At 52.5% G+C, this 281,773-nt stretch overlaps 8 protein-coding genes and 3 long non-coding RNA genes across 13 annotated transcripts in view; 5 read left to right on the top strand and 6 right to left on the bottom strand.

Moving 5' to 3' along the window:
• MBTPS1 (membrane bound transcription factor peptidase, site 1) overlaps positions 1-11,742 on the bottom strand; it is a 54,282-nt gene extending 42,540 nt beyond the window's left edge. For both annotated transcript variants that reach the window (XM_047793078.1, XM_047793079.1), the window contains exon 1: positions 11,594-11,742. The gene's annotated coding sequence lies outside the window, so the exon portion shown is untranslated. The remainder of the gene's footprint in view (positions 1-11,593) is intronic.
• Positions 11,743-14,287: 2,545 nt separating this feature from the next.
• On the bottom strand, positions 14,288-35,589 carry HSDL1 (hydroxysteroid dehydrogenase like 1). The gene is given in 6 exon segments (XM_047791064.1): positions 14,288-16,479; positions 22,097-22,120; positions 22,122-22,325; positions 22,511-22,956; positions 24,528-24,753; positions 35,493-35,589. Coding segments are annotated over 5 exon segments (993 nt in total). The 5' UTR covers positions 24,748-24,753; positions 35,493-35,589; the 3' UTR covers positions 14,288-16,380.
• A 108-nt stretch (positions 35,590-35,697) lies between these two features.
• On the top strand, positions 35,698-58,324 carry DNAAF1 (dynein axonemal assembly factor 1). The gene is made up of 12 exons (XM_047790581.1): positions 35,698-35,963; positions 38,095-38,230; positions 39,099-39,190; positions 41,947-42,168; positions 42,330-42,496; positions 45,403-45,524; positions 49,243-49,409; positions 51,021-51,308; positions 53,994-54,103; positions 55,704-55,760; positions 56,849-57,209; positions 57,981-58,324. The coding sequence occupies exons 1-12, from the start codon at positions 35,840-35,842 to the stop codon at positions 58,085-58,087; spliced, it is 1,953 nt and encodes a 650-aa protein (XP_047646537.1). The 5' UTR covers positions 35,698-35,839; the 3' UTR covers positions 58,088-58,324.
• LOC125132827 (uncharacterized) lies at positions 49,726-51,098 on the bottom strand. Its single transcript, XR_007136332.1, has 2 exons — positions 51,003-51,098; positions 49,726-49,906 (listed from the first exon to the last, which is right to left on the bottom strand). It is a non-coding gene; the product is annotated as an uncharacterized LOC125132827 (long non-coding RNA).
• A 193-nt stretch (positions 58,325-58,517) lies between the features above and the next one.
• On the bottom strand, positions 58,518-66,843 carry TAF1C (TATA-box binding protein associated factor, RNA polymerase I subunit C). The gene is given in 16 exon segments (XM_047790580.1): positions 58,518-59,965; positions 60,043-60,180; positions 60,262-60,436; positions 60,886-60,930; positions 60,932-61,030; positions 61,114-61,249; positions 61,358-61,429; positions 61,513-61,630; positions 61,702-61,818; positions 61,913-62,151; positions 62,754-62,827; positions 62,923-63,012; positions 63,090-63,187; positions 63,361-63,442; positions 64,358-64,496; positions 66,699-66,843. Coding segments are annotated over 15 exon segments (2,592 nt in total). The 5' UTR covers position 64,496; positions 66,699-66,843; the 3' UTR covers positions 58,518-58,994.
• A 4,605-nt stretch (positions 66,844-71,448) lies between these two features.
• Positions 71,449-77,370, top strand: ADAD2 (adenosine deaminase domain containing 2). The gene is made up of 11 exons (XM_047792912.1): positions 71,449-71,807; positions 71,839-71,955; positions 74,967-75,107; positions 75,410-75,457; positions 75,543-75,668; positions 75,749-75,899; positions 75,980-76,147; positions 76,223-76,452; positions 76,551-76,794; positions 77,041-77,161; positions 77,244-77,370. The coding sequence occupies exons 1-11, from the start codon at positions 71,486-71,488 to the stop codon at positions 77,346-77,348; spliced, it is 1,773 nt and encodes a 590-aa protein (XP_047648868.1). The 5' UTR covers positions 71,449-71,485; the 3' UTR covers positions 77,349-77,370.
• Positions 77,371-88,167: 10,797 nt separating this feature from the next.
• KCNG4 (potassium voltage-gated channel modifier subfamily G member 4) lies at positions 88,168-102,761 on the bottom strand. Its single transcript, XM_047793719.1, is given in 5 exon segments — positions 88,168-88,701; positions 88,703-89,392; positions 99,907-100,663; positions 101,826-102,031; positions 102,404-102,761. Coding segments are annotated over 4 exon segments (1,530 nt in total). The 5' UTR covers positions 101,828-102,031; positions 102,404-102,761; the 3' UTR covers positions 88,168-88,620.
• A 47,885-nt stretch (positions 102,762-150,646) lies between these two features.
• WFDC1 (WAP four-disulfide core domain 1) lies at positions 150,647-182,080 on the top strand. The gene is made up of 7 exons (XM_047791298.1): positions 150,647-150,925; positions 165,412-165,595; positions 169,567-169,650; positions 170,581-170,721; positions 177,267-177,308; positions 179,724-179,796; positions 181,639-182,080. The coding sequence occupies exons 1-6, from the start codon at positions 150,782-150,784 to the stop codon at positions 179,780-179,782; spliced, it is 654 nt and encodes a 217-aa protein (XP_047647254.1). The 5' UTR covers positions 150,647-150,781; the 3' UTR covers positions 179,783-179,796; positions 181,639-182,080.
• Positions 155,434-160,074, bottom strand: LOC125133159 (uncharacterized). The gene is made up of 3 exons (XR_007136428.1): positions 159,603-160,074; positions 157,429-157,544; positions 155,434-157,110 (listed from the first exon to the last, which is right to left on the bottom strand). It is a non-coding gene; the product is annotated as an uncharacterized LOC125133159 (long non-coding RNA).
• A 7,488-nt stretch (positions 182,081-189,568) lies between the features above and the next one.
• On the top strand, positions 189,569-197,619 carry LOC125134225 (uncharacterized). Of its 2 annotated transcripts, XR_007136591.1 has the most exons (4): positions 189,569-189,855; positions 191,276-191,362; positions 192,155-192,297; positions 195,555-197,619. It is a non-coding gene; the product is annotated as an uncharacterized LOC125134225 (long non-coding RNA). The 2 variants fall into 2 exon arrangements; XR_007136590.1 differs by lacking the exon at positions 189,569-189,855 and having other exon boundaries at positions 190,842-191,362.
• Positions 197,620-202,715: 5,096 nt separating this feature from the next.
• On the top strand, positions 202,716-279,087 carry ATP2C2 (ATPase secretory pathway Ca2+ transporting 2). The gene is made up of 27 exons (XM_047791944.1): positions 202,716-202,943; positions 227,956-228,066; positions 230,849-230,965; positions 245,893-245,982; positions 247,058-247,093; positions 247,197-247,258; positions 250,217-250,325; positions 254,141-254,290; positions 254,367-254,435; positions 255,231-255,306; positions 260,067-260,133; positions 265,622-265,746; positions 265,879-265,976; positions 266,589-266,690; positions 268,113-268,202; positions 269,810-269,911; positions 270,037-270,196; positions 271,531-271,701; positions 272,446-272,543; positions 272,640-272,690; positions 274,121-274,287; positions 274,879-274,947; positions 275,061-275,177; positions 276,311-276,458; positions 277,080-277,178; positions 277,294-277,435; positions 278,727-279,087. The coding sequence occupies exons 1-27, from the start codon at positions 202,845-202,847 to the stop codon at positions 278,843-278,845; spliced, it is 2,844 nt and encodes a 947-aa protein (XP_047647900.1). The 5' UTR covers positions 202,716-202,844; the 3' UTR covers positions 278,846-279,087.
• The last annotated feature ends 2,686 nt before the right edge of the window (positions 279,088-281,773 follow it).

The raw sequence follows: 281,773 nt of genomic DNA, 5'->3' as shown, positions 1-281,773 counted from the left end.
AAGGTAAAGCTGCTGCCAAAGACAACTGTTATTTGAGTTTTGCACATAAGCATGGACACCTTTCCAAATACCTGGATGGTAGGACAAATGATAATTCTTCACAATGAAGAACAGAGTGGCAAAAAAAAAAACCAGGCAGGCGCTGGCTGAGCCTGCACAGATCACACCAAAAACATCAATGAGCCAGCGAGTGGGAAGACACAGCAATGAGACAGGCCTTCCACTGCTGCTTGTTTCTAAAAAGAAAACATTCAGGATACGCCGTTAGCCCCCCTTTCAAGACACATATGCCAGAAAGTTAAACACATCCTTCCGCCAGAAACTGCAACCCGAGAGCAACGAGGAATCTGTGGTTTCTGGAACTATTCGTGTATGTGTCTATACAGAGGAAAACCCTGATAAAGAAAGGCAAGGGGTTAGAATGTGTGAGCAATCTCTGACGTTTAATAATTAGACATTTATTATTAAAATAACAAGTGACCCTTCAGGGCCAACCTCTGGAACTGGAGACCAAGGCGGGTATAACAGTGTTCTCCAGATAGAAATACTGGATGTTATTTCCATAGCAACATGATGAACAATGAGAATGCCAATCATATAAAGAAAGAAATTAAAAACAAAGCCCAGAATAGAAAGTCAGAAGAAAAGCAACAGGGACACTAACAACCACTGCAACCTATGTCACAGCGAGCCGTGTGCAGTGACCCCGAACTTTTGGTCCCACTTGACATTTGCAGCCACGAGCTATCACAGAATGCCATTACATGAACCACAGACCTGACTTAACTGTAGTATTACAGGTCGAAGAAGAGAAAGCTAATCACCACGATAAAAGCGCTCATGTTCTAGGAAATGAAATCACAGTTAAAAGATTTAAACGGGTCTCTTCGCAAATTAAAAAATAATAAACAACAGTAAAACCTCTGCTGCGGCATGCTAGGGAATCTATGTGACACACCTGAGCTACACGTAACACAAATATCCGTGAGCCATGCTCGTGAGCAAATCTTAGCCCTAATAAATTGGGTTAGATCAGCTTTAATTAAACCTGTTCCCAAATAATCCACACACAGGTAAAGACGAGGAACCTAAAATGAGCCTGGGGAGAGGTGGCTGATGCTCTCTTGCAATGGAGGCAGGAGCCTCACCTGCAGAGAGATGGAAAAAAGGGTAGAGGTTTTTTAAGTGTCTCAGGCAATCAGTTCTCTTCTAAATTAAAAAAAAGACAGTTTTTTAGGTGTTTGGAAAATAGGACACTGTATTATCAGGTGTTCTAGTTTGACTGATTCATTAGCTCCTACAGGTTTACGAAGGGCCGACCAAGTGTCAGGCGGTGCGGGGCTTGCAAAGGAAGCACACGGGTTGGTAGCAGATGAGGGCCGCAGCCCTCCGGGTGTGACCCCACAAACAGGCCGCCGACCCCAACCCAAACAGCCAAGTCAAGCCCAGGCAAGGACAATGGCAAAGGGAGGCACGGCCACAATGCCAGGACACTGGGCGGCCAGAGGAGGTGACAGCAGCTGGCTCTGATGGGGTCGCGCCTGACAGGGCTGGAAGTGTGGAAATGAGGAGGGAGCAGCGGGCATCCAGCGCTGGACCAGCCAGTCATCGGGACAGACATGGCTGCAGGGGCTGACAGAGCGGGGCCGGCCCTCAGGCAGGCGCGGACCTGAGCAGCCTGAGCGTGGACAGGTGAAAGTGCAGGTGCTCTCTCGCAGGGGGAGTGAGCCGTGCAGAGCTAAGGCTGGGCCCCGGGCAGCCCAGCAACTGCCCCCTCTCTGACACGTTTCCCTGGTCTCCAGAGCCAGGCACTGCTTGGGGGTCCCAGCAGAGCTGCAAGCAAAACTCAAGAGGAACCTCCGCCTCCTGGAGACCCTTCCTGGAGAGGCAGGAATACACAATACAGAAAACATAAGGCCTGTAGCTAGAGCTAAAGACTGCATCCTGAAAGGAGAAACAAGAATGAGAATGTGACAAGTCCGGGGAGGGCTGAAATTCAGACGGAGAGCTGCAGAAGATTCCAGAAGGGGGCTTTGTTTTGTGTATTGTTTTGGCTTTCTGGCTGCACTGGCAGCATGCGGAAATTCCCGGGCCATGGATCGAACCTGCGCCACATCAGAAACTAAAGCCACAGCAGTGACAACGCCATTAACCATTAACCAGCCGAGCAGCCAGGGAACTCCCTGGAAGCGGACTTTTGAGTGAGGAGCTGAAGGAGGCACGATGCTGGCCAAGCCTGGGGGGAGCAGTGCAGGCAGCGGGGAGATCCTGAGGTGAGGACAGGCCTGGTCTGTGTAAGGAAGAGCAGAGAGGCTGGAGGAGGGAGGAGAGGGGAAGTCAGCAGCGAGGCCAGAGGGGACTGGGGAGGTGGGCCGGGGAGGCCAGCGGTCACAGAGGGGCCTGAGCCCTCCTCCTGCGTGGGCAGGGGGAGTGTGACCAGCACTGAGGAGCCTCAGTGGCTGGTGGCTCCAGCTTGCGGCGGCGGGGGGGCTCTGTAAAGACGGTGGCCTGGCCCAGGGTGAGGCCGGGGAGGCAATGCAGGCGGTCACCCTGTGGGTGGGAGGGCCAGGACCCCCACCAAGGCCTCCTGCCCAGGCGCGGCCGGTGTCTGCCCCTGAGTGGGGTGGAGAAGGCTGCAGGAGGGGCTGGTGTGGCTAACATGAGCATGGCCTGAGTGCTGACCAAGACGGGCTGGGAGGGTATAGCTCAGGGCAGGAGGGAACAGGTCACGACGCTCAATTCAGTGAAAAAGCGGCCAGAATGAAGGGTGGGCACTGGTGTAGTCATTATAAGGTCACTGACCCTCTTACCAACGGGCCACACTTGTGCAGGCAGCCTGTACTGGTCTCCACACCCCAGGGCTGCAAAGAGACACCCCCAGGCAGAAACGTCCCACGGTGAGGGGGAGGGTCGAGGGGGCTGTGAAGGACAGGGACGAGGAGACCCTCCCTTTTTCGTCTGGATCTGGCTGACCTGCTTATGTTCTTTAAAGATGAACTAAAATCTGCGTTTAAAGACCTCTGGCTCATAAAAACTATGGCAACAGATACTGAGATTTCTATGGTTTCCCAATTCCAGAAAGAGATGGTTTCAAAATATAAATTTGCATTGAGGAAATCAAAACCACCGGGGAGGCAGAGGCTGGTTAAGTGATGGCACAGCCACTGGGGGCCCCTGGGGTCGCAGGACCCGCCCCTGGCCTGTTTTAAAGATACAGGTCCCCCTGAGTCCTCCCCGGGGCTTTGAAGGCAGCCCTGCACCGCACCAGCACAGACGCCCCTGGCTCTCGCTACTCAGCGCAGAGCGGACAGCATGGTCCCAGACAGGCTCGCCGGCCAGTGGCAACAGGTAAGCGACAACAGGTGTAAGATGAGCAAAGAGCACATAACACAGACACACACGTAAAGAAAACCACTCCTCATGACAGGTGTTCTAACTTTTCCCTTTCTTCTTCCCTTCTGAATAATTCGGCAGAGGACAAGAAGCAAGCCTTGGTGGGAGAAGAATCGGCGGCGCGTGGGGTGACCGAGTTGGTGGGGGAGAGGCACTCGGGGAGGGGTGACAGAGCCCGCGTGAGGGGCCAGCAGAGACAAAGGCAAACTGCTCTGATCAGGCCTGTTGTGGATAACGGGAGGCAGCTTTCTCACTGTCAGAGAAAGAAGTCCCAAGCATGAAAGGGGAAAAACTGGACTAAACCATGCAGGACCAGAATGAAAGTGGAAATACTGGTGTGAACCAGGGGTGTCCGATATATAGTCAGCTGTGGAGAAACACACTCGCACACACACATACACGTTACTTCCTAGCTCTGTCCATTGAAAGGACACGGGGGCCTTTGCGATGCCCCAAGAGAAGGGAGCGCTCCTGGTGCCCAGAACCGGTTTTCTAAATACTCTTCTCCATTAAGAGACACCTGGCTCCCTGAAGACAGAGCGAGTTCCTGGAGGAGCAGGTAAGAAGAGGGGACTCTGGAACACCTTCCTGTGCCAGAAAGGAAGGAAGGAGGCACTCAGACGGATGAGGTTGTGTCAAAGGAACACAGAGAAAAACTGGGACAATCCGAGCACCAAAATAAATAACCAAATTACCAGATCCTAACCCACTGAAGACAACAGGAAAAACAGGGTCCACAATGGCATACATACACAAGAAAAACTCAAGTTATCCACACGGCCTCAGAATGCCTCCCAACCAAATCCTGATTTACAAAAGGGAAGAGGGTAAGGCTATAATGGAGAAGCTGCATCAGGTTAACCAGCGATGGGACCAACGGGTCCAGGAGCACCAGGCAAATGCACCGCAAGAGCCCAGCATCACCTGTGGGGTGCCTGGCACAGGCCCACACCTGAATCAGATCACAAGGAAACATCAGGACCCAAACTGGGGAACACTTTTCACACTGACTGGCCTAGAATTTCCCTAAGTACCAAGGTAATGAAAGCCAAGGAACGGCTGAGATCTGGCTCCGTATTGGAGGCGACTCCAGTGACAGGACCACTAACTGCAACTCAGCATCCTGAACTGGATCCCTTCGCTGTAAGGACGTCACTGGAACAACCAATTGGCAGGACTGAATGAGGCCAGCCTGTGATTAGGTAGCAATGGGGCATGAAGACAACTTCCCGACTCTGAGGGCTGTGCTGTGATTACATAAGAAGGTCCTTGCTGGCAGGAAATGCCCACTCAAGCATCTGGGGACAATGGCATCAGGTCTGCAGCTTACTTTCAAATGGTGCAGAGAAAAAAATGGGTTTGCACTGTTTCTTGGACCCTTTCTGGCAGGTTGAAATGGTTTCCAAAATATGCAAAAAAAAAAAAGGTCCTGTATGTAGTCTCAGTTGCTTTGACTGCTCTCAGAGGGCAGGAATATGAAACTGAAAATTCTACTGGAGGAGTGGGGGCAATTTTCAGCCTCTTCTAGGAGACTCAGTCTGCACAGACCGCAGTGTGTGTAGTGAGTTCCCAGACCTTGTCAAACAGATTTACACCAATCAACTGTCACACAGGATGACATCCAAACATCCCAACAGATGAACTGAGAGCGGCAAAGTAAAGATGCACGTTATTTCTCACTCCAAGGAATTGAGAAAATCAACGGCTGCTAAAATGCACCCAGTATCTAATTACTTTATAAAAAATCAAATAACATTTTATCAAAAATTGAGACATGCAGTATAAAATAAAATCCTGTTTGAGAATTCAACCCAATGAGGAGCTCCCGTTGTGGCTCAGTGGTTAATGAACTGGACTAGTATCAATGAGGACGTGGGTTCGATCCCTGGCCTCGCTCAGTAGGTTAAGGATCCGGCATTGACATGAGTTAGGGGGTGGGTCACAGACGCAGCTCGGATCCTGAGCTGCTGTGGCTGTGGCGTAGGCCGGCAACTGTGGCTGTGATTTGAGCCCTAGCCTGGGAACTTCCTTACGCCATGGGTGCGGCCCTAAAATGACCAAAAAAAAAAAAAAAATTCAACTCAATGAGTAGTCTCAGAGGGTGCTAGTGAATATAAAAAACTTACTACCTTCCTGAATGGTAATTTGCAAATATGCAGACATAAAAAACTTGTAGTCTAATAAGTTCAGTAATAATAATAACTAACGCTTACTGAGCATTTATTGTGTGGCAGGCGTTATTCTAAGTAATGTCACGTAGTAACTCAGTCCTCACAACGACCTGTTCCTACTTCCATTTTCAGTGAGAAGACTGAGGCCCAGGGTGGCTCAGCCCCTTGCCTGGAGCCACACAGCCAGTCAGTGGAAGAGCTGGGCTGGGAACTTGGGGACTCTGGCTCCAGAGGCCACATTCCTAACAGGCAGGCTACCCGGCTTTCCTAAAACTCTCCCCTAGAAATTCATTCCATAGAAGTAGTAGCACACGGGTTAACGCCAAGGATTTCAACAGGGAATTAGAGACTCTCTAAAGCCAGCAGGACTTACACACACTGAGGTCCATGGAATGACTGGCCAGCAGGGACCTGCTGTACTACACAGAGACCTCGACCCAAGATTCTGTGATCATCTATGTGGGAAAAGAATCTGAAAGAGAATGGATGTGTATACATGTATGAATCAATCACTTTGTTACACAGCAGAAAATATCACGACCTTGTAAATCAACTAGATTTCAAAAGCCTTTTTTCAAATGGTAATAAATAAATAAATAAAATGCAACCAGGAGGCTCACTAAATAATTACGGTTCACCCATACTACGGAATATGCAGTACAGCAACTTCAAATCATGCTCCTCTGGAAGGCTGAATAATGGCCCCAAAAGATATCCACATTCTTCTTTTCTTGGCTTCTGTCATTTCAGAGCCCCACCTGAGGCATACGGAGGTTCCCAGGTCAGGGGCTGAATCAGAGCTATAGCCGCCGGCCGACACCACAGCCACAGCGACACGGGATCCGAGTCACTTCTGTGACCTACACCACAGCTCACAGCAACGCCGGGTCCTTAGCCTGGGGAGCAAGGCCAGGAATCGAACCTGCATCCTCATGGATGCCAGTCAGATTCCTTTCCACTGAGCCACGACGGGAACTCCAAGTTGTCCACATTTTTATTCCCAAAACCTGTAAATGCTACTATTTGGCTACTATCTGCAGGGGTAACTAAACTAAGGCTACCAAGATGGGGAGTGCAACCTGGATTATCCCGATGGATCCAATGTAAGTAGAGGAGTCTTTATAAGAGGGAGGCAGGAGGTCCGAGTGGGTAGCAGGGGATGTGATGACGGAAGCATGAGGCTGAGGTGATACAAGAAAGGGTCAAGAGCCAAAGGGTGCAGGTGCCTCTGGATGCTGTGAAAAGGAAGCAAATAGATTCTCCCCTGGAACTTTCAGAAGGAATGAAGTTGACACATTGATTTTAGCCCAGGGAGACTCATTTCAGACTACTGACCTCCAGAATGCAAGAGAACTAATGCATGCGGTTTTAAGCCACTTAATTTGTAGAAATTTGTTACAGCAACAGCAAACTAAAATATTACCCAAAGAATATGGCAGAATGAAAATTCTAATGAAATTTTAAGGAAAACAGTTCATATATAGTGTGATTCCAAGTTCTGATTTTTATTTTATTTTTTGTTGTTGTTGTTGTTGTTGTTGTTGTCAAGTTCTGATTTTTAAACATTTACATATACACATGGGAACAAAGAACATGAAATGTCCACCAAAATGGTATCAGTGATTCTACCTTTCAATGTTGTGATTACGGATAGTTTTTAAAAATTCTATTCATTTACCCTTTTACAAAGAGCATGTTACACTTTTAAATTAGATAAAATACATTAATTACTTTAATAAACTTTTTAAAAATAAGTTTTACAGAAAAACAAATTTTCTGATACAATGGTGGCACAAAGAGTCAAACTATGTTCAAATTTACTTTTATTGGTATATACAGCAGAGCTTAAAAGGGATCTATTTTCTAGGAACTGTTTTCAAAAATCGCTCTGTGTCTACATGCTACCTCAAGGCTAAGCTTTTAGCTAGTTCACTCTGAACAGGCTTGTCATCTGTAGCATCACTTACTCACAAGGCCTCGTCAGGGCTGTTACTGGATCCGCTAAGTGTTTATTGGATTTAATTTCTATAAATTCTTTATGTAGAAAACCCGGTTATCTTTCCATAGAAAAGTACACCCTGAAGATAGTATTTACAAAATGGGTTTTTCATAAATAAGTATAGTAATGCCTCTAATACAGATGCAATCAAAAAATTTGACATTAAATACTAAATATAAAATTAACAGCTCAGATAATACAATGCCAGGAATAAGATTCAATAAGACCCCTGTATAAACGGGAGACAGCAGAGGAGGTGGACCCCTTGGGCAAAGCCACCGGTCCAATGACAGCTAACGTTCCTTGCAGCTCTGAGACACTCCCCCTTTGCATTAAATGAGTATCACCGGATATAACTAAAGTGCATCTGAAATTATTTCTTGGCAAATAATTTTTTTTTTGTCTTTTTGCCTTTTCTAGGGCCGCTCCCGTGGTATACGGAGGTTCCCAGGCAAGGGGTCTAACCAGAGCCGTAGCCACCGGGCTACTCCAGAGCCACAGCAACGCGGGATCCGAGCCGCGTCTGCAACCTACACCACAGCTCACAGCAACGCTGGATCCTTAACCCACTGAGCAAGGCCAGGGATGGAACCCGCCACCTCATGGTACTTAGTTGGATTCGTTAACCACTGCGCAACAACGGGAACTGCCCTTTGCAAATAATTAAAGAACATGATTCAGGCGAGAGGCAATGACTTGCATCACCTGATGGTCATCTAATTACACAGATGTGCCTTAACAACCCTTTACTGAAACAGATCCAGAAAATAACAAATTGTGTTGAGGCCACGAAAGGACACCATTCAATTCAATTAAAATTTGGCTGCAGAAGTACCACTTTCGTAACTAACTGCATACTTGGCTGTATTACCATTGTTTAATAGGCTAACATTCAAGAGCTGCCAGACCACACTGTCTTAAAATAAAGGTGTATCTTAAGCCTGACTGAACCCTTCATTCTGGCACATTCTGTCCATTAGCACATTTTTTTTGTTTTTCTTTTGTCTTGGCCACCCCTGCGGCATATGGAGTTCCTGTGGCCAGGGATCAGATCTGAGCCACAGTTTTGACGTACGCCGCAGCTGCGGCAACACCAGACCCTTTAGCCACTGTGCCAGGCTGGATCCAAACTGCATCCTAGCGCTATGGAGATGCCACCAATCTCATTGTGCCCCAGCGGGAACTCCAAGTAGTAGGTTTTGCAGGGGAAAAAAAACACCAGAAATTCAGCACCAAGGGTCAAGAAACTTTACACTGTTTTCTCCTGCCTCTGCTTTTCACAGATGCTGCTCCAGGCTCGTTCTCTTTACCCTTCGGCCATCCAGTACTGACTGGCCAGCCACGTATGAGGCTGGTTCTTCCCTCACTTTACACTCATTTTGCTAAGCACACAGGCACTGTTAAGGTGAATAAACCTAGTTAACAGATGTCTGCAGCATGTCAAACCTGATTAGGCCACGGGGAGGAGGAAGTCCGCTTCCGTCTCTTTCACGACCCCCTCTAACCTGCCTCACGCCAAACACGGAGACCAAGGTTTAGGCCCCTGTTCTTAATACTCCAAGACACCAAGGGCTGGAGTTACCAAGTTTTCCCCATTAAATATACCCCGTATCTTCACTCTCTCCTGGGGTAAAGAGGCAGATGCAAATGCCCACCCCAATCCCACTTACAGCACTACACTAGGAGCCACGTGCAGTTTGCCCAGGCCCACAGCATCTAATTACCTGTGGCACTTACTGTGACTGCCACAGAAAGGACAGCGGCAGCGGGCGAGACAAAAACTATCTCCCATCAGACTGATAGAAAATGAGATCAAAGAACATGCAGGCGGAAAGGATGTGCTAAAAAGCTCTTGACTCCTCCAAGAGAACCTGCTGGAGCCCGCTGGATGTGCCCAAGGCTCTCCAAGTACTAAACTAGAACTTCTCTTTTCATAAACACAAGCAACTCTCGATGATAAGGGATACCCAGGGAGTGCAATGGATACACCTTACAGTCACAAGTCCCGGCTGGCTGCCGACGCCACCGCCACTTCCAACAAAGAGGTCAACAGCATCGGGCCTGGGAACACAAAATTTTATTTCCAGAAAGTACGGTGCATGATGGATAATCAAAATGTATTACATCCCTACACCAGGTTACCGGGCCATAAAAAGGAAAAAAGTATTGGAAAAAGGTATAAATTAGGAGTTTGGGGTTAACAAATACACACTACTACATATAAAAGAGATAACCAAGGTCCTACTGTATAGCACAAGGAGCTACATTCGGTATCTTGGAATAAACTGTAATGGAAAAGAATCTGAAAAAAACCCACATATGCACGTGTATACCTGAATCACTTCGCTGTATACCTGAAACACAATGTAAATTAAGTATACTTCAATTTTAAAAAAAGGGATGAAGTATTAATACACGAACTTTGAAAACGGTATATGAGGAGTTCCCGTCGTGGCTCTGGTTAACGAATCCGACTAGGAACCATGAGGTTGCAGGTTCGATCCCTGGCCTTGCTCAGTGGGTTAAGGATCCGGCGTTGCCATGAGCTGTGACCTACACGGTCGCAGACGCAGCTCAGATCCGGTGTTGCTGTGGCTGTGGCGTAGGCCGGCGGCTACAGCTCCAATTCGACCCCTAGCCTGGGAACATCCATATGCCAAGGGAGCGGCCCAAGAAAATGGCAAAAAGGCAAAAAAAAAAAAAGAAAGAAAAAAAAGTATATGAAATAAAAGAAGCCAGACACAACAGCCACACATGATTCTGCCTGAATATACGAAACATTCAGAAAAGACAAATAAGGAAACGGAAGGTAGAGCGGTGGTTGCTTAGAGCTGGGATTAGAAATAGGTAGTGATGGCAAATGGGCACCAGGGATGGAGGATGACTGAAGGGTTCTAAAACTGGGCTGTCATGATTGCACCACTCTGCAAATTTACTAGAACAACAAAAGCCAAATACTGATTAAACACATTTAAAACAGGTGAACTTCATGCTCTGTAAATGTGACCTTAACAAAGCTCTCACATTAAAAAGTATATATATAAAATGAGTGTCGCAGATTAAAAAGGTGGGAAGAACCACTGTTCTCCACACCCCTCCCTTGTGCACCTAGGCAACCTCGGACCCTGAAGTGTGAGCGCTCCTCGCCAGCACCGTTTAAGACTAAAGGGCCATAGGAAACGTCAGAGTTCAACTCGGAGATGTTAAACCACTCTCTCTCACTTGGAAGTGTCCTTCAGAGTCTAAAGTAACTGTAAATATTTAGTGTAATTTGCAAATTAAATTCAATAGGTGACTAGGCCAAAAGTCGCGGGGGGCTCTCAGCAAAAAACGTCAAGGGGCAAAGACCTTAATGGCAATATGTAGACTGGATAACCGTCTCGGGCAGCACACTCAGGACCGGGCAAGGCAGGATGTGAAGACTCTACAGGTGCGAACGGCGTGCTGGTCCTGAGCGTAAACCAGAGTCCCACCGGCCCCACTTGTTCTGGAGCTTCTTGCCTCGCGTTTGTGAAAATCAGTGGAGCAGGGTAGGGTGTACAGACGGAGACCGGGCGGAGAACCCAGGCCACTTACGACCTGCCAGCAGCTCCCCTCTGGGGACAGACCGAGAACTGCCGTCTGTTCGGGGGCTGAGGGCCAGAGCCAGGCACACGGTTTCACTCTGGCAAAGCTCATTTCAGATGAAGAAAATGGTGAGACGGAGCAAGCCACCAGGGCGAACACGGAGGGGCCAGGCGGGGACACCGGCCGGGACCAGCGGCGGGGACCGCGCGGCTCCTGCGGGCTCGCACGCGGTGCCCCGGCGCGTTCTGCCGCCCGGCCTCACTCCGCCCCGCACCGCCCCGTACCGCCTCCCTGTCCGCGCCCGGAGGCTCCAGGGCCGCAGGAGGCCCCGCCGCCGCCCGCCGCCCCCGCCTGCGTAGACCCCGGCCCTCGGGCCTCCAGCGCGGCGTGCACGCCGGAGCGCGCCGGCGGCCCCGTGGGTCGGGAGGAGCGGCGGCTCCGGAGAGCGAGCCGCCTGACGTACCTGCGGCCGCCTCAGGCTCGGGTCCGTCGGGCCCGAGATAACGGCGCCTCCGCGGTGAACACGCCTCGAGTCTCCATTCGGGGCTGTTTACTCCCAACGCTCGCGAGACTGCGCGATCGGGGCGGGGAGACGGACGGCCCGGAGCGCGGGCTCTGCCGGCTGTGCGTGCCCTGCGTGCGCGCTCAGGACGCGGAGGGCCGCGGGGCTCGGGCCGGGAGGACGGGCGAAGATCTCGCGACATTTGCGGCCCGCAGCGGGAGCGGGGGCGGGAGGGCCCTAGTCGGAAGCGTTCCGTGTGGTATGCGCTGGCCTTTAGGATAAGTGCTCAGGGGACCTGCATGGGCCGCGACAGCGGCTGCGCCGGGCCTACGAAGGACAGTCCTGGCGGAACGGCCAGCAAGCTCGTACACGGGGCCTTTAGGTGTCCGGATGGAGAGCCGGGGTCGCGAGGTGCGCCCTCTGCAAACCTCTACCCGTTTTACCCGCGCAGCAGCAGGGACGCTGGCAGGTGAAGTGCTTGCTCCGGGCTTGAGGATTCGAGTCCTCCCCCGACTCCCATTCTGACCGGCGAGACCCGCTGGCCCAAGTCCCGTCCGCTCCACTCCTAACCCCTCCCGCTCCTGGACCATCGACGCCAAGCGGGCCTTGAAGAAGCAAGGATCAGTGTGTTACACGCTCAGAGACGTGTGCCTCCCCCGGAATGTTTGGGTGATGGAGATACTAGTGATCACGGTTTTCTAAAGTCGAGGGGGTCCACAGGGGGCGCAAGTGGGGGACTGAAAACCTGTCCTGTAATGCTGATGACGTTGCAATGCTTTATCATGTAACGCTGATGGCAATGGATGTGCTCTATAGTGAGATAAAACTGTTGCTTGTCTGAACTTCTCCCTGCACCGTGATGATGCTGCATGACCCTTCTGTGACAAGAAACCACAGCACCGCATCTCCCTTTAACCATACTGAACCAAACTGATTTCATATCGGGGATAAATAACAGAATCACCGACGAGGCAAGCTGTAACTTGGCTCTTTGTACCTCACCTTCCTCACTCATTAAAGACATAGGAATGCTTATCTCATAGGATGAGGGTTAAAGGACACATATGCATACAGAGCTGGATACACACACGTAATAAATGGCGGTGCTTATACAAGACCAACCCACATCAGGGTAAGTTCTCCCCCTTCTGAGACTGCATCAATGTGCCCAAGCTGCAGAGAACTCTCTTGCATTTGTAAATACTCAAAGTTACTTCCTGCTGCCACCAAATAAAGTCCTAGATCTTAAACATAACCGTGTTCTCATCTGGGGTCAGTTGGTCTTGGTGAGGGTTATTTTATAAGCCCTTGAAGTCACTGGGCCATTAAACACACAGCCCAACTGTTAGGAGCAGAGGAAGCCTAGTGAATTGCAAACATCCTTATCCAGTGATAGTGACGTCCAAAGCAGGAAAGAACTGAATGCTGCCAACTGCTGAGACCTCTGGAAACTGCAGGGGGCTGGAGCAGGGCAGAGAGGTGGCCTGGAAATCTACCAAGAAAGGCTGAGAGCCCCAGGATCCTGGTCTACTGGTTTTCCACTGGGTTCTAGTAACTTCCTAAGCTCACACTTCACATGTATAAAAAAGCATTCAAAACTCCACAGGAATGTCTTTTTTTTTTTGTCTTTTGTCTTTTTGTTGTTGTTGTTGTTGCTATTTCTTGGGCCGCTCCCGCGGCATATGGAGGTTCCCAGGCTAGGGGTTGAATCGGAGCTGTAGCCACCGGCCTACGCCAGAGCCACAGCAACACAGGATCCGAGCCGCGTCTGCAACCTACACCACAGCTCACGGCAACGCCGGATCGTTAACCCACTGAGCAAGGGCAGGGACCGAACCCGCAACCTCATGGTTCCTAGTTGGATTCGTTAACCACTGCGCCACGACGGGAACTCCAGGAATGTAATTCTTTATTCAACTGAACGCTAGTTTTAAGAGTAACAGCCCAAGCCAGAGCCGGTTTCGGAGGGCACACATGTCAAGACTGAGGATACCACTTAACACTCTGGTTCCCAAATGAGACAAGATTTTAAATAACTGAGGTTATTAAATAAGATATTAAATAACTGTCTCTACCTAGCTGTCTCCCTTTTTCCCCCCAATCCTTCTTTTTCTTTTTTTTGGGGGGGGGGGAGCGGCACACCCAGGGCAAATGGAAGTACCCAAGCTAAGGGCTGAATTGGAGCTGCAGCTGTCAGCCTACGCCAGAGCCACAGAGATGCCAGATCCTTAATCCAATGAGCAGAGCCAGGGATCGAACCCCTGTCCTCATGGATACTAGTGGGTTCGTTACTGCTGAGCCATAATGGGAACTCCTTTCCCCCACTTTCTCGAACCCACTAATTTTTATCTCTACCGCTGGATGAAAATGGATCACGGCAAATCCCCCAGTGATCTCCACGTGGCAACGTCGGTGATCAAAATCAGCCTTCCGCTTGTTCAACCCACCAGGAGAACGAGAGCAAGAAACCAACTGTGTAGTTTTAAAAGACTTATGAGGCGATTATGCACAATTTTCTTACTGAATTACCAGCTTTTAATGAATTACCATCACAGGTGTTCCTAGATAAATTTTTTGTAATGTTAAAATAATTGTTTCTAACGGGAAAAGTCTCTTTCCAAACATTCAATTTGCAAACACATGGAGCAAAACCTCTTTCAAAAGAAGCAAAGCATCTGCTTTTATTGTTAAATTTCCAGGTCACAGATTGTTTCAAAGGTTCGAATTTCCCTCTGTCTTAACAAGGCAATCCCCACCTCCAATGGTCCAATGATGACTCCTCAGTGAGCTCTGGGAAAGGTAAAACCTAAGGAGGAGCCTTGCCTTTGACCCTTCATGAACTTTGCACCAATCAGCATATTTACACACATTCTGCCAAGCAAAGAATTTCAAAACATCACTGACATGGTTTAGCCTCATAACAATGCTCCAACACCTAATCTATAAATGTGAGACACAGCTGTACCACACGACACTTAGCGGTAAGATGGCATTTCTACATCAGGTCGCTGCTGCTTAGCACACGTCGATTAAAGTTCAAGTCAATGTGGCTTGAAATGAAATTTTCTCTAGCCTTAATGACCATAAACTCACCGTCGGGTGGGGAAATGCCACTATGACAGAGGACCTCCAAGCCAGCTCCATCAAGACGGCCAGTTCCACGCGGGGCCACTAACAAGTTAAGTTTTCCGCCTGAGGTCCTTCCTCTTCGATGATGAAGGCCTGATCTGTAAGTGAAGAAGAGCTTCTGAAGTTAGGCACTGGTCTCGAGTCCAAGCCAGATCTGGAAACACTAAGGCCATGCCACTGGCAAAACTGTGGGCCTGACATGAAAGCGTGCTTAGGCCGACTCGTGACGGAACGTGATCTGAGGGAGAAGAGAGTTCCGCGAGCGTCCCGATTTCCGTTTACCAGTTCCTACATCAGTGTCACTACGCGAAGCTCTGAATTTTACATTCTGCACACACTGTCACATTTGTACGGGGATTTACAATTGTCAAAGCCGTAGGTGTGTGGTCCTCAAAAATGTCGGGCTTGCCAAGACCTGAACCAAAAACATTTCACAGTAGGTTTCAGTGCGAACCCATACAGTGGGGGGCTGTGCATAGTTATCTACGTACCAATAAAAAAGAGTCACTATGACGCGAAATTCATTACACGAACCAACAATGAGCTCGTTAACATTCTTCAAACATGTACAACACGTCGTATCACACACGTAATTTGTCCGTAGTTTAACTACTATTCCACAGATACTGGGTGTTTATACCAATAATGCTACTGGAATGAAACAATAATATTACATAGAAAAGTGTCTGACAACCAGAAATGACAAGCTCTGAAGGGCTAAATTTCAGCTCTAAATGGGTCACGCGCTGAGAAATCACTACGTATCCACAGTAATTATAAATCAAGAGATGACTGCGGGTCAGTCATTACATGTCCAAATCTAGGAAAGAATTAATTCCACAGAGGGTTTAAAAAAAAAACAGAATACAGTAATATTATACAGGGCAAATCGACAGCACAAAACTGGGTTGCCTTGTTTAGTATGAAAAGGAACAATCTGGAATTTTCATACCCTTTACGGTTCCACATGAAGCCATCTTGACAAGAACTCTTTTTAAAAGTAACCTGCTCATAAATAAAGTTGCCCAGATGCACACAACATACATACACGTATGGTTCGCCAATGAGAGCTCATTGCAAGAGCGGCATTTCACACGCGGAGGGCCAAACCACTAACGCGACACGTGATACACACGGATTTCCACTGAAGAGGGCAGAAATCTTCCCTCGAAAATAACGCCTTTAAATAGGTTTTCCTGATGAACGTTTGAAAACGAAGAGAATTCACCCGCTGAAACAGACAATTTCCCTTTAAGAAACAACATGTGAAAGGCGGAGAGTCGACGGGTCACGTTACACTTCAAGGTCAGACGGCTGTAGCTCCCAGGTGGACAGACTTCACACAACTTTGGAACAGCATCGAGACCCAGCCTTCCTCCGTGAGGTCTGGAGCCACGGCCGTTGTATACTCCGGGCCGTCCACGAGGCCTGTGACGCTTTTCCACAGCAGTCTAAACGCACTGTGTGTTTGCTTTGCAAATGATGAGTCAACGGTATGCTACATAATTAAATAATCAGTAAGAAAAGAAGTTACAGAAGATAAATTACATGTGTTCTTCCACACGTAGACTACTGCGAGCTCCCACGAGTTGGCAAAACTTCGCAACCATCATCCAGCTTCATGCTTGGCAGGATAAGGCCTCTTTGCGTAAAGAACGATTGAGAATATTGGCTCCCCACACCCAGAGCCATTCAGGCATATACTGTGCAAAAAGAAACTAAACATGGAAGAGAAAAAGGACATAAGGTTAGATCCCAAAGCCATCGACAACAAAATGCACAGATCAGCAATGATTTAAACCAACAAAGATCACAGTCACACCAAATACAAAAAAGGAAAAAACTCTGAGGAGCTCTTATATTGAGCCCCTACTTCTGCATAAGGCCCTATGCTAGACTCTTGGAAAAAAAAATGGGATCACCGCCCACGCACCCCTTTCTTCTAAGGAGGCGGACAGGCCTATGTGCAGTGATGTGATTCCATCTTTACCTAACGCGAGATGAACAGTGTGCCATGTGGTTAAGAATCACCGGCCATCCTGGCAATAAAAGGCAGGAGAAACAGACAAATGCACACCCGCTTAGTGCTGTGTGAGAAAGCTGGGGTGGAGGGGCAGGGTGGGGCTAAGGTAAGGTACGAAAGCACTGAGTCACAAACACAAACACCCCCTGGCGGAGTCTCGGGGGGTGTTGACAAAGGCTGGGGGACCTGGGGAGGACATCCGGCTGAGGCTCTCCTCCGGGGGGCGGGGCCTCCAGGGCCACGTCCCCGCCCCCCTCCAGGGGACATAGGGCAACATCCAGACACATTATCAGTTCTCACAGCTGGGGTGATGGTACTACTGGCATGTAATGGGCAGAGGTCAAGGGTGCTGGGGAACGACCCACGACAAGGAATGATCCAACTGCCAGGCCAGCAGTGCCCAGGAGGAGAAGCCCCAGGCACTGCTGACAGATCTGACTGAGACCTGAAAGTTTAACCCCTTGTAGGTTAAGGAAGGGAGGTGGACAGGTCCCCAGCGGGTGCTCAAGTTCTAGCCTTGAACAAAGGTGTAATATCAGAGGCCAGGTCACCTTTTTAAGAAACAGACCCAGGTTACTGTGCAACTCCAGGAACCACAGTGAACAAAAAGGGGATTCCAGGCCCACGAACTGCAAGCAGCTGCTCCCAGGAGGTTCCACAGAAGCTCCAGCCTAGCCACCTGGAGACAGGAGCCCCGTGTGGCCCGGAGCCAGGAGGAACCCTCCGCGAAAACAAGTAAGGTCTTTTTGGTCTTCGTTAAAGAGCCGAGATTTCATGGGAAAAAAACTACTCGAGTACCCACGCCTCTTTGGAGCCAATGTCCTACAGCAAAATGCCCTAAAATCCAAGGAGATAAAAACAAGTCGGCGTGTGGTTCCCTCACAGGAGCCCGTCAGGGGGGTCACGCTGAAACACGTGGGCACCTGACGCAGGTAGGTAATTGGACCCCTCTTCAAACGGCTTTTTTTTTTTTTAGGGCTGCACCTGCGGCACATGGAGGTTCCCAGGCTAGGTGTCCAATCAGAGGTGTAGCCACCGGCCTACACCACAGCAACGCTGGATCCCTAACCCAGTGAGCGGGGCAAAGGATCGAACCCACGTCCTTAGGAATGCTAGTCGGGTTCGTTAACCACTGAGCCATGACAGGAACTCCTCAAAGGGCATTTTTTTTCGCTATTTATTGAGCAGAGAAGGAAGCAGCAATTAGAAATCCGTTTTTCTTTCCCACTCGTGACCACTGTCTGCAGCAGGGGGACCAGCACGGAGGTGGCCTCTGCCTGTTCCCTAAGGAGGGGCAGGCGGAGACTCACTGGCTCCCGGGAGGCCTCAGCCCCCGGCAGTGGGAAGGAAAGCGCTGAGGGAGGAGGAGGAGGCTGTTCTCCTCCGGGAACTGACGGATGAGCTCCGGGGCCGATTCATCAGCCTGTGCCGTTGACAGCCACTTCGGGAAAGGAGCGCCCGGGCTCAGGCAGGGGAAGTGCAGAAAAGAGAGAGGGGGCGGGTTTCGGGTTCTGCAAGGTTTGGATGCACTGGGGGATCCTGACCCGAGCGTCCAGGCCTGCTCCTCCCCGACCACGATGCGGCGCCAGCCCCGTGGGTACCCGGTTTGGACTTGGGGACCGCAAGCCAAGGGGAGGAAGTCCACAGGACGCATGGACTGAGGGTAGGCACCCAGCTACGGGCAACGTACACAGCAGTTCAAATACAAGTGCCACTCACTCCCCAGAGACCGAGACAGGTGAGGCTTAAAACGGCGAGAAAAGATCACCAAGAACATGAGCTGGTCCTTAAACCGGAGTCTCCAAAGACGGGAAGGAGGCTGCGGTGCAGGTGTGTGGCTAAGGGCCCTGTTAGCCACAGCCAGCCCAGGAGATGGAGCCGGGGAGAAGGGCCTGGACCTCGGGCAGGGGGGCGGCCTGCCTCCCTCGGACCCTCACCCACATGGTAGGCCCAGGCCCCTCACGTCCCCCCGAACCCCGCCTCGCCTCTCGTCTTTCTTCTTTTCATTTTGGCTACGCCCAAACCAGGGATCGAACCCGAGCCACAGCAGTGACAATGCTGGATCCTTAACCGGCTAAGCCGGGCCAGGGAATCGAACCTATGCTGCCGCAAAGACAACACTAGATCCTTAACCCACTGTGCCACCCCTTTTATACAAACTACGACATGCTGGCCGAATGCGCTCCCTTCGCAGGAGACTGCAGTCAACGGCCCTGAGATCCTCCCCGAAGGGGCTCCAGGAGGACGACCCGGACCTACGCGTGACACACACCGAGGGGAAAGCGGGCCCGACCGAGGCTTCCGCGCTCTCCTGGCTTTAAGCTTGTTCCTCCGGTGCCCGCTTCCCTCCGGCCCTTCATTAATTACCGTCATCAACTACCAGCCACCCTGCCCTGGACCCAGCGACGGGGGCCCCGCCCGCCACACAGGGTCTCCGTGACCCCGTCCTCTCCCGAAACCTGGCTGCTGCCCGCGTTGCTTCCGTCAAGGGCACCAAGGATTTCCAAGATGCCCACCCTCCTAGACACGTGCTGCCCCTCGTGTGAGCGACACTGAAGGCGACCCACCTCCTCCAAACCACCTCTCCCGGGCCCTGAGCCGCTCTCCTCTCCAGCTGGCTGCCTGCCCCTCCTGGGTCTCCGGGCTGGGGCTCCTCCCCAGGCCCACGGTGCCCAAGCTCCGGGCTGCCCTGCCCAGGCTGGACCCCTCCTCTGTGCCCTCTCCTTGGAGGCCGGCCCCGCTCCACGTGCAGCCTCCCGTCTGCGTGGCGGCCAGCTCCCTTCCTCTTGAATGGTCCCTAGAACCTTCGAGTCCAGCATGTGCAGAACGCACTAGTTCTCCCCACACCCAGTTGCTTCCTCTCAGGCTCCTGCCTGAGCAAAGGACACTGCAGACCTTCCGAGGACAAATTCCTGAGTCTGCCTTCTGCGTCTTCCTTCCCCTTGACTCTGTGTGTGCGGCCTGTCACCAGAGCTTGTCAGAGGCTGGCACTGTCTTAACTCACGACGACAACACCGACTGGAGGCAACAGCACAGGATAAAACTGGACACACGGAGATCCAGTCGTGGCACAGCGAAACAAATCCGACTAGGAACTAGGAGGTTGTGGGTTTGATCCCCGGCCTCGCTCAGTGGGTTAAGGATCCAGCGTGGCCATGAGCTGTGGTGTAGGTCACAGACATGGCTTGGACCCTGAATTGCTGTGGCTCTGGCGAAGGCCGGTGGCTACAGCTCCAATTAGACCCCTAGCCTGGGAACCTCCACATGCCACTGGTGTGGCTCTAAAAAGGACAAAAGACAAAAAAAGCCAAAAAAGCCAAAACTGGACACGCGATGTCCAGCACACCAAACCTCACACCATGCGTGTCTCACACCATCAAGACTGACGGGGTGGAAAGCTGGGCAACAGTGAGATTTCTACAACCTGAGAAAATGGCATCAGAAGAAATGACAAGGACAAAAGAAAAGTCAAATGGCCAAAGCTACCAGAGAGATCTGCTACAGACAAACGAGGAAGGATGGAGCCAATCTCCACTGTGAAACTGAAACTGGCAAGGATAACTGAGGAAAATAAACCCGAGGAAAAGGGATGGTTTTAACAACTTTGCAAAGAAAACTAATCCAGGAATTAAATTAGTTTAACAGAATTTCTTGGCAGAAAAAATATTCTCAAGAAAAGTTCATCCATGTGAGCGAACTTGGTAACAACGATGGTGGTATTTTATAAACACAGGCTTCACGTCCAAATCCCACCCGCATTACACGTTTATTTCCAAGAGAAGGGCACGGTCAGCGGCTTCCAAAATTACGCTTTAGGTTTTTCTGCTTTTCTCCAGTAACTAAGGACCTAAAAATAAACACTGCAGGAAAACTTCTTCATGTTAAAGAAACTTTTAGCCAATACTTTTGATCAAAGTAAAAATTGTTGATTTACTTACCTACTTATTTGATACTAACAAATTTAGTAGTTTTTATGCAGAGTCCCCCAAATATGAGCTTGATATTTAAGAAAATTCTACATCTTGACGTTCCCATTGTGACACAAATCTGATTAGCATCCATGAGGACGCAGGTTCAATCCCTGGCCTCACTCAGTGGGTTAAGGATCCGGCGTTACCGTCAGCTGTGGTGTAGGTCGCAGACTCAGCTCGGATCCCGAGTTGCTGTGGCTGTGGTGTAGGCCAACGGCTACTGCTCCGATTAGACCCCTAGCCTGGGGACCTCCATATGCCGCGGGGACAGCTCTAAAAAGACCAAAAAAAAAAAAAAAAGAAAGAAAGAAAGAAAATTCTACATCTTAAAAAAACAAAAATTCTAAACTAGAACACCTCTACTTACTATGCCAGATAAGAAAACACAAGTCTATTATAATAAATCATTATTCTCTAATACTTAGGACCAACATTTCAAATATTTAGTAAGATTACTGTTTGTTTGTTTTAAATAGGGCTACATGTACAGTGTATGGAAGTTCCTAGGCTAGGGATCAAATCAGAGCTGTAGCCACTGGCCTACACCGCAGCCACGGCAATGCTGGATCTGAGCCACATCTGTGACTACACCACAGCTCACGTCAACACCAGACCCTTTAACCCACCAAGCAGGGCCAGGGATCAAATGCGCATCCTCATGGATACTAGTCAGGTTCATTACTGCTGAGCCAGGACAGGAACTCCAACAAGATTACTCTTTAAAACATTAAAGATCCAAATGTTCGGCATGTCTGAAGACTAAAATAAAGTTCTAGGGGGTTCCTGTGCGATGCACTGCATTAAGAATCCAGCATTGTCACTGCAGCGGCTCGGGTCGCTGCTGCAATGCAGGGCGATCCCTGGCCTGGGAACTTCCACGTGCATGCTGTAGGTACAGTCAAAAAAAACGAAATTCTATGTTTTTTTGAACAAGTGAATCCAAGAACGTACTGAGATACTATCCAACATAACGGTTACATGAAATAAAGGCCTCTTTCAGGGCCTTATGTCTGGGATTACACTACTGACTGACACAGCCCCTTGCGCATTTATTTTGAAATTTCCGTGTAAATACCTAGTATTTGTACGCTGCTACCATCTATCTACATTAAAGCAGCATGTGTCATCTTGCAGATGTCATGCAGATTGAAGCTTTGAACGTTCTGAACAGAGTAATTCCCCAAAAGTGGATTCAGTGACTCAACCGGAACCATTAAGGATTAAGAATCAGAATCTACAATTCTCATCTCTCGGCACCAGGCCTCGATCGGATTCCCCGTACCGTGCAGAAAGGCTGAGGACGCATTAACCGAATCACCAGAGCCGAGCGCCAACTGTTACCTGGATAGAATGGGACCAGTACCCCGGTGGTCCTCTTTGAAATGCCCAGGGTAGAAACAGCATGATGTGCGTACACTTTTGGTGAAGGCACCAACCAGGGGCACTTGTGCAGAAAGCTGCCAGGCGTGGTCACGTTGGTGGCCACGTAGAACGGGATCAGACTCTGGACAAAGATTCCTTTGGAAGCATATTCATACTGCAGGGCTCTGCTGAAGTGGTCTAAATACGCCTGTCAAAACAGGAGGGGAAAAGACGGAATTTTTCGGGACCTTCGAAGAGACTCAGGAGAGAAAAGACTTCGTGTTGCCACAGGAGAAAATACAGCGTCAGCCAACACGAGCTGCTGCTGCGAGAGCGCTCAACTAAGTGGCCCAGACCCTTGCGACGCGCACGCTCCCGCAGGACGGCACCAACCTTGGACGCCGAAAACGCCGCCAGCTGGGGGGTGGGCTTGCAGCAGGAGCCGGAGGAGATGGTGACGACGGCCCCCTTCTTCCTCTCCACCATCCCCGGCAACACTATGCGCACCAGCAGGCTGGCCGCGGCGATGTTCACGTTCACGATGTCCCAGAGCGTGTCCTCCGAGACCTGGGTGAAATACTGGGGGTAGGGGTAGAACACGCCCACGTTGTTCACCAAGATGCCAATGTCTCTGTCCTTCAAGGCCTCCCGGATCCGGTCGTAGATCTCGCGGCCGCTGCTGAAGTCCGCCACGATGACGTCTGTTTCCACGCGGTAGGCGTCAGCGATGTCCCTGGCGACCGTTTGCAGCTTCTCTTGGTTCCGGCTGATCAGGACGATGTTGAGCCCGCGGCTGGCCAGCTCCTCTGCGTAGGCCCTGCCAATCCCATCTGTGGCACCTACGGTACAAAGCAGGGAAAGACAGCAACTCATTCCACGGCGCCACCGCCCCTGGACTCGAAGCGCCCCATGTCCAGGCTGAACAGATAAGGAGTCCCCCTAGAAATAAACTGCTTCTGCAACTGGTCCGTCAAGCACGAGGTCAAACCCGCAACACGAAGGATACGGGCTAGGCAGCTGCTCGCCCAGACACCCTGACAGCTGGCGCGAGAGGAGCTGCCCATTGGCTGGGGGGACCATCAGGCATTGGGCAATGGTCTTCAGACTTTTATCTGGCTTGGAGGAGTGCCAGGAGTTACCTTCCTGGGAAACAGTGACAAATTACAACGACATCTAGTATGTTTGACTTTTAAGGGCCACACCCATGGCATCTGGAGGTTCCCCCGCTACAGCTGCCAGCCTACACCACAGCTCACAGCAACACTGGATCCTGAACCCACTGAGCGGGGCCAGGGATCAAACCCACAACTTCATGGTTCCTAGTCAGATCTGTTTCCACTGCGCCATGACAGGAACTCCTACAATGAAATTTAAAATAAGGGAAGCATTTCTGAAAATGCTAACAGTCTGTAAGGACACTAGCAGAACAGAGCGCAATGGAAAAACAGGGGGTAGGAGGGCGGGGCCGGAGCAGGACTGGGAGGGGAGAGGGCGGAACACGAAGGACAGAAAGTCCAGGAAAACGCTTCCAAGCTGAGGGCAGTGAAGAACGACGAACATGGAGTTCCCGTCGTGGCTCAGTGGTTAACGAATCCGACTAGGAACCATGAGGTTGCGGGGTCAATCCCTGGCCTTGCTCAGTGGGTTAACGATCAGGTGTTGTCATGAGTTGTGGTGTGGGTCGCAGACGCGGCTCGGATCCAGCGTTGCTGTGACTCTGGCGTAGGCCAGTGGCTGCAGCTCTGATTCGACCTCTAGCCTGGGAATCTCCATACGCCATGGGAGCGGCCCTAGAAAAGGCAAAAAGGCCAAAAAAAAAACAAAAAAAAAACCACGAACATAATCATAACAGAGTTTTATTTTTATTTTTTAAATTTTAAATTTTTATTTTTGGCTGCGCCCATAGCACATGGAAGTTCTTGGGCCAGGGGTCAAGTCTGTGCCATAGCAGGGACAACACTGGATCTTTAACCCGCTGAGCCACAACGGAAGTCCCATAAATTTCATTTTTTTATCCTATGAAAACATTAAATTCACTAACTCCTTGAATGATGCATCCAACCTAAAACACAGATTAAACAGTAAAGAGGATTTCACTTTTAGGCAAGAATTGGAGTTCCCGTTGTGGCTCAGCAGTAACAAATCTGACTGGCATCCATGAGGACGCAGGTTCGATCCCTGGCCTTGCTCAGTGGGTTAAGGATCTGGCGCTGCCGTGAGTTGTGGTATCGGTCGTGGACTTGGCTCAGATCCCACATTGCTGTGGCTGTGGCATAGGCCAGAAGCTGCAGCCCCGATGTGACCCCTAGCCTGGGACTTCCAGGTGCCACGGGTGCAGCCCTAAGCAGCCAAAAAATAAAAAAATATATTAATTAATGAATTAGGCAAGAATTGAAATCCCATCTCTCACCACTCACGACTGCCCATCTTCCATACTGCTTGATCAGATCGGCTCTGCTCACCAGGCGAGGGATGAAATGCAGCCTGATGAGGCTGTAAAAGTCACAGACAACCGTGATGCTCTTCCTGGCCGTGTACCAGGCGCCAACCAGGGCCAGGGCTTCCATGTAGCAGTTGCAGGACCTGGCGATTTCCCTGTACAAGAGGTAGAAGCTGTCGACGGCAGCCATGGCAGCCTAAGGGGAGGGGAAGAGAGCCGGGGGCTTTGCTTAGTACAGTGACGGAACACGCAGTTTCCGGGAAGAAACATGTCTGGGGACATCAGAGCTTAACCATTTTGCATTCAAGTAACAGCGACTGGTCAAATGCACGCAGCCGTGGCTGCCGCCAATTGTCAATTTAGGATCTCGCGACCGAGCACGTGTCCCTTAGGAAGGTCTTTCCTTCTAAGATTAGTCCACAGGACGGTTAAGAGTTATCAACTTCCGGAGTTCCCGTCGTGGTGCAGTGGTTAACGAATCCGACTAGGAACCCGAAGGTTGCGGGTTCGATCCCTGCCCTTGCTCAGTGGGTTAACGATCCGGAGTTGCCGTGAGCTATGGTGTAGGCCGCAGACGCGGCTCGGATCCCGCATTGCTGTGGCTGTGGTGTAGGCCAGTGGCTACAGCTCTGATTCGACCCCTAGCCTGGGAACCTCCATATGCCGAGAGAGCGGCCCAAGGAATGGTAAAAAGACAAAAGACAAAAAAAAAAAAAAAGAGTTATCAACTTCCTACTAAAATGCAGGCACTGTGCTAAGTGCTGCGGATACGGAGCCAAACACGATGTGCTCTGTGCCCTGAAGCAGCGCCTCGTCCGGCCTGATGACAGGCACAGACCTTCTAACTCTCCTAACAGCGGAAGTATGTCTATTTGTTTCACTCAACTGATCTCCTCAAAACTGGCAAACGCAGAGGGCCTACTATCCACGAGGAGACAAAGCAGAAGAAACAGAAGTAATATTAAGATATGACTTTGGGCTCAAAGAACTTACAACCCATTGGAGACAAAACTAAACTCTAAGAACCTTTAACATAAATTAGATTATGTATAAATCACATTCATAAGTGTATACTTAAAAAGAGATACTCCCCAAACTGGAGGAACTAGTTCTCTCAAACGGCCGTGGATAAGCACCCTCTATCTTGCTGACACCACTGTCACCACGACCTCTGACCTCTGGCCCCTGCCGTGTGAGGAAAGAAAAGCCCAACACAATTCCTGTAGGCATCCACAGAGCAGGCATCACGAAGCACTAAAGATTCAAAGATGAATTAAATACCTGCACCCAGGAGAAGAGACGGACATTTAACAGAACTTTAATGCCATATGAACGGGTGTACATGGCCTGTGATCGCAAATAACCCTGAAGAGGCAGAGCAAGGCCGGGCACGACCAAGGCTGATGAACTTCGTCCTAGACTAGACCTGGGGGACCCCTGAGGCTTGACCTGTGTGCCATCCACGAGGTGTGACATCCACAAGATGAGCCAGCCCCAATACAGTTAAACCACAGGGAGCTCAAACTGCACAAGGATACAGCATTTATTACACAAAGGAAAGTGGGTGCAAAGCCAAAACTATCTGCATAAAACTTTGGGAAGTGGGAGTTCCCATCATGGCGCGGCGGAAACGAATCCGACGAGGAACCATGAGGGTGCGGGTTTGATCCCTGGCCTCGCTCAGTGGGTAAGGATCCGATATTGCCTTGAGCTGTGGTGCAGGTCACAGATGCGGCTTGGATCTGGCATTGGTGTGGCTGCGCTGCAGGCTGGCAGCTGTAGCTCCAATTCGACCCCTGGCTGGGAATCTCCATATGCCTCAAGTGTGGCCCTAAAAAGCAAAAACAAAAAAACTTCTAGAAGTGGACCCACTTACAGAAATTGTATTAGAATAGAAAGAAAAAAAAATGCTGAAACTGGGAAAATGCCAAACAATAGCAGCAAAAGGTGGCAGAAGCGTAAGGAAAAAAAAGTGAATTCCCTCCCATTCCAGTGCAACGCAGTCTGAGCTCTGCCAAGTTTCGAAGGGTGATAAATGAACTAAGCAGGAGAAAACAAATTAACCACTGGAATGGAACACCTTGTAAGAATGACGCCACGCTGAAAACAGGCACATAAGGCAATGAAAACACTCTTAACATAGACATGTATGTATCGACATATAGGTGTGTTCAGTGCCTATATGAACGTAGAGTCCAAATCACAAACCCACGAAACACACGAAAGAAACATGACAACTGAAGAAACAGGCAGGAGGATTCCCAAAGGGCCGGCACTAAGGACAGAGTCCCGCAAACCTCAAAGCGCCCATCCCCACTGTAATTCGAATTAAGGTGGCGGGGCATCAAGTAAGTTAAAGCAGCATCTTTCTCAGATAACAGCGCAGCAAATGACGGAAGGGGCCCTCTATTTCTAGTAAAATGCCGTACTCCTTAGGGTTTGGTTATAGAAACTTCTCTCATAATTAATCAAATACTAGGCCATGAGGAAAGGAAATGCAAAAAATAACACTTGTAGGAGTTCCCTGGTGGCTCAATAAGTTAAGGATCCGGCGTTGACGGTACGGCGGCTCAGGTCCCTGAACCCTGGCCCAGGAACTTCCCCATGCTGCAGGGATGGCCAAAAAATACTACTGCTATTCACACCAGCGTGTTTCAAACAAAATGCAATAAAGTTAGAAATAACAAAACTATGACAAAAAGTACTAGATACTTGGAATGTTAAATCTACTCCTCAAAATAAGAGATGGGTGCATATTTAAGCTGCTAAAACAATCTTCTCAACGCAAAGCAGAAGACCTGTATCAAGGCCCAACAGGCGGCAGCCAAAGGCACACGCGTGGGGAGTCACGAGAGAAGTGCCTCTGACAAGGTTCCAGCTGCACAGGGGGCAGGTGTGCCCCGTGGAGTGAGCCCACCCCCGTGGGAAGCTGTGTAAAGGGAACGTCAAGCCCCTCAGACACGGTTTTTTCCAAGAATTTGACCATCTGTGAAGGAAAACCTCCAGCAAAAGATGCCTGACCGTGAGGAGGGGCCCGAGTTTCCTGCTCCATCGTGAGCCACCCGTGGTCCCCCTTACCTCCTCTCTGGGGCCTCAGGAACACGCGCCTCTGCCTTCTCTCACAGCCAATCTGTGAACAAAAACCAACAAGAAACAAATGCCTCTCCTTTGCCGTCGAAGCTCAGGTGGGAAAATTTCATAGAAAACTAAGACCAGAGGTTCTGAAAAGCAGGAAAACGCAGAACTCTGTGCACAGGCCGCAGGGCCTCCGTGTCCGGGCCAGGCAGGCTCCACCACCGCCGGCTGGGGGAAGGCTCGGTTGGGAGGCACCCCTTCCCTGCGCCTTTTTCCTAAGGACTGTTCCAAAAGACGGGACGAAGCTGGCTCAGAGGGCCGGCGTGGGGCAGGGGCAGCAGCCACCTCCTCCCCCACTCTCTGCAAACCACCGACCTGCCTGCCAGCTGCAGGGCTCTGGAGCTGCACCGGCCTGGCATCCATGCCAAATTCCTGGCAGATTCAGGCGGGCCCACCTGAGCACCTGCGTGATGGGCTGGCAGCGTGCAGAGGGTACGGTCCCTTCCTGCCTGTGAGGGGGTAGGGGCTTCAGAAAGAGGCAAGGCAAGGAAATCCAGGGCCACCCCCTCCTCTCCTTCCAGCCCACACCCACTAGTACCTATTTTGGTTCTGAACCACTATCGCACCCCCCGCCTGCCCTGCAGGCTGCGTTCCCAGGGGAGCTGGGGCCAGCTCTCCCTCCTGTCCATTCCTCCAGCACCTTCCACAGCCCCTTACACATTTATCCACAGTCATGTGCTGCCAAGCCTCTGGGCCAGCTCTCAGTCTTGTTCCCCCATGAGGAGGGGACCACGGAACAGAACAGAGGAGTCGGGCCTCCAACCCAGCTCGGCTGATCTCTCAACTCTGCCCACCAGACCCCCTCACGACTGGTTTGGGTGGGACAGGTCATCACAATATTTAAAACTGGAGTTCCAGGAGTTCCCGTCGTGGCTCAGTGGTTAATGAACCAGACTAGCATCCATGAAGACGCAGGTTCGATCCCTGGCCTCGCTCAGTGGGTTAAGGATCCGGCATTGCCATGAGCTGTGGTGTAGGTCGCAGAGGTGGCTCGGACCTGGCATGGCTGTGGCTGTGGTGTAAGCCGGCAGCTATAGCTCCGATTCGACCCCTAGACTGGGAACCTCCGTATGCCACAGGTGGAGCCCTAAAAAGCAAAAATAATTAAAAAAATTAAATTGCAGTTCCACCAGACAGCTACCTTATACATTTATCATTGGTTAGATTTTTTTTTTTAAGTCACAGAGAATCAAAGGGTTGAAGGCATTCTAGGTGTGAAATACAACTTATCATTCCACAGAGGCAGCCCAAGATGCACATACCTGACTCACAGAGACCAAACTCACAAGAAACTGACGAATAAACAAATAAATAAATAGTCTTTTTAGGGCCTCACCTGCAACATAGAGAAGTTCCCAAGCTAGAGATTGAATTGGAGCTACAGCTGCCAGCCTACGCCACAGCCACAGCAAATCGGTATCTGACCCGCATCTGTGACCTACCCCACAGCTCATGGCCACACCGGATCCTTAACCCACTGAGCAAGGTCAGGGATCGAACCTGCATCCTCCTGGATGCTAGTCAGATTCCTTTCTGCTGAGTCACTACGGGAACTCCCGAAACGGATAAATTTAAATACCAGTTTAGTTGTGAATGATAAAAAAAAAAACAGCCAAGAAGCCTAAAGACGCATGGTCCTTAGCCTGTGGGCAAGTCTACGTGGAAAACCAAACTACTAGAAGAGCAAAGAGGAGAACAGAAAGTGTTGGAGGCTAAGGACCCCCCGCCCGCCTAAGGAAGCCAGGGCACCAGGGAGCAGAGGGGAGGCAGAGCCTGGCACTGCCTAAGGCCACCTGCCAGGCACTGGTGACACCACTGTGCTCACGGCATGGGGACGTGCACCCCGGGGTGGACCCAGGGCTGGGAGGGGAGCCCAGGTCGTGAGGTGCTTTGCACCGAGCAGCAGTGCTGGACTTAGTCTCTGGGCGAGTCCCTTACGCCAAAGGCGGGAGCCAAGTGGGTCTGGTACAGAAGACAGCAGGTGGCAGTGGTGGAGGTATGGTGATAGCATGGCGGGAAGTGAGGAGCCTGGGCCCCCGGCCCTCCAGATGGGGACGAGGCAAAGGTGGACTGAGAGTGCGAGGCTCTGTCACCCAGTCCCAGCTGCTCCTCACACACCCCAGACACCTTCGCCCCCTGGCTCGCACCTCGATGGGCCAGAAGGGGCCAATAATCGGAAATCACACGCCCCTGCCCTCCTTGTCACCCCCCTTCCCCACCCGTGTAAGGACATGGTGGAACACAATGCCTTTCTAAGGAAAGGAGAAATCAGGACGCCCCCCTTGCCACCCCCCCACCCCCCGCACCATCCAACTCTAGGAATGCTCAAGGAAGCACAGTCTGAAAGGAGTTTACTGCCCGTTTAGGTCGAGAAGGCTCTCGAGCTTTGTAGAGATGCCAGGCAGCATGTGGCTTGTTCTGAGGCTGGACCAGCTCACTGCTGCGTGGCTGGGTACCAGTCTAAAGCTCAGAGCAACCCATTCCTGGTCTCTGTACAAGCTGCCTGTTCAAGTTCCTCTAAAGCTTTGTTTCCTGGCCTCCACAGGAAACTAAAACATCACTGAACAACACAGGAAAACAGAACTGTCCCCCCGAACAGGAAAAGCAGCGCAATGCCTTATTGTCTGTGAGGCATTTCTGCTTCTACAGGGCACCCCTCGCCAGCGGTAACTCCTCAGACACCCGCAGGTCTCCCCGGCAAAGACTTCGGGTCACTGTGAGAGTCGTGCAGGTTCATCCTCGGTGAAACAGGTACCACCCTTGTGAGTGATGCTGACGGGGGAGGCGCTGCGTGTGTGGGAGGGAGCAGGTGCTATAGATGGAAATCTCTCTACCTCCCTGTCAATTGTATCATAAACCTAAAGCTGCTGAAAAAAGGTCTTTAAAAAAAAATAACCCTTTGAAGGGGCATTACAACTATAAAAGCATCATCTGAAAATTATGGTCCAAAGTCCAAGGAGCAAAGTCATCTCTTCAAAGCGCATCTGCTGCGCCTGTAACATTATCCTGACCTACGGTTTCGCTGAGTCAACCCCACAGAGAAAAAGGCAGTCAGATCTGAGATGAAAACCCTGAGCCACCAGAGCTCTGGGAGCAGCGTCTTGGCTGAAACACAGGCGTCACCAGGCTCTCCAACTGCCACCTGGTGGGGGATGGTCCACGAACACAAAAGGCGGACTGGCCACAATGTTGTCAGAGAAAATAAAGCGAGTCTGACGCGGAAAAGGCATTTAAAGCACCACCGAACAAAAGGGAGTGGCGTCGTAAACGTCGGCCCCTCTGCAGGGACCACGTCCCGCTCTTCACACCTCGGAAACATGTCGCCTTAGGCAGCAAGGGGTCTCTGCAGGTTAGGACCCTGAGATGGGAGATGAGCCCGGATTATCCAGGTGGGTCCAATGTGATCACACGTGTCCTTATTAGAAGGCGGCAGAAGGGTCAGAGTCAGAGAAGAAAATGTGCCCAAGAAGCAGAGGCGGAGAGAGTGCGGAGGTCAGAGCGCAGAGGTCAGAGGCTGCTGGACTGGCAGATGCTGAGAGGGGCCACAGGTCAAGGAATGCAGGCACCTCCAGAATCTGGCAAAGGTCAAGAAACTGATTCTCCCCAGAATCTCTTTGCTGACACCTTGACTTTAGCCCAGAGAGACTGACCTGAGACCCCTAACCTCCAGAACTGCAAGAGAATAACCAGATCTTGTTTTAAACTACCAGGTTTGTGGTGATTTGTGCTAACAGCCACAGGAAGTTCCGATGGGCAGAGGGACAAACGATGATCGGTCTAGTTTTCAGGACAAAAAAGAGACAAGTTGCAAATCCAGCAACATCCCTCAAACCAAAACCTTCAAGTGTCATGGGGAAGCAGAAATACCCTGAGAGATTCCTAAGATCTTCGACTGGCTGAGGGGGTCTTCGGCAGCCTCGACGACAGCTGGCAGGGTCCAACCTTTCACTAAGGCTCCAGGGTCAGGGGTGTTATGTTCATTAACATTTTTTTTTCCCCCAGAGAAGTCTTGCTTCTTTCACACACAGCCTGGACCTGCCTTGCTCTCAGCACTCAAACCGGAGCTGTCCTTGTAAGGCCAGCCCAAGGCCCATCTCCCCAGCTCAGGCCCGGCATTCACTGATAAGGTTCCGGCCACGGCCAGGCGCTGGGCAAGAACGAAGCCCGAGTCCCTCGTCCTTTCCCGGGCCCACCCTGCGCCATCTGAGCTCCCTCCGCTCTCGCCCACGGGGCACGTGAGTGTTTAGTTTGTCTCTTTCTTGGTTCCCCAAGAGAGCACAGGCCTCCTGAGGGCAGGAGACACATCTAAGACTAGCTTTTCTTTTCTTTTTCTTTTTGCCTTTTCTAGGGCCACTCCTGTGACGTATGGAGGTTCCCAGGCTAGGGTCCAATCGGAGCTGCAGCCACCGGCCTGCGCCAGAGCCACAGCAACGCGGGATCCAAGCCATGTCTGCGACCCACACCACAGCTCATGGCAACGCCAGATCCTTAACCCACTGAGCAAGGCCAGGGATCGAACCCGCAACCTCGTGGTTCCGTTAACTACTGCGCCACGACGGGAACGCCTAAGACTACTTTTTCCATAATGTAAGCAAACTGAGAGATACACAGACGAGCTGGAAAACGTCTTATGCACAGTTCAAAGAACAGTAAACCAAACACCCACACAGCCACCCGACTTCACAGACACAAGCAGAGTCTCAGGCGCCCTGATGCTTCCTCTCTGATCCCACCCCTTCCGCCACCCTGGGGGTGACCACACTCCTAAATTCTGGCATCATCGTTCCCTTGCTTTTGTGTTCATTTTTGAACAGTTGCACTGTTATCACCCCTGCACGGATTGTGAAATAACAGTATCACGTCTTGCCTGGTTTTGACTGTCCCATGAAGGAACCAAAACCACGCACATCCCTGGGTGACTGGTTTCTTGCACGTGGTGTTGTCTGGGAGACGCTGGAGCTGCAGGCCACAGGCGCCACCGCTGTGAGACCCATCTACTCGCTCTCCTGCTCACGGGCACCAGCGTTGTTCTTGCCGGTTCTGGCTTTACAGTCACGAACAGCGCTGCCATGAACATTCCTGCACGTGTTGTCCTGGCACATACACAGGAGTTTCTGGAAGGGACAGGCCTACGAGCGGAACTGCGGGGCCACAGGGCATCCACAGGTTCCACGAGAAGCTGCCAAAGCGGCTGAACCCACTTACACACCCACCAGCAGCAAGTGTGCGCTCACACTGCCTCCTCTCAATGGCTGGCAGGGTCCAACGGTTCACCTGCCAGAGGCTGGCTGTGAAACGGGATCTCCCAGTGGTTTTCGTTTACATTTCCTGACTACTAACCAGGGGAATGACACTCTGCTGATATGTATGCGCTGCTGGCCTTTTCCCATCTAGGAAATGCCTGTTTCAGCTTTTGGCCTTTTTTCTTCCTTTTCTGTCAGAGTTACAAGAATTCTTTCTATATTCTACATGCTAGTGCTCTGTATGTTCTGTCTCTTTACAGTGCTTTTAAATCAACTGACTGTCTTAACTTTACTGTCGTACTGTCGTCAAATGTATCAATCTTCTTCCTGCACAGTTTGTGCTTGTCATGTTCTAGTTGAGGAATCCCATCTTAGCCCCAGGTCGTCAAGACGTTTCCTGTACTATGTTCTAAAATTTGCTTACAAATTTGCTTTTCAGACTTAAGTCGTGAATCTCCCCTCACTGCCTGACGGGGTGAGGCTGCGATCACATCCATCTCTGCTCTGCCTCCTTCCGCCTGGCACGGTGCTATTTCTCTCATAAACAGAAGCAAATAATGCTTTGGGTTCAAAGCTCAAATTTCACTCTCAGGGAGAAAGAACTCGGGACGCTTCTCAAACTCTGGATCGGCACTCTGACCAAGTTCTTCCTGGTGTTTCATGACTGCGTGGAATTTCCTTACCATCCTTAGCACATGTTTGGGATAGCACGAACCTGAGCTGATGGGGGGGCTGCGTGGAGGGAGCAGAACATGGGAGTTCTCATCCAAGATCGGACAGCCCTCAGTTTCAGGTCTCCATAGCTGCGGTAGGAATTAAAATAATAACAGCATCCACTCCCCGGTACAGACCCAAGATAAGTGAAAACTGAGGCTCATGCAAAAACTTGCACGGCCATGTTCATGGCAGCATTACTTACTCACTAGCTAAGAAGTGGAAACATCCCAGATGCAACAACAGATGATGGATACACAAAATGTGGCCTCTCCACGTAAGGGAATGTTAGTCAGCAATAAAAAGAATGAAGTAGGAAAAAAGAAAAAAAAAAAAAGAATGAGGTAGGGACAGATGTTATGACAGGCACAAACCTTGAGGCTAGTATGCTCAGTCAAAGCCAGACAGAAATGTCCAGAAAAAGCAAATCCAGAGATAGAAAGGAGAGCTGCGCTGCCATGGGACGGGGGAGGGGGAGTGAATGCTAATGGGGTGGGATCTCTTTGGAGGATGATGGGAAGGTTCTAGAATGAAGCAGGTGGACCAAGGTGAATATGCTGCTATGAACAGTACACTGTTAAGTGGCTAAGCTAAAGTGGCGAATTTCATGTTATGTGAATTTTATCTCAAAAAAAAAAACCTACTAAAAAATACCAATTTGTTTAACTCTATGCCCCTGTAGTATTTTTGCAGCGGTGACGCACACAGACTATGAAAAGAGACACCCTGGATTCGAATCCAGACTCCCCTGTAAGAACCTGAGATTCCTTTCCATCCCTTGTAAACAGGGGGATGAAAGCTCCTGCTTAAATGACATCATCTGTATAAAGTGCTCACTACAGAGCCTAGAACATAATAAGTGCTCAATAAGCCCTAGCTATTAGCCCCCATACTTCAGCGCTCACCGTCAGCTAATGGCTATTTGTAACGCTCAACGTTAAAATGAGAGCTGGCTTTATGCAAAAGACTCCCCTAAAAGCTTTACACCTCTCATCTCACTTGTCTCATCCACCTTATTAGGCAGAATTAAATCACTCCCAGCTTACAGAAACCAAGCTAAGCTGACATACACAGGGCTCCGCAGCTAAAAAGTGAGCAGTGGGAATTCAGATCAAGGTCTATCAAACTCCAGAGGCCAGGCTGGCGATTCCCACTGTGAGACCCCCCCAGGCGGGCATCATGCTGGCACCGCCGAGAGGGCCGCCGGGCTTGCCGTCGCCGGGCTGTGTCTGGGCTGCACGTTCCTTTGGAACAGCGACAGCCTCACGGGTCTCCAGAACCCTTCCCCTCTGGCACGGGGCAGGGCCAAACAACCAACCTCCGCTGGGGAACTGGTGGTGCCCTTTCGCCAAGAACCTCTTATTCTCAACTACTTCTAAATCAGAACAAAGACAACGACAACAAACCCCACTCAGACAAGTCCTTTGGAAACGAAAATAAAGAAGCACAAAGGGGTGATTTTTCAGAGCCTCGTGGAGAGCACTCGGGTCAGGTCTGGAGAAGAGTAGGGCCTGCGCCCGGGGTGGGTGGGGCCCCAGGTCTGCCGGGGCCTGGGGGAGGGGCGGGCCCAGACGAGCGGGTGCTCAGCGGGGTGCAACGCCTGCATGGAGTTGGGAAAGGGGCGCTCAGCGGGGACAGGTCAGGAATGAGAGATGCTGGGGCGGCGGTCCAAGCGAAGGGAGGGACGAAGGGGTCCAGGGGTCCCGGGTGTCTCGGCGCGGATGGTACCCGTCCCAGGGGGCGTGGTGGGGAGTTAGAGGGAGGGGCCGGAGCGAAGCGCCGGCGGCGCCAAGCGGGACCAGGAGGGTCTGGGTCCCCGGGCCGGGTGCGGTGGGGCCGGTACCTGCAGAGGCGGCGCAGTCTCGGAACCAGTCCCGCCAAAGACAAGCGGCCGCCGCCCCCGTCACCACTGCCGCAGCAGCCGCGGGCCGCGCCCCCACGTGACCCGCGCACGCGCTGGGGGGCGGGGCCTTGATGGGATCCGCCCCCGGCGTCCAGACGCGCGGGCTCACTCGAGTGCGCGTGCGCGGCGGTTGCTGTGGAGACCCGGGAAGCGTTGAGCTGCTAACTACCAGGAACCCAGTGTTAAGCAAAGAAGGAAAGCAGGGCCTCCCTGGCGGGGCCGGGGGCTGTAGCCCGCAGAGCCAGGCTCCCCGCTGCTACGGGGTGTTCGGTGTTTCCAGAATAAATATGCACCCCGAGGCCTTGGAGCCCGTGACGGACGGGGAAGCAGAGCAGGAGGGTGAGCAGGAGCCCGGCGTGGAGGAGTCGGCGGGTGATCGCGGGAACGCAGGCCAAGGAGACCTCAAAGAAGGTGCCGACCGCCGCCCCAGGGACGCGAGGGGGGCGACGGGCTGCGCCTAGCACCACATACCTGGTCTTCACAGTCGGCAGTAACAATAGTAATAACAGTGGCCCACACTTAACTAAACGTTGCGTGCCTTGCACTCATCCCACTGGAGCCCATACATCCGCTCTCTGCATTTCCCCACATTTCATACAGATGAGGAAACTGGTTATAGATCTTGCTCTAAACAGACTGCCTCAGCCAGTCAATGACAGTGGGCGCATGCCTGGTCAGTCTGACTCCAGAGCCAACACACCATTCTCCCCACCGCCCAACTTTTAATGTATCCCTTTATTGCTTTTAATTATTGCTTTTCATGTAACTTTCTAATGTATCCTTTTATTGCTGTATGTATCACTACGAAAGATCAAAGGCTCTCTCCCCCTCTAAACAGCAGGCTCAGTCACGGCAGGACATCCTGATTGAACCCGAAGTGACCAGTCCAATGCCTGACCCGCGAGAGTCAGAGGGAAGGAAGTTCATTACCAAAGTTTTCCAGAATGTGCTTAGAAGAGAGCCTCTTCTTCCTGGCTTGGACCATAAAGGAAACCTTTCAGTGACTAACAAACTACTTGATTTGTTTCCTTTTTTTTTTTTTTTTTCTTGAACCCAGTCAACAAATGTATCTTGAGCATTGACTGTCCAGGCAAGTCCTTCATGAGTTGCTGAAGGAAAGCCGTGTTGCTCTGTGGATGGATCCAAGTTTGGAGCCAGTCACATTGGGTTCACATTGCAGCTCTACGACTTGCCAGCTTTTTACGGCTCTTCGCCCAGAGCTTCATTTCTCTATAAGCCAGCCTCCTCTTCTGCAAGCAAGGATAGTTAAGTTTCTGGCATACAGTGGGTCTGTAATAAACGGTAGTTCTTGTTGTTAATATAATACATTATTATGCCTACTGAGCATCTTTTCTTTATTCCACAAACCTTTTTTCTTGTGGCTGGGCGTCGCATGCAGTGGGAAATGTGCAAGTGTAAGTCACAGTCCAGACACACAGTGTTTAATGTCATTCAGTACCCACATGGAACCCCAGAGAGCAGCAGCAAACAGCCCTTAAGGTTAACTGCATTGGAATTGGCCAATTTGATTGATCTTTAAAAAAAAATTAAGTGCACTCCAATGTGCTCATTTTCTTTTTATCAAAGATATTTCCCCATCATCTTGTTTCTTGGCGGGGTTAGGGGTGTGTTTGGTGGGTTTTGCTTTTGTTTTTTGCTTTTTTAGAACCGCACCCGCATCACATGGAAGTACCTAGGCTAGGGGTCGAATTAGAGCTATAGCCGCTGGCCTACATCACAGCAACACAGGATCTGAACCCCATCAGCAACCTACACCACAGCTCAAGGCAATGCAGGATTCTTAACTCACTGACCAAGGCCAGGGATCGAACCCACATTCTCATGGATCCTAGCCGGGTTCATTAACTGCTGAGCCACAAAGGGACCTCTTGTGTGTTTTTTTCTTTTGAGAACATTTTTTAAACTCAAAGTATAAATGTTCCGTGGTGGCCTAGAGGTTAAGGATTCACCATTGTCACTGCTGTGGCTCAGGTCACTGCTGTAGCATGGGTTCTATCCCTGGCCTGGAAACTTCCACATGCCGCAGACACGGCCAGAAAAATAAATGTCCTTAAACAATGCACAGCCTAGGTTTGTGCTGTTTTGATTTTTGTTAATGAGAGCCTGTACTTATTATTAAACTTGCTTTTTTTCACTCCATATGTGTTTCTAAGAATTACCCATATTGACTGACATACCTCCAGGGCATCTAATCCATGGCAGAATAAAAATCCATTGTTGTATTTAACCAGTCCCTGTGGGGAGACATTTGCAATGTTCGCAACAGGGTGTGACTGTTACAAATAATGCAGAAGTGGTTGTCTTTGTACCCCTCTTCTTGTGCAATCTGTACAAGAGCTTTTATCAAAGATCTGCCCAGAAGGGAAATTTTCACAGCCCTTATCACTGCTTTAAAAATTGAGAGGCGTCTAAAGAGTACCAGCTCCATACCAAAAGCATCATAGTTATTATCCAGGCTGAAACGGAGGAAAATTTTCGACCCATCTCTTGATCACTATAAAAGCAACCTCTTATTTTACAGAAATTAATGATCCTAAAGAAACATGCGTGGGTCCTTCTGACACGTCCTACCTCAGCGAGCAGAAACAGAGTGGTGACAGCTGCGCAGATAGTCGCTCAGCGCACCAAAGAGATGACAAGGAAGATCGTGGCCCCAGGTACGTGGGCGCTGCTGCCACTCACAGCACGCTTTTATCCAGTTAAGGTGGGAGTTGGCATTATCCCTTTGTCCAGTTAAGGACACTGAGGCACACGGAGATTAAATAGTTGGCCCTGTGTCGAGGATTAGTAGCAGAGTCAGGATGGAGCTGCCTCTGTGGCCCAACTCATCACGACCTATTAAACTTTCATGCCAGACCTGGAAAGAGAGAAACATCAGTGGTTCTTGATGACACTCTTAAAATTATTTCTAGGAGTTCTCGTTGTGGCTCGGAGGGTGAAGAACCCAGCGTACCCTAGGTGAGGATGCAGGTTCCATCCCCGGCCTTGCTCAATGGGTTAATGATCCAGCGTTGCCATGAGCTGTGGTGTAGGTCACCGATGCGGCTCAGATCTGGTGTTGCCACGGCTGTGGTGTAGGCCGGCAGCTGCAGCTCCAATTCAGCCCCTAGCCTGGGAACTTCCATATGCCTCAGGTGTGGCTATGAAAAGAAAAAAAAAAAAAAAAAGTATTTCTATTCAGAGATTCGTGGTGGCACAGTGGGTTAAGGATCTGGCATTGCCACTGGTGTGGCTCAAATCACTGCTGTGGCACAGGTTCCGTCCCTAGCCTGGGAACTTCCACATGCTGCAAGTGTGGCCAAAATAAAAAAGTATTTCTGTGAGAATGCACACTGCAGTTTTTAAGGCTCCTGAAAGTCACGATATCAGATGAGGCCCTGAAAGCTGTAAACAAACAAACAGTCATCGAGCATATAGAATATTGTGGCATTTGGGGACTGAATGGATGGTGGCAAAGGATTTATGAGATCTTTCTCCAGCTGACAAACTGAAATAAATTTCTGGTTCATGTTCGTCATTCAACAGGATGACTAAAACGTTTCTGCAAAAACTGTGCAAGCAACACAAGCTTTACATGACGCCGGCACTGAATGACACCTTGTATTTACACTTTAAAGGTAAGGATCTGGCGGAGGAGGTACCTTGGGTCAGGTGGAAAGACCCTAGTGGTGAAAGAATTGGTTGCAGAAGAAAACTAAACAGGAAGGAAGGGAGGGAGGGAAGGAAGGAAGGAAGGAAGGGAGAAAGAAAATGATGGAATTAGTTGCACAGGTCATCTTCAGTTGTTAAATTATATTTAAGTAGAAATTTCAGAGTTTAGTGGAGATGGATGGAAAAGCAGTAATACTTTTTTGAAGAAAACGTCTTTCGGGACTAGCGTTTATCAAGGGGGCCACTGACTATATGGGAACAAGGGAAACACATTGGTATAGCTTATTTATATTTTTTAGAGGGCTCGTAATTTTTTGGCATGCCAAAGTGCCCAGGTCAGGAATCGAACCTGTGCGAAAGCAGTGGCAATGCCAGATCCTTAACCCCCAGAGTCACCAAGGAACTCCAAGAGGACCCATAATTTTTCAAACCAATAGCTACTTGTAACTACTTTGGGCTTGGGAGGGATATGTTGCAAAGGACTGGGTTGGTGTCAAGTTCAGGTCCACAGACAAGGATATTCCTCGCAACGCGAAAGCAGAGTGATAAATAACTCCCAGTCTATGCTGAACCGGGGGCGGCCAACCTGCCCCATATCAGGCATTGATGTGTCCATTCATCTATTGTGTAAATGTGTACCGAGAGCCTTCTATGGGCCTGGCACCTCGCAGTGCTGGAGATGCAGAGATGAACCCAATCAAGATGCTTTTGATGTTTGGGGGGCTGGGCAGCCACTGTGACAAGGTCTGTGCCAGGTAGATTCACAGGCGGCTCCAGCAGCTCAAATACGTTAAAGGGGTGAACAACTCCTAACTGGTCTCCTCACCTCCACGTTGGCCCCTTGGAAATTCTCCACCCAACATCTAGATAAGATGACTTAGGAGGGCAGGTCCCAGGGGACCAATATTTAAGATGTGGGAAGAGGACCCATCAGGTTAGACCAAGTAGAGGGAATCAAAGAGGTGGACAAGTTAGGAGAGAGATGTGCCCACTCTATCCACTGCTGTCTAGAGTTACCTAAAGGCTCAGTGGGCTAAGAACCCAGTGTTGTTACTGCAGTGGCATGGGTTCCATCCCTGGCCCGGAACTTCCACATACTGTTGGTGTGAGCCAAAAACAAACAAACAAAAACCCTGCCACTGCCTAACAAGTTATCCTCCAAGTTCGAAACTTAAAAGAATCGTTATTTGGAGTTCCCTTTGTGGCTCAGTGGGTCACAAACCTGACTAGTATCCATGAGGATGCAGGGTTGATTCCTGGCCTCGCTCAGTAGGTTAAGGATCCAGCACCGCCATGAGCTGTGGTGTAGGTCACAGACAAGGCTCGGATCCTATGCTGCTGTGGCCGGCAGCTACAGCTCTGATTCGAACCCTAGCCTGAGAACTTCCACATGCCACAGGTGTGGCCCTAAAAAGCAAAAAATTAAAAAATAAAAAAGGTAGGAGTTCCCGTCGTGGCGCAGTGGTCAACGAATCCGACTAGGAACCATGAGGTTGCGGGTTCGGTCCCTGCCCTTGCTCAGTGGGTTAACGATCCGGCGTTGCCGTGAGCTGTGGTGTAGGTCGCAGACGCGGCTCGGATCCCGAGTTGCTGTGGCTCTGGCGTAGGCCGGTGGCTCCAGCTCCGATTTAACCCCTAGCCTGGGAACCTCCATATGCCGCGGGAGCGGCCCAAGAAATAGCAACAACAACAACAACAACAATAACAACAATAAAAGACAAAAAAAATAATAATAATAAAAAAAATAATAAAAAAAAATAAAAAGGTAGTATCAAGGTGAGGCAGAACCACCCAGCTAAGCCATCGCCAGATTCCCAGCTCTCAGACACAGTATCAAATAATGATTTTTTTTTTTTTTTAAGAGTGGCACCCACGGCATATGGAAGTTCCCAGGCTAAGGGTCAAATTGGAGATGCAGCTGCCAGCTTACGCCGCAGCCACAGCAACTCGGGATTGGAGTCTTGTCTGCAACCTACACCATGGCTCACAGCAACACTGGATCCTTAACCCACTGAGTGAGGCCAGGGATCCAACCTGCATCCTCATGGATACTAGTCATGCTCTTCACCTGCTGAGCCATAACTTTTGGTTAAAACTTTGCAGGCAACAAAACAAATGACTGCAAAAAAGATTTGGTAACAAGAGATGAGCCGTGCATCACAAATCAATTATGTCACTGAAGGAAACAAAACCATTTGTTTCCCTCCCCTTAAATGTGGCTCATAATACTGAAAAAATAAATTAAAAAAAAAAAAAAAAAAAAAAACAAGACCCGAAGTTTGCACTGGTTTCAGGCACAGCTGGATCCTGGCGCCCACCGCCTATCTTCACAAGGCTGTCTCACCTCTTTCCTTGGCTCTGCTCTCCTCTCACTTGTTCAGCTCAGGCAGGTCACCCCTCACTCCCACCCACTCTGGGCAAGAAGGGCAGGTGGCTGCAGGGCTCCACCCTCCCAGGCTGGCAATTCTAGCAGAAAGGTACCTCTTTCCGACGGAGCCACAAAGCTCCCCAGGATTCATCAGGGTTGGCCCCCCCTTGGCTAGGCATGACCAGCCCCCTGCAGGGAGCCTGGGGCAGCATCGGGAGAGGGATGTTGCTCCAAGAGGCAGTGGAGTTTCCGAGGAAGGACGAGTGGCTGCTGGGCAGGTAGGCAAAAACGGGGGTGACCCCTGTGTCTCTGTGCGTGTCGGCACTGGAGCAACGCCCCCTTCCTTCCCACTAGGCTTTGACCGCATCGAGAACTTGGACGAGTACACGGGGCTGCGCTGCCTCTGGCTGGAGTGCAATGGAATACAGAAAATTGAGAACCTAGAGGCCCAAACGGAGTTGCGCTGCCTCTTCCTGCAAGTGAACCTGCTCCACAAAATCGAGAACCTGGAACCTCTGCAGAAGCTGGATGCTCTCAACCTCAGCAACAATTACATCAAGACCATCGAAAACCTCTGTAAGAAGGTGCCGCCTTGGGAGTGGGGGAGGGGTTCTCCAGCCGCCCACCCCGACCCCTACCCCGTCTGGGGGTCCACTGCTGGCCGGGGGGCTGGGGGGGCAGGTTCTCAACCTTCTTTTCCGCCTGCGTGGCTTACTTCTGCCCACCTCCCCGTGCAGCCTGCCTGCCGGTCCTCAACACGCTCCAGATGGCCCACAACCACTTGGAGACCGTGCAAGACATCCAGCATCTCAAGGAGTGTTTGAAACTCTGCGTCCTCGACCTTTCCCACAACAAGCTGAGTGACCCAGCGATCCTGAGCGTTCTCGAGAGCATGGCTGACTTGGTAAAACACAAGCACACACCCCAACTCTTGTCGCGTGTCCTGCAATCAGCAGTTCTCTGTTCTCTTCCCCGCCGCCTTCTCGCGGCCTTGTCATCCTCCACCCACTTTGCTCCTCTCTGAGTTTTTAGCTGGAGCCTTTTAAACGCCGATGCCATATCATTTCATCCCCATATACGTCAGTGGTCAATCTCTGACAGTTAGGGACTTTTAAAAAGCATCTTCCCTAGACTGTTACTCTATCTAAAATATTTTCAGAACCACATTGAATACCCAGTCCGGGTCCAGTTTTCTGCCTGAGTCCCACAAATGTGTTTTGACCACTGCCTTGTGCGAATCCACACCAGACCCACACATCCGGTTTGGATGACGCATCTCTCAAACTTCTTTTGAGCTGTCACCGTCCCCCGTGGCTGTTTTCCCCAACTCCACCCCATGGATCTGCTGCAGAAGCGGGCTCCCTCCTCCAGCTGAAAGCCACATCCTGGACTCGGCGGACTGTATCCTTATGGTGGTGTTTGACGTTTGCTGCTGTCCCCAGTATCTCTTGTAAAACGATGACGGAGCCAGAGGTCTGATCAGTGCCCGGCTGAGAATTTGATGTTGACATTTGCTGTTGTGTCACAGCAGGGCACCCAACATGTCAGGTTGCCCCTCTTTTTGTAACTTTAAGATTGAGGAGTGGGTTTGGCTGCTGTGAGTCTGATCCAGCCTTCAGGAAGCCGCCCATCAATCCTTCCCCTTTGTTTCAGCGGCTGCTGATGCTGGCTGCCTCCCTGCACCGCGTCAGGCCTGTCCCAGAGACCACATTCTCATTGTCGTCTTGCTTCTGCATGTATTAGCTGGAATGCTTCTATTAGGAGCACTTGCACTGGTCCGCTAGGGCTTCCCTAATGCAAAGGGAAAGGCCAGGATAAATGCCTGGTTCTCTCTCTTTCTGTGTTTTCAGGGAGATGAGTAGAAAACCTAGGGCCCTCTAACTATGGCGATGAAATGTTTTTCTTTTTCGCTATCACAAAATCACAGATTTAAAGATACAGTATTTGCCATGACTGAACCCTTGCTGGCATTTTAACTTGTGGTGTTTGAATGGTTCCATCTTCTGGTCTGTGGAAACCCCTCCAGGCAGCTCCTGTATCCTTTGGACTCAACTCCAGTAGCCTTTGGTCTTTTTGTCTCTCCTTTTTTTTTATTTAGAGCTGCACCAGCAGCACATGGAGGGTCCCAAGTAAGGGGTCTAGTCAGAGCTGTAGCTGCTGGCCTACACCACAACCACAGTAACGCCAGATCTGAGCTGCATCTGCGACCTACACCATAGCTCACGGCAAGGCGGGATCCTTAACCCACTGAGCGAGGCCAGGGATTGAACCTGCAACTTCACGGTTACTAGTCAGATTCGTTTTCCCTGTACCACCACGGGAACTCCTTCAGTAGCTTTTGATGGCTTCCTGGCTTTTCAGTGTGTATGTATTGTCATGGATACTAGGAAAAAACATTCAAAATAGCATATAAAAGCCCTGAGTTCACTGTTTACTCTTTAGAGTATGGTTAAGTAAGGAAAAATTGAGTTAGTTTATGAAAAAATAGTAAGCACATCCCAGTTCAAGAATAATCTGCAGAGCAAACTGTCAAGAAGGACTAATTTAGAATTTGTATTATCACCAGCACATGGTATAATACTGTATTATAGCACTTTTATATTATATTTTATAATTTTTTTTTTTGGCTTGGCTGCCATAACAAAGTACCACCAATTGGGTGGTTTAAACAATAAAAATTTATTTTCTCTTTATTCTGGAGCCTTGAAGTCCGAGATCAAGGCATCAGCCAAGCTGGTTTCTCCTGAGGCCTGTGTCCTTGACACGGAGACATCCACCTTCCCACCTGTGTCCTCAGCAGGTGCCTCTGTGTCCTCATCGCCTCTTCTCACCAGACACTAGTCTGTTGGACCAGGGCTGACCTGGGTGATGTCATTTAATCTATCGGCCTCTTCAAAGACCCCGTCTCCAGATACAGTCACATCCTGAGATGCTGGGGGTCAGGACTTGAGCCTGTGGATTTGCAGGGCGTGGGGGATGGCAGTTCAGCCCATAACCAGAAGAGCCTGCCTGTGGTTGTGTCGTGACTGCTTTTACCTTCTGCCCCTGGGGCACAGTGCGCCCACCACCCAGCCCCGACAGACAGGTCACTTGCGAATGTGACAAGAATGGTGAAGCCATTGTGAAAGTGGAGTTTGGGAAATGCTAAACCAATCGGTTTCCAGTGCATCTATGTTTGCCAACATCCAAACCCACTTTAGATATACAACACATTTCATCGGTTTAGGCAAACTGATTTTCAAGGCTTCGCCCCCATGTCACCTTGGCCATTCTCCATCTCTGGGTCTCAGCGGCAGGAGAGGAGGTGACAGTGTTTGAAGTGGGAGGACGGCGTGCCGCCACTGCTGTGTCCCTTTCCCTTTCCTGGTCCCACCCTGACACCCGGGAGCGCTGTAGGCCGGGCAGGAGATAAGCGGGTACGTTCCATCCTGTCCTCTTTGTCCCCGCCTCTTCTCTGCCGCGCCGCTGTGTACATTTTCTTCAAGTGAGTCCTGGCTGCGAAGGACCAAACGCAATCAACTGGAGATTCATTGCATGAGAGACAGGGGCGAGCAAAACTGCAGCCATCACTGTCCTTGGCAGAGGCCTTGCTCTGGAAGGACAATGGGATTCAGGATCAGAAGCGCCAGTAGAAGAAAGGGCCACCCAATTCCCCAGACAGTTCTGAGGGCACAGAGACAATGACAGCCCTCTGGGCTCCCTGACTGCGGGGGGTGGCGCGGGCCCCCCTTCCCAGGGCTCAGAGCGCCGCCCACGCCCCTCTGGCTCCCTTCCTCCGTGGCTGACGTGGCTCCGCCTGTGTGCCTGCAGCATGTGCTGAATCTGATGGGCAACCCGGTGACTAGGATCATCCCCAACTATCGAAGGACAGTCACCGTTCGACTGAAACACTTAACATACCTGGATGACAGGCCGGTTTTCCCGAAGGACAGGTGAGACCTCGAAACGCCTTCTCATCACACTTGAGTAGGTAGGAGGTGCGCATGCTTGATATTCGCCTTCTCCAAATTTCTGCCCTTTGAGCGCTTCCACACATTAACCATGCCAACGAAACAGGTTTACTGGCCCACTGATTGTTTCGTAGGCAGTTCCCTATCTTTGCGTACTTGTTCACAGACTTTTCATCATCCTTAAACCACCTTTCTCTGTAAGCTTCTCATCTCATGGCTGGTTGTTTTCTTAGGACAGAATCCTCGGAGTTGTACTACTGCATTAAAGACTGTGGTATAAGACTTTTTAAAAGTGCTTATAGAAGTTCCCGTCATGGCGCAGTGGAAACGAATCCGACTAGGAACCATGAGGTTGCAGGTTCGATCCCTGGCCTTGCTCAGTGGGTTAAGGAGCTGGCGTTGCCCTGAGCTGTGGTGTAGGTCGAAGACTCGGCTCAGATCCCAAGTTGCTGTGGCTGTAGTGTAGGCCGGCAGCTACAGCTCTGATTGGACCCCTAGCCTGGGAACCTCCATATGCTGCGGGTGTGGCCCTAAAAAGACAAGAGACCAAAAAAAAAAAAAGCTTATAATTATTTTCTAATGATCCCCTAAAAGGTTTGTGACAATTTGTAACTTAGCCAACACCACGTGAAAGAAATCTCTGCCAGGGTAATTGGTGAGCAAAGGTAGTTATCTCACTTTATTTATTTATTTATTTATTTAGTGTCTTTTTAGGGCCGCACCAGCGGGATGTGGAGGTTCCCACTCTAGGGATCGAATCGGAGCGACAGCTGCCAGGCACAGCAATGTGGGACCCGAGCCATGTCTGTACATGGCAACGCCAGATCCCTCACCACCGAGCGAGGGCAGGGATCCAACCTACATCCTCATGGATGCTAGTCCGATTCCGTCCCGCTGTGCCGCAGTGGCAACTCCAGTTATCTCGTTTTGAATCTGCATTTTGGGGTGATGGATGAGGTTGGTCTTTTTACCGGCTTTGTCAGACGCTTCTGTTTCCTCCTGAGTGTGGCACTCACAACCTCCTCCTGGTGTCCTTTTGTGGGGTTTTTCTTATTGATTCATAAGAGCTCTCTGCCTATCGAGAATACTGAATCCGCGACTGCCATGTGTATTGTCACTGCTTTTTTTTTTTTTTTTTTTAATTGCTGTGGGTATGACACACGGAAGTTCCCAGGTAGCTGTGGCAACAGCAGATCCTTTAACCCGCTGCACTGGGCCAGGAATCAAAACCCTTGCTTTTGCAGTGATCAGAACCCACTGTAGTTGGATTCTTAACTCACCGTGCCATAGTGGGAATTTCTATTGTCACTGCTTTTATTTTACCTTCTTTTCTTTTTAGGGCTGCACTTGAGGCATATGGAAGTTCCCCGGTAGGGGTGAGCTGCAGATAAGGACTACGCCACAGCCACAGCCATGCTGAATCCAAGCGATGTCTCGACCCGCACTGCAGCTTGCAGCAGCGGCAGATCCCTAACCCACTGAGCAAGGCCAGGATCGAACTCACATCCTCACGGAGACAACATCAGGTCCTTAACCCACTGAGCCACAACGGGAAGTCCCATCGGATTGAGGCCACTATTGATTCCAGCTCAGAATAAATTCTCAGTCACTGAATTACAGGACTTTCTTTTTTGAACTCACACATTTTCATCAAACTGACTAGGCTTTCAAATGGAAGGAAGGGCCTCCATTCAGACCAGGTGAGAGAACAAGGACCCCTGCCCAGGAGGCTCTTCACAGGTGTCTGCTCACCTGTCACCTTCCCAAGCTCTCCGGGACCAGCCACCTATTCAAGCAGCACCTTTGCCTCCCCACCCTGGTGGCTCTTTAGCCTGATTTCTTCCCTTAGGTCCCATCAGCCTCTGACATACCTGCTTCCTCTCTGAGGGTCTGTCTTTCCTACAAAAGGACAGCTCTAACAGGACGAATGGGGTCACCTCTCATATGGCCTGCTGTGTCCCCTCCCCTAAAACAGTTCACCCCTTTCAAGTGCCCAATTCACTGGTTTCGAGTATATTCATAGCATTGTGCAGCTACCACCACAATCAGTCTGGACTATTTCTATCACTGCCCCCCCCAAAAGTAACCCTTACTTGGCAGTCACTCCTCAATCCCCCTTTGCCAGCCCCCCGCAACCACAAACCCACTTTCTTTCTCTAGATGTGCCTATTCTGGACATTTCATGTAAATGGAATTTGTACAATATGTGGTCTTTTGGGACTGGCTTCTTTTGCGGAGCATTTTAAAGGTGCATCCATGATATCACTTATATCTGGAATCTGATATATATCAAGTGAACCTTTCCACAGAAAAGAAATTCATGGACCTGGAGAACAGACTTGTGGTTGCCAAGGGGGAGGGAGGGGGAGGGGCCGGGAGTCTGGGGTTCAAAGATGCAAACTACTGTCTTTGGAGTGGTTCAGCAATAAAGCTGGAAACTATATCTAGTCACTTACGATGAAGCATGATAATGTGAGAAAAACAGTGTACATATGTATGTGTGCCTGGATCACCCTGCTGTCCAGTAGATATTGACAGAACAGTCTCAACCAGCCAAAATAGAAAAAATAATAATAAAGATTCACCCAGTGTCACAGGTGTCAGTAAATACTTCCAGTGTAATGCTGTGAAATAAAGTTCTGTCGGAAAGGCCACATTTTATTGATCTATCGGTTGATGGACATTTGGGTGGCTTCCCCTTTTTGGCTATGGGGAGCAGTGCTGCCGTCAATATTAATGAGTGGGTTTTCGTGTGGAGACGTTCATTTTCAGCTCATTTGAATAAATACTTAGATGCCCAAGTGCTGGATTATACGGCAAGATGACATGTAGCTTTGCACTTGCCAAACCGTCTTCTGAGGTGGTGGCGCCACTGTGCACGCCCACCAGCAACGAGCGGGCGTTCCCGTGGCTCCTCATCCTCGCTGGCCTTTGGTGCTGTTGGTGTTCTGGATTTTGGCCGTTCTGTTGGGTGTCAGAGGGCATCTCGTTGCTTTAATTTGCCTTCCCCTGACCTCATCAGATGAGCTTGTTTGTCACCTGTCTTTGGTGAGGTGTCCAGTTCTTTTGCCCACTTTTCAAATTGTGTCTGTTTTTTTCATTTTTGAGTTTTTAAATCGTTCTTTTCTGTGTTTTGGATAGGAGCCATTTATCAGTACTCTTTCTTGCAAATATTTCCTCCCAGTGTGGCTTGCCTTCTCATTCTGTTTTGTTTTTCTTTGTTTGGGTTTGGTTGGATTGTCATCTTCTCATTCTTTTAACCTTTGCCATGTTTGAGTTGTGCTGTTTTTGCATTAATGCACTGTAATAGCTCTTTATGTAATTTAAATACAAGCCCCTGATTGGGTATCTGATTTGAAAATGTTTTCTCATATTCTGTGAGTGGTCTCTTATTTATGGCATTCTTTGCATTACACATGGTTAAAGTCTTGGTGGAGTCAAATTTCTCTACTCTTATCTTTTGTCATTTGTGCTCATGGCCTCATATCTAGGAGGTTGTGCAAACCATCAGACTTTAAAGATTAAAATGTACTTGTGTTCACTTGTATCCCTGCAGTCACATGTCCCCTGTGCCTTTTGTCTGATTTGGGGGAAAAGAAGCAAGTTTGGTCAGACATTAGGTTTTGGATTTACTTTCAACCTGTGGCAACTCAAGCCTCCCTGATTTCTGGGGGTGTTTGTTTTTAATCCTCCCAAACAGAGCTTGTGCAGAGGCCTGGGCTCGGGGAGGGTACGCCGCTGAGAAGGAGGAGAGACAGCAGTGGGAGAGGAGAGAGCGGAAGAAGATCACGGACAGCATCGAGGCCCTGGCTGCCATCAAGCGCCAGGCCGAGGAGAGGAAGCAGCAGAAAGCGAGCCGAGAGCCAGGTGCGTGCTCCAGGTCCAAGGAGCAGCCAGCGCTGCGTTCAGCAGAAGTCGGCTGCTGAACTCGTACACTTTCATCTCTGGAAGTGTGTGTGTGTGTGTGTGTGTGTGTGTGAGAGAGAGAGAGAGAGACCTGAGGATCCATCTGCCCTTGACCTCACGCACCTGCCCAGGGCAGTGAAGCACCCCAACATTTAAGGGCAGCTTCAGACCACTTTTAGTGATGAACATACAATCTGTAAAACAGCTTCAGGGTTTCAAAATAAGTGATGGATTCATTTTCTACAACTGTTATAACAATCACTGTCAATTTGGGGGCTTAAGACAACACAAATTTATTACCTGATCACAGTTCTAGAGGTCGGAAGTGAGATGTGGTCTTGCTGGGCTCAACACAAGGTGTTGGCAGGGCTGTGTTCCTTCTGGAGCCTCCAGGGGAGAATCTGTTTCCTTTTCCAGTTTCTCGAGGCGCCACTTTCCTTAGCTCCTTGGCCCCCCATCTGCAAGGCCAACAGCACGGCATCTTCAAATCTCTCACTCCAGCTCTGACCTTCCCACTTCCCTCTTTTCAAGATCCTTGCAGCTCCACTGAGCCCACCTGGATCAGCCGGGGTCTTCTCCCCATCACAAGATACTTAATCTTAATTGCATCTGCACGTGAGCTCACATATCCACAGGTTCCAGGATTAGGATGGGGACATCTTCGTGGAGGCTTTATTCTACTGCTGAGTCCAGGAGCCCCCTGCCCGCCCCCCATGCCCCTGCCAACCTATGGTGGAGACACGCAGTGAGTGAGTGAGTCCTGGGCCTGTCCCACCCATGGGATCCTGGGAATGGTGCTCCAGGCACCTTCAAAAGCAGGAACCCCTTCCTCCTCTTATACTCAACAGAAGAGCCAGAGTCTCTCTCTGCCTTTAAATGACATTTAGTGTTTTTCACCTAATTACAAAATGTGAATGCACTACACATGGAAAACATGGCAAAGCACAAGTAAAAACAGAAGCAGAGCCAGAGCCACTCAATATTTAGCGCGACTCATGTCCTGCCTTTTCCCCGTGCACGGAGCATGGACATTTTTCTACAGATAAAATGGCACAGCTATACTGCTTTCTGCTTACTCTTTGGAATCAGCATAAGACTATGTTCCCATAAAATAGACATTCTTCTGCAGCACGCTTTTTTCCCCCTCTTCCCACCTTTAAATTTTACTATTTTTCAAATTTTCAGAAAAGCTTAAGGAATAGTAAAACAAACAGCTGTCTTGTCCCTGTACATTGCACGGTTTTGAACACGTGGGCACACATAGGCACACATACCTTCCTGCTCAGCTGACCCATTTGAACGTAAAGGCAGTCGGTCACTGAGGCCCTTGACCCCAAATGCCTCCTCCCGCATCTCCCAAGAGCCCCCTGCACTGCTTCCTAGCAGCTGTGCCCTGTGCCAGCAGCGCATGCGCTAAGCATCCCTCTTCTGGACGTGGTCTGCCTACTCAGCACCCAGGGCCTCCGCTGAGGCACAACGCGGTGCAGCTCGCTGCGGGGGCAGGGGAGGTTGGGGTGGGAGGGGGGTGGTCCTCCCAGGACGTCCCCAGCTCACCTCCAGACTTGTGCTCAGGGGACGTGCCCACGCCAGACAACGCTGAGGACATGGATGCCAGCATGAAAGGACAGGAAGAGCCTCCAGAGGACAAAGAGAGGCAGCAGAAGATGCAGCTGTTCGAGGTCAAGGACAGCTTCGAGGCCAAGGACCAGCTCTTCCCAGAAATGTCGAAGTCGAGTCTCCCGGAGGAGCTGCCTGCGGAGGAGCTGCCTGCAGATGTCCACGGGGAGCCTGGAGGCCAGGAGCCAGGAGGGGTGCTCCCCGCCGAGGCCCCGCCACCCAGCCCCGGAGCTGCCTGGGAAGGTAGGTGGTGGAGAAGCGCCCTTCTGGGGGCCCCAGGCTGGTTTCCACTCCTGACTGGTGTGTCAGTTACCTAGAACCACAGGGGAGCCAGGACTGCCTTTCTAAGTATCCGATTTAACCACGTGCAACGAAATGGGTGGGCCACTACACTGTACCTCGTCTAACCCAGTACATCTAAAACATGGTCCTTTAAACAACGTAACATTATTAACGGGAGGCGTTCCTGCTTCTGTGCGGCAGCTCTGCAGCACCAGGATGCCGGTCTGATCTCCAGCCTGGGCACAGTGGGTTCAAGGATCTAGCACTGCCGCAGCTGAGACATAGGTAGTAACTGCGGCTCAGATCTGATCCCTGGCCCAGGAACTCCAGAGGCCGCAGGGCGACCAAAAAACAAAACAAAACAAAATAACAACCCCCCCCCAAAAAAAAATGATGAATGAGACACGTTCCCTTTTTTGACGCTAAGTCTTCAAAATCCAGCCTGTATTTGCCTCCTGCATAGCTCAGTTCAGATGCTTACACTTAAACGGTGAAGGGGAAATGCAGCCCGATGAAAAGTGAGTTGTTTTGGACTGCTTCCATTTTAAAACTGAAATTAATTAAAAATACGGTTAAATAAAACTAAAAACCCAGCCCTTCAGGAGTGGCCACACTGCAGGTGCTTGGTAGCGGTATGTACGCACCTACCCAGTGGGTGGCGCTGATCTAGAACGGACCAGCGCCACCAGCAGGCTCTAGCCAAGTTCCTGGGGTCCTGCCGACTAACAGATAAACCAGGCCTCGCCTGGGACACCACCCGTTGCTGCTGTGTCCGTGGGGATGAGCCAGACCTGGGACGTGCCCAGTCCATGCACCCCACTAGTATGAGCGCTAATCGTTACTCTGTCTCATTGAGTTGGAAGCGGAGGCTCAGAGAGGTGAAGTGACTTGCTCCCAGTTGCAGAGCAAGTGCTGGTGGAGGTAGGAATTGAAGCCGAATCTGCATGCAGAGACCAAGCTGGTCCCCACCGTGGTGATTCACGGCCATCCTCCCTGCTTTTACCCCCCACGGCCTTTGCTGTTGGCCCCCAACCCCCCACCCCCCAGTGAGTAACCCTTCTGGGGGTCCCGAGTCCAAGACGGGAGCTGGGTCATCACAGCAAGTAGGTCTTTCTTCCACTGCAGGTTCCTCAACCCCAAGAAAGGCAAATCTAAATACAAACCCCATCTGTTTACAAAATCTCTTTTCCATTTACCTTTCTTGCGTTGAGCACAGTATTTCCTTCTAAGCCCCTGAGGCCTTCGGGAAGGATGGAGGGAATGAGGCGATGCTTGATCTGACCAGCTTGGCTGCGTCTCCTAGGCTCAGGCTCTTTCTCACTAAGCTCTCATCCCAGAATCCCAAAGCAGGGAGCACTGCCTGGGGGCAGAGTCAGGACTCGGAGGCCTGGCTCTCTCCCCACCCCAATGCCCGAGGGAACTTTCCACGAGTGCGCTGTCACAGAAACACACACGTCCCACCTCGATCCAACCACCCACTGTCTGAGGACATCAGCTTCCGTCCTGTGGTCACCAGAAAGATCCAGAGAATGACACAAGCATTTCACTAAAACACACAGGAACAGGCAGGGAGCGCCTTTTCCAGACAGATACCCTGAGGTCAAAGCCAAGCCCAGTCCCTTAACCAGCTGAGCCACATCAGGCAAACCACAAGACCTCTCTGAACTGCTCCTGCCACTGTGGCAATGGCCTCTGCCAGAGGTAACGTAAGGAGCACGCCCAGTAGCCTCTTCCCTAGTCCCAGAACAAAACAAGCTAAGAAAATAGGTTTTAGGAAACCAAGGGACTTGGCAGCTGCCTGGACTTGGCTTCTGCTGGTGGGAACATGGACACCACGGTGCCATGAGCAGGACATGGGGTCCAGGGGGAAGGGGTGGCTTGGCTGGGGGGGAAGCAGACCACAGTCGGAATTAGCTGAGAAGCCACGGGCACAGCCAAGCGGGAGAGACCATGACAACCCGTGGAGGTGGAGGTGGGCCCGGACCCCCCACAGCAGCCCCGGAGGCCCCGCCCACTTCCCTGTTTCCTTGTAAACGGTGCCCCACTATGGCTCTCTGAGTCTAACTGGGCATGGCCGGGCCTCAGGGTGGACAGGGGACTGATGTGCCATGAGAGGCGGGGGCCTCCATCTCCACAGTAATCGCTGAAGCCAGGAGGCTGCAGAGCAAGCGGAGAGCAGGACCAGGACGTGAAGCCTGGAGCCCGGAGGAGACGCGCCACCTGGACTCCACGTTCCCCTGGCAACGCTGTGATGCTTCCCCAGGTCTCAATGACACTGGCGCAGCGGGAGGGGCTGTGAAACTTGGCCACGGACGCCCAGGCCTTTCTTTCTTCTTTCTTCCCTGGCCGATCCATCACACCTCTTCTGAGGTTTCGGTGTGTTGTACGTGGATTCCTGGCTGGTGCTTCCACCTCCTCGGCGTCTCTCCAGGCTCCAGAAAGGGAGCACCTCTCCCGTTTTCCCGTCCTTTTAGACATAAGCCTGTCTAACCTGGGATCCTGCGGCTCCCGACCCAGGGACTGGAGGCTTTCAGACCCGAGGGTTTTGTCCTTCCTCTTGGAGGCTGTCTTCACCCCGGTCTGCCCATCTGCCCACCGTGCAGGAAACTCCCTCCAAGGTTAACAACCTGGGTTGTTGCTCCTTAGAATCGGTTCCCCAGATGCTGGCCGCTCAAAGTGCAGCAGGTGCAGAACTCGACAGAGCCCGAGATTTGGAAGCCATCAGACTGGCGACGAAGGAGAAGCTCTTCATAGATGTACGTGGTCAGAGCATGTGGAGTGTCCACGGGACGGCCGGTCAGATCAGACGCAAACCTCCGAGAGCCCTTGCTGCCCAGAGTGCGGTCCCTGGGCCAGCAGGCGTGGTCTCCCCTGGGGGCTGGGTAGAACCCGGGGCGCCACCTCAGACCCACAGCTCAGGATCTGCAGTTAATAAGCCCTCCCCCGGGGTCCGTGCCTGTGCACCATCAGGACTAAGAGGACCGGCCCCTGTGAGTCCCCCTGAACTATGTGTTTTCCCCAAAGAAGCCACATGGCAGGACAGTCCCATGTGGCCAGCTGTGCACAGAATGTTGAGAAAGTGGCATTTCATCACCAGAGCCTCTAATTCTATGGACAGCTGCCCACCTTCCGGGCCTGTTGCTGCGCCTGCTCCCAGGTCTGAGTGTCCAGCATCCCGTCTGCCCCCCCGCACCACCCCGGGGCCGGTTCAGCGAGGGAGGGGCCGCCTGACCTTGGGCCTGGAGAACGGCCCTCCTCCCTGAAGCCCCTCAGCTCTGGTAACAGTCTTACCCACTGTGCCACAGGCACGGGTCCTATGGGGGTGTGCACGTTCTGTCACGACCCCCGGGAACGGCGCTTTGGTGGGGCACGGATGGGGGCTGGTCCTCTCACCTTTAGCCTCACACCCAGGCGACAGCTGGTGAGCCCCCTGCTCGCCCGCAGGACAGCCCGCCTCTCTGCCCACGGGCGAGCTCCTTCCCTTCAAACCACGGGCACAACTTTGCCTGCCCCCCGCCCACTTCCTCGATCAACGTCCCAACGTCATGATCTCATGTAAGGGTTCAACTGAGCACGGTCAATATTCAGAGTGGACTTCCAGTTTTCTGGGCCTATAGATACTCAGGATGAAACACACATGGACAGTTCATCCTTCACTTTCGAGAACTGACCGTTCGCAGGACCACGGCGCTTAAGAGCTGATCCTGACTGTTCTTCCTCTCTGACCAGCACCGTTTTAGACATATCTTGTATCGATTGATTTAACCCTTCCAATAATTCTAAGACGTAGGTCCATTATCCACCCCCATTTGACAGATGAGGAAACTGAGAAACAGAGAGGTTAAGCAACTCTCCCAAGGCTACCCAGCCAGACCACAGTGGAGAAGGAACAGCCACCCAGGCAGTGTGGCTCCAGAGCTCACGCATCCAGCCCCAGGCTGTGCCTGCCCCACATGCTGGACGGGCTGGAAGAAGACAGCCCCAAACATAACACACAACAGAAAAGCCCCCCCCCCCCCCCCAGTTCTGAGGAGGTCCAGGATATATTCTTACACCACGCAGACCCTCGAGACTCACTGTATGTAGGTGGTGGGCGGCCCCCAGGGGAGCTGCCTGTGTCTCTTAATGCCAAAGTGGGAGAGGTGGGACTTCTTGAAACAGGTCACACCTTGCACATCTCTCACCAATCAGATCCGAGTACCCGGAGTGGCCATGTGCGTGTGTCCTCAGTGTGCACGGGTCCGGCATGTCCTTCCACACTCACGGGCAGGAGGCTTGGGCTTGGTGGCTGTGCTTCTGGCCAGCTGGCCGCTGAGAAGGCAGCTTCCGGCTGACGGGAGTCATTTGCTCTTGTAGGACCTGCCTGAGCTGGAAGATGTCGATGCAGGTGGATCTCCGGGGGACCAGGACAAGGTGACCTTCCCCGTCTCCCCAGAGCTCCGCCATCACTTCCGGCCCTGTCACTGACCAAGCGGCTCCACTAGAAAGCCACATGCCCTTTGCATTTGAAGCATGCACCCCCATTTTCACCTCCCCTAAGGCGATGTGGCTGGGTCCTTTTGCTCCCAGGTTTTACAACTAGCCACCTGGGTTTTCTTTTCTTTTTTTTTTTTTTTTGGCTGCACCAGCAGCATGTGGAAGTTCCTGGGCCAGGGATGAAACCTGCACCACAGCAGTGACCTGAGCCACTGCAATGACACCACCAGATCCTTAACTCACAGAGCCACACGGGAACTCCTATCCCTGATTTCTGAAAGCCACGCACTGTACATAATTACCTGAACATCTGTCTGTCCTGCTGATGGATCTGTATGTTCTTCTAGTGAATGTCACAGGTGAGCAGGCGAGGCAGGGAGGAGCGTGGCAAGAGTGGCGGTCTGATGGGGCCTCCTCCCTTGGGATCTGGAGCCCTGTGAGCCGCCTTGAGGGCGAGGACAGGGGAGCCTAGGACGGGACTTCAGCACAGCAGCTCACGGAAGGACACAAACACACGAGACCACCATTCCATAGGCGTCTGGCCCCCAAAGCATGGCTGGTGGTCGGGTGGAGGCACAGCCCTCCAGAGGCCAAGGCTCCCAGATGAGCCTGTTCAGGGACCCGGCAGGGTGCTGGTGCAGCAGCAACAGGGTGGGCGACGGCTGCGACACACGGACGTCTGACAGAGACAGAGGGTTTCAGGGAGCAGAGGCCTGGCCACAGAGCTCACGCGGCCTCGAGGGCGGAGAAAGGGCTGCCAAGGAGTGTCCATCCTGGGGCCCGACTCACGAGCAGCCAGTGCTGTGCTCCCTCAGGCCTCTTCTTTTTTTTAAATTGAAATAGAGTCCATTTACAAACGCTGCGTTAGTTTCCAGTGCACAGCCAAGTGTTCGGTTATACATACACATACATCTATATTCTTTTTCAGAGGGGTTTTCGCGCTATGGCAACAGAGTGGGAAAGATAAAAAGCTGAATTAGCCATGTGCACTTCAGAGTTCAAATCCATGTTTTTTCTTTTAACAGATGAGCTTTCCAAAGATCACAGCCATCTCGAGCTGGAGTGATGACAGTGACCCTGAGCTGGACTACACCTCACTCCCCGAGCTGGAAAACGCGGCCCCGGACGCCCTTTCCAACATATTCGCCCTCCCCAGGGCCGCCTCCAGGAGGGCCGAGCCGGAGCTGCTCTTTTCAGCCCTATGCGAGGCAGCAGCAGAGCGAGACCTGGACACGCGCAGCAGAGCCACCAGGGGCCCTGGCCCGCTGATTCAGGAGCTGGACGACGACGACCGCGAGTCTTCAGGGCACCCACCCCCGCCCCCGGCCTGCGACCCCTCACGCAGCGAGGGCCAGGATGGGGGCCCGCTTGTGGCCACTCCTCCAGGTAATGCCACCCTCCTTTAAGGCCACTGGGGCCAAGAGCCTGTCGGCGGGGACATCCACAGGTGACCACCCAGACCCAGAGCGGGTGGGCCTTAGCCCTGAGAAGCCCGGGTGCCTGGAGGGGGTCAGCCGTGACCTCTCCAAAGACCGCAGAGACCCCTGCAGAGCACGGCCCTAGGCGCATGACCCCTGCTGCTCACCGGCCTGGACCGAGAGGGTACCAAGCCAACCCCCTCCCAAGCGGCGAGCTGGCCGCCCAGGGCTCCCCAGGCCTGCAGATCCCGACCACCTGGTCCCCACGCCTCGCTCGGCCAGGGGACCTGCATGTCACCCCTCCCCCACCGTCCCCACCTGCGGCCTTTCCAAACCAAGGCTCCCGAGGGAAAATCGGCTGGGAATGTGGGACCAAATGAGGGCTTACAGCAAGCCCGGGACCGGGATGAGGGAGTGGGTGCTGGCCCAGAAGGGGCTCCACAGGGGAGCACGACACCCACACTGCCTGGCTGACAGGACAAGTGAAGCCACATGCTGACATGTGTCCCCAGCCTACTGCAGTTCCTGCTTGCTGGTGACAGGAACACCAGGGTAGCTTTTCGTTCAGAGCCTGCTGGTGTCCAGCTTGGGGAGTCTGCTGGACGCAGACAAGTCCACCCTGACCCACGTCCTTCCTTCTGGACGCTGGCTCGCGTGGCCGCCTCCAGGCTGGCACACGGGTGAAGATGGGGGCGGCCACACTGCCCAAGAACACGGGTTCCCCCTTCCTAACCCTCAGGGATTGGCTTGGAGAGGGACACAGCCCAGGCTGAGACGGAGCCCGAGGCGCGCCTGGAGCCCGACGTGGGAGAGGACCGGGAGGACCTTGAATTTGGCCTGGACTGAGCCCACGGCGGCCCCGGCAGACACGGGTCTCCCTGGCTGGGCTCCCCTCCGCCAGGGAGCTGCTGGTCTCGAGTGCACTGAGGCCTTGGCTCACTCCACCCGTGGGCGCAGCCTCCGCGGGTGTGGACAGCGCCACGCTCCCTGCCCCACAGCCTACCAAACCCGGTTGTTTGCAGCTTAAACTGTGTAACGCTAGTGTCTCCCTTGAGCATCATAAACATTCTGGCATCCGCGTGAGTCCCTGTTTTACTGGGTTACTGAATACGCCTGCGAGTCATGCGAGACTCATTTCGGCAGGTACATCCCTCTTCACGAGTGATCGGAAACCCAGGTCGCGCCCCGAGTCCTGTGTCACTTCCAGGACTGAGGCATCGGACCCTAAAACCACGTGAGATGGTGCAGCCTGAGAAACATGACCGTGCAAAACGGCTCAGCCAACAAGTTTATTCAACCCCTAAACGGGGTCCAAAGTGCCTCCCCTACAAAACATCAGATCGTGACAGAAACTTCCTCACACACACGCAGGAGCACCAGCAGCTCTGTGGCAGCTCCTTTCACCATCACCCACCACGCAGGAGCCTGCACGGGCACCCCAATGGCACGGTGGCCGCGTGCAGCGGAGCCCTCGGCTGCCGGAGGCCCTGCTCTCCAGCCCGACACTGTGGCGGGAGGGGGTCCCGGCGCTGCTGACCTTCAGGCCGGCCTGGAGTGGGAGCTACAGGGGAAATGACCGGTTGTCGTCCTTCCTTCCACATGGCTCCTCCTCGCTTCTGCCACCTATGGTCTCAAGGGCCTTCAGGAAGCAGGAGGCGCTGCACCCTGGAGACTGCTCTCCATTTCCCGCTTCAACCACCAAAGGCACAGCGGGTTGGGGCGAGGGGCTCTCAGGTGGGCGGCGTGTCCGGCCTCAGAAACCCATGCGGGGCTTCTTCCGCTGTGGCTGAGAGCCGGAGGGGACGGCTGCCAGCTGTCGGGGAGTGGCCCGGATGCTGGAGGCCTGGGAGGAGGACACGGTGGCACCCCCGGGAGTGTCCCCTCGGAGTGGCAGCCTGACTGAGCAGTCCCGGAGGGCCTGCTTCCTCGAGGGGGTGGCCCGGACGCTGGAGGTCTGGGAGGAGGGGACAGAGGCCCCCCCTGGGGTGTCCCCTCGGAGAGGCAGCTCAGCCATGTAGTCGCGAAGGGTCTGCTGCCGCTCCGAGGGGACACCGTGGGCCCATGGCTCCTGGGTCAAGTCCTGGGAGGGCGGGGTCACTGGGGGCTGAGGCCGAGCCTCAGCAGGTGTCCAGTCTGGGTTGGGAGGGGGGCTGGGGGCATCCGAGAGATCCAGGCGGCCGCTGAGTGAGGAGAAGGTGCTGGACAGCTGAGTCCGGCGCTTGGGCCGCTTGGGCTGTTTCTCGGGCCCCGAGCTGGGGCCCTGCCGTCTCTGCCACCAGGCTGCCACCCGGCCTTCCCAGGCTGCCTCCAGACGCTCGCTGAGCTCGTCCCCGGGGCCGGGCTCAGGGGCGGGGGGCCGCTCCTCAGTGGGGGGCAGGCCCAGGTCCCTCCGCCGCAGGAGCCGCCCCTGGGCCATGGCCGCGCGCAGGCCCTCGGGCAGCTTCCTGTCAAGCTGCTGTCGCTCAAAGCAGCGCAGCAGGCGGCGGTGGGAGAAGGTGGGTGCGGCCCACACAGGGGCAGCCGGGGGCACCTCCAGCAGGGCCTCCAGCCACCGCCTGCAGCGGGCAGTGGCCTGGGGGGTCCAGGAGGCTGTGGAGGCAGTGGAGTCGGGCCCGGGGTCTGCCTGGAGGTGGAGGTGCTGGTAGAAGACGTCTCCCGCTGCTGAAAGTTGGAAGAGTGACAGGATCGACGGGGGGGCAGAGGGCGGGATGGTGGCGGCCAGACCTGGAGACAGAATGACAGTGACCCCACGGCCTGGCGGCTGTGCGGCTCTCCAGTCCCACTCTGTCGCCCCAGCGCACCTATGGTGGGCGCCTTCAGACGCTCCTGCAGCCACTTCTGCCTCCTGGGCTCCAGCAGGGGGAAGGCAGAGAGGGAGTCGCTCCTGGAAGGGAGGGACTGGGGGGGCCCGGCCAGCCGAGCTGTGGAGGGCCCCTCTCCTGGAGGAAAGACAGACGGCTGAGGCCCTGCCCAGGCCCAGCCCCGCCCGCTCCCGCCCCCACCGGCGCCTGGCCCCTCACCTGCCAGCTGCAGCAGCTGCAGCTCCCCGGCCTGGCCTGCCAGGAGCAGCGGCCGCGGGCAGCCGGGGCGGGGTGGGGGCAGCAGCCGGGCCAGCAGGGGAGCGGAGGGCAGGCCGTGGTTCCACTTGAGCAGGGGCACCAGGGGGAGGCGCTCATCCACCAGGTAGAGGGAGAACTGGGGGCCCGGAAAGAAGACGTGGGGGAGGTGACTGGGGCATGGGGGAGGGGTGTGACGGACGGGTCTCCCCGGGTGGCCCCATGGCCCTCTCCAGGACCCCACATGGCTCTGAGGGGGTCACAGAACTCCCGGCCCAGCCCCTTCTCTGGCTCCACCTGCCCAGCCCTGCTCGGGAGGCCTTTCCGAGCAGGCGGTGCTGGGAGAAGGGTCTCAGGAGAGGCTTTTCCCCACCTTTCCCGAGCTCACCCACCCTGGACCCATGGTTGAGACACACCACTAACCCCAGGGTCCTCGGGCGGCTTGGTGGGGGCGCTGTTCCTCTTTAGCTGACATGCAGGGGGGTCGTCCAGCTTTGACCCCCACCCCCACCCACCCCCTGCAGTTGTCCTGGACCATCTCCAGCGACACGTGAGACAGTGCAGGACGGAGGAGAAGGCCCCACTCACCTGGGTGCAGACGAGGTGTAGTGTGGCATACAGGGACTCGGGACTGCACCCCCCCTAGGTACTGGGTGAGCAGCACACGTTCCCCCTTCTGGCACGAGGCTTCGGCCCCTCCGCGGAAAAGCAGCAGACCGCAGCCCGGTGGGCCCTGGGGAGCCGCCCAGGTCAGGCTCCCATGGGCCACGGCGCCCCCCGCTGCCCTCCTCCACCGGGGCCCGGCTCTGCCCTCACCTGCGTGTCCACCACTTTCACCCCCGTGCGATCACCCACAGTCAGCACTCGAGGGTGGGCAGTGAAGTCTGCCCAGCGCCAGGGAGAGGGGTCCTGGAACGCGAGGGTCTCGGGGTCCTTGTAGATCTGCCGCAGCCTTAGGGAGACGGCCGGGTGTCGGGGGACAGGCGCGCTGGCCCGGGGTCCAGCACATGGGGGGAGCCATGTGCTGGTGGGGAGGGGTTTTGTGGGGAAGGGGCATTACCCGTCCTGGGGGGTCCACAGGCAGACGGCTCCAGAATGGCTGCAGACGACCAGCTCTCCGGGCAGGTGAGGGCTACGGGGCACACAGGGGTCAATGCTGGCCCGCCCCCTCTCCACGTCCGTCTCCACGAGACCCGCCCCACTGAGCCCCCTCACCTGAGGCTGATCCCTGTGGCCCCCTTCTCGACCTGCAGCACCTGCAGCGGGGCCGGCTGGCCCTGCTTCCCGACCTTCCACAGGCCACAGTGGTAGTCAGAGCGGACAGCCAGGAGAGCTGCAGGATGGAGAGGGTCAGGCGCGAGCGGTGGGTCAGTGGGCGCAGGAGGGAGCGTCTGTGGGCCTCACCTTCTCCCTGCACGGTGCGGGTCACCACCTGCCGGACGGGTCCCCGGAGCTGGATGTGGCCAGGGCCTCCGAGAACCCGGGGCTCACCGCCTGGGGTCAGACTGACCTTCTGGAAATCTGTACCCCTCACTAAGGATGAGATCGTGAGCTCTGGTCATTCAAGCCCCCACCTTCCTGCCCATCCCTGACCATGCCCAGCAAGGAAGGATACACAGCCTGTCCAGGGCACCTCCCGCGGGGTAGACCAGCTGCCCGGCCACTGGCGTCCTCCCGGGCACCCAGGCCAGCGCGCCCCCGGTGAAGGTGTCATCCAGGAGCAGCTGCTGCCACCGCAGGGCCAGCTCCTCGTGCAGCAGCTCTCCCAGGAGACTCGCCACCGACGTGCTCAGGATCGGGCCCCCGAGGATGGAGAACCGGCGCTGGCGGTAGCTGAGGTAAGCCCAGGGACAGCTGCGGGGAGAGGACAGCAGGAGGGTCAGGCTGTGGGGGACAGGGGACCATCCCAAGGGAAGCCAGGTGTCGTCGCAGGTTTTCATCAACCTAGCACTTTTTGTTTCGGGAAACCACCCACCCTTTTCCTGTGCTGCGGTGTCACGACCCAGACCTGGCCACTCGGAGTCGGCCACTGCCCCTGGTCGGAGTGATCAGCTCAGCCACGCCAGGCCAATCACACCTTTCCCGGGCGTGATGTCTCAGAGAGGACAGTGGCCCCTTCCCTGGACTCCTAAGTCATCCTGCTGCCCCTTGGAAACAGCCTGTCTAAGAATTAGGCCAGGCAAAGGCAAGTGGATGAGAAAATACAAGAGGTAGAGCCCTACTAACATCTGAACACCTGGATGCAGCCATGCCTGGAGTCCATGGATGTACAGTCCCTCCTCCCCTTAGTGCAGGTGGGAGCTCTGTATGAGCAAGTACGGCTCGTGACTGCACTGGGGGGCGGCGGGGGCGGTGATGTGAAAGCAACTGTGACAAAAACCAGCATCTGTGCCCTGGCTCCTTCCACTGCCCACCCCCGGGGAGGCCTACCCATCCCACCCTCACTGGCCACTTGCCCCCAGGGCTGGTGTCCACCGAGGTCCTCGAGGAGCCTCTTCACACTGACCACTGTCGTCTTCTTAGAGCGGCCCTGCGTGGAAAGGCCTCGTCAAGCTCACACAGCCTGGGGCTCACCCCGGCGTGAAGTGGGGGGGCCCCTCTCCTGGCTGGCCAGGGGGTACGCACCTGCGCTCCCTCCAGTTTGAAATTCTCCAGCATCAGCTGCCCCAGGGGTGCAAAGGCAATGTCCCCATGGTCCCACAAGAACCGGCTGAGCTGCAGGAGGAGAGGAGGTGGGGTCACTAGGCGCGGCCCCAGCTGCACAGCACGTCCCCCCGGGAGGGGCCACCTACCTGCTCAGTGCCATCCAGCACGGCTCGGGGCTGTCTCCGGAACTTGTAGCCTCCCCGGAAAAGCAGGTCCCGGGCAGTCACGCCAGGATCCCAGGGATCTGAGGGAAGAGGGAGGCTGGGGAAGGGCCCAGGAGCGGGGCTGGGTGGCCCAGGTGCCCAGAGGTGCCAAGGACCCTGTGGGGCGGAAGGAATCAGCTGGGAGAGGAAAGGGCCTCGGGGAAAAGGTGCAGCTGGGAGCACGGGGAGGGGCCCCAGGGCTGGAGGTCCTTACCGGGACCAGGAGGCAGCAGGGGAAGCGGCCCGGGGGCGTCCAGCTCCCAGAGCAGGCGCTTGGCCACGCGTGGCGCCCCGTCCTGAGGAAACACAACCACGGCCATACGTGACAGGGTGCTCCTGGCCAGGGCCTCGCTCGCTCTTGTCCTTCCCTAGCTCCTTCCATCTGCGCGAGGAGCCATATCGGTCGCTCTACGGACGAAGACCATGGAGGCCCAGGGAGGCCGTCCCCTGTCCCAGGCAACAGCCAGTCAAGTCGACGGCTGGGACTGGAGCCCAGCGGCCTGACTTCAGTCTGTGCTTTGACCTCCAGGCTCCACTGGCTCTCAAACAGGCCCTTGAGCCTTTACCCGCCAACCCGAATCCCAATTGAATCTCACTGACACCCAAGAGACTGTGTGGTCACTAACTCAGGGCACCTACAGGCCGCCCCACTCCCAAGGCGGGGCTGGCCTGAGACAGCTCAGCTCCCTGCCAGGAAGCCAGCAAGTTAGGCTCCTGGAGGGGCAATCTCAGGGAAGCCTTGCCAAGGAACACGCCCCACCCCCCCCACAGCCTCTGCCTGGTGTAACCCTTTGGCTTAGGCTTTGAGGAGGTCTGCCCACCCCTGCGCCCCCGGCCCACTGGGCTGGATGGGCATCCTTTGGATTTCGCTTACTCTGTAGTGATCTCATCCTTGGGCCTGTTCACTCGTCTATTCTCTCTCAAGCTCACTCTGTTCCCCTGGGGCAGGGAGAGCATCTGACTTACACTGGATGCCAGGCCGGAAGGCAGCTGGCCCACAGGAGTGGCTGTTCAGTGAGTCTTTGCTGGACAGATAGAGGAAGGAAAGAAGAGGGAGAGGGAGGCAGGAAAGCAAGCCAACAGCTCCCGCTCAGGAACCCTCGGTGGACGGCAGAGCATCCCTGGTCCCCAAAGGAGAGGATTCCGGCGCGGATCTGTGCGAGGAGCGGGGGGGCCAGGCGCACCACCCGGGCTCCCCCCGCCACCCTCACCTCAGAGGCCCGGGGCTGGGGCTCCGGCAGCGTCAGTGCGTCTCTCCAGCTGCACATGAAGGAAACATCAGGGACACCGCTCAGACCAAGGGGGCCGGTCATAAACAAAGAGGGCGGGAGCGGGCTGGGGAAGTCCATCCTGGAAAACGAGAGCCACACGTCACACTGGCCTTGCTCAGAGACCCGAACCTGCCGGCAGCTGCCAGTGTTCCTGGGAAGGCAGGGAAGGCAAAAAGGGCCCCGAGGGCGGGAGAGTTTCTTTGGGGAAGCAGCTAACAAAGAACAAACATGCAGCCTAGTGCCAGACAGTAATAAGTGCTCCATGAACACCAACCAGCCAGCCAGGAGGGAGGGGAGGGGATGGCCGAGGGTGTGGTTTTCACAGAGGCAGAAGGCATGTGGCACCCCCTGAACAACCAGGCAGCCAGGGAATGAACCCGGAGGTAGGTGACGGGACCAAGTCAGGTGGCAAGGGGTCAGCTTCCATCCCGCTCCTTCATATATCCTAATTATACATCCTCAGACGACACGCTCAAGACAAACTCAAGTCCCCCCAAAGCCAGGGACAACGAATCTTATTTGTCTGCCTTCCCACTGACAGGTAAAGTACCTTCCAAAAAATGCAGCTGACTGTGTGTTGAATAATAAATTTACATCAAAGGCCTTTGGTAAATACAAAGTGTCCCAGAAAAGCAGAAAAACAATCCCTCCTTTTTCTTTCTTCCCATTTCTTCTTACAGCTACACCTGCAGCAAGTGGAAGTTGCTGGGCTAGGGGTGGAATCGGAGCTACAGCTGCCGGCCTACACCACAGCCAGAACAACGAGGGATCTGAGTCGAGTCTGCAACCTACACCACAGCTCATGGCAACACCAGATTCTTAACCCACTGAGCGAGGCCAGGGTTTGAACCTGCATCCTCATGAATACTAGTTGGGTTCTTAACCCACTGAGCCACAACTGGAACACCAAATCCCTCTTCCCTTTTTTAATTAACCACAAAAATAACAGCAGCGCTCACTGACTGAGCACCAGCATGCCAGACAAAGGTACTACATGTCTCACTCTTCCTCTGCCTCTAAGACAGAGTTCAGGACCCTGAGGCTCAGCAAAGAGTAACTTTCCCAAGGCCAACAGTGTGATCCTCCACCAGACTCAAAGTCCAAGTTCGGAACCACTACTTGCTTTCCTGTGCATCCAGAAGCAAACACCAGCATGAGAGTTTCAGGAAGGAAAACCCTTTCCCCAGCAACAGCAGGTGCACTGTGCCTGTTTACTTTGTAACCTCTAACATCCATGTACCCTCAGCACCCCGTGAAGTGTAAGTGAAGTAAATACTTGTCAAATGAATGAATGTGTTTCTCTGGGCACGTCAGCCTCATTCTACTTGTGGTTTCTGTGTAGTCTTCTCTCTTCTGCGAGACTGCTCTCCAGAAGCAGAGACAGTATCTGATTCATTCTTGAGATCCTGGCGTGGGGCTGCTGCTGTCATTCTCTTTTCCGTAACAGGAGAGGGCAGTGGCGGGAATGTGTCTTTTCACTGCAGGACCCTTTATCGCTATCTCTCTGCTTAGAATGAGCCCCATTGCCCTTCCTACCCACCTACAAAAATCCTACTCACCCTTCAGATTGCGAGTCAGGACACTTCTGCCAGTTCTCCCAACCCTAGCCCACAACACCCTGCACCCTTCCTCCTAAGAACGCCTTCCGGTGTGGGGTTAGAGACTTACAGATGAAGCTATGTGATTCCAAACTGTTCTAAGAGTCCCCATGGAAGGGACTTTATCCCCAGTGCCTTGGTATTTGCTACATAGTAACAATCAACATCTATAAGCTGAAGGAACAAATCCAGAACGAATGGAAGAGAGAAGAAACCAAACAGCCTTAAAAATACATAGGCTGAGGGCGCTGGTGGAGCCCTTGATCTCAGAGAAGCCCCAAGACAAGACAGCCTCGACTTCCCGCCCTCGGGCTGGGCTCACCAAGCCCCTTTCGACATCCAAGGATGCAGGGTTAGTCACCGGCATTAATTCCAGGCCGGGCACGGCAAAAGGTGCGCCTGCCAGAGGATGGGAGAGTGGATGCTGGCAGCCCTTCCCTTCAGACATCCACTCGTCCAAGCCCTTCCCATCCACCTCCAGGCTCCAGAAGTTCAACCCAACAATAGCAAGACAGATTTCGCACCAAGCGCTGGGTGTCAGACAGTTGCTGCTACCACGCTTTACAGCGGCGGGATCCTCCCAACTCTGGGAGCCAGCGGCTGCTAATAAACCACTTCGGAGCCCGCGGACCTGAGCAGAGGGACCTGCCTCTGAGTCCCGGCCGGGCGGCGTGCACACTTACGTGGCCTAGGCTTCGCCGTGGTCGTCTGAGAAACGAACCTCCGCGGGCCGTTCGCCTGACCCTCGCGCCACGAGGGAGCCCGAAAGCTGAACCCAAGCCGCAACTCCCCCCACGGGACCTCCCACAACAGCGAATATTCCGACTTCCGGGCTGGGCCAGAAGTACTTCCTCGAAGGCAGGAAGTCCCGCCTCCCAGCCTGGCCTCATGGGCGCCCCAGAGCGCCACCTCCCGGGCGGAGGGGGAATGGGGGGTGGAGGCGGCCCTGTGGGCAGTAGAAACAAAATCCCGTCAAAATCCAATAGTGGGAGTTCCCGTGGTGGCTCAGTGGTTAAGGAATCCCACTAGGAACCAGGGGGTTACGGGTTTGATCCCTGGCCTCGCTCAGTGCGTTAAGGATCCGGCATTGGCCTGAGCTGTGGTCACAGATGCGGCTCAGATCCAGCATTGCTGTGGCTCTAGCGTAGGCTGGCGGCCTTAGCCTGGGAACCTCTATATGCCAGGAGTGCAGCCCTAGAAAAATACAAAAAGGCAAAAAAAAAATTCCAATAGTGAAGTCCAGGTGGATGGCCATGCGAACCCCACCTGTGCTTAACTAACTTCCCATATTTCAGGATTGTTGTATTAATTCACTCAACAAACACTGAGCACCTACTGTCAGCCAGGCACTTCATTAGTCAGCAGGAATCCTACTAATTGTCCTTATATACTATGAAACAGGCTTTACAAGTAGAGGTTCTGGTACCCATGGGAGCGCATGAGGCTTTCCCAGTGGTCAGGCAAATACAGCTTTAGGCATTGTTTCTCAAAGTCTAACTAGCATTGGCATCACCTGGAGTGTGTGTTAAAACAGAACTTCTGGTTCTGTGAGTCTGGGGCCTGATAAATTGTATTCCTAAGTTGCCAGGTGATGACGATTTTGCTTGTAGGGAGAACACCCTTTAAGAACTACTGGTCAATCACAAATATTACCATTATCCAGGCCGGGAGTTTTCAAATCTGAGTGTGTGCCAGAATCCCGAGAGCTTGTTATAACTGTTTGCTGGGCCCCACCCCCGGGGTTTCCTGGTTCAGTAGGTCTGGGATGTGATCTAAGAATGTGCATATCTAATGAGTTTCCGGAGATGTTGATGCTGCTGGTCCAGGCACCGCACTTTGAGAACCATTCATTTAAAGAATCAATTTCCAAGAGTTCGCGTCATGGCTCAGTGGTTAAGGAACCTGACTAGTATCCATGAGGACGTGGGTTCCATCCCTGGCCTTGCTTACTGGGTTAAGGATGAGGCGTTGCTGTGAGCTGTGGTGTAGGTTGCAGACGCGGCTAGGATCCCGTGTTGCTGTGGCTCTGGCGCAGGCTTGGCAGCTACAACTCCGATTAGACCCCTAGCCTGGGTACCTCCATATGCCGCAGGTGTGGCCCTAGAAAGGGCAAAAAGACAAAAAAAAAAAAAAAAAAAAGAAGAAGAATCTGGCATTGCCTTGAGCTGTTGGTGTAAGTCACAGACATGGCTCAGATTCCATGCTTCTGTGGCTGTGGCATAGGCTGGCAGCTGTAGCTTTGATTCGACCTCTAGCTGGGAACCTCCATATGCTGTGGGTGCAGCCCTAAAAAGACAAAAAATAAAAATAATCAATTTCCAAGTCCACAGCTTCCATCTGTACAGACTTTATCTGGGAAGTGCTTGGAATCAGATGGTTCCAAGCTTTCTTCTCCTCAGGGGAGTGTGGCCGGAGATGAGGGCCTAACAAGGGGGCCACTGCAAAAATGAAAGTTCCCATGGTGGTTCAGTGGCTTAAGAACCTGACACAGTGTCCATGAGGAAGTGGGTTCAATCCCTGGCGTTGCTCCTTGGTGAAGCTTCTGCTGTTCTTGCAAGCTCAGGCATAGGTTTCGGATCTATCTCAGATCCAGTATTGCTGTGGCAGTGGTGTAGGCTGGCAGCTGCACCTCTGATTCAACCCCTAGCCAGGGAACGTCCATATGCCAGAGGTGCGGCCCTAAAAAGAAAAAAATCACTTGGAGAGTGTTTCCCCTAAAAAGGATTAGCTACGTCTGCATCTCCACAGTTTGTGTGAAACTCTATCAGAAAGATGATTACAATATATAATAAATTAGAAATTGCAACTTTTGTAACTACTTATACTTATGACTAAAAAATTAGGGGCTACATGGTTTTTCAAAATTATTTTCCGGGTATGTATCCCTTGCAAAAATTGAGGGTCATATATATTAGCTTCCTACTGCTGCTGTAACAAATTCCAACAAACTCAGTGGCTTTAGACAACACAATATCATATAATTCTAGAGGTCAGAAGCCTGAAAAGGGTCTCAATGCACTAAATTCAAGGTGTTAGTGGGGCCATGTTCCTTTCCGGAGGGTGAGGGAAGAGTTTTTTGTGGTTGTTGTTGGTTTTTTGTTTTTTGTTTTTTTTTGCCTTTTCCAGCTTCTGCAAGCTGCCTGCATAGCTTAGCTCATGGCTCCTTCCACCCTGAACGGCCACAATGGCCCGATGAGTCTTTCTTATGATATCATCTCTTTGATTCTGACTTTTCTGTCTCTTTCTGGTTTCAAGACCCTTGTGATTACACTTGGGCCCACCCAGATAATCCACGCTAATCTTCCTCTCTTAAATTCAGCTGATTACAAACCTTAATTCCCCCTGCAGCCATAGGTCCCCCTTGCCATACGATACACCACATCCATAGGCTGTGCTCATCAGGATGTAAACATCTCTGGGGACAATTATTTTGCCAGCCACACCCCTGTTCCACAGCACATCCATCGAGCTTCTGCACAAAGCCAGTTGCGTTTCTTCCTTCCTTCTTTCTACAGATAAGCTGTTAAGGTTTCTTCTTGTTACTGATAGATACTTATCATGCAATAAAATGCACAAGTCTCAAGTGGACGCCCATCAAGTTATACACGCATGTGAACACACCTGACCACCACCCCAATCAGGACAGAGAACAATTCCATCACTCCAGAAAATTCCCTGGTCACTTTCCAGTCCATACCTCCTTGAAGAAGTAACCATATTGCTGCCATCACTACAGATGAATTTTGCCAGCTCAAGAACTTTATATAAATAGAATCATGTGAAAGATAGTATTTTTCAGTCTGGTTTCTTTCACTTCACAGATATATGTGATTATGCATGTAACAATAGTTTCCTTTTTTTGTATAGATAATGATTTTTATTTTTTCCCTTATAGCTGGGTTACAGTGTTCTGCCAATTTTCTAGTGTACAGCAGGGTGACCCAGTGACACACACGTATACATTCTTTTTTCTCACATTATCATGCTCCATCATAAGCAACTAGACATAGTTCCTACTGCTACACAGCAGGATCTCATTGCTAATCCATTCCAAAGGCAATAGTCTGCATCTATTAACCCTAAGTTCCCAATCCATCCCACTCCCTCCTCCTCCCCCTTGGCAACCACAAGTCTGTTCTCCACGTCCATGAGTTTCTTTTCTGTGGAAAGGTTCCTTTGTGCTATGTTTCCTTTTTTTTAAAAAAAATTCATTACTGAGTAATAGTCCATTGTCTGAATATATCACCAAGTGTTCATGCAACTTCCTGTTGGTGACATTTCTGGGTTTGCCAAAGCGGGTGAAGTCTCATTTGTGTAGCCATCGTTCCATTTCTGGACACCCGCTATGCCATCCCTCTAGTCTCTCTGGACTGCTCACGCGCATGCACACACACACACACACACACACACACAGAACTGTTTTTCCTGATGCCAGTTTTTGAAACATCTAGGAGATTGAATCTATCCTGCGCTCTGCCCCTGTTCTTCCCAAGTCACATGCTACCAGTTCTCCCAACTGCTTCTCCTGTGCCGGGGGTGGGAATAGGGAACCACTCTGCCCTAATTCCAGTTAGCGTTGTCACACCCAGAGTAGACAGCAGCAACAACAGTGACAAAACTTACAGGCTGTGAACTGCGTTACTGGTCGTTTTCCCACTCACTGGCTCCTATAAGACTATTAAAATTGTATTGCAGCATAGCAGGCCAGCGTAAATGGTTTTCCTCCCCAACCTCATTTTATGTTTATGTCTCCTTCGTTCCTAGTCCGTCATCTTAATTGAGGTCTTGCGATCTTCTTAATGAGCAACTCCACATCCATTCTGAAAAAAAGGGGTGGCAGGGCACGAAAAAACTAATGTTTATGAAAGCGCACGTAGAGCACTTACGGTTGGCTTCAGGAAGGCCTGCGGTGAACAGTTTTAAAAGGTAGGTCCTAAAGATTCTGCGGGGCTGCTACAGTTGAATACACCTTCACTGATGGAATGAGGACGCCCCCGCCCCAGGCTCAGTTAAACGGCGTAGGGTGGGCTGGTAGGATGGGGTGTGGTTTGAAGGCGTCCTAGGCAGGAGCAGGAGGGAGGTGCTAGACCGGGGTCTCCTGACCCCTCCCCTGGCCTCTTCGCCCCCTCGGCACTGCTCAAGGGTAGAGAAGAGGCTCATGGGAGTGCCCAGCCCCCCGACCCCAACCTTGAGCCCAAAGCCCCACCCGAGAAGTAGGTTGTTGGCCAGGTGGCCACTCAGTCCACCTCCAGGCTCCAGCTACCTGGGAGACTGGCCTTCCCATTGGCTGGGGCCTCTGTCGGCCACAGCTTTGTGGGCTCCAATTGGCTAGCAGCGAGGCCGGAGGCGGAGCTCCTCGTCTGCCAGCTTGTGGCACGTGCTCCCCACGCGGGAGCCTGCCCGCGCGTGTAAAAGGGCGCGGGTGGCGCCAGAACGTGCCCCCTGTCCCCTCGGGTCTTCGTTTCCCACTATGACTTCCCAGGCCAGTGCAGCCCCAGGCGCTGACGACGGTGGCCGCAGGAAGCCCCGCCTGGCGGCGTCTTTGAAGATCAACCCGGGACCCAGTCCCTGGAGGCCCTCGGCCAGCCTGGGTCAAGACCCCTGGGAGGCCGGGCCCGCCCGCAACACAGAGGACGATGAGCAAGGCCCAGGCGGGCAGCTCCAGGCCTCGGCGGCAGCGGGGGATGGTGGGCCTGGGGTTGGGGCCAGAGTTGGGGAACTGGGGGAAGGCCGGGCACAGGAAGACTCGGGCGGACGGATGGGGAGGTTCCCGAGGGTCTCTGTCCCGTCCCGCAGGGCCCGCCGAGGACTTCCCAACGGCAGCCAGACGGCTGGACCTGCAGCTCAAAAACCCGCCGCCCAGCCAGGCCGTGACCCTGCTTACTGAGTACGCGGCGAGTCTGGGCGTCTCTCTGGTCTTTCGAGAGGACCAAACAGCAGGTGAGGCCCAGGGGGTTGGGACGGCAGCGCACCCTGGACTGACCCCAAATGCCAGGCGGACTGTGAGCTGGGCCTGAGCCTAGGGCTCGAGCTAGGCCCTGCAGGGCACAGCGTGGTGCTCGGAACATCAGGTACACTAGACATCTAACTGGCAGGTCACGGTAAGGTGAAACCGCATTGGAAACTCGGGGCTTGGGTTGGTTAGAGGACCTGCCTCAACCCCCCCCCCAGCCTCTCAGCAGGCCTTGTGGAGGGCCAATTACTTGCAATTACAGTTGCCATGGCAACAATGGAGAGGACCAGTCCCCCCACCCCATCCAACAGTTTGGTAAGGGTAACACTGCCTAGAGGGATCGTCATTACAACCCACTCCTCCATCCCCAACACACAGCAATACACTAGGTTCTGAATTCAGGTTCTCAGCTGTGGGCCAGCACTTTCCCTGCTTCTAAGGAGGAAACAGGAGACTCATTCCTTAAACTCTGGGAGCATTTTAAAACTTCCTGGGAAGAGCCAACTGAACAGCTCAAGAAAAGGTAATGTGTTAAAAAAAAAAAATCTACCTGGGATTTGTTTTACTCAAGTACGGCAAGACAGCACACGTGAGAACGATGAAGGAAAAAGTGGGTACAAATCCCTAGAAACAGGAGGCGCAGCTGGCCATGCAGGGCCATGTGAGAAAGCAGTGAGGGAGCTCAGGAGGTAGGACAGGAGAGGGAAAAGGCTGAGACAGGGTAGGTATGCTGAGTAAGCTTAGGATTGAGTAAGACAAGAGTCCGAGGAAGTTTGGGGGTTGTGGGGTGCTTCCCAGTACGTGGCCCCAGGGGAAATGTTGGCTTGTGTGAGAGTTTGCTGGTTGGGTTGTGCATTTTGGATTGGTTGGTTTCTATAGCAACGGGAATTCTCTGGCAATTAGCTACCCTGGGAGGGTCAGCCCTTCTGGGTTTACATCCGCAAATGCCAGAGCATCACTAACGCAGAATGTAAGGAAAGCAGTTCAGCACGAATGATGGGCCAGGTGAAGGAAGGCCTTCACACGAACTCACTGGGTCCTCCCAGCTTCTCCTCAAGGGATGGAGGCCCAGTGCCCTTACCACTCCTTTTCAGATGGGGAGACTGAGGCCAGAGGGGCTGTGGCCGTGAACGGGAGGTCTGGTTTCAGAGCCTGAGCTGAACCACTGGGCGGTATTGCCCTCCCTGCTGCCCAAGGTCCCCTTTCCACTGTTTACGTGGATAGGCATGTTTTTTAGTCATTCTCATTTTTTATTTTGGTAAAATACCAAAGCATAGGGTAAAAGAACTGCCGTAAACTCTTCACCCAGATTCTCGAGGTCACAGGTGCCACATTGACAGGTCTCTCTGTGTGTTCTATCCCATTGTGTATAAATATCCACGTTAGTTTTGAACCATCTGGAGGTTTACTGAGCTCTCAAACACTTCCCAAGAACAAGGACATTATCTTATATGATTGCGGTACAAGGATGGAAATCTAGAAATTCACTATTGATATACTACCCTCAGCTAATTATCCCTCACTTTCAAAGCTTGCCACTAGTCACAATAATTGCCATTTTTTCCTCCAACCTAGCATGACCTATTAGCTCACACACCTCTTTTTTTTTTTTTTTCTTTTTAGGGCCACACCCATAGCATATGGAGGGTCCCAGGTTAGGGGTTGGATAGGAGCTATGACTGCCGGCCTACACCACAGCCACAGCAACCCCAGATCCGAGCTGCGTCTGTGACCTACAGCACAGCTCACAGCAACGCTTGGTTCTTAACCCACTGAGCAAGGCCAGGGATCAAACCAGCAACCTCATGGTTCCTAGTCGGATTCGTTTCTGCTGTGCCACAATGGGAGCTCCATCTCATGCCTCTTTAATCTCCTTTTATCTGAAACAATTCCTCGGCCTGCCTCCGTCTTTGGGATGTTGATGTTTTGAAGAGTGAGGGCCAGTTGTTCTGTAGAGAGCCTCTCAACCTGGGTTTGCCCATCTCCTCCAGGTTGGGTTTGGGTTATGCGTTATCAGCAGGAGCCCCTGTGGCAACCCCGTGTCCTGGTCCCTGCCTCCCACCAGGAGGCCTGTGAGCTGTGTGTCCAGCCACTGGGCTGTCAGCTGGTTGGCCTGACTAGGGTGGCATCTGCAGGTGTCCTCACTTCCCCCTTGGTGCGTAACTGGTCATCTGAGGGGGGACATCTCTAGATGGTGTGACTGTCCTGCTTCCCAGAACTCTGTCACCCTGTGGTTCTTGAATCCTTTGATGGCTATTGTCACGTGTGATTGTTGCCACGCTGGCTGCCATATGGTGCATGCCTGATGCCAGCCTTTCTCTGGCATCAGAAGGAAGTTGGCATTCTTGGTGCCCTTTTAAAGTAGGTGAATCTTGGAGTCCCTTGGTGGCCTACCAGTTAAGGATCTGGCATTGTTCCTGCTCTGGCTCGGGGCACTGCTGAGGCACTGGTTCGATCCCTGGCCTGGAAACGTCCACATGCTGTGTAGCCGAAAAAAAGTAGATGACTCTTGGTGCCAGGGAGGGGTCTGAAACGCGGGTTCTCTTCCAAAAGGACAATCCCTTTGGGAAACAGTTGAGTGGCCGTTACCAGCAAGTGCCATGAACTGAAGTAAACGTATGCCCTTTGTCCAAGTGACCTCAGTTCTAGGATTTTCATCTCTGTCATGACACCTGAAACGATAGTGTTTGGTGTTCTTCACACGTAGAAGGGAAACAGAGCAGCGTGCTCAGGGGGAGTCAGGACGCTCACCCCGTGAAAGTGTAGCCCTGGATCCGGACCTTGGCACAGCCTGTGCACACTGCCTGACCTCGGTGTGCACACCGAGGCCCACGCTGGCCGGGGACAGGAGGGAGCAGGCCTGTCTCCCTCTCATTCCGGTCGTCCTCCCTGGCAGGCGTCAGGAGGCTCAGGTGGGGCAGGTGTCTCGGCCCTTCTAGAAAGGTCCCACGCCGAGGGTGAGACGCAAGGCACTACTTCTCAGCCCCTCCTTCCGCAGACCCCTGCCTCCCCTTCTCTGTGCGCGTGGAGCTGGATGGGGTGGTCTGCCCTGCGGGCACTGCCAATAGTAAGCTGGAGGCCAAGCAGCAGGCGGCGCTCTCTGCCCTCCAGTACATCCAGCAGCGGCTAGAGAACCCAGGTACAGGGGCAGGTAACCTGGGGCAGCGCGTGTGTGGGTAGGGCCGAGCTGCTGCAGAGCTGGGCACCAGGACCCAGCCTGCGGGGAGCCGGTGGGGGGTGATAGGCAATGACCCCTCCCCTGACATCCCTTGAAGCCACCTACCCTGGGGGTGGGGACTGCTAGAGGGGCAGCCCAGGTACTTCTGGTTTCTGGAAGATGACCCCCCACACACCCTGCTTGCGGGTGGGACTTGTTGAAGAACGGAGGATGAGGGCAGAACCCCGGCGCCCACAGCAGCCCACCCCTTGTCTCTCCTGCAGAGCCCACGACGACCCCTGGCCAGCCTCCCCTCACCCCTCTCAGCGTAGGTAGGTGGACCCCTGTGGACCCGACCCTGGCATGGGAGGGGGCGCGGCCTGGGGCCCCCACTGCCGCCCTCTCCGTCCCGGGCAGAGAACATCCTGACTCATGAGCAGCGCTGCGCGGCCGTGGTCAGCGCCGGCTTTGACCGCCTGGTGGACGCCAGCTCGCCGTACCGAGCCTGCAAGGGGACCGTGGCTGCCGTCATCCTGGAGCGAGGTAGGGCTTGCCCTGCCCTGGTCTCAGGAGGCCCCCGGGGCCTCTGGTCTCAGGCCACTGTCTCCGCCCCTTTCCCGCAGAGGTCCCCGCTGCCAGGGGCCACGTCAAGGAGATCTACCAGCTGGTGGCGCTGGGCACTGGTGACAGCAGCTGTGCGGGGCGCCTGGACTTCTCGGGCCGGCAGCTCCATGACTGCCATGGGCTCGTGGTGGCCCGCCGGGCACTGCTGAGGTGAGGGGCGGTGGGGGACCCTCTGCCGGGGCCCGGGCAGGACGGGCCCCCGCCCCAGCTGCTGCTCCACCCTCCCCCAGGTTCCTGTTCCGGCAGCTCCTGCTGGCCACGCAGGGGGGCCCCAAGGGCCAGGAGCGGTCGGTGCTGGCCCCCCAGCCGGGGCCCGGGCCCCCCTTCGCCCTCAAGCCCCGGATCTTCCTGCACCTGTTTGTCAGCAGCACCCCTGAGGGAGCCGCCCACGACATCTAGTACGTGGGGGGCGCGGGGCTGGGCAGGGCCGTGCGGTCGGGAGAGCAGCCCTGACCCCGTTCTGCGGTCCACAGCCTCCCGCTGTCCTCGGAGGGCAGCCTCCGCCACAGCCCCCCGGCCCGCCTGCAGGCCCATGTCCGGGGGGAGCTGAAGCCTGTGTGCTACGTGGCCCCTGCGCTCCGGGACACCCACGTGAGCTGCCTCTCGGCTAGTGACAAGCTGGCACGCTGGGTTGTGCTGGGGCTCGGTGGCGCCCTGCTGGCCCATTTCCTGCCCCCGCTCTACGCCACCAGCCTGGTCCTGGGTGAGCCCCCTCAAGGGCATGAGGGCCAGAGGTGGGCTGTGGGGTGGGACGAGGGTGGCGGAGACTCAGACTTCGTCTTGTGCCTTCTGCCCCAACAGCCGACCCCTGCCATGACCCCCCGTCTGTGAGCAGGGCCATCCACGGCCGGCCCAGCCTAGACAAGGTCTTGGGACCGTGTCTGCCTCCTCCCTACACCCGGACCACACTGCACCTGTTCACGGGGCCCTCGGTGGCTCCCTCTGACCCCAACTCCAACACCTGCCACGGCCTGAGCCTCAACTGGAGCCTGGGGGACCCTGATGTCGAGGTGGTGGACGTGGCCACCGGGCGTGTGAAGGCTGAGTGAGTAGAGCCTGGGCTGGGCCAGAGAGGGGCCTGGGGATGAGGGGTCCCCGTCCCCTTGCCTGGGAGGAAAGAGGGTGCATCTCATCACCAGCTTGCATTCTAACCCCTGCACAGCTTCTTACCAGCTTTGTGACCCAGTCCGTGGCCCCCTAAGGTTGTCGCATGTGGAGGTGTGAGGCCGTGGAGCAGGCGTGGTGGTTTAGCCCCTGCTGGCTCTCCTCTCACCTTCTCTCTCCATCTCAGGGCTGCTCCCAGGCCTCCCTCCCGCCTCTGCAAGGCTGCCTTTCTCTGGGCTTTCCGCCAGGCTGCCCGGGCTCTCGGGAGGCCCCACCTCCTGACCTTGAAGACCTACGAGGCAGCCAAGGTCAGCCCCTGCCCTCCCCCAGCCCTCTTTCTCCTGCACCCCCAGCAGGCACCCTCTCTTCACCGTCTCCTCTCCCACCTAGGCCGGGCCCTACCAGGAGGCTCGCCGGCAGCTGTCTCTCCTCCTGGACCAGCAGGGCCTGGGGGCTTGGCCCTCGAAACCATTGGTGGGCAAGTTCAGAAACTGAAACAGACTTCTGGGGGCCGAGGTGCCTGGGCGGAGGGGTCTCGGCTGGAGGAAGCTGCTGTGGGGGCGGAGGATAGGAGTGGTGCGCTGGCAGGAGGGGTGGGGCTGCGGCACGTTGGGCCTGGAATAAAGAAGCTCTTTCTGGTGTTTCACGTGTGGTCGGCTTTTGTGGGGTAGCCTGGAGCTCCTCTGTGAAAAGAGAGACCCCCATGGCGGCCAGGACTGGAGCCCCCCTCGCAGAATCACTGCAGTGTCGCCCCGGCCTCGGAGAGACAGCAGTCAGTGACGGCTTGGAGCGAGATCTTAATTCTCTGTTCAGGAGTTGAACCTGGGCAGCCTGGATGAAAAACCAGGAATCCTAGCCTGAGACCAGCTAGAGAGCAAAAGCCTGGGTCTTGCCCACATTAAAATCAAGAATGTTTCAAGGAGGCAAAGCTGGTGAAAAGAGGTATAAAGTTAGGGTTAGAGTCGCAGTGCATGGGGGTGAGCACACAGAGAAGGAGTTTATTTAAGTCAGAAGCAAAGCGGCAACACACGCCCTAAAGAGGAGTGTGCGCGGGGCGTCCCGGAGTGAGGTGGTTTAATCATTTATGCAGGGCGGGTCTTCTGGGTCTTTGTTAACCTTTGGCCAATTATCCTGTTATATTTTTCACACCTGACTGGACGCAGGATCCTTCCCCGTTATGCGTGTACATCTTTTAGCAAAGATGGATCCCAGAGCAAGGGATGCTGGGACGGTATCAGGACTTATTATGGCCTGGCGCCCCCTCCCTTTCTGACTCCTAGGAGTCTCACTATGCATGTGTAACTGGGGAGGTCTCCTTGACCCCAGGAGTGATTGAACCGGTCACCTTTTTATTCAGCAGAGCTCAGCTCCTGCCATGAGCTTTCTCCTTGACGAGTCACAGTGGAGCCAGGCCCAATTTACTCCACCTGGCGAATCCCAGCTGTTCTCAGCCCCGGGGCGCATCCACCTGCCTGGACCCCAGCTCTCCTCCTCCAGCCCACGTGCTTGGGAGCGGGGCGTCTGTGGCATCATGGGACAGCAGTAGGGGGGCCCTGGACAAGTGGCCCTCTGGGTTTCTGCTGGTGGGGGCTCCCCTGGGAAGCTCACCTCCGGGTCACAAGGACTGGTCCCAGGCTTTCTCTGTGCCACCCCTGCTGTTCCACCAGGTGAGGCTGCGGCTGCCTGAGCCCACATGCCCCCGGGGTGGGTGGTCCCCTCCTTCCTTCTCCGAGGGGCTGCACTGAGTCTGCAGGGAATGCCAGGCTGTCCGAGGACCTTGGGTGGGGAGGGAAGATGCTGTACACGCCACGCTCGCATGTACACACACACACACACAGCCATGCACGCATCTGCCGGCCTGGGCAGAGGCCGCTAAGCAGGAGCACAGTCAGCTTGGAAGTCTGTGCTGGAGCAAGACTTGGAGCAAGGCTCTCGGGACGTGCAGACCTCAGGGGTGGTGGAGAACCACGCCAGCCCCCAACCCCACACCCAGGTGTATGCGGCCTAGGCCGCCACTTAACCTCAGCGCACTTGGGTCAACTCACCCTGAGAAATAACCAGAAGGCCAGGTGCGCTGAGGGCCGGCACTCTCTCTAAGCCTGTCCACTGCCCACACGGGCGCCCTCTCCCTTTCCAGCGGGAGGAGGGGGTGCCGAGGAACAGCTGAGAGGCCAGAGGCTCCCGCAGGCCCTGCACCCGAGGCTTTGTAGACACCATCCTATTTAAGTCTCCCACCACTGAGCACAGGAGGTGCTACTGCTGCCCCATTTTACAGGTGAGGAAACTTTCAAGCGGAAGCTGGGTAACTTCCAGAAGAGCACACGGGGTCGGGGTGAAGCTTCGATCCCAGTCCAGAGGTCCTGACTTACAAGCCCCTCCGTGGCACTCGCTGCCTGGGCTGCCGCTGGAGCTGCGGTTCCGTGGCCTTGGACAAAACCCCGACCTCTTGATCAAGTGAGAGCTGGAGGGTAGAGTGTGGTTCCCAGGGCTCCTCCTGGCTTTGACTATCTCTCCTCTGCTCTTTCCTGAAGGCTGCGGGGGTGGGAGATGCAGGCCGGTGGGCTGGGGAGGGTGGGAGAGGAAAGCGGGGGGCACTGGAGGAGCTGCCAGAGGCAGGCCAGGGGCTCAGGAGGGTGCATGTGCAGAGAGAAGACGGGCCGCTTGAACCAGGTAGGAGGCCCTCAAAAGCCTGTTAAGCACGGATCGTTTGTTTAACGAGAAAAAACAGCTAGGTTATTTATCATGAGGTGTTGTTATTTAAAAGGAAAAAACAAACTTCTCAGGCCGACTTTGCAATAATGATTTCTCATGGTCGTTTTCTGTTTTTCAGAGAGAGGAATTTTTAAAGCCCCCGAGCCTATTAATGAGCACATTTATTACACGTTGTTTTCCCCTGGAGATAATTTAAATTGATTTACGTTTTGTCCTGCGATGGTGCCTCCACCCGGATCCCGAAATACACCAGCCATCGCCAACTGCAGTTTTATGCAATGAGTCATTTGCTCGTCGTTAATCACATCGTCAGTGGTAAACAAGGGATTCAAAATGACATTAACGCTGCTGTGTTCTGCCAAGTAAGTAATAATTGCCCCCAGGTTGTGTACATCTGCCCGGCCCATCCCTCCCTCCCAGGACAATCCTCGTTACATGGGATTCGCTCAGCCCCTTTGACTCAGCGTATTTATTAGTGCAGGCTGATGATGAGGCTGCTTCTGAAATGGAGAACCTGTGAATGTCTTCTTGGCCCAGTCTGTCTGGGCGATGTTTTGCCAACAACAGCATATTGCAGTGGGGAGGTGATGTAACCCCGCGGGGCACACCTCAAATAATGCCTTGGCACACCCTGCCCCTCTCCCCTTCCCTGCAGCTCGGGGATCTGGGGGTCTGCCCGGGGCCTTGGGTGGCCCTGGCACCAGGATCCCCCTGCCTGGGTGTGGTCTCCAGTGCTGTGTGTGGACCCAGGAGCCCGAGGGGGTGGCTCCAGGCTCGGCTTCCCTGCCTGGCCGATGGGAGTTGCTCGCAAACACGTGGCCGGCAGGGTCATTGTGGGATGGACTGGGAAGAGTGCTGAGTGAGGTTGGCGGTCCAGGCTGGTGGCTGTCGTCAGGCCTGGCTGCTCCCAGCTCCCGGAGGTCAGCCCATTGCCTATTTCTCCCCATACCCTGCTGGCGGTCCGCCCCATCAAACATGCTCACCCAACACTGCCACAGTAGTGACAATGCCGGGTCCTTAACTCACTGAGGAACGCCAAAATTCACCCTTTAAAGGTGTATAATCCAGAGTTCCCATTGTGGCTCAGTGAGTTAAGGACCTGGCGTTGCTCCGTGAGGACGCAGGTTCAATCCCCGGCTTCATTCATCGGGTTAAAGATCCAGTGTTGCCACAAGCTGCAGCATAGTTCACAGATGCGGCTCAGATCTGTGGCTCTGGCATAGGCTGGCGACAACAGCTCCGATTAGACCCCCTAGCCTGGCAACCTCCATATGCCGTGGGTGTGGCCCTCAAAAGACAAAAAAAAAAAAAAAAGTGTACAATCCCATAGTTTTTAGTATATTCTTGGAGTTATACAGCCATTACCACTAATTTTGCAAACTTTGCAGCACCCCCAAAAGAAACGCCACACCTATTAGCAATCACTCCCCTCCCCCCAGCCACCTTCCAGCATTGGCAATGACTAATCTGCTCTCCGTCTGTGGATTTACTTATTCTGGATAGTTCATGTACATGGAATCTTATGATATGTGACCTTTTGTGACTGGCTTCTTTCCCTGAATGTAATAATCTGGAGGTTCATCCACGCTGTATCTTGTATTAATACTTCATTCATTTTCATGGCTGAATAATATTCCATTGTATAGATAGGGCATGTTTGTTTATCCATACATCCATCGATGCACATCTGGATAGGTTTCTCTTAAAAACTTTTTTCCCAGCTTTGGAATTCTATCTTACAGAGAGAATTAGATCTTCACATCATTTTTGTAGTGAAAGATAGAACCCCAAATAGCCCACTTGGGAATATATGTATATGTTATGGAGGCTTCAGGAAGGCAGGAGGAAGCAGGTTAAGAGCAGAGTCTGGAGCTAGACAGGCTGGGTGTGAATCCTGAATCCACCATGGACAGTTGGATGACCTTGGGATATTCACCTGACCTTCTTGTGCCTCAGTTTCTTCATCTGTAAAATGGGGATAATAGTACCTTCCTCAGAAGGTGGCTGCAGGGATCAAGGGACGTTTGTGAAGTGGTGAGACAGTAAGGGAGACGCAGCCAGCAACACCCTGTAGCTGCTGTGATGGTCCTAACAGATGCACTTGCTTGCTGCCCATTGCCTATCTCTTCTCTTTTGGAACAGTGTCCTGGCTTTCCTCCAGGAAACCTTTGCCCTCCCATTCTCAGCCATGTGGTTTGGGTGGTTCTGAGCCTATCTTCTGCTCCAGGGTGAGCCCCACCTCATGTGAACTAGCCACAGTAGTTGGTTCAGGGATGTGGTCATAACACACTCAGAGCCAGTAAGCCAAAAAAAAAACAAAAAAAACAAAAAAAAACACATCTTGGGATTCTGGGGAACAAAAAATTTCTCCCCTGAGTGAATTTGGTGGAATGAGGGTGTGAGAATTGGGGCTTGTGCAGCCATCTTGTGACCATGAGGAGAGCCTAGGGTGGCAAAGGGAAGACACAGGGAATCTGAGCTTTTTGTTTGACATTGATGACATTGGTCGAACACTTGGATTAAGCCACACCTGAACTCCTTATGGGTTATCAGTTGTAAGAGCCAATAAGTCTCCTTTTGTTGGTCTGCCTGTTTAATGAAGGCTGAATAGAGTTTATTGTACTCGGAAAAAACAAAAACAAAATTCTAACTGATATTTGTGGGTGTGTCCTAAAACTACATAGTGTTTGTTGGGATCCCCTCCCAAATCAAATGCCTGCATGTACATCCTTGCCTCCAGCTCTAGTTCAAGGGGAACCCAAAGATCTGGGAACAGAGAGAGAACTCCTCAGAGCCCTTCCAAGGTCGGCAGCATGTATGGTTACTCCCGGCCCCACTCTACCCTCTCCCTTCCTAGGACTTGTCACCGTCTGCTTGTCCCATGTACTTCCATCTTGACTTAGTTGCGGTCTGCCTCCCCACCCCGGCTCCTCCCTTCCACCCAGGTGCCAGGAGCATCTGTCTTGCTGACAGAACAATGCCTGGCACATGGCAGGCACTTAAGAAACCCTGCCCCAGAAAGCAGCCACTGTCCCTCCCAAGTTCTGACTTGGCCGTGGCAGGGTGGGGTGTGGGTGAGCCCTGACCCGGCCCCCACCCCCTCCTCCCGCATCCACAAGGCCAGCCTTAGGCTAGACCTGAGGCACTGGAGAAGCCACTCATCACTTCTTAATATTGTTTCATGATTCCTTCGGAGCTGAGCCCCAAGCTTAGCTGGGAAGGTGCCAGGTGAAACTGCTGAGTTGCCCCGGGGGATCTTATTTCAAGTCATTGACTGAGTATAACAGAAGCTTTTGCAATGGCAAGATTGGCTAATTTTAGCTCATGGTGCCCCAATTCATTCATTTCCCCATTGTCCCCCTTGCAGCAAAGGTGAGTGAGGAAAGTCACAATGTGTCTCTCGTGTCACCCAGAGCAGCGGCCAAGGAGGCAGGCCTGGGCTCGCACAGCCTCAGTCCGGCGCTCCGGAGGGCCCAGGAGCCACAGGGCCGGTGGGGACAGTGGCAGCCCATTGTTTTGTTCTATTTGTAACTGACCTCGTGTTCCCAGAAGGTGCCCCTTGGTGAGAGGTCAAATGCTGGGTGAGAGGGGCAGGAGGCACAGGCTGAGGGTGCCGTCTGCCAGTCCTGGCTCTGCCACCGCTGACTGTGCGACCTCCCCCATCATACCCCCTCCCTGGACCGCCGTGTCCACGGCCGTAAAGGGGGCAGGTTGGACATCTGTGAGGCAGCTGGCAGGGTCAGGAGGGCCACGGAGGGTTCCCTCCTTGTGGCAGCTGCAGAGAGAGCTGCCCTGAGCCTCGGGGATGGATATGCTTTCCTCCTCACAGAGGGGGCGGGTGGTCCAGGCACAGCCGGCCTTCTGGCATGTTCTGTCCGGCCTGCTAGGGAACTGAGGTTATTTTTGTTTCTTCCTTGAATGCCTTCGGGCCAGCCTTCACTCCCCAGCCCCTTGCCTCTTTATCACTCTTCACTGCCCAGCCAGCACCTCCCAGGGTCACCTCCCAAATAAAGGGCTCGTCGGTCACCAGCGAGGGCACCCCTAGATGTGACGCCCCCAGAGGAACAGAGCGCAGAGGTAGGGTGTGACCAGGAAAGCCCAGCCTCAGTCTAAGCACGAGGTGGACCCCAAACGAGGCACATTCTACTCAAAAGGGGAAGTTAGCACTCACCCCCAGTTCCCTTGTCATCTATGCCGAGGAACAGCTATGGAAAGATCCGGACTTCAGGAGGCTAAAGAGACAGGACAGGGCAATGCAACCCCCAAGGCTACATGGACCCTGTCCCGGAGGAAAGGCTAGAAAGGATATGATGAGGTCAGTCTGCAAACCTGGACCAGACAGGAGACTGGATTCAAGGACTGCATCCAAGTGAACGGTGCTGATGCGGATAACTGGGCAACTGCACTGTGGTTTTGGAAGACACTGTTCTTATGATCTACACACCAACACATCTCTGGTCACCTTGGGCTCTCCGAGGCATTGGTTTACCTTAGAGCGTCTGTCCTTTTATTTGGGGGAGGAGTCATAGGTTCCTCTGAGAATCTGATGGAGTCACTGGACACTTTGCACTCTGAAATGCACCTGCGAAGCACGGACCCATGCTGTGTTGTGTGTCATCTCCAGAGGTTCCCAGACCCCTCGTGGAAACACTGGGAACCTTCGGACCCATGATCTTCTGATGGGCTTTCCAGGGACTACATTCTAAAGTTCTGAAAGCAAAATACCATGGTATAGTCATCTTACTCTCAAATGGTCCACAAAAGCACACTAATATAGATAATTAAAAAAAATAGAGCACATGATAAAGCAAACAGTACCAAACATTTTTTGGCCACTCCTGCAGCATGTGGAAGTTCCCAGGCCAGGGATCAAAACCGTGCCACAGCAGTGACCTGTGCTACAGTAGTGACAATGCCAGACCCTTAACCCACTGAGCCACCAGGAAACTCTCCAAATGTTTTTAAAAAGGTGCATTAGAGTAGCCTATGTAGTATTTTTTTTTTTTTTTATGGCCACACTGGTGGCATATAGAAGTTCGCAGGCTAGGGGTTGAATCAGAGGTGCAGCTGCTGGCCTGCACCACAGCCTCAGCAACACCAGATCTGAGCTGCTTCTGCAACATACACCACAGCTCACGGCAATACAGGATCCTTAACCCACTGACCAAGGCCAGGGATCGAACACGGGTCCTCGTGTATACTAATTGGGTTTGTTACCACTGAGCCACAATGGGAACTCCTATGTAGTATTTTTACTCTTTGTAACTTTTTTGCGAGTGTGACATGTTTCCCAAATTCAAACATTAAAAAAATCAATTGCCTGGGGAGTTCCCTGGTCTAGTGGTTAGGATTTGGCACTTTCACTGCTATAGCCTGGGTTTAGTCCGAAAAGAAATCAATTGCCTGGTGCCTAGTAATCAATAACTGAAGCCCATTATTAGCATTTTGACAAGAGGAAGAAAGGGGGGGGGGAGTTTAATGCCACTAGAGAGAGGCAGGCAGGGGCCACGTGGAGCAGTGCAACCAGGCGCCGGGGGTGAGGAGCCCGGGCGGTGGGTGATGAATAGGGATCTCCGTGAACTTCTATTCAAACTTGAATCACCTGCTGATTTTTGCTAAGGGAGCAATTCTATGGAGAGTCAGGGGCTGCGGTCGGCTTTCCTTTCTCACCTGTCTGTTTCTTACCTGCCCACTTCTCTCCATGGTATAAATCGTTGCAATGAACTTCTCAGGATCATCAGCTATCCAAGCTGGAAGGGACTTTACCTCACCCACCCTCTCATGGGATCAATGAGAAAAGGAAGGCCCAGTGAAATCAGATTCCATGTCCACCAGCGAAGGAGCTGGTGCCCAGATACCCACCCCAAGACGGCCCTTCTTACTCTGCTCATGGTAGCATGCAAAGATTTCCAACCTCATCTTGAATATTTTCTTTGAGATCTGGGGCACTGTTTCAGATGAAGCTAAGAGCTGATATACTAGAATGAGTGTTCTGCTGGGAATCGGGATGCTCGGATCTCACTAAATGAACTGGCCGTGTGGCCTTGGGTAGGTGGCTTTCCCTCTCTGAGCCTTGGCCTTGCCATCATAAAATGCAGTTGATTTGCCTAACTTCTTATCCTTTTGCGGGGCTTATGGATTCCTTTAAGGAGCTGATAAAATTGAACCCTTTTTCAAAGCTGTGCATTTTGAGACACACATAATCTCCAGAGGTTCATAGCCACCTCATACAAGCTGCCTGCATAGTCTGTTTTCTGACAGGCCTTCCAGGTACGAATTTCTTACGTCTTAAAAGCCATGAAAGTAGAGCCAGTGGGTCAAGACCCACTTGCATTGTGTTGAAGAATTAACTCATCCATCCTCAAGTCACTTCTCGGGCTCAGCTCTGACTAGAGTGTTGAAGTTGCCTCTGGGAAGTGAAGATGGCTTGAAGTCAAGGGCCCTTTGCTCTTCACCTTCAGCTGGAAAATTTCCGCCTTTGGCTGCAGTCATGCCCATTGGCCTCAGAGAAAAACAAGCCCTTCTGGGAATCAGAAGACTGCTTTCAGCCAATGGGGAGGAAGAGAGCACCTAGCAACTCACTGGTCATCCCTATCCCACCCAATCTGCATGAAGGAATGGTGTTCTGCCAGGCTTGACTAACACAAGGAGACCAGCCCCCGGGGCATCATGGGGAGAAAAAAATAGCCTTTAATTAAGCCCCACATGCAAGCAATCAATTCCAATTTTCCACTTCTGATTTGGTAAAGAATACCCACTGGGCATGTACTGAGACACTATAGAGCTTCATAATATTGGTGATGGGCTCACCTACTTTTCTTTTAGTCCTGGCACATTTTTGTTCAGATGCCTGGTGTGGGAAACAGAGGAAAGCATAGAGGCCTGAGTGGGAGCCAGTCACAGCATGTGCTGAGCTGGAGTGGGGTGTGACTGCACCAGGCACGCAGCACAGAGGTCTCCCATCAGAGGAGGGAGGGACGACGTGGGGTCCGATGTGGGTCCCAGGTCTTCTGTGGTCTGGGGTGAGCTCACCCTGCATGGGGGCCATGGATGGGCACTGGCTGAAAGGGGGAAGGGTGTTTATAAATCTGCACATTCTTTTCAAGGTCATTACCTGTAAGGGTTGCACCTTGGAACCATAGCTCTCCACGCACAACAGCTCTGAGGGTCTTCCTGGGACCCTATAGCCGGAAAACCCAACCCCAGGTCTAGCCCAACCCCTGAGACTGACAGGAAAAGGGGCTAAAGTCACAGGTGGCTTTTCTAGGGTGTAGGGCCTTTCCTTGTATGACGGGTCACCACGCTACTAGGCAAAGCTCCCATTTGGTGAAATGTCAGCATGGAAAGGATGGGGGGGGGTACCCTGCCAGCTCTTTGGGATCTAGAGGGATGGGGACACGTGTGCCCATCAGCTGGGAGGGCACCCAGAACAGTCAAAGGGAACGAGGGCTCCCTGTGAGGTCAGGGCCAGCCTGAAGCTAGATGCTGGTGAGGGTGCCCCCCTGGGCCAGAGCCTGTGGCTGTGCTGACCCTGGCAGTGAGGTCAGGGGAAGGCATGTGCCCGGCACATAGTAGGTCTGCACTAAATACTAGTGGAATGAATGAACAGCAAGGAAGTTGTCTCCAGTGACAAAATGCTAACACGCTGACACAACAACAACGTCAGATCCGCAGGTCCACGACCTCCCGTCTGCCATCCCTTTGATCCCAGGACTTGAGGGTGGTGCCATCGAGCCCTCTCCCAGGGGCTCTCGGCTGGAGAACAAAGGATGAGACGCCTTGGTACCCCCGTGGACAGTTAGTGTCGTGGAGGAGGTAGGCCCTTAGGGCTTGCTGACCTGCCCACGGGCTCCCTGTTCCAGACGGTCCTCCTGCAGCCCATCCTGTCATCATCACCATCCACGCCAGGAGTCCGTTCCCATCATCCCTTCCTCCAGTCTCTCCAGCATCACCTCTCCATCGACCGAGACCTCCAAACCCTCTGCACAGCATCTCATCCCAACCCACCCTTCAGGCTTCGTCGCCCAAAACATTCCTCCCTCCACGTTCCAGCCCTCCTGGGCCTCTGGGAGCCGATGGCTCGGAATTTCCTGCTCTTTCCCTTCGGCTCAGGATGTGTGGCTTTTATCTCCTAAGACTCAGTCCTGTCTCCATCTCCCACACTGGAGGCAAAGGGCCGAGCCTGTTAAGGAAGGGATGGATAAAGAAGTCCATTTAAATATCAGCCGAGGAAGCCTGTCCTCAGCATCAAGGGGTCTGGGAGCAGGGAAGGGGCAGATCCTAAGGCTGCCCTGGTTTCTATGATGCGTCCGTGGCAGCTTCGCTGACAGTGGAAAGCTGAGGTCCCTGCCATGCTGGGAGGTTCTCGGCAGCAAGGACAGTTCAATTAAGGGACAATGCAGGGCCCCGCAAGAGTTAGCCTCTATAAAGGCCAAGGACCGGATAATTGGAGAATGTGCCACCAAGAGCCCAGGTGGCCAAGGAGGGCCTGCTGGGCTGACAAGTGGCACACCAGGTCCCAGGTGCGTCAGGAGGGATGGCCGGCCACCAGACTCTACAGTGGGATTTAATGCAAAGGTCAGTTCTGCCTTTGGGGCTAGGAGCTTCCAGAGCTGTTTTAGGAAAATGCCACCCATGGTGTGAGCAGCGGGAGACCCCGGCTGGAACCCACCGAAGGACTGGAAGGGAAGATCTAATCAGAAGGGCTTGCCGTGACTGGACCCTCTAGTTCCTGGCGATGGGCTGGTCCAGGAAAAAGGCTCGGTTCTGTGGGCATCTGGAACCCAGCCTGGGATGTTGAAGACTCTTCTGGGAAGGAAATGAGATGAGAGGGAGACAGACCTAACCCAGCCAACGTGGATGTGCTCCATGAGGAGCAGGGAGAGAGGCGATGACACGTGACATGGATAAGGTCAGCCGGGACCGCGGGGGCCAGAAGGGTCAAAGAATCACCCGGCCAAGCAGCTTTGGCCTCGAGCCCCCTCGTAGCTTCGAGAGCTCACGTCAGCCGAGGGCGGCGGGTTGACGTTCTGGCATATTCAGAGGGGATTCTGAGTTAAATGTACGCGATGGGCAAGGCAGGGCGCTCCAGGATCAGGTCGCTGAGGTCGTTCAGGCGTTCGTGTTCACTGGCCGCGGGTGGCGCTTTGCAGGCGGCGGAGGCGAGCCTGCAGCTGCTCCTGCTCCTTCTTGAGCTCCAGGTAGGAGTGCGAGAAAGTGTGAAAGATGGACGTGGCCGGGAAGGCCATGATGAGGATTCCGCTCAGGATGCTGCTGAGGGCCACCATCTGGCCCGGCACGCTGCTGGGGACCATGTCTCCGTAGCCCACGGTCGTCATGGAGATGACGGCCCACCAATAGGAGGCGGGGATGCTGGTGAACTCCAGGACCCGCCCCGACTCATTCTCCGCCACGTACACCAGCGGGGAGAAGAGGGTGATGGCCACGCAGAGGAAGAGGAGGAGCAGGCCGAACTCGCGCGTGCAGCGGCGCACGGTGAGACCCAGCGTCTGCAGCCCTAGCGAGTGGCGGGCGAGGCGCATGACATAGAGGATGCGCAGGGCGCGCAGCACGCGCAGCGCCAGCCCCACCTTCTCCAGGTAGGAGCTCCCGCCCGGCCTCTCGCCATCCTCCTGCGGCTCGTCGGACACGGCGAGGGACACGTAGTAGGGGAAGATGGCCAGGATGTCGATGATGTTCAGGGGCCCTTGGAAGAACTGGCACTTGTCCCGGGCCTGGACAAAGCGCAGGCAGAACTCCAGGGAAAACCAGGCCACGCAGATGGTCTCCACGACGAAAATGTAGTAGCACTTCTGCGAGCACTCCCCCTGGAGAGGCGACAAAATGTGGGTTGAGAGGGGACGGGCAGCCCCGCTGGAAATGGAGAAATAACCACCCGGAAAAGCAATTCCACAGAGCGGTGTCCACACCGGTATCGACTCCGTTTATACAGATTCCGTACGCAGTCTCTATACCAAATATATATCCTTTCTCTATTTTATATATGAACCATATATTTGTATTAACATGCGCTATATATTATACAATATACTGATATTTTATTATGTAATATTATATGATGTACTATTAATACATGTCATTAGATATTACATATACACTAAATATGTGTATATTTAAAGTATAGTTAATTTACAATGTTGTGTTTCAAGTGTACAGCAAAGTGATTCAGTTATATATATATATATATATACACATATATATTCTTTTTTAGATTCTCTTCCATTATAGCTTATTTCAAGGCATTGAATACAGTTCCCTGTGCTATACCACAGGTCCTTGTTGTTTACCTATTTTATATATAGTAGTGTGCATATATTAATCCCCCAATATATATTCTGTGTATATTCTTTGTCTAGTAAATAGTCTGTATATTCGATACATTATGTCTATATCGATGGCGCTCTGTGCTGTAGACTCTTAGTCACCCACCCCAACCCCCTTTTTACACAGTGCTTGGCACATGGCCAGTCAGCTAGACGAGAGACCACCTCTCCAGCCTCCCTTGCGGCCAAGTGTAGCCAAACAACTAAGGCCCCCACTGACAGAAAGTAAACAGAAGCGATGCCTGCCACCTCCAGTTCTAGGACTGCAGTTGTTGGCCTGAGCTCATGCCCTCTCTTTTCCCGCTTCCTGCGAGCCACATCAACCCACATGACCCAGCTTAGAACCCGCAGCTTGGACCAATGGCCCAGGAAGGATGGAACATCTAGGTGGAAAAAATCTGAGTCTCAGAATGTGAGCTGCCCACTCACCTTGGGCCCTCGTTGTGAGAGAAATCAGCTTCCATTATGTTTAAAGCTGTTCTACTGGGGGCCCTCTTTGTTAGAGCAGCCCATTTTCTCCTTTACCGATTTAAGCACCTCTTGTGTACTGGGCATTGCCCTGGTGCTGTCACTGAAGCCCCGCAGTGATGCCATGAGCAGGCAGCTTGGCTTCATTTATGGTCCAAGTGCTGAAATAACTTGCTGGGGCTCAGTGTCATGGTTGATGGTCTCCTGGGAGACTCTATGCTATTCTGTAACATCTTTGCCCGCCATCCCTCATTCATTCATCCAGGCCAAATATGTGGTGGGTTCATCTTGTGCCAGGCCCCTTGTTAGACTCTGGAGGTAAAGCACTAGAGAAGCAGGTGTGGTTTCTGGGGGGTGAATGCTTGGGGTGTGGGCAGAGAGGGAATGCATTCCTAGCACAGCCCTGTGATGTGGATTGCAGCTATTTCTCTTGCGAGATCCCAGCCGGGGGTGGGGGTGGGGGTGGGGGAAGCTCCTGTGGGCTCTTTGCTGTGTCATTCCCACCCATGTTCCCAACAGAGACTTCCGCTAGCCCCTCTGCTACTCAAAGAGTGTCCTGGAACCAGAAGCATCCTCCTCCCCCAGCTTGTTAGAAACACAGGATCCTGGGCTCCACTTCATCCCTTTGGAGCCATAATCTGCATTTTAACAATAATATGCATGCACAATAAAGTTGGAGAAGTTCTGATCTAACGCAGTCGTTCTCAGCCTTGACTGCACACATTAGAATCCCCTGGCGGCGGGGGTGGGGGTGGGGTCCTTGAAATAGCCTGATGTCCGGTCCGGGACGCCAGAGAGTCTCATTTTGTTGATCTAGGTTTCAGCTGAGCTGTAGAACTTTCCAGAAGCCCCATCAATGATTCTAATGCAGCACCAGCGTTGAGAACCTGACTCTAAAAATTCCATCTATATCTGTATCATCTGTGTCCACATCTCTAGCTGCATCTGCCTCTCCATCAGCTCCATCTCCATCTGCATCAGTCGCCCTACCCTCTGTATCCATGACGGATGGGCGAGTGAAGGACCAAGACCAGCTGACTGAGTGAAAAGCAAGATGTTGACACCTGCAGTTTTCTTTGGATTAAAAACCCCTGAACTGGAAAAAGAAATTATTTCCAGTGCCTGGGCTCACCGGGATTCTAAATTGAAATGTTCTTTATGTCTGGCCTTTGAAAGAAGCAATGAGCTGGATGGTCCTGATCTTTTTTTGCCAGTGCAGGGACGAGCAGCTCTCTGCCCCACCTTCTCTCTGGTCTACCAAAGAGGCGGGAGCTGGGGATGGGGGTTGAGAGCGTGGAGTCAGGAGTGTCTGTGACCCAGGTTCCATTCTCCCACTTCTGCCTACTCGGGCAAATCATTTGCCCCCCTGGACTGTTGGTTCTCTGTCTCCGGAGTGTTGTGATGAATGGGAGTGAGGCAGGTAAAGGAGTCAGCAGGCTGCTACACCTGCAGGCACAGGTAACAGAGATGAGTCACCGGTCACAGACATAGCCCGCCTCGTCAGTTCAAGGCTAACTGTCCCCTTCTATCCTGGGCTTTATGGGAAGCCGAGGGAATTCTCCAGCACACGAGCCGTCTTTGCCATGACTGCCTGGGGATTCTGGAAGGCTCGGGAGTTTGGGATCCTGATTCCCAGTCCTGCTACACACTTGCTATGTGACCTTTCAGTGATCACTGCCTCTCTCTGTGTTTTAATTTCTGATGAAGAAAGTAGACCAAAATTAGCATTTCTCCAAGCCGATTCACAATCCCTGCCTCAGGATGCCCCAGAATGCTTGTTACAAATGCAGATGGGGCTCCCATCATGAAAGCAAAGCCCTGGAGTGGGGCCCAGGAACCTGCATTTTGGCAAGACCCCCCCCCTGCTGAGTCAGAGGAGCCTGGAAGTTTTTCAGACTCTGAGCCAGATTCTCTCTATAAGGCTTCTTTGTTGCTGACATTCTGGGAGTTTTTTCTTTGGTGTAAAAGCCTCTTGTGGCCTGAAAATAATCTTCCCAGACCAGTGACCCAGGAGCTCAGAAAGGCGGCTCCTGGGAGGCAGAGGGGGCTCTGTGGGTCCTCCTTCTGCCTCTGGTGCCAGCTCTTGGATATTCGAAGCATGCCCCAGTCCACCCCCACCTCCCGCCGCTGGCCACCTCCTGCACTGCAGCAGCGCTCTGCCGAGTCACCCCTGCATTGCTGCTCCACTCTGCATCCCGGAGCAGCCTCCCAGTGCTGGCCCTCAGAGCAATGCCCCACTAGCAGCCAGCATTGTGGTGACGGGACTTTATGGGGCTCGAGCTGAGGAAAGGATCCCCAAGTCAGCCAAGATGTGAATAAAACTCGAGGGAAGGAAAGGAAAAACGTCACTCTTTCTCTCAGCAAGTTTCTGGTCATATTCTAGAGGTAGGATGAACAGCTCACCCTGGTTTGCCCAGAACTTTCTGGGCTGAGCAACAGAAAGTCCCAGATCACCGGAACTCCCTCAGTCCTGGCCAAACCAGGATGGTCTGTGACACCGCCCTCCCAGGGGGCTTGTCACCTGCAGCAGCGAGGTATGATCTGATTCCCTCCTGCCATGAAGAAAAAGGTGACCAGCCCTGGGGAGGGGGAGGGGTGGGCAGCGTGACAACACGGACCATGTCACAGACAGATGTGCCGTGAATGAGCCAGATGTGCTTCCTCCAGGCGAAGTCCAAGAGCAGGCAAAACTCATCAGAGGTGGACAGCGCTGCCTCTGGATGGGGTAGGGAAGGACTACGAGGGAAGCTGAAGGAACCATTTTAGGGTGATGGGAACATTCCCTATTAAACAGGGTTCTGGGTAACATGGGCGTGCCCCCTTTGTTGATTGGACAGATAAGACTTGTGCTGTTCAGTGTGTGTAAAATGTACCCATAACACTGTAAAATGAAAATAACATGATCAATCATGGTGCTGAAGGATTGGGTGGGAGGGGATGGAGAGCGTGAAAACCAGAATGGCAGATTGCGGACGATCGTGAAAGCTGAGTCATGAGTACTTCTTGGGAGGTCACTATACAATTCCGTTTACTTTGACAATGCCTGAAATTTTCCATCATGGAAAGTTAAAAAAAAGTCAGGATTGGAAATCAAACCCAGAGGAGCTACCACCCCATACTCATTGGGATGGCTGTGATGATAAGAACGAAAAGGAGCAAGTGTAAGAGGCGGGGAATTCAGAGGTACAGGCTGGTGTTATAGGGTAAATAAGGCACAGGGATGTCACGTACAGCACAGGCGATAGAGCCAATAGTTTCTAATAACTTTCCATGGCGTAAACGCTATAAAAGAACACATCATTCTGCTATGCACCTAAAACGAACATAATAGAATAAACCAATCATACTTCAATAAAAAGAAACAAGTGTTGGTAGGGAAGTAGAGAAATCAGAACCCCCCAAATGTTGCTGGCGGGGGTGTAAAATGGTATAGCTGCTATGGAAAACAGGTGGGGGGGTCCCTCAGAAAGTTAAATACACATTCGCTCTATGACCAAGCAATTCCGCTCTGAGGTACATACCCAAAGGCGCTGAAAACACACATTCACATGCAAACTTGTATATGAATATCCACAGCAGCATGATCCATAACAGCCAAAGTGTGGACACAAGCTCAATGCCCATCCACAGATGAATGAACAAACAAAATATGGTCTAGTCCCATGATGGAATATTATGCAGCCACAAAAAGGAAGTTCTGGTTCATCCACAAACCAGATGAAGCTTGAAACCCTTTTGCTCGGTGAAAGAAGCCAACATAACATACCACATACTGTCCGCTTCTGTATCTGTAAAATGCCAAGAAAAGGCAAATTCACGAATATAGAAAGTATGTTCGTGGTCACAGGTGGCTAGTGGAATGGGGGGAGTGGGGAGTAACTGGTGTGTGTGGGATTTCTCTTTAGGGTGATGAAAATGTTCTGGAATTAGACAGTGAAGATGGTTGCACAACTGTATACTAAAAACCACTGGCTGCGCACTTTAAAAGGGTGACTCATACAGGCTATGATGAGATCTTAGTGAAAAAGAAAGCAGAGTTTGAGTCTGAGTGGTTGAGCCATTCTGGGTGAGGGGGTGACAGCAGCCCCATCCTTCCCCAAAGCTCTGGAGCAGAGCTGCTCTGAAGGGCTCTGGGGTCAGAGGGTGGCCATGGCTTTCTGAGGACAAAGCCATTGTCCCCGAGAGACCATCTGGACAGGCTGTCCGGCAGACGGCTGCAGGTGCAGCGACGGCCAGTTCTAAAGTTCCATCTGGGAGGGACTCAGGGCCAAAGTCTTGACCTTGGAGCCACCCTCGCACCCGCTGTCTCCCAGCAATGCCTGCCGGCTCCCCCTTAGGAATGCGGCCAGAATTGGCCATGTCTTACCCTCTTTAGCTCCAACCAGCAGCTCCACCCACTCCCTCCCTTTGCTTCCTCCTGGCCACAAATTCCATCATTTGTGCCTCTGTCCCTGACCTCTGGTCCTGGGCTGTTTTCTTCGAGCATCTCCCATGCCTGGCACTGCTGACCCACGCCTCTCCCCGGGAGCCCGGTCTCCCTCTGCCATGCTCCCCTCCCTCATGGCCCTTCCATGGTCCACCCCCCACCCCCAACCCCACCTTGAGCTGCTGTCCCTTCCCTCAGCTGCCCCCACTCCCCAGCCCTGGCACACCGGGGCTCTGAGGAGGGTGTGGAGCCAGGCAGGGTGGGCAGAGTGGGGGGGGGCTAGGAACTGGAGCCATGGTGTGTGCTACCCATGGGAAAGGGCGATGGAGAGGACTGCTTGTCAGCTGGGACAGAGGGAAGCTCAGCTGGAGGGAGAAAACCCCCAAGCCCCAAAAGCAAGTTAAGAAGAATTCCCTAAGTCAATTACCAAATGTCACTGAACACAGAGAAGCTACTGAGAGTGGGCAGTTCTTTACGGAGCTAATTCATGATCCAAGAAAGAGCCAGGGAGGAGGAGATGCTGATTCCAGCTCGAAGCTTTTTATCAAAGGCAGGGAGGAGTTGGGGCTGGGGAGGGGATAGGTATTGCATGCCAAAAGTTGAGGTACACCCAATGCCAGGAGGGGATTGTTCCATGGAGGGGTCCCCCGTGGTTCTCTTGGTCTTTAAAAGTCTCTGTGCCTTCCTTCCCCGTCTCAGTGAGGCACGGAGAGCACAGCACAGGTGCCCCCCCAAACCACGCCCCCCAAGCTCTGCTCCCACCCAGCGCCCTTTGCACAGCTGCAATCTGGAGTGTGTCCTTTTGCAACAGCCCCGAAAGTCCCCTGCAAACCTCTGGGGAGGAGGTGAAGCGAGAATGGGAAGGGACATGAGAGCATGTGCCCCCGCTTGTCCCCAGACGTCCCCAGCACTGAGCACGCCCTCGGGGAAGTGCATGAGTGAGTGAAGAACGATGCTAGGCACTGGAAACAAAGATGTTTGAACCTACTGGCTGCCACCTTGACTGCCGCCACGTTGGTTCCACGAAGCTGGGAGAGTGTGATGAGCAAGGCAGATGTGCAGGTGGGAGGGTGTGAACAAGCCCCAAAGGTGAGTGAAAACAGCCCCTGCTGGCTCTGTGCCAGCACATGATAAAAGGATCATCAGCCTTACGGGCTCCCTCTGAGCAGGTGCTGTCGCTATCATCTTTCATAGGTGAGGAAACAGAGGCACAGAGAAACAGAGTGACACATCCAAGGACAGAGCCAGGGCATACCAGGCTGGGATTCCAACCCAGCACGCGCAGACAGGAGATTTCAGCTCCTTCTCATGAATGATACCGTTTGCTGCCTTTGGGATATCTCGGGAGCAGAAAAGAGGAAGAAAGAGGCCAAAAGAAAAGGAGCAAGTGTCTAGCTGTAGCGGCCCGGTGTCCTTCAGCCTCCCCAGAGGGAGGGCAAGGTGCTGTGACCAGCAGAGATGCTGGGCAAGGGCTATGTGGAAAGGGCACCTGGGAAAAACGGCAGGGTTGACAACCATGGCACAGGACTTGGGCAGAGGGAAGTGGAAAACCTGGGGCATTGCAGTGTTGATCACCAGATGGACAAGTAAACACACTGTGGCATTTACAGATAGTAGAATATTACTCAGCCCTCAAAAGAATGTAGTGCTGGCAGGGTTCAATGCAGATGAACCCTGCACATGTTATATGACATGAATGAAGCCAGAAGCAAAAGGCCACGAATGGTAGGATTCCAATTAAATGAAGTGTCTGCAGTAGGGAGGTCCATGGAGACAGAAAGGAGACTGGTCATTGCCGCGGGATATTGGTGGGGGTGCAGAGCGGCTGCCTCACTGGTGCAGAGTTTTCCTTCAGAGTGCAGAAAATGTTGTGGAACTCGATAGAAGTGTGGCCCGCACAACATTATGAGTGTGCTAAATGCCACTGAATTCTTTGCTTTAAGATGGTTAATTTCATGTAATGTGAATTTCATCTCTGTTGGAGAAAAAGAAAGGGACCTGGGCAGCTCAGAATATAGGCTCCTAGAAAGTGAGAGATTTGTCTTATCTGCAGCACCCAGAAGAATGTACTTAACAGGCACACAGTACCTGTTGATGAATAGAATAAAAGGATAAATATTGTGACTTCCTGTGAACGAGTACCTCAGAAGTGGATCAGGATGACAAACCGACCTTTTTTGAACACTTCCTATGTGTCAGCATTGTTCTAATCACTTTACATTGAATTACTCTTTAATTTTTTGGTCATGCCCACAGCATGCAGAAGTTCCTATGCCAGGGGATCAAACCCCAGATGCCAGATCCCCACCCCTCTGAGCCACCAGGGAACACCACGAATTACTCTTTCAGTCCTCAAAGTAGCTGCTTGAAGAAAAGGTTAATAGCATCCCCATTTTACAGATAGGGAAACAGAGGCGCAAAGAGTGACTTTCTCAGGATCACTGAGTGTGTGGGGGTGAGGCTGAGATTCAAACCCAGAGCATCTGCACTCGGAACAGTCCCAGCAGACACAGAAGCACTTCAGAAAGTCTGGCTGCCTCAGAAACGCTAAGTGTCGTGGAGGCTAAGGGTCCAGCCTACAGGTAGAGTGACTTCAGCATTAAAAGATGGTGCCATCCTAAGGGGTTGGGTTTGAGAGCCAGGCAGGGGTGAGCTCAAATCCTGGCTCTGCCACTTACTAACTTCAAGCTTAGGAAAGTGATAAAACTTCCCTGAGCCTCAGTCTACTCATCTGTAAAATGGGGGCGGCGGGGAGCAGCGGTATCCACTTCCAAAAGCTACTGCAAGGATTAAGTCCATCCTAGCAAATGCCAACCTCCTGAAGGGGCACTTAATAAGCTTCAGTTCCCTCATCCCTTTGGGGCTGAGCTGCCCCAGGGAAGCCAGCAGAGTCTGAATGCTGCTGGAGATGCTTAGGCACTTGGCTTGATCCTGCCTGTCTTATTGCCTCCCCCCCTGCTCCATTTTAATTTGCAATCTCAGGCACAGAGCTTGCACCCCACTGCCAAGTTTACTCAAGGGATATTGCTGTAAGAAGCTAGAAAAAAAAAAAAAAAGAAAGAAAGAAAGAAAGAAAGGAAAGGAAAATACTTTGCATGTGTTCTAATTCTCCAACCCGGCGTGACCCCTCTCCCGTGTCTGATGAAGGAGTTCTGTGGGTCACATCCTCTGGGGATGACTCGGCTCCCCAGGCCTCCTGGGCACTGACTGTCCCCAGGAGCGAGCTGCCCGGCTTTGCAGCCATTGCTGAATCGCTGCTTTCAGACTGATGTCCCAGAGGCCAAATATGAAATACCAGGCACGTGTGGCCAAGAAAGAACAGCATCTTTTTATGTAAATGGAAGGGCACCGTTTGAAGGAACAAAGCTCGCCTGGTCCTCAGCCTCCAGCCTCTCTGAATTACCGTCAAAAATGGGGAAATAGACACCCTTTTTTGGGAGGGCTGCACCTCCCATCATCTCTCCGGACAGGACAATCGGGGCTGGACATCACCCCTCTTATTCTACCAATAGAAATGGCTGCCTGAGTCCCCAGTTCTCTCTCCCGCCTCTGATTTACTTTTCCGGGTTCCTGTGACACCATCCTGGGTTCATACCCTGCCTGATTTTCAAACCATTAGGCTTTGGAAAGAGCTTGTCCCTCTGCATAATCTAAACCCTGAGAAGCCCTATGAGGAAGAGGCTCGAGAAAAATCCAGGGGCCCTTCCTCAGCAAGTGGGATCAAGTCCCATCCTTGGGGAACAGAGGTCCCTTACTTTCTCCTAATCTTTTCACTGCAGTGTCCACATCTAATCTTTCTGTCCACAAGCAGGTTCTTGAGTCACATGATTTCGTGCTAAAGAATGAAAAAAATGCCTACGATTAGCGCTAAGGTCTTCTCTAGGGGGAAAAAAAAAGAGCTGTTTGAAAGGTGAAACATTTTGGTGGCTTTCCTTTAGGACAAAACGTTTCCAGGTTGGACAAGATAGGTTTTGATTCAACAAACATGTATCAAGTGCCTATTCTGAGTGAAGCACTGGCTGGTTCTCCCTCTAAGTCCTGTCTTTCTGGAAAGTTCTCTGATGGTCTCTGGGATATATGTTTAAGGGAAGAGGACTTAGGTCAATGACACCAGTTATAAACCACATATATAGCCTGCACTGCTTCATGTACGTGCGTTGTTTATTGGAATCCCCTGCTATAATGTCAACACAAGTGACATTATTAGGACGTCAGGGGACGGGAGCCATGGAGGAGTATGGGGCCACATTTTAACTCGAGAAACCATACACATCTCAATGTGAAGCTCTCCCATCATCTTCCCAACACACTGTCAGGTCCTTATCTCATTTCTCAGACCCCCCAGGTCCCAGAGGTGGGGTGGGGTCTCCCACCGCTATTTGGAAGGACAGCACAGTAGTGGGCAAGCAAAGGTTTCTGCTCAGGCCCCCTGGGGCGGGGTCACTTCCACATCAACTCAGCTCCGAGGTCCCCATCTGGGGGTGGGGGTGGGGGTGGGGGAGGGGTGCTGACTGGGGGGGCTCAGGAACCGGGGTCCAGACTCTCACCAGCATGTTTGCATGGTAACTCTGGGGGAGCTAAACGTCCTGAGACTCAATTTCTTCATCTGAGACTGGAGCTGAGATGCCCACGAGAATGCTGGCTTAAGAAGGGAGGCAACCTTGGCCTGGTCTAGCGCCCCACTCCCAGCCGCTGCTCAGGTAACACGCGGTGAATACGTCCAGGGTGTGAACCTTCATAGCCAGGTCAGCTGCTTTACGGAGGAGGAAACCAAGGCTCAGAGAGGTTGAGACATTTGCCAGGGGTCACAGAGCTGGCAGAGGCACACGTGATGTGGGCCTGCTCTGCCCATTAAGACCAGGGTGGCTTTGGCGATGGTCAGCCTTTGCTACTGGTGACTCTCCTGGACCCCTTTTATGTGCATCCTTCTCCAAAAAACACACATAAAAGTTATCTTTTACGACTGCATTGGCTGGAAATGTATACGATCCAGCAGGGATCGTACTCGTTTCCTTCCTTCTTGTTTGAAAAATACGAAAGCCTTTTCGTGGCCTCTCAGTCCCGCGGCGCCGGGCATGGCCTGCTGGAGAAAGCAAGCACTCACCTTGTCCTCCTCCGCCCTCAGGTCCGGCATGGTGCTGACACACAGGCTGACGGCCGTGGTGGCCACGAAGAGGATGGACAGACACGCAAAGACCTTCCCAGGGAGCCCCGACTGCGGGTTTTCCACCATCTCCCGCAGCTGGTGCATGAAGAGGCCCCAGCGGGACGTGCGCACGGCCGGGCGGCTGGCCTCCCTCTGCCGCTGCACCGCCTCCTCCCTGCGCAGCTCCGCCCGCTCGTCCAGCTTCCGCAGCAGGGTCCGCAGGCAGCACTTCTCCAGGTTGGCCTCTTCGATCCCCCAGTAGGTCAGCTCCTCCTGGAAGGACAGCACGCACATCTCCCGGAGGAGGACCAGCTTGCCGGCCGCCAGGAAGCTCACGATCACCCCGAAAGCGCTGGGGCTCCGATCGAAGAAGAACTCCTGGTTGTCCTCGTCGTAATCGTCGCAGAGCTGCGCGATCTCCTCGTGGCTCCGGCAGAAGCGGAGTTTGCTCAGGCGGCTCAGCGGGAACTCGTCCAGCGTGCTCCAGGGAAGGAGGTACCTCCTGCCCCCCACGTTGACCAGCATCTCCTTCTTCAGGTCCCCCGACGGGGAGGCATCCAGCGCGCCCACCTTCCGGGCCCGGCGGGGGTAGTAAATGCCCTTGATGGATGGTGGCTCCACAGGGCCGGGAAAGAGCTGACTCCAAGGGCTGCAGGACCGGAAGTGACGGTGTCCGGCGTGCAGACCCCTGTCTCTGGGTATCGCCGAAGACGTCCTGGCACCGGAAGGGACAAGGGCAAGAAAAGGGGAGGGGCATCAGTCTCGGGGCAGAGTCCTAGACAGCATCTCACGTTTGTTTTCCTGCAACTGCACCTGTATCCGTTATTCTTTCAATCTTCCCTCCAACACGGATGGGCACCTACTGGGCACCAGATGCACTTGGGATCTATCAGCGAACAGAAGGAGATGACTATGGCATCCCTTCCCAGATAGTGTCTACTCCTATCTCTGAAGCATCTCCCTGGAACAGGCATTTGGTGACTGGAACTTGGGGAGCTCGGTCCTGAGTTGGGCAAGCCAGAGCTTGGGTCACTTCCAGGCTGTGTGGTCTTGGGCATGGGCCTGAACCTCTCTGATCTCATCATTGTTGGGCCAGTGACCAGACTCACACCAACCTTGCAAAGGACAGTTGTTGGAAATAGAGCTTAAGGGTGCAAAAATCAAGTTCACAGCCAGGGTCTGATCCCTTACAGACTGCCACCACAGGTGGGTTTCTCGGCCTCTCTGAGGCCTTCGCGTCATCTGCACAGCTGGGGTAGTTGGGGTGCCCACCTTATGGGCACCGTGAGGGTTACATGCAATAACATACATGCAGTGTACATTAAGAATGCTTCGAGACAGTTCTGACCTGCCAGGCACCCATCCCCATGCCTCCTAAGGTAACTCATCTCAACGACCCCATAGGATACATTAGTATCTCCATTTTGCAGGTGAGGAAATTGAGGCCCAGAAAGGTGAGGCGATGAGGATTGGGAATCTGCTTGGCACAGCATCTCACGCTCAAGGAGTCGCTTTACAATGGTCACCTCATCCCTCTCATTTGCTTTCCTATTTAGAGGACACTGCCATCAATGACGGCACACCATTGTGGGGTGTTTGCCTCAGCCACTTTGCTGTGTGACCTTGAGCCAGTCACTCCCCCTCTCTGGACCTTGATCTTATTTTCTGTGGAATGAAGAGGCCACAAATGATCTCTCCTTTTCAGACCTATTTGGGACGCTTGACTTAGAGGAAGGGTTTTAGATTTAGCCCATGCATTAAACAATACAAAACAAAACAAAACATTGCCACAATCTTCCTCACTCTCAGCCTCCTGCAACCATTTCCTGTGCTCTTCATTCTAGCCAGAGCTGTTTCTAATGCATCCATAACCTTACATTCCAAGATGCACTCCAATCAAGGGAAAAACTCAGCAGCTGAATGGAAATAAAAGTTCCTCTCAATTTCAGAGCCAGTCGGATTCCAGCAGCCGGTGGAGAGTTGAATCACAGCCTATGCATTTTACACTTGCTCACCACACGATATTCTGCTATTCTGCGTGATTGCTTCGTTTACAACGTATGGCCAGAGAACAAGGAGCAGCCTGCAGAGAGAAGAGTATTTTGAAATCAGGGGAGCCCTTCCCAAGCATTCTTGTTTTCCGAGTGAAAAAACCCCAGAGCTGGAGAGCTGAAGGGACTTGGCCAAGGTCACACAGAGAGTCCCAGTGCAACGCAGGGAGCCCTTTCTAGAACCCCCCCCCCCCCCCGCCAATGCCCTTTCTGCATTCACTGCACAAAGCCAACTTTGTAACGCACTGCCCCCCAGAAGTAGCCGGCATGCAAACCTCTTCCCAGAGCCTGGGCAATAGAATCACTCAAAACAGCACTTTGGCAAAGGGTGTTTGAGCGCATCCGGCAACCCCCCACCCCTGCAGCAAACACTAACTTCTTCCTCCGAAGTTTAACTCACCCACCCTTCTCAGGGAGCCCGTTTCCAGCTGTTTCCCTGCCGGGCAAGGGGAGCGCATGTCTTGATGCCCTGGGAAGAGACGGGTTTGTGGTGGAGATGAAGGAGAAGCGAAGAACCATCCCAAACACAGCAGTTGCTGGCAGAGTTAGTTTTCAACCTTTCTTCGCCTGCTTTCTTCGGAAACCTGAAGTCCATTCATTCTGTATCTCTCTCTCCAGCAGCTGCAGAAAAGCCCAGGGAGAGTGGGGTCGCTTCTATGAAAGGACCCAGAAGCCCTTTTTCCTGTGTGAGGTGAAGGTTTGAGGGGTTCATGCTGGGAGGGAGCCGGGCCAGCTGTCCTGCTTCAGCGGCGGGCTATGCACTGAGTCCCACGGGGACAGCCAGTGTGGTCCTGCAAGAGAAGCGGTGGAGGGGGGGAATGGGAAGGGCTTAGAAATAATCTCTCCATCAGCCAGGCAGCAGGCAGGAGCAGCAGCCGCCTCTGCCAACCGCTTGGAAGGCAAGGAGAGCTGTTCTCCCTCCCCTCCAAGGACGAGCATCCCTTGGAAGGCGTGGAGGGCAACTTGGGGCTGGGGCTTCTGCAGCTTCCTGCCTCTGGCATCCTGGAGGTTCCTCGGGAAGCGCTGGTGACCGGGAGGGGCTCTGATAGAGGCTACAGGAGGAACTTTTTCTGCTTTGAGCCAGCTGAGGCCTGGGATAGGTTCAGAAAAACGCCAGCATCCAAGCACTAGGTGGGAGATCTGGAGGCTGCGGGAGGGACCAGGCAGGGGCACGAGCTTGAAGTCAGCCCCGCCTGGATCTCTAGCTCTGATGTGAGTGGCTGGGTGACCTTGGGCAGGTGGCTTCATGCTTCCAAACCTCGGTTTCCTTGTTTTGTAAAAAATATGAGGAGGGGATTTCAGGGACACTCACCCCAGAAGGCGCAGGGCAGGGTTTTCCTGTGGCTTGGGCTGCATGGTCAGGGTGAAGAGGCAGAGGCCCAGTTCTAGGGCCTGGGTTCTGGCTTCAGTTCTGCACTGCCTTGCTGTGTGTCCTTGATCAGTCATCTCACCTCTCTGGGCCTCAGTTTTCTCACTGGTCAAATGAGGACAGTGGAAGCAGTGACGTCTAAAATAGCAAAACCATTTTCTCATGTAGGCGCTCAATGTATATTGGCTCTTCTTAATTTTCTTAAGAGGTTCTGAGGCCCTGCTTCTTGGCCTCCAAAGGAGAGTTATTATTATCAGCTCCATTTTGCCATTGAGACCTGGAGTCTAGGGAAGAGGCTTGCGCAAGGTCACCTTGCTCAAGGAATGTGCACTTAACAGAGACTTTGAGTTCTGATGTGAGCATCTGGGAGGGAGGACGTCTAAGCTTGAGCCTTCCAAAGCTACCTTGAGTGGGCGGAGGAGCTGGGGGCCTCCTCGGTCTCTCTGTGGCCTGCGCAGGCAGAAGCACAGGAGCCAGTGGAATGGAGGGTAGCAGTTTTCAAATGGTATTGCCTGAAACCCGAGGCTTCTGCAGAAATGATCAAGGGGGCTGGAAGAGGGGTGACAAAGAGAAGAGTAGGGGATGAGGTTCTGCCTGACCATGGCAGAATCAATCTGATCTGCTTCCCACAGTGAGTCTGTAAGTGTAACCCAAATACATGCTGTGGCCCCAATGGTCCAGTCCCCATGCTCAGCCCACTCCAAGAGACCCCCTGGGCACCTGTTGGTGATGGAGATGCTCTGCCTGCTTCCCCTGACTCCACAGCTCTCTCAGACCCCAGGACGGCTCCATGACCTCTCAGAGACCAGACTCCAAAATCATCTTTCCAACTCACAAGGGTTTTTTTCCCCCTCCTCTCTGTCCATCTCCCCACCTCCCCCAGCTCTTTATTATCCATTTCAATTTAACATCTCTGGCCAGATCTCCCCCAACCTGCCCCCCACCCCACTTCTCAGTTCTCTTTGGATCTGGCGTGCCTGGGTGACCAGAATTTACCGCTTCCCTGCTGGCTGACCTTCGGCAAGTTTTTTTTTAACCTCTCTGTGCCTCAGTTCCCTCATCTGTAGAATAAAGATGACAGTGATTACCTATCGATCCGTTGTGAGCATTGAACAAGTCCATTTACATTTATGAGGCCGAGCAAGAAGAAGAGTGTCTAGGGCAAAGCAAGTCCCATTTAAGTGCTCGTTGTTGTTACAATTATGATCTTAAGTCCTGAGTCATACCTGAAAGATTTCATTGGGAGAAAGGAGGCTGCTATTTAAGACATTTTTTAAAAGGTGGGAGGTATGGATCCTGTTTGAACCTCTCATACTCATGGAAGAATTGAGCCTGAGGGAAAGAGAAAATGTGGGAAAGAGTCTGAGGTCGCAGGGCCAGCTGATAGCAGGCGGGCTCGGTGAGTCCCAGTCCAGTGCTCTTTCCACTGCCCCCATCCCTCCTGTCATCACTGTCACTGTGCCCAGGCTATAGGACCTTTGACTTCAGCCTAGTGTCCAAGTCTGGGGCATTCACTGAGTCCTTCCACAGAGCTTGGAAAAGTTCTGATCCCCCTTTTAGCTTAATATCACTGCCTTCCTGCCCACAACAATCCCACCCCACCCCATTGTGTGCGCTTGAGCTCAGCTAACCACAGAAAGTAGCCTGGCCCCATCCCTTTTCAGCCTCCAGAGTCTGGGATACAGGATGTCCTAAGCCATCTTTGCTCTCCTCTGAAAGACTGCCACCTGCCGTGTTTTTCTGATAAAGGGAATGGCCTGTGACCATCTATGAGTCTCCTTGAGCTGCTGTAACAAAACACACGCACAAAGTGGCTTAGAAGAATGCAAATGTATTATCTTGCAGTTCTGGAGGTCAGAGGACCCCATGGGTCTGAGGGGGTAAAATCACTGCCATGTCAGGGCTGCATTCCTGCTGGAGGCTCTAGGGGAGAATCTGTCTCCAGTGCCCAAGGGCTGCCAATATGCCTTGGCTGGTGGCCGCATCTCTGACCTCTGCTTCTGTCCTCACTGATCCTGCCCTGACTCTCCCGCCTCCCTCTTATAAGGACCCTTGTGATTACACTGAGCCCACTGCATAATCCAGGATAATCTTCAAATTTTAAGATTCTTAACTTAATCACATCTGCAAAGTTCCTCTTGCCACGCCAGTAACAAAAGCCCCTGGGGATTAAGATGTAGACATCTTTAAACTCAATGAGACCCATTTTGGACTTTTGACCTCCAGAGCTGTAAAATCATAAATGTGTGCCTTTAAAGCCGCTAATTTTGTGGCCTTTATTGCAATAACAACATCGAACTAATACAAACTCTGAGGGGGGGAGGGGCGGGCAGGTCACAACCAGCCATCAGAGACACTTGCAATTTACTGAGAAGGTCCTGCCTTGTCTATACAGCTATTGCCTGCCAGCACCTGCTTCCGGAAGTTAAAATCCATCCATCCACGCAACCAGTGCTTACTGAGATCTACTCTGCCGTGGCTGTCGCTCACTGGCTGTGTGACTTTGGGCACGTCACCTTCCCTCTCTGTGCCTCAGGGACCATGGGGGTAATGATAGTCCTTCCCTCACAGGGTTATTGCAAGGTGTGAATGCGTAAATGCATGGGAAGCACTGACTTCAGTGCCTGGCACACAGTAAATGCTCTATAAGAAATAATTATCTTCATCATCATTGTTATTTATTATTACAGGAGCTCAAGTCTCCTGATAACAGAGCATGAGAAGAGCTGGCATAGACAGGTCCCTGGGTGCCAGGAGTGAGCAGAGGAGGCAAAAAAATGGTGACAGGCTGTTCAATGATAACAACGGGCTTTCTGGGGGGAAATGTTTGGTTTGTAGTGTTTGCCAATTAATGTAGTATAAATACTCTTACCAAAAGCTTTCATGCTAACAGCATAACACCTCAGCTCTTGCAAGCCTATGCCCCTCAGCTCCATGCATCACACAGCACACACAACTCTCCAGGAGGCCAGGGTACCACTCCCGAGGCAGGACCCTAGTTAAGCCTTGATGGGCAGGCAGTGAGTACGTTGTGCAAGAGAGCAGAGGAGCAGGTGGGAATCAAAAACGATGGGGTTCTCTACCTTGCTGAGGACTGCAGACTTCGCTGGCCTGGGGAGCCATTGCGAATGAAATCTCCACCCTGGAACATTCTAGCATCCCCCTGGGGAGCTTATATAAAACTCCAAGGACTGGGCGACATCCAGATCAATGAACGACATCCAGATCAATGAAATCAGAACTGTGGGGTTTGTATGTTTATCAGAGTCCACGGTAACTCACTCAGGTGTTGCCAGAGGCAGTCTTAATTGTTACGACAATTTTAAAGGGCAATTTGGCACTATTGACCAAAACAAGAAATGGAGATGCCCTCTGACTTGTAACCACAGGTCTAAGAATTTATTATGCAGATATGCTTGTCCATGGGGGCAGAGACAGTTGTATAAAGAAAGTACTCATTACAGCATAGTTTGTGATAGCGGTGGATTGGAAATGACCGCAACATCCCTCATTAGGGGGTTGGTTACATAATTGACGGGCATAAAGACAAGAGAAAATTCTGCAGCTGCTAAAACGCAACAGGAGAATCTATCTGTACTGACATGGAAGGGCCAGCAGAGTGCATAAAGTTCACAGTGCAGAACAGATTACCCTGAAAGCACTAGCTTGTGTGAAAATAGACAGGAGGTGTATATGTGTGGGCATAGAATAGGTATTGATGAAAATGGGTAAAATCTAGAAAATTGGGGTTGCCTCTGGGGAGGGAACCCCAGGAGTTCGGGGAAGGGGTGAGAGGGAGAGAGAAATTTCCTTTTCTCTAAGTCATTTGTATGGCTTTATTTTTATTTTTATTTATTTATTTGGCCATGTCTGTGACATGTGAATGCTCCCAGGCCAGGGATGGAACTAGAGCCACTGCAGTGACAACACTGGATCCTGAACCCACTGCACCACTAGAGAACTCTATTGTGTGATTTTTAAAAATCATGGATGGGCGTTGATTCAAAAACTTCTTCAAGTTAACTTAAAAGGCATCTTGGGAGTTCCCGTTGTGGCGCAGTGGTTAACGAACCCGACTAGGAAACCATGAGGTTGCGGGTTCGGTCCCTGCCCTTGCTCAGCGGGTTAAGGATCCGGCGTTGGCGTGAGCTGTGGTGTAGGTTGCAGACGTGGCTCGGATCCCGAGTTGCTGTGGCTCTGGCGTAGGCCGGTGGCTCCAGCTCCGATTGGACCCCTAGCCTGGGAACCTCCATATGCCGCGGGAGTGGCCCAAGAAATAGCAACAACAACAACAAAAAAGACAAAAGACAAAAAAAAAAAGGCATCTTGGTGCCAGTGCAGAGGAGGCACCATTAGGGAAGAAGACCATTGATCAGCCCCCCACTGGAGTGACCTGATCAAAGTCTTTGGGCCACTGGGGTTGTTCAGCATGACCTCATTGGGGAAAATTAGGCAACCCAGTAATCTTCATTACGACTCCAAGTAAAAGCACACTCGGATCATTTCCCACTGAGAGTCCCAAAGTCAAGGTGCCTCCAGGAGCCAGGAGGATGACACCAGGCAGGCTGGGCAGGGCTGTGGGGGACCCCAAGCGCCGCTCACACAGATGGAATGTGGGTGATGAAAGGAGAGCCGTAACCCTGATTTTTATGCTAACTCTCTCAAATGCTCAATGTTGCCAAGTAATGAGAAATTTATAAAGCACCATAGGGCTGAACATGTGCACATCTGCTGACCCGGCAATTCCACTCCTCGGTGTATACCCACGAGAAACACGCACACAGGCTCACCAGAAGGCATGGGTCAGAAGGCTTGTCACAGGACTGTCATAACAGCAGCAAATTGGAATGCGCACGATCCCGGAGAGTGGATAAATAAACCGTGTGTGTTCCCACTGTGGAACAGCATATAGCAACAACAATGAACACACCACCACCATCAGAATTCCATAGTCGTTATGCTGAGCGAATGGAGCCAGACAAAAAAGCGCAGATAGAACCTCCAAAACCAGGCAAAACGAATCAAGCTATGGTGATAAACGTGTGGAAAACAATTGCCTTTGGGGCACATAGAAAGTTTGAGGGGCTGATTACATAGTGTTTTGAGTCCATGCAAGTGATGTGTGTGCTTTAGTATGTGTGTTGTGTTTAATTTTTAAAGTGGGTTTGATGTTTAAACACGTATCCCTGCCATGGAGGGCCAAATAAGACACATCAGTGGGCTGGATGCAGCCTTGGGCTCTCAGTTAGGACTAGACCGTCACAGTAAATGGCTTTGAAGTGGCCAGGCTTTCCAAGCTGCCCCAGCCCCCAAACTTCTGGTTTATTGTTGGTCCCAGCTGAATCTAGCTAGCAGTGACACCCGGCTCTGTGGACCATATACCCACCTTCCCTCCCTCCCACCCTCCTGGAATTCTGGGGTCCTAGAGAAAACTCAGCAGTGAAGGTGAGCCCTCCCTACTCCCTCCCGTCCCCCCTCATCCCCTTCCCTCCCCCCCACCTCTCCCTCCTCCCCACCTCCCCGCTCCCTCCCACCTCCCTTTTCTGGAAGGAAGGAGAGAGATGGTTGGACCAATGACAGCTGCTTCAGCTTTCTGTTTAAAAAGGTTGCTCCAGATGTAATTATCCCCAGTGAAAGATGCAAGCTCTCCCTGAAAGCAAGTCTGTCCTCAGGCAGTTTGCAGAAGTTGTGGATTGTCAGGGACAGGCTTTCCCACAAAGGCACACACCACTGCTTCTGAATGCCAGGCAGCTGGGTCCTTCCGTGGGAGGAGGGATCAATCACCCTCTAAGGAGACCAGACATTTATATTCTGGTCGGGGGGATTACAAGAGCTGAACACGTGCTGGGCTCTCCCCTCCCCACACCCTCCAGGTGCTTGTAGCTTCTTATGATGGCATTTTTCAAACACGGGGAAAAATTGCCAGACTAGTGCAATAAACTCCCTATTCCCTGCCTGGGCTCATAACTACTAGCATTTCATAACTACTAGCATTTTGTCGTATTGACCTTATATGTAAACAAGTATTTTTTTTCTGAAACATTTCCAAGTAAACTATGGACCCTGTGACAATTCGCCCTGAATTCATCAGCATAGACATCCAGAAAAATAAAGATTAATTCTATGTAACCAAAAAACCATTATCACACCAAACACGATGAACAATAATCAACAATAATTCCCTAACATCATCTAATACACAGTTCATCATCAAGTTCTGTGTCTCCAAAATATCTTTTACAGTTGTTTTTTTGGACCAACATCCAATTAAGGATCACATATGACATTGGCGGATTATGTCTCTTTTAATTTCCAGTAGGGTTTCATCGCCTCCCGCACCTCCCCTCCTCCACCTCCCATGACGCTAACTCTTTAAGAGATCGGGCCAGTTGGCTTTGAGACTATTCCTCCCTCTGAGTTTATCCCGTGGTTCCCAAGGGTTCCTCTCTCCCATCTATTTCTGGAAATTAAGTGTACAGGGTTGATTAGACTTGATTGATTAGAAGCCTTCATAGGTGGGGACCCAGGATGCTTGGCTGCCCCCCCAGCCCCAGGGATGATGCCGAGACGTGTGGCTGGGTCAAGGTGGGTACAGCACATGTGTCCCTTGTGAGGACATGCTTTCCTCTGGCAACTAGCAAGTGTCCTGGGGTGGCGGAGATATTGGGACCTAAACCCTTTCTGCTCTTTGGTCCTTCGGTGGAAAAGATGTGGGAACTCAGTGTGGGGGGGGGCGGCGGGGGGGAGATGGTGCCAGATGATGAGGATCCCGGCTGCTCCTTCCCACCCTGAAGGCTCCAAGTGCTTCCAGGCAATTTCCAGGCTCAGGAGGTAGCACACCTAGTCCTTTGTCCTTTGGAGCTCAGAGAGGACCAGGCTGGTCAGAAGAGTGACAAGCACGCCATCACTACTCTTTTCTGTGTGTCACGCATTGAACAAAAAATACACGTTTTAACCCTTCCAAGAGCCCAATAATCGGTGGTAGATGCAGTTATTCTCCCAGTTTAGAGATGGAGCCCCTGAGCCTTGGAGAAGTTGAGGAACTTGTCCACAGGCATCCAGTGTTCAAAACCAGACTGTCTGCGACTTACGTGCTCTGCTGCACCGCACGACTTCAAATTCCACCACGACCAAATGTCTGGGGCCACGTCCCTGCCTCTGGAGGTAACAGAGGCCAGGAGAAGGAATCACAGTTAAGAAATGTGAGACCAGCGTTCCCGCTGTGGCACAGTGGGTTAAGCACCTGACTGCAGTGGCTCCAGCTGCTGTGGAGGCCCAGGTTCCAGCCCTCGCATGGCGCAGTGGGTTAAAGGATCCATCTTTGCAGGTGCAGGGCGCAGGTGTGGCTCGGACTCCATCCTCGCCCCAGAAACTTCCGTGTGCGGTGGGTGCAGCCATAAAAAGTTAAAATTAAAAAATAAAGAAGAAATGTACACTGAGTCCAGGTGCAGATGAAGCTGTGACAGGTAACCTTAGGGTGACGAAGATCCTGAATTTTCCTTTCCATTTCATCTGTTTAGAACCTTCATGTATCATTTCGGAATCTACATGTGAGCATAATGACTTCACACAATGGATATTGGTAACTATCATAAAGTTATGATTTTACTCATTTTGTTTTAATGGTCAGGACAGTTAGTTGGCTCGTTTATCGGGCCTATTACAAAGGCGTCTGTGCAGATCGAGCTGCAGGCTCTTGGCTCCCACTGGAATTCTAGCCCCTGCAGGGTTTTGCCGCAGACCTCAAGGATGCAGCCTGAGGGGTGATCAGGGTGCATTAACACCCAGCCCTGGACTTTTTGGCTGCCCAGACTCACAAGTGATTCTAACAAAGACAAATATAGAGAAACGTTAATGAGCTAAACCAGTGATTTGGGGAGTATAACTGAGCAAGACCCTAGGGGACCTTCACAGAACAGACCCCCAGCCTCCACCTGGCTTTTGTCTATAGGAAAACTTTAGTCAAGGAGTTCCCATCGTGGCTCAGCAGAAACGAATCCAACTAGGAACCATGAGATTGTGGGTTCGATCCCTGGCCTTGCTCAGTGGGTTAAGGATCCGGTGTTGCCGTGAGCTGTCGTGTAGATCGCAGACACGGCTCAGATCCCGTGTTGCTGTGGCTGTTGTGTAGGCTGCAGCTCCAATTCGACCCCTAGCCTGGGAACCTCCATGTGCCATGGGTGTGGCCCTAAAAAAAGCAAGCAAACAAACAAACAAAAACTTTAGTGAAAAAATAAACCTAATTGGACATGTGAGAAAATGCAGAAAGGAAGGAAAACAATAGAGCAAGACAAAATAATACTTTAGCCGTTCAACAAAGTCGAGGACTTTTAGCTCCTCAAAGACTATAGGTGATGTTCGGAGCCTTGTCTTTTGAGTTGTTTTGCAGACGCTGAAACCCCACCAGGTGGAAGAAGTTAACTGCGGGCTGCCCACAGAGACCCCTGACTGGTTGGAACCAGAAGGTTGATGATGCTGACTCCCACTGACCTCACCACCAGCCAATCAGAAGAGTGTCCACAGCTGATCACGCCCTGCTCCTTGAAAACTCTAAGACTCCGCACTGCTCCGTCCAGGGCAAGACATAGTCTTGGGGGTACTAGCCTGCTGTGGCGCCCTTTGCCTGGCAAATCCATAACGCTCTTCTTATTTCCCCAGAACTCTGTCTCCGTGATTCAATTCCTTGCCGGTGCACAGAGGCCGAGTTTCGGCAGCAAGACAACAGAGTAATTTGAGATAGATTCTAATTGGGAGAATCCCAGGAAGATTTTTGCAGGAAGGGCCTTTCGAGCTGGGCATGGAAGTAGGAGTAGGAGTTTGAGCAGCTGACATTGACAAAGGCCTTTGAGGCTGAGAACACAGGAGTGAGGACTGAACCGGGCAGTGTCAGGCCTGTCTGGGGAGTGGAGTGTGTCGCCTGCCCGGAAGGAGAGCCAGAGGTTAGGTTAAAAAGGGGAGCGGGCCTCAGAGAGAACATGGTTTTGAGTGCTGGGTGGGGCGCTTGGATCTTACTCCAAAGGCATCGCAGTCACGGAAAAACTCGGGAAGAATATAACCAGACCCGACGTACTTAAAGGTATGTCTAGCGGAAGACGCGAAGACCAGAAAAGGATGAAGACAAGGCAGGGACCCCAGTAAGGAGACCATGAAAAGAGCACGTGGGGCCAAAGGGAGGGACGGGAATGGAGAAGGGGGTGGGCGGGATGCAGGAGAGCTTTGGCAGGGCGCATGCGCCCTGGATGGCTGGCAGGTGGGTTGCAGGAAATGAAGGAGTGGGAGGAGGCTAGCCATGGTGACCCCAAGATTTCCAGTCGGTGTGGCAGAGGAGATGGGGGTGGGGGGCAGTAACCCACATAGGAAGCAGTGGAGGAGGCCGGGTTCGGAAGGGAGAAGCCTTGACTTTGTCAGGTTAAGGGCATCAGCTGCAAGTGCTTGGGAATTTGAGTCCAGAGAAGCGCCGGGGGCTGAAAGCCCTTCTCAGACCCCGTCCAGGGAGCGGAAGTCACCCCAGGCAGGTGCGGCGGAGGGGGGAGGGGAGGCAAGCGAGGGGTGCCCCAGAAGGCAAGGTTATCGGGGAGGGGAAGACAGAGGGGGTCCTGGGACGCCTGGAGGATGCTTGAGAAAAAGGATTTCCCCCAAGGCCAAGGCCCAGCTGAGAGGCAGGAAGCGAGTGGGAATTCAGACTTGAAGGGAGTAGAAACAGCAGAGCCGGATGTGAGCCCCCTGCCGGACATGGGGGGGCCTCCTATCAAGAAATACTCCCTGAGGGGCCCCGAGGGCGTCTGGTGGGACGGGGCCCTTTCAGAGTTGCCCGGGGATTCTAGGCAAACAACGGCCTGGCTGAGCCTGCTTGACCCAGCAAATGAACCCCCACTTCTTCTGCCTCCCAGGCTGCGGATTATTCCCTGTAAAGGGGTGAAAGGGGGTCTCGGAGGGACCCTTCTCCACACCTCCTCCTCTCCAGCGCCTCTGCCTCCTCTGCCCCCAGGAAATGGCTGAACCTGCGTGGCTGCCCCCACAAGGTTTTGCGCTCCAAGACTTCTAAGCAGAAGGATGCTTTTCCGGTGAGTCTGGGGGACACTGGCCAAGTGGCTTCCCTCCTGGGGACCTGCTCAGCTGGAGGACGAGCCGACGTGAGAAGTGCCTCTCTTACAGTGATGGGGCTATAAGTCTATATAATCCCCTGACTTGGTGCCCCCCCCACCCAAGGCCCCCCTTTTCGACCGGCCAGGCTCCCCACACTCCACTGTTGGGAAGCACAGCCTGGGACCTGCTGGGCTTGGCTGAGTCCCTGGCAGAACTGTGGGGCAGCCCCACAGAGGGGCACGGGCTGGAGTTTGGGTGGGGCCTGGTGTGGTGGATGGTTCACCCCAGTGCCGTCTGCAGGGCTGAAGTCCCTGGAGGGGTGAGGGTGGCAGGGGGCAGAAAATGCCCAGTATCAGGAGATGAGACCTGCGGAGACCAGGAGGCCGCTGTCGGAGAGCAGCAGCCCCCAGGGTGGGCGAGGGCAGCGAGAAAAGCAGGCCTGTGGCCAGGTGGTCTTACTTGGAGGCCTCAGCTCACAGAGCATCCAGTTCCTGAAAGACACCCCCACCCACATCGGAGCGCTTTGCTTTGCAAAGATGCCGGAACATATTTATCTATTATTGTGCTTTTGCAGTCTTTTCGCTGCTTGGCCTGCTTGAATTTCAGATGGATCCACCTCCTTGGCCTGCCCTGTACCTGTTTGATATAGGCCTCTGCAAAATGAGACCAAAGATTGGTTTTGGTGTCCTGAAGTATTTCGGATGTGAAATTGGCCAGGGAACAAACCTGCATGTTAACCATCAAAATCTATATTAATAGTAGGTTTTTTTCCTCGTGATTTGGAAGCTTTGTTTTCAGAATCATGCATCTGTTAGTGGGTCTCTGAGAAGCCTGAGGGCCCAGGGCTGAGGGGGGCAGGGGAGGACTGGGGGCCTAGGAGAAGGGCTGGGAGCCCGAGGTCTCCAGGAGGACAGTGGCCCAAGGGAGGCAGAGACGCATGTCCAAGTTCAGTATGACAGGACAGGAGTAGTTTAAAAGGAGGGGTGGTGAGGTCCCAAGGACAGCTGGCAGGTGTGTGGTCAAGGTGGTACCGGGACTCTCCAAAGGATAATGGCCAAAAACTCAAGAGCAAGGCAAGTGGAGGCCCCCGTGCCCTTTCAGTGTCCCACCTCAGCCTCGACTCACAGGCCAGCCTGGAAGTGGTTTCGATTTCACTCTTGAAGGAATCATGCCTTTGTTGGACTCTCGTATGACTATTCCTTAGGGTCCAGATTCTAAAGTGGACATGCTAACTTGCAAATCTGTGTCTGGTAGAGGTGGATACGGTTTCTCTCTGTTAGCAAAGAAAGCCCCAAGAATAGCACTCTCTTGCCCTGCAGAAGCCTCCCAGTTTTGTATCTCATCCAGCAATTATATACTGACCCTCTTGGGTGCCTGGTAACACTGGGTCCTTACATGCCTCTTGGACCAGCTTTGCCATCCTATTGGCCCCCTCCCTAATGAGCACAATGGATTTTCCACATGTGTTCATCCTATACTGGTACAGGAGACATTTAAAAAAATGTTTTTTGGAGTTCCCTGGTGTCTCAGTGGGTTGAGGGCATGGCATTGTCACTGCTGTGGCTCAGCTTCAATCCCTGGCCTGGGAACTTTGCATGCTGTGGGTGCTACCAAAAACAAACAAACAAAAAGCCAACTTTTGAAGATTATATTTTGATGCCCTTTCCTAGCCTCCTTCCTGCTGGAGGTCTGGGTAGGGCAGGTCCAGAGGTCTGTCAGGACCTTTAGGGGGTTTTTGGTCTATGGTGCCCAGATGCAAGCAGAATGACCCAGACAGAGCTCAGCTCTAAGTTTCTCCAAGTCAGTCTATATTTTCAGGTACTCGATTCTCTTCCAGAGTCTATTGCTGTGAAACAAACCATCCCCAACTTAGTGGCATAAAATAATGAGCACTTATCATGCATAAAAAAGAATCATGGACTTTGTGGATCAGGCATCTGGATGCAGTAAGAAGGTCTACTCTCTGTTTTGCAATGTTGGCCCGGAGCCTCAGAGGCTGGGGTGACTTCAGCATCTGGAGTTGGCATCGTGGCAGGAACGGCTGGAATGCTGGGCTCAGCTGGGACTCTCTGCCAGAGTGCGTCCAGGTGGCCTCTCCAGCATGGTGGCCTTGGCCGGTGGCTGGACCTCTGTCATGGCAGCTTGGTGCTCTTGTGAGCCGAGGAGGAGCTGCATGGTCTTTTATGACCCAACCTCAAAAGTCACATAGTATCATTCCTGCTGTTCTCTATTGGTCAAAGCCACCTCAAGCCCGCCTACAGGTAAAGGAAGGAACATAGCCCCGCCCCTTAATGGGAGGGGCATCAAAGACTTTGCGGTCCTATTACAGTTGCTTCTGCTCCTTTAAATTTCCTTCCTCTTTGGTTATTTGATGCCTTGTAACCTGTCTATTCTCTTTATAAACCATGAGGCTCTGTCACAATCCAAGGGAAGAGCAGACCTTCAAATTTAATCTTTGTTCCCAGTTTCGACTGTCATCCCGTCCTGGTATTTTCTTGGTTTGTCTGATCGTGAGGGTGGAGCTTCCAGTAATATATGTCCAGGGGACTCAAAACACAGCAGAAAATATGCCTCCTGATGTGAGAGAATGTCCGTGCTACCTTTGGTAAGTGAAGAAGGCAAAGGAAAAATAAAATGGAAGATTATCGAGCTGCTAAGTGGTTCTCTCCAAATGGAAGGTTTAGGCATGATTTCTATTTTGTTCTTGTGTGTATCTGTTTTTCTTTTTGTAGAAAGTTCACTTAGTATGTGGAGATAAAGCTTGCAGGCTCTGGAATCAGACTGCCTGGATTCAAATGTTATTCTTTCCATTTCTGGCTTTAGAACTTGGGGCAAATCACTTTGATGCTCTGAACCTCACTTTTCTCATCTGTAAAATGGGGCTAATAATAGGCTAATAGCATTCACCTCAAAGCTAGGATTGTTGTAAAGTTTAAATAAGACAATGCATGTAAAGCACTTACCATAGTATCTGGCATAATGTGAACAGTCAATGTTCAGGATTATTCTTAGTCATATTATTAATAATAATTTTAAAAAGGATAAATGATCAAAGGTTGTAAAGTTATACCCAAAAAAAGACAAATGATGGAATTACACAAAACTCTTAAAAAAATAACTGAAGACGAGTTCCCGTCGTGGTGCAGTGGAAACAAATCCGCTAGGAACCATGAGGTTGTAGGTTCCATCCCTGGCTTCGCTCAGTAGGTTAAGGATCTGGTGTTGCCATGAGCTGTGATGTAGGTTGCAGACGAGGCTTGGATTCTGAGCTGCTGTGGCGTAGTTCGGCAGCTGCAGCTCCGATTATACCCCTAACCTGGGAACCTCCATATGCTGCAGGTGTAGCCCTAAAAAGCAAAAAAAAAAAAAAAAAAAAAAAGGGGAAGAAGAAGCAGAGTTCCCTGGTGACCTAGCAGTTAAGGATCTGACGTTGTCACTGCTGCGGCTCAGGTCATTGCTGTGGTGTGGGTTCAGTCCCTCGCCCAAGAACTTCCACATGCCACAGGTGCAGTCAAAAACAAAACAAAACTGAGTCTAAATTGTTTTTAATGTCCTGAAAACAGCATCTGGTATAAGTGTGCATCTTTGTGTTTTATCAGGAGCATAAAGCCAGTTTTATTGCTGGGGAAAAAAAAATCTCATCATGTGCTCTCGCACCTTGTAAGATCTGTTTGCTGCTGACATGTTCTGCCTTCCTGGAGATCCGGAACATCTAGAGCAGTGATTTTCCTTAGAGGGGAGCAAAAAGGTCACTAGAAAAAGTGTGTGTGACCCATGGATCCTCAGTATTTTAGAGCAAGGACTCAGGCAGGGTTAAGACACTAAAAGCAACAAAGTAATTGACCTGATTTTTTAAAAGGCAGAAGCATTGTTCTGTGCTGGAACACAAAACCATTTGCTATCCTAAAAAGAAATGTTTGTTTGACTGGTTTTGCTGTCAGCAGAAATTTTGGCTTTTGCACCCAATTCCCTTCCCAACTAAACAAATAGGAAGATCAGGGAGAACTGTCAGGTGGGTGTTTAGAGCAAGTCTGGATCAGCAAACGGTGACGGAGAGGTGGGGTGATGGTCCCATTCGGGCCACAGTGGAAGACAGGTCCCCTGGCAGCCCTGTGTCTCCGGAGCAGGGCCAGCCTGGCTGTGAGGCGGTGGGCTCACACCTCACTCTGTTGCAGAGGGTAACATTGGGCCAGAGGCGGGAGTTTGTCAGTTACATTCCCCGCATCATGGCTGGCATGGCATGCAGTCAGCATTGGAAGGAAGGAAGGAAGGATGGATGGATGGATGGATGGATAGATAGAGGAATTAAATGGAGTGAGAGACGCTTTCGTGGCCCCTGAGTGTCTAGGGACTGTGCTTGGAAGCTAGGACCAGAATCCAAAGGAAAGGACACTTTTTGGTCATTTTTCTGCATTCCATGTAGGGCTTACCTGACTGATAATATTTATTAAAGACCAGCCACCTCTCCCTTAGAGATACGGTGTTGAGGTTGCAGAAAACAAGATTTATTTTGTTCCACATAATACCCCACATGTTCTAAACTTTCTAGAATGAGCATGTGTTATTTTCGTATATTCATACAAAATGTATGTCTCCATATGGAAACTCCAAATGCAATTCTCTTCTTAATGAAGAATCACTGTGTCCATCTTATGCATATATACCAGTCCTTTTCGACACATTTCGTATTATATGCTTGAGGGCTTGCTACCCGCTCTTCATGACCTCAGTAAGCCCCCACCCCAGCCACAACTTTGAGACAAGGGCTTTTCACAGTATCTTCTTCCAGAGGGAGACAGGGAAGCTCAGAGAGGGTAAGCAACTTGTCTGAGGTCACACAGCAGTGAGGGAGTTGAGGGGCTGACATCTGAGCCCATGCTCTTAAACACCCTCCTGTTCTGCTCCAATTAATCTAGCAAGTTAATCAGGTAAAATTAATTTTCAAATATATTTTTGGTGATTTAAAAGATAGCATTTGAAGTTCCCGTCGTGGCGCAGTGGGTAACAAATCCAACTAGGAACCATGACGTTGTGGGTTCGATCCCTGGGTCGCTCAGTGGGTTAAGGATCCAGTGCTGCCATGAGGATCATCCCGTTAAGGGATGCGTGAGCGGTGGGGTAGGTTGCAGATGCGGCTAGGATCCCCCGTGGCTGTGGCTACGGCTGGCAGCTGCAGCTCTGATTAGACCCCTAGCCTGGGGACCTGCATATGCTGCAGGTGCAGCCCTAGAAAAGACAAAAAAAAAAAAAGGTAACTTTTTTTTTTTTTTTCCTGAGCAAAAGCGAGGATGACAGCTGGCTGATGGATGCAGAGAAACTGGTGACTTCATTTGCAGACCTGGCTCAGGTGCAGGCAGAGCCCTGGCTCCAACAGCCCACCCAGCCTTAAATCATGAACTCTGGTGGCTGGCCTGTCCTCTCTGTCCCTTGGAACTCTTTCCAGAGGGTCAGCAGTCACTTTGATACTGTCAGGTTTTGTTCTCCGAGCCAGGAGGGGAGAATTTGATTTTGCTGTGGTAGGAATTTAATTGCTTTCCGTAGCACCAACTGCAGGTGTTGAGGGCTTTGAAGATTAAAGTATGCCAAGAAATTAATTATTTAAGGAAAGGCATTTAAACTTGAGACAGAATAAACCTAGATTAAAAAGCAGGCGGTCCAAATTGTCTAATGTTGGCAGCACGCTCTCCATGCTTGACCACAATGAAGAGGAGCCGACACTTGCATGATGCCTTATGATTAATCTGCACAATGTAGTTGAGTCTTGAGTAATTTGGTAGGTCTCTGATACAAGGATATCATTCCACTCTCATGGATAAGGATGCCAGGGTCCAGAGAGGTTGAGTACCTGGCCCAGGGTCACACAGCTTCAAAAGACCAGAGCAGGAATTTGAACCCAAGTTCAAGGTTTCTAAGACTTTTAAGTCCACTGTTCCGCTGGGGCTGGTTCAGTACAAAGATACATGCATTCCAGCAGAAAGAATTCAGTGGGGCTCTTTGTGAAAGTGACTTTTCCTATTCATGATGTATTGATTTGAGGCTGAGAAACAACCATTTGCAAATGTATTTAGAAATCAAATAAGTCCCATGGTACTACTGGGGACATTAAAATGATCTGAAATTACATGGAAGACTTACTGTGGCTTTGGGTAGAACATGGACTCTGAGTTACGGCATCACTTGAGGACGATGGCATTATAATGAGGCCATCGAATGGGTTCCCACTGCCTCATTTGGATCCTTGTGTATGTGGAGAAGCCAGATTTCCATTTGAGCTCAGTATCATCAAGCCCCATTGCCTTCCCGGCTCCAAGTTATTAAACTCCTGGGGTTGATGTAATTTTTAGAGGAGGAGATGGTAACTGTTGCTTAATGGGGTGGAATTTGCAATGGTGGTTAAGCAGCGGGTAATTGGACAGACCCGTGCAGAAACCCCAGCTCAGCTTCCTTGTGGTCGGTGTCACTCAGGCAGAGAGTGTCACTTCTCAAGCTAAACCTCTGTCTCATCATCATCCCAATGGCCTAAGTGTAGGGTCTCCAAAGTAGCAGCATTGCGAGGGGTGCAGGGGGCTGTGGGGGGAGGGGGAGACCTCTCAGGTGTTTTAAGGCCGTGAGAACAGCTAGAAATTAGGAATGGGGCCTCAGGGACCTGAGTTCTCATTTCCTTGAAGCGCATTGATGATTCTAAAATCCTGGGCAAGGAGTTCCTGCTGTGGCTCAGCAGGTTGCAAACCTGACATGGTATCTGTGAGGATGTGTGTTCGATCCCTGGCCTTGCTTAATGGGTTAAGGATCCACAGCTGCAAACTGCGGTGTGATTGGCAGATCTGGCTCAGATTTGGCATTGCTGTGACTGTGGCTATGGCGAAGCTGCAGTGCAGCTCAGATTCAACCCCTAGCCCCAGGAAATTCCATGTGCCGCAGATGCGGCTGTTAAAAAGAAAAAGCAAAAGAAAGATCCGTGGCAAGTTTATCTTCTTTGGCTTCTCTGTTTGTGAAATGGGCTTAACGTAGATTACATGTAAACTTCCTGTCTCCATAAGACATTCCCAGAATCTCTGATTCTCGTTCTAGTTCGTTCAGATGGCAAAAACTGATTGAGGGGACGGGGATATGGTCACAAACACAGACTGGCTGGGAGGGAGCGGGAGGCAATAGGGACTGGTAGGGATGGTGGAACGCTAGGGAGAATGCATCCATTGAAGGCATTACCGTGACTTAGGAACAGCAGCCACGTGGGAGAGCCAGCTCCTCGCTGCCAGATTTCCCTGTTTGTTCAAGACAAGCCAAAATACAGACTTTAATACAGAACTTTGCGATTTTTACGTGTTGATAGATAATTAAAAAGAAATTTAAAATACCTGACATCCCAAACAAAACTCTCTGAATGTCAGACTCAGACTTGGCCCGCATTTGCAACCGTGGAACCAGCCACATCTCCTGGCCAGCATAATTCCCAGGCAAAAGCACCCTGGGGGACTGAGTGATCCTTTCTTTAAATACTTTCTTTTAACATCAAGACACTTTTTTTTTTTTTTCTTTTAGGGCCTCACCTGTGGCATATGGTGGTTCCCAGGCTAGGGGTCTAATTCGAGCTGAAGCTGCCAGCCTATGCCAGAGCCACCACAACACGGGATCCGAGCCACGTCTGTGACCTACACCACAGCTCACAGCAACGTGGGATCCTGAACCCACTGAGCGAGCCCAGGGATCGAACCTGCAACTTCATGGTTCCTGGTTGGATTCATGTCCATTGCGCCACGACGGGAACTCCCCCATGTTACAGTCTTGATAGCACCAAGAAGGAGATGGAAACAGTCCCTGTCTTGCAAATGGTTCCTCTGTTTTTAGCTCTCTGGGCTCAGCAGGGTTGATCACATCACCCTGGGGGCTACTCCTCTGGTCAAGGGTTTCAGGGGAGCCCCTACATCTTCGTCAAACCCCTCAATTTCAACCACATGTGCTAGGTCTCCCAGCTTACCCTATTACCGGTGTTTTTTCATTGTAAAGATGAGTTTCAGTGTTCTTTGGGGGGATTTTTTTTAATCACATGAATCAAATTATATTGATAAATTATGTATATACAAAAACATGTATATCCTAAAATTTACTGTCGTTAAGTGTCTGGCTCTATAGCATCAAGTACCCTCACATTGTTGTGCAGCCATCACTACCATCTCCCTCCAGACTTTTCTTTTCTTTTTTTTTTTTTTGTCTTTTTGCTATTTCTTGGGCCGCTATTTCTTGGGAGGTTCCCAGGCTAGGGGTCGAATCGGAGCTGTAGCCACCGGCCTACACCAGAGCCACAGCAATGCAGGATCCAAGCCACGTCTGCGACCTACACCACAGCTCACGGCAACACAGGACCCTTAACCCGCTGAGCAAGGGCAGGGACCGAACCCGCAACCTCATGGTTCCTAGTCGGATTCGTTAACCACTGCGCCACGACGGGAACTCCCAGATTTTTCTTTTTTATGGCCGCCCCCACAACATACAGAAGTTTCCAGGCCAGGAATTGAATCCAAGCCACAGCTACAACCTACACCGCAGCTGCAGCAATGCTGGATCCTTTAACCCACTGTGCCAGGCTGGGGATCAAACCTGGGACTCTGCAGCCACCTGAGCTGCTGCAGTCAGATTCTTAACCCACTATGCCACGGCGGGAATTTCTCTCTCCAGACTTTTTTTTTTTTACTTGCAAAACTGAAACTCTGTCCCCATTAAATAACTTCGCACTCCCCCCCAGCTCCGGCAACCGACATTGGACTGTCTCTATAAATTTGACAACTCTGTGGATCTCGTATGAGTGGAGTCATATAGTGTTTGTCTTTTGTGTCTGGCTTATTTCACTTAGCATCATGTCCTCGAGGTTCATCCACGTTGCAGCATGTGTTGGCGTTTCCTTCCTTTTCAAGACTGCGTAATATTGCATTGTCTGTAAGTAGCTGCCGCATTTTGCTTATTCATTTGACCATTGATGGAGAGTGAGGTTGCTCTTTTTGGCTGTTGTGAGTAAGGCTGCTACAACACAGGGTATGCAAGTATCAGTTCCAGCTCAGTACTTTGGGTGATGCATACCCAGAAGTGGAACTGCTGGATCACACGGTACTTCTGGGTTTAAGGTTTTGAAAAACCTTCATACTGTTTTCCAAAGCAGCTAGAACATTTTACAGTATTTCTAGCAGTGCAGAAGGGTTTTAATTTCTCCACATCCTCACCTACACTTGTTACTTTCTCTCTCTCTCTCTTTTTTTTTGTCCTTAAAAAAAAAAAAAAAAGACGTCCTAATGGGTGTGATGGGTGGGGTTTTTTTTAGGGCTCAGGATAAGGTAAAGAAGATGTGAACACTAGGGACCTGGGAGAGGGACATCCTTGAAAGGAGGGAGCATAAATGGCTCCATCACACACAGCAAGAGTCCAGAGCTGCGCTATCCAATAAACGCATCTAAAAATCTAGTTTCTCTATTGCGCATGCACATTTCAAGCGCTCAGTAGCCATGTGGAGTGGCTGATGGCTGCCATATTGGACATTCTGCCGATCTAGAACATTCCATCATCACAGGAGGTTCTACTGGCTAGTGCTGCTATAGAAGACAACAAAATGCACATACACAAATATCTCATTTTGATCTTTGGGACGCCATTATTGATCCTGTTGGTGACTTGATCTAAGCTGTGCAGCCTCTGGGTGGCAGAAGCAAAAGGGGGGCCCCTTGGATTCCCGGTCCAGTGTCCCATGTTCCCGTCCTCTTACCTGAGTTCACACAGAGCATGGAGGGCAGGTGTGGTGTGATGAGGGGGAGAGAGTTGATTATAAAGGCTGCTGGCCCCACTGTATTTCCCATGATTCCTTTTTTTAAATGATTAGGCTTTGCTCTTATTTCCTGTGTGTTCTGCTAACATTTTCTGCCTAGTGGTTTATTAAATGTAATGGACCAGATGCTTCAAGGATTATATCACCCTCATGGGCCTGGTGGCTCTGACAGCCTTTGGCTTTAATCAGCTTGCTGACTGCAGAAGGCTCAGGAGATTCCATGACCTCCTAGAGGCAATTCTCTCTTCCACTGTAACATCATGTCAGCTGGGCACACAGCCACGGCAGACTAAAGACTACCTCTCCCAGGCTCTCTTGCAGCTAGGCCTGGTCACATGACCAAGTTCTGGCCAATGGGATGTCAGCAGAGGGTCAACCTGCTAGCATCTGGGGATCTATTTTAAGAGATGGCTAGCAGGCATGTGCCCCCTCCCCTCCCTTTCTCTCCTATCCCTTTTTCTGTATTGCTGTCTGCAGCTGTCACCTTGGTTCCTGAGGACAAGGTCAAATGTTAGGGATGTGGGAGAGGAGCAGAGCCACCACGCAGCCCTGAATGGCTAACATGTGGTGTTTATGTGAAAGTGAACCAAGCTGCTGCCTGGGGTGAATCAGTTATTTTTGGTCACTGTTACTTGCAGGTAAACCCAGTTCTAACTGATGAACTAGCTAATGACAGCGATGAACTATATGTCAGGCCTTCTCTATAAACTGTTAACCCTCAGAACAGCCTTATTAAGTAGGAATTCTCAGCTCAGGATAATTTTGCTCCTGAGTGGACATTAGGCAATGTCTGGAGACAGTTTTAATGGTCCTGACTGTGTGTGTGTTTGGGGTGGAGGTGCTACTGTTATCTCTTGGGTCAAGACCAGGGTTGCTGCTACACATACCACAGTGCACCGAACGGTCCACCCCACAAGAATGATCTAGTTCCAAAATATCAGTCTTACTAAGGTTGCAGTGCTCTGTTTATTGTTTTGTTAAATAGAAGGAAATTGAAGCCAAAGGGCGTAAATGACTTGCCTGTGGGGATTAGGCTTATAAGTGGAAATGGAAATGCAAACCCGGGCAGTGAGGGTCTGAGGGCACCACAGGGCGAGGTGTGGGGTGCACCGAACACGTGCCTCAAACACCCTGCAGGTTCGCACCTCGTCTCCAGGTGTCCGGCAGCTCCTGGCTCTGCCACTCACCGAAAGAGTGACCTTGAGCTGGACACCTCCGGCGCCCCAGTTTCTCCCACCATACGGGAGGGCGAGGGGGTGGTAAAGCCCAGATCCTGCAGCGTATATTGGTAAGCGCAGCGCAGCACTTCGGCTGCGGAGCTCTGACCAATCAGAATGGAGTGGAGCCCAAGGCGGTGCCTCCACCCCCACACTCTGACCAATCAGAATGGAGCACGGCCCAAAGTGGTGTCGCTCCACCCTGGCACACTGACCAATCAGAATGGACTTGAGTATACGTCTCATCCTGTGCAGAGTGAGCCCTTAGGTTCCCAGACTCGGGGGAATCTGAGGGGCAGATTGTAGAGGCTGGATTCTGGGGACTTGGTCATGGAAGTGGAGTTGGCGTTTGCTAATTGGTATGAAAATATTTCAACAGTTCAACCACCTGTACAGTTACTTTGGTACCATGGGCTACAGGTCAGTGTGGGTAGGAGCCTAGTATCCACGATCATGTGGGTTCGATCCCTGGCCTCGCTCAGTGGGTTAAGGATCTGGCGTTGCCATAAGCTGTGGTGTAGGTCACAGATGCGGCTCAGATCCTGTGTTGCTATGGCTGTGGTTTAGGCTGGCAGCTGCAGCTCTGATTGGGCCCCTAGCCTGGGAACTTGCATATGCCACGGGTGTGGCCCTAAAAAAGAAAAAAAGAAATTGCTCAGGTTGGGAGGGAACTCAGTCTCGTTTGGAAGAATGAATCTGAAGAGCTACTCTTCTTTAACCTCTAAGTTATCCCACCCATCTTGTGCTTAAAGATATTAAAAAACATCCACCATTCAGATGAAAGGTTAAGGGTGGGCAGTGATGGCCACATGAGCTCTACCTAAGACCAGCAGCTTTGCTACAGTTTCGTTAATTTCATTCCCGTCGCTGTCCAGCTAAGGGGGTTTATTTGCTCCCATTGTACAGATAAGAAAACCGAGGCCAGGAGAGACTTGGCATCACTTCCAGGATTTTGTAGCTGGTAGGAGAACTCAGGAACTTATTTACCCAACTGCCCAGTTGGAAGACAGAGGGTTGGATTTGGGGGCCTTGGGCCCTCTCTGATTTTTGCAGATGGACAACTTTTAACACTCAGAAAAAAACAGCGAAGGAATGTGGCCTCAGAATGGCCTCAGTACAGTCAATTCGTCATTTCTGTTTCCACCGCCTTCCTCACCTTGACCCCAAGGACCTGCCCACCCCATTTGCGCTGCCTACCTGGAGCCCTGCCCTGTCAGCACTAGCCCCATGGTCTTTGTCCCCCTCCTCCACGGTGCCTGGCAAGTTTGAGCCACATCTGTATTAGGGAGGCGCTAATGATTTGGTATCTCAGCCTGGGATTTAATTGATCCCTTAGCTCAGCTGGAAAAATTCCCTCTCTCAAATAGCTGTTTTATCTTCCGGCGCCTGCCGTGGCTTTAATTATACTAAGTCCTCATCACATGCCTGAAACCTGAGAGAGGGAAAAAAAAGCCCAGTGCAGACACTGGGACAGACTGTTGCCTTTCTGGACGGTTTGGAACGGGGTTACCCGCTCGTTATCACCCTCTGAATCACCAGCTTTCACCTGAAGAGTAAAAGGCGTCCTGAGGCCACTTGAAATGAACAAGAAGGTGCACAAAAGCTTAATCTTCTCAGTGGTCATGAAACCTGGGTTTTATGAGACGTGACTTCCTCCATCCTCCTGTTTCCAGTCTCGGGCCATCAGTCCCCTTGGCCAAAACGGTGCCCTGGGAAAAGTCACGCCTCTACAGAGGCCATTTCAAAACTAGGATGACACGTTGCCCACGTGAAGTTCACCTTTGACAGAAGGACTCCGTTGACTTGACTTGAAACTTTTGATTCCAGAGGCTCACAGGGCAGATGCTTTTCTGCCTTCCTCTCTCTTTATCCCTCCCTTCCTTCTTTCCTTCCTTTTCTTTCTTTCATTTCTTTCTTAATTCCTTCCTTCCTCTCCCTCTCTCCCTCCTCCCCTTCCCTTCCTTCCTTTCTGTAATATAAACCCAACTTTAATAAAAATTGAAGACTTTGAACTCAGTGTAAGAGATATTATTATTGCCCCATCGTTCAGATGAGGACATTGAGTTTTGGGGGGCTGACAACTCGCCCCCCAAAGTGAATATGCACTCCGCTATTCTGTTTCTCTCTGACCCTGGACAATGTCTTGGTGGAGTTCTCACCCACCCCTAAAAACGTAGGTCAGACTTTGACCTTAGCGGCACCCAGGCAAGAGTGTAGCCTGCGGGAGTGTTTTGGGTCGTTGCCCTCCCAGGGTTATTAAAACAAGGTGAGTGAAGTGGAATTTGGGACAACCACTTTGGAAAACTGGCAGTATCTCCTCACTGAACTCATGCCCACTCTAGGACCCAGGAATTCCACCCCTAGCTCCTTGTTCAAAAGTCAATCCCCTCGCCAACCGAAAGGCACACACCCGTGTCCACGGCAGCTCCGTGTGGAGTAGCCCAAACAGGGAACCACCCAAATCTCTGACATGGATAAACCGATCACAGTCATACAGCGGAACATGCTGTACCAGTGAGGGCTCTGGATCCTCAGCTGTGTGTCCCCATGAATCTCACCAATGCCACTGAGTGAAAACCAGACATGAGAGAATACACGCTGTCTGATTCCCTTCATGGAAGGGACTCGGAACACAGAACTAGTCTACTCTGGTAGAAGTCAGAATTGTGGTTCCCTATGAAGAGGGAGGGGAGAGCACAGTCAAGGAGATGGATTTGGGGGTGGGGTGGGGATGCCGGCGGGGTTCCCTGACTCTTCTGAGTGGTGGTACCTGGGTCTGTTTACTTTGTGGAAATTCATCAGGCTCTACACTCTTGTGGTTTTTCTTTTGTTTTTGCTTTTTTAGGGTCGTACCTGTGGCATATAGAGGGTCCCAGGCTAGGGGTAGAATCGGAACTGCAGCTGCCAACCTATACCACAGCCACAGCAACGCAGGATTCAAGCCATGTCTTTGACCTACACCACAGCTCACGGCAACACCTGACCTTAACCCACTGACCGAGGCCAGGGATCAAAACCGTATCCTCGTGGATACTAGTCAGGTTTGCTACTGCTGAGCCGCTAGGAACCCCCTGTTTTTGTTTTTGTGGGGTTTTTCCCTATATCCCTGTCATTTTTGGAACAGCTTTATTGAGATATAATTCATATGTCATAAAATCCACCTAGGTAAAGCATAAAATTCAGCCGTTCTCAGTATATTCACAGGGTCGTGCAACCACCACCACATCTCACTTTCACCACCTCAAAAAGAAAACGGGGAGTTCCCGCCATGGCGCAGCAGAAGTGAATCCGATTAGGAACCATGAGGTTACAAGTTCGATCCCTGGTCTTGCTCAGTGGGTTAAGGATCCAGCATTGCCATGAGCTGGGGTATAGGTTGCAGACTCAACCTGGATCCTTCGTTGCTGTGGCTGTGGTGTAGGCCGGTGGCTGTAGCTCCAATTTGACCCCTAGCCTGGGAACCTTCATATGCTGCCAGTGCGGCCAGAAAAAGCAAAAAAAAAAAAAAGGAGAAAAAAAACCCAAAAAACTAGGGAGTTCCCTGGTGGTCCAGTGGTCAGGACTTGGTGCTTTTGCAGCTGCAGCCCAGGTTCAGTCCCTGGTCTGAGATCCCACATCAAGCTGCGGCACACTGTGGCCAAAAAAAGAAAGAAGAAAACTGGTACCGGCTCACAGTCACTCCCTCTGTGGCCCAGTCTCTTGGCCCTGGGCCACCATAAATGTACTGTACGAGTTAGACACTCCCTTTCTCGCTCTCTTTTTTAAACTGAAGTATAGTTGATTGCCAGTGTTAATTTCAAGTGTACAGCCAAGTGATTCAGTTATACATACGTACATGTATTTTTATATATTCTTTTTCAGATTCTTTTCCGTTACAGGTTATCATAAGATATCGAATATAGTTCCCTGTGCCATAACATAGGACCTTGTCGTTTAGCTCTTTTGTATATAATAGATTCTATCTGCCGATCCCCCACTCCTCGTTTATCCCTCCCCCCTTTCCCCGTTGGTAACCACAACTTTGTTTCCTATGTCTGAGTCTGTTTCTCTTTGGCAAATAAGTTCATTTGTATTATTATTTTTAGGTTCAACGTATAAGCCATATCAGGTGATATTTGTCTTTTTGCGTCTGACTTCGCTTAGTATGAGAATCTCTCAGTCCATCCATGTTGCTGCAAGTGGTATCATTTCATTCTTTTTCCAGCTGAATAGTATTCCATTGTACATATATACCGTATCTTCTCTATCCATTCCTCTGTCGCTAGAGCTTCCATGTCTTGGCTATTGCACTAGTGCTGCTATGAATATTAGGGCATGTATATTTTTTCAAATTAGTTTTCATCTTTTCAGGATATATGCCCAGCTTTGACTCTGGGAATAGACATTCTTGAGAGCATTTTCTAGCCCGAATTTCTCTTGCTTCTCGTTTCTTCTGCCTGGGAGCAGGTCTGGGTCAAGTTATCCTTTAATTCAGACAACACCGTGGAGAGATGTTATGCCTCTGGCAGCCAGATGTTGAAGTGGCTTGGGCTCTCTGTACCCACAACTCTTCCCAGAGAGCACATGCCCACTCGGAGGGTGTCATTTCTCAGACTCCTTCACGGCCCCCTGGGCCCGCTACTCTGGGTGAGGGGGACACATCTGTCCCCCCTGAAGTGCAAGGCCAGTAGGACGGGAGCCCAGGACACCACTGGTCTCAGAAGGACAAGGCAGGGCCGGGAGCAGAGGGTTGCCCATCTGGGCAAGTCAAGGACATGGGAGTGGCCTGGACTCGCCTCCCAGTCGATGAGGGGGGAGAGTTGAAAGGCAAGGTTGTTCCCTTGGCTGGTCCAGAGCTAAGAACTGGCAACAGACCACTAACCATCTTCCTTCGAGAGCTACTTCCTCACACCAGACATGGACGGTAGAAGCTGCTCCCTCATTTTTCAGATGGGGAGACTGAGGCTGAAAGATGAACCACGCCAGGGACAGAAGGCAGCCATGATCTGTGATTTTCCCACAAGTTCATGGATCGGCGGGGGCTCAGCTGGATGGTTCTGTTGGGCTCCCCTGAGCCCAGTCCTGCAGCCAGGCGTTTGGCAGGGATCTTGGCTGGGGCTGGAGTGTGCCAGGTGTCCTCAGGCACTGGGGCATCTCTCCGCAGGGCCCCGCCGGGAGGTAGTCCCACATGGACCTCTTCAGAGCATGGCTTCCAGGCTCTGAGAGAGGGGGCGAGAGCTGTGAACCTCATGGCCTGGGCTCTCTGCTTGCTCTTGGCCAGACAAGACACAGGTCAACTAAAGGCAAGGGGAATACACACCCTTCTTGGCACAGGAGTGGCCTGGGTGCATAGGGTGGGGAGGATTTACTGGCAGCCCCATTGGCCTGGGTCTCCCATATGAGGGATGGATGAAGCAGATGTTAGGGGCTGTGCTCGGAGTACCGGCCGGGTGTGAGTCCAGAGAGGAGGCAGTAAACTGAGGCTGGAGGTGGAGACAGGGCTTTCTTGAGGATGTGAGGTCTCATCTCAGGTGCCTCTGGAGTGACGTGGTCAAGAGGGAGACTGGAGTCAGACCACTTGGGTTCCAATCCCGATTTCAGTTGCCAAGAGCTTGGGCCAGTCACGGGAACACTCCGCCTCCATTTCCCCATCTGCAGAAATGGGCAGGGCCATCATCCATGCTCATAACGTTGCCACGAGGACCCAGCGGAATGTTGCCGGAAAGCACTTGGTACCCCGTGTGGCGCAGAGTTCTCAAACGTGACCTGCCGTTGCTGTGATGGTGGCTGACCTCGTGATGATGCGTGACATTGACCATGAGTGGGATTATCCAGATTTAGAGGGGCAGGAAAAAGTGTTCTGAGCAGAGGCAGGAGCCAGGAGCGGAGAGAACCTGATGCCCAGGAGGAATTGAGAGGGAGCCTGGATGGCAGGTGGGCAGAGCTGGGGGATGGTGGTTACATGCTGGAAAGGGAAGCAGGGGGTAGGACCAGAAGGCCTGTGTGAGGCCAGACTAGGATGGGAGATTTTATTATCCAGGTAGTAGAGGCCTGCTGGGTCCAGGTCACTGCTCTGTTATAGTCTGACTGGCTTCAGTGAAGATGAGTGGAGAGGGCAGGGGTGGGACGCTGCAGTGTGGGGGACTCTGCCTCTTGCATGAAAAAGGGCAGGGGACTGGGACCTGGTAGTGGCAGAGAGATGTTAGGCTGGGTGGCCTTGAACATTGCGGGGACAGGGGCTGCTGACACTTGGCATCTGAGCGGATGTGAAGAATGGAGGAGGGGGCGGCATCCTGGAAGCTTCCTAAGTCTGGTCTGGGGTACAGGGTAGAGCCTTTAAGGACGTGAACCATCCAGAGGCACTGGCAGAGATGAAGCTGGCTTCAGTTATGAAGATACTGTGTTTGAAGAACCAGCGGGGCATCCGTTGGACTTGAACTCCATGGCAGGTGAGCCTGTAGAAGGAAGGACATTGGAGAAGATACTGCGAGCTGGACCAGGCGTGTACGGGGCTTGGAGACCTTGGGGAGGAGGATCTGTCCTCAGACTCGAGAGGAATTTCATATGATGGCAGCACAGGGAGTTTGAGTGAGAGGAGCAAGGGCAGAAGGAGAAATGAGGCTGGTGCCTGGGGCTGGGGCCACAAGGTGAAGGACTTTGAGAGTCCTGGAGTTTGCACCTGTCCCGAGAGCCCCCGATTGCTCCCTGAGGGGTTTCAGCAGAGAAGTGAGGTGAGCAAATCTTTTTGTTCATTTGGCAGAAGGCCAGAGCCCCGAGGGGCCCCACTGAGGGGTGGGAGAAGTTAATGCTAATGCTTTGAAGCAGGATTACCAAGTCCTGTGATAAAGCCGCTAAGTCAATAGCTGGGTGTGGGGAGCCAGGCATCAGGTGGGGAATTCATTAAATATAGATATTTGCTGATGAGCTGAGACGATTACGGGGTCTGATTCTGGGGATTAGAGGTGCAAACAGCCTGTTGACTTCTGCCACTCGGCAACAAAGGTCCTTGTCTGAAAGGTGCAGAGCAGCCAGGCCCCTTGACAGCACAGATGGGAAGTACTTAGCATCGGCAGTATCCACCCAGCTTAATCGGGCAGCCACCTCGTGAAGAGTTTGTATCTGTCCTTCCTTCCCCGTCCATCCACTCATCTTCTACTCAGCCATCCATCATTCGAACCATCCCTCCTTCCGCCTTTCCTTCCCTCTGTAGCCTTCCATTCACCTATTCTTCCATCTGCCCATCCTTTCTTCCATCCATCCAGCTATGTATCCATCCATCCACCCTCCTTTCATCCTCACATCCTTCCCTTTACCCTTTCACCATCCTGTCCATTCATCCTTCCATCCACCCATCCTTCTAATCACCTATCCTTCTCTTCATCAACCCTTTCATTTTTTTCTTCGGTCTACCAGTTTCTTCCCACCATCCTTCCTTCCAGCCATCTACCCTTGCTGCCATCTTTCTTTCCACCTTTCCATCCATCCATTTTGCACCCACCAGTTTCCTTCCTCCACCAGTCTTTAATCCAGCCATCCAGCCATCCATCCACTCATCTCCACCCATAAGTATGTGAATACCTACTGTGTTTCAGGTTCTTGGTCAGGTGCTGGGGAGTCACTAGTGTACAAGGTAAACCAGGTCTCTCCTCCCATGCACCTGACCTTCTTAAGCAGGAGACAGGCAGTAAACAGAGTAAACAAGAGAATAGGAGCCTGAGGGATGCCGGGCAGAGAATTAAAGTAGGGCAGTGAGACCTACTAGGTGGCTGCTTTAGCTGGAGTGGTTGAGAAGACCTCTTTCTGTGAGAAGGTGATATTTGAGCTGAAACGGAGACGGTAAGGGGACAGACTGGCACGCTCTTTTTTCCCCCCCCCCCTTTGGTAGTGGGAGAAGAACATTCTAGATGGAGTGAATAGCAAGTGCAAAGGCTTGGTCCAGGAATGAGTTTGATGTGTTTGTGGGACATCAGGGCCAGTGGGGCTGGGAAGGGAGAGGAAGCGAGAGGGCGGTGGGGGATGAGCTGCAGGGGATGGAGCCAGGTGCGAGCATGCTGTAGGTCAAGCTGGGAAATCCATGAGGCCGTCACCAGGGAGGCGGGTGATGTGATCTGACCACGTGGTCTCTCCAGCCCCATCTTTCCTGCCTGAGCGCTTTGTTATTTTCTTATGGCTGCTGTACCAAATCACCACACATTGAGTGGCTTAACACAACACAAATTATGATCTTAGGTTCTGGAGGTCACAGGTCTGAAAAAAGGTTTTACTGAGTTAAAATCAAGTTGTCAGCTGGGCTGTGGTCCTTCTGGAGGGTCTAAGGGAGAAGCGGTTTCTTTGCCTTTTCAGGTTTCCAGAAGCACCCGCTTTCCCTGGCTCACAGCCCCTTCCTCCAGCTCCAGAGCCAAGAGCACAGCATCTTCATATCTCTCTCTTTCTGCTTTCATTGTCACAGCTTCTTCTCTGACACTGACCGCCACCTCCCTCTTACATTATAGGGACCCTTATGAATGCATTAGGCTCATCCAGATAATCCAGAATAATCTCCCCATCTGAAGACACTTACCAGAATTGCATCTGCAAAGCCCCCTTTGCCTCATAAGGTCACACACAGGTTCTGAGGATGGGATGCAGATGTCTTTGGCAGGGGGCACTCTCTGCCCAGCACAGTTAGGGTCCCATCGTCACAGTCTCCTGCCAAGACTTCCTTGTCCATTCTGCACGAGGTTATCCAGATTGCTTTTCTGGGAAATAGATTTGATCCATTTCAGTTTCAGTTCCTTCAAGTGCTCCCCCCCTTGACCTCAGGATCAGGGTCCAGCTCCTGAGATGATCCCAAAGTTCAAGTCCTTGCCTCATCTCCTCTTAGCTCCGTGACCCTGGCAAAGTGATGGAAGCTCCGTGAGCCATGGTCTCTGTGCTAGATTCTCTGCTGCCCAGAAGCCCTTCGAGACTGAAGGACCCAGCTCCCACCCCATCACACAGCACATCTCCGCCCTCTGAGAAAGTCCTTGGCTGATGTTCCTTCTCCCCCCAAACCCAATGAAGTTCTGACCTCCCATACCTGTGACTGTGACCTTACTTAGGAATTGGGTTGTGCAGGTGTAATTGGTTAAGATGAAGTGACACTAGAGCAGGGTGGACCCCCAAATCTAATATGACAGGTGTTTTAAAAGAAGAGAAGAGGAGTTCCCGTCATGGCTCAGTGGTTAATAAACCCAACTAGGATCCATGAGGATGCGGGTTCGATCCCTGGCCTCGCTCAGTGGCTTAAGGATCCGGTGCTGCCGTGAGCTGTGGTGTAGGTCACAGATGCATCTCGGATTCCGCATTGCTGTGGCTGTGGCATAGGCCAGTGGCTGCAGCTCCGATTTGATCCCCTAGCCTGGGAACCTCCATATGCCTCATGTTTGGCCCTAAAGAAACAACAAAAAAAAAAAGAAATTTTTGGGAGTTCCTGTCGTAGCTCAGTGGAAACAAATCTGACTAGGATCTGTGAGGATGCAGGTTCGAACCCTGGCCTCACTCAGTGGGTTAAGGATCTGGTGTTGTCGTGAGCTGTCGTGTAAGTCACAGATGCATCTCGGATCCCATGTTGCTGTGGCTGTGGCGTAGGTCAGCACTTGTAGCTCTGATTCAGCCCCTAGATGGGAACCTCCATATGCCACAGGTGCAGCCCTAAAAAGACAAAAAGACAAAAAAATAAAGGGGAGTCATATCTCTGTATGACCAGTCACCTTGCTGTACAGCAGATATTGGCACAACATTATAGATCAATTATACTCTATTAAAAATTCTTAAAAAAAAAAAAAAAAAAGAGAGAAGAGACACAGACCCACAGGGAGGAGGCCCCGTGAGGACAGAGGCAGAGATGGGAGTGACGTGTCTACAAGCCTCGAAACACCAAGGTCTCCTGCCATCGCCAGGAGCTGGGAGAGGGGATAGAACATCTTGATCACAGGCTTCCAGCCTCCAGGAGCCTGAGACAACAGAACAGCCTGCATCCCGGGTCTGGTCCGCGGGGAGGGCAGCCTCTTGCCCTAACCCAGGACACCTCTGAAGGACCATCCCAGTTTCAGGGCTCCTGGTGGGCTGGGCTGAGACACCCCCACCCACATGCCCCTCTGCGCAGCCAGCTTCTACTTTCCCTTCACAGGAGGGGTTCCACCAGGCTTTCCCGAGATGCGAAGCTCTATCAGAATCCGCTTCCCAGGAGCTTTCTTTGGGGAACTTGACCAAAGCTTTCCCAGTCTTGTTTCTTTGTTTGCAAAACGGAACCCATGGAGGAGGCTGCCTCACAGAACCATCCAGGGTGAGGGTTAAATGAGACAGTGCATAAGACCACGGATCAAATGCCCTTTACTCCGTAAGTAAGGCACCCATCAAATGCTCCTGTAAATTTTGGTTACATGTCTCCCTCCCCCACAAGCTGGAATCCCTTTTGAGTCAGCAACCACATCTTCTTTTATTCATCCATCCATCCATCCATCCATCCATCCATCGCACTTCCTCCCACTCATTCATCCCCTTCATTCAGCATAGCCCATTGGTTTATCCCATTCCATTTCACGTGTTCATCCTGGTCCAGGCATTGGACGCATCATCTCCATCATGCCCTCACCCATTCACGCCAGCCTGCTTCACCTCATTTTGTGCATCCTGCTCCACTGCATTGTTCACCCCCTGTATTCTCCCTGTTGAGGTGTTTGCGCCTTTCTATCTTGTTATTGAATTAAACCCATATTTCAGCTCTTACTATGTGCCTGTGATGTGCTAGGCATGCGATTATTGTGAGGCTGTATCCCCAGCCTTTTGGGCAGCAGATGGTACCTGGCTCACCTGTTGAGGTCTGTTTGCATATGTAGGCATGTGTGGGTACATGCTGCTGTCCCCCACCCCATGGGGCAGAGTCCTATGGGCTCACCTGCACTCTTTCTGAGCTTCCTCTGCTGAAGAGAAAGGGCTTATAAGGCGGTGGGGGTGGGGGTGGCCTTGGTCAGGCAGCCAGCCCCGGGGAGACCTGACTCTAGACCTTGACCCACCTGGAGCTGAGTAAATGTAAGTAACGAAACTGCCCTCAAAACAAAGAATTTTGCAAACTCTTGGAGAAAATTCCTTTGGATAAGTCACCTGCTCCTCCAGCAATTCCTTTACAAAACCAAAGAGTCCCTTGATCACTTTATGTACGTAAACTACATCATTTGTAGAAAAATAGTAATGCATGAGAGAGCAAAGAAAGGGGGGACTCATGATGCCAGCGTGACCACATTCGTGCGTGTCCTTCCACAGGTTTCTGGGCACAGGTGCAACACACTTTTTTTGCAAAAATTGAAATATACTACAATTCTGTTGTGTTTTTAAAGTCAGTAAGCAGAGTTATGCATCATTTCAAAAGGGCGTGGAATTCTGCTGCCTAAAATACCTAATTCTTTTAACCAGAACCTTCCACGTGGACACGTGTCCTTCCCCCTCCCACCCAGTTCCCATGTTTTACGGTGATACACGTGCAGTGATGGGCTCCTTGGAACAGGCATCTTTCCCAGTTTGCCTGTGTTGTTACTTGTTGAGCAAATCAGGTGGAGGGAATGGATTCAAGTCAGACCGGGTCACGCCGTCTTCCATGCCAATAGCCAACTTCTTTGCTCAGCAGTGGCGAGCTGCTTCCAGCAGGGGGTGTCGTGAGCCAGTACTACGTCTGTCCTTGACACCCGGCCAGGGACTCATAATTAGTGGTTGGTTCTCGTCCTCACTGGTTCTTGCCTGAGGCCCCCAGCCTTTCAGGGTCTGTTGGCAACTGTGAAATCTGTTGGAGATTTCAAAGAAGTCCCCCTCCTTCCTCACTCCCTCCTCCCGTCCCTCACCCTCTTTTTTCCTCCCTCCCTTTCCTCCTTCCTTCTGTCTCTCTTTCTCTTATTCTTCTGAAGTTCAGCTGGGCTCACTTCCTCTACCCTCCTCGGACCAGTTTTCCTAGGCTTCTTTTAGACTCATTTGTCAAGAATCGGAGACGTTTCTCCTTGATCGCTAGAGGGCTAGGACAAGCCGAACAGGTACATAATAGGCTGGTTTTTTATTACTAAGAGCGACCCCCAAAAGTTATGCAAACTGCCAAATTTTATCCAAGGGTTGGAAGAAGAAACTGAGACGCAAATATGAAAGGGCATTGCTGGAAGTACATTGCTGGGTGCTTCCCCCACCCCTGCAGCATCCCTGTTCAGTGAGCAAATGACACTGGAAGCCGGTAATGGCAAAGATGCTTGGTTGAAGAAACGGGGGCTCATGGATCCTGGTGGGGCTGAGAGCCTCATCCAAGAAGCTGCCATGTCCCCCTTTCTCCAACCCCGAGAGCGTCTGGGCTCTGACACCAGACAGTAGGATTTTGCTAGAAGCTGGGAAGGGCATTCGGGGAGGAGGGAAGGGCACAGCGAAGCCACACTGTCACGCGTGTGCCTCAGCTGCTTGGACATCAGAGACACCGAGGTTTCAGCCCTGAGAAGAGGCTCAGGGAGGATCCAGATGCCTGTGCAGTCCTGGGGGGAGCAGAGCAGGGTGTGTGGACACTTCTGCCAGCCCCGGGGAGGGAACGTTCTCCTCAGCAGGGCCAGGCTGGCCCAGGCTGACCGCAGGGGGTGGGAGCTGAGTGCTGGGTCCAGGTGGGATCCTTCGGTCACAGATGCTGGGGCCCTGTGACTGCAGGTCCCCGTGTGTGAGAGGGGATCCATGTCTTGGGCTATCAGGGGACTTGGGACCCATCTCCACCATGAGATGTGATGTCAGGGCAGCAAATGACAGACAGAGCCCCGGGTGACACTGCTCTGTAATAATGGTGCCATCGCAGCCATTGACCAGCTGGGCGACCCTGAGAACTGCCACTTCCCAGCCTCAGCTTCGCCATCAGTGAAGCAAGGCTAACAATAGCAACTGCCTCCTGCTAGTAATAGTAGCAAACCTGGGGACTGAGTATGTGAAATTCTTGGCTTAGAGGAAGACTCTGTGAGTGTGATTACTGTTAAGTATTTGGGAGAGTCACACAGTTTAATGACACACGGTGATGAAATGAATGCATGTCATCTACAGGCAATAACAGTAATTTCAGGAACATACTGAGTGAAAACGCAAGTCAGAAGCGTAGATATAGCATTATTCTAGATACGTAAAGTTTAAAACAAGAAAGGTGGTTACTTAGGGACAGAGAGCCGGTCACGTTTTAAAGAAAAGCAAGGGCAAGATTAGCACAACTTCTGGATAACAGTTGCGTCTTGGAAGGGGAGGCTTAGGGACGGATGCTGTCACAGAGAAGCACAGAGGGAGCATCTGAGGTACGGGTGACTTAAAAGGATGCTGTGTACTATTGCTATTTTTCACAAGGGGTAGTATTACAGGAATCATCGCCCTTTGGCCTGCCCCTCCCCCATGTCCCCCCAATTCACACCTTCCCCGTCCAAGGGGATGGAACTGCTGGGGGTGGGGGGGAGGGTGTGAGCAGCAGTGGGTAGGGCTTTCACGGGTTCTCTGTCATCCCCAGAAGCCTATTGGATCCCTGCTGCTGCCTGCACCCCTGATTGGGGTGGCTGTCGAGCGCCCATCTGCACAGCCCCCTTGTGTGGAAAGCTTGCAGCTCTGGTCAAGACTGCGGCTGGTCCCTTTGACACTGACGCATGACTCTTTGTGTCCCAGGCACACTCATCATGCATTCTCGCCTGTCCGATTTCCAGTCCTCCTGGCTGATCCGCAGGCATGAGATCATTCCCCAGCTTTTTATTTAATTTAATTAATTTATTTTTAAACTGCAACCAGGAAGCTATTTCTTTTTCTAAGGGGCTTAGGCTTTTTGCATTTTTCTATTTACCTCAATCACGACGACAAACTCAGACAGATGCACCTTCGTTTTATCACCTACATATGCATCCCCCATGTGGGTCAAAGTGAAAAAATAAAGCCTGTTTGCCTCACTTTTACTCCTTGTGCCTGAAAGAGTCACTGTGTATCATTTGACAGCATGGTTTGAACAGGCCCAGACCCGAGCATGTTCCCAGCCATCCTTCAGGTTTTTTTTTAATCAGTGTTAAATATTCTTTTTTTTATGTATCCATTTTTTTATTACGCAATGAAGTTATCATATCTGTAGTTGTATAATGATCGTCACAATCCAGATTCACAGGATTTCCATCCCACAACCCAAGCACATCCCCCCACCCCCCAAACTGTCTCCTCCACTGTAAGTTTTTCAGTGTCTGTGAGTCAGCATCTGTTCCGCAAAGAAGTTCCGTCTGTCCTTTTTTCAGATTCCGCATGTCGGTGAAAGCATTTGATGTTGGTGTCTCATTGTCTGGCTGACTTCACTTAGCAGGATCAGTTCTAGGTCCATCCATGTCACTAAAAATGCCCAGCTTTATTTATTTATTTTTTTTTTCCCAGTGCTTTTTTGTAACTTCTCGTGGCGGTACCCGGCAGCACGAAAGTTAGTTATTGAGACTGACTTTCCAGTTTTCTATAATGAGGTCACCATGACTAACATTGAATAAGACACTGACTATGTGCTGTGTTCTATACACAGCATTTTATGGTGTTGGTTGTTTTTTTTTTTTTTAATTTGCACAACAGCCCAGTGGGGAAGGTGCCGTCATTGTGGCATTCGAGGGGGTGGATGTGAGGCTGAGAGACGGTCTGCATTTGTGGCCCGGGGGACATTTCTGGGATTTGAACCCAGGCCCATGCTCTTAGTAATACATAATCACTGTAGACAAATTAGAAACTACAGATAAGGAAAAAAATCTACCCAAATTCTACCATCCAGAGAAAGCCACCTTTTCTGATGGCGGATGCCAGGGTGTAAATGGTGTCTGCTCTTTGTCCTGGGGTGGGGCCTGCTTTCTGCCCAATGTCACACAAGTCACTGAGGCTGGTGGAGCTGGGGGCTCCCCACTCCCCTCTCAAACCCACCCCCCTTGTGTTTGCATTTGTTAACTTGCTTCAGAAGGCTTTGCTACGTAGGCTCAAAGGAGAGAACAAAAGTGTTGGGAGGAAAGAGCTGCCCCAGGGGACATAGAGCTTGAGTTTCCTGGGGGGTGGAGGAGGGACCGTCCTGGCGTGTTGTCCCCAGGAGCCTCAAACTAGTCTCCTCTCCACGTGAACTCAGACTGAGAGAGGAGCCTGGAGTTTGCACGGCTGGACAGGATTTCTTAACAAAGTGCCCTGGTGTGCAGGGTGGAGCCAGGAGGTCCCATGTAGCCTGGTTAAGAAGCCGTTTCTCCTTTTTGCACAACTAAGCACAAAAAGAGACCTTTCGGCAAGTCAGTTACAGTAAGATTCTGCCGCAGGCCAAGTTGGTGCTCACCTCAGGGCCTTTGCACCTGCTTTGCTCCCTGCCTGGAAAAGGCCTTGAGCTTCTCTCTCTCTCGTTCACTCTCCTCTTGACTAGGATGAGCCCTGCTCAGAGAGGCCTCCCTGCCCACCACCCTACCCGTCCCATTCTCCCTGCACACCGCTGTTTTCTCTTCTTCATGCCACCCACCGCCCTGGGTTATCTTGTTCTTCCATTTGTTTCTTGTTCTGATGGGGGAGCAACACTCTCCGCCACACCCCCATTAGGACGCAAGCCCCCTGGGCCTACAGTAGTTCCTGCCACATGATAGATGCTCAGTGAAGACATTTAACAGGTGGATTGGAAATTTCTGCCTTTGTGGCTTGGCTTCTATCAGCTTTCAGTCCAGTTAGAGGAAGGCAAAGAGGAAGAAGGGAAGGAGAAAATGAGGCAGTCACCGTGTGTGTGTGTATCTTTGTGTGTATTGGTGTTTGTGTGGGTCTGTGTGTGTATCTGTGTCTGGTGTATGTATGTGTTTATCTGTGTGTGTCTGTGAATCTATGTGTGTCTATGTCTTTGTGTCTGTGTGTGTCTGTGTTTATCTGTGTGTATGTGTTTGTGTCTGTGTGTCTGTGTAACTGTGTTTACCTGTGTGTGTGTGTCTGTGTCTTTGTGTGTTACTATGTTTATCTGTGTGTATGGGTTTGTGTGTCTGTGTGTGTTTGTGTAAATGTGTTTACCTGTGTCTGTGTCTGTGTGGGTCTGTGTGTATGGGCAGGGGTGTTGTTTTGCAGCAACTGTGGGTCCATTTGCCCCTAGGTCGAGCCCCCTCTCCCACTCTGGGTGGGCTTTATCAGGGGGCTGACTCTGATGCTACCATGGCCCCAGCTCTCACATCTCTGGGCTCAGCCAAAGGGCAGCCCCGCTGGAGGGTGGGAGGGAGAAGCCAGAGGGTCCCCCCATCTCTACACCTGGGACGGGGCCCTGAGCAGTGACTGTGTCTCCTCTGCGGCTCTGGCCTCACCAGGCCTCATGTTCCTGTGGTTCAGCTTCTTCTGGGTGAGCCCAGAGCCCGGGCCTGCCAGACCCCACCTCCCTCTCTTTGTCCCCCTCTCTGGGGTATGGGCGGCGACTGTCCCTTGCCCGGCCTCTCGGCCCTTCTGCACCTGGGCTACCAAGTCCCTCCGTTAACCTCTCTGCTTTAAACATCCATCCTTTTCCCTGTTTTCCTTTCATACAAAACCTGTGCCTCTGTAATAAGAAAAACAGACCTTAAAAAGCCAGGAAAGCGGTTGGGGGCCGATTTTCGACGAAAGGATGCCAAGAATGGTAGGATGGGGGCTGAGCAGGGCTGCCACCTCATCCTCCCTCCCATGCCGGGCAGAAATCACTTCCTGAATTTGCGCGCCCATCACTCTGTGATCTCTGATGGGACAGCTTATTTTCGCCAAGCGATAGGTTTCTGTGCACCAGGCGCTGCATAATAAGGGTCAAGGATTCTTTTTCTTCTTTTTTTTAAACTCCTGCCGAGCTAACGTGTTCTCCAAGGTCCCTGCTAGGAAGGGCAGCACGAAGCTCAGGGTGTCCTGCTGTCCCCATCGACCTCTCCCAGGCATGTGACCCAAATCGCTGGCCCCCCCAGGAAAGGGAGAAGGGAGAAACAGGCTTGTGTGGAATCATCCTGTGGGTTTTGACAGTGGTGTCCCCATGGTCGAATGGAACCCACTCAGGGTCCCCGTCTCTCTCGGGTGGGCTCCTGGCTCTTGGGGGCTGCTGGCTGTCAGGCACGTCAGCATCCTCAGCTCTTGGGAAATGATAGGTCTCGCAGAAAACCATGGCTGAAGCTCCTCCCCCCAGGGCAGCACCAGAGAAGCAGCCTGGCCAAGGGCCAGGGCAGACCTGGGTTCACATCCTGCTCCCACCACTTGGAATCAGGCAAGCGCCTTCACCCACAACCTGTTTCCTCTTCAGTTAAGTGGGTTGACATTGTAGGAGCCGCCTCAAAGGGTGGGTCTGAGGATTAAGGAGAGGCCCAAGCCAAGCACCAAGTTCAAACTGTGGCACAGAGTAGGTGCTCAGGAAGTGAGAGTTCCTGTAGTCTTTCTTCTTAACCTCTGCTTTCCTGGATGCTCATCAGCCAGGCTGGATGCAATTTCGGTTTGTATCCATCAGGATGTATGTGGCAGTCGGTAACAAAAGCTCCAGCCCTACAGACTTAACCCTAAGGAAGATCAGTTTGTCCCATGTAATGAGCCCAGAGATAGGACAGCTCCAGGCTTGACTAAATTCAACAGCTCAGGAATGCCACCAAGAATTCAGGATTTCTGTTTTCCTCCATGCTGCCATATCAGTGTTGGCCTCGCTCTCCATTTGGCTCCCCCTCACTGTGGCAAAGTGGCTGCTGCAGATCCTGGCATCACGTCCAGACTGAGTAAAGTCCGGATGCACAGAGGAACCATCGTTTTCCAGCAGGTCTCTGGGTGGGAAGACCATTTTCCCAGAAGTACCGCCCCTGGCTTCCCTTCACACCTCATTGGTCCTGATCAAATGACAGCCCTGTGCCGGAGCCAATCACTGTAGGAGGGATGGGACTATGGGATTGGCTTCAGCCAATCATCCAGGTGGTTAGGGCCTCGGGAGTGGGGGATCAGCCACCCTATTGGCTAGGGGACTGCCCTTGAAAATTCTGCTCCGGGCACCCTTTTTTCCATTCCCACCCCTCATCTCTGGATGCAGCAAGAGCCTTCTTAACACTCAAGACCCTCAGGACTACAATCCAGCAGGATTGGGCTCAGAGGCAGTTGGCCCCTGCCCGGAAGATTCTTCCCACCTCTGGTTTTAGACGTCACCCCCTGGACGCTGTTCCTCAGCACCTGCTCTAAAAGCAGGATCCACATCCCACAGGGCACCACAGTCACTTTCTAAGACTTTGTGTCGCTTTATCACTCAGCACAATTTGCCTGCTTTCTTGATCTGGGTCTCCCCTTGCATCATCCTTTTTATGACCCAAGCGACCTCCCCAATCTTAGCCAGGTCCCAGTGTGTCACAGGACCCGTGCCAGGACCTTCCGTGGTCTTGGGTATCCCAGAAAGACACGAGATGAGGCCAGTGTGTACAAACATGGGAAACACTTGTTTCCCTGAGAAGTGAAGTATTTCCTCTGGGAAATGGGTTGTGAAATGCCCAGCTGTCCCCTCAAGCTGTGCCTCAGCACCGCGCCCTGTTCCGATGCCCAGCTTTTCTGGAGTCAGAGGATTCTTTTCTTCTCTTTTCTTTTTTCCTTGTCCTTTCTTCCTTCCTTCCTTCTTTATTATTATTATTATTTTTTTCTTTTTAGGGCTGCCCCAGCGGTATATGGGCGTTCCCAGGCTAGGGGTCGAATTGAAGCTGTAGCTGCCCACCTACACCACAGCAACGTGGGATCCAGGCCGCGTCTGCAACCTACACCACAGCTCACGGCAAGGCCGGATGCTTATCCCACTGAGCGAGTCCAGGGATTAAACCCTCATCCTCATGGACGCTAGTTGAGTTTGTAACCCGCTAAGCCACAGTGGGAACTCCTCTTTTCTTTTAAATGATATCCTTGACATTTAAATGGCATCTTGGATGGTTTCCCCGGCTTAGGCTTTGTGGAGCCACATCAGCAGCTCCCTGGATTGTCTGACCTTGACTCCCAGGAGGTTGAACTTGAGCCTCCACTGGGACCATGAAGGTAGGGGTCCTGAGAGAGTGGTTAATAGGAGAGCACTGAATGATGCCCTGGAAGAAGCTGCTCTGTGCTTGCCTTGGCATTTGTGGTTTCCTGCCCTGAGGTGGGGTGTGGGCACAGAGAACTCCAATCCCTTTCTGCCCTGGTCCTTTTAATTTTTTTTCTACTTTATTTTTATTTTTTATTTTATTTTTTGTCTTTTCAGGAATCTCCACCTACAGCATATGGAGGTTCCCAGGCTAGGGGTCTAATCAAAGCTGCAGCAACACAAGATCCGAGCCACATCTGCAACCTACACCACAGCTCACAGCAACGCTGGATCCTTAACCCACTGAGCGAGGCCAAGGATTGAACCCTCAACCTCGTGGTTCCTAGTCAGTTTCGTTAACCACTGAGCCACAATGGGAACTCCTCTACTTTGTTTTTAATAAGGTAAAGTTCACATAAACACTTAACTATTTTAAATATTCAGTTTGGAGTTCCCTGGGGGCTCCGTGGGTCAAGGATCCAGCATTGTCACTCCTGCAGCACGGGTTCAGTCCCCTGCCCCAGAACTTCCATATGCCCCAGGTATGGCCAAAAAAAAAACAAAAAAAGTTCAGTTTGGTGGCATTTTGTACATTCCCAGGGTCGTTCGGCCGTCACCTAGGTCTCATTTCCGGTCATCGCCCTCACCCCCATCAGAGACCCCATACCCGTTAGCAGTCCCTTCCCAGGCCCTTAGTCCTCCAGCCCCTGAAAACATCCACTTTCTGTCGCCATGGGTTTGCCTGTCCTGCATGTTTCATGCGGGTTTGACTTGTTCCTCTTTGCCCATTTTTTGAGGTTCCTCCACTCTGTGGCATGAATCACCATCTCGTTCCCTTTTATGGCTGAACAGCATTCCACCCAGTGGACATATCCAAACTTGCCTACCCGTTCATCTGTTCGTTTGTGGTCCCCTTTTCACAGCTGCACCTGCAGCATGTGAAATTTCCCAGGCTAGGGGTTGAATGGGAACTGCAGCTGCCAGCCTGCGCCACTGCCACAGCAACGCTGCCTCCCATCCACATCTGCGAACTTTGCTGCACCTTCACTACCACAGCAGATCCTTAACCCACTGAGCAAGGCCAAGACTCGAATCCATGTCTTCATGGACACTGCGTCGGGTCTTAACCCGCTGAGCCACAAGAGGATATCCTGTCCATTCATCTGTTGATGGGTACTTGATGACTCCACTTTCTGGTTATTGTAAATAGTGTTTCTGTGAATGTTTGTGACTCGGGGGCATTAGCAATGTCAGCAGACATTTTTGACTGTCACAAGTGGTGGGGAGTGGCAGGAGAATCCTACTGTCCTCCAGCAGGTGGAGGCGTACACGTTCCATTCTCCATAGCAGAGGGAAGCCCCCATAGCAGAGGATGAGCCAGAGCAAATGTCCAGGGCGCCGAGGAGAAACCCTTGGGTACCGCACACCAGCAGAGAGGACAATGGTGTGTCCCCAGTCCTAGGACAAGGTCTAGCTCAGGGGTGCCTGGGGGTGACCACACCCTGGGGGCAGGTGCTGCTGTAGGGGCTCAAGTCTGTCCAACCAGGTCAGGGGACTTGGTGCCAGGTGGTGGGCCACTTGGATCATGGGCTGGCATAGGGTGGCCAGCAAAGCCATTGGACAGGAGCCCTGGGTGAGCAGTGTGGGAGCGTCCATTTTACCATTCAGCAAGTAGCCCGACTATGTGCCAGGTGCATAGCACGTGAGAAAGTATAAAGCAAAAATAATGAAGACACCAGCCCTGCTCTCAGGGGATTTACCATCTATCAGGAGAGTCAGGCCTGGTGAGAAAGAATTGTCACTTCCACCCTTGGGTGGTGTGGGTCCTGTCAACCAGAGGTGCTTGGGACCATGAAATCCTGTGTAGATCAGGGAACATTTCTGGGACGAAGGGACTAATCATTTTGCTGCGAGCTGAGATAGGAGAAAGTCTCAACATGTTTACTCAGCAAAGAAAACAGGGAAGAGTGTTGGGCGGTGGGAACAGCATATGCAAAGGCCCTGTGGCTAAGGCAGAGGGTGAGTGTGTGTGGGAGGAAGGCTGGCACGTGGCAGCAGGGAGAAGGGGAGGGAGTGTGGAGGGACATGATCCCCAGAAGTCGGGGAGGGGTCCATGGGAGAGAGACCAAGTTCAACCAGGGCTTCTGGCCCTGGCTGTTTGGTAGAATCAGCCAGTTTTGATTTCCTTGTTCCGGGTCCTGATTCACTGGGTCTGGGCTGGACCTGGGTATGGCTGTGGTTGAAACCGCCTCTGAGTGATGCTCCTGTGCCACCAGGTGGATAAAATGTCTTCATCCGTGTCGCAAAAGGGCCGTGGCGAGGTCTTCAGCTCGGGAGGTGGGTGGGGCAGGTTTTCATCGTCTCGTGTGCTTTGAGGGAGAAATGAAAGCAAGAGGCCGAGAGATAAACCCTGCTTTGTGGGCTGGTCCAGGTCCGGTGGGAAAAGCCAGAAGAAGCCCAGCAGTGACCTGGGCCCGCAGCTCAAGAGGGACTGAGTCTGCCGATGGCCTTGGTAGCAGGTTCAGGCTCGGGAGAAAGGGGCTGAGCCCTTCCTCCTGTGTCTGCTGGCCTTGTGGCTTCCTCCTGCCAGAAAGGGGACCTTTTCCTGCAGCAGTCCTCAGTGACAAAGGAAGGAGGGAGGTCCCATAGGCCAGGGTAGAGGGGTCAGTTCCCGGACCTGGACCGGTCCCTGTGGGGCAGGAGGAAGGATGTGGGTGGAGGGAAGCAGGAATTCTTGGCTGGGAGGGCATCGGCCATGAGCTAAGGCAGAAGAGGGACACTGAGCAGAGGTCAAGGGCTGGACATTGGGGTGAACTGAGGTCAGGGTCTGGCTCTCCAAGAACAAGCGACCCAGGGGACATCTGCTTTCATTCACAGCCTGGAACCAAGCTGGGCGGGGCGGTTCTTCAGGACAGTGGTGCAACCTGAGGGCCTTTCCCACCGGGCCTCCTGCTGTTGCAGAGGATGCTCTGCCAAGAACAGGGCACCTCCTAAACTTATACTCTACCTGTACTGTCTATATAATCCTGGCCCAGAGAGTGCAAAGGCTTGCCTGAGGGCACACAGCAGTATTTGGACCCAGGGCCCAGGAGAATTTAAGGGGCCCAGGCAAGGGATTTTTGTTTTTTATCTTTTTAGGGCCGCACCTGCAGCATATGGAAGTTCCCAGGCTAGAAGTCAAACCAGAGCTACAGCTGCTGGCCTATGCCACAGCCACAGCCATGCCAGATCCGAGCCATGTCTGCAACCTACACCACAGCTCATGGCAATGCAGGATCCTTTAACCCACTGAGCAAGGCCAGGGATTGAACCCGCATCCTCAAGGATACTAGTCAGGCATGGAGACAACCTAAATGTCCATCGACAGAGGAGTGGATACAGAAGATGTGGTACATAGACACGATGGAATATTACTCAGCCATTAAAAGGAAAGAAATAACGGCATTTGCAGCAACACGAATGGACATAGAACTGATCATGCTAAGTGAAGGCAGTCAGACAGTGAGACACCAACACCAAATGCTATCACTTACATGTGGAATCTGAAAAAAGGACACAATGAATTTCTTTGCAGAGCAGATACGGACTCACAGGCTTTGAAAAACTTATGGTTCCCAAATGAGACAGGTTGGGGGGTGGGGGGATGCGCTGGGGGTTTGGGATGGAAATGCTATAAAATTTGGTTGTGATGAATGTTGTACACCTATAAATGTAATAAAATTCATAAAGTAATTAAAAAAAAGGATACTAGTCAGGTTCATTACCACTGAGCCACGATGGGAACTCCATCAGGCAAGTGTTTTAAATTCTTTTAAAATCACAAGAAATGAAAAGATTGTATTCCAGCCTGTCTTGTATTTGTCTTTTAATCAATACACAGTTGTAACAGATCTTGGGCAATTTTGTTTTCTTTAATAGAGGAAGGAGCCCAGGCAGGCAAAAGCCCCGAGGGCCTAAGGACGAGTGTGGCCCTGTTTGGATGGGTACCTCCCGGCCGTGGAGGCAAGGCCCACCCCAGGCGTAGCCTCTGCCTCCCTCTCCTTCCCCACGGCAGAGTATTCTAACGCCATCGGTCTGCATGTCAAGCCTGTTCTCTGTCCAGCCTCATCCTTCCCTTCTCAGATATGGGGCCCCTCCCCTGGGGGACCTCTGCTGGCTTCTGTGACTAGGTCATCCCCCCCCCCCCCCCGCCCCGCCCCATAAGTCCTTGTTGCAGCTTGGCTCCTGTGGACACATGGTGCATTGTTTTGAGCCCGTCTCTGAAAGCGAATGTCGGGTTTCAATCCCAGCTCTGCCAGGGATCAGCCGTGCATAGCTGGGCAGATTGTTCATGTCTCTGACTCTCAGTTTACCTGTCTGTAAAATGGGGATAGTAACAGTACCTGTCTAACAGTTTTGATAGATTACATGAGTGAATGTTTTTTGGTTTTTTTTTTGTCTTTTGTCTTTGTTGTTGTTGTTGTTGTTGTTGTTGTTGCTATTTCTTGGGCCGCTCCTGCGGCATATGGAGGTTCCCAGGCTAGGGGTCGAATCGGAGCTGTAGCCACCGGCCTACGCCAGAGCCACAGCAACGCGGGATCCGAGCCGCGTCTGCAACCTACACCACAGCTCACGGCAACGCCGGATCGTCAACCCACTGAGCAAGGGCAGGGACCGAACCCGCAACCTCATGGTTCCTAGTCGGATTCGTTAACCACTGCGCCACGACGGGAACTCCTGAATGTTTTTAAAGTCATCTGAGACTCAGTCTTACCTGTCAAATGGGATGATGATAGTAACTACCTGGTAGCGCTGTGATGGGTTCAATGGATTAGTATTTTTCAAGACCTGGCACCAAAAGGTGCCACCTAAGTGGTTATTAAAAACACTGACTAACGGAACTCCTCCACTTGCTAAGCCCCGTAAAGGCAGGGGCTGGACCTGGCTTTACTTTCTCTGGGATTGCTGGCCTGCCACATAGTAGGCATTCACATGTTTGAATGAATGAATTTCTCTGCTCCTCCTCCTTCTGCCTCTATGTTTCTTTCTGCTGGAAGTCATTCACACTCTAGTATGAAATATGAATTAATGCCACCCCATCCTCTTTGCCAGAGCACTCATTGGCCTGATCTCATCACCATGGAAGAGATATTCTACCTCTTTGGGGAAGGAATGTGAAGCCTCAGTGATCAGGTGGGGGAGTTTTATGGGGTCGGAGGGCAAAATTTTTCCCTAGATCCTGTAGCCACATCCTCTGCTCCTTCGAATGAAGCCCTAAGTACTTGTGCCCTTTGTTTTTTTTTTTTCTTTTGTCTATTTTAGGGCCACACTTGTGGATATGGAAGTTCCCAGGCTAGGGGTCGAATCAGAGCTGCTGCTACTGCCAGCCTACGCCAGATCTGAGCCAAGTCTGCAACGTACACCATAGCTCATGGCAACACCAGATCCTTCACCCCCTGAGCTGGCCAGGGATTGAACCCACATCCTCATGGATACTGATCGGATTGGCTACTGCTGAGCCATGACAGGCACTCCACCCTTTGTATTTTTGAAGGAGGTGCTTCCTGGAGGGGGCAAAGCCATCAGCAGGCCGGGGCTGTCAGACCCCAGCAGCCCAGCCTCACCAGCTGGTCCCTGGCAGCAGAGGAGATGAAAGGCCTCGCCAGCGCCAAGGCTTTCCCAGAGGAAACCTCGCCCATGGATTGGCAGGAAGTCACACTCAGGCTTGATAAGTCCCAGGAGGACAGCCCACTAAGCTTGGGATCACGTCCAGGTCTCCAGAGCTCAGATAAACCAGGAGGACCTCCGTCACTTGGAACAGAAAGTTCTGAGGCCTGGCCGGAATCGGGGAGGGGCCGCCTGCTGTGACATCGTGACGGGCCCCAGGCCCTGGCTGGCCCCCCTTGGCCCCAGCTGTGAGCATCCAGGCTGGCTGTCAGGCCAGGCCCCTGCCTCGTCCTGATCAAAGGAAAGCGGCTGCTTCCCTGGGTGCATTTGTACCCTGCTTATTTCTCGTCTCAGAGAATTTTCTCCTTCCACATGAAACCCACAGGGCAGCCGTGTTCCCCTGGGGTCAGCCCTTGTCTTAAAGACTTGAGAAGGTCATTTTTGTAAGTTAACGTCGGCCGTGAATTCACTGACTGGGTCACACTTGGCGTCCTGGGTCTCCGTGGTTCGAATATAGCTGAGGAATTGATGGCACAGTTGCACATTTATTGAGCACCTCCTGTGTCCCAAGCCCTGTGCCATGTGCTGAGGGAAGCACTTGGAAGATCAGTCACAAGTGGGAGTGGGGGGTGCTTTGGGTGGCCCGCCTGCCTCTGGGGACCATCTCTTTGTCCACAGACCAGGGATACGCCCTTCGAGATCCTTACAAAGATGACATTTATTCTCTGCATCCAGCTGGTGCCTACTGCGTGCTGAAGTGGGTCCCTCCGCTTCACCTGGTGATGCGTCACAGTAGGCAGACAGGGCTGGGTGGTGACCTAGCTCTGCGCCCTGCTGCCTGACCCCAGGCATGGACTGTACCTCTGTTTCCCCATCTGCAAAATGGGCATCAGAGCAGTGTCTGTCTGGGGGTTGCGGAGAACAGGCAATAGAATGTAAAGTTTGTGAAATCCAGATCCTTGTGTGAAACACACGCAAGCTGATATTTATAGCACACTTATGACGTTGGGGAAACACACTACACACACGCACAACGGCATTGAGCTCTCCCAAGAAACACACGATATGAGCAATTGTCCGCACACTGGCGTCAGAGAGAAGGTCGCTACCATTCCCGGCTGTGCATCCTCTTCCCACAGCCCCGGCCCTACTGGGCCCATTCAGCAACAATGGTGCTCTTGTGGGCAGAAGGGTGAGTCAGGCCAGTTCAAAACTTGGACCAGGTAGCAGCCCAGAGCCCCTTCCCCCGCCACCCCCCACAGCCTGGCCGCCCCCCCCACCCCTCAAGCTGGCACCCTCCCGAGGAGGGGCCCGCCCAGCTGCAGGGAAGTGCTCATTATCGCAGTGTGACAGGGCCACTCCCGGCCACGTCTCCCAGCCAGCCTGTTGCTCCCGCCTGCTGCCTCTGCCTTCTGAGCAGTCTCTGCGGCCAGATGTAATAGGGCCGGCTAAAAATAACCCGGCAGGCGGGCGGGCGGGCGGCCACCGTCGGGGGAGGGGGTGGGGAGGGGGCAGACACATGATCCCAGGGACCCGCAGTGGAGCTGAGGCCGTCCGGCAGGCGGTGCACACTTCAGCTCCCCACTTCCAGGACCTACCCGGCGGCGAGGGGGCCCCTCGCCTCTGACCGTCTGGGAGGAAATGCCTTTGACCAGCCGCAGGATGGGCAGCGGCCGGAGGAAGGTCAGCTGGGCGCTCTGCTTCCTGCTGCTGCTCCTGGAAGCCGCTTCGGCCAAGAATATCTCGAAACGGGCACTGCACGTGAGGCTGGCGGAGAGATCCCGCGTAAGTGCCTCGGCTCGGGGGCGGGGGTGCTGGGGGGAAACGGGTGAACGGGTGATCCCCCCACTGTTTGACCCTCCCACTCCCACCCGGCCATCGCGGGCGGTCCAGGGCAGGGGTCTGTCTTTCTCTGAGTTGTGCCAAAGTCGGGTGGGAGGCAGATGGAACTCACCGCCCTCTAAAGCCTCCACGCCTGGAAGTAAAGAAGCAAGGGGCCCCTAAAAACGCCCAGGGGGGCAGTGACACGTTTTGGAGTGCTGCGCCTCTCCTGTCAATAACCACATGTCGATAGGATGCAATTATGCATCCATGCGGTTCCTGACTCATTCAATAAATATTTAGTGGAAACACAGCCAGGCGCTGTGTGCGGTCCTGTGGGATGGAGGCATCAGCTCCCACCCTCCAGGGTGGCACAGTCTGGTGGGGGGGTGGCCTGGGTGACATGTGGTAGCAATACAAAGGGATGCCATGCCATGGTGAGAGGCGAGAAGCGTGCGCCCTGCAGCCCTGTCTAGGTTTGAATCTAGACTCTGTTGCTGACTGTCTGTGTGACTTCAGGAAAGTGGTTTGACGTCTCTGAGCACCAGTGACCCTATCTGAAAGAGACTGATGTGTTGCTTTCACTTCCTTTCATCCAATATGGATGTTTGATCACCACTGTTTGCCTGGGCCCCTATTGCCCTAGATGTGGGGGTGCAGACATCACATCCCTACCTGCCTTGGGGAACTCGCATTACCCCCTCAGGCTGGGGTTGCAGAGAATGAAGGAGAACTGAAAGGAAACACACAACACAAGGACAGCTTGTTTTGTTGTGCTTCGTGATGCTGCAGTTTTACTAACGGCAGGTTTGTAGCAACCCTGCTTCGAGCAAGTCTATCGGCACCATTTTTCCAACAGCGTTTGCTCACTTCGTGTCTCCGTGTCACATTCGGGTAATTCTTGCACTAGTTCAAACTTTTTCATTAGTATTCTATTTGTCATGTTGATCTGTGATCAGTGATCTTTGGTGGGACTCTTGCAAAAATGTCATGACTCATTGCAGGCTCAGAGGATGGCTAACAGTCGTCAGCAATAGGGTATTTTTTTAAAAATTTTTTGATTATAGTTGATTCACAATGTTGTGCCAATTTCTGCTGTCCAGAAAAGTGACCCAGTCACACACGTATGGCAGGACCTCATTGCTTACCCATTTGAAATGTGATAGGCCCCATCTACTAACCCCAAACTCCCAGTCCCTCCCCCTCCCCCTTGGCAACCACAAGCCTGTTCTCTGTGTCCATGAGTCAGTTTCTGTTCTGTAGAGAGGTTCATTTGTGCCATATTTTAGGTTCCACATGTAAATGATTCATATGGTATTTGTCTTTCTCTTTCTGACCTACTTCACTTAGGATGAGAATCTCTAGTGGCATCCATGTTGCTGTGAAAGACATTATTTTGTTCTTTTTTCTGGCTGAGTAGTATTCCATTGTACATATGTACCACATCCATTCATCTATTGATGGACATTTAGTTGGTTCCATGTCTTGGCTGTTGTGCAGTGGGGTGTTTTTAAATTAAGGTGTATACATTGTGGTGCAGTAGAAACGAATCCAACTAGGAACCATGAGGCTGAGGGTTTGACCCCTGGCCTCGCTCAGTGGGTTAAGGATCCAGTGTTGCCATGAGCTGTGGTGTAGATCGCAGACACGGCTCGGGTCCTGTGTGGCTGTGGCTGTGGCATAGGCCGGTGGTTACAGCTCTGATTAGACCCCTAGCCTGGGAACCTTCGTATACCACAGATGCAGCCCCTGAAAAGAAAAAGAAGACCAAAAAAAAAAGACAAAAATAAAATTATAGGTAAATGCAATGGATGCCCAGAAGAATGTGTACAGCTATGCCCCCAAGAGAGTCAGGGAGGGTTTTCCAGGGTTGAGGACATTCAGCCTAAGGCTTTAAAGGATGAATAGGTGTCTGCCGGAAGAGGGAGAGGGAAAGGTTTAATGACCCCAGGCATGGCATTGAGGCTGATCGCAGCCTCCACAGCTCACACTTTACAGGTGAGGCAGGACCCCACGAGGGTGTAGAGCAGCAGAGTAGCAGGTGAAATAGTGCTAAGTGCTTGGAGGGGACGAGCTCTTGTGAGACGGTGTAGTCACAGAAAGCTTCCTGGAGGAGGTGGCCAGATCTTGAAGGACTACTAAGAAGTAGGAGGAGGAAGGACATTCCTAGAAGAAGACTTAGCGAGGCCTGAGGCACTGCGGCGGAAGCACTGCACCTGGAGCCCTCTCGCTACAGGGGAGGGCACGCGTGTGCAAGGAGGGAGTGAGACACTTCTCAGGTTGGATTCCCCTGTGCTCTTTGCTGGCCCAACAGGATGATTTAGGCCTCTGAGTGTCCAGCACTTTGGTTCTAGGACCACAGAGAACTTTCCGGTACACCATCGGGCCTTGTCTCCACCTTGTCCTGGAGTGTCACAGGAGCAGATGCCGTGACCTCTCACTAGGAGGCACAAGGAGCCTGGGAAGTTTGGGGACAGTGTGCATAGGGGATGGGGGCGGGTCTTTTAAAAAACACAGGCCTGGAACTGAAATCACTTCTGGCCACCATTTGTAAGAACGCAAGCACTCTGAGTAATTTGCACTGACTGGATTGGAACTCCCCCCACCCCGGTTATCAAAGGATCAGCTTCCCTCTCCAGCGCCTATGCACAGGAGAGGTTTGTGCCAAGAGCATGCCTCGGAGGCAGCCCCGGGAAAGACAGACTGCTGACTTGTGGCTCAGAGGTCGGGGAGCCTGGGCAGGGAGTCTGGGCAGGGCACCTGGCCCAGGAATTCATCTCAGTGGCATCTCTATTGAGCTCTGCAGCCTTGGGCTGCTCGCTGCCCCTCTCTGGGCCTCAGGTTGTTACCTGGAAAATGAAGGCAGAGGACCAGGTGATGGCCAAGGCCCTTTCAGTTCTGATTCTAACTTTCGTGCAAATGTCCAACAGGAAATTGAGGAGTAATAGGAAGCAGCCCCCACACGCTCGGAAGCAGGACTCATAGGGGGCCCCCATCGCCCCACTCCGAGCTGTCAGCTCATCCACCTTGGCCCTGGGCCCTATGGGCCAGGGCAGGGCGAGGGGAGGCTGGACATCCAGGATGCTGCTGAAGCCAGCTTGTACCCACTCCTCAGAGTTAAACAGAGCCCTTAGTAAAAGTTAAGTCATATAAATATATAATCATATAATGTATGTTAAGAAAGGAAGTCAGTTCTCCTTGGGAGAATCAGTTCCTGATGATTTTGGTAGCATTCCTACCATTCTCCCAGCTCTCGGGGTCATTTGTGTCTGTGGCATCTGTGTGGCAGAAATGCCATCTATCAAGGTGCTATTACACATCTCTTCCCAACTTCTCATTCAGCAGCTTCACGTTGGTAGTAGTTTTTTTTGTTTGTTTTTTGGTTTTTTTTTTTGTCTTTTCTAGGGCTGTACCAGCGGCATATGGAGGTTCCCAGGCTAGGGGTGGAATCGGAGCTGCAGCAGCCGGCCTACACCACAGCCACAGCAAGGCCAGATCCAAGCCGTGTCTGCGGCCTACACCACAGCTCGTGGCAACGCTGGATCCTTAACCCACTGAGCGAGGCCAGGGATCGAACCCTCAACCTCATGGTTCCTAGTCCAATTCGTTTCCGCTGCACCAGGACGCGAACTCCACGTTGGTAGTTCGAAGTCAGTCAGGGCGGGGGGTTTTACGCCGTGGGCATCTGCAGAGGTTGCAGGCGGAGAGCTGGTGTTAAATCTGGACCCGCAAGGCCTCCCGCATCCTGCGTTCAGGCTCCTCCCCTTTTCAAAGCCCCGCCCCTTGGCGGAGTAGGCGCGGGGGAATAGGGGGATTGCCTGGATGCTATAGGCATCTTTCTGCCCAAGAGACAGTGCCAGAGGGGAAGCCAGGACAGGCCTTCTGGGGAGACTTATAAGGAGAAGAGGGCTTGTCCTCCGTGGGCCTCCGTTCCCTCATCTGCAGAGGGGGAGGTGGCAGTGCTGCTTTGCAGTCCAGGGGAAAGACGGCGAGAACCCGCCGCTCCGTGCGCGGGCGGACACCTTCTCTATATGTGTCCTGATCAAATCAAAGCAAAACAAAGACAGAACCAGGTATTTAGGAGGCTGGATAAGTTGGCATGGAATAGGTTAGGATGTGGAGATTTTTTTGGTTTTTGTGTTTGCTTTTTAGGGCCACACCCGTGGGGCACAAGGAAGTTCCCAGCCTAGGGGTCCAATCAGAGCTGTAGCTGCCGGCCACAGCCACAGGAACTCGAGATCCAGGCTGGCTCTGTGACCTACACCACAGCTCCGGACAATGCTGGATGCTTAACCCACTGAGCGGGGCCAGGGATGCAACCCACGTCCTCATGGATACTAGTCGGGTTTGTTATTGCTGAGCCATGAGGGGAGCTCCAGGAAGTGCAATGTTAGTCAGTGGCCCAAGAGCCTTCCTGGAGAATTAAGGTCAGCGCTGTGCTGTGTTCTGGGCTTTGCTTACCTGGCATTTGATGAAGGTTATAAGACCCATTCTTTATTGAGTGTGTCCTGTGTGTCAGGGCAAGCATTCGCCATGCGTTATATCTCATGATCTTCTGAACACGTCTCCCCAGTAGCATGCATTGTGGCTGCCCTGTCAGCCTGGGGACCATGTAGCCTGATGGCCCCTGTAGGTGTGACTGTGGCTTTGGGTCTGTTTTGTCCCTTAAGCTCCCATCCAGGGCAGGTGGAAATGGCTCTGCGGTTTGCACCCTGCCCCAAGATGCTTGCCCAGCGGAGGGGGCACTACCAGCTGCAGCAGCCAGGAGCCAGGGGTGCATCTTGTAAGGCTTACCGTGGAATGGGCTGCCCCTTTGCAGTTAGCCTGCCCAGGGCTGCATCTTCTGGGCACAGAGGCACTGTGGCAGGTGGCAGCCTGTGCCAGGCATGTTCCCTGGTCTCTCCAGGCTGGGCCTCCTCTCTCTGGTTACTTCTGTTGGCACCAGAGTTTTCTAGTGCCTCTTTGGTTTTCTGCTAAGTTGGCAGGAGTGGGAGAGGCAGGTGGCCCGGGGCTGTGCATATACCACCCCTGTGCTCTCATCCTTCCCTGAGTCCTGAAGTCCTCACCTCATCCTGGAAGCTCTGCCCATGGAGCCCGCTTGGCTGGTGCGCAGGATATGCCAAATGTTGGGGTCCATATGGTGGGGCAGGTGGAGCTGAAAGCCCGTGGCCCCACTTCCTCATCCCCAGGTGGGAAGCCTCTGAAAAGTGATTGGATGCTTTCTCAGAGGGTCCCCTTGGGTTTGAGTTCTGGGTGCCCATGGCAGTCATCTGTGCTTGAGTGGTCCCCGGACGACCCCTCCCTTCCCCGTCTCATGTCCCCAGGGCCCCTCGGGAGCTCCCTGGGGTCCCCTTGCAAATAGACCCCCCTGCCCTGAAATCCTGGTCTCAGATCTGTGTGGTGGATTTGTGTTTCCCCCTCCCCCAAAAGATCTGCTTGCATCCTAAGCCCTGGGGCCTGTGTGCGTGACTTTATGTGGAAATAGGGACACGGTGGTGTGATCAGCTAAGATGGGGACATATGGGAGTGAGGGAGGCCCTTAGTCTTGTGTGGCCGGTGAGCTTAGAGGAAGACAAGAGGCACAGAACAGAGGCACGGGGAGAGGGCTGTGTGAGGCTGGAGTCAGAAGTGAGAGTGATGCTTCTCAGGCCATGTTGCTCCAAAGATCTCCAGGAGCCGCCAGGAGAGAGGCCTGGAACAGACACTCTCCCCTCCCCGGCCTCAGAAGGAACCAGCCCTGCTGACACCTTGACTTTGGACTTCAGCCTGTAGAGCTGGGAGATGACGCATTTTCACTGTTTTAAACCAGGCAGCCCGTGGTGTGTGGTTACAGCAGGCTAGAACCCTCATGGAGCAGCTTCTGCGAACAGATGCAGTCAGTTCTGTTGTTTGCACCTAGCAGCCTGGTGTAGACATTGCCCAGGGGAGGAAGTCAAGGCCAAAGCAGGGAGTGGCTCACCACCGCCCCATTCCGGCCATGGATGGGTGAAGCTGTCGTTGGGTCCTCAGAGTCCTGGAGGCTTTCCTCGCTCCCTGCAAGACCTGGGATTGTACCCCTGCAGGACTCCATCAGCAGGGCCACCAGGATGCACACCTGGGGGGAGGGCTGCTCAGTTCCTGGCCGAGACCCCGTGGGTCCTCCCTGGGGGCTGGAGAGAGGGGACATGGGACGTCATGGTGAAGTGCTCCCTGTCGGCGGGGCCATCCCTGGGGGCCTCGTGCAGGGCCTGGCCCATCACAGGCTCTCAGAAACATTTTAAGGACAAGAGGGATGAGCTGGAGGGATGACCGGAAGGAAGGAAGGAAAAGGAATGGTGTGAAGTTGGGGTTTTCTCCTCCCTGAACCTGGCTCCCTTACCTGAGATTTCAGTCCTGTAGTTAATTCCAGGTAGAAACAAATGAGGGAAAAAGCATCCAGGAGTACTTGTGGGAGAGGGAGGGAGACAGGAAAGCAGGGGGAGGCATACCTGACTGTCTGTAGCGGCGCTGGTCACGGCAACCCAAGTGGAACCAGCCCGGATGTCCAGGAGCTCTGCGTGGGTCCCCAAAATAGGTCTTAGCCACACAGTGGAATATTATTCAGCTGTGAAAAAGGAAAGAGGTACTGAGCATGCTACAGCCTCGATGAACCCTGGAAACATCATGCTCAGTGAAAGATGCTGGTCCAAAAAAGCCATATATCGTAGGAGCTATTTGTGTGATATGTTCAAAAAGGGCAGATTCACAGTGACAGAAAGTAGGTTAGAGGGTGCTGGGGGCTGAGGTGGAAAGAGGAGGAGCTGCTTAATGAGAATAGGATTCTTCCAGTAACACACACAACATTTTTTTTAAAAAAGAATGACTGTTTGGGGTGATGTAAACGTTTTTAGAAATAGAGGTGGTGGTTGCACAATACTGTGCATTTCATCAGTGCCCTAGAATTGCACACTTGAAAATGGTGAAAATGGTAAGTTTTATGTCGTATGTCTTTTACCTACCATGATAATCTTTTGAAAAAGCAGTGGGAACCTGAGGTCCCTCTTAGGATTCTGTGAAGTCTCTTGTCTTAGCTTTGGGGGTCCCCTCCTGAGATAGCTGGTTCCTGATGCCTCAACACCCCTTACGTCGCTTTTAAAACTTTTCATAACTTCTTGGAGTTCCCTGGTGGCCTAGTGGTTAAGCACTCGGCGTTGTTACTGCCGTGGCTTGGGTTCGATCCCTGGCCTGGGAATTTTTGCATACGCCGCAGGGACCGCCAAAAAAAAAAAAAAGTTTTCACAATTTCTTGACTTCTCCTTCTTAACGTTATAGCTCCCTTATGATGACCTGAATGATTGTTTTTTTCTTATTCTGGCCTTCTTTAGTTTCGCATCATCTTTCACAGATAAACCCAAGAAAGCAATTCCTTTGCTTTTCTCTGTGCGATGTTTGGTTGATTTCTATTTGTCGATGGTCAGGAGCTGAGCCATGTGAAGGCACGGGCCATGTCTTCTGGTTCGGTTCAGCTCAGATGCAGCCTGTGCACGGCTCATAGTAGGCCCAGGAACTGTGAGTTTACCATGAAATGAATGAATCAGTTACATGAAAACTTTCTAAAACAGACGAAGAGGGATGGAAAGTTCTGGAAGACTTTCAGGTGCAGAGTGGGGCTCCGTGGACAGCAGCTGAGTGTGCAGCCTTGCTCTCGACATATACTGGAGTGGGCTGTCATGGTGTGAGGGCCCAGATGGCTCAGTACCTCTTCAAGAAAGTCCCATTAGCCGAGCACCAAATGGCTCCTAGAGCCAAATTCCCAGGCGTCAGGAAGTGGCATTCGTCAGCCACACTGAACTGCAAGCCCTGTGTTCCAGGGAGAGGCGTATTTTTAGATCTTTGACGTCCGAATTCCAGAGGAAGAGCAAGTAAAGCTTAGAGGGAATCTGGCTTTCTTCCTGCACCAAGCAAACCAGTCCTGGGCGCATTTTTATGGGTCAGGCTGTTAAGTCTCTGGAACATTCCAACGAAGCAGAAAGCTCTTGCCCAGGAATGAAGGGGGTGGGTGATGCGGGTAAACTGGGGCAGCTATGGAGACTGGATTCTTTCTCCTTAAATGGAAATGGTTTACGTTTTTTTCCTGATTATAAAAACAATGATGTTTACTGTGAAACACACGGAGACAATACAGAAAGGCATCAAGTAAAAAGCATCTAAATTTTCCCTCTAAAACATAAACTCTGTTGGGGTGTGGGTGTGTGTGCGCGTGCGCATGTGCGCCTAGACTTTTCCATGAAGCAGTCACACTCAGCTCATAGTGTTTCCTTAATGGTATTTTGCTCATATGGTTTAAAATTTTTTTTACTGAGATGAAGTTCCCATAATGTAAAATTAACCCAACAAAAGCAGTCCATTCAGTGGCGTGTAGTACCTTTGCAATGTTGTACAACCACCACCTCTATCTAGTTCCAAAATATTTCCATCACCCCAAAAAGAAACCCTGTACCCATCAAACAGCTGCCTCCCCTCCCCTCCCCCCCAACCCCCAGCACCTTCAATCTGCTTCCTGTCTCCATAAGTTTCCACAACTGTGATCCTCCAATACGTGGAACTTGTGTCTGGATTATTATTCATTCTGGTTTGCACTTGGCATTTTTCATCACACATGAACTATGTTCCTGTAACAGACCTGTGTCCTCTTCTCCAAGGGCCCTGTGAGGTTCCAAGGCACAGATGTGCTGTTAATCATTGATCCAGCCTCCTCTGGTTCGATATCCAGCTGTTTGCTCCGGTGGAATCTGGACTTGGACCCACGGAACTGGGCTTCCCACTGAAGCAGCCCAGAACTGTGTCCTAAGGAGAGCAGCAGCAGAATGGCTTTGCAAATCTAGAGGCTTCCAAAACTATCCCCTCAAGGAATGGGGAAAAAAAAAAAATAGACACCAGGTTGAAACCTTAACGGAACCATCTTTATCCAAGAAGGGCTTTCGGCGCCGGCACGTTCTTGTCTGATCTGTACCATAAATATAAGTTCAGCAGCTGCTTTGCAGCCAGCCGGCCTTACACTCCCTGGGCAGGAATGAAAATGCCAGGTGAGCACGGTGACTTGTCTGGGATTTTCATAAAGGATCTTGCCAGTCTGGGGAGAGCTGCCTTTTTTGTCAGAGGGATTGGACATGCTGTTATCTTATTTTTGGCTGCGTGGCATCAGAGGGGAAGGCTGGCTGCAGAGAGCAGGGGCCAGGATGAGCTCTTTCCAGAAACGTGTCCCTGGGGGCAGCAGTTCCATGACTACATCCAGAGCTGGGGCTGGTCCATAGGCAGGTGGGAGGCAGGGGCATGTGAGCAGGGGGTCCCCAAGCTGGCAAAGCCACAGGAATCTCATGGGCTAGACGGAAGCAGCTCCTCAGAGCCAAGCTCCCGGGACAGGAAAAAGCCAGAGTCAGACAGACCCAGGCTTGAATCTTGCGTCTGCCGTGTGACCTGGGACAAGTGCTTTTGGTATTTCTGCGCCTGTTTCCTTGTCAGGCAAGTGGGTTAATACTAGCAGTGACCTTGGAGGGTTATAGTGAGATTCAGTGGGTGAGGACCCAGCACAGTGTTGGCACACGGTGAGATCTTCGCCCATGCTGCCTGCCCTGCCCTCATCTGCGATCAGACTGCCCACGTTGTGAGCCTGGTGCTCCCCCATGCAGTGCCCATGTACCTCGGTTTCCTCGCCTATATGATGGGGACAGCAGTAGTACCTACAGGGGACCCTCAGAGTTCCCTTAGGAACTTTGCTGCTTCTGTGCCACACCCACCACCACCTCTCCCCTCCCCCTACCCCCCCAGAAATGATTGCATCGCTTCGGAAGGTCTTCTGTTTCTTCACACCCCACTGAGGTCCCAAACTCCTCGGGGGCAGAGATAGGCTCATAGGTTTCTTTTGCATCTGCGTCAGCCTCACCCCTAAAGCATCGTCGTGGATGAGCGCTGGAGGGCGGGAAGGAGGGAGGAGGCAGGGAAGACTGGCAGAGGCGAAGAGTAGAGCCACCTCGAGTTGAAGAGCAGGTGGCAGATCCTGGCGATGGGACCCGAGCCTCCTGAGGCCACGGAGTCCACAAAAACAGAGGGAATCATAAAACCAGTGGATGCACGTCGCTGAGCCTCGCACCCCAGGGGTGACCTCATCCACTCCCTCTGCAAACCCCTGGAGCGGGCACTTGCTTCTGTACCCATTTAGCATGTGAGGAAAACCGAGGCTCTGAGAGGTCGCTGAATTTCCTGTATGATCCCACAGCGACAGGGGTCCCAGCCAGACTCATCTGATTCTCACACCTGAGCTCAAACCCCCGAGCAGTTCAGCCTGACTGTTTATGAGGTTTCAGCCTTAGGGACATCAGTCTTGACACACATGAAGATGGGACACAGCGTCTCAGTTCTCCCAAAGGAGGAGGAGGTGTTAGGTGAGCAAAGGCAGAGATGCGTTTTGAATGGAGGGAACAGAGGCAAGGAGGATGCTGGGGAAGATGCAGTATTTTTTGGCTGCACCTGCGCCACACAGAAGTTCCTTGGGGCCAAGGATCAAACCCACGCCATAGCAGTGATCTGAACCAGCAGTGACAATGCCTGATCCTTAACCACTAGGCCACCAGGGAACTCCCAAGATGCAGTGTTAAACACGGAGGGACAGTTTCATGTCAATGGGGCTGCCTGGTCTTCAGGGCCACCTGCACTGGGATGGCGTGTAAGTTGATCAGTTGGTACATGGAAACGCCCAGAAGGATGCCTGGCACGGGGTAGACTGCCAGGAAGTGCTGCCCATCACCGTCACAGTCATGCCTCCGTTATCATCATCATCACAGCTTTGGTTCAACCCCAACAAATATGAACTGAGCACCTGCTGCACGCCAGTTCCTGTCGTAGGTGCTGGGGACACAGGTGGGAAGAGAACAGAGTCCTAGGAGAGCACGTCTAAGGGGACAAAGAGAAAAAAGTCGAACGGTGGCGGTCCGTACGCCGTTCTCCCCAGGATGATGGGGCTTTGGAGCCACCTAAGGCAGGCTGCGGGGAACGGGGAGCGCCAGATGAGGGCGCACGTGAGTAGAGACCCGGAGGAAGCGGGAGCCGGAGCCAGGTGGTTATCCGCTGAGCAAGGCACAGCCTGTGCAAAGGCCCGGAGGTGCGACCTCAGTGAGGCAGGAAGGAGCGAGGGGACAGTGGTGGGAGAAGGGAGGGAGGTTAGAGAAGTGGAGCGGTGTGGGGCCTTCCGAGGACTTCGGCCTTTCACTTTTAACCCCCCAGCCCCCATGGGCTGGGAAAGTGATCTCTTTATTTCCCTGGTCAGAAAACTGTTCTTTCACAGAAGGCCAGGAAACGTCCTTTGTTTAGGACCCTCTGTGAGCCTCACCTTGCATGACATGAAATATTTTTCAAAACATTTAATCCTTTAATCTGGTCTCCTCGGTGAAATCGGTTTTTTATCACCCAGGACCATCTGCTGTTCCGGCCGCGCCATAAATCACTCGGGCGATTTGACTTCTAAGGCGCTTATCTCTTTTGTTCTCTCCGACTTCTGAGAAACTGACATTTGGATTTTCCCTGGAGAGCAGTGGCGCATCGAAAATGGATCTCTCCCCGCGCCCCTATTGCGGGGGCTACCCTGGGGAAGTCACCGTCCGGGAGGCGGCGGGGGCGGAGGAAAGCGTTTGCCGTCGGATCTGTAAATTTCACAAACGAGGCTTGATGTGGCAACAGGCTGGGCGGAAAAACCAGCCGTCCGTTCCTGCTACGCGCAGGCATCCTCCGTCACCCCCTGAAGGAGGCCGGGCAGCTGTCACCTCCCATTAGGGTTCCAATGAGGCTCCACCATGGCTCCAATGTCGTTCATTCTGAAGAAAATAAACTGAGAGCTAATGGCGCGGGATTGTGTGCCCCGCCTGCAGCTTGGAAATTATTTGCGAGGAATTAAGGGGACCCGCCGAGCAGGGGGTGGCAACACAGCTGAACCAAGGGTTAGAAGATGCAGGAGTTACAAGATCTCCCTTCTGCTTTGGCTTCCTTTCTGCCAAATGTTGGCTTCGTATGCGTTTTTTTCTTTTCACCAATTAAAGGATTTATGTAAGGGAGCAAAGAGAAATTCGCTGGGTACAAACCACATAAAATAGATAAGCAGCAAGGGATTACTAATAGCACAGGAATTATATTAAATATCTTATAATCTATAATGGAAAGTAATCTGAAAAAAAATACCTACATATATAAATGAGTCACTTTACATCTGAAACTAACACAGTATTGGAAATCAGCTATACTTATATATATTTTAAAAAATGCATTCTCTGGGTGAAGCAGGGCTGGGACGAGGAGCCCCACCCTCCCCAGGCTGCCCCCAGCCTCCCTCGGTCACTGTTTCCTTACCTCCTGGCCCTAAGTCTTAGCCCCTGGGGGTCTCTGGGAGGTAGTTTGAAAAACCTCTGGTCCTGGTGATTGCACCCATTGGCAGATCCGTCTGGTCTGCACCTGTTCTTGGTGACCTGACGTGCCCTAGAGGGCCTTGGGAACAGTGCGTGGAGTTGCAGCCCTGCAATCAGTGTGGGGGACGATGTACAAACATCCTTGACCTTTGAGGGCACGTGCCATTGTGGAGTTTGCCTTTATTTAAAAAAAAAAATTAAGATATCAGAAGGGCTTTTCTTTTTTATTATGATTTTTATGTTTTTCCGTTATAGCTGGTTTACAGTGTGCTGCTGATTTTCTGCTGTACAGCAAGGTGACCCAGGCACACTTGCATATATGCATTCTTTTTTCTCACGTTGTCATGCTCGTAAGGGCTTTTCTTGTCATCAGGAATTCTTCATAAATACTTCTTCTTTTAAAATGTTTAAAGTGTCTTCTTTAAATAAAAAAAAATGTGTCATTGGCAAAACATTTTGCACGTGGGAACCATGCAAAAGAGCATGCAATGAGGAGAAAAGAGTGCCATAAGGAGATATTTCCCTCATTTTGGGAAACAATTTCTTCTCTTCAGAGGCAGTTTTTGGCAACAATTGGTTTGTATTCTCATATATCCTTCCAAAAATGTTCTGGATCTGTACAAATAGCTGCATATTACATGTGTGTGCAGATGTATATTTTAAAACATAGGTGCAGTGCATACAAAATGCTACACCTTAATTTTCTTCACAATCCACCGTCTCTTAGGGATCACTCATAAGCAGGTTTTAGTGGCTACCTGCTATTGCAGTCTGCACACAGGCATTATTTATTTGGACAGTGCAAGAGGCAGGATTTTGAAATATGTATACACTGGGCAGATTGGGAGATAAATAGGTGAGGCGTTTGAGATGGGAGGGGTGGTTCAGTCATGAGCAGGAAGCGGGGCCACCCCGGGTGTTTTTTTTCCCCTAGTGAACCCACTCTGCAAGTGTGTGTGTGTAGGGATATGTAAGACCTGCTTTCCACACATTCCCCCCCTAAATCCAGAAGCAGAGCGCCGTTCCCCCCACGACGGGTGCCTCCCGACTCCACCTCTAAAATGCTTATTTTCTTGGTCATGAGGCCGTACTTCCTATATGCTACGTAGTGTATTTTTAACTTTCTATTGAAACTATACCAAAAAGTGCAAAAAGCCAGAGTCCAGTTCCACGAATCCCCACAAAACGAACATACTGTAATCAGCGCCCAGATCAAGAAACAGAATGGGAGTTCCCGCTGTGGTGCAGTGGGTTCCTGATCCGCCTTGTCTCTGTGGTGGCGCCGGTTTCATCCCGGCCCCGCGCAGTGAGTTAAGGTTCCGGCGATGCCGCCGCTGTGGCGATTCGATCCCTTGTGCGAGAACTTCCACATGCTGAGAATGCAGCCAAAAAGAAAAAAGACACAGAACGGAGTCAGACCCCCGGGACCCCCCCAGGCGCCCTTCAGGTCACCACCCCGTCAGTGACCACTTTCCTCGTTTCTCACACCAGACATCAGCTTTGCCTGTTTTTGAACAAAAATGTACATGGATTCACACTATATATCCTCTTGTGAGCTGGCTTTTTTTTTCTCAGTATTCGTGAGGTTTACCAAGCTGTTTGTTGTGTGAGTTTATTCATTTTGTGTATGATTTGTAAATTCTCAAAGCTTTATATAAACATGGATTATAAGAAATATACATGTATAGATAGAAATATCTATGTATGCGTCTGGAAGTGTTTGTACATATCAGGGTAGGCACTTAACATACAGCTCCTCTCGATCACGTTATCCTTTTTCTTGCTGATGGGCGTACAGTCGTTTCAGTTTGGGGCTGTTACAAAGAGAAACAGCATCTTTTTATCCTCAGAGCGGTCGGCTGAAGTTGGTTGTGCTGTGATCACGCGAGGAGGCGGCGGCTCAGAGAGGCCCAGAGGCTCGCGGGCGGCGCCCAGCTCTCAGGGGCGGGGCTGGGGTCCGCCCTCGGCCCCGCCCCGGCCCCGCCCCCGGCGGCTGCGACCGCCCCGCCCCGCCCCGCTGACCCCGCCCTCTCCCCGCAGGCTGAGGAGGCGGGCGGACTCCGGCAGCCCCGCGCCGACCGCTGCCCCCCGCCCCCGCGCTCGCTGCCCCCCGGCGCCTGCCAGGCGACGCGCTGCCAAGCCGACTCCGAGTGTCCGCGACATCGGCGCTGCTGCTACAACGGCTGCGCCTACGCCTGCCTGGAGGCCGTGCCGCCCCCGCCAGGTAGGCGGCCCCGGACCTGGGGCTGAGGTGGGGATGGGGAAGATGGGTCGGGGGCGGGCACGGCTGAGGAGCGGTCCTGCACGACCCTGCCCGACCGGAGAAAGAGCTGGACTTAAACCTGGGCACCTGGGCAGACCTGCCTGTGAAATGGGAACATTGTGTACCTTGAGCAAACATCAAGTTGGATGCCCTGGGCGCCTGCTGTATGCGGATGTCACCGCTGCAGCCGGAGGGCTCCAGTCGCGGGGACGCCGGTTCCAGGAACAGTGCCCGCTGCTGTGAAGATGGGGGGATTTCTCATTTAAAAGGAAGGAAGGAAGGGAGGGAGGGAAAGACAGAAAAGACAAGAAAGACAGGAAAGAAAGGAAAAGAAAGAAAAGATTTCCACCTTTTCTTAAAATATTGGGCCACATTCCCTGGCCCTCCATCTGCTGGAGCCTCAGGTGTCCCTAGATAGCAGTGGGGGCCTCCCGTTTAACAGGGACCACCCACCCCCGCAGGTCCACTTCCCTCAGGATGCCTGGCCCTGGGGGTCTTGGAGATGGAGGCCTGCCGGACCCGTGAGGGATGCAGATGCGGATCAAATCCACTGGCTGGCGGATTGAAATGAGGGCCAGCATCCAGCCGTGCTCAGCGGTGCTCAGCCCTGCGTCCTGCCAGAAGGAGAGAATCAGCAGGATGTTTGTTGAATCTTAACCCCTTGAATCTTTTTGAGAGAAACAGCCCTCAGGGATTCACCTTTGGAGGGGAGGAGTCTCAGATTCTTTCTGGAGGGGTTTGGAAGGGGAGGGAATGGAGCCTGAGTGGAGAAAAAGTGCCCCTCCATAGGTGCGATAGGAGGCAGGAAAGTTTCCTGCACTCTTGGCTCTGCTTGAGGCTGAGCCTCGGAGGACAGCAGCCTGTCCGAACTGTACTTGCAGCCAGAGGCTTCCGTCCCCGGGGCCTTTGTTGTAGAAGGTGGCCCTGACGACAAGGCAGGAATAACCCACTTAGTCTTGGGGGCTGGCAAGGTCACGGTGATGACAAGCGCTCAGCCCCCTTAGTAATGCTCATCATTACACTCTCTGCTGCCTTTGAGTCCTGCGTCTTGGCTACGCTGGCTCCTACAGGGCTCTTTCTAAGGAGGACAAAGTAGCACCCCATCCTGGTGGGGGAGGCACATAAAAGTACTCCCATTTGGTCGGACAGGTCAAAAAGGTGTCCCTTCCTTTGGATTGAGATAGGGCCTGGGGCCTGACTTGCCACCTACAAAGGGTGCTTTTGGGCAGTGCGCAAACTGTGCAACTGTGCATGACACTCCAAATAGCCTTTCCATACATCAACTCATTTAATGCTCACATGGTCCCAGGGGGTGGAGAGACTGCTGTCAGCCCTGCTTTACAGCTGAAGACACTGGAGCTCAGAGAAGCCGAGTCCCTTTCCCAAAGTCACACAGCAGGCAGACCTGGATTTTCATCATCTTCTGACTCCACAGACTGCCCAATCAGTGGAGGCTTTGAGTGTGGACACGTGGGGCCCCTGGGCCAATGTGTGGAATCCCTCACTGCCCAGAACACCCTTCCCCCAGACGCCCCCACAACTCCCTTCCTCGCGTCTCTCCTTGGCATCTTAGTGCAGAGGTGGTCACTTTCCCAGCGGAGGTTCTTTCTCTAAGTGACAATCTTTCCTCTGGCCATTCCTGCCTTCACTGCTTAAGCTGCCTGCATAGCCCAGTCTGGAGGATTGCATTTTGTTTGTTTACTGTTCCCCCCACTTGGAGGCCATGAGGCAGAAAGTTTGGTCTGCTTCCTTCATTGCTGTAACCCCTCCACCTGCAGCAGTCTCTGAGCACTTAAAGATACTCCGTGAATATTAAATGAATCCAGGAAGGCCTAGCTTTCACTGGCCAGTAGGAAGAGCCTCAAGATATTAGTCATAATAAAAGTTATGATCATAACTAGAACAAGATTTCTCACCCTTGGCAATCTTGACATTTGGGGTTGGATAATTCTAATTGGGGGGCTGAGGATGTTGAGCAGCACCTCTGGCCTCTCCCCACTAGGTGGCAGTAGTACCCCACTCCCTCATTGGGACAACGGAAAGTATGGATGGATGTTTGCTCAGGAGGCAAAATTGCTGGCTGTTGAGAACTGCTGATAAAAGGTGACTTGCCCCAAGCCCTGTTCTAAGCAACTTAGATGCTTCCTTGCAGTCTCTGTGTGGGTTCCCTCCAAAGCAGACCCTGAGAGAAGCTCTTGGGTGCAAGGAGTTTTTTAGCAGGTGATCCCAGGAAGTTCTAGGCAGGGAGCAGAGAGGCGAGACCCTGGGTCTCCAAGCCTTTAGAGTTGGCAGATTGATGGGAGGCCTTGACCAAGTTTCAGTATTCCAAAAAGTATAGCAAAAGGTGTGCATTTCCCTGTGGAGGAAATATTAATAATTCCCATTTAGTAAAAAATAGCATTGAAAGTTCTTTCTTTTTTTTGCGGCCACACCGGTGGCATAGGGAAGTTCCCGGGCTAGGGATCACATCGTAGCTGCGGTTGCTGGCCTACACCACAGCCACAGTCACAGCCACACTGGATCCAAGCCACATCTACAACCTGATCTGCAGTTTGCCACAACTCCAGATCCTTAACCCACTGAGGGAGGCTGGGGATCTAACCCGCATCCTCACGGACACTATGTCAGGTTCTTAACTGGCTGAGCCACAGTGGGAACTCCTAAAAATACATTTTCCCACATTTCTAACATTTGCATATGTTCATGTTAAAAACATTACCAGTGACATTTAATGTTTTAAGTCCAGAGTGGACGGAAGAACCAAAAGGGTGGAAATAGAGGCTGTGGAACTGTATCCTGCCACCTCTCTCTCTCAGGAGTTGCAAACTCCTGGTTTGTTCTGTTGTTTTCATTTCCACGCTGAGAGCAACCGTCTTATAACCATAGTCTGCTCTTTTGAAGGAAAAAACTAAGCAGCCTGTTTACCAATACCTATCTATCTGCTTTCAAAGGTGCCAGACAGCACATCAGCCCCTTTACTTTTGTCGTATTTTGGAGTCAGACTAAAGCAGGGGTCATAAATGAATGTGATCCCCAGACTAGTCTTACTCGATCTCCAAAGGGCTTACAATTTTTTAAAAATTAATCGCTAACATTTAAAAACTATGTGCTCGTGTATTTTGAAATATAGACTTAAAAACAAACAAAAAAACAACCTGCAGACTCTGGAAACACCGAGAAGAGCTGGGAGCTGACCAGCCGCTAACCCATCAAGGCAGGAACATGCTCCGGTGTGCCATGGCCCTGCTCGGCCTGCCTTTCGCCTTTAAGTTACCTTTCTTTCCTATGTCCCCAGAGATATTTGGGTTTTCAGTCCCTATTTTGAGTTTTGAAGCCCCTTCGATCTACTTTTCATGGGTCACTCTTACTGTTGAAAATTTATTGGTTAGAGAAGAGGCCAGGCTGCTGTGACAAAAAGATCCGTACACTTAGGAGCCTCATCTCTTAGGTGTTTACTTCCCCCGTGGTTAAAAGGCCGGAGTGGACGTGTGGTCCATGGCAGATGGGTGGCTCTGCTCCACAGTCATCCAGGGACCCAGGTTCCCTCCATCCTGTTGCTCCACCTGGTCAGCTGGCTCCCAGTGTGCGGGAAGGGAGAGGGAGGGAGGCACTGGTGCAAAGGCAAGACAGGGAGGAGCAGCATCACTTCTTCTCACATCCCATTGGCCAGAACTCAGTCACATGGCCACATCTCGCTGCAGGGGAGGCTGGGAAATGTAGTCTCCAGTGTGGCCACCCAGTGCCTGGCTGCAACTCCCAGTTCTGTTTCGAAAAGGAAGGGGTGAATTCTTGCTGGAGAACCAGGTTGCTTCTCCCACGGGGAGCCTCCGTGTTTCCTCATGAGATGTAGGCTCCCCGGCCCCAGAGGCTGGGGCACTTCTCAGCTGCCCAAGGAGGGCCTCGATTTAACCATGCTTTGTTTATCTTGTCAGTTTTAGACTGGCTGGTGCAGCCCAAACCTCGATGGCTCGGGGGCAACGGCTGGCTCCTGGATGGTCCTGAGGAAACGTTGCAAGGTACCTGCAGGTGCTGCCAACCCACGGCAGAGCCAGGGTCCCTCCTGGTCACGGTCCTGCCAGGAAACATAAGTAGGGGCAGCCTCTGCCCAGCCCTCTCAGACCCTCCCCACCTCGGACGGGGCTGGCTGGGGCTTGGCCAGGTTCTCAGAATCCCCAGAACAGTGGGGGGTTTGCAGTCCCTGGGAACTGGCCCCTCCCAAGGCGGGGAAGGGAGAGGGAGGGGCCGGGGTTTCAGGTCCTGAAATGAGTATAAAGGGTTCCCTGTTCCCTGTGGTCGAGGCTTCCTCCCTGGGCGGGTGGAGAGCAGTTTCCAGAAGGAGCGGCCCAGGGGCCCGGAGCGCTGTGAGGGCAGGGGTGTGAGCGAACACCTGTGAGTGAGCACTGTTGCGTTTGTGCAGCTGTGCTTGTGACTCCACACACTTTTGTGTGTGTGGCTGTGTCCCATAGACTGTGCTTGTAGCTGGGTGTCTGGGTATTTGTGCATCTGTGTTCACACAGACATGTGTGACAGCAGGTGTGGGCGTGTGCATGTGTGGGATTTGTGTGCATCTGAACGTGGGTGGGGTTGGCTCTGTGTGTGTGTGTTAGGATTTGTGGGGCAGTGAAAATGGGTGTGTGTCGTGTGTATAGGATTTGGGCGTGTGAACGTGTGTGTGCATGTGACTAAGCACGAGCATGTGTGTTTCATCACATGGCAGTGAACATACATGTATGTGCATCACGCAGCTTGCCAGGGTATGTCTGGGATTATGTGAGTGTGGGCTGCCATTGTGCGTGTGCATGTGTGTGTATATATGTGTCTGTGTGTGTGTGTGTGTGCACATGCCTCTGTGAGTGAAACCCCGAGCACAGCCTGGAAACTGGGGTGCAGATGAGAGCTCGGGGGCCGCCCCTGAGCTCCCGACATGTGTCCCCCCCTCCCCGCAGCAGAGGCCTGCAGCACCACAGAGGACGGGGCCGAGCCGCTCCTCTGCCCCTCAGGCTACGAGTGCCACATCCTGAGCCCAGGTGACATGGCTGAGGGCATTCCCAACCGCGGGCAGTGTGTCAAGCAGCGCCGGCCGGCAGGTGAGTGTGGGCACAGGAGCCTCACCCCACACTTCTGGAACCCCGCACGGGAGCCTGTCCTGCAGGAAACCAGGGGTGCTGGAGGCTGGCAGCGCCCTCCCCTCCCTCCTCTCCCCTCCCTCTCCCCCCTCTCATTCCTCATCCGCCCTGGACACAGGCAGACCCTGCTCTGCCGCCTCCTCCTGGCTGACCTTGGGGTCAGTTGTTTCATCTCTCCGAGCCTCAGTTTCCTTCTCTGTAAAATGGGGCCACTTCACACTGGGTTATGGAGATTCATTGAAATCATACATGTGAAGCCAGAGCAGAGACAGAGATAAGAGGTGCTCAGCAAATGCTGATATTTTATATCCATCTGTCTATGCATTTTATTTATTTTTATTTATTTATTCATTTATTTTTGTCTTTTACCTTTTTAGGGCTGCACCCATGGCATATGGAGGTTCCCAGGCTAGGGGTCCAATCGGAGCTACAGCTGCCAGCCTACACCACAGTCACAGCAATGCGGGATTCGAGCTGTACCTTCGACCTACACCACAGCTCACGGCAACGCCAGCTCCTTAACCCACTGAGCAAGGCCAGGGATCAAACCTGCAACCTCACAGTTACTAGTCGGGTTCGTTAACCACTGAGCCACAACAGAAACTCCCGCATTTTCTTTTTTATTTTTTTGCTTTTCAGGGCCACACCCGCAGCATATGGAGGTCCCCGGGCTAGAGGTCCAATCGGAGCTACAGCTGCCGGCCTACGCCACAGCCACAGCAAGGCTAGATCCGAGCCGCGTCTGCCACCTACACCACAGCTCACGGCAACACTGGATCTTTAACCCACTGAGCGAGGCCAGGGATCCAACCCAGAACCTCATGGTTCCTAGCTGGATTCGTTTCCGCTGCGCCACAACGGGAACTCCCTATCTCTGCATTTTAAACTGCACAAAATTTGAATCGCCTGAAAACCCTTAACTTCCCTCTGCTTGGACCGTTCAGCGTGATTGATTTAGTGTTTCTCTTTGGAGACAAGGCAGGGAATACATCTGCGACAGGCAGGAGCGGCATGGCTTTCACCTGCATCCTTTCCGGAGCTCTGGTGCCGTAGGTTAGCACGTGACACTGAAATAGTTGGCATCCTTTTCCCCAGGAGAGCAAGGACCTCTTGGAGGGGGTACCTAAAAGCTTCTCCTGCCCCATACAAAGCATATGTTTGGGAGGTTTGCTCTGGAATTTGGCAGGAATGTGTGGCCAGCGAAGAAATCTGGGACTTCAGAGAGATGTCAGGTCGCCTCCTCAAAGCTCGTTGGAACTTTGAGGCCACACCCCTCAGGGCCCACATCCCCCTTTTGGCATCTCTTAGCCCTGATAGCGGAGGACAGCCCCTTAGTCAAGGGTAAGAATAGGAGTTCCCTGGTGGCTCAGCAGGCTATGAACCTGGTGTTGTCACTGCTATGGCCCAGGTCACTGCTCTGGCACAGATTCGATCCCTGGCCCCAGCACTTGCTTATGTTTCAGGTTGGCTGGGAAAAAAAAAAAAAAAAAAAGATTTGAGGATCATTACAGCGACCCTGTTGGCCAAAAGAACCTGTCAGGGTGCATTGTCTGCCAAAGCATTTTTCTCCCTGATTTGAGAATTTCTTTCTCTGGGGTGTTTCAAGAAAGACAGAGACATTAAATCCTGGCATTGTTATCATTGCAAATACGGCAAATAATAAAATTATGAGGCACTGATCTGTCTCAAGAATCCTGGTTCCTGGAATTCTGAGCTTTGGGGGAAAAAAAAAAAAAAGGCCAGAAGCAAACCAGGAATCAGATTTCTTCCACACCCCACTTGCTGTTTGTGGTTATGAGAGGGTTTTCCGGCCAGACAGCCAGGATCCCAGACAGCCCATGGCCACCTGGCCCCTCGATGCTGTGTGTGTAGCAAATAGCCCAGCCTTTTCAGGCCTCACTTTCCTTATCTGTAAACTGGGCGCGTGATCATTAAATTGCTTCCCAGACTCTGTGATGAGTCAGTGAGTTGATCTACCAGTGACTTCACCGAACAGAATCCTTTCTGTTTGCATCACTGCATCTGCAGACACCACACTGCAGCACGTATGGACGGGGTATGCAGCCCTTTGCACACACAACCCCAAGGGCAGGTCAGCCTCTAGGAACCTGCTGGAATATGGAAGGAGCAGCCTTTTCCAAAAGAGAGGTGGGGCCCGGCGCGGGGGTGGGGTGGGGTGGGGTAGGGGGGGGAGTCAGGAGTCCTTTAAACCAGAATGTCCTTTTTGTAGCTGGAAAGGCCTGGAATTCCTTGGCATTTCTCATCTCCTGATCTTGCTTGTTCAATTATGTGACCTCCAGCACCAGGGTCAACCAGACCCGTTCAACCCAGTTCTCGAGGGACCAAACCCGCTCAAAAAGACCCACTTCGAGGGTGGAGATAAGTGAAGAGCAGACAGTCAGGTGACTGCACTGATGATGCCTGCGGTTCTCGAGGCCCTGAGGCCCTTGTGGCTGCTCCGAGAGGCTCCAGTGCGAGCCTGCGAGGGTGAACTGTGCCCAAAAGCAGCAGGGAGTGTGATTTTTTTTTCTTTATTTTTTATGGCTGCACCTGTGGCGTTTGGAGGTTCCCAGGCGAGAGGTCGAATGGGAGGTACACCTGTGGCCTACGGCTGAGCCAAAGCTGCAGGGGTTCCAAGCAGCAGCTTGCAGCAGTGCTGGATCTGTAACCCACGGAGCAAGGCTGGGGATCAAACCCACATCCTCACAGAGACCACGTCAGGTTCTTAGCCCGCTGAGACACAATGGGAAGTGCGTGGAGTGTGATTTTAAGAGTTAGATTAAGGCGGCAGCATCAGAACTGCTGCGACGGGTTCCAGTCCTGCACCATTCTTCCCAGGTGCCCGTGGGGAGCTAACCTAGCCTTTCTTGGCCTCAGTTTCTTTATCTGTAAGATGGATCAATGCGGATCATGATAGCAATTGGTTCTTGGGGGCGGGTATGAGGCTTGGATGAGAACCCACTTACAGAGTGCTGAGGGCAGGGTCTGACACGGAGTAGGTCCCCCACAGATGTGCGTCACTGTCACCTGTCTTAGGGAAGCAGGAGGACCTGAGAGCAGAAACCTGCCCAGACGACGCACAGAGTGGGAATTCAAGGCCACCCACGTGCTCCGGAGCCCAAGGCTGTGTGCCCGCCCCTCCCGCCCCACAGGGATGCTGGGAGCCTGCTAGATGGAACCGGAGGTGAAGTTCCCCGGGCCTCATCCCCAGAGGGCTGTCACTTAGCACAATTATTGGTCATTGTGCAGGAGTCTGGCGAAATCCCAACAGCTTCCCTTGGAGCAGCGGGCTTGGGGAGGAGAGGCTCACCCTGGAAGCCAAACCAGAAGCCTTTGATTTTAAGGTTTTTTTTTCACTGTGTATTTGAAATACTTTCTGTCTTAAGTGGCACCAAGAAGGGGGAGTTCCCGTTGTGGCTCAGCGGGTTAAGAACCTGACACAGTGTCCATGAGGACCCAGGCTCACTTCCTGGCCCCACTCAGTGGATTAAGGATCGGGTGTTGCCACTAGCTGCCGCATAGGTCGCAGATGCGGCTTGGATCCCGTGTTGCTCTGGCCGTGGTGTAGGCCGGCAGCTGCAGCTCAGATCCAGCCCCTCGCCTGGGAACCTCCACACGCATGTGCGGCTCTAAAAAGACAAAAGACCAACAAACAAAAACTGTTTTCTTCCTCATGCCCGCTCTCTCTCCATATGTATAGAAATCTACATAGTGATTTTTCAAGACGCTCTGAGAATAAGTTGCAGGTCTCGTGCCCACACCCAAGATGCAAGTCACCCCTGAGAGCCGGCTGCCACAGGGCCCAGGGACCCTCCAGAGCTGACGGTCCAGGACGCTGGACCCTAACGCTTGAGAAGCTCATGTCTTTCTCAGGAGGGAAATGAGCACTGACACAGGCAGTAGCTCTGATTTCTGGGAGAGCAGAGTTGGGATCCTCAGGGTATCTTCTTTAAAAAAAAAAAATCTTTATTTTATTGAAGTCTAGCTGATTTATAGTGTCCAGTTGATTTCAGGTGTATAGCACAGTGATTCAGTTATTATATATATATGTGTGTGTGTGTGTGTGTGTATTCTTTTTCAGATTCTTTTCCCTTATAAATTATTTCAAAATACGAGTAGAGTTCCCTGTGCTGTAAGTAGGTCCTTCTTGGTCTTTTATTTGTTTTTAATTCTGTCATTTTTATTTTTATTTTATTTTTTCCTTTTTGGCTGCCTTGCAGCGTGTGGAGCTCCCCAGGCCAGGGATCAGATCCAAGCCATAGCTGTGACCTGAGCCACAGCTGCAGCAGTGCCAGATCCTTAACCTACTGTGCTGGGCTGGGGATCAAACCTGCGACCCAGCGCTCCCAAGGTGCTGCCGATCCCATTGTACCACAGCGGGAACTCCTATTGTTTTTAGTTTTAAATTTAATTTTTATTTCCTCCGGGAGTAGAGTTGATTTAGAATGCCATGTTAGTTTCAGGTATACAGCACAGTAACTCAGTTTTACATACACACATTTCCATTCTTTTTCAGATTCCTTTTCCGTGTAGGTTACTACAGGATATGGAGGGGGTTATGTCTTTTATATATAGTAGTGTTTGTGTTAATCCCAGCTTCCTGATTTATCCCACCCGAATTCTGGGTGAGCATCAAAGGCCAAGATGTGGAGGTGACCCCACGCTCGCTTCTGATAAATGGACTTCACTGGATGCTGCATCAGAGGGATCACGGGGTCCCACAGCCCTGAGCAGGGGCTCCCATCCATAGATTTATTTTGTAAAAGTCGCACTTGGGGAAAACACACGAGGTGTGAGGAGGTCCAGTTCCTCCCCGACCACCATCTCCGCCTGTGGGGTCAGGGGCCAGAATTCACCCGAGAGAGAAGGGAGGGCAGGAATGCCTCAGAGAGCCTCCGGCCTGGAAGAATCTTGCTATTTGCTTCAGAAGCATAGCTGTAAATGGAAGATCATAAATAGCAGTGCTGGAGGTTGCTGATAAGCCCTCTGCCCCGAGCAAGCATGTGAACCGGCCACTGGGATTCTGTGGCCTGTGCAGAAAGTGTCCGTGCTGGTCCTGGACGCCCTGGCGATGTTCCGGGTGTCCACGGAACTGGAGGGAATCCACGTGCCCACGGGTTACACAGACACGATTTTTACCGAGATAACTGTGGGCTGCAGGATTAGCTCCAAGTGCGCAAGTGTGATTTATTAACGTAATCGCCGTCCGACAAGGCCGATGTGCAGAGGGGCAGGGGTGAGCTTACGGATGGAGGCGTTGCGAGTGGAACATCTGTGTCATCGGGCCAGGTCGCTCCGCGCTCCCACGTCCAGTTTCCCCAGCTCCCGCCGTAAAAGGTTCTACGGCGGTGATGGGGTGGGGACGGAGGGAGCGGGTGGGGTCCAGGACGAGGAAGAGCGGGAGTCAGATGATGGGGATTTTAGTGATTTCAGACCGGTGACACTGCCAAGAAGTGACCACTTTGCACCCAAAACTAGCACTTTTGTACGGTTCCTGCTAATATTTGCACATCCAGGTTCCCATGGAATTATTTCTATTACTTCGCAATAACTTAAGGGGGATTCTTTTCATACCCTCCATATAAAATAGGTAACCACCCAGGACCTACTGTAGAGCACAGGGCACTCTACCCAGTGTTTCGTGATAAGCTCTTTGGGAAAAGAATCTGAAAAAAGAATGGATATAGGTATACATATAACTGAACCACTTTGCCGTAGACCTGAAACTAACACAACGTTGTAAAGCCACTATACTCCAGTCAAAAAAAGAAAGAGTTATTAATTTTATGCCCAGTTCCAGGTGAGAAAACTGAGGCTCACAGAGGATTAGTGAGCAGTGGGGTGAAGCTTTTGTTGGCAGTAATGACATTCAAGGCTTTTTGAATGGACTCCAGAAAGAGCATCCGCTCCCCGTTCAAACACGTTTTGTAACGACATTTGCTGAACAGTATGACGGAACTGGCTTCCAGTTCGTCTCTTAGGAGAGTGGGTCCCCAACGTTTTGGCCTCAGGACCTCTTTATACTAAAAAAAATACTGAGAACCCCACACAGCCCCCTTTGTGTGGGATATGGCTGTGGAGAGTGACCATATTTGAAACTAAAGCCGAGACATTCTAAATACTTAGGTGTTAGTAGTTCATTTAAAAGTGATGGCGGTAAACCATAATGGAGTAAACAGAAATAATATGTTTCTTACATGTATTTTCCAACACACACACACACACACACACACACACACACACACACACAGGAAGTGAGAAGAAGAGCATTCATTGTTTTACATGTTTGCACTTGTCGTATGTGAATTCCGAGAGCTGCGGCGTCACATCTGCTTCTGCATTCGAGTGACTGCAGTGTCACAGGTCAGGTAGCCTCTGGAAAATTCCACTGTGTGCGGAAGAAAGAATGAGAGTGAGAAACGCAGACCATTCCTTAGTAGTAGTATGCAAAGTGTCGGCCTTGTAAACTCCCCAACAGGGGTTTCATCCTCTCCCTTCTTTTCCAGATGGGCGATTCTTACGGCACAAATTTTACAAAGAATATCCAGGTAAGAGAAGAGCCACTCTTTCTTTGCAGAGAGCCCTAAACAGGGCGGTGGGCATTTTTAGGGTGAAGAGAATGAAACCCTCGTGGACTGCTCTGAGCTACACTTTGAAGCTGCTGTAAAGGAAGTGACCATATTCTCCCGGGTGCTTTTGTGCCATCACGTGGCACTTTGGGGCGAGGTGGTGGAATGACAAGATGCTTCTGTTGTGAAAATCTCTGTTCCAGCCTGAGGGTTCCTCCAGGTGGGCAGGCGCCATTGCAGCCTGCGGGCTGGGACTGAGGCAGCAGCTCAGGAATGTCTCAGGGGGGACAAAATGGGAACAAGGATTGGAAAATAAAGTAGTCTGATGGTGAGCAAAAGAGGGGCTTACAGAGAACATGGCTTCGTGCTAAACATCAGGACTTGGGACGAGACATGCAGAAGGTCCTCCGACTCTCAGTCAGGGAATTGGAGAATAGGTTGGCACCATCCATCCATCCATCCATCCAACCAACCAACCATCCATCCATCCATCCATCCATCCATCCATCCAACCATCCAACCAACCAACCATCCATCCAACCAACCAACCATCCATCCATCCATCCATCCATCCATCCATCCATCCAACCAACCATCCATCCATCCATCCATCCATCCAACCATCCATCCATCCATCCAACCATCCAACCAACCAACCATCCATCCATCCATCCATCCAACCAACCAACCATCCATCCATCCATCCATCCATCCATCCATCCAACCATCCAACCAACCAACCATCCATCCAACCAACCAACCATCCATCCATCCATCCATCCATCCATCCATCCATCCATCCATCCAACCAACCATCCATCCATCCATCCATCCATCCAACCATCCATCCATCCATCCATCCATCCATCCATCCATCCATCCAACCAACCATCCATCCATCCAACCAACCATCCATCCATCCATCCAACCAACCATCCATCCATCCATCCATCCATCCATCCATCCAACCAACCCACCAACCATCCAGTCATCCATCCATCCAACCATCCTCCCATCCATCCATCCGTCTGTCCGTCCATGCAGTCTTCCATACATCCATCCATTCATCCCCAATATCTTTTTTAAAAAGTGACAGTACATAGTTATCAGAAATTACTCTTGTGAGTTCCCATCGTGGCACAGTGGAAACAGATCCGACTAGGAACCATGAGGTGGTAGGTTCAATCCCTGGTCTCGCTCAGCAGGTCAAGGATCCAGCATTGCCATGAGGTGTGGTGTAGGTCCCAGGTGCAGCTCGAATCCCATGTTGCTGTGGCTGTGGTGTAGGCTGGTGGCTATAGCTCCAATTAGGCCCCTAGCCTGGGAACCTCCATATGCCACGGGTGTGGCCCTAAAAAGACAAAAAAAATTACACTTATTTGTATGCTAGAGGTTTGTTTTGTTTTCTTTTTTAAATGATTTTTATCTCTTCCATTGTCGTTGGTTTATAGTGTGCTGTCAGTTTCCTACTGTACAGCGAAGTGACCCTGTCACACATACATATATCCATTCTTTTTCTCACATTATCCTGCCCCATCACAAGGGACTGGATATAGTTCCCAGTGCCATACAGCAGGATCTCATTGCTTATCCATTCCAAAGGCAAGAGTCGGCATCTATTCATCCTGACTCCCAGTCCGTCCCGCTCCCTCCCCCTCCTTCTGAGGCTGCATGTGTGAACGTGGCAAACCCCGTCTCTGTCACCATGCAGCTAACTCGTATCAAGCAGGAAATTAGAACATTAAGGCGGCCCACGTGGTTATTTAGTGAGAACAGCGCTCAGGACCATTGAGGTCCCACACAGGACACTGTGAAAAGGACACCTTGGACTAGGATGTCGGGGAGGCTTCCTCAGGAGGGGACACTGAAGCCCAGTATAAAGAATGAGAAATAGGAGTTCCCGTCATGGCCCAGTGGTTAACGAACCTGGCTAGTATCCATGAGGACGCGGGTTCGATCCCTGGCCTCACTCAGTAGGTTAAGGATCTGGCGTTGCCGTGAATTGTGGTGTAGGTCGAAGACGCAGCTCGGATCCCATGGACCCCTAGGCTGGGAACTTCCATATGCAGGTGTGGCCCTAAAAAGACAAAAGGAAAAAAAGAAAAGAAACAGTGGGCAGCGCTAGAAATCGGGACGTCGAAGCAGCTTGGCCATCACAGTAGCCAGAGTGCAAAGGGAGCACAGAAGGAGGTGGCGGGAGATGAGGCCAGACCACACAGGCAGGGGCGGGGGCCATGGCCGGGGGGGGAGCAGCTGCAGGTGGGGACTGGGTGACCTCCGTGGGGGAGACAAGGGGCAGGGCCAGGGAGCCAGGGGCTTAGGTTTGGCTGCTGAGCTGTGCATTTGAGCAGGAATTGCCACACCTGCCCTGACAGAGGCCAATTCTTTCCACAGAGGGTGCCTCCAAGAATGTGGCCGAACATGGGAAGGGACAGCAGAGGCACTTTCAGTAAAGTGACATCAGCAGGTAAGTGGGAGGTGTGATGAGTCAGTGACAGGTGGCTTTCACCATGCGGTTAACCAGGAGGAGGGTGAGAGGAGGGCTTTACCTGTGGGTAGAATTTGAAAATTCCCTTATAATTTCAGAATGAACATATGAGAGCTTAGGGTATAATCAGGAGTGGGAGATTAAAAAAAATTTTTTTTTAATTTTTATGGCTGCACCTGCGGCATATGGAAGTTCCCAGGCCAAGGATTGAATCTAAGCCACAGCTGCAGCCTGTGCTGTGGATTCTTTAACCCACTGTGCCGGGCAGGGGATTGGACCTGCACCTCCCAAGCCACTACAACGGATTCTTAACCCACTGTGCCACAGCGGGAACTCCCAGGAATGCGCGCTTTATAGCCTGTGGCCCCAAATCCAAGGACTAGACTAGGTTGTCACTTGCTTTGCTTTCCTTTGTCTCCGTGCCTCGTGCTCAGGCAGACAGGTCCTCCGCTGTGCATGAACTTGGTCCCTCTGTCTCCCCGCTGCCCTCACACGCTGCTGTTGAGGTCCATGTCTGATGGCCCAGGCACTCTGCGCTTCAGCAGTCATTCGAGGGAATCTCCGGGGGGCAGACGCATTGCTAGGGGGACGCCTGGATCAGTCAAAGCTCCTGCTCTCGTGGGGCTGACCTCCTAGTCGGAGACTAAACCCGTCAGCCAGAAAGTCTGCGGGGAGGGCACAGCCCGCAACGGTGTCAGTGAAGCCGAACAGACCGGCGATGTGATTCAGAGCAGCCGGGCGGTGAGGGAGCTGCTTCAAATCGGGGTCAGGAAGGCCACGTGAGCAAGTGACATCTGAGCCAGGATCTGACATGGGTGCCCAGGCAGAGGTGCAGGAAAGATCTTGGCTTGGAGGAGCCACAGGGAGCCCACTAGGGTGAGAACAGAATGATGGGGATGGGTGGCACCGGAGGTGACAGGTAAGGCACAGCTCTGCTCTCAGATGCTCTCCACCGTGAGATGCAGGCACACGCAAAGGACCGGGGGTCCCCGCCAGTAAAAGCTGAACATCGACCCCGTGCTGTGAAAGCTCAGGTCTACAGAAAAAAGCACTTGAAAGCAGGTGGCCTCTCCGAATGTCCTCGATTTCCTGCAAATGTCCTGAAATCATTAGGGTTCAGATTCCAGAATGTTCAGCCGTGATCCTGCAGGAAAACCTAGAGCCTTGGGGATGGATGCCAACATGTCTATTACCTGCTGACGACAGGAGCAGTCCTTGGAGTGGGTCTGACCCACCTGATTGAGTCTGTGAACCCGAAATGGGGGGAGAGCTGGGGCCAGTAGGAAAGAAGGGGACAGCGAGAGACAGTTCAGGATGGCTCTTGGGAGCTGCAGACCAGAACTGGGATTAAATTCCTGCTCCACCCCTGGGTGCCCTTAGGCAAATGACTTCATCTCTCCAAGCCTCAGTTTCCTCATCTATAAAATGGGAGAGAGGAGGAGGGGTGTGTCAGGAACGGAATAGGACGCGAGGAGGGATCAGGATGGCAGCGTGGGGCGTGGGAGCCCACCTGCCCCCACGAACGGATCCAAAAGCCATCTACACATGGAGCAACTGTTAGTGAAAACAAACTGGAAACTGGCCCAAAGATGAGTACAGCCAAGGTTGTAAGATCCACATGGACTCAGGCAGGAAGGGAGAGGGAAGTGGTGCCCAGAGAGACCGCACGGTGAGCCGGGAATTTCGTCTTAGCGGAAACTGGAGTCTTTCTGGTGTTTCCGGTTTCCGGTGGGTGAAGAGGAAGTGGGCGACACACGACTGTGACCCCAGATTCTGCCCAAGAAGTAGTTCATTTTCATTCCTTCTTTGCTTCCCTTTCAGCCCGTCTGCAAGAACACTCCTCCACTTTCTGCTAAGCCTTGGAAACAGTTGACTAAAAAAAATGACTTGACCCCCAAGGTCATGCCCAGCTCAGCAGAGCCTGAGCCCAGGGATGCTTGGAGACAGGACAACTGCATCCCAACCCCTGTGTGGCCCTACCTGGCGGGGTGACTTTGTGGGAGCCATTCACCAGCGCTGGGTTCCCGTTTTATCGTCATAGAAACAAGGCACATCTCACAGTCCTCCTGACCTTGGAGTTCCCCACATCTCCCGTGGGAAGAAGTCACTGCCTTTGTGAGCCGTGGGGAGCCCCTTTCTCAGACGGAGTTCTTAGAATGTCATTGGTTTCCACTCCCCAGATTCCTTCCAGGTTTGGCTCTGGGAGGCTTGGTCCCAAAAGTTCTCAAGATAAGTTGCTTATCATAAAATGGAAATGAATTTACCTGCTCATGCCTGATTTATAGTTTTTAACCACCTGATTTCTCTCTCTCTCTTTTTTTTGGGGGGGGGGGGGGGCCTACACTCACGGCATACGGAAGTTTCCAGCCTAGGAATCAAATTGGAGCTGCATCTGCTGGCCTACACCACAGCCACAGCAACGGGGGATCCAAGCTGTGTCTGCGACCTACACCACAGCTCACAGCAACACCAGATCCTTAACCCACTGAGCGAGGTCAAGGATTGAACTCGCCACCTCATGGTTCCTAGTTGGGTTCGTTACCACCGAGCCACAACTCCACCACCTGATGATGGTAACTTGGCTCTGCCGAAGCCGTGGGATCCTGGGTTGGGAGCAGAGTGGGTGCAGCTGGGATGTTTCTGGAACTCTGGACTGTTTGGGCCATTTGTGTCCCATGTTAGTTTGGCTTCTTCGGAAGCAGACCCTGGGAGGAGGGCTTATTTATTAGGAAGGTTTTCTGGGAGAAGCAGCAGAGGGTGGAGCACAGGAGAAGGAAGAGGTCCTACTGGGTGAGGTGAGTGCTCCTGAGCAGGTAGCTTTGGCAAGAACCCTCAGGGGTCCCAGAGGCAGAGTGCGTCCCTGCAGGGTCGGTGCCTGGCCTTTGATGACGTTGAACAAAGGGCCCGCGTATTCATTTTGCAAGGGTGAGAGTCACACTGCGGAGGTGTCCCCCTCGGGGCGGGGGGGAAGGGAGCCCATGTGTGTAAGGCTCCCACTGGTGGGGGAAGGGCTGCCCCTTGGGGCAGAGGTTGTCAGTTCCAGGGCCACCCCCTCCCCAGGGAGGGGACCCAAGAGGACATGGGCAGAAGCCAGGGGGCATGTTTCACCGTCCAGATCTCAACAGTGGCTGCACAGAAAGGGACACACATCCATGACCTGATTCACCCCATCGCCTGTCCCTTGTACAGCAGCCCCAAGGTGACTCGGGTGGGTCAGTCATCCATCGTTTGGCCGGATTTGACCTTTGACCCCTAAGGTCGGCTTGTGTAGACTCCTGAGGACCCACATTTCAAAAACAAGCATCTCTCCTCCGCCCCGCCCCCCCAAAGACCGCCTCTGGCTTCATCCACTCTTTCTCCAAATAAAATCCATATTCGCTTAGAGAGCACGGCAAGGCCACCTCCAAGTGGAGAGTGATGACTGATGGGTTTGTGGGGTTTTTTGTGTGTTTTTTTTTTGGCCTTTTCTGAGCATCGGTGCATTCCTATTGCTCAAGAACTATTTTATTCGGGTTTTCATGTTTGTTTCATTTTTGTGTGCAGCACAGGAGAGAAAAGCAGTCAGGCGATTCACGTCCGAGTTGTGTAAAATGTGCATTTGCCACACTGGCTGGGGGAGCGTGCGATTGACCCGCCCACTGATGAGCGGGGAAGATTCTGACCTCGGGACGGCGCGTCTGAGCAGAGACAGCGCTGACCCCCATCTCCGAGACTGAGGTTTTACGTCTGTCCACTCCCGGCACCAGCCAAGCTGTGGCATTTCCACGTGATTTCAATTCTGACCCGTCCCAACACACTCCCTCCCTGGAGGCCCAGGAGGGACCACGGCTGGTGTGCACACCTGCAGGGGGCCCTGGGGATGGGGCTGAGGGCTCCCCCACTTCCCAGGGACTGCCCAGTAGACAGGGCTGAGAGAGTAGAGGGTTCTGATTCTGGGCGAGGCACTTACCCTCTCTGAGCCTCAGTTTCTTCCTCTGGGAAATGGGCATGATTAGAGTAGCTGCCTTTTGGGAATTCCTGTTGTGGTGCAATGGAAACAAACCTGACTAGTATCCACGAGGATGTGGGTTCAATCCCTGGCCTCGATCAGTAGGTTAAGGATCTGTGTTGCCATGAGCTGTTGTGTAGGTTGCAGATGCGGCTTGGATCCAGCATTGCCGTGGCTGTGGTGTAGGCCGGCAGCTGCAGCTCTGATTTGACCCCTAGCCTGGGAACTTGCATATGCCACAGGTGCAGCCCTAAAAAGCAAAAAAAAAAAAAAAAGGAAAAACAAAAAAATTGTCTCTTTTGGGTGGGGCTGTGCCCATGGCATGTGGAAGTCCCCAGACCAGGGATCAAACTGATGCCACAGCAGCCACCTGAGCTGTTGCATTGACAGCACCGGATCCTTAACCCACTGCGCCGCAGCAGAACTCCCGAGGGTAGCTGCCTTTCAGAGTTGCCAGGGCGGATCCCGTGCGCGGTGAGGTACGGGGAGTGGTGCTTGGGGATGGGGCTCCCTCCTTGTTACTCTTACTTGGCACCACAGGCCCCTGGAGGCACATCAGCGCCCGGTTGAGAACCTCTGGTTCAGCCCAAATGCTGAGACTCTCATTTGTCCCGCTTCATCCATCAGTAAGCGTCCCGGCTGCACTGGCCTTAGGTTCAGGGTCATTCATTAACTCCCACTCACTCACCAGACAGTTATTCACCCGCCTAGTATTCCTTCTATCCAGAAATATTTACCAAGGACTAACCACCTTTTCTGGGCGAATCCCAGAGGCACTTTTTTTTTCCACCTTTCCACCTCCCTGAAGCTGGGACGTGTCCCAGCCGTGACCACCAGGCACATGAGCACACTGAAATGTACAGACTGGGCATGAGCAGCTCAGTGGAAACTTCTAGGAAAAACCAAGGAACCACGTGCGTCATCAGATTCTCGGGGATTCGGAGGCCACGTTGGCAGAAAAACTCACATCCTGGCCACTCTGAGTGGAAAAGTGATTCAGAAGGGTTGGCTCCAAACAGGATGACCTTCCAGGAGAGACCTCATCGCATATATTTCGCTGGTGTGTTCTCTTAGACGCATGCGCAAGGAAGATGATTAAAGTCTATGCCTGAATAGCCTGGAAGGTTTTTAATGAGTGTTCGGTAGAGAGGTAGATGCGTCATATAGCTTTAGTGGGCAGTGCTTTTCCTTTTCCTCTTAATTATAAATAACGTTATGCTTGAATTATTATGATCTATGTTGCCCGTCTTGGGTTGCAGTTTCAGACGTGGTGGGGAACAACCCAGAAACAGTCCCTGCCTGTGTTCACCGTCTAGTGGGGATTTGAACCAGGGCCTGCTGATTCGAGGGCTCTGCCCCCCCCCCATCACCTCGCCCCACGGATGGGCTTGCGAGCCCCTTCCTGGGGGAGCCTCCGCCCTGCCCTTACCCCTTTCCCCCTCGTCACATCCCTGCTCTGGGTCCTCAGTCTGAACAAGGACACACAGGTGGATAAGTAGCTGCGGGCAGTGGGGTACAGCCCCGGGCCCCAGCTGGATTTATCAGCTTTGAGCCCAGAGCGCTGTCCCCTGGGGGAGCTGGTCCAGTCCTTCCTGGGGACCTGGTCTAGTCCTTCCTGGGGATCTCATTCACATGGAAACCAGGTGACAGCATGGCTCACCTGAGCAAACACATGGGCACAGGTCCTGGGGTCTGCTGTCCAGGACACGAGAGGGCTCTGGGCTTGGGCTGGGTTCCTGTGGAGATCCTGCTGGTCAAAGCCATGTGCCCCTGGACACCGAGTTGAGCCTCTCTGAGCCTCAGTTTCTCTGCCGTGGAAAGGGGGATAACTCGTACCTGCCAGAGGAGGAATGAGACGAGAGGTGTGAAAATAGGCAGGAAACAGGAAAAGCCCATCCAGGTTCTTCAGGGCTAAGAGGCAGGGGAAGGCAGACACCAGCCCGGGGTTTGACAAAGGAGCCTCGGTGGCTTGAGTGACAGTGCTGGTGACAATGACCTGATCCCAGCTCCAACTAGTCGGGACAAAGGGGGCTGCCAGGAGGGACGGAGGAGAGGGTGGGGCACCACTTTGATGCTATGCTCATGGGGTTCAAGTCCCCGCCCTGACACTCGCTAGTGTGTGATCTTACATGTGTCATTCACTGTGCCTCAGTTTCCCCATCTGTGCAAGGGGGTGATAACGCTTCTGACTATGACGGAGGAAATGTGTTCAAATGTGTGCGGTTCTTAGGACAACGCGTGGCTTGTGGTGTGGGTTACATGAGTACCTACCTGCTACCGTTATTATGTTGTCGTTGTTGTTATGTCTCTAAGGGAGAAGGGACCACAGCTTGGGAAGACAGGACCGCGGCTGGGCTTCAGGGCCAGCGGGGGCCAGGGATGGAGTCTCCTTTAAGCAGAGGGACTGTCTCCTGGGGATGTGACGGTGGCCCCCAGCAGCTCCAGAGCTCCGTCCTGTGCACCCTCCCCGTGAACGGGACGCTGCCCCCCTGACTCCCTGGGGAAGGCGCCCGCAGCTGGGCCATCAGCTGGGGCCAAGAGAAGTGGGCAGGTAGAACCGGCCGCTCCTTGGTCAGCAAGGGCGACAGTCTAAGGTTGGGGATGGTGTGTCAGGAGGGGTCCCAGGAAAGCGTGGGGGTGCGCAGACCGTCTGCTAGATCCACCCCTCGTTCCACAAGGGAGGGCAGCAAAGGCCCACAGTGGTGTGACTTTTCCAAGGTCACGCACAGCCCAGCAGCCACAGGGGCGGTCAGTCCTTCCAGGGAGCCCACTTGGTCTGTGCTGGCCCTGGATTATTTCCCAGGCCTCACGGCCCCCTTCGCCTTCTGAGCGCTGACTGTGAGCTGGGCGCCTCTGCCAGCCCATTACAGAAACGAACCATGCCTCTGAGCTCCTTCCCGACCCATGAGCCAGAGACTCTTGAAACCCATTTTCCAGATGAGGGCAACCGAGGCACAGAAAAAAATAGTCACTTAGCAAGATCACAGAGCCAGGAAGTGACAGAATGAGGGTACGAGCTAATTAATTCCAGCTCTGCCTCCTCACGAGGTATGAACTTTGTCTTTTTTTTTTAATCATTAAGAAAAAGCCTTTAATCTGTGTGCTTACATGCGCACGTATAGGTATTGAGTTTTTGATGACAGGGTTGCGCTGATGATGACATTCTTATATCTGCAGCCATTCACAGGAGGGAGATATCACACAGTTACTGTTCCTCTCCCAGGAAGTACACATTACAGGAAGACCTTCTGGAAAAGACTGTAGGAAGGGAAGAACACAGCTGCCTCTTTTTTTTTTTTTTTTTTTTTGCTATGAATTGTCGAAGTCAGATTACATTTCGTATTAAGATCATCATCTACCAGTTTTTCTTTTTGAAAAAATAATTTGAAACTTTAAAAATGTTCAATACTAGTAAATTCACAGGACATGGGAGGAGAAGCCCAGGGAGGCCCGCCTCCCCCGTGGTAACACCTTGGGTAGGTGCAGCCCGGTAGTGCCACCAGGAAGCTGTCACTGGCACCGTCCACAGAGCACATGGGTTTCCTCTAGTTCTGCAGAGGAAGCTGACGTGGGGAGAAGCAGTTCAGCCAGGGTCACCCAGCTTGGAACTGGCCAGCCTCCCTTCTCCCGGCCTCCCAGGAACTGCAGGAGGCCAGCCCCCCTCCCTCGAAACCCCAGTCTAGAATGTTCTCTCTTGCCACACAAGGCCTCCTATATTGAAGAGACAACAGAGGCCACCTCTCTGGCTCTCTGGGGACAGGCCCACAGCTGCAGGGGAGGAGGGGCAGCCTCCAAGGGAGCTCCGTCCCTCCTGTGTCAGCGGAACCCCAGAAAGCTGGGCAACAGTGGGCAAGTCTGCCCAACCTGGTCCAAGGTGTCTGAAAAGCACTTGGCCCCGAGGGCGCTTGGCTGAGGGCAGGAACCTGCCAGGGGCCTTACTCAGTGGGGCAGCTCTTCCATAAAACAAACGTGATTAAACAGTCCCTCTGTCCCTCGGGGGGAGTGACATGGCCACAGTCTTTCCTGGGGCCAGTTTCCATCTCTGCTGCCAGAACTATTCCCCTGCCTTGCACCCCCCCACCCCGCCCCAGCTCTTTTTCTAGAAGAACATCTCTCTGAGATCAGCCAGGTAGTGTAAGGGGAAGGCGGGGTGGGCCCTTCCAGGGGACATGGGGCACAACAGACTTTATCTGATGACCCCAGGGGAGGCCTCCGCATGCTTCCACCTGGGACAGGTGAGCAGGCCCTCAGGGGAGAAGGTCGAGGCTCCCAGCTCCAGACAAGTTTTATCCCTGCAGGTGCCTGTAGACCCCTGCCAGAAATTCCACCAACAGAGGGTGGTCCGTTGTTGACAGCTTAGAGGCCTGCTGGCATGTGGATCCCCCTGGAAGAGGCTGGATGGGGGAGACACAGGTGGGTGGGTGCTCATAGGCCCAGTGGGAAGGGCAAGGATCAAGTTTATGTAGGTGCTGGGCCTCTGGGCAGGCTGAGAAGTCAGGGAGGGCTTCCCGGAGGAGGGGGTTCTGTGCTAAGTTCCTGAGTATGAGTTTTCTGTAACTAGCCTACGAATTACCATAAATGACAGAGATGGAGCCTCTCCCAGCTCTGGAGACCCAAGGTCACATCAGGGTGTCAGCAGGGCTGGTTCCTTTTGGAGGCTGTGAGGGAGAAGGTGGCACATGCCACTCTCCAGCTTGTGGTGGTGGCTGGGACTCTGCGCCATTGCTCAGTTTGCAAATGCATCATGCGATCTCTGGCGCTGCCATCCCATGGCCTTCCCTTCTGGTCTCTGGGTCCCGAATTTCCCTCTCCTTTCCTTTACAAGGACATTTATCATTGGATTTAGGGCCCACCCAGGATCGTCCCGTCTCAAGATCCTTCACTGAAGTACATTAGCAAAGACCCTACTTCCAGGATTTCCCTGGTGGCTCCGTAGGTTAAGGATCTGACATTGTCACTGCTGTGGCTTGGGTTGCTGATGTGGCTCGAGTTTGATCCCTGGCCTAGGAACTTCTGCGTGCCATGGGTGAGGAAAAACAAAACAAAACAAAACAAAAAAAACCCTATTTCCAAATAAACTCACATACACAGGTTCTGGGGTTCTGTAGAATGTGGACACAACCTTTAGGGGAACACAGTTCAATCCACTCAGAGACCAGTCAGCTAACTTAGAATGGGGAAGAAGAGGGAAGAGCATGGCAGAAGCATGGCTGGGCGTGGGTGGAGAAAGGGGGGCACTTTGGGACCGGGAGGTTACGGGCCAGAAAGTTAGGCAGGTGCCAGACAGTTCACATCTTGAGTCTGAACTTGACCGTGACAACAATGGGAAGCCACAAAATTGCCTGGGTTATTATCTCATTTACTTCCCTTAGCTTCCAGGAGGGGCCAGTCTTAGGATCCTCGTTTACAAATGAAAACAGAGGCTCAGAGAGGTGAAGTCATTTGCCCAAGAGCAGACCATCAGGAAAATGGCAGAGGCAGGATTTGAACTCAGGCCTCATCTACTTCCACAAGTGAGAAGACCAGCACAGCAGGGATTTTTGTCCAGGGAAGGCTCCTCAGGAAGGAGGAAGGGATCAGAAGCGGGATCAGGTGCCAGGCTTACCCTCCCACCTGAAAAGCCTTCCCTAATGAGGGCCGCCATGTTGATGCTCTGGGACCCGCCTCCTCTGCCACAGCTGATTGGGGGAGAACCAGGTCACCTGACTCAAGCTAAGCCAATCAGATTCCTAACCCCCCCCACAAAGAAGCCACGCTTGCATCTTTGACATGGAAGGTAGCCGGGCTGGGATTAAGGCGCTCCTTTCTCAACAGTATGACCTCAGGCAACTTGGAGCTCTCTGTGGTTTGGTTTCCTTCTCTGGAAGTCGGAAGGATGAAAGCAGCGCCTTCCTCCATGGCCTCTGCGGGATTATGCGAAATCCTGGTGGCGACGCTTTTTGCCCAAGAGCTGACACGCAGAAAATGGCTGGGCAAACAGCAGCCAGCTTTGCTGGTGGTACGGACGGAGCGATGGGACTTGTGGCTGTGCAGGGGCCACCTCCTGCCTTGTACGTGAGAGAGAGGGATGGGAGAACGAGCCAGGGAGAGGAAGCGGGAAGAGGGGAGAGAGAGAGAGAGAAAAAAAACACTGGGTTCTTGACAGCTTTCCAGAACTTTCTTCCAAGTGATATGAGACTTGGCTGTCCTCCCTGTACTGCGGTTCAAGGAAACAGCTCCTGGGTCCCTCGTCCCTGGCTGCCCCTGACTTTGCCCTGAGCTAGACAAATGTGGTTTTGGTTTTTGTAATCCAAACCCAAGCAAACCAAACCAAAACAATATACCACCACCAGCAGCAGCAAAACACATTGAGAGAGTGTGAAGGCCCCATGGAATTCACTGGAACCACCTTTGAACCAGGGATTTCCTGTGTCGGACCCCTTGGTCACATAAAGGTCTAAGTCCCAGCGTGGGGCAGCCCCTGAGGATCTAAGCAGCCCTCCTGCCTGTGACCGCCCAGAAGCCTCGTGGTCCGGGAACACACACCTGGCCTCCCAGCCCCACATTCCACACCCACGCCTCCTGCTCCCAGACGGGCAGGCTTCTGGAAAGTTCCACACACAGCCCAGGAGCTTGATGAACAGGGGCCTTGAGATGGGTGAGTCCCTGCCCTCGAGGCGCTGCCCTGGCCAGGCCGGTGCTGGGGAATGTGTAAGAGTGGAATCAGCTGGGGAATTAAAATCTCACGGGTTCTGTGCCCAGCTGAGTGCTGACATCTGGCATCCACTGGTCCTCGGCAACCGGTCGGGAAGATGAAAGAATGGAGACTCAGGTCTTGCAAGTGTCTGGCTCAAGTTTCACTTACTGAGGGGAGAGCCCGGGCTTCTTTCCTCCTGAAATCAATGTCATGAACACCTCCAGACACAAACAAGGCCTCAAAAGGGGAAGAAAGACCCTCTTTGGACTCAGGAGCAGCTACCACTGTCTTAGCTTTTTGAGGGGGCAGCGGCGGGCGGGGGGGGGGGGTCTGGAGTATTTTAAAGGGCTTATCCTCTGTGTCACCTGTGACTGCTTCAGAATGCGTCTCTAACAGGATGAGGGTGGTGGTTGTCCTTTGAACGTAACCATAAGGTCGTTATCATGGGACCACCTGGATGGGAGAGGTCACGCTGGAATCACCACATCCTGCGCTTTGAGAGGGAGCACGGTCCCAGCCCAGGCCTGTTCTTCCTCGCAGGCAAGTTCCCTAGAGCAGCAGTTCCCAAAGGGGGCTCCTGGGACCAGTCGCATCAGCACTGGCATTGCCATCGCTGGGGACCTCGTTAGAAATGCAGGTTCTCAGGCTGCCCGAGCCCTCCCGAGGGAGGGACTCTGGGGCTGGGCCTGGCAGCCTGTGTGGCATGCCCTCCCTGACTCCGATGCCCGCTCTGGGAGGAGATGATAACACAGGGAGGTGGTTCCCTTTTGCTTGTCGGTTTATTATTTATGCAGGTCCTGGATCCTTCCCCAGAGGATGCTGAGGGGTTGGTCTTGAGCGGTTTTGCCTTCCAGCAGACTCAGGAGCCCAGCCGTCAGTGGGTGAGTCCTGTATCCTCCCCCCACTCCCGAGGTGATGCTGAGCCAAAGTCACCTCTTCCATAAAAATGCCCTGAAGACAGTCCAGCATCCTAGGCCGGCTGTGCGGGGAAGCTAGGATGGTTCCTGGTGCGTGGCAAGTGTTACGGGAAGACCAGCTGTTCTTAGGGGTGGCGGGACCGAGGGAGGTGGCCTGACCTACATGCCAAAGTAGGATGCTGGGGAGTGTGCACAAAATGTACCACCCGAGGAGCCTGATTCTCATGGGCAGGGCTTGGCCCGAGGCGCAGCGGTGGTGGGGGCGGGGGTTGCTTCCAGTAGAGAGGGGGGTAAGGGGGGAAAGGGATTGGGGGGCTGCTGGGAAGGGCAGGGAGTCCCCTGAGGCACAGAGACTGCAAGGCACTGACGTAGCAAGAGATGATGAAGGAGGAGCTCACGGTTGCCTAGGGTGATGGGCTCCCCAAAGTCTCAGGGCGAGACGGAAGGAGGGCCTGCGACTGCGGGAGCTGTGATGCCTCTGGGAGCCTTGAGAAGGTTCCTGTCCCTGGGGGGGCCCAGCAGAGATGGAGGCAGGAACAGTCGTTTGGGGGGGGGGTCCCTGGACACCAGGAAGTCTGGAGGGCAGGGGGAGCAGGAGGTGGGGGCTGGGCTCAGAGCAGACAGTTACCCCCCGGCTTGGTTGTCCTCGGGCTCTGGGTTAAGAACTGTCCGTTTAAATAGGATGCGGGCTCTCAAACCGTTTGTTTAAACGAAAACTCTAACAGGGGATGGCAATCTTGTTTCTTAAACTTGCAGGCATGGGAGAGAAGAGTCGGGGGTAGGCCTCTGAGAGGACAGAGGGGCCAATCCAGTGGTATAATCAGGCCAAGCTACAAAATGAGACCCCCCACCCCCACCCCGGGCCTGGACACACCGGAGTGGGGGTGGCGTCTCCCAAGGTATTTCATTTTAAAAATACACTTATATGGACGTTCCCACTGTGGTGCAGCAGGATTGATGGTGTCCCTGCAGAGCCAAGATGCAGGTTCGATCCCCGGCCTGGCACAGTGGGTTAAAGGATCTGGCGTTGCCGCAGGCAGCTGTGGCGTAGATTGCATCTGTGGCTCGGATCTGATTCCTGGTCCGGGAACTCCATATGCTGCAGGGTGACCCAAAAAGGAGAAAAAAAAAAAAAACATATGATTGAGTCCTGCCCCCTTTGAAGTCCTAGAAAAATTGGTCACCTCTGTAGCCTAATCCACAGGTTATGGTTCTAAAATGTCATTTCCCATTTTTTGAAAATTACAAAGCAGGGTTTCTTGGAGAGGCTCCTGAGATGATGCCAGGAGAACTCAGAAGCCAGCTCGAGGGTTCCCCGTGGCCAGACATGACCCCAGAGCTTCAGGAAGGGTAGTGGTGCAGTGGGTTGAACCCATGATCTTTACAATCCCGAGGTCGCAGAAATGTGTTCAAAAACTAGTGGGTCTCGGAGTTCCCTTAGTGGCTCAGTGGTTAACGAAGCCGACTAGGAACCATGAGGTTGCGGGTTCGGTCCCTGGCCTTGCTCAGTGGGTTAAGGATCCGGCGTTGCCGTGAGCTGTGGTGTAGGTTGCAGACGCAGCTCGGATCCCGCCTTGCTGTGGCTCTGGTGTAGGCCGGCGGCTACAGCTCCGATTAGACCCCTGACCTGGGAATCTCCATATGCCTCAGGTGCCACCCTAGAAAAGACAAAACAACAACAACAACAAACTAGTGGGTCTCCTTTGGAGGGTGACAGCAACTGGTTTATTGTCTGGACCGCGGGTAAAGGGCGGGAATCAAGCAGTGACGCTGCCTTTCCCATGCCCACTGGAAACAAAGCATAGATGACAGGCAACATCTCTCAATGAAAGTGCTCCAGCTAATGCATTAAAAGGCAGTAATGCAGAGTTCCCAACTTGGCTCAGCAGGTTAAGGATCTGACAGAGTGTCCACAGGATGCGGGTTTGACATCTGGCCTTGTTCAGGGGGTTAAGGATCTGGCGTTGCCATGAGCTGTGTAGGTCACAGACGAGGCTCAGGTCCCATGTTCCTGTGGCTGTGGCCGGCAGCTGTAGCTCCAACTCCACCCCTCGCCTAGCAACTTCCATATGCCACAGGTGTGGCCGTGAAAGGAAAAAAAACGGGGGGCTGTGATAGGGTTCGAATATCATCGGTTTGCGCTCCCCAGTGCATGAGTGCATCTGACATGGTACCTCAGTGATAGTAATATCGCCAAAAGAGACCACCAGCCACCAGGAGCCCCTGATGGAGAGACATGGGCCATGGGATGAAGCCTGAGCCCCATCTAGCTTCTGGGTCCCTGTGCCAGTTTTCAGGAAATTCCCAGGATGGAGGGGCACGGAGTACTGCCCCAGCAGTGTGCAAAGAGCAAACCCCGGCTGTGGGGAATGCTGCAGGGCAGACAGCACGGGTCTCAACCCATCAGAGGTAGGGGGTGGGGAGATGGTTTGAACGGAGGGCAGAATTATGGCCCCTCGAGCGTACCCACATCCTGTGAACAGGTGACCTGACATGGCAGAGGGGCTTTGCAGGAGTGATAGAGTTGAAGGTATATATATAATTTTTTGGCCACCCTGAAGCATGTGGAGCTCCCAGGCCAGGGATCAGATCCGAGCCACAGTCTCGACCTAAGCCAAAGCTTTGGCAACGCCGGGTTCTTAACCCACTGGGCTCCAAGCCTGGCACGGTCAGAGCAGGTTTGCGAAGGAATGAGTGAGCCCCTCCAGGGCGGCAGTGAAGCATGACGGTCAGGCGTGCCATTCCTGATGTGGGACTCCAGGGACACAAGCTCTGGCTCAGCCTCTTCTCTTAGCTGTGTGACGGGGGCCCCGTGACGCAGCCACTCTGTGCTTTTGATTCTGCCCCGGGTCGGCTTCCCCAGAAGAGCCTGAGGTGAGGCTCGTGGGCTCGTGGTTTCAGGATGTCCTTCCAGCAGAAACTGGGAAGGGAACGGGAGAGGCAAGGGCGTGGTTTCAGGCAAGTCCCAGGCTCAGGCTGGCCCCCAGGGAGCTCTGGAGTTGTCCCCCTACCCCCACCCTGGGGGCTCGGAGTGGGTTTCCTGCCCTTCCTGGTTGAGGAAAGCCTGGGGGCAGGGGAAGGAGGCACATTTCCAGGCATCTTGGTTTCGAGAGGCGGGGGCTGGATGTCAGAAGGGGGAGCCCACAAACGGGAAAAGGGGTCCCAGGGGATCTGCTGGAGGACGGCAGCATTCGCTACAGTGAAAGGGGGGTGCTGAGGACAAGCCAGCACGCGCTGGGGGACCCAGTGAGGGCACGGCCCGGGTGCCATGGCAGCAGGGCTGTCTGCTCACGGTGTGGTCACCCAACACAAGCAGCCTCACTCCTCTCCGGCTCTCAAATATGTATGGAACGAATGAACCAGCTTGCCTACCGGTTAAACCGGGTCCACTGTGGCCCACGCTGGTTGTCAGAAGTCTCTCTGTGTCTTGCCGGCTGCTCCAAATGGCCCAAAGCAAGGAGGATGCTGGCTCTGCAGGTCCCGGTGCAGTGTCTGGTCCTGCCAGCCTGGGAGCACCGTCCCCCTCCAGAGGGGCCTCTCGGTGCCCCACGATGTCCCTGTGCCTGGGTCTGGCCTCTTCAGTTTCACTGAGGCCCCGGCCCCGGTTGCCTGGCTGTGACACTCTTATATGCTCATCAGTTCAGCACAGTGTTAAGCACCTACTGTGTGCCAGGCACTCCTCTGGGTGTTGGTAATAAAGCAGGAAAGATAGAGACGTATTTCCTGCTTGACCCACTGACTGCCCTGGGGCGGGGAGGGAAGCAGCTCTGATGATGAACAGATCGATGGAGTCGGTGAATTAAAGCTATTCCTATTCCCTTGGAGGAAAACAGACCAAGAGACGGAAAGTTACTTTCTTTAACTTTTATTTTATTTTATTTTTTAGGGCTGCACCTGCGGCTTATAGAAGTTCCCCGGCTAGGGGTCGATTCATAGCTTCAGCTGCCCGCCACAGCCACAGCCACAGCCACAGCGATGCAGGATCCAAGCTGCATCTTCGACCTGCGCCGCAGCTTGAGGCAAGGGCGGATCCTTTATCCACTGGGTGAGGCCGGAGATTGAACCCACTTCCTCATGGATACTAACCGGGTGCTTAACCTGCTGAGCCACAACGGGAACTCCACTTTTTTAACTTCTTATTTTGAAATAATTACAGCTTGACAGGAAGCCGCAAAAATCATACAGGAAGGCCCTGGGTACCTTTCACTCAGCTGTCTCCCAGGTCACATCTTATGTAACCGCCGTGCCAGATGGAAGCCAGGAAACTGCCCTGCTTGGTGTGGAAGCAAGGTCTCTGTGCCCTGATCTCAGGTGTGGACTCCTATAAAGTACGGGCTCCGTCACCACGTGGCTGTCCTCACTTTGTAGTCACCCCATCCCTAGCCCCTGCCAGCCGCCAGCCTGCCCTCCATCTCTGTAATTGCGTCATGTCGAGAATGTTCTGTAGGCGGAATCCTACGCTGTGTGGCCGTTTCAGATTCGCACCTGTTCTTCCCAGAGTATCCACGTGTGTGTGCCTTTGCTCCGTCGCTTTTTCGCCCCCTCCCCCCTTTCCTGAAACCCTTCAGCGTGCCCTTCCAGAGGGACACTCTCTCACCACCAGAGTGCCCTGACCAGCCTCAGAAGTTGACGTCATTCCGGAGTCTTCCCTCCAGGCCTTGGGTGAAGTCGGCTGTTGTCCCCCTCACGGCCTTGATAGCAGACGATAAAGCCTTTTCCCAGCTCCAAGGCTGACTCAGGATCACAAATTACGTTTGAGTGTTACGACTCTTTGGTCTCTCGGGAACATCCCACGGCCTTTCTTTGCCTTTCCTGGCAGTTCCGAAGAGCACAAGCCAGTTATTTCCTAGGATGCCCCTCCGAGGGGATTGCCGTTTCCTCATGATGGGGCTTGGGTTCCGCACTTGGCCTGGAATTCCCTGAAATGAAGCTCTGTCCCCTCGGGCGCCGTGTCCCGGGCACATGATGCCGTTGGTCTTGATGACCCTCGTCCTTTGGTCACGGTGGGGCCTGGCAGGTTTCTCCACTGCTTCGCTTTGTGGCTCATCGCTCGCTTGTGGGGTCTTGAGACGGTGTACGTGTCTTGTTTTTCACTAAGAGCTCATCTGCCTTCTCTTTCAGATGTTAACAGAATCTTTTTATTGCGGCAGAATTTACCTACAGAAAGGCACACAGAATGCCAGTCCTGCTCCGTGAGCTGTTACATAGTGGACACCTGGACACTGAAGCCTGGGCCGAGAGGGAGGGAGGGTTGGGCCCTGGCGGAGAGACCTGTGAAGGTCAAAAGGTGGGGAGGCTGGATGGCGCTCAGGGTGTTTGACAAACCGCCAGGAGGCTGGCAGGGAGGGGCCAGGCTTCTCAGAGAACTGGCCCCACGCCTTCTGCACAATGTAACCGGGGACCCTGGGACTCTCCAAACGTTCAGAGGGAGCCCCTGAGAACTTTAAACTCTATTGTATCCAAAAAAAAAAAAAATAGAAATTGTACATTTAGCTTCCCGTCCATCTCCCCAATTTACATATAAACGCATCCGTTCACCATTGGACCAACACATGTTCAGAGCATCCCTTAGAAGTTTATCTTCATTGAGAAAAAACCCACATGACATAAAAGTCACCATTTTGACTCTCTGAAAGTGTGCGGTGCAGTGGACTTTAATACATTTGCGAGGCCCTGCAACCAGCCCCTCTAATTCCAAAATATCATCGTCACCCCAAAAAGAAAATGTATACTTTCCAAATTTTGCTCTCTTCCCAGCGCCTGGCAGTCACTTGTCTTCCTCTCTGGGGATTTGTTTCTTCTGGACGTTTCATGTAAAGGGACTCCTACGTTGAGTGGCCTCTGTGTCAGGCTTTTTCCACACAAATGTGATGCTTTCAAGGTTCAGCCATGTTATCGTGGGATCAGCACTTGCTTCCTTTCAAGGCTGAATCATAGCCCATGGCCAAGATGGACCACATTCTGTTCATCCATTCGCTGCTGTTGGACATTTGGGTTGTTTGTGCTTTGGTGCCTTCTTTTAAGCTCATAAAAGTAATAGAATACCATGGCTTTGTGGAAACCATGGGGACAGTGGGGACACCTGTGCTGGAGATCTCCCGTGGTCCAGGGACGAGGAGGGGCCTCTCAGGAAAAGAGCAACTCAGTTCAAACTTGAAGCATGAGTGGGAGTTAGCAGGGCAAGAATTTGGGGGCAAGGGGCCCTCTGGGGTGTGGCCCTGTCCGAGGGGACAGTGGGGGCAGTGGCCGGAGAGGGGAGGGTACACATCCTTTGAGAAGGGAAGGGGTCTGGCGTGGTCTAAGTGGGGAGACTGGGAGAGTGAGGGGCTGGGGCTTGGTGACCCTGCTGTGGCATTTAAAAGACTCTGAACTTTGAGGCAGAGTCACAAGGTGCAAGGGGGCAGCTTGAGCAGCTGTGAGTCTCCAAGCAAGGCTGGGATGGGAGCGAGGGGACACTACCTGCGCTGGGCCTGAGCGGTTTTCCTGGAGGCAAGGACTTGCAGGGCTAAAATTGGGGCCATCCCAACGGAAGCAGGACACTTGGTCACCTCCCAGTGACCACGGGAAGCACGAACTGCTGAGTTTAAATAGGAAGGCCCTCGGCCTCTTTGCTTTGAACTGGAATTCTCTTGATTTTGGATGACAGGTCTGCATGCTTTGGAATTGAGAAAAATGAGAAATGTTGAAAGGGAGTCAGATTTCTACTCTAGGACATCATGGAAACGGTAAATCTCTAAGGACTGTAAAAGGATCAGTGGTTGCCAGGGATTTGGGTTCAAGAGGATGAAAAGTTGGAGCACCGGGGATTTTTAGGCATTGAACTATTTGTTTGATACTGTAATGTAGATATGACATATAGTGACATTGTATGTGACATTTGTCAAAACCTACAGAAGATGAACATTGAGCGTAAGCCCTCATGTAAGTGATGGTCTTCACAGAGGGAGATTGTCTCCTCCAGCCACTCCATCAGCTTCTAGAAGGTTCTGCGACTCCGCTCCCTGCCAAGGTCATTCCTTCCTCCTCTTAAAAATCTTTCAGTAAATAGGTGTATTCACGTGCCAGATCTAAAAAATTGGTAGCTACCTGAAGTGTGAGAAGTAGGACAGTTCCCAGGCCTGTCCTAGCCGGTGGGGACATGTCACCCCGTGATTGATGGGTGGCATCTGGCCTCGGTGTAGGAGGAGGGGGTGGCGGGGGGTATTTACCTCTTGGGATCTGGCAAGTCCCAGGGCACCTGATGTCCAGTTCCACAGGGCTGCGCCTTGTCCCACCTGTAGAATTTAGCCCCTTGGGAGCCCAGAAGTGCCCCCCGCTGTGGGCAGTGCAAAGCCAGTGTTGCCCCATCATTCAGCAGACAGTGACTGTGGAAGTGACAGAGCCTGACAGGAAGAGTGCCTGGAATGAAGCTCAGCGAGCTCGTGGGGGTGAGCTGGCCAGACGGGCGAACCCTTTCACAACAGCAGGTGTCACGGTGGCGACGCGGGGTAAACCCACTTTCACCTGGGGCCCCGTTCCGGTCCCCTCTCTCAGCGTGGCGTGCTGTCCCTGTGAGACATCTGCAGGGGTCGCCTCTCACCTCGTCCCGGTCTCTGCTCAAGAGTCACCCCTCTGGCCTGCACCAGTGACGGGAGCCCCGCTCACTGTCCGGTCTCCACCCCCGTTTTCCCTCCCAGCCTGCTCACCCTGCTGGTTTCCCGGGGCAGCCACGACAAACGACCGCAAACCAGGTGGCTTAAGACACCGTGAACCCTCCCACGGCCTGGAAGCCGGGAGCCTGAAATCAAGGTGCAGGTAGGGCCGAGCTCCCTCTGAAGGCTCTCGGGAGAAATTCTTTGCCACCTCTTCCAGCTCTGAGTGGCACCAGGCGGTCCTTGGCTTGTGGCTGCCTTCCTCCCATCTCTGCTTCCATCTTCATGTGGCCTCTCTTCAGTGTCCCTGTCCCTCCTCGTCCGGTCTGTCTCTTATAAAGACACCCATCACTGGATTTAGGGCTCACCCAGTTAATCCACGATGAGCTGTCTGGGAGATCCTTATCTTAATTATATCCTCGGAGACTATTTCCCAAATAAGGTAACAGGCACAGTTCCTGAGGATACAGACAGGTGCTTTTGGGGGGCCCATTACTCAGTTCACTCCATTCACTGCCTGACACCTCATTACCTATTCATTTGTTTACGGCTTGACAGCGACCTGGAGATAAGATACAGGGGAGCAGAAATAGAGTCTCTCGTGTTCAGGGGCTGATCTCCAGTGTCACATGACAGGTGCTTAAAAATATTTGCTAAACGAATTAAAAAAAAATGTTGCTGAAAGTGGCTTTGTTTCTCTGAATTCTTATTTTTTAAAATTTTTATTTAATTTATTTTTTTTCTTAGAGTATAGTTGATTTACAACGTCGTGCCAATTTCTGCTGTACAGCAAGGTAACCCAGTCATACCCACACATACCGCCTCTCACATTGTCTTCCGTCCTCGTCTGTCCAGCGAGACTGCAAGTCGTTCCCTGTGCTGTCCCTGTCATCGCTACTTCTCTAAATTCTCACTTCTTCATCTATAAAATGATTCTGTTATCGCCGATATGCTCAGTCAGAATTGAGGGTTTTATATAAGGCAAATCCGAATTGAGGGTTTTATATAAAGAACTATAACTTCAAACTAAGTCCTGAAAGGGATATATATATACACACACATAGATCCTTTGTATCGTGTACCCTTTCTGAAAAAGGATGTCTTCAGATTCCAACCTCATAATTTTCTGGGGTGGTTTATTACCAAATATATTTCAGGTGCCTTGGGATTGCATTGAGCCTTACTGAAAGGGTGTGTTGTTAGGAGATAATTTATGCGTCATGAAATGACACCACTTTCAAACAGAGAGAACGGGAGTTGAGCGCGATCGCATTGCTCAAGGTGCCCAGAGCAGATATTTCAGGAAAGGCTGGATGCTTCGAGCTGGGTCGTGCCCTGGACTCTCAAGGCTGCCCAGAGCCTCAGGATCACTCTCAGAACCGCCAGCCTCAGAACGCTTCCCAGCCAACTGTCTTGTCCAAATCGATCACTTGAGAGTAGACTCTAGAATTTGGCAGGCTAAAGGCCAGAGGTCAAAGCAGACAGGGGAGCAATGACCCTGAGAAATTTTCAACTCTTCATTATCTTTCCGCTGAACTAGTTCCAAATAACTAAAGACATGAACAAGGTAGCCAGAAAGTTAGACATGAACAAGGTAGCCAGAAAGAATGAATAAATACAGAATGAATTTTCAAAGAAGAGCTTACCATTGCCTTACAAAGGAGATACGAACTTGTCTAGTGGGATTGAAATATTCACAATTGCATACAAAGTCTCAATAAGTTAAGAAAAGTTTGTAGGTGCATGCGGGCTGTATTTTCTGATCACAGTGCCACTAAAACAAAACTTAAACAAGCCTCAGCGTGCCCACCCAGCCAGTCCAGACACGAAGCTACTTTCTTTGTGAGCCACTCTTTTTTTCCCATCCCAAGAGCCCTGGGTGTTGCACAATATCCACTACCCAGAATTTACTTCCTGAGTGCCCTGGGCATTCTCATACCTGAGCCACAAATTCTGACAACTCTGGGCTGGAGCAGAGGTGGGGCCCTCAAGAGAAAGGCATCTGACCAAGACATCACCCCCCAACACACACACACACACACACACACACACACACACACACAAATGGTCTGCTTATCATGTGTTCCCCAAGCACTCAGTTTGTGGCACCATCTGTTTTTTTGCTGGGACCCTGACTCCTAAAAATAGGGAGTGCCCTTCCCATTTTCTGGCTGGGTAAACTGAGGTGGAAAGAGGTGATGATCGTTGTCCATGGGCACACATCTGAAAGGAACAGGCCTGGGATTCCAATCTGGATGGCCTCACACCAGTTTTGCGTTTCCCATTACTTCCAGGTCGTTGCTGAAATGGGTGGAGCCGGGCAGCAGGGTTTCTGCCAAGGGGCAAGAGGCAGGAGAACAAGCCTACAAGGTGGAAAGCGGCCAAGGGGCCACCTCCTGGGGAGCAGCTGTGGCTAAGTGGCAAACATTGGCTCCAAAGGGGTGGCACAGTTTCATGGATACATACACATGCCCTGACCTATAGTGCTTAAGTAACCCCGCTCAGCGGATGAGAAGACTGAGGCACAGGGGAGTGGTACAGCCTTCTCAAAGCCACCTCCCTGTTAAGTGCAGGGTCTTGCTCTGGATTCTAGTACCTGTGAAGCCAAAGCCCTTGCACGTTTCACTGTATCCACTTGGGGCCTGGGAACCAAACGTCTACACCGCACATTCACGCACATACTTTGAGTCATTTAAAATTTTTTTTGATTTTTTATTTTCTATTTTTTGGCTTTTGGCCAAGCCCAAGACATGTGGCAGTTCCTGGTCCAGGGATGGAACCCGATTAACAGCAGTAACCTGAACCACAACAGTGGCGACACGGGATCCTTAACCCACTGCACCACCAGGGAACTCCTGAGGGCCATTTGGGCGCAGCCCTGTGGTGATGAAAGCCTTGATGACACCCACACCAAGCACATGTGCTCCACGAGCCTGCCCCGAGCTCTGCCCCGAGCTCTTCTAGACAACGCGGGCCATCAAATCCTCTAGGAAGGAGGCGCTATCCGGCTGTAAACCCTTTACACCACCTGCCTCAGGCCGCGCAATGCGCAAGCGATGGCAGCCCGTCTCCTGCAGGTGAGGATAAAGCGCTCACCGACCAGGCAAGCAGCCCCAAAGCAGTGGGGTCCTTGCACTCTCCTGCCCCTGGGTCTCACTCCCAGGGCCCTTCTTCAGGTGAGGGCCTCGTTTTCCTTCTCCTTCGATAGCAAACTGGGATCCCTGGCTCAGAAAGGCCACGTGGTTGGTCCGGAGCCGCGCAGCTACGGTAAGGGTCTGAGTCAGCGCCGTTCACCGTGCTCCCAGTACCTTAGCTGACCACACGTGGCTCCCCCGGAGGATGACCTGCCTGCTTGATAACGTCCAGCTTCCCAGCCCCCTCCAGACCCAGTGACTCAGGGGAGGGAGGGGTCTGGAAATCTGCATTGTAAACAAGCGTTTGCCGCCTCTCTCCACCCCATCCCCCGCTCCAGATGCTTCTTAGGACCTGGCAAGTTTGGAAAACAGCCCAAGCTCTCAGGCGCTCCTGCAGCCCCCGGTTTTCCTGGGCGGCCGCCCAAGGCGGGAAAGTTCCAGGCGGGCTGGCGGGGCGGGGCGGGGCCAGGTGTGCTGAGCACCGCCCGGGTGCGCAGCCCCGCCCCTGGGGCGGGGCCTCACCTGCGGCGGGCAGGTAGGCGGCTACCTGGTAACCTGGGTCTGGCCCGGGAGGCTTGGGCGCGCGCATCCAGCCTCGGCCACGCCAGGGACCGAGGGACGCAGGGAGGCGCGGCCACCGGCGGGACGGGAGCCTGGGCAAGGGGCCTCCGGCCGCTCACCATGGTCAAGGGACGCTTCTCCAAGTTCCTGCAGAAATTCGCCTTCTCGCGTGCGGGTCACCAGTACGAGCCGCTGGAGGGGGCCGAGTTGGAAACCTTGGTGAGTCCTGGCGACCAGGCGCGGGGTGTGCGGTGTGACCCCCACCCCGTCCCACCCCAAGACTCCGTGCGCGCGCTGCGGGCTGCACGCCCCCAGCTCGCCCGCCCGCCCTGGGCTCTGCGAAGAAGGCGTCTTCATAGCAACGCCAGCCCTGAGCAGGGTTAAAACAGCTCTGCTCCCGGCCCTTCGCTCACCGGTTAACCCTCACGTATCAGCCCATTTTGCGGATGCGAAACTGAGGCCGAGACACGTTAAATAGGTCCCTTAAGGTGGCACACAGCTAGCGAATGACCCAGTTAGGAACTAAACCTGGGTTTCTCTGACTCCAGAAAATTTAAATTCCCCGGTCTTCCCACCCGGGCTGCTATTTGCATTGCATTTTTTAAAAGCATCTTGCGTTGGGGGAGAAAAAAGAGAGCCACGTAAAAAACCAAAACAAAACCTGCCGTGCAGATGTTTTAGGGTGAAATGATGAGTGACCGAGCCTCCCAGTTTTGCTTCCCAGTTTTAAAAAAACCACTCAGATTAGTTTGTTGACTTTATCCCCTCCAGGGGACCCTCCAGGATAAACCAACTGGATTCTAGGGCCAGGGGGAGTTTTGACTAATAGAGAAACCGACAAAAGCTGTCCCTGCAAACCCTTCCACATGGAAAACCCAGAGACTGAACAAGTTCAAGGGGCGATGCTCCAATTTTCTCCTTCCCTTGTAAGCAGAACGCAGTGTCATACAAGAGCAGAGAGCAGTGAATTTCTGCAAGAGCGTCTCTGGGTCACTGCGCTTTTTGGAATCAGTCATTCAAAAATACAATTCCTGCAGTGGTCCCCCGGCTTTTTGAGGCCTGAAGGGAAACCTTCATTTGCTTTTTAATGCATGAGATCAGCTGGGAAAACTTGACAACCGTCAGAACCTGTTGGTTGTATGAGTCTGAAATATATTTGCGCATTTAAAAAAGAGTATTTGATAAATGGACGTGAATGTGAGAATTCTGGTGCTCGAAAGGTAGACCACAGGGCCGAGTAGCGGCAGTTTTCAAATAATCTGTTTTACTGAAGCAACGTGTGTGTGAAACGTGAATTGAATATAGAGTTCCATTACCCGGCCGAAATCCAATTCTCTCCCTAGATGCTGTGTAAGGCGTTCTGTTAAAGGAATTTGAAGTTCGTTTGCCAACACTTGTCTGTTCTATGTAACTCTTCCTATTTCTTTCCCATCTTGTGATTTTTGCATCAGCTGAGTATTTTGCCAACACTCCTGATGCAGTTGGTTCCTATCGCATTTGGTCTGGATACACAGGCTTGCAGAGTATGCAGGTGTGCCAGGTATGGGGCTGGTGTCACATGAACAGAGATGGCACGGTGAATTGGATCTCTGCACCAGAGTGGCCTTCACAAGTTCCCACTGTGTCTCAGTGGTAACGAAGCCCACTAGTATCCATGAGGACTCGGGTTCGATCCCTGGGCCCGCTCAGTGGGTTAAGGATCCAGCGTTGCTATGAGCTGTGGCGTAGGTTGGCAGCTGCAGCTCCGATTTGACCCCTAGCCCGAGAATCTCCATATGCCTTGGATGTGGCCCTAAAAAGAGGAGGAAAAAAAAAAAACCAGAAAAAACAAAGTGGGCTTCAAGCCCCCCCCCACCAGCTTCCCAAAGGGGCCCTCAAAGGTAGGCAGTGGGGGCGGGGGTGCTCACCCACCCGGTGTGGCGGAGCTGTTCTCAGCTGCACCCTGAAGGGGCGTGATGACTTAGCTGAGAAAATATCGTCTCTCTAAAGGCACCTGTGGAACCCAGGAAGTTGCAATAAAGGTAAAAGCAGAGTGAGATGAGGAAGGAGTCCGGCTGGGCCAGGTGATGTCTTTCCTGCCAGCTCAGCTCTCACACCGACATCCTCCACCTGGGGCTCTTTTTTTTTCCTCAACAAAATTGGAAAGAGAAGCCCCGTTCGTTTACCGGGATCATTTCCACAACAGTCACAGCTCTTTGAGGGCACTTGTTCATGCGATGTTGGGGGCGGCCTCTGGACTTCGGAGGCACCCCGGGGTATAATACTGACTATGGTTGAGAATTTGCTGCCTCGTGCCCCCGCCCCACCCCAGGTGAGCTGGGTGAGTGTGTTCATGTGAGAGTTGAGGTTATTGGGACTCTCAGGTCCGTCAGGTGGTAAGGATACAGCTGTGCACAAAATAGCCTTCCTGCGGGAGGCTGACGGTCTACGGAGCAACCAACAGATGTTTAGCTTAAGATCCAATGGTCTCAGGTGTGATAGAGAATAAAGTACCAGAGCGATGGAGGGTGGGGTGCAGGGGGTCAGACAAGAGCACCTGTGGCTGAATCAGCACAGTTTTGGGGTTTTTTTTGTTGTTGTTGTTGTTTTTTCCTTTAAGGGCCGCACCCAAGGAAATTCCAGGCTAGGGGTCAAATCGGAGCTGCAGCCACAGGCCTATGCCACAGCCACAGCAACTCAGGATCCGAGCCTCGTCAATGACCTACACCACACCTCACGTCAACGCTGGATCTTTAACCCACTGAGTGAGGCTAGGGATTACACCTGCATCCTCATGGATACTAGTCGGGTTCCTTAACACTGAGCCATAAAGGAACTTCCTATCTTTTTTATCTATCTTTTTGCGGCAGCACCTGCAGCATATGGACGTTCCCAGGCTAGGGGTTGAATCAGAGCTGTAGCTGCAGGTCTGCACCACAGCCACACTGGATCCTTAACCCACTAAGCGAGGCCAGGAATTGAACTCCCATCCTCACAGACACTATGTTAGATTTTTAACCCACAGTTTACAACAGGAACTCCAGCACAGTTCTTAAAGCTCCAAAGATGCATTTCTGGTATAATGGAAAGAAAAGCATTCATTAATGGAAAAAAGCTCTCTCTGATGACCTGAACTTTGGGTGAGGAAAACGTTGGACCAGAAATTCCTGCTTCCTGGATGACACGTGCCAAGTCTGGGAAAGTTACCTCTGACCCTCAGGCCTCCCATCTCTTAGCAAAGATTGGCATGGCTCCATCCCATGCTGTCTTCCTGGCTGATTCATCTTCCTGGAGCTCAGCAGGGTGATGTCTTGGTTCCAGCACTCCTGGGCCATGGGCACACATTCCTTCAGCCTGGCTTCATGGAGCACCTGCTGGTCATGGGCACACATTCCTTCAGCCCGGCTTCATGGGGCTCCCTGCCAGGGATGGGAGAAAAAGGTGCACACAGCCCTCGCCCTTGTGGTCCCCTGGCCTGGTGGGCAGAGTTGGGTCCCACCACAGAGGATAGCTGACTGTTGAGTGAAGAGGCGATTCCAACTGATGGGAACGGCAGGTGCTAGGAGAGGGAAGGGCAGAGTTGCTGGAGAGTTCCGAGCAGAAGGGAATGAGGATGCCAGGGTTGGTGGGAGAGGATGAGGCTGCAATAGGGGACCGCGTGGAGCCTTGTAAAGAATCTGAGCCCCATCCGTAGAGCAACAGGGAATGGCTGAAAGGTTTTACGTTGTGGCATCACCATCATTCATCAGTTCACACATGTGCCAGATGTGAGGCATGCAGTAAACAGCACAGACACAATCAGACGTGCGTTTTTAAGAGATCACACTTGGGTTGCAAGACCAGGAGTTCTGATGTTTACACACACAAACACAAATACACATACATTGGTGTTTCTCAAAATTTAGCACTATATGCCACCCCGAAAAAATGTCAGTTCCAATGTTGTCTGAAATTATGCATATAAAGATGTGACTTAAGTATAAGCCTAAAACTTGCAGTAAACGTAGCCCTGTGCTTAGAACTCTCCTCTAAAATTGAACTAAGCTTCTAATCACAGTATGAAGAACAAATGTAGCCGCTCCATTTCGGTGTGACGGGTGATGTCTTTTGAAAACGCAGCCAGTGACGTCAATTGGTTGTGTTCGCTGTCAATTCCTGTCCCACAGGTCACTCCCAAATGCGGCAGCTGGGGACAACACCTGTTATCTCCTGGTTCCTTTGGGTTGTGGATCTAGGGGATTGGGGTGGGCTGGGTGGGTGCTTCTGGCTACAGGTCTCTCATGTGGCTGCCGTCCAGCTCTCACCAGGGCTGTGGTTTCATCTGAAGGCTCTTGGGGTGGACAGGAAGGGGTCCCTTTGCAAGCTCCCTCTCAGGAAAAATTCCCCTGCAGCCCCATTCCATGGGCGGCCTCATGGCTTAGCAGCTGGCTTCCCCAAGGATGAGTGATCCTTTTAATAACCCAGTCTTGGAAGTGATGTCTCACTGCTTCTGGCACGTTCTGTTCATTAGAAGGCGTCTAGGCCTGGCTGGCTCTCACAAGGGTGTGAATAAGGTGAGGCAGGTGGTCGGGGGCTGCCTACCAGAGTGGTAGAAAGAATCCCTTAAATGAGACCACGCGTGGCATGGCCTGCACCATAGCTGTGGGTTTCTGTTAATGTTTTTATTCGTCTTGAGTTCCGGCCTTTATTTAGACTCTTTGGATTGTTGATTTTGATAAAACTCAGGCAGACTATCTCCTTAGGTGTGTCCGTACAAAAGAGCATTTAAATAGATCAAGAATTGGTTTGCTAGGTTAGGACAAGCAACCTCACACTTAAGCCCAGTTGCCAGCAAGCAGCCCGCAGATGCCCATTTGAGAGGCCGCCATTTGATAACCGTCGAACTGGCTGGTTCATCTGAAGCTAAGGTGAGTGCCAGGCGTCGTATTGATGAGCATACTTGGGACTCATCAGCGGTGGCGTGGAGCTCTGTGCCAAGAACCTGGTTCGTGGGCAGCCTCGCCTGCAACGTGATGATCCTCTGAAGGTGTGACGATTTAGAGCTGACACCATTAGCACATGCCATGCGACGGCTCTGTTCTCCCGCCAGCTCCTCTCTGAGCCACTGAGAAACTTGCGTCCCTTCCCTGTGTCATGAGATTGTTGTCATAGATGCAAAAGTGGCACTAGCGTCACATCACCGCTCTTTGTTGTAAATTGGCCCCCGGAAGGTCTAGATGATATATTATGTTCGGCTAGTGATTAAAACACATAAAACACATATTCAGAGTCTGGAAGATCTGCCAAAACGTGTGGGCTCTTGAGAATGTGTCTGATGATGCCATGTTAGCCGGTCCCTGGTTCTGTTCATGAGAAGGCGTCTAGGTCTCGCTGGTTCTCTCGAGGGTTGGAATAAGGGGAGGCACGTCCAATGTCATGAGCCTTGTTATTAAGGATAAAGGGTCCTGGAGTTCCCCTTGTGGCTCAGTGGTTAAGGAACCTGACTAGGATCCATGAGGATGAGGGTTCAATCCCTGGCCTCCCTCAGGGGGTTAAGGATCCGGCATTGCCGTGAGCTGTGGTGTAGGTCACAGACACGGCTCGGATCCTGCATGGCTGTGGCTGTGGTCAGCATCTGTCGCTCCAATTCAGCTTGGGAACTTCCATATGCTGCATGTGCAAAAAGCAAAAATAAATAAAAAATAAATGAGAGATGGCTTTACAGCTCTGCACAATGCCTCGTTAAGAAAGTGGTCGTGGTTTTCCTTAGAAATCATCATTGTGTGATTGGTTCTCTGACTTTGGGTCAGGGGCTCCTACTCTCCCCGCCCCCGCCCCTGCTCAGGCCCAGGGAGGTGCTCCATGGTGGGGGCAGGGCCGGCTACATCATTTGCAAGACGAGGAGTTCCCCTTGTCGTGCCTCAGTGGAAACAAACCCGACCAGCATCCGTGAGGAGGCAGGTTCAATTCCTGGCCTCGCTCCGTGGGTTAAGACCCGGCGTTGCCGTGAGCTGTGATGTAGGTCACAGATGCAGCTCAGATCTGGCTTTGCTGTGGCTGTGGTGTAGCCCAGAGGCTACAGCTCCAGTTTGACCCCTTGCCTGGGAACCTCCATCTGCTGCGGGCGTGGCCCTAAAAAGACCAAAAAAACCGCCCATAATTTGCAAGAAGAAAATGTGAGGCCCCTGCGAGCAGAATGACTAAGAATTTGGGGAAGGCGCCAGCAGGGCGCTGCCTGCAGCAGGTGCCTGCTGAGCCCTGGAGGGTGTCCTGGTGTGAGGCCGCAGCTGCGGACACCAGAAAGTTCTTGCTGTTTGGCTTCCTCCTCTCCAGCCTCTACACAGCCTTCTTTTGACCTTCACATCCTTTTGTGGCTCCTTGAGATCAGCTGTTCCCCAAACACGGTCTGAGTTGTAACCAGCCCTCGACGGTTCCTGTGTTCACTTGAGTTTGAGAACCACTGCTTTTTCTCCCGTTCTCCAGACACCAGACCCTTTCAGTGAGTGGAACACTCATCTCACCAAGTGGGGTAGAGTCACCAAGTAATGATACTCATGAGTATAGAAGTACAGACTCGGCTAAGTCCCAAGAAGGGAAGCAGCGCATGTAAGAAAGGGGTTGGGGGAATTCCCACTGTGGTTCAGTGGGTTAAGAACCCACCGTAGTATCCATGAGGATTTGGATTCGATTCCTGGCCTCACTCAATGGGTTAAGGATCCGGCATCATCGCTGCAAGCTGCAGTGTCGTTTGTGGATGCAGCTTGGATCCTATGTTACCATGAGCTGTGGTGTAGACCGCAGCTGCAGCCCCATTTTGACCCTTAGCATGGGAGCTTCCATATGCTGCAGGTGCAGCCGGGAAAAAAAAGAAGGCTGTAGCCTGTGGCGAGGCTACTGCGGCGGTCTGGGTGCAATCCAGGGAGACTTCCTGAAGGCGCTGATGGGGACTTGGAGAACTGAGATTGGCACACGAGCTGCACATTCTCATTTTCATCTTTTCCACGGGCCACATTTCAGGCACACCTTGGAGCATGGCCTCCGTCCTCTGATCCTGCAGGTGCCTCTCTGCCCAGGACATTCTGCAGATAGCTAGTCTCTTTCAGCAGCACCTCATCTCCAGGTTCAGAAATCACCCCACAGGGCTGCCCCTCTCTCTCTCTCTCTGTCCCTCTGTCCCCCATATACCAACATATTGAAATTTGAGTGACAGTTTTCGCCTGCCTTTATCCTTGACTTAAGCTGATGTTAGCTGCTGTTTTCCCACTGTCTTTTATGAACCAGGAACTACACATTTTTTTCTTTATTTCCCTCCCTCTTTGGCCCTTTTTTTTTTTTTTTTTCCTGTTCCCTTTCAAAATTTGACTTAGGTGTTTTATTCTCATAAACCCCGGTAAAGATTTGCACAGTCTGAAATTCCTCCTTCACGCCCCCGCTTCTTCGATTTCACTTTCCTCCTCGGTGCCAGGCAGAGGGAGGTGCCTCTGCAGCTCCTCAGTCTGCAGTCATCTGATGACGTGCTGCAGCTAATCAGATGATCGTTCCCTTGAGAGGTCCTGGCCGCCTTTCTGTGCAGTTCTAGAAAGGCCGTGGTGGGGAGCATGAGCAGCTGCAGCACCAGCTACCTGGATGCCAAGTCTAGTTCTGCCACTTGCCACTGAAGGCCTTGAGCAAACTGCTTAATTCTTTGGTGCCTCAGTTTTCTTCTCTGTACAACGGGGCCATAGGTGCACCCACATCAGAAATCTCTTGGAATGACTTAATACACATGACGTACTCAGAGCAGCACCTGATCACAGTAGTTACTAGAATTTATAAGCGACGGCCTAAGTGTCCTTTTTTTTAATTTTTATTATTATTTTTTTGCATATTGAGGGTCCTCAACTCCTCTGCCCTCCCCACATAGCTGCGCTACGTACCCGTCTAGCACATTCTCTTCCAACGGGCTGTGCAGGCGTGTCTCTTTAACCCCCCTCCCCAACCGATGGGCGTTCAGGTAGTGTCTTTAATTTTTAGAACCCCGTTCCACTGAATGTCTATGGTTATGGCACCGGGTTGTTCTGAACCCTTACAAGCCCTCTGTGGCGATCTGAGGCTTGGAAAGTGAAGGAGCTTGCCTGGGTCCACACAGCTCTCCTAGGACTTTGGACCCGGGTCTGCCTGAATTCTGTGCTTGAATTCTCTACCCCTACTGGCCAGATTTCTCTTCTACAAAGTTACTGTTTTCCCCGTTGCAATTCATCAGTATTTTATGGCACATCATGTTGAGACTGTGTCAGTAGCCTGTCTCTCACCCCATTTTCGCTCAGTTTTAGCTTCCGTTGGTGACCCTTGCCTGAATCAGTTACTTTTACGATGTTTGCTGATCGGTGGTTCTCTGATTCCATCCTCCTCCCTCCCGTATGGCTTGGCGCTCTGGTGTTGGGAAGACCTGCCCTTCCCCCACTGGTGTGGTCACTTACATATTCCCACATATATCAGTATGAATTCAGGGATTCCGATTGAATTAGGGGGTTAAAATTCATTAACGTCATTTTTTATTTTGATGCTCAGCTTGTCCCAGGTTTGACCAATAGAAGCCCCTTGTCACGGCGAGTTTTTGGTGCCCTCTGGACATTTTTCCATCATCCTTTGAGCTCCTGCCCACTTTCTTGCATAAGAAGAAATTGCAGGCTCATTAAGAACCTTCCCCACCACGGTCATTTCTCCCAGGAGCCTTGGCTCTTTTTACTGGAAGAAGGGTATTTAGAAATCAATATCTGGTGGGATGGGTGCTCACGGTCCTGGGGTACCCTGGCCCCTGGGCCCTCTCAGCGCAGGTGTGTGTGTGTACGCTGTTAGATCCATACTGAGTTTTATACCTGTGTGTATGTCTGTACATATGTATTTTTTGTGTATGTGACCATAGATTTCAATGCAGTGAATACCAGGGTTGGTGCTGGCTCTTTGTATAACTCCCTTCACCAACAGTAAGCCTGCCAGCTCCCATTGTCTTTCGCCTGCTTACCTATTGCACAACCTCCCTTGTGTAACCCAGCTCCTCACCTTGCCAACCACCTGTTGACCCCCAATCCCATTGGCCACCTCCTAGCTCAGCCATCTTCTCTCTTGACCCCTGACTGCACTGCCCCCACCCCCACCCCCCCAGCAAGATACACACTCTGAGGGTCTCATTTCCTCCTAGTGTTAGATCTTCGTTGTCTAGGGTCCCACCACCCTCCCACTCACATGCAGACCACCAGCACTGCCTAGATGGGATTGAGGGACTGTAAACCACCTCTGAAATCCATCTTGACCCGAGGTGGGGCTTTAAGAACCCCAGCCTCGGCAGTTTTTAGTATGTGGCAGCATCATTCCCATTGTCCAGAGCAGAAAACTGAGGTTCAGAGAAATCAAGGGATTTGCTGAGGGTTGCACAGCTGGAGGCTGGGGAACTAGAGTGAGAGCCCAGATCAGTGAGAGGGGAGCCCGGGGCTGCTCCCTCCACCCAGTTTCTGCGCTTAGGATCTTCCCTCAAAATTGAAAAGTCGTGGGCAGGCCCTCTTGAGTTCATTTGCATTGATCTTGCCCCAGGATCTCAGTCCCCTGTTGCTCCGTGCACCCCAGCCCTGCTGGCCTCCTCAGGGCTTCCTCTGGCCCCAGCCTCTGGCCCCCAACCCGAATTAACATCTCACCCCCCACCCCCCCCAACCCCCCCCCCACCCCCCACCCCCCCCCACCCCCGGTCCTAGGAATCCCCGTCCCCTCCGGCACCAGCCCAGCCCCCAGGCTTGGAATCAGCAATTCTTACTCAAGGTTCATGATTCAAGAGGGGGAATTCCTGTTGTGGCTCGGCTGGTTACAAACCAAACTAGTATCCATGAGGATGTGGGTTCGATCCCTGCTTTAATCCCTATTAAGGATCTGGTGTTGCTGCGAGCTGTGGTATAGGTCGCAGATGCGGCTCAGATCCTGCGTTGCTGTGGCTGTGGTGTAGGCTGGCAGCTACAGCTCTGGTTTCAACCCCTAGCCTGGGAATCTCCATATGCTGCAGGTGTGGCCCTAAAAAAGAAGAAAAAAAGATTCAAGAAGGTACAAAAGGGATTTTTCTCACTGCCTCTCTTTCCACCACCCGGTTCCCAGGCCCAAAACACCTCAACCCCTGGTCTGTGTGGCTTCCACTAGATGTGTGCCCTGAGTATACTAATAAATCCCTACTCCTCTCCTTTAAGTTGGACATAGGCTAAAGTGTGGCTTGCCGTACAGTGCAGCTTTTTTCTTTCCCAATCGATGGCTAATGGGCCACCACTGGGAAAACTGGCAGTGCGGACTGTCACTAAAGGCATGTATACCCTGTGCCCCTACAGCCGCTTCTAGGCCTGTACCCAGGAGAAATGAGGGCTTCCATCTGCTAAAGACTTGGACCTAAGGTCCCAGCAGCGTTAGGTAAAGAGTCCAAACTGGGCACAACCTAGATGCCCAACGACATGCAAAGAATTACGTGCATGGTGCGTATCCTGGAAATGTACTACACAGCAACCCAAGCCAGTGATGTCGTGCATGAAACAACCTGGATAAATCCTTTTAAAAAATGTTTAAAATTATAGTTGATTGACAAAGTTCTGTCAATTTCTGCTGTGCAGCAAGGTGACCCCGTCATACCTCTATATACATTCTTACCACATTAGCTTCCATCATGTTCTGTCGCAAGTGACGGGATGTAGTTCCCTGTGCTATACCGCAAGGACCCCATTGCTCATCCATTCTAAATATAATAGTTTGCATCGATTAACCCCAAACTCCTAGTCCTTCCCCCTCCCTCCCCCCAGCAACCACAAGTCTGCTCTCCATGTCTGTGAGACTGTTTCTGTTCTGTAGATGGGTGCGTCTGTGCCATATTTTAGATTACCCTGGATGAGTCTTGCTAAGATGAGAAAGAGAAGCCAGATGCAAGAGTATGTGTACAATTTCCTTTATATGGAGTTCCAAGATGGCCAGCACAGGAGTTCCCTGGTGGCCTAGTGGGTTAAGGACCTAGGGTTGTCATTGCTGTGGCACGGGTTCCATCCCTGGCCTGGGGACTTCTGCCTGCTGCAGGCACAGCCAAAAAAATAAAATAAAAAAAGCCCAACAGGCAGAACAAACCCATGTTGATAGCAGTCTGTATGTTGGCCATCTTTGGGGGGGGGTGCCATCAGCTGGGAGAGGGCACAAGGGAGCCCCTGGGAGCTGGAGAGGTTTCCCACTGCAGGTGGCGGGCTTACTCAGGTGTCCACATAGGCACAAAGGCATGCAGGTACGCACAGGATTTGTGCACATGCCTGTATGGAGGATGTACCACCATATGCGTCTACACTTTCCATAAAGGTAAATGAAAATGTTGATGACCTTGTTTTAATGGCAGCACCACGTTTCACATTATGGAGCTACTAAAATTAATCGAACCTGTCCTTTATTTGTGGCCTGTGTGTTGCTTCCAGTACTTAGTTATAAGCTATATTGCAATGGATGACTTTGAACAGATGCCATTCTGCAGTGAGTAAATCTGAAAAAGAAAGGACTTGAGCGGGTCTGTTGCCAACTTTGATGCTGCCAATTGCCCTCCAGAGGGGCCCGTCCCGATTCACCCACCCCTCAAAACCGTCCCCAGCACCACCGGGTACTAACTTCTGGAAACGGACCTATCAGGTAGGGAAGGGGTGGTGGACTGGAATCTTTTCAATGTGCACCTCTGATTTTAAGTGAGTTTATCTGTCCGTGTTTCAAAGTTATTGAGCATTATTCCCTTTCTGTGAACTCTTAGTTTATACGCTTTAACCATTTAAAAAAAGAAAAGGAAAGAAAGCCTGAGCTTATGGTCTTTTCCCTTCTTTGTGAGTAAGAACGCTTCATTTGTTGGGGGGATTCTTCTTCATCCGTGTTAGAAGCTGCAGAGATGTGCCCAGCATGGTTTTGACCTCCGGGCTTTGCATGAGGTGGTCCTTAGAGAGGACTCCCTTGGTTTTGTGTCGTGAGGTTATTGGTCTTTTCCTTCCTGGTTGCTGGCTACATTTTGGCACTCAGAAAGTCCTTTCTCACTGTGAATTTCTTTTTTTAACGTAGTCCATGGTTCCTTCTAGTCCTTCAGTGGTTTCTTTCGTTCCTGCTTGTCCTATCATCTCGTAAATGGACTTGCTCATGTAGGCTCTGGATCAGGGCAGGTGCCACATCTGCCTTCCTGAGGCACCAGGCAGAGTTCCTTGCGTGCAGGAGGCAGTTGGGGAATAGATGATGGACAGGCACAGGGTTGTTGGGTGAGAGAGGACTCTCTGAGGACGTGGGCCAGCTGCCCTGGCCACCGTGTGGCTCAGCCCCCGCCATGGGCAGCAGTGGGGCTTCGAAGAACCGGGGTCTGTAACCCATGACTGCACCTTCTCACAGCAGCCCCCTTAGGCCGTCTGTATCTGCAGTTGCCCCTGGCAACCACCTGCCACTGCTGTTTCCGGCCCCCGGGGCATCCAGCCCTTCCAGGCAGCACAACTCCAGGCCCCATCTTCCCCCCTCTCTCCCCTCCCAGAAACACTTCAGAGCACCTTCTATTTGCCAAGCACTGTGTGAGCATTTGGGTGTCAGTTGAACAGGACCAGCTCCTGCCTGGTGGGGCTCACAGTCCAATGTTGGCGGCAGACAAGAGGCTCAGTGTTCTGGGCATAGGTGACTGGGAGTCTGGGAGCTTGGAGGGCTGGGTTCCTTCCCACAATGATGGTGGATGGATGGATGGATGGATAGACAGACAGACAGACTGACAGACAGGCAGTCGGATGGTGTGTCAGTTTCCTTGGGCTACAGTAACAAATGACCACAAAGTTGGTGGCTTAAATCACACAGATTTACTCTCTTGCAGTCCTGGAGGTCAGAGGTCTGACATGGGTCGCAGTGGGTTCAAATCGCCATCTCAGCAGGACTGCTTTGCTTCTGGTGTTTCTGGGGGACCATCTGCTTCCTGGCCTTCTTTCCAGCTTCTGAAGGCTGCCCGCATTCCTTGGCTGGCGGCCCCTTTCTTCATCTTCAAAGCCATCACTCCATGTTATGCTTCTGTCCCCATGTCTCCTTCTCTGACCCTCCTGCCGCCCGCTTAGAAGAACCCTTGTGATGACAGGGAGCCAGCTGGGTAAGCCAGGGTGCTCTCCCCAGCTCAGGATCCTAATTGCATCTGCAAAGCCCCTTCTGCCAAGTCAGGTCATGTGGTCACAGGTTCCAAGGATTTGGACGTGGGCATCTTTGGGGTCATTATTGAGGCTCGGCTTTTGCCTGCTCCCACCATCCTCTCCCTCCATTTCACTTGGAAGATCCAGACACTTGTGTTTTTCCATCTCTTTCCTCCCATTTGCCCAACACAATGTCCGCTAGGAAGTTTTCTCACGTTTCTGTAGAGCCGAGACTAAAAGCCCTGACTGCAGAGTCAACGAGTTCAGCCATCTCTTCGTCTGCAAGATGCGGATCCACACTGCATCCACCCCACAGTGCTGCCCTGGTGTTTAAATGAGCTTGCATACGTCCAGTGCAGGGCGAGATGTCTGCTATTCAAATGTTAGCTGTCGATCTGCTGTGTCGTCGGCATCGAGGGTTGTCGCTGTGGATGTATCTTACTGTCATCACGATCTGTTAGCTGTTCTCTGCTTCCCCTTCACTGGCCATCTCCTTCCCTTGTCTGCCCCCTTCTTCTAGAAGCAGCACTTGGGTGAGCAAGTGAGCAGGTGAGCACTTGCGTATCTGTTGAACAGGACCAGCCACTGCCCCGGTGGGGCTCACAGTCCGACGCTGGTGGCGGACAAGTGGCACAGTGTTCTGGGCATAGGTGACTGGGAGTCTGGGAGCTCGGAGGGCTGGGTTCCTTCCCACAATGATGGTGGGTGGATGGATGGATGGGTGGATGGTGTGTCAGTTTCCTTGGGCTGCAGTAACAAATGACCAAGTTGGTGGCTTAAAACATACAGATTTATTCTCCTACAGTCCCAGAGGTCAGAGGTCTGGCCTCCAGGGTTCAAGTCTCCTAGAATGTCTTGGGGTCCCTGCTGCCTCGGGCCTCCCCTCCATCCCTCCCCAGGAAGCAGAAGGATGCTCCCTGCCTGGCCTCCCAGAGCTCCCCTGGGGCCCTGACACTTGCCACCTAGCACTTGGCTCGTTGGTGACAGCCTCATCTCTCCTCCACGATGGCAGTGCCTTGAAAACAACCCTCGGGACTGAGTGCATCTCCCAGCCAGGAGCCCTCCACTCGGCTCTGGCCACGTAGAGAATCAGCCGGACCTTTGGGGCATCCGATGACTGGGGTCCCCGCTCCTGAGCTGGCCCCCCACAAGATCCCAGGGGGCCCCCAGCTCTGACGTGCATCAGAACCCTCTGGAGAACGTGTTAAAACACAGACTGCAGGGCCCACCCACGGCTTCTGATGCATTAGGTCCAGGACACGGCCTGAGAATCTGCATTTGAATTCCAGATAAACAGTGAATCACTTTTTAGTGTACACGGGTCCTGTGCAGTGTTTGCCCAGTACGTGCCCTGAAAAATGATTCATTGTTTATCTGGATTTCGGAGCTAGCTGGACGTCCTGTCTCTCTCTCTCTTTTCTTTTTTGGCTAAATCTGGCAGCCCTTTTGGAACCCGCCCTCTCTCCCCCAGTTCACAGCTGCTGGAGAAGGAGCCAGCCCCTCCCCCCAGCTGTCCCCAAGTGCTGGACTGTGTGTCCCTGGTTTCCTGTTAGCCCACGGCAGGCTTACGGAGTCCCTGCTGTTAGAACCCCCACATTCCGGGAGACTGAGGCACGGGGGAGGTTCTGAACAAATACGTTATAGATATAAATGTTTGCACGAACTCTTTACACAGGCACGGGGGCGGTTTTGAGCAAATACCTTATAGAAATAAGTGTTTGCACAAACCCTTTAAACACCGGGGTCTAACTCCATGTTTGAGATGAGCTGCGTGCCCATAAGCCAGACGGGAGGCAGAGAGCTGGGCTCCAGATCAGAGGAGGCGGGGTTCACCCCCAGGTGCCACGTAGTCGCTGGCTCTGCTGGCTCCTCTTTCAGCGATGCTGTGTTTGCCTTGGGTCCCTTGGACGCCGCCGCCCGGTGCAGTCTCCGCACACCCTGTCTGGCTTGGTGAAGGTTCTCTAAGACGTTCCAGACTGTTTCCTCAGGGCTCAGGAAGCCTCCACTCATCGCCAGTGTGGGTCTATTCAAGGGCAGACAGTCCCTTGGGGGTCCCAAAGGAGGCACAGAAGGTCACATGTTGCCTGGAGCTCTTGACATGAAATCTGCGGAGCTGGTGTATCTGTAGAGGCGGCCTGCAGATTGGAGGTTGCCAGAAGCTGGGCGAGGGGTGGGTGTGACTGCTAATGGGTACAGGCTCTCCTTTTGGGGTGATGGAACTAGGTAGGCGCGGTGATGGCCCAACAATGGGAATGTTCTAGAGGTCACTGAATTGTATGCTTTCAGGCAAGTCATTTTATTTTACGGGAATTCTACCTTATTAGAAAACAGCTTATTGAAAAAGGAGACAGAGGAGTTCCCGTGGTGGCTCAGTGGTTAGCAAACCCGACTAGGATCCCTGAGGACGCCGGTTCGATCCCTGGCCTTGCTCAGTGGGTTAAGGTTCTGGCGTTGTCGTGAGCTGAGCTGTGGTGTAGGTCGTGGACGTGACTTGGATCCCAAGTTGGTGGCTGTGGTGTAGACTGGGGCTATAGCTCTGATTGGATCCCTAGCCTGGGAACCTCCACATGCCACAGGGCCCTAAAAAGACAAAGGACAAAAAATAAATAAATAAAAAGAACAGGAGACACAGAGGAGAAGGGAGGCAGGGCTCCCCCAAACCCAGTGTGACAGGATTCAGAGGTGCCCCAGAGGGGGCCGGACCCCAGTCATGCTGCGCCTCTTCTACTAGGGAAGGAACAGGCTGCGATTCAAAGCAGAGAGTCTATAAGGCGGGTGTCCTTGAGGGGGTAAGGGCTGTGCCAGCAGCCACATGCAGGGGGTCGGGGCCGAGGGCTCCGTCTGGATCCCAGGGCTCAGCCTTCTGAGGATGGCACCCCTGCAGTGAGACGGGGCGAGCCCCTGCCAATGTCAGCCTGGGCCCCGGCCCCACGCCCCCTGCCCCAGCAGCCTGGGAGCACAGGAGGGACCAGGGCCCCTGTGTAAGTGGGTCGGGAAGTGGAGAGGAGGTGAGAAAGCAGAGCCCCCCGGGGTAGACGGCTCCTTCCTAAGCTCGATCGTGGGGAGTGCGAGGAGAAGGTGCGTGGATCGCCAACCTGGAGCCCAGGAAGGAGCTTAGGGGTGCATGAAACAGCACACTGAAATTGGTGAGGGGGCAGTGTGGACCAGCTGGTGTAGGGGATGGTGGGGGGTTGGGGGAGGTCTGAGATGGGCACCCAGGAGCAAGTTGGGAACCTGGGTCACAGTTATGGAGGGAGTTCCAGTCTAAGTAGCTTTTCAAAATTCCTTTTTTTTTTTTTTTTTTTTCCCTCGCTGAGCCCTAGCATGTAAAAGTTCCTGGGACAGGGATTGAACCCATGCCACAGCAGCAACACCAGATCCTTAACCTGCTGTGCCACAAGGGGACTAAAATTTCTTTAAAAAAATTTTCTGGAGTTACCGTCATGGCGCAGTGGTTAACGAATCTGACTAGGAACCATGAGGTTGCGGGTTCGGTCCCTGCCCTTGCTCCGTGGGTTAACGATCTGGCGTTGCCATGAGCTGTGGTGTAAGTTGCAGATGTGGCTCGGATCCAGCGTTGCTGTGGCTCTGGCCTAGGCCGGTGGCTACAGCTCCGATTCGACCCCTAGCCTGGGAACCTCCATATGCCGTGAGAGCGGCCCAAGAAATAGCAAAAAAAAAAAAAAAAAAAGACAAAAAAAATTTTCTAAGGGAGTTGAAATTCGCATAACGTAAAATTCACTGTTTTAAAGTGACCAGTTCCATAATTCCCTTGTACAGCAGCTTAAGAATCTGGCATTGTCACAGCAGTGTCTGGGGTCGGCTCAGGTCTCTGGTGTGGCAAGGGTTCGACCCCTGGCCCGGGCACTTCCACATGCTGCAGGCGTGGCCAATAATAAGAAAAGCGAACAGTTCAGTGTCATCCCTGAGCACAGCCCTAACGTCGTGTGACCTCTGCTTGTCGTAGCACCCCCGGTGGAGGGCTCTTAACATTTTGGTCGCCCCTTAAAGAAACTTCACACCCATCAGCGGTCGCTCCCCCCACCCCCAGCCTCTGGCAGTCGCGCGTTGACTTTCTCTATGCATTGCCTATTCTGGACATTTTATAAAAACCGCATCATGTGCTACCTGGCTGTTTTTGGCTGGCTTCCTTCACTCGGGACGAGGTTTTTGAGCTTCATCTGTGTTGGAGGATGTCATGGCTTCCTAGAGCTGCTGACAAAGCCCCATAAAGATGGTGACTTAAGACCAGAAATTTAGTTCCCTCGTGGCCTGGCGGTTAAGGATCCGGTGTTGTCACTGCTGTGGCTCTGGTTCAGTCCCTAGCTGGGAACTTCCACCTGCTGGAGGCACGGCCAAAGCAAACAGACAGACACCCCCTCCCACTTCCCAGTGTTCCTGCTCAGCAGGTTAGGAACGGGACATAGTATCTGTGAGGATGCAGGTTCCATCCCTGGCCTCGCTCAGTGGGTTAAGGATCCGGCGTTGCCATGAGCTGTGGCGTAGGTGGCAGACTCGTCTTAGATACCGCGTTGCTGTGGCTGTGGTGTAGGCCGGCAGCTGCAGTTCTAATGTGACCCCCTAGCCTGGAAACTTCCATATGTCGCAGGTATGACCATTAAAAAAAAAGAGAGAGAGAAAACAAACAACTAACCTTCCCCCCACCCCTCGATGAGATGTTTATCTTGCGCAGTTCTGGAGGCCAGAAGTGCAAGGTCCAGGTAGGGCCTGGCTCTCTCTAGAGGCTCCAGGTGAGACCGTTCTGTGCCTTCCTCTTAGCCTCTGGTGCCCGGGCTGGCAGAGGCTCCGCTCCATTCACACGGCTCCTCCCTGCGTCTTCATGTCATCTTCCCTCTGGGCGCCTCTGTCTCTGGGTCCAGATCGCCTTCTCATGAGCGCATCAGTCACACTCGATTAGGGCCCCCCCCCCAGTGACGTCACTGTCACTTGGCTGCCTCTATAAAGATGCTGTTTCTGAGTGAGGTCACGTTCGGAAAAATGGGGTTGGGACTTCAAGATTGCTTTTCTCCCCCTTCGGGTTTTATTGAGATGTAATTGACACACAACCCTGTGTGTGTTCAAAGCGAGCAGCGTGGCGATTTCACTCACCCTCATGATGACACAGTAAAGCATAGTGAACACCCATCAGCTCATAGCTACTCCTGTGGTGAGAACTCTTAGGAGTTACCTTCTTAGCAACATGCACAGAGAACATGCATCAGTGGGGGGTTTTGTGTTTGGGGGCTTTCTGTGGGGGGGGGTTTGTTGTTGTTTTGTGGTTTTTTTGGTTTGGTTTTGCTCTGCTTGGTTTTTTAGAGCTGCACTTGCGGCATACGGAAGTTCCCAGGCTAGGGGTCGAGTCAGAGCTATAGCTGCCAGCTTCCACCACAGCCATAACAACATGGAATCCAAATCACAGCTGCAACCTACACCATAGCTCACAGCAATGCCAGACCCTTAACCCACTGAGCAAGGCCAGGGATCGAACCCATATCCTCACGGATGCTAGTTGGGTTCCTTGCCTCTGAGCCACAACGGGAACGCCCATTCATCCGTGTTAATTGTATGTATCATGTTGTAAATTACATGCCTGGTCCTTACTTAGCTTCTCATTGGAAGTTGGTACCTTGTGACTGCCTTCATCCGATTCTCCCTCCCCTACCGCTGGTAACCATAAATTTAATCTCTCTTCCTCCGAGTTTTTTGACGTTTAATTGGCCTGCAACACTGAGTTTGTTCCAGTGTACAGCATAGTGATTCGATAGTTCTGTGTATTTCAAAATGATCACGAGGATAAGTCTAGTTACAATGTGTCACCAAAGACATGACTCAAGTATTGTCTATATTCTTCACATTGTACGTGTCATCCCTGTGATGCGTTTGTTCTGCAGCTGGAATTTTGCACCTCTTACTCTCCCACACCCACTTCTCTCATCCCCGCATCCCTCGCCCGCTGGCAACCTCTTGTTTATTCTCTGTGTCTGTGACTCTGTTTTCCCTTTATTGTGTTTGTTCATTTGTTTTATTTTTTAGAGGCCACATGTAAGTGATGTCATATAGTATTTGTCTCTCTGACTTATTACATGTAGCATAATACCCTTTAGGTCCGTCCGTGTTGTTGCAAATGGCAGGTCTCCAGCCTTTTTGATGGGTGAATAATATTCACTTGTACATATGTATACATTGTATGCATACATTATGTATAAACATACACATTGCATACATAGGTTGTGTGTGTGTTGTGTGTACACATATGTTGTGTGTATACACATACATTATGTGTATACACACACATATATACACATCTTCTTTACCCATTCATCTACTGAGTGGATACTTAGGTTGCTTCCATATCAGATCTTTTTTGGAGGACACAATTCAACTCATAGCACAGCATGCATGAGCCCTTCATCCTTTTTTGTGGCTGAATAATACTCCGCTGTATGGATAGTGCACATCTGGTTTATCCGTCACCGGCGGGTGGACCTTGGGGCTGTTGTGAATCATACTGCTATGAAGATCCACAAACATGGATCTCTTGGATGCTCTACTTTCATTTCTCTCATTCACATGCCTGAGAGTGGCTTTCGTTTCAGAACCTAGCTGGAGGCCAGGTGCCCTCCCACTTTGGGCTCAGACTGTCCCCACAGCCACAGTCATGGTCACAGAACACACCTGGGGTGAGGGAGTCTCCGGCCAGATCCTCCCTGCCCAGGCTGCCTTCCTGGCCCCTCCCCTTAACCACACAAGCCTCTTCCAGCCCCTTGGCTGGCTCCCAGGGACAGGAGCTTGGACAGACTGGGAGTTCCTGCTAGTCTTGACCTGCACAGGCAGAGGGGGTGGGTTCCTTTGATCCTTTTGCTTTTTCTTGCTCTGGGTGTGCATGTGTGTGTGTCAAAATGAACGTAATATAATATTTACTGTCTTAGCTGTATTTAAGTGCATGGTTCAGTGGCTTTCAGGACCTTCACGTGGTTGTCCAATCACCACCGCCATCCGTTTCCAGGACATTTTCACTGTCTCCAACTGAAACGCTGTCCCCATTAAACACTAACCCCTCATTCTCTCCCCGCTTCCCCAGGAACCCCCAGTCTACTTCCTGTCTCTGTGAATGGGTCTCTTCTAGGTACCGCACATAAGTGGTATCACTACAGTGTTTGACCTTTGGTGACCGGTGTATTTCTCAGAGCACAGTGTCCTTAAGCTTCATCCATGATGTAGCACATGTCAGAACTCCCTTATTTATTTATTTAATTTATTTTAGGGCTGCACCTGCAGCATATGGAAGTTCCAGGGCCAGGGACTGAATCCAAGTCACAGCAGCAACCTACGCGGTAGCCGCAGCAACACAGGATCTTTTAACCCACGGCATTAGGTTGGGGATTGAACCTGTACCTCTGTAGTGACCTGAGCCACTGCAGTCAGATTCTCAATCTGCTGTGCCACAATGGGAACTCCCTCCCTTGCTTTTAAATACTGAATAATATTCCATTGTATGGATGGACCATATTTTGCTTATCCATTGATCTCTTGAGGGACCTTTAGAAAAGTAAAATATAGAGAAATGACTCGAGACTAGTGTCAGATGCAAATGAAAGGAGATTTTAAAAAAGAGGATTCACAGTTTTCCTTCCCATAGTTGCAGTGTTCATTAAGAACACACAGACTCAGGAGTTCCCGTCGTGGCGCAGTGGTTAACGAATCCGACTAGGAACCATGAGGTTGCGGGTTCAGTCCCTGCCCTTGCTCAGTGGGTTAACAATCCAGCGTTGCCGTGAGCTGTGGTGTAGGTTGCAGACGCGGCTCGGATCCCGCGTTGCTGTGGCTCTGGCATAGGCTGGCAGCTACAGCTCCGATTGGACCCCTGGCCTGGGAACCTCCATATGCCGCGGGAGCGGCCCAAGAAATAGCAAAAAGACAAAAACAAACAAACAAACAAACAAAACCCCACAGATTCAAAAAACGAATGAATATAAATTGAAAAGTAAAATAAAAAATAAAAACACACAGATTCAAGCGTTTAGGGACCTTCCAGACCCCGCTTGTAGAAGCCTCAGCCTCCGAGAGAACATCAGGTAAGCTCACGACCAGCAAGATAAAGTCACAGAGAAGCTAGTCCAGGGTTGGGGTCACCATGCCTCCTAAATTCCTCTGATTCTTTAGGCTGCCGGTCCTTTGTGAAATATTTACTGAGGGCACCTGCCACATGCAAGGCACAACTAAGGAGTTGGGGTTTTTTTGTTTTTTTGTTTGTTTGTTTGTTTGGTTTTTTTTGTCTTTTTGGCCTCACCCCTGGCATGCAGAAGTTCCCAGGCCAGGGATTGAGCCCACATCACAGCTGTAACCCGAGCCACAGCAGTGGCAGTGCTGGATCCTTAACCCTCTGTGTCACCAGGGCACTCCCGAATTGGATTTTTACCTTTTTTTCCTCTTTTTTAAAATTTTCCATTGCTGCACCTGCAGCATATGGAAGTAGGGTGCGGGTCAAATCCCAGCCGCTTCGGTGGCCTGTGCCACCGCTTGCGGCAACGCCAGATCCTTAACCCATGGGCAACGCTAGGGGTTGAACCTGCGTCCTCGTGGATACTAGTCAGGTCCTTAACCCACTGGGCCACAATGAGAACTCCCAGAATTGGGGTTTTTTAATCTTCACACTGCCTGGGACAGACGATTGGCCCTGGTTACAGGGCTGGTCAGCGACAGAGGAGGAGCTGCACCCAGGTCTGTGGGCTTCCAACCTCGGTGCTCCTTCTGTTGCTCTGTGTGTCTTCCTGCTCTCGAGTTTCCCAAACATGCCTGCGTGATGTCACCATCATTATTCCAACTGAGTGTGGAAGGCCTGGTCCCCCAGGCAGGTACCCAGCTGGCGCTTACTGGGAGGTCCTGTTGGGTCTGGGCTGTGTCAAGCCCTGTACACTGTGCTCATGCTCGCTTGATGCCACAAAAGCAGGTGAGGCTTCATCATCATTTTACAGATGATGAACTTGTCATCAGAGAGATTTTCACTTGCTCGAGGTGACACGCTGGCCATAGAACTGGACCATCTCCTGCGCAACGTTGCCGATAAGGTTAAACGGGGGCTGTGGCTGTGAGCGCGTATTCCGTCGTCCATACGGGGCACTGGGTGCATGTGCCCTTGGATTGGCGTCTGGGGATCCGAGGGATGAATGCTCAGGGAGTGGCCCCTGCGTAGCAGGCACTGGTGCGACCTTCCGTTATGGCTACGGCATGAGCAGGTGGAAGCATTTAAGTGACAGACACTTGCTGGTTGTTATGCAGGTGGCAGTTGTGTAGATGCCATCCCGGAGATGTCCAGGGCGCTGAGAAGGTGGAGGAGGGTGACTCATCTGGGAGGACGTCAGGACAGGACAGTCATCCTTCTCCAACGCAGGCTCTCTCACCCTCAACACAGTGGACATTTCTGTTCCAGGTCATTCGTTGTCGTGATGGGCTGTTCTGTGCGTCGTCGGATGCTTGGCAGCCCGTGTGGCCTCAACCCACTAGATGCCAGGACGCCCCTGCCCCCAGTGATGGCAGCCTAACACACCTCCAGACACTGGCCAATCCCCTAGGGGCAAACCGCCCTTGGTCGAGAACCCCATTTTTTTTTTTGGTCTTTTTGTCTTTTCTAGGGCCTCACACGTGGCATGTGGTGGTTCCCAGGCTAGGGGTCTAATCAGAGCTACAGCTGCCGGCCTACACCACAGCCACAGCAACACAGGATCCGAGCCGCATCTGCGACCTACACCACAGGTCACAGCAACGCCAGATCCTTGACCCACTGAGCAAGGCCAGGGATCAAACCCGCAACCTCATGGTTCCTAATTGGATTCGTTAACCATTGAGCCATGACGGGAACTCCGAGAACCCCAGATTTAAAGTTTGGTGGGGCAGCTAGGAGGTGTGCTGTCTTCTTCAGGGGCACTGGATAGAGCAGCCTGTTCCTGGGAGACACAGGACTGGCCAGTGGGCAGTAGGTTTTTAGCTAGCTGTGCTGCCGCCCTGCCCAAGACCAGGAGGCCATGGAGGGTGGATGTGATGTGGGTGTGCTGCAGCCATCCTGGAGACAGGAGGTTCTATCCCGGGAGCAACTGCAGTCCATACAAATGTTTTAAGTATGATGTGTGTCAGAGAGGGATGGACAGACAGACAGAGACAGAGGGGGAAGGTAGAGAAGAGAGTGAGAGGGGACTGGATTTACGCTGGAGATGCTGCATTAAAAGTGAACTGGGCGTGTGGAGTTCCCTTTGTGGCTCAGTGGTCAACGAATCAGACTAGGAACCATGAGGTTGCGGGTTCGATGCCTGGCTTTGCTTCAATCCCTTGAGCAAGGATGGAACACTTCTTGAGTGCCACTGAACAAGTTTCGGAGAGCCGAAAAAACACCTTGGGCCATGATGCAAGGTTCTCTAGGGAGTGGGTCTTGCACAAGGAAGAACATAAGGTTGACTTAAGGATAGAGTTTGCTAGGGGATCCAGCCTCCGTGGCATCCCTGGCTACTTCCTGGTCACTCGGGCAGGGAGGAGCCATCGCGGCCAGTGGGTGTGGCTAGCGGGGCGTGTCTAAGCAAACAGGCTTTGGGGAGGTCGTGGGTGGGGGGAGGGAACTGGCAAGAAGGGGAGAGGAGTTTGCCATCTCGGTTCCAGCTGAAGGAAGAGGTCAGCCAGCGCCTCTGCCCGTCCTCGTCCCCAGTGCCCAACAGCCTCATGGAAGAGGAAAAGATGCTTATCATGTCCTTGGTATCAGAATACCGGGAAGGACTTTGCAGAACAGCAGAGTGTTTTCCTGATGCTGAGGCCTCCCCCACCCTCCAGGCGCTTCACGTCCTCTTCCCAGACCTGGGCTGCCTTCCCCTCTTTCCTTAGGTTGTCTTCCAAACACGTCTCCTAGAACAGGCTGTGATACCACCAGTCACCATCAGGGGGCCCCCTCTGGAGGATGGTGCATACAGGACTGAGAATCCCAGAAGGTCAAGGTCCAGGATCCTCCATTGGCACATGGTTGCCCTGCTCTATCAGCTTTCTGAGTTCCAACTTAGTTAAATAAGTTTGCTTAGAAAAAGGTACATCAGTAATAGCCCAAAATTGTAAACATTCCCTCAAGAGTAGAAGAGATAAATACATCATGATATATATAACATCGTGACATATTTATTTACTCGTGATAAATATATCAGGATATATGCATTCTGTAGAATACTACGCAGCCATGAAAATTAGCGAGCCATCACTACACACAACATCACACCTGCATCTCGCTAACAACCCTGAGGGAAAGAAACCAGACACAAAAGTGTACGTAAGGCATGCTACCCTTTATGCAAAGTTCAAATCCCAGCAAAATGAATCCGTGGTGACAGGGGTTCATGACAGTTATTACCCTTTAGACGGACTGGTAACTGTTGTTGTTTTTTTTTTTAATGATTTTTATTTTTTTTTTCCATTATAACTGGGTTACAGTGTTCTGTCAATTTTCCCCTGTACAGCAAGGTGACCCAGTCACACATACATGTACACCTTCTTTTTTCTCACATTATCATCCTCCATCATAAGTGACTAGATAGAGTTCCCAGTGCTACACAGAGGGATCTCATTGCTTATCCATTCCAAAGGCAATAGTTTGCATCTATTAACCCCAAATTCCCTGGTAACTATTCTTGCTTCTTCTCTTTTTTTTTTTATTTTTTATCTTTTTGCTTTTTCTAGGGCTGCTCCCACGGCATATGGAGGTTCCCAGGCTAGGGGTCTAATTGGAGCTGTAGCCACCGGCCTTCACCAGAGCCCCAGCAATGCAGGATCTGAGCCACATCTGCGACCTACACTACAACTCACGGTAATGCTGGGTCCTTAACCCACTGAGCAAGGCCAGGGACTGAACCCGCAATGTCATGGTTCCTAGTCGGATACGTTAACCACTGCGCCACGACGGGGAACTCCTAACTGTTCTTGTTTTGAAGGCTGGTTATACCGGTCAGTTTGGAAAATTTAAGCTGTCCCCTTAGGATCTGTATAATAGCATACAGTAGAATAAATATAAAGTGTAATAAATATATATTATCCTTTAAAAATACATATCAGGGTGCCTCATAGCAGTCTTGCTTTTTTCACAGGTTGATGAACAATATGAGCTGAAAGCCATCGAGAAAGAGAAGACAGTTGTCGCCCTGCCCCCCAAGGAAGCGAGCAAATGCCACAGAGAGGATCTGGCCAAAGCATTTTATGTAAGAATGGGATTTGCGTGTGATGCCAGGTGTGGTAGGGTTTTTCCATTAAGGAGAAAGCATCGCCAGCTCCTGAACACAGCTTTCGAATTCTGTGCTATAATATGTTTTTAGCATCACTGTGAGAAAAGACTCTTGCTGTTGAATCGTTCTGATCCCGCCCCCCCCCCCCCGCCCCAGGAATGGGGCCACGTTGACCACAGCCCTAACCATCAAGGCCCGTCCTGGCGGCCGGGACCCTCCCAGCTCTCTGTGCACCTGCCTCTTGATGGGGACCCACGTGTTTCCCCAGCATCGCGGCCAGAGTTGGCTCCCGGGGGTCTTAACATCAAAGCTCAGACCCTTCCGCAGCCCTCTTCACACCCTTTTAGAATCCCTGCTGTTTCCAGTTACTGACTCCGAACTCTCACCAGTTTCTCAAGCACATTTGAATTCGTAGCCAGGACAAGACAAAAGCCCCAAACCAAAAAAAAAACCATTCCTACTGCGTGAGGCTTACCTCTGAGGCTGCGTGCCTTTGCTAGCCTTCTGTTCTTAATTATCTTTACTTAGCAAACCGAGCAAACACGATGTGTGTGTCTCTGTGTGCTGACTCATAGCCCACCACACGTTGGGAAAGCAAATAAAAATCCACCGAGAAACGGTCACATGTCACAATTTCAAGGAAGCTGAAGATGAGTGTGTCATGCCAACTCATGTTGAGAATAATCCGAAAGTCCATCTCAGTTCAAGCACTGCTGTTAGTCTTTAGAGAGGGAAGGAAATACTTTTTTTTCTTGCCAAGACATTTTTCCCTAGAGCATGATTTTAAAAAAAGGTATTTTTAATGATTTCTATTTTTTCTGTTGTAGTTGGTTTATAGTGTTCTACTACTGCACAGCAAAGTGACCCAGTCACACACACACACATATATATACATTGTTTTTTTCACTAAAAATTTTAACTATGGTTGATTTACTGTGTTCTCTCAATTTCTGCTATAGTGATTTCGTTCTCCATTCGGAAGAATCTAGAAATCAATCCAGCTTTCTCCACCACCTGGTAGAGCTTTCTTATCAACTTTGTTAAAAAAACAAAGCAAAAACCAATGATGCCTTTGCTGAAATCAGGGCAACAAATTTCCCTTACATAAGTGACTCTTAAATTAGCTGTATTTTTTCTTTTTCTTTTATTATTTTTTTAGGGCCACACCCGCAGCATATGGAGGTTCCCAGGCTAGGGGTCAAATCAGAGCTACAGCTGCCGGCCTACGCCACAACCACAGCAACACAGGATCTGAGCCTCATCTGCGACCTATACCACAGCTCACGGCAACGCCGGAGCCTTAACCCACTGAGCGGGGCCAGGGATCGAACCCACAACCTCATGGTTCCTAGTTGGATTCATTTCTGCTGCGCCACAACGGGAACTCCAAATTAGCTTTGTTTAGTGTTAGTTTGTATAAAGAGCTTGAAAGTGTATCTGGCACAGGGTACGGGTGATGTTCTTTCCATGTGGCAAAACTGACCCTCTGTGTCCATCAAACACTAACTCCCCCATCTGCTGGCACCCCCCCCCCGCCTTCTGTTTCCACTCCTCTGAATTGAGCTCTTCTGGGTGCCTCAAGGAAGTGGAATCAGCACAGGGACCTATATCCAGTCTCTTGGGATAGAACATGATGGATGAGTGCATGACAAAAGGAACGGATATATGTTATGACTCGGTCACTTTGCTGCACAGCAGAAATTGGCATAACCTTGTAAATCAACTATAATTTAAAAAATACACACACACACAATTAAATGACTATGTAAAAAAAAAGTGCAGTCGGGCAGTATTTGTTCTTTGTGACTGGCTTTTTTCAGGTACCACAACGTCCTTCAGGTTTATCCATGTTGTAGTGTGTGTCAGAATTTCCCTCCTTTTTAAGGCTGAGTAATATTCCTGTGTGTGTATGTGTGTTTATGTGTGCACACCACATTTTGCTTCTCCATCCATCCACTGATGGACCCTGGGGTTGCTTCTCCAATTGACTGTCATAGCTAATACTGCTGTGGACCTGGTGTGCAAATATCTCTTTGAGATGGGCTTCAAATTCTTTTTTTTTTTTTTTGTCTTTTTGCCTTTTCTAGGGCTGCTCTCGTGGCATATGGAGATTCTCAGGCTAGGGGTCCAATCAGAGCAGTAGCCAACAGCCTACACCAGGGCCACAGCAACATGGGATCCGAGCCGCATCTGCAACCTACACCACTCACGGCAACGCCGGATCGTTAACCCACTGAGCAAGGCCAGGGATTGACCCCGAAACCTTATGGTTCCTAGTCGGATTTGTTAACCACTGCGCCACGACGGGAACTCCGGCTTCAAATTCTTTTGATGTACATACCCGGAAGTGGGATTGCTGGATCACATGGTGATTCTGTTTTGGGTTGTTGGAGGCATCTCCGCCCTGTTTTGCACAGCAGCTGCACCTTGTTACATCCCCGGGCCCGTTTTTCCGAAGATGAAAACATAAGTGTCGTATCTCCAGGTGTCCATCTCTGATTGCATCCTCGAAATGTAGCCCCAAGGCTGTCTTTCCTGCAACATCTGGAGGGCAGAAGGACAGTCTTAACTGAAAGGCATCCTCCTCTCCCTGCCCCTCTTTGCTCGGGGTCTTTGACGGGGTCCCGTCTCCTCTGTAGACGGCCCATTGTCCTGGATCATCGCAGAAGGGGCGGGCTTCCAAAGTGGGACTCTTGTGATGTGGGCTCCTCGGTCCTCACCGGCCCATCCGTGAGCTTGCACTGGATCTGCCCCGCAGGTGGATCTACAGACCGGCCTGTCGGAGTTCGCGGTCACGCAGCGCAGGCTGGTCCACGGCTGGAACGAGTTTGTCGCTGACAACACGGAACCCGTGTGGAAGAAATACCTGGGTCAGGTAGGGTTGTCGCTGCCGTTCCTTCCGTTAACTAGCGTGAGCCTGGTGGGTCGGAGGAGGGGCTTCGGGTGTGGGATGAAGGTGTCCTTGGGGCAGCTGTGCTGCAAAGTGAAAGAAGCCTCAGCCTCTTCGGGCTGCTCTTCATGGGCAGGATCGTCACCTACTACCCTGGCAGCTGTGGCCATGAATAGTCATTCTTCTGTTCACACAGGGTTTACCATGTGCCAGGCGCCATGCTGAGTAAGTGAGTAAGTAAGTAAGTAAGGATTCGGAGTTCCCATCATGGCTCAGTGCTTAAGGAATCCGACGAGGAACCATGAGGCTGTAGGTTCGATCCCTGGCCTCACTCAGTGGGTTAAGGATCTGGCGTTGCTGTGAGCTGTGGTGTAGGTCGCAGACACTGCTCAGATCTGGCGTGGCTGTGGCTCTGGCGTAGGTCGGTGGCTACAGCTCTGATTAGACCTCTAGCCTGGGAATCTCCATATGCCGTGGATGTGGCCCTAGAAAAGACGAAAGACAAAAAGACAAAAAAAAAAAAAGTAAGGATTGCCCTGTTCCATCTTATCCCTGATCCCCATTTTAAGATGAGGAGGGTGGAGTACGAAGAATTTGAAATATTCCCAGGCTGTGGACATTGACAGGTTTAGCCAATAAAGTTACAGGATATGCTCTGTTAAATGTGAATTTCTGATAAGCAAAGAACAGCCTTGTCACCTCTTTCCCAAAGGTTGCATGGGACCTACTTACACTTAATTTTTTTGTGAAAAATGTTTCTCTGAAATTCAAATTTAACTGAGTGTCCTGTAGTTTATCTGGCACCCAGGGCCCAAAGTCACACAGCAGTAAGTGGCACTGCTGGCCACTGAGGCCAGGCAGCTGAGCGCCCGAGCGCCCGGCCCTCTTAGGCTCTGCCATTGGTGCCAAATGCATGGTGCACGAGTCAGATGCCTGGAAGCCACTGCAAAGAGGGGGAAAAATTGGAAGAGACGTGGCTGTAAGTTCCACTCTAGAAATCAACACCTCCACCACCCACCCAGTACCAACTCAGAAAGCCCCAGGTACAGGCAGAATTCCCCAGGAGCCTGAAGCCATTCAGCCAGCCCTCATTTAAGGCTTCCTTGATTGGTCAGTTCAGGGACCAATCACAAGCCTCTTAGCAGCATCCTCAACTCCACTCTCCTCTAGTCCCCACCCCGCTCACTGGTCAGTTCTCAGTGCCCTGGGGATGTCATTCATTGATGCATTTTGTCACCAAAATAGGCTTCTAGGCATTCAGGTGGCTCTGGCCAACCCAGACACTTCGTGGAACCCCAGTGTGGGGAAGAGGCAGCAGAGCCTCCTGGAAGCTGGAGTTCGGGGAAGGAGACTGACACACGGGCTAGGAGGGCCATTCTTCCTTCTGAAGTGAGGCCTTGGTCACGTCCACCCTGGCTGCCCGGGACCTGCTCCCCCCGCCATCCTTCCTGCCTCTTCCCTGGCAAAACCTCACACCAAGGGTTTCCTTCTGTCCCTTGTTTCTCTGAAATTCAAATTTAACTAAGTGTTCTGTAGTTTACCTGGCACTCAGGGCCCACAGTCACACAGCAGTAAGTGGCACTGCTGGCCACTGAGGCCAGGCAGCTGAGCGCCCGGCCCTCCTCCAGCCTCCAGCCAAGGTCTTTCCAGATATGAGATCACTTCCGCTTCTAAGAACAGGAAGCGTGCTTATTTGTCCTGACCTCATCAGCTGGGGGATGCATGAGAATCCTCGGGGGACTGGAGGGCAGCCCCAGCAAACATGGAAAGTCCACGGCACTCTCCTACTCATTCTTCATCTTCACCGAGCACCTGCTGTGTGCCCGATGCTATGATGCTCCTGTCATCTCCTGCAGGGACAGGGAGCTCACCACTTCTCGAGGCAACCCTCCTTCTCTGCCTCGGAAGGCTCGAGACTCACCGTTAGGACCTCCACCTCAGTACGACCTGGGTTTCTTGCCCCAGCGTCACGAAGCAAAGGTGTACTCGAGTCAGGCTGCTGGGCTCAGATGCCAGTTTCCAGCCTTACGACTTTGAGCTTGTCATTGAGCCCCCTTGAGCCTCAGTTGTCCCCATCTAGAAAATGGGACTGATAAGAACCTGCTGTTCTGAATTTTGCATTAAGAGGAAGCCCAGCACATATTGAATGCTGAGTCAAGGCTGCCCCCTGCCCCAGGGTCTGCTCGTTAGCCCTGTTTCGAGAGTAGCTGTTAGGAGCCCAGGTTTCGGAGTTGCCTGATCTAAGGGAATCCTTGGCAATTCACTTTCTTTCCAGAGCCTCAGGTGGGTCAATTGTAAAGCAGGAAGACCTAACAGGACCCGCATCATGGGGTCAGGAGGGTGGTGAAATGATGCAGGGAAAGCCCTGAGCCCAGAGCACGGCCTGGAGGAGGTGCTCGGTAAATGCTGGTCGTTTTTGTCCTTAGCATTTATTGTAACGACCATCTCCAGTGAAGCATCACTTCCGGGTGTACCGCACAGCAAGGCTTCAGCACACCGCTTTCTGCCTGTCCCCTTTGGCACGTGGGCCTAGAAAGGGCCCAGGGAGCAGGGAGGGTCTGAGGATGCGTAGCCAGGGCACCACTGTGGCAGGTGTTGGATCTTCCCACTGGGTCTCACCCCCATGTGCCAGGTCCCCCGATGACTCACTGTGTCAGATGGGGCAGGACAGGGGCTGGGGATGGTCTTCGGGGTGGGGGAAGCTGGTGGCATCAGTGCTGGCCTCAGGGGATGCCCAGGCCCAGTCTCGGGGTGGGGGGGCGAGCTTAGGGGGTCAGAACTGGAGTTTAAGGTGGGGCTCATCCAGGCCTCGCTCGAGGCCAACCCCCAGCCCCAGCTCTGACAGCGGCCCCGGCCAGGACTGCGGACCCCTGAACCAGCCTGAGCCCATGGCTGGAGGGGTCCTTGTGCAGAAACAGGCCTGCTGGTCCCCAAGTCTCTGCGGCGTTTGGCCTGCAGGGGCGGGGGGGGGGGGCGGGAGAGAGCTGCCCAGCCAGCCCAGGAGAGGTGAGGGCAGGGAGCCATGCGGCGTCGTGGAAGTGACCCGAGCAGGAGCTCCTAGTGCTGATTTCCAGAGCCCAAACGAAATCTTATCCTTTTAAAAAAATTTTTAATCTTGTTTTTTAATGTTAAAGCATAGTTGATTGACAGTGTTGCGCCCGTTTCTGCATTCCCTTTCTTCTATTATCTTCCATCATGTTCTATCCCAAGATACTGGATATAGTTCCCTGTGCTGTACAGCAGGACCTCATTGCTTATCCATTCCAGTGAAATCTTGTCTTTTTTAACATTTTTATTTTAAATGATTTTTATTTTTTCCATTATAGCTGGTGTGCAGTGTTCTATCAGTTTTCTACTGCACAGCGAGGTGACCCAGTGCCACATGCATATATACACTCTTTTTCTCACATTCTCCTCCATCATGTCCCATCACAGGTGACTAGATACAGTCCCAGTGCGACACAGCAGGATCTCATTGCTTATGCATTCCAAAGGCAATTCTTGGCATCAATTAAACCCAGATTCCCAATCCATCCCACTCCCCCCTCTCCCCCTTGGCAACCACAAGTCTGTTCTCCAAGTCCATGAGTTTCTTTTCTGTGGAAAGGTTCACTTGTGCTGTATATTCGATTCCAGATATAAGTGATAGCATACAGTATTTGTCTTTCTCTTCCTGACTGACTTCACTTAGTATAAGAGTTTCTAGTTCCTGGAGAACATTGCTGCAAATGGCATTATTTTGTTCTTTTTTATGGCTGAGTAGTATTCCATCGTGCATATACACCACATCTTCTCAATGCCTTCATCTGTTAATGGGCATTTAAGTTGTTTCCATGTCTTGGCTATTGTGAGTGGTGCTTCAGTGAATATGTGGGTGCATGTGTCTTTTTCAAGGAAAGTTTTGTCCGGATATATGCCCAAGAGTGGGATTGCTGGATCATATGGTCATTCTATGTGTAGTTTTCTAAGGTACCTCCATACTGATTTCCATAGTGGTTGTACCAATTTACATTCCCACCAGCAGTGCAGGAGGGGTCCCTTTTCTCCACACCCTCTCCAGCATTTGTTATTTGTGGACTTATTCACGATGGCCATTCTGACGGGTGTGAGGTGGTATCCCACAGCAGCTTTGATTTGCGCAATGAAATCTTTTTTTAATGCCACTGGACCAAGGGCGGCTTCTTGCCTGTACAAGGGTGAATAGCATCCCCATGAAATTCATGTCCACCTGGAACCTCAGAATATGGCCTTTTTTAGGAAATAAGGTCTTGGTAGCTGGGATTAGTGAAGATGGGGTCCTTCTGGGTTAGGGTGGGTCCCTTTCCAGGGACTGGTGTCCTTACAAGGGACGATTCTCAGAGACACACACACACAGGAGAAGGCCATGGGACCACAGAGGTGGAGATAGGAGTGATGTGTCTAGAAGCCAAGGCACACTGGCCACACCAGCAACGGGAAGAGGCAGGACAGCGTCCTCCCAGAAAGCATGGCCCTGCTGCCACCTGGATGTGGGATGTCTCGCCTCTGGAAGCGTAGGAGAAAAAGTCACTTGTTTTAAGCACCCCCCCCCCGCCCCGAGGTAGTGGTCGTTTATCACAGCACCCACAGAACACTAACTCACTCTCCTCTGGCCTGCCCCCTCCTTTGGCCCTTCATTCTCTCCGGACTTCCGAGGAAAATGTGCGTCCACCCCAGTGTGGTGGCAGGTGGCCACACCTGTGAGGCCGTGAGCTCTGCCAGACAACTCCGGGTCCCGCCCCGAGGACGCAGGGCCACCCCTTCCCTCTGCAACCTGCCCATCCCCAGCACTTTCAGGTTCTCTCAGGACCAAAATGGAATTACTCTGACCAAGGCTTCTTTTTGACCTTTTCTGAGGGAAAATTTAAAAAATATACATTAGTGAGAGAATAAGATAATCAGCCCCATAGAGCCACCATCTAGCTTCAGTAATTACCAGCCCACTAAGACTCACTTTTATCTGCCTTTTCTCACTGAAGAATTTTTTTTAATTTTATTGATTTATGTTGTATCACTTTCAGGTTCACAGCAAAGTGAACCAGCTATACATATTCTTTTGTTCCCCATCCCGTAGGATTTTATGGAACATTGAATAGACCTCCCTGTGCTCTACAGTGGGTCCTTGGCAGTTTTTTACATACAGGTGTGTGTGTTCATCCCATCCTCCCAGTGTATTCCTCCCCCTGATGGTTTCCCCGTTGGTCACCATAAGTTTGATTGTGAAATCTGTATGTTGGTGTCCATTTTATAAAAAAGTTCTTTTGTATCATTTTTAGTAGATGTCATAGAAGTGACATCATGTGATATTTGTCTTTCTCCATCTGACTTACCTCACTTAGTATGATAATCTCTAGGTCCACTCACGTTGCTACAAATGGCGTCATTTCATTCTTTTTTGTTGCCAAGTAATATTCCATTGAATATATGTACCACATCGTCTTTACCCATTCCTCTATGGAAGGACATTTAGGCTGCTTCCATGTCATGGGTATTGTACATTGTGCAGTAATGAACATTGGGGTGCATGTTCTTTTCAGGTTATGGTTTTCTCCAGATAGATGTGCAGGATTGTTGAGTCATATGATTGTTCTTGAGTTAGATTTGTAATTGGCCGCACCAATTTACCTTCCCACCAACCATGCAGGGAGGGTCCCCTTTTCCTCACATCCTCTCCCGCATTTGTTGTTTGTGGGCTTTTTGATGATAACCACTCTGACCGGCGTGAGGTGACACCTCATTGTAGTTTTGATTTGCGTTTCTCTAATAATTAGTGATGTGGAGCATCTTTTCAGGTGCCTTTTGGCCATCTGTCTGTCTTCTTTGGAAAATGTCTATTTAGCACTTCTGTCCAGTTTTTGATTGGGTTGTTCGTTTTTCTCATGTAAAGCCGTATGAGATGTTTGTATATTTTGGAGATGAAGCCCTTGTTGATTGTTTGATTTGCAGAGATTTTTCTCCCATTCCGTGAGTTGGCTTTTTGTTTTTTTATGGTTTTCTTTGCCGTGCAGAAGCGTGTAAGTCACTGCAATATTTTTTTCTTGTCTTTTTTTTTTTTTTTTTTTGAGGGCTGCCCCTGTGGCATGGGGAAGTTTCCAGACTAGGGTTTGAACTGGAACTGCAGCTGCCAGCCTATGCCACAGCAATACCAGATCCGAGCCGCATCTGCAAACCACGTGACAGCTCATGGCAACGCCGGATCCTTAACTCACTAAGTGAGACCAGAGTTGAAACCCTCATCCTCATGGATACTAATCGGGTGTGTTACCACGGGGCCACAATGGGAACTCCCGTCACTACAGCATTTGAAAGCAAATTCTAGATACTGAATTATTTCACCATCTATACTTCGATTTGCATCTCTCCCATTAGAGGACATTCGTCTTTCTCGTTCTCTCTTCTGAAGCCGTAATAACAATGCGATTATCCCACTAAGACCGTGAACACTTCATTCACTTGCCCTGCGCCTGGTGTCGTCGCCTTTCCCCGTTGCAGCTCTCTTTACCCTGGTGTCCTCTCTCTGTTACACGTTTGTGTTCAGGGTTCCTTTCCCACGCCTCTTCACCGTTGATTTGTCAGAATTGGGGTCTGGACCCAGGCCACCCTTTCCTTTTGGGTGGCGTGTCCTTTAAAATTTTCAGTCGAAGCCCTTTTCCTGTCCTGGGAACCTGTCCCATGTCATGGCTCATGAGGTCCCAAAATGAGCAGGTGGTTTATTTCCGCATTGCAGATGTCGCCTCTGGGAAGAATCCTGTAACCAGTTGCATAACGTCCATCTCAGAAATGCTGATGCAAGTTTCAAGTTTTGGTGGGAAGCTCTTTTGCGAGCCTCCAGGGGTTGACTCCCAGCAGTGTGTCTCACACCAGAGCACCAGGCAAGCTAGCTTTGAAGTGCGCCTCTCTCTGGAGGTGCAATGAGCCTCCCAGCCCAGACCAGCATCCGTGGGAAAGCTTCCACAAGAGCCAGCTATTGCATCAAGAGCCCTGATAGAGGGGCTCTTTTCTGGAGCTCAGGTGGCCACAATTCCTGCCTTTGCCTAGGTTTTATTGAGTGCCTTCTGTAATCAGCCTTGGTGCTCCTGGCTACCATGTGTTAAAGCACCTACTGTGCGCCGGCCGGTGGGCAGGTCATTTCGCCCCATCAACTGAGAGAGCAGGGGCTTGGAGCAGTTAGGGGCTTGCTTGAGGTTTCTCAGTGGGGAAATGATGGAGACAGAGCTGGAATCCGATCAGATTCCTCAGCTCCTGCCTGCTCCCCCTTGTGCTCAGACCCCTTTCGAGGTCCTGGAAGGACTGGCATAGCAGGATGGATGTGACCTGTGTCCTAAGTAAGATTACATTCTATCAGAGGGTAGAGACAAATAGTTTGATGCAGCCATAGAGAAATTTTAGCTAAGAAGATGAAATGTATTTGAGTTGCTCAGTGTTGAGGATTCAAAATAGATTCTGTGTTGGAGTTCCCGTCTTGGCAAAGCAGAAACGAATCTGACTAAGAACCATGAGGTTGTGGGTTTGATCCCTGGCCTCGCTCAGTGGGTTAAGGATCCGGCGTTGCCACGAGCTGTGGTGCAGGTTGCAGACGCGGCTCAGATCCCGAGTTGCTGTGGCTGTGGCATAGATTGGCAGCTGTAGCTCTGATTAGACCCCTAGCCTGGGAACCTCCATATGCTGCAGGTGCAGCCCTAAAAACCAAAAAAAAAAAAAAACCAAAAAAACCCCCCAAAAAACCCAAAATAGACACTGTGGCTAACTCTGGGCAGCTGGCGAGCTGCCATGGCACAGAGTGCCATGACCCTTGTTCAGAGGGGTCAAAACACGGCAGTTCTGGGGTAAGTGGCATTAAATCCCTTTGTGCATCACATTGGCATGCTGTTGATGTGTTTCTTTTTGTCAGCAGTATGACTCACACATCTGGTTATATTTCCTTTTTGCCTTTGCTTCCTGGAAGCTCAGAGCCAAATGTACAGCCTCAATTTATTTATTTATTTATTTATTTTTAAAAATTTTTTTATTTTCCCACTGTACAGCAAGGGGGTCAGGTTATCCTTACATGTATACATTACAATTACATTTTTCCCCCCACCCTTTGTTCTGTTGCAGCATGAGTATCTAAACAAAGTTCTCAATGCTATTCAGCAGGATCTCCTTGTAAATCTATTCTAAGTTGTGTCTGAGAAGCCCAAGCTCCCGATCCCTCCCACTCCCTCCCCCTCCCATCAGGCAGCCACAAGTCTCTTCTCCAAGTCCATGATTTTCTTTTCTAAGGAGATGTTCATTTGTGCTGGATATTAGATTCCAGTTATAAGTGATATCATATGGTATTTGTCTTTGTCTTTCTGGCTCATTTCACTCAGTATGAGATTCTCTAGCTCCATCCATGTTGCTGCAAATGGCATTATGTCATCCTTTTTTATGGCTGAGTAGTATTCCATTGTGTATATATACCACATCTTCCGAATCCAATCCTCTGTCGATGGACATTTGGGTTGTTTCCATGTCTTGGCTATTGTGAATAGTGCTGCAATGAACATGCGGGTGCACGTGTCTCTTTTAAGTAGAGTTTTGTCCGGATAGATGCCCAAAGTCTATTTTGTCTGATATGAACGTTGCGACTCCTGCTTTTCTGTCATGTCTATTGGCGTGAAATATTTTTCCCCACCCTTTCACTTTCAATCTATATGTATCTTTTGTCCTAAGGTGAGTTTCTTGTAGGCAGCATATTGAAGGTTTTTGCCTTTTTATCCACTCAGCCACTCTGTGTCTTTTGATTGGGGCGTTCAGTCCATTGACATTTAAGGTGATAATTGATAGATGATTATTTATTGCCATTTGAACCTCGTGTTCCAGTTGATTCTGTGGCTCTCCATTCTTCCTTTCTTTTTTTTTTTTTTTTTTGGTTGGATGGTCTCCTGTTATTATCTGCTTGAGTGTATTTTTTTTTTTTCATTTTTTGCAAATGCAATATTTGGTTTTGGCTTGTGGTTGCCCTGTTTTTTAAGTATGCTAACCCCTTCCCATAATTGTGTGTTTTAGCCTGATGGTCCTGTAAGTTCAAACACTTCATTACTAACACTATTTTTACTATATTAAAATTAAGAAGAGAAACATACAAACAAACAAACAAAAAGGGTTATTTACTTCCTAACATCCCTTGCCCACATTTTATGGTTTTGATGACTCTTTTTTATTTTTTTCTTTTTAATTTTATTTTGTTTGAGGCCTGTTCATGATTAAATCTGTATGCTGGCTTATTTCAGTGACTGCTCTCTGATTTCGGTTTCCTCAGTCCTAGTTCTTCCTCTTCTTTTTTTTTTTTTCCTTTTCTTTTTTCTTCCCTTTCCTTCCTTTCTTTTTGGTTTAGAGAAGCCCTTTCAATATTTCCTTTAACCTGGGTTTTGTGTTGCTGTATTCTTTAAGTTTTTGTTTGTTGGAAAAAATTTTTATTTCCCCTTCTATTTTAAATGATATTCTTGCTGGATAGAGTATTCTAGATTGCATATTTTTTCCTTTTAGCACTTTAAATATCTCTTGCCATTCCCTCCTGGCCTGTAGTGTTTCTGTAGAGAAGTCAGCTGATATTCTTATGGGGGTTCCCTTGTAGGTAACATTCTGTTTTTCTCTTGCTGCCTTTAGGATCCTCTCTTTATCACTAACTTTTGCCATTTTTATTATGATGTGTCTTGCTGTGGGTCTATTTGGGTTCAGTTTGTTTGGGGCCCTCTGTGCTTCTTGTATCTTGAACCCAGTATCCTTTAGATTTGGGAAGTTACCATCGATAATTTCTTCAAATATATTTTCCATCCCCTTATCTTTTTCTACTCCTTCTGGAATTCCTATTATGCGTAGATTGGCCCGCTTTATATTATCCCATAGGTCTCTTATATGGCTTTCCAGTTTTTTGATTCGGTTTTCTGTCTGTTGACTGGATTGAGTGATTGAGTGATTTCCATTATTCACTGATTCATTCTTCTGCATTATTCATTCTGGTTTTTACTGCCCTTAGTTCAGTTTGCATCTCTGCAAATGAATGTTCTAGTTTTTCTTGGCTCCTCCTTATATTTTCTAGTTCCTTTCTGAGGGTATCTGCATTACTGTTCATATCTTCTCTTAATTCCTTCAGTATTTTCACTATTTCTCTTTTGAACTCCAGGTCTGTCAGACTGCAGAGATCTGTTTCATTGTTGACTGTTTTAGGTGAGTTCTCCTGTTGGTTTGACTGGGGGTGGTTTCTCTGCTTCTTCATCTTGCTTGTTGTTTTCTTTCTCCTGAGGGAGTTGTACTCTCCGTTATCGGGCAGTGTTTGCCTTGTCACTGCCGTGGAGTATTTCCTGAGGGCTGGCGTTGTTGGTCAATCTTTTTTGAGGCAGTGTGGCTTTTCTGGAGTGTTGATGGGGCTAACAGTGTTTCTTTGAAGCAAAGGAGGACTTCCTGAGGGCAGACAGGACTGGGAGGTCCACACCCCGATGGTAGCAGATTTCACTTGGTCATGCAGAGCTTGCTCTGGTGTTTTTAGGCTGTGGGGTTCTTGCAGGGGGTTGGCGGTATTAGGCAGCTGTTCCTCAGGAGTGCGGCACCCCCTGGGGGCTGGAGCAGCTATCTGGGTCACTGAGAACCTAAGAGGCTCTTCCCTAGGGCAGCCCAACTCAGAAGGATGGCCTGAGAATGTAGGCAGATCTTTTCACAGTCTGGCCAAGCTTGTTGCAGCTTTTCTGGGCTGCAGGGGCTCTTCTAGGGGGCTGGTGGTGCTGAGCAGCTATTCCACGGGAGTGGGGCACCCCCTAGGGGCTTGGGCGGGTAGCAGAGCCCCTGGAACCCTAGAGGCTCCTCCCCAGGGCAGCCCGACTCAGAAGACCATCTGAGATCTTTTCCCGGCTTGGCCAGGCTTGTTGCAGCTTTTCTGGGCTGTAGGGGGTCCTGCCTGGAGCTGGCAGTCCTATGCAGCTGATCCACTAGGGCACCCCCTGGGGGTTTGGGCGGGTAGCAGGGTCGTTGGAAACCGAAGAGGCTCCTCCCCGGGGCAGCCTGACTCAGAAAAACCGTCCGGGAATAAGGCAGATCTATTCACTGCCTGGCTAGGCTTGTTCTAGCTTTTCTGGGCTGCAGGCCTTTTCTCGGGGGCTGGTGGTGTTTGGTGCTACTCTTCGGAAGTGTAGCCCCTCCAAAGGGCAAGCAGGCCTGTGCAGGGACAGTCCCTGTGGTGGTAGGCTTCAGGCAATTGTTGAGGCCAGCCCTCCTGGATGGCAGGCAGCCCCAGGTTCGGCGACAGCGTAGGGGGTGGTGGGGGTGGGGGAAGGGGATGCACTGGGAAGCACAGCTTTCTGCTAGCTAGCGGGCCTGTAAACTTGCTGTGGCGTGGGGGGTATTCTATGGGGACCCACCCCTTCTTCTCTCCCCTCCCCAGCAGGGGCGCAGACCAGGCTCTTCTCCCAGGTTCCCTCTGATGCAGCTTTCCACTTCCCCGCCCCTAGAGTATTGCTCCCTTTCTCTGGGACAGCTTTGTTTTCTAGTCTCCCAGGCAGTCTCTGCCCCGTCAAATGGTTTCTAGACTTCCCAAGCAGTTTCCGTTCCGCCCCGCCCCCCCAGCCCGTTCTCGGGGACTCACCTCTGGAGCCGAGGTCTCGGTGCCCAGCCCCCACCCAGGCGTCTCAATTTTTGGTGACTGTGCCCGTAGTTCAGATGGTCCGTTCGGTTCTTGATCGGCTTTTCCGTACTCCAGCTTACTGCTACACTCTTCTCTGCATCTGGAGATTCCTCCGGTTCGTTTGATCTTTCCCCCGTGTAGGTGACTTTCCAGGGTGCGGGATCCCTTTCTCCTCCGCAGTTCCCTTTCGGGAGCGCCCGTCCCGCTCGGATTCACCTTCTCTCACTCTACTCTTTTCTCCCGTTCTGCCCAGTAATGTCACAAACTTCTTGCCGTTATTGGAGTTTAGGTTCTTCTGCCAGCGATTGGTTGCTGTTCTGTGTGAGTCATTTATTCCGTAGATGTGCTTTTTTTTGTTGTGTTTGTGGGAGAGGGCGAGCGTGTCCCCCTACTCCTCCGCCATCTTGTCCTCTCGCCCATGATTTTCTTTTCTGAGGAGATGTTCATTTGTGCTGGATATTAGATTCCAGTTATTAGTGATATCATATGGTATTTGTCTTTGTCTTTCTGGCTCATTTCACTCAGTATGAGGTTCTCTAGTTCCATCCATGTTGCTGCAAATGGCATTATGTCATTCTTTTTTATGGCTGAGTAGTATTCCATTGTGTATATATACCACCTCTTCCGAATCCAATCCTCTGTCGATGGACATTTGGGTTGTTTCCATGTCCTGGCTATTGTGAATAGTGCCGCAATGAACATGCGGGTGCACGTGTCTCTTTTAAGTAGAGTTTTGTCCGGATAGATGCCCAAGAGTGGGATTGCGGGGTCATATGGAAGTTCTATGTATAGATTTCTAAGGTATCTCCAAACTGTTCTCCATAGTGGCTGTACCAGTTTCCATTCCCACCAACAGTGCAGGAGGGTTCCCTTTTCTCCACAGCCCCTCCAGCACTTGTTATTTGTGGATTTCTTAATGATGGCCATTCTGACTGGTGTGAGGTGATATCTCATGGTAGTTTTGATTTGCATTTCTCTTATAACCAGCGATGTTGAGCATTTTTTCATGTGTTTGTTGGCCATCTGTGTATCTTCTTTGGAGAAATGTCTATTCAGGTCTTTTGCCCATTTTTCCATTGCTTGATTGGCTTTTTTGCTGTTGGGTTGTATAAGTTGTTTATATATTCTAGAGATTAAGCCCTTGTCGGTTGCATCATTTGAAACTGTTTTCTCCCATTCTGTAAGTTGTCTTTTTGTTTTCTTTGGGTTTCCTTTGCTGTGCAAAAGCTTTTCAGTTTGATGAGGTCCCATGGGTTTATTTTTGCTCTAATTTCTATTGCTTTGGGAGACTGACCTGAGAAAATATTCATGATGTTGATGTCAGAGAGTGTTTTGCCTATGTTTTCTTCTAGGAGTTTGATGGTGTCCTGTCGTATATTTAAGTCTTTCAGCCATTTTGAGTTTATTTTTGTGCATGGTGTGAGGGTGTGTTCTATTTTCCTTGCTTTGCATGCAGCTGTCCAGGTTTCCCAGAAATGCTTGCTGAATAGACTTTCTTTTTCCCATTTGATGTTCTTGCCTCCCTTGTCAAAGATTAACTGACCATAGGTGTCAGGGTTTATTTCCGGATTCTCTATTCTGTTCCATTGGTCTGTCTGTCTGTTTTGATACCAGTACCACACTGTTTTGATGACTGCGGCTTTGTAGTATTTCTTGAAGTCTGGGAGAGTTATGCCTCCTGCTTGGTTTTTGTTTCTCAGGATTGCTTTGGCGATTCTGGGTCTTTTGTGATTCCATATAAATGTTTGGGTTGTTTGTTCTAGTTCTGTGAAAAATGCCATGGGTAATTTGATAGGGATTGCATTGAATCTGTAGATTGCTTTGGGTAGTGTGGCCATTTTTGCAATATTGATTTTCCCAATCCAGGAACATGGAATATCTTTCCATTTCTTTACATCTTCTTTGATTTCTTTGATTAGAGTTTTATAGTTCTCGGCATATAGGTCCTTTACCTCCTTGGTCAGGTGTATTCCGAGGTATTTGATTTTGTGAGGTGCAATTTTAAAAGGTATCGTATTTTTGTATTCCTTTTCTAATATTTCATTGTGTACAGCCTCAATTTAAACACCTCTGTTTTGCGTACTGAGGTTTTGAGTCTTAGCCTGACCCTGATCTTTGGTCTACTCTTTCTGACCCTATTTGTGTGTTTTCATTTATGTTTCCCTTCAATTATCAATAATTGTTGAAATGCCCGCATGAAATGAGAGAGACACAGTGGTACCCCTGACCTGTGACAGGTACCTCCCGAGACCCTAAGAGGTGCCTAAAATGCTTGATAGTACCAAACCCAGGATATGCTATGGTTTTTTTTTCTTTCCTGTACAGACCTCTCTGTGATAAAATTTAATTTATAAATTAGGCACAGTAAGAGAGTCACAGCAGTCATACTAAAATAAAGCAATTATCACAATATACTGTAATCAAAGCCACATGACTATGATGTGTCCTTCTCTCTCAACATGGCTTATTGTACCGTGTTCAGAAGTGAGTATCATCTTCTTGGGATTAAGTCAGATGGCAAAATGCCTGCGCGAAGAGCTGAGGGGCGGAAATGACGCAGGTGTTGTGATGTAGGCGGCACATCGGCGGCTTCAGGTCGTTCTGCATCATCGAGGCATGACGATGTCCGGAGCAGAGGGAGTGGATGGTTGGGGAGCACAGGCAGGGTGGCGTGGGATGGTGCAAGCTTCCATCGTGCCAGGCAGAATGGCATGCGATTTAAAACTTTTGAATTATTTATTTCTGTAATTTTCCATTTAACATCTTTGGACCGCATGTCACTGAAGCAGCGGAAAGCAAAACCCCAGGCAAGGGGGTGGGGGTGTCTACTGTGCATAAAATAATAAAGTCAAAATCCTTTGGGGAATGTTCTGCCACACCTCTTCTTGGAGGGACATCATCGGATCCCCCAGAAGAGGTTCCAAGAGGGGTGGTTGTGATTGGGACATATGGCTTTGCAGGACAGGCGTGGTCAGAGGGGAACCCCTTGGCCATGCTGGACCAGGGCTGGCATCCACCAGAGGGAAGGTTCTGACCTGGAGCACCAAAGAGATGTGGCGAGGCGAGACCAAGAGCTGAAAGGCAGGGTCAGGGCTGGTGTCTGGAAGGGCGCTGTGCCAAGGGGACCCCCAGCAACCGGTGTCCGTGAAACTGCAGCGGTGGGTCTGCAGGCCGAGAACCACTGGGAGGCAGGGAGCCTGGTCTCTGATCTCCATCCGCCTAGAAAAGACCCCCCTGCCCTGTGTTCCTTTTTCAGTTTAAGAACCCCCTGATCCTGCTGCTTCTGGCCTCTGCCCTGGTGAGCGTCCTTACGAGGGAGTATGAGGATGCCGTCAGCATCGCCATGGTGAGTGTGCGGACAGCGCCCTGCAGGGACAGTGACCCCCTCCCAGACCCGCTGCCTAGGGCTTGTCGAGTCTCCGCTTATCTTTGTTATGCAAGGAAACAAGAGTTTGGCTATAGATTTAAAAAGAAGAGGAGGAGGAGGAGGAAAGGAAACGCACATCCTTCTGTACCCCCTGGGGTGTCCTGGTCATTGGGCCACTCCTCTCTGGGCGGGTACCCAGGTGGCTGCTGGGTCTTTGCTGGTGGGACCAAGGTTGCAGTGAACTGCTACCCCCCCGACCCCTGGGTGGCGTTGCTGGCTCCTGGCTGTGCACGCAGGACAAAGAAGAATCACTGTAATCGTGCAGAGAGAGGCACTGGCCATCTCTGAAAAAAATGTGATTCGGGTGAAAAGCACGTGAAGATGAGCCATTTTAAAGTGAATACATTCACAGCGGTGGGTGTGCCATCACCACCCTTGGCTAGTTCCAGAATGTTTTCATTGCCCTAAAAGAAGACCCCATAGCCATTACACAGTGGCACCCCGCCCCCCACCCACCAGCCCCTGGAAACCAGGTCCGCTTTCTACGCACTGACCTATTCTGGACATTTCATATATATGGACCCGTACAGTAGCTGACCTTTCCTATCTGGCGCTGAACACCTTTTGAGGACTTTTATTCCTGCTTCCTTCTCTCTGCCAAGGGCTGTCTTTCAAAGTACAAAGACTCTTTCCATGCAGTGGAATTCGGTGCTTCTGTTTGAAAGCCTGAGGCTACAACCACATCTTCTGATGTGACGCTGCCTCTGTGCTGTTGAGAGAGGAAAAATTCCATCTCTACCGTATGGCCCTCTAGTGGGAGTATATCTGTGCCAGAACATCTAGATGGATACCCCAAAATGTGTATCTCTAGGTGACAGAACGTGGGGTGCTTTTTTGGCTCATTCTGTGTTCTAAAGTTCTGCTCAGTGCACTTCTTTTGCAAGAAGAAAGGAAATATACTCAGAGGCCACGTCTGCCCCTCGCCTCTCGCGGGCTCCTTCACCCCCCTCGTTGGGCAGCTGGGTGTTAAGATGCCCTCTCGTTTGCCCCCCAGGCCGTGCTCATTGTGGTCACCGTCGCCTTTATCCAGGTGTGTATGCCCGTCCTCAGGTGCCGGGCGGGGTCCCCTGGGCTGGCGGGAGCCCCATGGAGCCCCCACGCTTGAGCGCCATCTTTGCTGTGCCCTCTGCCAGGAGTACAGGTCAGAGAAATCTCTGGAAGAGCTGACCAAGCTGGTGCCTCCTGAATGTAACTGGTAAGTCGGAGACCCCCTGGGACTTTTTGGTTCATCCAAGGAGCCACCGGGCTGGGGAGTGCGTCGAAAGATTCGCATGATTTGTATCCTTTATGCTGTGATGGGGCAGAACCGTGTCTTACTGGGAGCTGGGAAACGTGGCCTCTGCGCTGCCAGCGGCCTGCTGTGTGTCCTCGGGCATGTTACTCAGCCTCTCTGGGCTGCGGCTCTGTCATTGGTGTGTCTAATCAGGGTGCCCAACCTGGAAGCCCCAGGTGACGGTGAAGGCTTTGGGAACACAGCAGCCCACGAGACCTGTGATAAAGGGGGCAAGACTATATGCATGTTTCCTAAGAAGTGCCGTCAGGGGTCTCACTGGAGTCTCAAAATGGGGCTCCAAAGAGGCTGAGAGGCAGCGTTTTAGCAAAGCTGAGGCATCAGGAGGGCCCATGTGGTACAATGGGTTAAGCATCTGGTGTTGCTGCAGCTGTGGCACAAGTTGCAACTGCTGCACAGGTTCGATCCCCAGCCCAGGAAGTTCCACATTCTGGGGGTTTGGTGTGAATGAATGAATGACAGCCTGACGCTTCAGAACTCAGTTGAAACGGGGGGCGGGGGGGGGGGACACTCCAAGAGGACCTCCGGCCTTTTGCCGCGCAGACCGCCAGCCTCCTTCCTGCCCCGAACCTTTCTGCTTTGCTCTTTGTTATCACACAGCCGTTTCCAAGGATGTTTAAAAAGGAAAAAGGGAAAACAGAAAGGTCCCTCCCCATACGACAGGGCATGTCCACTGTGCACAGCGCTGTGCAGTAGAACCTTCTGGAATGTTCTATCATCTGCGCTTCCCAGGACAGCATCCCTAGTCACATGTGGCTGCAGAGGACTTGCGCTGAGGAACTGGATTCTTCATCTTATTGAACTTGAATTCAAACAGCCTCACAGGCTGGTGGCTACCGTCTTGGCAGCTCAGCTTAGAGGCTCTGAGGGGCTGCTGCCGCGGGTCAAGGAAGCGGAGGACGTAGAAGCGAGAATGGTGTAGGCCTGTTTCTTTCTCCATTTAATTTTTAGCAGAGCCATGAGCCAGGCTATTCTCCTTGCGAAAATGAAATGAGGCTCACGTCGTCTTTCTTTTATTTCGAAGAGCAGCAGTGGCATGTAGCCTGGAAGTGTTGAAAGAACACAGCCTCGCTGCCGAGTCTTTGAGACCTGTGCCCCAAACTGGGAGAAGCGTGTGCCACACAGATCCTTGCTGCTTTACCTCCATACTCTGCACATTCATTAAATCTTTATTGAGCACCTACTGTATGCAGGGAGCAATCATCCCTGGGCTACGTGGGTGAATGAGACAGGGAGGCCTTGGCCTTCAGGGCGCTCAGTGTCCCTAACAGGGGAAGCTGATAATGAAGTGAAGGAATGAGATGATTTTGGAATGTGGTGGCAGGTGCATTAAAGCCAAAAAGACCCCTCCACCAATCCCAAGCCACGCCAAAATTAAGACAAAACCTCACACAGATTCAGTAGCGACTGTTGGAGGTGTGGGAACAAGCTTACCGAGCTGGCTGGCAGGCCACCCTGATCTCACCTTCAAGGAGGAGCTGACATTTAAGTTGAGAGCTGAGAAGCAGCAGGAGCCAGCTGTAGGAAGAGCTGAAGGAAGAGCACGTGTATATTTGATAGGCACTCTTATATACAAATTAAAAGAAAAAAAAAGAAAATTCATCTGCACAAACCCCATGGAAATTGTGTTGTCTTATCGCAAGAGATCTGAGGTGGGGGGACAGGAGGGTTAGTAAATTCAGGATGGTACCAAGGACATGGCCCTTTTATTTCTCTGCTCTGCCATCCTCAGCTTATTGGCTTTGTTCTCAGACTGGCTTCCTTCGTGGCCCCAAGATGGCTGCCACTGCTCCGGGCATCACAGCCAGACATGAAAACTTCCAACAGAAGAGGCCATCCGTGTGTGTGTGTGTGTGTGTGTGCACGCGTGTGTGTACATGTGCATATGTGTGGACAGTGAGAAAACCTTTCTTTTTAGCCCCCAGCAGACATCCACTTGTGTCTCCTAGGCCAGTGTTGTAGGTCACACCTGTGTCCACCTGAGTCATAAGCAGGGTCTGGGTCACCCCGAAGGTCTCGGCCCGTCAGGACCCACTCCTTGGAGCATCTGGCTGTGGGGAGAAGGGCAGGTACCTGAATCAGACTGAAGTCTGTTGACAGGGACCAGGGGAATGTCTGCTGCAACATCCAAGGTTAGGCAAAGGCCTTGAGGCTGGAAGGGGCTGCATGTGTTCAAGGAGAGAGAGAGAGGAGAGCGGCGGGAGACAAGGTCCCTGGGGAAGCTTTGGAGCAGGAGGAAATTATGATGTGTTTTTGTGCGTTAAGAGGGCTCTGGCTGCCATGTGCGGGGTGAATGGACGGGGGGCAGAGGGGAGGCTGGGGTCTAGCTGGGAGGCTCCCGCAGGGCCAGGCAAGGGGCTGCGGGTGGTGGGATTCTAGCCGGAGCCCAGGCATAGAAGCACATCCACATCTGCACCCATTCCCACCTCTGGCGCCACCCCCCACCCCTCAAGGCCAAGGCCAAGTCCAAGTCCGCGCTCCTTGCCCACCATCTGTTTCTGGTGTCTGTGGGTGTGTTGGCTGGTGGGTGTGTGGGTGGGTTTTGAGAGAGCACCATCTGATCTGCCTGGGAGCGCCGGAGGGGTTGGAAGGGAGTGGGGTGCGGGTGGGTGGTGGGGGGTCGGGGGTGGGGAGTGGGGTGCGGGGGTGCGGGGATGGGGGTGGGGGTGGGGGTGAGGAGTGGGGGTGGGAGTGGGGGTGGGGAGTGGGTGGGGGTAGCCAGCCCCTGCCTGCCTCTGCACCCTCCCCTCAGCTGCCCCTTGGCCTCCGGGGCCTAGCCAAGCCCTTGGGCTTCCGTTTATCCAAGGGCACAAAAACGGATGTCAACCTCGGTGCGTCTGCGCCCTCCTCTCTCTCACGCAGCATCAGGGAAGGGAAACTCCAGCATCTGCTTGCACGCGACCTGGTGCCCGGAGACATCGTGTCGCTCTCCATCGGCGACCGGATCCCTGCGGACATCCGTCTCACGGAGGTGAGGGGCCCGGGCCCAGGGCCGGGGCCGCGCAGACCCTTAGCCTCTCAGTGGCGGGCCCCCCGTCGCACACAGATGCACCTGCTCACAGGCGGGAGGTCAGCAAGCGGAGCTTAAGCTCAGAGCTCCTCCCGTGGTGCTTCCTAAATTATTTCTTATGTACGTATAAGCCTACCAAATTTTCCCCAGCCTTTGTGGGTGTCAGGGTGTCACAGCTCCATAGAACATTTCCTGAGGCTCTCCAAAGTAATCCTGGATTCTCGGGAAAGGGTTAAATCGAGTTCGGAGGGATCTGTTGGGATGGGAGCCATCTATTTTATGAGTCCTTCCAAGAGTGCTTAGGAATTGTTCAAAGCTTTTAGCCATAAGTGATTAAGCCCAGGTTATCAGCCAATTTATTTATTTAAGAAGGATGTTTCTCGGGAACCCAACCCTGCGGTGCGGAGGGTGGCCTGGAGGGGGCGTGATGGAGGAGGGCACAGAGGCTGGGTGCCAGCCCCTGGGACCCGTGCTTACAGCATTCTTAGCCAGTCTTTGACGTGGGGGCTGGGACCAGAGGGCACTCGGGCTTTGAAGCCCTTCTGCCCCTGGCTTTCAGATCTCCAGGCAGGACGAGGGTGAGCGGGGTGGGGCAGGGTGAATGGATGCACCCCACCGCCAGGGTGGATTCCTCCCCGTCTGCTGCTTCCGACACCAGCCCTCGGTCTCCCAAGTCCAAGCCCACAGCCGTAGGTCCCGTTAAAGGAACTGTCATCCAGTGGCCAGGCCCCAGCTGCAGGGAAGGCTGGGGATGCCAGTTTGACATTGTCCTTGCTGCTCCCAGGGGTGGGCTCAACATCAATGAGACCCCAGGTCCAGGGCGGGGGCCAGAGCCAGGCAGCTGGTAAGGAGAACACACATGGACTTCAGGCACTCAGAGAGGCAGTGCGGCGAGATGCTGAGTGCTCTGGGGCTGGGCGCTAGCTGGGTCCTATCATTCACAAACTGTGTGACCTTGAGCAAGTTGCTTAGCCTCTCTGTGCCTCATCTATCACAGTGGTGAATGTCCATTCCCACCTGGTGGGGTTCTCATGGTGATGAAATGAGCTGAGACCTGCCACCTGCTTGTGCAGCGCCTGATGTGGGGACAGAGTCACCGAATATCAGCAATTGATTTTATTATCATCTGCTCTCTATAGAAGTTCTCTATGGAAGTTCTTTGAAACAATTTTTAAACCCCAAATAACTCCTTTACTACTTGACCTGGTTTCCTTCCCAGCCTGCTTCCGTTAAATTCGGGGGTACCTGGTCATTGACGCCGCGAGGGCTTTTTTTGAGGCTGCCAGACACAAACACGCTACCGATTGGCTTTTCGGTCCTTGGCAATGACATTGAAGAATCCACAGCTTTGTTTACTTCACGGTGGAATATTTGTATCAGCTCGTAAGCCCTGAGATCCAGGAGAGCTTTATATACATTTTAAAGTCAATTAGGTCCAGGAAACAGCAGCTTCCAGAAAGCTCTTAAAATAAGCCACCCAAACACTAGCCCAGTTGGCAACATGTGTGGGCCACAAAACATTTCCTCTTCCTGTAATTAAAACACAGGGCAGGGCCTTGGTGAAAGGCTATTCTGAGATCCTGGTGGAGCAGGGGTGTCTTCACTCCCGCCCCTGCCCCCCGCCCCCCCCCCCCATCATTTCTAAAATGAAAAGGGGCTTGGATGGCGTCAGTGAGGACGCCAGGTGATGCTTTGTATAGGTAGGAATGTGGCAGGTGTGAGGAGACAGGGAGAGCCTCGGTCTGCACCCGAGCGGGAGGCGATGGCGTGGTCCTGAGCCCTCTTATGCCCCCGTCTCACTCATTTTCAGGCGGCGGCCACTGCTATTATTGGGTGGGTTCTGTGCCCCTCACCTGGTGGCGTTCTGGGAGGTCACCAGGAACCCTTGACGCGCTCAGCCAGCTTCGTTCCTTCTTGGTCCAGATGCGCCCCCTCCATCTCTCCTCCCTTTGTTTCCCTTGGTGGGAAGGGACCTGATGTGTAGACAGTTGACCCTTGAGCAACACAGGTTGGAACAGCACGGGTCCACCTGTACACAGTTTTTTTCATAGTATATAATCAGTACTGAACCGCCCGTGGTTGGGGGACTCAGAGGATGCAGACGGCTGAAGTCACACCAGGATTTGTGGCTGTGCTGAGGGTCAGCGCCCCTAACCCTGCGCCCTGTGCAACGGTCAAGTGCACATAGAAGAAATCAGGTCTGCACCAACCCTTGTGTAAAAATTGCCTCCTCTCATCTCCCAGCAACCTTAAGAGAAGCGTTCTCTGCTTTTACCATGAGGACTGGAGAGGTAACAGTCCCACCTGAGGCCACACAGCAGAAAGTGGGGCGGAGGGGATTGGAACCCGGTCATCTGGCGCCAGAGCCCTCATCCTTCCCTGCAGCCAGGGCCCTCTGTTGATGCAAATAGTTGCAAAATCTCTAATAAGGCTGGAACCGAGGTGTGTGCGAGCCAGACGGAGGACTACAGGCCGGGAGACAGCCTCTCCGAAGCTCTGAGAAACTGCTCCAGAGAAGCAGGGTTGTCAGCGCAGTTTTATGTCTTGTCACATCAGAGAAAAAGAACCCACGTCAAACACGGCCAGGGCACATTCCTCCAAGGCTTCGGAAAAGACAGATGGTCCCGTCCACGGCAAGAACCTTGACCTTGGCCTCCTTATCTTGGACGGGGTACCAGTTTGGGCTTCTTAGGGAGGAAGCTGTTTATCTGTCTCCTCTAGGCGGGCGCGCTTTACTTCTGGAAAGTGCATTCTTTTCTTTGATGGTTAAGGAAGATGCACCGTGTATGATAAACAGGCCACGAGACAGGCTATTCTGGTTATCATAAAATTCAAGCCGAATCAAAATCCAGACCAACCTGCCTGTGCCTGAGCCTGTGAAAATTTCTTCCATGCCCTCTTTCCCTGTGACCAGCGCTTCTGACTCCTTTCCTGGCTCTCCTGCTGGGTTTGCTCGTTATCTCCATTCCCTACAGCTGATGAGCTTGGAAATATTACATACCTGGTGGCCTAAAACAGCCCAAGCGTGCTATCTTGCCGTTCCGGGGGTCAGAATCCAATTTGGGGTCACTGGTGGAAATCCAGGGCTTGGCTGGACCACATTCCCTCCAGAGGCTCAGGGGAGATGCGGTTTTCTTCATTTGCAGCCTGCAGACACCGCCCACAGTCCTGGGCTTTTGGCTCCAAATCCCTCCACCCACTGCTTCTGCCGTCCTATTTCCCCCTCTCTTCACTCCTCTGAGCCGCCTCTTGTAAGGAGCCTCGTGATGAGCTTTAGGGCCCCCAGCATCATCCGGGATCATGGCCCATCTTCAGGCCCTTAGTTTATTGTTTCTAATTTTTTTACATCTTTTACGTATGATTTACAATGTTCTGTCACTTTCTGCTGTACAGCAGTGTGACCCAATCATACCTATGTATACCTTCTTTTTCTCGCATTCCCTCTGTCGTGTTTCATGGTTATGGTTCCCAGTGCTGTGCAGCAGGACCTCTCTGCAGATCTCTGCTAAATATAAGAATCTGCATCTCCTAAGCCCAAACTCCCAGGCTGCCCTTGCCCCCCTGGCAGTCGCAAGTCTGCTCTCCAGGGCTTTGAGTCTGTCTGTGACCCGTAGATAGGTTCATCTGTGTCCACGTCCTTAATTAAATCCCATAGGCAAAGTCTCTTTTGCTCTTAAGATGACACCTTCCCAAGCCACCAGACACAGCTCCGGGCTTTGAAAGTCGCCTCACAGGTGAGGGAGCAGGTGCGACGCCGTCTCCCTCTGCTCCCCCAGGTCACAGACCTCCTGGTGGACGAGTCCAGTTTCACGGGGGAAGCCGAGCCGAGCAGTAAGACAGACACCCCGCTGACGGGCGGGGGCGACCTCACGACCCTCAGCAACATCGTCTTCATGGGGACCCTGGTGCAGTACGGGAAGGCACAGGTAAGCCCACAGCCTCGACCTCACTCACCTGCAGGTGCTCCGCCTCGGGACTCACGGTTCTCTCTCCTGAACGCAGGGTGTCGTGATCGGAACAGGAGAAAGGTCCCAGTTCGGAGAAGTGTTTAAGATGATGCAGGCCGAGGAGGTGAGGATGGGGGTGGGGTGGGGGGTAGGCTTTGGTTTTCTTGTGAGCCGGGGTTCGAGTTGATTCTCTGCTGGGGACACCAGGCCTGCCCGCTGCTGAGGAATGAGGACGATGTGGCAAACGTGAGCTCACTCTAAAAACGTTTTAGTTTAAACCATTTATTAGAATTTGTGTTCAGCTATAACCTGGAGACAGCAACACACAGAGATCTGAAGTACAGCAGTCAGTGAATTTTCATACGTGTGTCTCTGTATAATCATCGCTTGGCTCAGGATATAAAAAATCTAGCAATTTCCCTGGTGGTCTCATGGTTAGAATTCAACAATTTTACCACCACAGCCTGCGTTCAACCCCTAGTCTGGGAACAGAGAGCCCCCACCAAGCCACTGCCTGTCACAACCATAAAATTAAAAAATGAAATAAGGAAAACTGGAAGTTCCCATTGTGGCCTAGCAGTAAAGAGCCGGACTAGCATCTATGAGGACGGGGGTTTGATCCCTGGCCTCACTCAGTGGGTTAAGGATCCGGCGTTGCTGTGAGCTGTGGTGCAGGTCACAGATGCAGCTGGGATCCTGCATTGCTGTGGCTATGGGGTAGGCCAGTGGCTACAGCTCCAATTGGACCCCTAACCTGGGAACTTCCAAGTGCCTCCGGCGCGGCCCTCAAAAGCAAAAAAAAAAAAAAAAGAAAAAGAAAAAGAAAATATTTTAAAAACCTAAATTTTAAAAACCTAAGCAAAAGCTGGGGGAGGTGCTGCGATCTCTTCTAACAAACCCCTTGTTCTCATCCTTTCAGACGCCTAAAACTCCTCTGCAAAAAAGCATGGACAAGCTGGGGAAACAGCTGACCCTCTTCTCATTTGGCATAATTGGTGAGTGAGGCAGGGGCAGGGGCGGGGGGGAGCCGTCCTGAGCACCCGAAACTGTTTCTCAAATACTTAGCTACTCACCTGGGTGAGGACTGGGGTTTGGGATCAGAGCGTCTCTCATAGGAGCAAGAGGTTTCTGTGTCCATCAGACCAAGCCAGCTGCTGTGACAAGCAGCCCCTACGTTTTAATGGAGCCACATGGTCACACTTTATTTCGTGCCCTCCACGCAGTCCATGGGCATGTTCCTGGTGAAATGGTTTTCCTGGAAATCCCACCTGCAAACACTGACGCAGGGGCCCAGGCCCCTCCTGTATTGTTGCTCTCCCTGCCGGTAGGTGGGCTGTAATTCTGTTTAGCCAGCAGGTGGGGAAAGAGTAGACACGGTGGCTTGTCTGGGGAATTTTGAAGGCACAGACTGGGAAATGAAGTCCCCATTTTTGCCCATTCTTGATTGGCCAGAATGAAGTCACATGGCCTACCCGACCGCAAAGGAGACTGGAAAATGTAGTCTGGTGGTGTGCGCAGCCATGTTTCTATGCCACTAAGTAGGCAATGCCTAGGTTTGTACCTCCCGGCCTTTGGTGACATACCAGAGAGCATCCACACAACGCTGCAGACCTTCCTTCAGGTCTTACTCCTGACGATCCCCGTGGGGCTGCCCTGGTCCCCTCACCCATTCCTTCCTGCCCTCTCTAGCTCTGACTTTGTGGCTGTGTCCTTTGTTCCCAGCTTTCAAGATCAACCAGTGCCTAGGCCACTGTAAGCTCTCGATAAATGTTGGTTGAGTGATTGAGTTAATAAAGAAACAAACTAACCATCCACTGCCCTTAGCACAGGTAGTGATGAGAGAAAGTACCAGTGGCTCTGGCTAGAACTGCAGAGCTAGAGAAGGTTCTTGGAAGAAACAGCTGTCCCTCCTATCAGAAGTTTTGTTGTGCTTCTGGCCATCCAGATGCATGAATCCATTTAGTGAGTATCTTATGACTCGCTCGGTTCTGGGGCCACCACGATAAGTCAAACATAGCTTCATCCCTTTGAAGGCCACCAGGGAAATAGGAGAGAGTCCCCTGAACACATATGACATGTGAAGGTAACAGTTAATTTTGCACACGAGAGTTGGGAAGGCTCTAAGGAGGAGGTGACATTCAGTTGGGTCTTGCAGGATGAGTAGGAGTTTGCCAAGTTAAAAAAAAAAAAGAGATCAGGAACTCCAGACAGAAGAAAGGGGATATTAAAAGGCATTGGAGGTATATCCCACTCCTTTACACGTTGGAAGAGGTGGTAAATGTAGCCATGTGTTAAGAGGATATGGCCTGAAGTCAGGGCTCTCGATTTTATCATGCCATTGGTAGACCTGCCTGCCCTTTCCTGCCTGGCCACCCCTTCTGAATCTTCTCGTGTCTAGTCTCCTTTCCACATGTCAGCTTTGGAGTTAGTGCTAAGAGTTTGCTCAATCAGTAGGTTTGCTCTTTTTAAATAGCTCAATGTCCTCTTCCCTCCTTTCCAGCCTGTTTTGCCCTGGAGCAGTGATGGAAAATGGGTTTTATCTTAACCTGATGACAGATAGTGGAGCTCTGTGCTTGTGAGAGGATTTGGAGGCTGTGCTCAGGCTTGGTGGCAGAGATCTGTGATGAACTAGTGATGTCTGTCATGGATGCAGGTGGGGCAAGTGACTTTGCATGACCATTCACTTGCCATCCTTAGAGTTACACTGATCAGGCATCTGAGCAGAATAGATGCCCTCACGGCCCTGGCTGGCCTCAGGGCCCTCTACACTCTAGAAAAACAGGGGTTGGAAACTCTGACTCCCAGGCCAATCAGGTTCACCACCTGTTTTTGCATGGCCCACAAGCGAAGAATTTATTTGTACAATTTTTTGTGTGTGTCTTTTTGTCTTTTCTAGGGCCGCACCTGTGGCACATGGAGGTTCCCAGGCTAGGGGTCCAATCAGAGCTGTAGCCGCCGGCCTATGCCAGAGCCACAGCAATGAGGGATGCGAGCCATGTCTGTGACCTTCCCCACAGCTCACGGTAATGCCAGATCCTTAACCCCCTGAGCAAGGCCAGGGATCAAACCCGCAACCTCATGGTTCCTAGTCGAATCCGTTAACCACTGAGGCATGAGGGGAACTCCTTGTACAATTTTTAATGATTGGAAAAAAAATCAGGAATTCCTGCTGTGATGCAGTGGAATCAGCAGCGTCTCTGGAGCGCTGGGATCAGGTTTGGTCCCAGCCTAGCACAGTGTCTTAAGGATCTGGCATTGTGGTGTAGGTCACAGCTGTGGCTTGGATTCAACCCCTAGCCCCGGAACGCCAAATAAGAAAAAGAAAAAAAAATTGAAGAGTAATATTGTATGATATGAGAGTTATATGAAATTTACATTTCAGTGTTCACAAATACTGTTTTACTGGCACACAGCCACACCCATTCATATATTATCTATGGCTCCTTGCCCGCTGCAACAGCCAAGTTGAGATGCAACAGACCATATAGCCCATAAAGCCAACGCTATTTACCCTCCGGCCTATTAAAGGAGAAGCTTTGTGCCAGTTGCTCTAGACAACTGGGGTTGCCAGCAGGAGACTCTGCTGTAATAATGACCTCAAGAGCAAATACCAAGTAGATGGGCTTCAAGGTAGATTATCAAACAGGTGCTTTTAGAAGACCTTTCCACCAAATGATTAGTTTTTTTTTAAAAAGCTCCAAGGCAGGAGTTCCCGTCGTGGCGCAGTGGTTAACGAATCCGACTAGGAACCATGAGGTTGCGGGTTCGGTCCCTGCCCTTGCTCAGTGGGTTAACGATCCGGCGTTGCCGTGAGCTGTGGTGTAGGTTGCAGACGCGGCTCGGATCCCGCGTTGCTGTGGCTCTGGTGTAGGCTGGTGGCTACAGCTCCGATTCGACCCCTAGCCTGGGAACCTCTATATGCCGCAGGAAGTGGCCCTAGAAAAGGCAAAAAGACAAAAGAAAAAAAGAAAAGAAAAGGAAAAAAAAAAAGCTCCAAGGCAGAAGTCCTGCAAGGTCATTGCCTCGGACAAGCCATGACTCTGCAAGTGAAGTTAGAACTTAAACTGGCGTGTCCATGGCCAGGTCCATAACACCGCTCAGTCTGCTTTCCCTTTTAATAAATATCACAAGAACTGCTCTGGCAGAAGCAGCGTTTTGAAAACCGGGTTCTGTGGACCCCCAGAGGCCCATGGAGGAGAGGCAGGGAGACTGGTGTGCTGGAAAAGGCTGAACTGGCTCCAGGGGAAAGCAGTGTTGGCCACTTTCCATGGTGTCAATACTCCCAGCGTGTCTGCTTCCAGGCTCCCAGTGTCAAGTTACTGAGTGTGGCCCCGGGGAAAAGTGAGCCCCGTCCACTCTTGTGGCCCCTGGGAGCGAGCTCCAGCCTCCTGCTGCAGGGAGGCCCCCTGGGCAGGGCCAGGGCTTGGTGGCCAGCGGCCTACTCCTCTCTTTTTTGTTTGTTTGTTTGTTTGTTTTTGTCTTTTTAGGGCCACACTTGTGGCATGTGGAAGTTCCCAGGCAAGGCATCTAATCAAAGCTGTAGCCACCGGCCGACACCACAGCCACAGCAACTCGAGTTTTGAGCTGCATCTGTGACTTACACCACAGCTCACAGCAACGCCAGATCCTTAACCCACTGAGAGAGGCCAGGATCGAACCCACGTCCTCAAGGATGCTAATTGGGTTTGTTAAGCCCTGAGCCACGATGGGAACTCCCTTCCTCCTCTCTAAGCTTTTGCATCTGGGTCCCTTTGGGTCCCACCTGAGATTTTATTTGACTCCTAAGCTCTGTTGCTCATCAGAGTATGAAAAAAACAACTTACAAATCAGATATTGTCATCCCCTACCTCTAGCTGCATATATGAGCACTCGCATGTGCGCGCACACACACACACACACACACCCCACTTGCCCTGGCTCCCCTTTCCCTGAAAGCTGATGCCCTTCAGAAGGTCCCCCAGGACAAGTCACACAGGTGACGCCACTCACCTCCCACTTTGCTCCTGCCTTGCCCAGTAGGCACGGCCACAACCGTTCATGCCTGGGCCTTACTGGGGGCCGGGAGCCGTGCTGAGGCCCCCGCGTGGACTGTCCCTTCTTAAGTCCTGAAACAAGCCCTTGAGGAGGACGTGGTCGTGGTCCTCACTTTACAGCCGGGGCACCTGAGGCCCCGCTTGGCGGCCCCAGACCGTCTCCGTGATGCTGGAGCATCTCGGGACGCACACCCGGCATGACTCACGGCACGGCTCTGCCTCCAGGGTCTCGCCGGGCGTGTGACCTGTGTCCAGCACAGCGCCTGGTGTTTGGTAAACATCGGTGAAGGAGAAGTGGCAAGGGGCATATATTTCATCACGATCCCGCAGGGTCAAGTCGCTGGAGAGAGAGCTCCCATCCTGCGGACACGCAGCCCGGGCGGGACTTCGGGAGTAAGACAGAGATGTCTGAAGTCAGCCTCACTGACATGGGTTGGCTGTCTCCCTCTTCCACCTGAACTGGCTTCATCCTGTCCTGGAAAAGGAGACCCATATTCTCTCTCGGGGGCAGGGGCGTGCCTTTCTTTCAAAGGGGAGCAATGGCACAGCCTTGAGGTGGTTTCTCCTTGTCCTGTGTCTTTATTCCTGTACACTCTTTAAGGGAAGGAGCTCGGGACGCCGTAGGACGTTGCGTGTGTGCTCGCGTGCATGTGTGTGCGGGTGCTGTGTGTGTGTGTGTACACACATGTATGTACATGCATGTATTTTTGTCTCCTCCCCAGGCCTGATCATGTTCACGGGCTGGTTGCAGGGGAAGCAGCTCCTCAGCATGTTCACCATCGGGGTCAGGTAAGGGTGCTGGGGACAGAGGGGGACAGTGGGGGGCACATGCAACCCTTCCCCGAGCCATGGTCTCCCCCGCAGCACATTGTCGGGTGGGTGGGTAGCCCCGGAATGTCCACAAAATGAGTGAAAGCGGGTGATTCCTGTCCCTGTCACTCTGGCCTCTGGGTTTGCATGTCCCTGGGCGAGCATGGACTCGAGAACCCGTCTGCCCAGCCTTCAGTTCTGCCTTTGCCACCTGGTAGCCCTGCGACGTTGTGTCTTCGGGGGACGTCAGCTCCTCCTAGGGGCACGGGGAGCACGCCCTGGATGGGCATGCCACCACCCCGAGCACACAGTAGGCGTGTTTTCTCAGTACCCGTTTCGACCTGGGTCCTTGTTTTCTGAAGGCGGCTGCAGGAGAGGAGGGGACATGACGCTGGGGCCACACGGCTCATTGCAGGGCTGGGAATCGGGGCCTTGACTTTAAGCCCAGGGCCCTTGCCCTTCCCCTACACGGCGAAGCCATAAGCCTGCTCCCACCTGGGTCCTGGGGACAAACGGAGAGGAGCACGAGGAGGGAGGCTCCAGGCACAAGTGGGAAATGGCCACGGCTTTTCCATGGCTGCTCGGGGACGCAGGGGGCTGAGGACTGTCACTCCCGGGGCGTGTCCCAGCAGAAGGGCGGCTGGTGACCCCTCTGGGATGTGGAGGAGCCATGTCAGGCCCCCTGTGGTTTCTGGAGGGTGATCTGGCCCCGTGCTGTGCTCGTCTGCAAGAGAGTTCAGGTGGTATGTGGGAAAGTCGTTTAACATCGGTGAGCAGAAATGACAGGCTTAGTCCACCCAGCATACCCCCTGGGTCGGTGCACATGGATGCCCAGCGCTTGATGCAACATCAGCAGGATACAGTGACTGTGACCCAGCCCCAGACAGGCGTGGACTACAGCCCGGGCGCTGTAGAAACGTGATGCCGAGTGAAGGGAAGCGGACACAACTGGCCACGTGCTCCAGCACTGGGCTTCTATGAAATGGCCCCAGCAGGCACATCCACAGTGACAGAAAGTTATTTGTGGCTGCCAGGGGCTGGGGTCACGGAATAAGGAGGGACCGTGTCCACGGATCGGTGATGGGGTTTCTTTCGGGGGGATAAGAAGGGTCTAAAAGTAATTGTGGAGGTGGGTGCACACCTGCGAATACACTAAAAACCACTGAACTGTACGCTTTAAAAGAGTGAGTTTTGCAGTGTGTGAGTTATATCTCAGTTAAGAAAACATAAAGCGGATAATTGGGATGGCTGTTATTACAAGGATCCTTGGAGCCTGCTGAATTTATATACAGAAAGTAAACTGTTGGCAGACACCCGTGTGCTAATTGTCATTCCAGTAAATGACAGTGACATACCTCACAGCCGGGAGGGGCCTCCAGCCTCTGTCGGGACATGGGGGACGCCAGGGGCTGCTTCCCCAGCGCCAGCCAGTGCAGGCAAGAGAACCTCGATTGAGGGGTTGAGGGTGCGTGGCTCTGGCAGCGTGTCACGTTCATCTGTGTATAAATGAATGGACATCATTACCTGCCAATGAGCAGAAGAAATTCATTGCAGGTCTCTTAAAATTCCAGAGAGCTCCTTTTTCGATCCAATGGCACCGTGTGCATTAATTGAGAGGCAGGCTGGCAAAGTCAACCCATGGGCAGGTGTGTGTCCAGGTAGAAAAGTTTTCAATGACTGTTTTTTGGGATGAATGGAAGCTGGAAACTCTGTCTGGTTTCAGACACATTTCTGTTCCTTAACACGCGACCTCGCTCGCCAGGGCGCAGCTCCACGGGCAGGCCCGTCTGCATTTCACAGACGGAGAAGCTGAGGGTCAGGCCAACATGTGCCCGTGGGTACAGGGTCAGGAACTAAAGGAGGCCGACCTCAAGGCCCATGCATTCCGATGCCAAGCCGGGTTCTGGGCAGTGCCCCCGGCCGCCCGCATGGCAGGGCAGCCCCTCTCCTCCTGCTCCCTTGCCTTCTGTGGCCACGGCACCGGGTTGGCTTATTTGCCCCACGTGTATTTGTTGAGCAACTGTTGACCCTTGACTTGAGTCATCTGGAGCTGATGGAGCCAGACCTCGGGGTCTGCAGGCTGCAGGAAAAGGGAGTAATCTAAGTCAGTGTCAGCAGAATAACCACGACTTCTGAGCAATGCTACAGAGGAAGTGAAGGCTGAGAGAGATTGAAAGGGAGGTGGGGACGGCCTGCCCGCCCTGAACAGGTGGCCGGGGAAGGTCTCTCTGAGGACTTGGAGAGATGCCCAGCCAGCTGGGGGAGGGTAAGAGGGGCGCTAAGGCAGGGGACCGGCTGGGGCCAAGGCGGGAGGAGGGATGAGCCGGGCGTGGGGGGGGGGGAGATTGGTTGCTCGTCACCATGGCAGCTCGCGGGCCCCTTTTTCTCCAGATTCCAATAGATCATCCGACTCCTTCTCAACACATCATGCCAGGTTATCTGTGCTGTTTTTCTGAGGCAGAGCTGAAAAATACTGGCCATTCTTGGGAAGGCGATGGGGGCAGGGGGAACCCCAGCTTCTTAGGAGGGCAGGGCCTCCCGGAAGAGCAAGACACTGTAGAGCGGGCCCTTGGCCTTGAGCCGAACCGACCTCGCCACCTAAGGGCCCCAGAAGAGCTTGCTGCACACGGGTGGCTGGTGCTGTGACTCAGTGGGTCCAGCTGGGGCCCAAGACTCTGCATTTCTAACTTGCTCCCCACCGGATGCTCGTATTGCTGGCTCAGGAAGCCACCCTGAAACTACCCCAGTCGGAACTCCAGTAAGAGGTGGGACCAGAGAAGAGGGCTGAGCCCCTGCAAAGAGGGTGTGGGCGAGCAGGCCTTCAGCCACAGGCGTGATCGCAAAGGGTGAAGCCCTGAGAGACGCCCCGAAAAAGCGGAGCCCCCAGAAGCCAGGATGCTTAGGAACCCCCCCGCCCCCCGCCCCCTCTCAGGGCGGATGTAAACCACATCCCACCTTGTAAACCACAGAAAGTTCCACGAGCCAAAAGCCTGTTGATTATGAGCAGGTAAATAAGAGCAAAGTCTCCTGTATCCAGCCCACCCCACCTCCCCAAGGTCATTTCTGGTTTCTTAACAGCTTCTTTTTTTAAATTTAAAAAAAAAAAACAAAACAAAAAACAAACAAAAAAAGTTATTGGAGTATAGTTGCCTGACGGTGTGTTAATTTCAGGCTTCTTTTTTTTAATTAAAAAAAAAAAAACCAAAACCGTTATTGGAGTATAGTTGCCTGACGGTGGTGTGTTAATTTCAGGTGTTCAACAGAGGGATTCAGCTCCACACACCCACACACCCATGCCTTTTTCCCATCTCGGTTGTTACACGGTACTGCGTAGATTTCCCCGTGCTGTGCAATAGGTCCTTGTCACCCATCTGTGTCACGTGCAGTAGCGTGCCTAGGTCAGTCCCAAACGCCACCCGCATCTCCCCGCATCGCTTCCCCTCAGGCAACCGTTAAGTTTGGTTTCAAAACTGATGAAGTTTCTCTCCTCGCATTCATCCCTCCGCGTCCGTGGTGAACTGGCCACCAAGAGAAAACTGGCTCTGTTTGTTTCCCTTGTGACTTTGAAAGGATGAGGGGTTTTTTTCCCCATTTTTAGCAGCATGAGAACCACTCAAAAGCTCTACATCCTAAGGGTAGAAATGGCAGGAGAGCCGGCAAGGGAGAATCCCCAGAGTAAGTAACACAAGAGGCATCCTTTCCAAGCCTTTCTCCTCCTTCCCTCCGCTTTGAGTGACAGTCACGATGCCCCAAGGTCCGCCTGCTTTTCCTGCTCTATTCTAATCTTTATTAGCTTGCCAGCTAGTTTTTCATTGTTATGAAAGCAGCCAGGCCCATGCAATGCCCTTCCCATGCCACGCAGGTTAGGAAAGGGCCCGTGATAACCCTCAGCAAATGTTTGCTTAGCTGGTCTTTTCAGCCTGTGCCATAAAACTGAGGAAGCCTTCTTCCTGTCGCCATAGAAACTGGGCACAGGCCCTTGATCAGATTCAGTAATCTTGGTTTATATAACTTATCCCTGAATGCTCCATTGTCTGCGGGTGAAAGGCCACCATTCATGTACCAGAGTCCTTTGGTTCTAAGATGTGCCTTCTTTTTCCCATTTTAACTTCCTTGAAGCAGGATTGCTTCTTACGAGCAATGTGATAAGAAAGCCCCGTGTTGTTGATGAATTGGCAGCATTTTTTCCTTTCTCGGTGGCGTACAAGGTAATGGCGCTTTTCACCAACAGTAGCACCAGAGAGCTGATGACATGCTGTAGCCACGTGTGGCTTTGGCTGAATGGTCACATCCTCAGCCAGGCTTTCTGATGATGGACCAGCTTGCAGTGAGCCCCCAGTATGTGCTAGGCCAGTGTGGGTCTGGGCTCTTGTACTTGCTGTAGATTCACTCATTCTGGTTCTTCTGTGGAGCAACTATTTAGTGGGTACCTGTGGGACTCTGCCGTACAGAGGGGGAACCATGGTGGGTGTGGCTTGGTGATGCTTACCGCGCAGCTCTGCGCCGTCTGCCCCCCAAACTCCAGCCTCCCCCCTCAGCCTGAGGCCACTGGGAAGACACAAATCATTGCCCACGCAGGGGCTCAGTGGGTTAAAAGCCTGACATAGTGGCTGAGGATGCAGCTTTGATCCCTGGCCTCACTCAGTGGGTTAAGGATCTGGCACTGCCACAAGCTGTGGCATAGTTCGCCGATGCTGCTCAGGTCCAGCATTGCTGTGGCTGTGGCGTCGCTCTGATTCCGCCCCTGGCCAGGGAACGTCCCTGTGTGGCACATGTGGCAGCAAAAAGGCAAAAAAGCGTGGGGTGGGGGTGGGGCTCATGTGCTCAATCCCAGGGCAGGAGGGAAGCTCATGAAGGGAGAAGCTCATTGGTTCAGCGTAAGTCACAGCTCCTCTAATCCAATCAAATGCGGCTCTGGGGGGCAGGGTCACGTGGTGCCGCAAGGGGCCAGGGGAATCCTCAGGAAGTGAGCGGACACCAAAACAACCCACTACACTCGGCAAAGGCTGAGCCGTGTCACTTCGCCTCCTGCAACTGTCATTTCCTTACCTGGGTTTCTCATAGGAAGTGTCTAAGCCATGGGACCAACTCAAAGGAAAACTCAAGGGGCACAAGGAGGACCTTCTGAACCAAAAAAATTCCACTTCCCACTTCTTGCCTGATTCTGGAAATTTTGTTCATAGGGCCCAAGACTTTTCTAATAGAGGACAACAATTTAAATGCAAAAGCGCTGAAACAGGCAAAGCAACAGACAGACTAATGCATACTCAAGTGTGGATGTCTGAGTGGAGAGCAGGGCGTTGAGGCGGGAAGCTCAGAGCAGTGGATGCTGGAGGAGGAGGCAGGTGTATCATGGCACTGGGAACGGAGACTAGACGAGGGAAGTTGGGGAGATCACAGACAGCCTTTATGGGTAAATACGTTGCCAGGGCATGTTAAAAGGGACCCATCTGGCCTTTCAATCCAGCCTGGCTGTGGCTGCCATCCCCGAGGGTCTGCCCATCGTTGTCACCGTCACGCTGGTCCTGGGCGTGCTGCGGATGGCCAGGAAGCGGGTCATTGTGAAGAAGCTGCCCATCGTGGAGACTTTAGGTGAGGGACCCCAGCTGGCTGAATTCTTGCAAACTGGATGTTGTGGTGACAACTCAACCGGGGAACGTGTAAGCCTCGGAGTTGGTGGGGACATCCTCTCTTTCCCATAAACACTGTCTTCTCATGCGCCAGGTTGCTGCAATGTCATCTGTTCTGATAAGACGGGGACTCTGACAGCCAATGAAATGACTGTCACCCAACTTGTCACGTCTGATGGGCTCCATGCCGAGGTGAGTCGTGTGCACTGACAAGGTTCAAGGCGAAGTCCTGCCCTGCCAGACCCTTCCCTTCCCAGAGAAAGGACACAGAGCCTTCCAGAACATAGCAAGGAAGAAACACACATGGGTCATGGGGCAGCCTCTTTGCTATTTGTAAGTCCCAGCAAGGAGCATGAGTGATGGAAGGCAGCCACCGTCTGACTGGCATGACGCCACACCCTCGTGTTGGCACGTCGTCCATGGCTCCTTTCAAACCACAACCGCAGCGTCGTGGAGACATCGTGTGGGCTGCAAAGGCTAAAACACTGGCCGCCTGGCTCTGTCAGAAAGAGCCTGCCCCCCACCTTCTAGAACATAAGCCCCTTTTGTACCCCATTCCTTGGCTTCCATGGTCATAAATTTTGCTGGCTGCGGGATAGCCTGTTGCAGTTATAACTGAAGCGCACACAACGCTTGGTTGATGAGGCTCTGATGAAAACGTAATCCTGCAGGGGGCACACTGCTTGAAGCCCTGCTCGTGGTGGGGCCATGTCCTCGGGTGGTTCCCCCGCGAAGAGACACGGGGCAGCGGGGGAGCGTCTGTTTGACGCCTGGCAGCACTCCTTTCTGTGGTCTGCCCTGCAGGTCAGCGGTGTTGGCTACAACGGCGAAGGGACCGTCTGTCTCTTACCCTCAAAGGAAGTCATTAAGGAGTTTTCTAACGTCTCAGTGGGGAAATTAGTGGAGGTAAGTGGCCAAAGCACCACCGTGGAAATAAATGTGCATGTAACACCCAGCAGCTGGAGGAGTGCCCTGCGGCCTAATGGTTCAGGAGCCGGCAGTGTCACTGCTGTGGCTCAGGTTCGATCCCTGGCCTGGGAACGCCACGGGTGTGGCGATGAATAGAATAGAATCGAATCGGATAAAAATATCAAAGAGAATAAAATAAAATCAAATAGAACAGAGCAGACAAGGATTCTCTCTGGAAAGAGACAGCAGTTGGACCAAGTGGTTCTTGGTGACGAGCAAGCCACACCCCAGGGGTCAGACTGTCACAGTGGCCCAGATACAGATGGACACGTGGGTGAGAGAAGCACTCAGGACCACCCGCCCCCCGCTCACCACTTGCTGGACAGAGAGGGTGCTCTGTGAAGGCTGGGAAATAAGCACGTGGTGAGGGCTGCCTGGGGTTGTCGGTGCCTGTAACAGGAGCCGTCCCCGTCCTCCCAGGAGCCCACGTCCCCTCCCCACGCAGCCATCTTCCTTGTTCAGTGAGCAGCCCCTCCACGCGGGCCCCACCTCCACAGTGAGGCTTAATTATCACAGCAACCCTGCGAGGCCTGGCCCAGGATCTCAGCTGTGTGGATTAAGAAACAGGGGCTCAGAGGAGTTCCCGTTGTGGCTCAGCAGTAATGAACTCAATCAGTATCCAGAAAGACGCGGGTTCGACCCCTGGCCTTGCTCAGTGGGTTAAGGATCTGGTGTTGCCACGAGCTGTGGTAGGTCACAGACGTGGCTCTGATCTGGTATTGCTGTGGCTGTGGTGCAGACCAGCGGCTACAGCTCCGATTTAACCCCTAGCCTGGAAACTTCCATATGCTGCAGGTGCAGCCCTAAAAAAAAAAAGAAAGAAAGAAAGAAACTGGCTCAGAGACATTAAGGGGAGTGCCCAGGATCACCCAGCCAGTGGGGAGGGAGCGGGGAGGCACCCCATGCTCTGTTTCTGCTCCTTTCCTCATTTATTTTAATTTGGGCTGTAAGTCACACACCACAGAAGTCACCCTTGAAAATGCAGAGTTCAGGGGGTTTTACAATGTTCACAAAGCTGCACAGGCGTCACTGCTACCAAACCCCAGGATGCTTTTGTCACCTGACCAGAAACCCTGTCCCCATGTGCGGGCACTGGCCATGGCCCCAGGCCCTCAGGCTGCCCTCCTTGCCACCGCGGTCCTCACGCGGCTGCTGCCAGCCGGCCTGCAGCACTCCACGTTTGCTGGGCTGCTGTGGAGGAGCAGGGACTCCGATGAATCCTGAAGAGTAAGCCCGCCGCTACCGCTACCCCAAGCCCCGGCTCCCAAGATGGGTCAAGCCTTCAAGTCCGGACCTTTTCGTGTGCCCGAGGCGCGGCTCCGAGTATTCACGGATGACATTCGGAACCCCCCCTTTCAGGCAGGCTGTGTCGCCAACAATGCCATCATCAGGAAGAACACCGTGATGGGGCAGCCCACCGAGGGCGCCTTGATCGCCTTGGCAATGAAGGTAGGCCGTCTGCCAGGTCTGCGCCGGGGGCCCCTCCCTCGGGGCCCGCTTAGCGGCAGAACTCAAGGTCCAGTCTGAGCGAGGCAGCGAAGGGACCTTTAGTATCGGTGGGAGAAGACGGCCCGGGACACCCTCGGGCTGGCCCCGACCGGTGGGGGAGCTGGGCTCCGAGTCGCTGTGTCGCTGGAAGCTTCTGCAGGTTTCTAAGCCCTGCCCAGCCAATCCCTAAGAACCTGGGGGCAGAGACAAGAGGCGCTAGACCAGCCGCCGCCCCACTCGGGAGGCTCTCCTTCCTTTTCGTTTGACCGGCTCCAGGGCTGTGACTTTGAGAAGCGCTCCCCGCTGAGGGCCCAGGACCAGAACCAGGACCAGGCGGGAGCGGCCGCTCACGAGGCTGAAGGGCCTGGCGATGGGTGGCAGGGTGCCTGCTCCGCTGGTGCCTGGGGACAAAGAGCAAGAATGGTCTGGGGTTCCTGTCGTGGCTCAGTGGTTAAGGAATCCGACTAGGAACCGCGAGGTTGAGGGTTCGATCCCTGGTCTCGCTCCGTGGGCTAAGGATCCGGGGTTGCCGTGAGCTGTGGTGTAGGTCACAGATGCAGCTCGGATCCTGTGTTGCTGTGGCTGTGGTGTAGGCTGGCGGCTGCAGATCCGCTTAGACCCCTAGCCTGGGAACCTCCAGATGCCATGGCTGCAGCCCTAGAAAAATACAAAGACAAAAAAAAAAAAAAGCAAGAAAGGTCTGATAGATCCCCCAAGCCTGACCTGCCAGCCCCTCTCCACCTCCTTCTCTGTGAGCCTCGGTCCAGCCTCCCTGCTGCTATTCGGGGCAGTCTCTTCAACTTCATTTCTGCCCCCACGATGGCTCTGCTCACCCGGGTGGCCTGGCTGGCGTCACGCATCACCCTGTCCTGCGTCCATCTGTCCATCCCCCTGTCCCTCCCCCAGCAGGAGACCCAGGCCCCTTGTGTCACCCTGGGCAGGCAGGGTGCGGGGAGGGGAGTCAGCTTCCAACAAGACCTTGTGAAGGCAAATGCAGGGCTTCTAGAAACTGTTAGGCACATCCCTTTCCTTCTATTCAAGGAGGAGATGCTCTCCAGGGCGTCAGTCACACTGGACGCAACTCCCCGCCCCCTTCAGAACAGCCCAGGGGGCAGCCCCGCTCAGCACTGCCCCTGCCTATAGCCAGAAGGGACAGCTGGCCTCGCGGTCCCAGCTGGAGCGAAACCCTGGTGTCCAGTCCCCCGGAAAGCCATCAAAGAACAAATGAGTGTCAGCCCTGGCAAGGACCCCAGGCGGTGACACCCCTTCTGCCAGGGGCTCCTTTTAAGGGAGCTGCTGCCTCTTTTAAGTCTGAAACACTCCTCCCGGCAGACCCCCCGCAGGTGCCAGCTAGAAGCTGCACCAGAGGCCGTCTGGTTCCACCCCTGGGACAAGAGAAAAGAGATTTTTTTTTTTCCCAGGTGGGATGTTTGAAAGCAAATGGCCTTTCGCTTGGATTTCTCATCTGCCCGAGGTGGTTTGAATTATGAATAATTTAAACGGACTGAGCTTTTCATGGACGTGGGTATAGGGCGACTCCCTGACAATGTCCCCTTTTATGATCCTAGATGGACTTAAGTGAAATTAAAGATTCATACGTGAGGAAAAAAGAGATTCCATTCAGCTCGGAGCAGAAGTGGATGGCGGTTCAGTGCAGCCCCAGAAATGAGGTGAGCCTGCCTCTCCGACCCGCTCCGTCCTGTCCTCGCTCCCCTGTAGAGCAAACCGCAGGTGAAGCAGCCACTGACAGCAGGGATGTCTGTCTGTCTGTCTGTCTGCCTTGGCCCTCCCCCAGGAGCAGCAGGAAGACGTGCACTTCATGAAGGGGGCCTTCGAGGAAGTCATCCGCTACTGCACCACGTATAACACGGGCGGCATCCCTCTGCCGCTGACGCCCCAGCAGAGAGCCTTGTGGCAGCAGGAGGAGAAGAGGATGGGGTCGCTTGGCCTGCGGGGTCAGTGCCTGGGGTCCCAGCCCCGGGCTCTAGATTGGCGCCTAACACTGCCTTTCAGGCGAGTGAACGCGGGCTCCGTTGTCAGCAAAGGCGATGATCAGAACGGCGTCGGGGGCCGGGGGGGGGGGCGCTGGTGGGGCAGAGCCAGTGCGGACGCTCTTGGGCAGATGAAATAGAGTCCCCCCAGTACCAGCCACCGGATGACACCCCTTAATGCAGATGCAGTTCGGGGGCGGGGGGCGCGGGAGGGAGGGAGGTCGCAAGTTCTCTACGACATGAGAACAGGCCACCCCAGAAACTCTGAGTTTTCCTGGTGGGTTGTCTTGCGCACAGCTCGCTGTCAGGAAAACCCGAAGCTCTTGTAAGTTTCCAGTTTTTTGCACCAGGGCCAGTACCTGCCCTGAGGGGTCGGACGTGAAACCCCGCATGTCCTGTAGTGTCGTATGTCAGCTTGTCCGTTTTCAGGGACAGTGTCTGCCAACACTCTAGGACACGTGTGTTCCCTCGGGGAAAGGGGAGAAGCACTGATCTCTGCCACACTGGTTTCGACTGCCTTAGTTTTCTGCTTCAGGGAACAGTAGTTATAAATGGCGAGCAGCTTGCTGACAAGTGTGTGAGGTGAGGACATGGCAGTTGCTGGGACAGAGCTTAGCTGAGCAGGGTGGGAGGGCTGCTTTGAGGAAGGGAAGAATGGCCCCGCATCACTGCACACGCCCCCCCGCATCACTGGTTCGTGCCCCCTGCATCACTCGTACACACCCCCTGCATCGCCGACAGACACTTTATGACTGAGGCTGGGTCGCAGCTGGAACTCCCTGGCCATAGCCCCCCTCCAGCATCTGAAAGATGACAAAGTAAGGTCAATTCTCGCAGTACCCGCCCCCTCAAAGCACTTGTCCCAAGAATCAGGCTGCTTCTGTGCCACTGAAATGGTCCTTTCAACCTGCTCCTTTTTCCTGACCGTGGTAGCTGCCACCCTGAGTCTGGGTGGTGATGGAGGGAGGGCAGAGCAATGAGAGATAGGAAGCATCAGAAATGGCCCGCACACAGGTCTTTCTGTGGCTGTTCCCGCTGGGGTGTAGCTGGGGCCGTACCACCGGGGGACAGTCTCCTGCTGGGCAACTTGTCGCCAGCCCGGCTGTCCACAGTGGGTGAGCCATCAAGAGCCGCTGCCCTGCACGGGCCTGATGAGCCCCTGGCAAGACCTTCCCTTCCCTTGGTCCAGGCACTTGGTGCCCAAGCCCCTCGCCGAGAGAAGGTGCTCTGGGACACGGGGCGGGGCCGATGGGGGCGAACACGGCCTGACCCATGTGTGGGGCTTGCTCTGCCCGCAGTGCTGGCCCTGGCTTCCGGGCCCGAGCTGGGGAGGCTGACCTTCCTGGGTCTCGTGGGAATCATCGACCCCCCGAGGGCTGGTGTGAAAGAGGCGGTCCATGTGCTCTCCAAGTCGGGCATGTCCGTGAAAATGATAACGGGAGACGCTCTGGAGACGGCCTTGGCCATAGGTAACCGGCGCGGGGGGCGGGGGGTGATGGTCCCCCCCCACGGGTCAGTCCTCCGTGTTCCCGCTCAGGAGAGCTCACACCACCCCCTTCCGAGTTCTTAGATGGCTTGGAGGTTCAAGGACCAGCATCCCACCTTCCAAGCGGTGGGGCGGGGGGGGGAGGGGATGTCTCTGAAATGTTGGCAGGTTCCCCTAGGAGGAAACGGCCTCATGTGACCCTGGATTCCCTCCATGCCGGGCCTTTCCGTCCTCGCGCTCACCACGTCTTCACTGGCAGCATCATGGCCGGGGCACATGTCCCTTCTGGCTTCTGCCACGCGCATGTGCCCTTGGCAGAGCCCTGGGCCACCCTGATCCTCCTCCTGCTCTATGAGGTTTTTCATGCTTTGGTTCGCTTCACCCTCTGCCGTGAGGCAGCCTGCCAGCGCAGGAAGATGGTAGACTCTGGAATCAGACAGAAAGCACCATGTCAGGTGCAGTGTCAGCCCTCTCCGAGTCCGGCCTCGGGAACGTCGCTTCCCTCTCAGTCTCCTCATCTTTAAAGTGGGGATAATAAGGCCTTTGTTGCTGGTTCGTTCAGTGGGTGGAATGAAGGTCCCAGACCCCAGCAGGTGCCCTGTAACTGGAGCCACTGTGGTCTTATCGGTCCTCCCTGTGGCCAAGGCAGGGCCTGGTGGCAGGTAGGTGGAGTGAGGGGTGAAGGCAGGGACCACAGTCTCGAAGGGACTGTTCCCCCCCCATGCAGGACGGACCATCGGCCTGTGCAGCGAGACGCCGAGTGCCATGTCTGGGGAGGAGGTGGAGAGCATGGAGCAGGGCGAGCTGGCTGAGCGCGTCGGGCAGGTGGGCGCTCCGTGCGGCTCGCTGGGCGAGGGGCGGAGAGGGGTGTTCTGCCGCCTCATTCACTGATGCTCAGCCCTTTCCTGTCTCTGCATCCAGGTATCGATCTTCTTCAGAACCAGCCCCAAGCACAAACTCAAAATCATCAAGGTCAGTTGGGGGTGCCACCCTTGTCCCTCAGGGCACTGCCTACTGGAGTGGTGGCGGCTCTACTGGAGTGGTGGTGGCTCTGCTCGTGGGGTGACCCAGAGCCCAAGCAGTGGCCTCCTCCTCTCTGCCCAGGGCAGCTGCACCAGCCTCTGGGGAGGGGAGACCTGGGGGCCCTGGGCCATGTCCACCAAAAGCAGGGAGCAGGAATTGGGTGGTGCAGAGGGAGAGAGGCAGAGCCTAGCCTTTGAGTCAAGTGCTCCTTGGCGTCTTCCTTTACTTAACTCCAGGCCTTAGTTTCCCCATCTGTGAAATGGGCTAATGTGAGCGACCCCCCCCCTCCCAGCTAATTCACAATGAATGTGACGGTGGCAGATGAAACAAAGCCAGGCCCATGAAGCCCTTGGTGGGTGCCTGGCCCCCGGCAGGTTTCCAGTAAAGAGCCAATGAGACCTTCTGATGGTGCATCAGAAACGAAAGAGTGGCATGGGAGACTCTTGCAAACGTGGTTCTCCTGCACACAGACACTTGGAAGTTGCTCTTTAAATCTTGTGCTTTCTCCTTGGTGTTACTTTGTGGGGGGCGGGGGTAGTTGTACAGAGTAAATCTCTATGCCAGTCATTCCTCAAAGAAAACATTCACACTTACTGGGCACCGCACAGATTCAGGGGAGAGGTTGATTATTTGTTCATGGTTGTCAACTGAAGAAAAAGTACAACGTGAAAGTTGTGATTTAAGTTTTATTTGGAGTCAAATGAAGCCTACAGCCAGGGGACGCTGTCTGGGCTGGCCCTGGGGAATTGTGCTAAAGAGGTGGTGGTGGGGGGCGTCGGTCTATCTGTGACTTCGGTGGGGGAGGGCACAGGCCGTCAAGCACACATTTTGGCAGGTTGCTGCTGGTTGCCAGGAACAGGTGTTTCTATGAATGATTTTACTGCTTTTCTAGATATGAGTAGATGCAAGAAATTGGGCTCATAAAAATCAGAAAATAGCTAATGATCCGAAAGCCTGTTCTGCCAGTTTTCCCAGAGCCCCGAGTGCCCCGCTCCTGAGCCCTGCTTGCCGCGCACTGCATCCTTGTAGGACCAGGTGGCGGAGTTCCTAGTTGCCATGGTGATGGATGACACATCCAGGCCTTCCCTCTGCGCGAGGCACTGTCACCTCCATGGTCCAGTTTAGGGCTCACAGCAGCCTTCAGGAGGAGGGACTGCTGCTCCCACTTTGTAGATGGAGAAGCTGAGGTTGAGGGTTCGAAGCCTGCCCGGCTCCCACAGGGCAGGGGGAGCTGGGATCCAGCCTCGGGCCAGCTGACCCCAGTGCCCTCAGGGAATGGTCTGTGGGCCACGAGGTGGGAGAGGCAGGGCGGCAGGAGGGAAGGGTCTGGAAGGAAGACCCGTGGGTGGCAGGCGCTCACCCGCCTCCTCTTCGCAAAGGCTTTGCAGGAGTCAGGCGCGATCGTGGCCATGACAGGGGACGGGGTGAACGACGCGGTGGCCCTGAAGTCAGCGGACATCGGGATCGCCATGGGGCAGATGGGCACCGACGTGAGCAAGGAGGCCGCCAACATGATCCTGGTGGACGACGACTTCTCAGCCATCATGTAAGTGGCTCTCCAGCTGTTGGCTTTTTGCGTTTTGGCTGCACCTGCAGCAGAGGGAAGTTCCTGGGCCAGGGGTTGAACCTGTGCCACAGCAGGGACAAGGCTGGATCCTTAACCACTAGGCCACCAGGGAGCTCCTTTAGGTATGACTTATTGGCAAAAAAAGGCCTGGGGTGGCAGCCCTGTGGGCTCTGCTCTGTGGATATTCAGGGTGCCCCCCAGGCCCATCTGCCACAGAAAGCAGGGTCAGGGGGCCTCTTCTCCTTGGAGAATCACCAGTGGGCGGTGGGCACTTCCGGAGCCCTGGGTGAGGGCTGGGTCCCTGGGCTCGGATGAGAGAATGACCTACCGTTTTGGGTCAGAGCGTGATCACGGCTTGGGGACCAGTCCCCAGTGGCTGATGGCACCTGTTCGGCCATCACCATCCCTTACTCGTGGGGTCCCCAAGAATGCCGGCAAGGAGAACCAGGGAGGGAGCCCAAGGAGGATGTGGTGGGTGACACCATCACTTCCTTGAGGGGTCGGTCCACAGTGCTGGCCGAAGCTTCCCGCCAGCCCTCTTGAGCAGCAAAGGTTCCTCCTGTGCTGCAGGAACGCGGTGGAGGAAGGCAAGGGGATTTTTCACAACATCAAGAACTTTGTCCGGTTTCAGCTGAGCACGTGAGTCCAGGCTGGCCTCCCCCCACCCCCGCCCCCCTGCCCCCCGGGGCACCAGGTGCTGCGTGCGCGTCGGGGCGCAGCGGGCGACGGTGCCGTGTGTGTGCGCCCTGCAGGAGCATCTCGGCCTTGAGCCTCATCACGCTGTCCACCGTGTGCGACCTGCCCAGCCCCCTCAACGCCATGCAGATTCTATGGATCAACATCATCATGGACGGGCCGCCCGCGCAGAGGTGAGGCCGCGGGAGGCGGCAGGGCCAGGGGCGGGGCCCCCCCAGCGCAGGGGGACACGCCTGGGGGGGCAGGGAGCGCACAGGAGGAGGGCACTGTCGGCCCCTCTGCCTGGAAGTTTCCCCGGGGCTCCCTGCCTGGCCCTCGCCCTCTCGTCATTTGGGTCCCTCCCCGTGCCCTCATCCTGCTTTATCCTCCCCTAGAGGGGAGCACATGCCCTTATTGATCTGATCAGAGTCCGCCTCCCCCGCCAGCTGTCCGCTGCACAGAGCAAGGTTTCTGTGTGGCTCGCTGCGGGAGCCCCAGCTCCTCCAGGGTGGCTTGGCACCCAGTAGGTGCTCAGGAAACGACTGGCTGGCTGCATAAGAAGAGTGTGAGGCTAAGGGAACACTGCAGGAAGAAGGATGAACGGTGGAGGCAGGGAGGGCCGCAGGAGCCAGCAGGGCGTTTCACTGCGTCTGAGCAGGGGGTGGGTGGCGTTCCCGGTGCAGCCGGATGGTTGCTGTTCTTAACCTGATCGTCGCCACTGCTAGCTTTGTTCCCCCCACGCCCAGTGGGTGCGGTCCCTCTTGTGCTCCCTCTCCCTGGGCACGGGGCTGCCAGGGAAGCTGGACCTCACCACCCTGCTCGCACCTCCGTGGTCCACCCTGTCCACTGCCGGCCTAGCCCAGATCCCGTGGTTTCCAAGTTGGCTTAAGGCAGGTCTCCTCCGGTCGATGGGGGGGGGGGGCTCTGCAGTGGGCACGGCCTGGATCCCGTTTCCCCCCAGCCAGCTGGGATGAGGCCCACCCAAGCTGGGGCGGCAGGGGTCCCTGAGGTGGTGGAAAGTGCCTGAGTACCAGCAACGACTGGCACGGTTCAGGACCACATGTCAACCACAGAGTGTGGTTTTCGGACTCCGCGCTCCGGGACCGGGCGGTGGGAGGTGGAGATGCAGGTGCCCGCGGGGTCCAGGCAGTTAGGGAGCCGGCAGAGGACATGAGGCAGGAGGGGCCGGGTGCCCTGGAGGCAGTACCATCGCCCGTCCAGGCCGTCGCCGTGGCCTGACGTGTCGCTTCTCCGGGCGTCCCCGCGTTCACGGCCCGCAGATCTTTCCGGTTGTTTGTTTCAAAGTGTCCCGCTTTGTCCCGCGCAGCTTGGGGGTGGAGCCGGTGGATGGGGACGCCCTGCGGCAGCCGCCCCGCAACCTCAAGGACACCATCCTCAGCAGAGCCCTCATCCTGAAAATCCTCCTGTCGGCCGCCGCCATCATCAGCGGCACCCTCTTCATCTTCTGGAAAGAGGTGAGGGGTCCTCGCGGCTGGTGGCCCCTGCCCCCAGGGCCAGGGTTCCCTGGGGGGAGACTAACACACTCCTGCAGGGACGGGGCAGCAGGGGGCTGACCTGGCTGATGTGGGACGAGGCCGAGGGAGGCGAGGGCTCACAGCAGAGAAAAGAATGCCCAGGGCCTCTCCTGCGTTCTTCCGTCGCCAGGAAACTATCTGAAATCTACTAAAAGCAAACCTCCTGCCTTATGCCCAGGAGGTGACCTTAGGAGGGGCCACCTTTCTGTGGCCCGCAGGTTTGGGCAGCCCCTGTGCTGACACAGCCGGAGACCCAGATGGAGAATTAGGCAGGTGGCCCGTCCAGGTGTTTAACCCCAGATGCTGGTGGTCGGGAGGCAGGGCGGGACACAGACCCCAACCCTATCTTCGTTTTTGTCCCACTTGCCCCGCTCCGCCCCCTCCCGAGGGGCTGGGCTCTCCTGCCTCCTCACCCGCCCAGAAGCGGTGGAGAGGCCGCACCTTTGTGCAGCCCACGTGCTCAGCCTGGTGGAGGCGGGATGGGGCTCAGGACTTGGTTCTAACCGGTGGTCCTGAGAGCGGGGTCCCCGCCCCTTCTCATCCCGGGCCCTCGTGTTCCAGATGCCCGCAGACAAGGCCAGCACCCCGCGCACCACGACCATGACCTTCACCTGTTTCGTGCTCTTCGACCTGTTCAACGCCTTGACCTGCCGCTCCCAGGTGAGGCCCCGCCCCCCGCCCCGGACCCGGACCGTGTCCTCAGAGCCTGAGTCTTCAGCGGCTCTGCGGCTCCACGCACGGCGTCCCCCCATGGCCGGGCCCTTCTCCTCCGCAGACCAAGCTCATCTGCGAGATCGGCTTCCTCGGGAACCGCACGTTCCTCTACTCCGTGCTCGGCTCCATCCTGGGGCAGCTGGCGGTGATTTACGTGCCGCCCCTGCAGAAGGTCTTCCAGACGGAGAACCTGGGGGCGCTCGGTGAGTGACAAGGGTGACCGGGGACCCTCACTCCTGGCGGTGGCAGACACTATGGAGTGCCCGCATGGGGCCATCCTCACCCTAAGGGACTCGGCTCTTGCCTGGGCGGAGAGAGACATGACAGGGGCGTGGAGAGGGCGGGAACCTCAGAAGCAGCAGCACCTGCGAGAGGTCTGGGCAGAGCAAAGGGGGCTCGACAGCCTGGCCACCCACTCCCCACCCCAGGGCAGCACCCGGATGGACCCTCGTCTGTGCTCTGCCTGTGATGCGCCATGAGCGCCCAGCCTAGGAGTCAGTTTGCACTGGTGGGGTTTTTAACAGGACTGAGACCTCGCTTTCCTGGAGGTAGGAGAGGGACCCACGGAGTGACAGGCTCTCTGAGCCCTGAGGACACGGGCCCTGTGCGGAACCCAGGGGCACTCCATTGGCACCCTTACCGGGCTTGCGGCAGATGCACCTGCTTCCACGGGAAGCTGCCCAGGGTGGCTCCTGCGCCTGAGACAGTGACGAGGGGCAGGGGTGGGAGGAGGTCACTGGAGGGAGGGTGGCGCCCTCCAGTGCTCCTCCTCTTCCCCAGGCTTTCCCGTGGCTGAGCCCACGGGGGAGCCGGAAGGCAAGGGGCTGGTGAGGCAGCCCCGAAGCAGAGCCCAGGGCAGGGGTGCGCCCTCGAGGCCACAGAAGTGATCTGTTGCCTCTGAGGTGGTGGAAACAGGGGCATGTAAACCTTTGGGCAAGACTGGAAACTATCCACTTTTTTGTCCCCCAAATCTGAAAAGCAGGGTCCCTGTGGGCACAGACAAAAGAAAAAAATTTTTTTCACAGATGTTACTATCCACCAAGAATTAAGTCTTACCAAACCCAAGGGGACTGGGACTGTGCCTGAGCACCGTGTGTGTCACAAATCACTGACGGGGGGAGCCAGGAGAGGGGTCCGGGGAGAAGTCAGGGACCAATGTGCTGGAACGAGCTGGGGACAGCAGGACTGGGAGGCTGGAGGGAGGGGCGGGGGCGTCTGCCTGCGCAGTGCCCGCACCCCAGCTCCGAGCCGCCTGGAAAGGGGTGGGGGGGTCCTTGCGGAGCGTGCCCTGCAGCACCATGGATCCAGAGTGGGGAGGTCCGGTCCTCGGCTCTGGGGTCTGGCCCCCTCACCTCGGTGGAACCACGCACAGGGGACAGGACTCCAGTGCCCACGGCCACCCTGGGCGCGGCTCCAGCTCTGAGCAGAGTGGGGCTGGGGGCCGGCGGGCACAACCCATGCCTCTGACCCTTCTCTCGTCTCACCTGTCGGCAGATCTGCTGCTTTTAACCGGCTTGGCCTCGTCCGTGTTCGCCGTGTCCGAGCTCCTCAAACTATGCGAAAGGCTCTGCTCCAGGGCCAAGAAAGCGCAGGCGCACCAGGAAGATGTATGATGGACCCCGACCGTGTAAAAACCCTAAATCTCTATTTTTATGTGCCGGAGGCCCTCTTCCCTCCCTGCCTCTTCCGAGGGGTGTTTCCTGTGTCAGGTCCCACACGGGCTCTTCTGGGACACCAGCGGGAAGCGGCGGCCCAGCCCCCCGTCTGTCCACCGTGCTCCCCACGGGGCCCTGGGACAGCGAGGAGCCGGCTCAGAACGCCTTGCTATTTATTAAATCCCGGTGATTTTTATTAACCACGTCTCTGTGCTGTAGCTCCGTGCCATGCTGCCCAGACAGGGTGGGAAGCCTGAGGGACCGGGGACGGGACCTGGGCTTCTGGTTGCTGTGCCTGATTGAGGCCCCATCTCCTCATCCATAAAAGGGGGGTTTTGGGTATTTTTGTGAAGTGCAGTGTCAGGGGCCTGATGATAATTTAATCAGCGCTTTCCTCCAAGTGGCCAAGTTGGAAACTCAGCCTCGTGGTCATGACCCCATTCATGGGGAAAAGCCGCATTCCGAGCAGGCCAAACAGAGGGCTCAGCTTGTGAGGACAAGCAGTCCCTGGCCTCCCCCCAGCACGGGGACTATTCCCCACCTGCCTGAGAAGCCCGTACCTGCCCAGCCCCAAGGCTGTTCGTCACACGCGACTGCCCTTCCAGATGAAAGACGGCGCAGCAGCCAGGGCTGCGGCCTCGGAAAATGACCACAGAGAACCGGGAGCTGAACCTCATCGTCCATGAAACAAAGCCACTGGGACCCCCCCCCCCCCAAATTATTAGCCAGGGTTTTCGGGAAAAGTCGAACTAACAAGACAGAGTTCCTATCACTGCTCAGCGGAAATGAATCCATGAGGACACAGGTTCAATCCCTGGCCTCGCTTAGTGGGTTAAAGATCTGGCGTGGCTGTGGCTGTGGTATGAGCCAGCGGCTATAGCTCCAATTTGACCCCTAGCCTGGGAACCTCCATAGGCTGCGGGTTCGGTCCTAAAACAACACAAAAAGACAGGAGGGAAAGACAGGTAAGGAATCAGCTTACGCGATTGCTGGCGCTGGCGAGTCCAGCCTGTTTAGGGCAGGCCAGCAGGCTGGAGACTCCAGAAGGGGTTGGTACTGCAGCCTGTGTCCGAGGCAGCATTCCTTCCTTCACAGAGGGTCTCAGTCCTTTTTCTTAGCCTTCAACTGACTGGGTGAGGCCCACCCACCTTTGGAAGGTTACCTGCTGTATTCAGAGTCTACTGGTTTAAATGTTAACATCTAAAAAATCCCAGCAACGTCTAGGCCCCATGGCCTGGCTAACCTGACACACGAAAGTAATCACATGCAGCCAAAGGAGCTGTGAGACAGGCTGCCCAGGGTGGTGACACCCGGGCCAGACAGGCGGAGGAGGGTCACAGAGTGGACCCCTGCAGCTCCCGGGCAAAGTCCGGATTCCTCCCTGGTAGGATTCACAGCCTCGGAGGAGGTCGCTGTGCTTCTCCCCAAGGGACAGCAGAGCTGAGCGAAGAGACACACATGCCCACAAGAAGGGAGGGGGCCCGGCTGGAGGGACACTTTGGAGGCAGGGGTGCTACCTGCCCACAGCTGCCAACCTTTAGCAGCTGCCTAGACGCAAAGGCCAAGTCACGTCCCAGAGCCTGCGATGGTGCTTCCCTCCCTCCCTCTTCAGCATGTCAGCCAGTTGCTGGCCCAAGAAATAGGCTTATTTTAAAAACAGTAACAACTGATACAGGCAATAACAACAACAACAAAGTATTCTTACCCCTTATTTATACAAGCGAAGCTAGACTGCAAATGTAAAGGCAAAACAGTAAAGCTTCTGGAAGAAAAATAGCGGTAAGTAAAATTTTCCTAAGGAAGACGCAAGCGCCAGCCACAAAGTTGACAATGAATCGACTAGTCTACGTGCAAGTGAAGACGCTCTTGGAGCTCCCGTCGTGGCTCAGCAGTTAATGAACCCACCTAGCATCCATGAGGACACCGATTCGATCCCTGGCCTTGCTCAGTGGGTTAAGGATCCAACGTTGCCGTGAGCTGGGGTGCAGGTCGCAGACGTGGCTCTGATCCTGTGTTGCTGTGACTGTGGCGTAGGCCGGCGTCTGCAGCTCCAATTCAACCCCTAGCCTGGGAACCTCATATACCGCAGGAGCGGCCCAAGAAAAAGACCAAAAAGAAAAGTGAAGACGCTCTTCTCATCAAGGATGGAGTCAACAGGACCCCTAAGCAGCCAGCTTGATGCCCGAACTAGCTAGAACACCACCCATCAACAGCCGAGGACTGTGTGCCAAAATAAAAACAGCAGAAAACAATGAAGTCAAAGATAAAAATAGAATAATCCAATCAAAAGCTAGTTCTTGGAAAAGACCAATGAAAGAGTCCGTCTGACCAGATGTTCATCAAAGGAGAAAATGAGGTACAAATTACCAGTGGGGGGAGTGATGGGTGGTGGGTCACCTCGACCCCTCGAGACATCCCAAAAATCAGGCGGCACAAAGAACAATGTTATGTACGTAAACTCAACAGGTGAGAGCAACTACACCAGTTCCTTGGAAACCATAAAAATGCACGAAGATGAAACAGATAATCTGAGTAGTCCTGTAACGAGCAAAGACACTGAGTCGAAATAGAAAACAGAATATACTGCACATTCGGTCACACATTTATAAGCATTAACTATGTCAGTAGAACTTTTTTTTTTTTTTGTCTTTCTAGGGCTGCACCCGCAGCACATGCAGGTTCCCAGGCTAGGGGTCCACTTGGAGCTGTAGCACCCAGCCTACACCACAGCCACAGCAACACCAGATCCAAGCCGCCCGTGAGACCTACACCACGGCTCATGGCAACTCCAGATCCTTAACCCAATGAGCGAGGCCAGGGATTGAACCTGCATCCTCATGGATGTTAGATTCATTTCCACTGAGCCACAATGGGAACTCCTATGTT

This window comes from Phacochoerus africanus, chromosome 8, assembly GCF_016906955.1.
Source record: "Phacochoerus africanus isolate WHEZ1 chromosome 8, ROS_Pafr_v1, whole genome shotgun sequence".
NCBI lineage: Eukaryota > Metazoa > Chordata > Mammalia > Artiodactyla > Suidae > Phacochoerus > Phacochoerus africanus.
The sequence above is the reverse complement of the archived record's forward strand: the minus strand, read 5'-3'. Positions and strand labels throughout refer to the sequence as shown.

Coding starts and splice junctions, on each gene's coding strand:
- DNAAF1 (XM_047790581.1), top strand. CDS start 35,840: ATGCACCCCGAGGCCTTGGAGCCCGTGACGGACGGGGAAGCAGAGCAG. Junction 42,169..42,329: donor CAAGACCATCGAAAACCTCT/GTAAGAAGGTGC, acceptor CTCCCCGTGCAG/CCTGCCTGCCGGTCCTCAAC. Junction 45,525..49,242: donor CCGGTTTTCCCGAAGGACAG/GTGAGACCTCGA, acceptor CCTCCCAAACAG/AGCTTGTGCAGAGGCCTGGG.
- ADAD2 (XM_047792912.1), top strand. CDS start 71,486: ATGACTTCCCAGGCCAGTGCAGCCCCAGGCGCTGACGACGGTGGCCGC. Junction 75,458..75,542: donor CCTCACCCCTCTCAGCGTAG/GTAGGTGGACCC, acceptor CGTCCCGGGCAG/AGAACATCCTGACTCATGAG. Junction 75,900..75,979: donor GCCCGCCGGGCACTGCTGAG/GTGAGGGGCGGT, acceptor ACCCTCCCCCAG/GTTCCTGTTCCGGCAGCTCC.
- WFDC1 (XM_047791298.1), top strand. CDS start 150,782: ATGCCTTTGACCAGCCGCAGGATGGGCAGCGGCCGGAGGAAGGTCAGC. Junction 150,926..165,411: donor GGCTGGCGGAGAGATCCCGC/GTAAGTGCCTCG, acceptor CTCTCCCCGCAG/GCTGAGGAGGCGGGCGGACT. Junction 177,309..179,723: donor ATTTTACAAAGAATATCCAG/GTAAGAGAAGAG, acceptor TTCTTTCCACAG/AGGGTGCCTCCAAGAATGTG.
- ATP2C2 (XM_047791944.1), top strand. CDS start 202,845: ATGGTCAAGGGACGCTTCTCCAAGTTCCTGCAGAAATTCGCCTTCTCG. Junction 228,067..230,848: donor ATCTGGCCAAAGCATTTTAT/GTAAGAATGGGA, acceptor TCTGCCCCGCAG/GTGGATCTACAGACCGGCCT. Junction 230,966..245,892: donor GGAAGAAATACCTGGGTCAG/GTAGGGTTGTCG, acceptor TTCCTTTTTCAG/TTTAAGAACCCCCTGATCCT.